The 288,358-nt window shown below is 41.7% G+C and overlaps 8 protein-coding genes across 17 annotated transcripts; 3 read left to right on the top strand and 5 right to left on the bottom strand.

The window, feature by feature from the left end:
• Window positions 1–22,708: 22,708 nt before the first annotated feature.
• On the top strand, window positions 22,709–31,553 carry CFAP418 (cilia and flagella associated protein 418; the record flags this gene model as incomplete). The annotated part of the gene is made up of 6 exons (XM_082282142.1): window positions 22,709–22,809; window positions 24,713–24,812; window positions 27,203–27,273; window positions 27,791–27,856; window positions 28,657–28,752; window positions 30,732–31,553. 6 exons carry the CDS (start codon window positions 22,709–22,711, stop codon window positions 30,889–30,891), a joined length of 594 nt encoding a protein of 197 aa, XP_082138268.1. The 3' UTR covers window positions 30,892–31,553.
• A 25,671-nt stretch (window positions 31,554–57,224) lies between these two features.
• On the bottom strand, window positions 57,225–77,907 carry PLEKHF2 (pleckstrin homology and FYVE domain containing 2). 2 transcript variants are annotated; one of them, XM_082278470.1, is made up of 2 exons: window positions 77,868–77,907; window positions 57,225–60,591 (listed from the first exon to the last, which is right to left on the bottom strand). In XM_082278470.1, the coding sequence occupies exon 2, from the start codon at window positions 60,575–60,577 to the stop codon at window positions 59,828–59,830; it is 750 nt and encodes a 249-aa protein (XP_082134596.1). In that variant the 5' UTR covers window positions 60,578–60,591; window positions 77,868–77,907; the 3' UTR covers window positions 57,225–59,827. The 2 variants fall into 2 exon arrangements, with proteins under 2 accessions (XP_082134596.1, XP_082134595.1); XM_082278469.1 differs by lacking the exon at window positions 77,868–77,907 and adding an exon at window positions 77,472–77,608.
• A 17,755-nt stretch (window positions 77,908–95,662) lies between these two features.
• Window positions 95,663–112,901, bottom strand: NDUFAF6 (NADH:ubiquinone oxidoreductase complex assembly factor 6; the record flags this gene model as incomplete). 2 transcript variants are annotated; one of them, XM_082285994.1, is made up of 9 exons in its annotated part: window positions 95,663–95,805; window positions 96,308–96,364; window positions 100,326–100,427; window positions 101,989–102,122; window positions 104,644–104,746; window positions 106,384–106,440; window positions 108,447–108,569; window positions 109,485–109,584; window positions 112,732–112,901. In XM_082285994.1, the coding sequence occupies 9 exons, from the start codon at window positions 112,899–112,901 to the stop codon at window positions 95,677–95,679; spliced, it is 975 nt and encodes a 324-aa protein (XP_082142120.1). In that variant the 3' UTR covers window positions 95,663–95,676. The 2 variants fall into 2 exon arrangements, with proteins under 2 accessions (XP_082142120.1, XP_082142121.1); XM_082285995.1 differs by having other exon boundaries at window positions 109,481–109,584; window positions 112,732–112,847.
• Window positions 112,902–132,909: 20,008 nt separating this feature from the next.
• Window positions 132,910–144,738, top strand: TP53INP1 (tumor protein p53 inducible nuclear protein 1). 3 transcript variants are annotated; one of them, XM_082276847.1, is made up of 4 exons: window positions 132,910–132,994; window positions 136,084–136,367; window positions 136,891–137,239; window positions 141,316–144,738. In XM_082276847.1, the coding sequence occupies exons 2-4, from the start codon at window positions 136,256–136,258 to the stop codon at window positions 141,563–141,565; spliced, it is 711 nt and encodes a 236-aa protein (XP_082132973.1). In that variant the 5' UTR covers window positions 132,910–132,994; window positions 136,084–136,255; the 3' UTR covers window positions 141,566–144,738. The 3 variants fall into 3 exon arrangements, with proteins under 3 accessions (XP_082132973.1, XP_082132972.1, XP_082132974.1); XM_082276846.1 differs by having other exon boundaries at window positions 136,888–137,239; XM_082276848.1 differs by lacking the exon at window positions 141,316–144,738 and adding an exon at window positions 138,938–139,427 and having other exon boundaries at window positions 136,888–137,239.
• Window positions 144,739–153,661: 8,923 nt separating this feature from the next.
• Window positions 153,662–164,634, top strand: CCNE2 (cyclin E2; the record flags this gene model as incomplete). 3 transcript variants are annotated; one of them, XM_082294937.1, is made up of 11 exons in its annotated part: window positions 153,662–153,695; window positions 153,791–153,899; window positions 154,077–154,133; window positions 156,073–156,224; window positions 158,042–158,177; window positions 160,247–160,393; window positions 161,621–161,716; window positions 162,383–162,517; window positions 163,180–163,291; window positions 163,948–164,102; window positions 164,508–164,634. In XM_082294937.1, the coding sequence occupies 11 exons, from the start codon at window positions 153,682–153,684 to the stop codon at window positions 164,607–164,609; spliced, it is 1,215 nt and encodes a 404-aa protein (XP_082151063.1). In that variant the 3' UTR covers window positions 164,610–164,634. The 3 variants fall into 3 exon arrangements, with proteins under 3 accessions (XP_082151063.1, XP_082151062.1, XP_082151064.1); XM_082294936.1 differs by having other exon boundaries at window positions 154,074–154,133; XM_082294938.1 differs by having other exon boundaries at window positions 153,682–153,695; window positions 153,794–153,899.
• Window positions 164,635–165,361: 727 nt separating this feature from the next.
• On the bottom strand, window positions 165,362–188,854 carry INTS8 (integrator complex subunit 8). 3 transcript variants are annotated; one of them, XM_082294913.1, is made up of 27 exons: window positions 188,662–188,854; window positions 187,239–187,413; window positions 185,185–185,325; window positions 184,691–184,762; window positions 183,485–183,536; window positions 183,079–183,261; window positions 182,550–182,657; window positions 181,740–181,895; window positions 181,129–181,229; window positions 180,640–180,781; window positions 178,772–178,842; window positions 178,458–178,633; window positions 177,488–177,621; window positions 176,774–176,884; window positions 175,901–176,102; window positions 175,225–175,346; window positions 174,015–174,199; window positions 172,574–172,607; window positions 171,863–171,919; window positions 171,718–171,779; window positions 170,531–170,649; window positions 167,938–168,041; window positions 167,212–167,262; window positions 166,515–166,588; window positions 166,376–166,440; window positions 166,240–166,283; window positions 165,364–165,982 (listed from the first exon to the last, which is right to left on the bottom strand). In XM_082294913.1, exons 1-27 carry the CDS (start codon window positions 188,789–188,791, stop codon window positions 165,866–165,868), a joined length of 2,988 nt encoding a protein of 995 aa, XP_082151039.1. In that variant the 5' UTR covers window positions 188,792–188,854; the 3' UTR covers window positions 165,364–165,865. The 3 variants fall into 3 exon arrangements, 2 of the variants coding, with proteins under 2 accessions (XP_082151040.1, XP_082151039.1); XM_082294914.1 differs by lacking the exon at window positions 171,863–171,919 and having other exon boundaries at window positions 165,362–165,982; XR_014227001.1 differs by lacking the exons at window positions 165,364–165,982; window positions 166,240–166,283; window positions 166,376–166,440 and having other exon boundaries at window positions 167,938–168,000.
• A 4,078-nt stretch (window positions 188,855–192,932) lies between these two features.
• On the bottom strand, window positions 192,933–246,960 carry LOC309585007 (neural-cadherin-like; the record flags this gene model as incomplete). The annotated part of the gene is made up of 33 exons (XM_082301428.1): window positions 245,982–246,960; window positions 233,491–233,685; window positions 232,815–233,040; window positions 231,284–231,488; window positions 230,775–230,886; window positions 227,392–227,641; window positions 226,324–226,466; window positions 225,812–225,984; window positions 225,270–225,438; window positions 223,407–223,577; window positions 219,925–220,097; window positions 219,633–219,800; window positions 218,491–218,740; window positions 217,135–217,262; window positions 215,753–215,939; window positions 215,470–215,613; window positions 213,538–213,821; window positions 210,985–212,602; window positions 209,057–209,150; window positions 208,119–208,303; window positions 207,310–207,542; window positions 206,077–206,354; window positions 204,190–204,404; window positions 203,764–203,891; window positions 202,794–202,921; window positions 202,521–202,653; window positions 202,258–202,438; window positions 199,316–199,482; window positions 198,399–198,663; window positions 197,352–197,532; window positions 194,802–195,055; window positions 193,755–193,909; window positions 192,933–193,334 (listed from the first exon to the last, which is right to left on the bottom strand). Exons 1-33 carry the CDS (start codon window positions 246,838–246,840, stop codon window positions 192,933–192,935), a joined length of 8,454 nt encoding a protein of 2,817 aa, XP_082157554.1. The 5' UTR covers window positions 246,841–246,960.
• A 5,369-nt stretch (window positions 246,961–252,329) lies between these two features.
• Window positions 252,330–284,838, bottom strand: DPY19L4 (dpy-19 like 4). 2 transcript variants are annotated; one of them, XM_082288325.1, is made up of 19 exons: window positions 284,664–284,838; window positions 281,965–282,072; window positions 280,876–281,000; window positions 280,111–280,201; window positions 278,228–278,349; window positions 277,250–277,395; window positions 275,271–275,394; window positions 274,591–274,725; window positions 273,246–273,377; window positions 273,059–273,157; window positions 271,803–271,876; window positions 269,834–269,992; window positions 268,034–268,153; window positions 266,795–266,915; window positions 265,272–265,328; window positions 262,774–262,856; window positions 260,927–261,059; window positions 260,340–260,498; window positions 252,330–257,691 (listed from the first exon to the last, which is right to left on the bottom strand). In XM_082288325.1, exons 1-19 carry the CDS (start codon window positions 284,797–284,799, stop codon window positions 257,527–257,529), a joined length of 2,289 nt encoding a protein of 762 aa, XP_082144451.1. In that variant the 5' UTR covers window positions 284,800–284,838; the 3' UTR covers window positions 252,330–257,526. The 2 variants fall into 2 exon arrangements, with proteins under 2 accessions (XP_082144451.1, XP_082144452.1); XM_082288326.1 differs by lacking the exon at window positions 284,664–284,838 and adding an exon at window positions 284,314–284,622.
• Between the last annotated feature and the right edge of the window lie 3,520 nt (window positions 284,839–288,358).

Raw genomic sequence — 288,358 nt, 5'->3', positions numbered from 1 at the left:
TCTTTACTGGTCCCTTCAGAGCTCCTCCTGGACAGTCCCACAGCCTTCTCTTGGCAAATCCTACTACTGGGGCTCACAGCAGGGCAGTGCTTCTGCTTTCCTTATTCCCAGCTAACACAGCATGAAACAAACTTTGGCTGGTTTGTAGCTGCACCCTGCTGGCTAGTGCTTGCTTTGTGCTCTGGCAGTGCAAACTATGGCACAAGTGGCTCTCTCAGCTTTCTCTGAACAGAATCTCCAGCTCCTGAAGGAGAGTGCAGTTTGTAAATGTGCTTCTGAAACAGTCTGGTTCTATCCACACACGTTTGTGAAAACATTTCATAAGCCATTTCAGCTGGAAGTAGGCTTAACCCTGTCCTCTAGCAGAGGTGAAGTTCTTTGTCATGGCCAGTGTAAGCAGAGTTTAACTTCAGCAGAAGTTAGTTGGGCTAATTTAGAGGCAACTCTAAATTTGTAGGATGAATACATTGGGATTTGTATTCCCACGAGCATTTAATACTGAGGCAAATATTACTCATCAGAGTAATTGCTGTGTGTTTGTCACAGAAATACTGCAGACCAGACTCAATAGCTTCTCAGCAGTGCCAGCCTCAGAAATGATGGCAAATTTTATGTGTCAAATTAAGGGCAATAAGTGATGATGATGCTTAATAAACATGAAAATGGATTTGGAGATATTTGATGACATTTTTCAGTCTTCCATCCCCAAAGAAAGGAAACGTGAAAATTCTAATATAACCTCACACATTATTTTGACTAGTCATGAGCTAAGGGATCCCAGGGCTGATCCTGGACTCTGAGAGGCTTTTCATCATCTTTGCATTTTTCTGGTGCATTTCATTAAAATGAGCAACAGAAGAAAGAGTAGTTCAAGCTTCAGGTACAAAAATCAGTAGAACATAAAACTCCTGTATGTTTAGGCTAGAAAAGAGTCAGCCTGGACTCTCGAGACAAGCCTGACCAGTTCTCCCTCCAGAAATACCATTACCATGAGGGGCGAGGGAAAAAAAGTCAGAGGTAGAAAACACATTTCTTCTCCACTGCAGAGAAAACTTTCCCTCCAGCAATGCAAACATCAATTCTTAGTTCAAATCATCAACGCTGATGGTCCATGACTCCACTTCATCCACCTTCCAGAATCTTCCAAGAAGGGTACCTACTAAGTTCCCTCTTTAAGGAGGGATTTCTAAAGATGGGCTTCTTGGAAACCATGAAATGTGTAACTTCTCAGTCAGTTATCTGTATGCTAAATCTGTACACCTTGGCACACATTAGCACACATTACCCCTACTCAGTAATACTTCCTCACCATCCTACTTTCATTTTCCTCACCACACAGTGACTACAGAGACTGACAATAGCTAACAAGATAATGTTAGCCTGGGACCTTCAGGCTAGCATTATCAAAGGTGGATAACACACTCTCCAGCAAGTAAGAAACGGTCTCACAGCAGGGACTCACTATGGCCAGATGCTGGGGAAATAATTTTCCCAGAATCACTGTCTTCTCTTTTACATGGAAAGAAAAAGAATAAAAGAAACAACTAAGAATGTTAAGAGGTTTAGAAAACATGACCTATGAGGAAAAAGCTGAAGGAACTGCGTCCGTTTAGTCTAGAAAAGAGGAGATTGAAGGGGTACATGATAACAATTTTCCAGTACAAAAAAGGCTGTTGGAGACAGATACGATGAACTGTTCTCTGTGGCCATGGAGAAAAGGATGAAAAATTAATTTATAGTAAAGAAGATTTCAGAGAAATGTAGGAAAGGAGGGAGAGAACTTCAGTCTAGGAGGTCAGAGTGAGCAGTGGACCAAAGCTCAAATCTATTGGGGAAGACAGTGCAGATCGTTAAGAACAAACCAGTCATATCATGGAATCCTGGTGTAATATGGGTGGTGGGACATTTTGTGACCCCTTCCAGTCCTACAGCTTTGTGACTGAGCTTTGATACAGATCAGCCGCACATTGAATCCAATGGGTTTCTCAGTCAAATCAAAACTTCAAAATCAAAATAGAAGGTTGCAAATCAGATCACAATCAGATTAGTCAGTTAGAACTAAATTTTTGTTCCTAACCCTGACTAAATACAGAATAATCACTAAAAGAAGCAGGAATTGGACACGCAGAATCTCCATGCTTTTCTTTCGGAAGATAGACCACTTGCTGTGTCAACATAAAGAGAAATCTCCTGGGTGTGCCTGAATGATAAAATACAATTCTTTGGCAGCAGCAGACCCGACAAGATTGTAAGGCTGGTTACAATGTTGTAAATCCAAGGTAGCAGAAGAAATCAGTAGATTTATAACAGCATAATTGTGATCAGCAGAGAAGCCATTGTATTTTTGCTTGGTAAACGGTAGTTAAGCATTCAGTTCTATTTTTTCCCCTCAAGGTTTTCACACGATTCTCTGACAGATTGCAGTTTTTTTCCATGCTCAGACTTCACTTTTTCACTCAGAGATTTCAGTCAACTTTTAGGATGTCAGGGTAAACCATACATCTGGTTGTTCGATTGTTTTCAGATTTTATTGTGACGTGTTCTGCCTCAAGCCCACTTCCACATGTGATGGCTTCTCAAAAGCCCTAGCAGTGCCAGCATACCTTAAGCAAGCCTGGAGTGCCTATAAGAAAGGTAAGCATGATGACCACTAGCTCATCTGTATTATTCTACACATGTTCTTAAGTTATAGCTGCCTCCAGGTGTGTTTTAATCTCTCTGCTGAAATATTCCTATAGAGCATGTCCAGTTGGCTGTTGTTTGAACATCACATGGGTCCCCTCTTTGAAAAGACCCTTTCCAACTCATCTGCAGTGTAGTGTAGTGGCAACAAAGTGTTGCCATTCCCTTGAACACACCTGCTACATGAATAAATGCAAAAGACAGAAACACTTGGGGACATGATTTAATGGTGAACATGGCAGTGGTGGATTAATGGTTGGACTCAATGATCTTAGAGGTCTTTTCCAACCTAAATGGTTCTATGATTCTGAACAGAAAGGATTCTGATTTCTTGACTTCTAACATGGCTCTATGCTCCCCTATTCTCAGCTATTCTTCAGAGGAAGAGTCAGTGGGCTTAGGACAAGACTGGTGAAAAGGCTGTTGAAAACAGAAGTCTAGACCCCAAGGAAACCTGCAGTTGGACAAACCCTAGGTCATATTTCCTCTGTTAGCCTTTAACAGCAGTTACCTCAGGTTGTGCTGTTATCAGATCCAAGGAAGTGTGGGCTTGTTCCATCTTGCCTTTCCCTTTGTCCTACTCACAGAACTTAACTGAATGACTTATTTGTTTTACAGATAAGAAGGCATTTTTTTGGCCATCTGTGATCTTCCTGCTCCTCACCAAAATGAACAATCAAGACCTTCTTTCAGTGTAACTCTGGCAAGTTATGAACAATTTCCAAGTCCTTCTTGCATCAGCAGCATGCTGCATCTGGAGGTTTCTACATAGATAAACCTAAGCAGGCAGAACCTGCTTGTCATCAGCACAGCTGGGGTAGGTTGCCCACACACTTAAATGCTGCTTACCCTGAAGCCATAAAACCTTAGGGAAGCAGAACCTGCAGCATCTCACAGGCCCTAGTTCAGATACAAGTATTTCCAACCAGGACACAAAACTATGCAGGACCTAGAAACTGAGACAAGGGTCTTGAAAATTCAAAACTATCTCAGAGATAAAGAATTGCATTGATGTTTTGAGAGTTTTTCTCCTTTTTTTAAGATAAAAAGATTGTGCTACAACTTTGTGCCCATGACCAGTGTAAATTGAATACGCAGCCTTCAAAACATGCAAAAAGTGGGATTTCCATCTCTATTTAGTGCTTATCATGTTCTCACTGAAGTAATGAGATATATGCATTTCAACAAAGTAGAGATAACAGCAGTTAGAATAAGAGTTTTGGAAAACAACATAGAATGGTAGCTTGATTGCTTGGAAAGAAATTCCCTTACTTGCTCAATAGGGATTCAATATCTGCCATTTTTTCCCTCCCAGCTCTGTCTTACTGCTCTTACTCTGCCCTTCTTTTACTTTTCTAGCCCCTTGCCAGTCCCCTATTCCTGTTGCACTTAGCCACAGCAGAGTCCCAAATTCCCATTATAATCCCTAGAGGAACTCAGATACCAGAATAAACAAGGAAAGCATAATTTGCACAATGATGCCAATAGTGGTTTTCAACATGCCAGTAAGAATGTTGAAACTGTGTTTGGGAGGAGACTTGGTTATGTATTAACTCTACCAGTGGGCCATGCATTAGGTTTTTAATCATACTTTAATTTTACATTTATTATTTTAATCGCACTAAATCAGAGAGATTTAATCTTCTTTTCATTTCAAAGGGGACATTCAGCAATTTAAAATATTGCTATTTTTTTCATACACATAAATACTACTAACACTTAGCTCCTTAATCATGAAGAAACATATTTCATGTGTCACCACTGATTCATCACATAACGGTAGCTGTGGTGAAAAAGAAAGAGATAATAAATTTTGTGTGTTCTGCATACACACTGGTGAACAGTAGAGTTGAGAGTTAGATAATTTCTTTTCAGATTCATTACATTCAGGTCCAATTAATTAGAAAGGTTCATGGCTTTTGCAAAGAGACAGAGCTCTGTAGAGCTGTTATAAAAATAATCTATTTTCAAAGGGTTGAGGTAATGGGTGGACCAGCACATGACATTTCACACTCATATAGGAAAGAGTAAAAACATGGCATTTCCAGTCATAGATGCCCAGAGGGTGTCAGACAGTATCTATGCAATGATATGAAACAAAAAACTGATCACTCTTCTCTATGTTGAAAAAACAATAAAGTGTGCACAGAATTAATATCAAATTAATCTCAAATTTCTCCATGTGTTTGTGCAGTCAGATAAATACCTTTTTGGACACATGAAAGCATATATTGGGAAAAGATTGGCAAGAAGGAATTTCTTCTGATTATGGAGCTTCGCATTAAAAAATCACAGCCAACTCTGTGGATGTGTTAATGAAAAAGTGAGCATGCTCCAAGGAAATGAAAATTTGAATGGAATGGTCTATTCTGGAAGGACCAAGAGGAGAAAAAGAATTTTAAGCTACTTAAGATATTTCAAGTGTTTTTGTCAAGAAAACACCCTTATGCCTCTCAGCCTTGCTCATGTAGCAAACCTGGTGCCACTCAGACAATTTTTAGACAAGCAATAAATGTATTGAACAACTGAACTTGGTAAGGGGCATAAACTTAGGAGTTTTACTCATGTTTGGAAACATTTTATGGCTGGGATTAAAAAATGGAAAAACTATTTTTTATGTTTAAACTTTTAATTTAGCAAGAGGAATATTTGTTTTGGGAGATGTTGAAACATCATTTTTAATATTCTCTAACAGAGACCCATCAGCTCTTGGTTTTGAACTGATGTTTCTCTTTCTAAAAATCAACTTGAAAATCTGTGTGGGTCACAAAATGGTGTGGAGGTAAAGTCCACCTGACTCACATCCACCAAGAAAAGAACTGTGGTATGAAGATACAGCTAGGGAACCATAAGTTGAGATCTGCCATGTAAAGGAGAAAAAGCACTCATTTTGGCCAAAGAGCTCTACAAAGCCCTTCTTTTTGTATGCACACACATCCTAAAATCCAGCCTAGATTCCAAGGGCTCCTTAATTTTTGAATAGTGTCAAAAGTGTGTTAAAAGTTTTACAAAGAAGACAAATGTCACCTTTAAGGTTTTACACGCCTTAAGCACACAATCTGTTACACAGAAATGGGGTTTTTTATGCTTGTCAGAAGTAGTTCTCACTCATACCATACTAACTATAAAAGTGGCTTCAATAACTTCATACATATTGGTGAACACAGGTAAAATTCTTTATCTCTAGGAGTGCAGAAGTTCATATCAATTTATCATAATTGGGTTTTTGACATCTGTCAATTTCTGATATTTTCACAGCTATTCCATTTCTGAGTCACATATTTTTCACCAAATTATTCTTCATACACCTTTGTATTATGCATAGAAGCAGGTAAGAGCGGTCCCAGTGAATGCCACAAAGCACTTACAAGGTTAGGTCCCAATCCTGTAATCTCCTTGTACTCCCAGGAGAGCTCTGTGGCATTTCTCATGTCAGCCAATGTCCTCCAGTGTTCCTCAAACTACAGGATCAACACCTTGGTGAAAGGAGAGGGTCACGAGCTTTTAACGGATCTGCACTAAAATTTTTATCATATTTTTTATGTCTGCAATGTAAACACAGTCAAATAACCCATGGCACTGAACGTTTCACTCAGCAATCCAGGGGTGAATATTACCATTTATTTGGGGACTTGTCAAAGTATTATTTTCATTACACTAATAAAGACTGTAAAAGTCAAAATAAAAAATGTTATAAGTTCTGGAACATGTCTTATCTAAATCTATATGATCTGGAAATATTTAGCAGGGGAGTTCAGTAATACAAAACAGAAACAGAAAGGGTCCTGGGCAAAGCCTCAGGGAAATGCCAAACTATTAATTACACATTAAGCGAATGGTTTTTATTTTTGTATTGAAACAGCAACTATTCAAAGTCTATGCTACAGTACAACAAGAATTATTCTCTGGTATAACTTAGCGCAGAAGTCCGAGTTATTTTGATCCCTAGAGTCAAAGTGCTTTAAAAGATGAAATAAAATTCATTGGGATTTTTTTCAAATTAAGAAATAGGAGAGACAAATTCTGACCCATTAGCACAGAACTTGGCAAACACTAATTATAAATCAAAGCTATGTTCTGCAAATAATCTTGCACGTTTAACTGTACACTTGCAATTTATTTTTCTCACCTAAGTGATTTTCCCAAATTGAATTTAATATTGGTAAATACCAATACTCCTAACAGTTCTGATGAGGTCAAAAAGACTGTCCCCATGTGTAAAAGAAGAACGTTTGCCCAATCAAGCCCAACAGCTGTTACATGTTGTTGCTTGCACTGCTGGCCATCCCTCTAAACTAATAATTAATAATGAAAATGATCTTTTAAAGGATCCCAAAATACTTTCCTTTCCAAGGGAACATGCTTTCCCAAGGCTTGGCCATAAGCCTTTCACACTCTGTACAAACATGGATAATTTGCTTCTGTGTGCAAAGCCCCCTTCAATACCCAAGTCCTGCTGTATACACTTGTGTGTGTGTTTACACAAAGGCACAAACTGCATCATCAAAATGCAGACACTTCCAGGATGAAGAAGAGACTCTAATCAGAGTGTGGATGCTCCTTTGTTCTGGGGAAAAGGTTATGTTTTGGTCAGGACATGAGGGTAAATGCTCCCCTAGTATGTAAAGCACCGTGGGATCTTTAATGTCTAGGCTGAGCAGACATGACCTCAGTTTTCTAAGGCTTCCTTAATTCCTCAACTCCCACCTGTGAAAGGTCACAGTGCAGTTCCAGTGTTACTGAATTTGTGCTTTGCTTTGGATTTTTGGGAGGACTGTTTTGAGGTTTAGCATGTTTTGCAGGCTTTTTCTTTCATTTAACCAACCTGTTGCCTCCTCAAATTTGCCTGGTCCTCAGTATCTTGAAGTCAATTTCTATAAGAGCCTTAGATGCTGGGTCAGGGAGAAGATGTAATCTGGAATCTGAAAGCAAACAGAATACATCATTCTGTGCATCTGTGCTCATCTGTGTCTTTTTCAGCCTTCAGTGGCTGAAAGTAACCAGTAGCTGCAAAAGTACAATAAGTAAGCATGGATAATCTGGACAGTATGAAGAGGAACTGGAGAAGCTAATGCTCAAGTTATCCACAAAAATCAAGTGAAAATAAAGATACAAATCTCCCTTTGAGCAAAAAAACCTTCTCCACTAACTATCCTGCTCTGCATTAAACCCTGTGTGTTGAAGTCACCATCCAGCATTGAAGGGAACTCAGGAACCCCTGAATTAAACAAGAAAGTGGAGGAGAACTGGGGAGGAATTTATAAAATAAATCCTCAAAGATTCTTGTTTAGTGGAGACCCTTCTCCTTCTTCTTCTGCGGGTTCCCATCCAATAAAGATGTACCTGTCTCATTGCTGACAGTGATTTCTGCCAGCTGTTACATGTGAACAACTGTCTTCCCTTAGGTAAGATTAGCAACCTACCTAAGCATATGGGACTCCTAGCACTGTCCACAGACGGCTCCACAGAACATGCCTAAGATTTGCAAAGGTGTATGACATCTATATGACTAAAAAATAATAAAGCTTCCTTTTCAAAGGACTGCAACTTTCAGCACAATCCTACAATCCCTTCCCAGTTACATCCTGTAGTTTGTACAATTGCTGCATGTGAAATAACTGGAAGGCATGAAGTCCTGCTTAGCAGAGAATGCACTGTAATTCATTGACTTGGGCTTGGATGCAAGCTACAGTGACTCTAATGCCCTGCAAGTCTTCCATCAGAAATGAACACTCCCTCCAAATGCACATTCTTATTTTTGTGCGTGGGAGAGCATTCTTCTTTGTGGTCTCACAGGGAACCTGAGAGAGGACTTATGTTATCCAGCCTCACTTAGTCCTCCCCTCCCACAGGGATATTATCCACTTGACTCACTAGTTAAGGTCAACATAACCTTGAGGAAGTAATCACAGTAATGCCACATGCATATGTCTGTGACAGGAGGAATAGCACAGCACTCTGCAGAAGCAGGGGTTTGCTCTGAGGAAACTCACAGACCTGAATTAGGTGGGATCTCATAATGTGCCAGGGCCAGTTAAAACCCAGAGCTGATCTGTGTCTACTGACACAGAGGGCTACCAATGGAAAATGGGGTGGAAGTCATTGCATAGTGGTGGAAAGGAGGGACTGTCCATAGTAGTCCATTGTTCCAGTTTAAAAAGTCAAAATAAACTTGCCAAAAGATGTTTTATCTTTTTGCACTCTGTCTTATGTTGATTTTTCTGTCTGCCTCCTCCCCCAAGTTCCAGTGGTTACATCCTTTGCTTATTAAAGTCATAAAGTTGTAAAAATACCTTCATTTCACCTATTGACCACTCTTAGATCTCTTAGTCCACAGCCCCTTCAATGAAGTCCTCAGGCAGCATTTCCCTGTATTCTTATCTGAGTTTGGTAATAAAGCATATCTTAAGCTAACATCCTTTTACAATATATGAACTAGAGCTGGACAGGATTTTCATAGCAAATGTTTTATTTAGTAGTTTAAGCCTTTTGTTCTCTTTCTGAATTATTATGGAGAAACTTTGACTTCAATTCATCTGGTCGTTATTCACAGTTGTTCAAATAACAGTGTCAGTGAACATATTTCAGCTGTTTAGATGTTCTCAAATTATTCACTTCAGTTCTTTCTTTTGCTATTTGTTATATGCTATTTACTCTTCAAGGGCTGTATTTGGTTTTACCCCACCTGGTGACAATATTACCTAATTCTCACGTCACTGGAAAGTTTATTGAGAGGAGCAAAATTGAAGAGATTTCAATATGTCCTCTTTTCCTACTGTTGTCTGTTCCCAACACGTATTTTCTTACAAAATTTTGTACAACTATATAATAAGTATCTGTGATGAGGCCTATTTTCCATTAATAGCCTTTCAATAAATGTAATTGGGTATCCCCATATTAAGGGAAATCATTAAAAGATCTGAGAATTCCATCTAATTGAGACAACAGCTTCAGTCAAATATCCAAGGTTCCACCTAAAAGTAACAAGGCAATGGAATATGAGACTTCATTAGTTCTGTACCTCACTGAGCTCCTTCTTTTGTTTAAATTAGCATTTCTAAATATTTTTCTACAATATTCACCTGACTTCAATGTGATCTAAGTAGCATACATATCTTCAGATTAACTAGTATAAATACACGGTATATTTCTGGAAGTATAAATCAGAGACAGAATACATGCCACTAAATCGATTTCAATTATTTTGATTGTTATACTTTATAAAGTAGTATATCCTGTCCATAATAATTGATCATGCATCTCCTTTTTTGCATTTCAAGAGATTCCCAGAAACTGTAAAACTTTTATCTAAACCCATATTTGCAGTGCAGCAAAACTAGAGGTCAGGATTTAGTTCTGCTCTGTATTGTGTGCCTCATGGCTCTAAAAACAGAGCTTCTGCAATGGCTTTCTCCACGCATGTAGAAATAAACAAAAGCAACACAAATTTGTTAACAAGAAAATAGGCTAAAAGAACTACAATGGCCCAAATTCTATCCTGAAGTCAACTCTGGAGCTGCAAGCACTTTTTTAAAGGGAGATTTTAGCACCTAAGTTCTCATATTTGAACACAATATTTGGTAAGCTTTTTCTAGGAATCAAAGCTTTTGTTTTGAACACTAATGAACTGTGATTCAGGGAACCAGGTAAAAAATACTTTGAAATCTCTTTCAAATACTTGAAATATCTTGAAATCTCTTTCAAATACTTGAACCTGTATCCTCTATCACAAGCTTTCACTTACTGTGTTATGTGATCATGTGTTTTCCTTAAAACCTGTTAAAGTTATCAGCCATAAGAGCAATTTCTTCAGATTTCTGCTTTAAAATGTAGCTTTAACATTCACTGCATTTTTGCAATTTATTGCTCTTTCTACCCTAATATAGTACAAGCTCTTCAATTTGCTTAAGCAAATATTGGCAGAAAATCAAAGAAAGTACTGTAAGTCCACAGAACACAATTTTAAACTAACTATGGAAAGTATGCCAGGGATAGCCATGATGTGAAATGTGTTAGGCACACTAATTTTCCTATGTGGTATATTCTTCCCTGACTGTATGCACACAAAGGAGAAAACATAACCTCTTAAATGTTCTATTTACTAGTTCCTGCAATGTCTTCAGAAATATTCTATTAATTTTTTTCCAATGGTCATTACAACACTACTTAGACAGAGCTGACAACCTGACTAATGACATTTATTAATCTTAGTATCATGTTTCTTCAGTATTTTCATTAGTGACATTTTCTCTTAGATCTACATTTTCTAGAATTGTACTATAGCTTTTTATTAAGCTTTCTGGTTACCAGGAACTCCAGCAGGGCACCAGAAAATAGTACTATAAAAGACAATTGGGATACTGTCTGTGAACTTGTCTGGACCTGCTTACATCCACCAAAGGGTGGCTTGCAACATGCTAGGCACAAGCTGTGTTTAATTCAGCAGCAGTGTGGTCAGGACCTTGTTAAATTCCCTGTGGAGTTACACTGGATTTACACCAGTATGATTGTGATTAAGATTTAACTGTGACATTTAGCTGTAAAAATTTATCTCCTTTCAATTTCCAGTGGCTGTAGAGCTCAATCTTCTCAAACACTTATCTTCATTTCCATTTAAATTGCATGCAGGTACCCCAGAGCATATGAACACATTTAGCAATCAAGACTCCAGTGCTGTCCTAAAGGAATTGTAATAAATAATGGAAAACCCATGACTTAAAAAACAAAATAAACACAAAAAAAAACCACCAACAAAAAACCAAACAAAACCCGAAACTGTAATAATCCATGATTCACATTTTTCATCAGCACTATACAGCCTTGCTGCAGGTACAGTTTTGTGGATATTATAACTTTTTTGGTCTGGAAACCAGTCACAATTCATAATGATTATAAAATACATGAATTTATAAAACTCCATTTTATATTTATAGGGAAACTTTGCTTTTGCAGCTCAGCTTTCATTGGCTAGTCTTGGTTTTTCCATGATGGATGTAGCATGGACATTTGTAAAAGTAAATAATAGAACCAAATGTAAATGTAGATTAACAACCTGTCTTCATAATCATACAGGAGCTTCGTGCTTGGGTGGTAGGCATAGACAACTGCTCACACATTGGTTTCCAACAAAAAAGCAAGTCATCTCAGGTTTCCTATTAGAGGAAACTCCCCTCCTACCCCCCTCTTTGGTTTTTGGATAAATATAGCCTTTGGTGAAGTCAGCAAGCACCACTCAAGCCTGGGCTCCTCCTCCACTACTCTGTGAAAGTGTTCCCTCTCATCAAGGTATTTGTTGGCCTCCACCACTCTCATTCCTTCCCTGTTCCTCCCTCTTCTCTGCCCCTCATCCTTTTGCCAAAGCACCAAATGAAAGACCACTGCCCATGATGTGATCCACACAGAGGAGCTGCAGCTAAAAATACTTGATTAAGGTAATAATCTAACGCCATTCTTTACCTCACTTATGGACTACCTACAAATAAAAATATTACGGAGCTGGATCTCCTCTCAGGTACATTCCCCAGACAAATGGTAGAAAGAAAAGAGATTAATTAATCCCAACCCCCTGAGACAGACATGAACAGCTGCATAGCTGGACTCTAGTGTCAAGCAACCAAGATTCACAACACCAGGCAACTGTGTGGTTCTGACAATACAAGAAGGACTGAAAAAGCCGCAGTGCCTGAATTATTGGTGGTGAAATAGGAACCAGCCCTTCCCCACATGTGCTAGGCTTCCCACATGTGCAGTTTGAGTCAGAAATCCCAGGAATGGGGCCCAATACCCTCAGCACCAAGGAGATATATATCTAGAGCTAGCTAACATGAAACATGGGCAGCAACAGGGTGTTAGCAGCCTCCTTTCACCCCACAGCTGAAGCTCCTTTCCTTGTGCTGCAGAATACACTTCTGCTTGAGGTCACAAGCTCCAGAGTAAGTCCTGAAGCCATTTCAGAAACGAGCTACAGATCATGATAGTGTTTGAAAAGCTGTAGTGCAGCGATTCTATCATCAGTGTCTTATGCAGAAGCCTACTGGATAGAGCACTTGAAGCAGTTTGCTTCTCTACCTGAGAGGTTCAAGCTCCCTGCTCTAACCACAAGACACCACTCCATGCTCCCAGGTGAAAATCACGCAAACACGGATGTGTATCCTGCTGGGAGACTCACCTGGAAAATGTGGGGCTCATGCTCTGACTGGGACTCAGTCTCTGTTCTGAGGCCTACGGAGAGATGTTTTCCTATCCATTAATTCTTCAATGTGAAAGAAAAAAAATTCACTCTAGACACTCTGGAGACACACTGGAGAAGTCCCCAAGAGCACACCAAAGGCAATGTCATTCATGTAGCAACTAAAAAGCATTAAATGATAGCCACTGAGTCTTGGTTTCTTTTCTGCACCACAAAAGGAACTGAGAACACCTCTCCAAAAAAGAGAGAAAAATCCTTTACCCAAAATGGGTGGGAAAAATAGTTAGTTCTGGATTTTTTTTTTTTTTTTGAGCAGGGGCAGGAACTGAGCATGGATTGTTCACACCTTCAGTAAGAGCACTAATCTCTAGGTTTTGGGAATGGGGGGTCAAAAGAGAAGATACAAGCACAACCCGTGAAAGAAACAATGCTTTGATGCATTCCTTTGAGGTTTTAGAGATGTTGTCCTGAGAGCTGGGACTGTCCTGTTCCTCTAAGAACATGAAGTAGATCTTTCACATGTGGAGACATAAATCTAACTAGAGTGTGAGCCTTTGCTGCAGACATCCTGATTTGTTTATGTTATTAAGACACGCTGACATTTAGCTGACTGAAGGTGATGAGCTATGTAATGCTCACAGTAAGAAAGTTCATGTCAGTGTTCACAGGCAGCCATTGTGTAAAGACTGGGTGGGTGACTTTACTCAACAACAGGAAAATACATACTACCTCATTCTAGCTACCAGCAAGTGTTTGGGAGACCTGTCTAGTTGCCATGTTTCATACAATTGTCCTTGGGATTACTACTACAGAGACATGTATTATGTTTTCAATTACCCTTAATTAGAAGAGAGAGATGAGATTAGTTCCAAAAGGGTTATTACTATTTATTTCTCTTCCTGCTGCTTTTCTGGGTCATGATTTAGATGAAATTTCAGTTAATTTGTGTTCTTTTTGTCCTGCAGACTTTTTCAGACTACTTGCAAAGCCACAGATGTCCAGAAGGAAAAAGGAAGGCCATAAACATAGACACTCTGGAGAAAATAGAACCATTATCAATAAACAACCAAACAAGAGAAAAATATTAGTTCATTTGGAACCTGAATATTCATTTAAAGAGTTTCAAAAGAACAGTTTTCTCTCTCCCAGACACAAGCAATTTCCAAACTGTAAAACAGGTTTGGAATTGTCATTCATTTTTGGTAGCATTAGACACAGAGAGCAAGAAGCAGGGGGGTAAAAGCAGAATTGACATAGATCAGGAGCACTTAGAACTTGCTATCTCAAGAAACGTCTGCTTTACTTCCATCGCAGATTAATGAAACACCTCACTAATGTTGTGCATTTGTGGAGAGCAACAAGGTCTGTAGGCAGCATGCATATTACATACTGCACACTGCTCCTGGGCCTTGCTTTTGAGCATCACCACCAGAGGCTTTTTAAGACTCTGCAGCCATGGAATTAGCTGTGGTATTGCCAGCCAGCTGTGTATCCTCCATGGACTTTGGAACAAGCTATAAAAGTAAAAAGAAAAACATACTTTGCCAGCTCTTCACAAAACAGAGCCAGCACTTTAAAACCAAGTGGGTCCTTTCCCGCCTGGCAAATCTTGAGGTCGGCCTCACAGGTCACCATTCGGGATTACGTCAGGGACCAACCAGTTGGGCTGAGGCAGGCTCAGGTTGGTCTGGCAGGCTGCATGAAGTGAACAAAAGCCAGACCAAGACAAGAAGTTGAAGGAGTGGGATAGGAGGAAATTAAGAAGACTGTTCCAAAGGCTTTTAAATTATGATGCCCATGTTGTTGCAATACTATTGGAAAACTAAATTAATTGCTCCTTTCCTTAGCCCCCTCCTGCTGTGGCTGTATTTCTTTTAGCTAGGGGCCTGAGCCACTAAAGATGAATCCAATTTCCATGCTGTCCAGATGCTTGTAATCACAGATTTACAGTAAACTGAGCTTTCATGAAAAACAAGGCTGTTCATTAGGTGGCTCTTGGCTTTCAAAATCTTCAAGACAACAGAAATAGTGGGAGGTAACAAATCTACCCTAGAGAAGGCTAATTTCCACAAAATTCTGATCACCTATTTTCTTTGAAGCAGTAGACTTTAAAGAGTTTCTGTTCAGGAACTCAAAAGCTGAGGTACCTTGACTCTACAGTCAGTCTGCAGTCACTACTGGAAAAAAACAGCTAACTATCGTCATCAGATTTTAGTTTACAGTTACATTATTGGAAAGCCAAAGGTTTTCTAGGCACTGTAAAACCACATTGTCCTGGGTTGCAGTGTATTCTATTACCATCCTCATGAGCTGTTGAAATCAGGTGGGGCAGTGTTTCCTTGCCTCCTCCCCCCAGACTATCTTGCTGTTAATGGCCCATCATTGTCCTGCCGCATGACTCATAGATAACTCCCTCCGGACTATCTTCTGTTAATGAGCCTAATCAACACTTGGCCTCATGACTCATTACCCCATTGTGAGATGCTCCACCCAGAGGGAGGAACCAAGCATCCCATCGTGGATATAAGCTGAGGCTGAACACCACAGACAATGCCTTTCCACTGGCTTTCCAGAGGACAGGAGCTACACAGCCACCACTGGACCTTCTGAGGAAGAGCAGACCCTTTTTTTTCTACAGGATCACCGCTTCAGAGGACTGCAGCCACCATTCTACCAGACTGCTACCACCACCCTGCCTAACAGGGACTCAGGGTTGTATCTTGACTCTGTCAGTTTGAACCAGTGTTTTCTTTTAGTTTTTTTCTTTCCTTTTCTTTAACTTCCCCATTAAATTGTTACTCTGACTTGGTGCCTCCCACTGGTTTGTTTTCAAACTAGTACACATAAAAAAAGCAGAGCCCATTTCCTGTAGAAACCAGGGGTTCTGTAACTTCACAATCAATCTGTAACATAAATTACAAGGATGCGGCTAGATGGAAACAAATTTTTTTAGTACGCCACAGTAAAAATCATCTACATTTTGATCATCAGAACTTCACTTGGCACAGGTTGTTAGAATCCCATTGGTAGCACTCCAAGAAAACACCACTTGTTATTTTTGCAATCCATCACCTTTTCTTGAGTTATTCTCTAGCCATGAGAATGCATGAGTGCACGCATGAGTGCAACGACAGCTATGTATGCTAGCAAGTTCCCTATACAGCACAAAGAACTATCCTAAAAGAAATTGACATTTTAAAGCATGAGAAGTTCCTTTTGTTTGCCCTTCTCCCCTTAAACACCTAATGTGTCTGTTTAAAGAATGAGGGTTGTTTTCTGTTTCTTCTTACTCTTCTGAGTTGTGTTTCTTCTTAGTTTAGTCATGTAATTCATTGCAGACTTCAGGACAGTAACCTCTGTAGAAATTGCTAGTGGCCCACAGAGCTAGCATAAAATAAAAAGTTACAAGTCCACATAACCTTAATTTTATGGTTATAAGCTATATTTACTGCTATATCATAAGTTTGAAAAGACTGCTAAGTGTTCAGTGTGGGAATGCAGGGAATTTCTCTCAAGTTAGTTTTATGGAGAAATGTGTTGTTAAACTGTAGGGAAGGTTACAGTCCTTTCAAGTCCTCCAGAGCTGAATGCCTATTAGGCATTTTTAGGGTATGCATAAAATACCCCAACCACCCCCTTAATATCATTCATTGAAATTCAAATTCAGGACCTTTGCTCTGTTCAAGTCCCTTTGGTTTTAACACTGTAAACTAACCTGAGTGAGAACGTTATCAAGAATCAAGGTGGCAGAATTTGCTCTTTAACTCTTGCCCACCTGCGCTTGTTAACTTGGAAGCATTTCTCACTGTAGTACACAGACATGGTGCAGGTCAGTGAGTGTACAATAAAGCTGAGATCATCACAATGATCATCACAGCTGATTATCAACACAAGAGATGGGACTGTTCTTAGTACTTCTATCCTGGTTTTATCTAATGAGTCTGGGTAGGCTACAAACCCCTGAGTGACTCTGTTTCTCCACCTGTAAAACTATAATGACTACTTTCAATTACACTGAATCCTTTTGTGATCTGCCAAAGAACAAATGCTAAACAAGAGAACGTACTGTTGCTACGCACACTTCTCAGCCTCTCCTGCCCTCAATCCCTCATTCTCCTCTACCAAGGTATGTACCCACTCAGTTTGTTGGGTGACTACACAATAAGATGGACTGAACACTGCCCGCAGACAAAGATTTAACAGAAGGCCTGTATTATGAGTCATCTGATCATGTACATGAAATCCATGTACACTGCCTCCAGAAGGTGGATTGGCGCAACTGTTACGAGACAGAACCAGCCAGAATGTGGGGACAGGGTCAGAAGACCTGTCTGCATGATAGGTACAGCCCTGTCTGTCCCCTGAATGTGTTCCTGATGGGTAATGTGTGGGGGGCTGCAGGGCTCAGGGAAGATAGCAGGGAAGAGAGAAGCCTGCATTGAAGGCTATGAACTGCTCAGGGTACCCTGTAGCTGCTTGTTTTGATTCACAGCATGCCCCAGTCTTTTGAAAAATCTCCTTTTTTATCTCCACTATTTTATGTTATGCTTCTTATCCACATCTACTGCAAATGTTAAAGGTTCTCTCTTCTTCTTGTTGCTCACATCATTATCATTATCATTTTAATTCTGCATTTATTTTTTATAGGAAACAGTTTATTATTTTTTACAGAATGTCAAGAGGATCTGAGCCTGAAACAAGTCTTTGCAATTCAGCCTACAGTGTCATCTAAAACATGAAAATAAATTGTGTGGTAGAGGAACTGAAGAACAAATGCTCTCTGGCATTTGCTTTCTTTTTCAGGCATTGGGGATTTTTAGAGCACAAGGGAAAATTCCTTTTATCTTCCAGCTACAGTTTGCTAGCAGCATCTTTTGGTTTTAAACGACTGATGATCTACTCTTCCAGTGGAGGTCATGAAAATAAATTTTAGACCAGCCAAACAACCCCTTGAAGTTCAGTTTACTTACTGCCAGATTTCTGAAAAACAATAATGTCATTCTGCAATGCCCTCTGCTGGGGGATGCAGCTTGGAGCTGGAAGGAGAGCTACCAGTTCCTGTCCTCAGCAAGGAACGGATATTTGCAATGAGATGGACTGGATTTTCACCTTCTGTATGAAATCCTGACCCTGCTGAAATCACTGAGGTCCTAGCTTTTAATTTTCACTTTGCCCTTAAACATTCTCCCTTTTGAAAACTGCACTGGAAAAAACCCTGTTTATTTCAAGTCCAAATGAAAACCTCATTACTCACAGACATGAAGCTCTCTTTTTAGCATTCGAGCTTCTAGAGAGAGGCTTTATGAAGAAGCTTTCATCTGTAAAAGATTTTGTTCTTCTTGCCATTCTTTTAAGTCTTTTAACTGTACAAAATCACACAGGCAAATAGTACTCATGTTACACAAGTGTGATTCTGCCTAACATATATTTTCACTGACCAGTATTCTTGTACTGAGAAAAAGAAGCAATGCAGTGAAACAAAGCGCACTGCTATGCAGTGAAACAAATGAGTGTATCTGGAACCTCATGTGTGACAACACCAGCCCTGTCAGCTACCACATCTGTCCCCTCTGAGATGCAGTATCTGGGTCCTCAGGAAGAAAAATATGAATCAGCCCCACTGAGGAGCAGGATATTAGTGTGGAGTTCCCACAAACAGCATCTCACCCCCAACATGCACACTCACACCATGTCCCTGTGGCTTACGGGATAGTTTTTCCTAGCTCACAACTCCTCTGGAGAATCACCCCTGAAAAATATTTTCCAGCCTTGGCAAGGGTGATGGAACACTGTCTCTGCTTTGGTTTCAGCTCCCTCATCTAGGCTGGTTTTACATGGTGTTTGTCTCTCACCACAGCTGTGCAATGGGTAGCAAGCAGGAAGGACTTTTTCCACAGTAGTCTCCAGTCCTCTCTGCTTGATGCTTTCTCCTCCCTACTCATGTTCTCACAGCCTAGGTCCTTCCTGGCAGGCCAATTATCTTATATTTACTACTACTTATTATTTCTGTCTATTAAATGGAAACATTTTTACCTTGTGATACGTTCTCTGCACTGACCTGCTTTATCACCACGTGCCTCCCTCTGCTCCACTTTACAGGGACTGACACCCTTGGTGCCAGAGAATGCAGGTGCAGTAAAGCTGCACAGTGCTTGGCAACACCATTTTTATTCGAAGTTACACATAATTATCATTGATTTGGAAGTGTGACCTCCTTGTTACACAGCCTCACAAGCTGACAGTTTTTTTCCAGAAACGACTTTCCAATGTTTGTTATGCCCCCACGGAGATCAAAATGTCATGGTTATAAGAAGCCTTGAGGATTATGCCATGTTCATTAAAAGGCCCCCAGACAAGTATTTTTTTGGTTTGTATACAGTCCTGAAAAATCTGCTTCCCTTAGTAAGCACCACAATGTCACACTTACTTGAAAATGAGCATGTATGTTTACAAATATCCAAAAGTATGTGTACCCCTCACAGCAAGGGCTAAGGGCTTGTCATTCTGGTCACTTACATGTTCTTCTCAGGAACAGTTTCCCTTGCAAGACAACTGTGTAGTCCCAGGCAAAAATTGGTGGGTGCTCACATACTCTAACCTTGAAATTATTAATTCAGAGGAAGGTTGGAAGTAACTGGAAGTTGTTCCAGTCCTCATGCCCCTCATGGGTAAGGCAGCTGTGCCAGCAAACTGAAGTGAAAAATCCACCCTCTGAGCTGGCACCTTTGATGGAAAGATTGACAGTGAAGCCCAAGACTGGGGTAGCCTCCAGCTTAAACTGTCCTCTGATTCAAGGCTGTCTCTCAACATCACAAACCAGTGTTATATGAGGAATCTTGCATACACTGTTAGTCTTGCTGCCAAGAGGTCTTTCAAGAAGTTGTCTCCCAATCTGGTATCTTTAGTAGAATAATTTCATGCACATGAATGCTTGCTAATGGTTTAAATTATATCCAAAAATTTAGATTCAGCCCTGAATTTTCTCATGTTGATGCACTGTACTACTAATAGGAAATAAGTGGTGTCACTTAAAATGATGTTATACTGGATTGTGACAAGGAACAAGATTAGAGTAATATCCTGTGACTGGGAGCAAGGAGTTGAACTTTTCTACATATGCTGGAGGCAGCAGAACACCTTGGGGAGAGGCAGTCACTGCATTACCTCCACCCCAACTTCTGAGCCAAGAGATTGGAAGGCAGACAGGCCTGCAACATGCTGTCACTATATCAAAAAGAAGAGGGCCTCCCTGCAATCATTTCCCTCTTGTCTGGCAATGGGTAGCATTTGGAAATGACTGGTATTACCTGGCTCTGCTGACCTCTATCATTACCCGATCCCTAGAGACTTCATTGTTCAGAGAAGAAGGCTGAGAAGAGTTCTGGGCAACCTCAATTTAGGCTCACTTTGGTTCCCAGAGAAAACAGAAGAGAGAAATTAACATCCTGTCCTAGGAAGTTTTTTTTGTCTTCATCACTGTTGTGGCCAAATCCAGTTTTATCAGCACCACTGAGAAAGCTTTCAGTAGCTTGAGGTCTAGAGAAAATTATGGCTTCCACCCAGGACACCCTTTCAGCTTTCTGTCCTCTCTTCCTAAGAGATCGTATATTAAAAAAAAAAAAAAAAGCCATCATCATCAAAGTGGTCACTCTGTACTTTTCCAGCCCTCTGCAACCAGTAACCTTTCCATTTGCACCAATATAAGCCCCAAGCAGTCAGTGGGAGACATGATTTGAACAAGCCACTTCACTGATTTCCTAAGAGAGGACAAAATTTAGGGCATGACCTCAACTCCTTTCTCCTGGCCACAGCTTAGCTGAAGGCCCAGTATGTCAGATTCACCTCAGTGTGATTCCAGAAACTAGTCTGGAATCAATTTGACCCAGTAAGTCTCTGTCTCTTTGATTGCATCAGGCCTTTCAGAAGTTTTGAACAACAAGGATCCAAACAGCAGGCAGCAATCTGCACAAAGCCAATCTTTTCAGTTTAACAATTTTTAAAGGTCTGTTCCCTTTTTTCTTTTTCAGTTTTTTTTCTTTTTCATTTTCTTTTTTGGTTTCAAATGCTTTCCAACTGAGCAAATGCTGCAGCGAGTTCATGGGAGAAGGCCTCGAGGCACCCCTGACTTTGGCACCGTTATCCCATAGACACTCCATACATTTTTGGCACCTTGCAACAGACACACTGACAGCCACAGGATTGATGGAAAGGGAAAGAAGCTGTTTTACAGTCAAAAGAGAATGTACTCAGATTTCTAAGGCCATTTGAAAGAATGCCAGAATGATACTGGATTTCGGCATTCTTAAGCTCCTTTAAGATGATGCAGCAAGTGGTCTTTTCCACATGTGATGATGTATTTCAAGACAAGAGTTTCTTCAAGATTTTCCAAGCCTGTGGGCTCCTGATCCTTTTTCAATTACAGAGATGATAGCATACTGGGGAGAATTGTGATTAGTTTAAACTCTCCACAGCTGCAAGAGATGAATGTAAAAATTCCACCCAAAAATCCACTTCTTCTGGATTGAATTTACCTACATGACACAGAGTCCTGGCCAAGGGACCACTTAAAAGAGCTGGAGCAGCATCAACACTATTTAGTTTCTTCCATCACATCAACCCAGCAAAGGCTCACAACTCTTCTACCCAACACGTCTCCTCCAGCAGCACTGCCATGGATTGGGCTGGGGTATTAACAGAGACCTGAGATATGTGGGGAGGAAAATGGAATGATGAAATAAAAGCTTAAGTATGAGGGAATTCAGACGGGGCTTGCAACTCATTAATTGAAATACCCAGAGAATTGTAAAATGCCTTGTTACCAAGACGCTTTGCTTGGAGCGCTTACGTACTGCAGACCCCACTTCATCACAGGCTGACAAATTTTGAGCCATGTACAAGCACTGTGCTTTCTGTGTCAGCTGACCTAAGGAAATGGCAATGCTCTGTTTAGCTTAACAAGACCTCTCTCTTTAAACTGCTTCCTTGCATTTCTAAATAAATATAATAATATACAGCATTCACTGACACTACGAGCGGTGCGCCCGCGTCGGGACACCTGACCTCCCGCGTGTCTCTGACGAGAGGGGAGGTGGAGCTGGCATTGGAAAACTGGTGACTGACACCTCCGACGTTTGTCTGGATTTATTAACAGGGCGATAGGCGAGAGCCACCTTTATGGGACTTTCCTCAAAAATGCCTGCCCCGACTTCCCGGGCGCTATGGGGGATGTCAGCTGGGGAGTGTTCCTGGTTTTAAGGGGACTGAGGCCGCTCTATCCACGACTGTTCCTAATCTACGAAAATAAAAATTTTAAAAAATTAAAAAAAAAACCAAAAATCAAACACCACTGGCTTCTCCCGTGGGACTTAGCAAAGCCTAACCGTTTGGTTTTGCTATAAACAGACCAATATACAGCGCAGTGAACTGTATAACATGCATTAAGCCTACTCTCTATTTTAAACCTTTCACTGCGCCCCGTGAGGAGACGTACCTAAGTACCAAGCCCTGCTCCTTCTCTGTAACCACTCATGAGGAGGTGGGAAGGACCTTTGCAGCATGCGTAGTCGTGGCCGAGTGGTTAAGGCGATGGACTAGAAATCCATTGGGGTCTCCCCGCGCAGGTTCGAATCCTGCCGACTACGGCCGCGGTGTGGTGGCGTTGTGTTTTTCTTTTCTCCCCCCCCCCCCCCCGTCGCTCTCCGCCGAATCCCGGCAGCCGCGCGGCGAGGCCGCGGCCGAGCCCCGCAGGCCCCCGCAGCTGCCCCCCCCCCGGCCGGGCGCGCAGACCCCGCCCCTGCCCGCGCCGCGGGGCCGCCTTGGCAACCGCTGGGCGGCAAGATGGCGGATGAGCTGGAGCGGCTGCTGGACGAGGTGGAGAGGCGGCTGTGCCACCGGCGCGGCGGCGGCGAGGAGGAGCCCACGGCGGCTGAGGAGCGCAGGTTAGCGGTCCCGCCGCGGTCCCGGCGCCCTCACAACGCTCCCCGCCGAGCGAGGCGCCGCCTGGGTGGCGCGCAGCCCGTCCCCGGCTGGCCCGTGTGGCCACACGTCTCAGGAACCCAAAATACGCGGGTTCGGGAGCCGGAACCGGGCTGACGGTCGGCGAGTGCAGCCCTTGTTGTTTAAAGATCCAAATCGTGTGCCGGCGAGTTTAGTTACTTCAGAGAGTCTTTGTCTCCTGCGTGTATCGCAGCCTCGGATTAAATATGGCGTTAAAAGCTGCACTAATTTTTTTTGCCTCTGAGTTAGGGTTGTGGGATTACTTTGCTCTGTAACTGACCTCATGGGAGCTCTCTGTATCTAACTCACCTCAAATATCTATAAATCTTGCGATTTAGAGCAGGAAGAACTTTAGCAATAGCATTATCAAAGCTTTTATTCTCTTGATACTTCAGTCATTTCATACAAATCACAGAATATTCTCAGTTGGAAGGGACCCACAAGGATCATCAAGTCCAACTCTGTGCCCTGCCCAGGACACCCCAAGAGTCACTCCATGTGCTTCAGAGCATTGTCCAAACGCTTCTTGAGCTCTGTCAGGCTTGGTGCTGTGACCACTTTCCTGGGGAGCCTGTTCCAGTGCCCAGTGACCCTCTGGGTGAAAAACCTTTTCCTGATATCCAACCTAAACCTCCCCTGACACAACTTCATGCTGTTCCTTCGGGTCTGTTTTTTTCTGTTCATAATTTTTCTGTTCATGCTTTATTAACCATATCTGCTACAGTAAGCACTTAACTTACACACTACACTTTGAGGTATCTACCTCAAATTCCACAATTTTCAAAACAGTGATAAGAATACCAGCAAGTTTGGTCCCGACAGGGTCATTGCTGACAGTACTGCCAAGTGTTCAGTTTCTGACATCTGTGCCTGCCTTCAGGCTTCAGTCCCAGACATCAGATTTCCATCCTGGCCCTCACTGGTGTCTTTGCTTGCCCTCAGGTTTCCAGCCTGGCCCTGACAGGCATCTTTGCCAGCCCTTGGGTTTCCATCCTGACTATCAGGTTTGCATCCCAGCCCTCACAGACATTTCAGACTCCCTTTGGAAGGTCTGTGGACCAGAGGGGCTTGGCCAGATGTTTCCACAGGTGGGCTGCTGAGCACTTACACACAATTCAGAGTCCAAGGAAAGGATCTTGAAGAATCCAATGACTAATGCAAGATCAGCAAGACCACTACCTTTGGCCACATTACTGGACTTCCACATTGTTTGCATAATGGTTAGATGAGCACTTAATTTTAGTCGATCTAACGACAATCTTGAAAAAAAAAATCAGAGTTTTCTTCTTTCTCAGGAGTAGATTTGTTCTTGATTGGTTAACGCAGCAGTACTACAGGCCTCTCTTTCTTTGACAAAGAGCTAGCAAACAGAAGACTTGAGTGTTACTTGAGTGAAAGCAAAGTGCAGGTGATCTTTCTAAATGCATCCAGTTCAGCAGGAATTCTCTTCAGAACCCCTGCAGTTGTATAGCTTGAGGATAGACCTTCCTCTGACCTTTTTGTGCTCCTGCTGCTGAAGCTAAATGTGAAAAATCAGGGTTGTCCAATTAATTGCCCAGTAAGTGTAGCATGGGTTATACTGGCACAGTTTTATTCAGGGTTGGAAGTGGTTGGAAATAAAAGAAGCAAGCAAAAATAAGACCTATGATGCGACAACTCAAGGTTATCCTGCAAGGTGTTATCCTGCAGTTTACATCTGTTCAGTCATTATTTGAATGGTGTACCTGAGATACTACAAAAATATTAGAGCAAAAAGGCTGTAACTGTTTATATTTTTTAATTCACAGTTCTTAGAATTGCTGTCGTCTTGCTACAAAGATGAAGGCTGGTTTATTTATTTTTCAGATCAGCTAAAGTGTTAATGAGTGCTGGCAGCAGCAAAGAAGATCTAGATGACATTATTGATGAAATCTGTAATGACAGCAGCTTTACCAAAACACCTCTGGTGAGTAGGGGTTTGGAGAAATTCAGAACAAGTCAGGTTCAACAATGGAAGTAAAAGCACCATAAGCTAAAACTTCTAAAGCAAAACATGAATGAAAACAAGCTGCAGAATAAACTTGGAAAATAAAGCAGAAAGGAAAATGCAGTAATCCTGTAGTGAGGAACAGGAGAAATACAAAGAGATGTTCTTACCTACACAGTAACAGGCAATTAAACAAAATGCTAGTTCAAAATAGAGCATAGTGTCAATGCTCAGAATCACAGAATGGTCACAGTTGGAAAAGGGACCTCTAGAGACGATCTGGTCCAGCCACCTGCTTAAGCAGGACTGCCTAGAGCCAGTTACCCAGGATGATGTCCAAATGGCTTTCGATTATCCCTGGGGATGTAGACTGCAGCCTCTCTAAGCAGCCTGTTGCAGTGTTTGACCACCCTCGAAAGTCATAAAGATTTTTCATATGTTTAAGTGGAAATTGTTGTACTTCAGTTTGCACCCATTGCCTCTCCTGTCAGTGATCCCCACTGAGAAGAGTCTGGCTACGTCTTCTTTATTCTTCCCTGACATACCTTCGTAAGGTTCTCCTGACCATTGTTTTCTCTGGGCTAAACCATTCCAACTGTCTTAGCTTATACCTGGATGTCAGATGGTCTAAATCCTTAATGACCTTTATGGTCCTTTCCTGGGCCCACTCCATTATGTCCATGCCTCTTTTGTACTGGACATAGTGCTCCAAACATGTCTGTGAGGTTGTATCTGGACTACCGTGTCCCGTTCTGGTCTCTCAAATACAGGAGAGAGGTGGAGCTACTGGAGAACCTCCAGCAAAGACCCAGGGAGATGGTTAAGAGACTGGAATGCCTGTCATATGAGGAGCAGCTGAGAGAGCTGGGACTGTTCAGTCTGGAGAAGAGAAGGCTCCAGGGGGTTCTTATCAATGTGTGTAAATAGCTATAGTTGTAGTAAAGAAGGGACCAGACTCTCCTCCGTAGTGCCCAGTGACAGGGCAAGAGACAATGGGCATACACTGAAACACACGAAATTCCATCTGTACACAAGAAAACACTTTTTCTAAACTGCAAGGGTGGTCAAACACAGGGACAGACTTCACAGAGAGGTTGTGGAGTCTCAGTCTGTGGAGGTTTTCAAAATGCAGCTGGACACAGTCCCTGGCAAGCTGCTGAAACTGACCCTGCTTTGAGCTGGGGAAGGTCCCTTCCAGCTGAAATGATTCTGTGATTCTGTCTCATCAGTGCTGAGTAGAGAGGAGGGGTCACCTCCCTGGACGTGATGGCAACATCCCTCCTAATGTAGCCCAGGATACTGTTGGCCCTCTGTTCCGCAAGGGCACACTGCTGGCTCATGGTCCACTTGTTATCGACCAAATTTCCCACAGCCTTCTCTGCAAAGCCGCTTTCCGGCTGGTCAGCCCACATGGTGTTCTGTGCATAAGGATTATTCCTCCCCTGGGGCAGGAGTTTGCATTTCACCTTAGCTGAACTTGAAGAGATTGCTTTCAACCCATTTCTGTAAGTCATTTGAGGTCCCTCTTAATGGCAGTGCAGTCATCTGACACACCAACCACTGCTCCCCGTTTTGTATCCTCTGCAAATGACTTCTCATTTCACAGCAGGAGATGGAGATGAAGCCACAAATTTACATTCTCAAGACAGTTACAATGATAGAAGGCATTGAAAATAGATATTCATTTGGGTATCAGCAGTAGTAAATGGTGTTACTTATACTTCGTAACCTCCTGCAGATTCTCTTATTTTCATGAGTGACATGGTTTTTGTTTTGTTTGTCTTTCATTTTTTACGGAGTGGCTAAATCTGAACCAACAAAAATACTTGTATACATCTGAGGGAGAGAGAATTATGTCAGTAAATTTGTATAATTTTATCATTTTATATCCCTAGAACTTCCCACTTAGGATCTAGAGTTCTAATATTCTAGAATTCAAATAAACTCTTCTGTGTACAGCAAATAAGAAACTTTTCAAAGACTATCTTTTTGAATAATCTAAGTTCTTGATGGGTTTTAATGAAACAAAAGCTAAAAGACATCGAGGGAGAGATTCCAAATTATAACTGGTTTTAAACGCAGAATTATTAAAAGGAGGGCATGAAATACTAAGTCTTGATTGTAAACTCTAAGCGATCATGTGGCGTGGAATTCCTTCAGCCAGAGCTGGAAATTCAGTATGGGAAGAGAAGCCTTGTTCCTCACTTACCTGTTACTTCAGAGCCTCATAAACTTGAACAAGAAATATCCTAGAGTCTTAGTCCCCTTCTTCTGTGACTCAGATTTTCTGGCTCCTGGTTATTAAGTAAAACAGAATATTGTGACTTTGCTGTAATGCTGCATTTTATTCTTGGATTGTTTTTAAACAGAATTTGAAGTCTAATTCTGCAAGTCTCACACCTGAAAGAAATAAAGTTGTTGTACCGGCATATAGGAAAAGGTAGGTGAAAAATATTCGGGCCTGTTGGACATTGCTTGATTATAACTTCTTATCAGTCTAATAATAGTGCTGCTGTTTAATCTGTGTTGACATTTCTTAAGAAAGACGCTGAGAAGAGAAACAGTCTTTGTAAAGAACAACAAAGATAAACAGGTAATTTCAAAGAATTGTTAATGTGTTTTCATTTGATCAAAATAATTTATTATAAATTTATTAATTATTTAAGCTATTGAACAACATCTTCCTTTGCCTTATGGACATACACATTTATCAAATGCTGCAATATATAGACCCTTGTGTATTTGGCATAGAGAGTGATTTTCATAAGAGTTTTTCTTTGAACACTTTGGTAATGGAAATTTTAAAATTCTGTAGTTTAAAAGCATTTGGATGTTTTGCCTATATTTAATAAATATTTTTTTTATAAATACCATGCGGTTAAACTAGGAGAAATGTTGTACTGCTTTCTCCAACCTGTTTTGCTATAATTTTAATATTTTTTAATGAATCCATATAGATGCTGTCCAGTGTACCTGGGTGGAAGCCTTTCACCATCTGGGATAGGAACAAATATTTCAAAAAGGTAGGAAACCTGAAAAAATATGTGCTACTTGCTTTATCATTATTTTTATTCACAGCTGTGTTTCTGTGGTGGTACAAAATTCTGCATTTGAACAGGGCAGAATAGCCTTATAGTCATCTAAAGAAGTGGCTCCCTGTAACTGCAGTTGAAATCAACTGGTCCCTTCCAGTCCTCTGTTGTTGACCACTTGACCTTTTGTTTGTTTGAGGTATTCAAAGATGCTTGCAAATGAGACATGAAACCAAAAATCAGTAACAAGTAGTTAAGGAAATTGCTGCTGCACTGTTATTTTTCCCTGCCTCTCTTCATTTTTCTATGTGTTGCCAAGTATGTGACTTAAATCAGTGGGCTGGTTCATCCCAGAACCTGAACTGAAAATGGTCAGAGTGCTTTGCAATTGCAGGTGAATTTAGCAGAAGAGGTACTTTGAAGATTTATCCACAACATTCTATAGAACATTACTGCATTTCCATGTGGCATTTTCTGTAGTAAGTAATAATGTACTCAACACATATTTGGATGCTACCCATGTCCTGTACCAGTGAGGAAGACTAAAGAGAATATATCAAGTGAATATCAGTTTATTTCATGTGTTCAGTGAGGATAGGAACCTGTAAAAATAATACATGAACATATAATTAAATCACATACCATAATTCTGAACATGACAGAGATGTAAAAGCATTAAGATTAGGTGACATTGCTTCTGGTATTTCTGAGTGTGCTGCACTGCACACCAGGTATGATCTGTGTACATTGTATCAGTCAGCTTCTCTGATTGATTGTTCTTCTTTGTCCAGAACGTGTGATCAGCTACGTTGTACTGCTTGTGACTTCCGAGTGTCACTTTTCAATGACTACATCTGGGATCAGTCCTGTGATTATCTTTTTTTCAGGTGGGTCTGAGGTGGGTTTGGTATTAGTGTTGTGTTTCTGTGCTTTGGGGCTTGATATGAACAGGAAAGATGAAAAGCCCTTAGCACTGCTGTGTCACCTAAAAAGAAGCATGCATGCTACCTGTTTGGGATCAGGTGGAAAACTCTGTGGGGAGGGGAAGCAACATCTCCCAAAATTTGTTTCCATCCATTTCTGTCTCTTCTCCCATGACTCTCCCTCTGCTTTAAAAAGAATTCAAGTTTCATGGATCAAAAGGCCAGCTTGTTGTTAAAATAAGCAGGTAATCCATGTGATGGGTTGGCCTCTGCCAGCCAGTGCAGGGTGTCTACAACGTCGACAACATGAATGCAGACTGTTCAGCATGTGCTTTGCACCTCACTTTCAGTTATACAGACTGTGATGGTTTCAAGTCAGATGTTCTTTTTTCATCTATCAAGTATGCTGTCATGTTCAGGGAAAATCAAATAGCTTTATTTCTTAACAGATTTCTTTCTTGAAAGAAAGGTTTGGTTAAATGGAGAGGTGGGATTTTTGTTTTCTGCTTATATTGTGATGTCTTTAATTCTTTAAATAGTTTTTGAAGACTTAAAATTAAGGAGTTCTTATTCCCAGTTTTTCTAAAGTTAATGCCAAGACTTAGTGAAATGTAGTTTAGTAGGCATGTTCCTAATACAGACATCAAATTTGGATTTCTCTTATTTTAGTACAGTCTCTGTGTGTGCCTGTTAACTGATGGAAGAGGTGGATGTGTTCAGAGATAGTGCTTGGACAGTGAGGAATGTGACAGCCAGAGCAGAACAATAATGGAAACATCAGCTCCTTTTCCATTATTTTTCCTGTATTACATCTTTGGTTATTCCTGTATTTTTCTTCCAGTCTCAAAATTTGTATCTCTTTCTGAATCCCATTATTTTTCCTATTATTTAAAGCAGCTTTAAAAATACCATGCTGCACTGGTCTCCTAAGATGAGTTTGGTAGTGGGAAAGGTGGATAAAAAAAACAAAAGTGGGATTATTTTGTTTACCTCAAGTCAAAATTATTTTGCTTCTCAGATCTTGAAATTAATGAATGAAACTGAAAAAAAACCCCACCCACGTGAGCAGCATTAGTATCACCTATTTGTAAAATTGATTAAAATACGTAATCTTTAGCAAGATACTTAACTGTTTAATCTTTAGCAAGATACTTAGCTGTTTATTTTGACAAACCTGAATTTTAGAAAGCAAACTTTTAAGATTAAACATTTTCCTTCCATCAATAGGTGCCTGATCTCTTTTTCTAAAAGTTCTTCCTTTGACACTTGTTTTGGGTTTTCTTTATTTAGCTGGGCTTGTTAATGTTTTTTTGCAATTCAGTGTCCAATAATTGATGGCCGGCAAGAGGTCATGAGAGCAAAGTTAGCTAAAATGCTACATTTTCACTTGGTTTTGTTGAAACAACTTGTTTTTGTCATAGCCATGCTGATTTTTCATTTGTTGTGGTTAATAGCTGCACAGGAATTATTTCTGGTTTGATGTACAGTCTTATGGCCATTTCATTTCAGTCCCTTTAACAATCATCCTGAGTAGCAGTTCCTAATGAAAAGTTTAACTCTGTAATTGTACCCATTATGCATAGCAATTTTACAGTAAGTTTGATAAATACATTTTTGGATCATTTTTTAACACAGGAATTAACTCTGCCTGGTTTTCTTCCCAGCTCTTTTTCTGGAGGCTGACTGGAAGTCTCTAAACCCAACAGATAACGTTGTTTACAAAAACATCTATCTGCAGTCAATCTGGGAGCACAGTACTGAGACTGCTCTCGGGAAAGGATTGCATTCAAAACAGAATTCAAATATATCCCTAAATTCATCCATGACAGTGGCACTCTGAATTGTCCTTAAGATGTCTTCTGATTTGAAATGGCCTCGTGAATATTTTTTCTTAAAAAAAAAAAAAAAAGCATGATCCTAAGCTGAATTCACTTCTTTGGCAGGAATAACATGCCTGAGCTCAGTAAACTAAGAGCAAAGATGATAAAGAAGAAAGGAGCACGTGCATATGCTTGTCAGTGCAGCTGGAGATCCATTGATGAATTAACTGACCTCCAAACAGAGCAGCAGCTTCGGTGGGTTTGTGGTAAACATGGAGAATGAAGTCTTCTTGTGTGGAAATGGTCTTAAAATCAATTTGTTTCCTACCCAGTTTTCCGAGAACAGATGGAAAAATTGCAATATTTAGATCTAGAAATAGGTTGTAACACCCAGATTTCAACCTGAAAACTCTTTTTTTTTAATTTAATTTAACTGTCTGGCAAGCTGTGTGGGGATTTGAATTATTAGGAGAAACAACCAACTTGGAGGCTTTCTGGAAGCTAAATGAAGTGAAAGCTCATACTCAGTAGTGTTAAAGAAAAGAAGAGGAAGTAACAGACCTGGGCGTGGGCAAAGCACCTTGAGATGGTTCCTCACATCTAGCAGAGAGCCTTATTTCCCGTGTCTGCAGAATCTTGGACTCAAACTGGTGGACTGGGAAACAGCCATGACACAGAAGTGTATGAATTCCTGCACAGAAGTGAATCCTGCTTTTCTGCTTTGCTCATAGCTGTTAATGAGAGCAAGTGGTTGTTTACCTCTTAAAAAATTACTATGGAATCAGCTCTCATCTTAAAGGTTTCAGGACACCCCAAAACTTTACTTCCTTTTACCCACCAGTAGCCAAAAACTGCAGGTGCTGAAAATTTTCTTCCAGTTCCTACTGCTTTCTTCAGAGCACTTGCTGCTGACTAAGGACTTCTACCACAGTGAGTTTCTTGAACTTCTCTTCAGCCCTCACTGCACAAGAGATGAGCAAGTTATTGCGCAATTATTAAATACGCAATTTTAAAGAGATTCTGAAGGGTATGTTACTCTTTTATTGATATTTTCAAGGGAAAAAGGCTCAGGCTTTTAAGAGTGAGAAAATATATATCCTCAATGATGTTCAAATTAAGATTTTTTTTCAGTTTCACTTAGCTTTCACTTCAGCTTCTCTTTAAAATATTGTGTATTCAGAAAGTGTAACTGTCCTGTTTCAACACACTCCCCTCAGTAACACTGTTAGTTGAATTGTCTTGCTTACAGTCAATGTTGCTGTAGTTTATGAGCTTTTTCTTTTCTTTATGTATAAATAACACAGAAGATAGATTTGAGTTTTATGCAGGGGGAGAGGGAGTAAAGAATAACCAGTCCTGTCATTTACTACACTGAAAAGTGTCTCAAAATGGGACATCTGTCAGTATTTTTGCTGTGCAGCACGTGTGTCTGTACAGATAAATTCAGAATTACTTACTTTGGGCAATTCTAGCTGTACAGAGCCATTTCCCTTTCTCTGAAGTTTTGCTCATGGTTCTAATCTGTCCATTTATTCTGTTTCTGAGCTTTTCCAAAACAATTGCATGGTCTTTCTTGTAGAGGTGATTCCTGTGTCTGTCGCCCTCTGAAAGAGCCGATCTCAGTAGTGAGAGGCATCACGTACTCTGCACCCTGCTTACCTTGTTCTCCCATGAGTGCTTGTTTTAGAACCTGCTGAGGCCCAGCGGTGTGCCTGGAAAGCCTGGCAGTGCTTCTTCAGTGCTCCAGACTTCACCTTCCAGTGCCCCATGCAGCCTTGCTGTAGAGTCAGAGGTGAGTTGGCTTTGGAGACGTACTGCTTGGCATGATGGTACAGACATATTTAGGGTCATGTATTGTTTTCAGTGAATTTAGTATTTCAGGCTGAAGTTTCAACTGCTGGAGTCCAAAACTGCAGGTTCAGGACCAGAGACCAGTTGGCTAATGCTCAGTCAGCTCCTGGAAGAGCTCTGCTTGCCTTTCTGTCCTTTGTGAAGATGTAGCCCTGGTCTTGGCTGTACACAGTGAGTGTTCCTGGGTTTTCTTCAGATGGGCCCAAGCGACTTTCATGCCTAGAGAGCATCAGTGTTTAAGAGAAGAGTGCCTAAGAGAAGAACCCAACAGAAGGCAACAAGCTCTGGGGAAGAAGAAATCTGCTTTCCATTCTTAAAGAATGCATTTCAAAAACGCTGAGTTGCCTTGGCTCGTCTGTTCCAAGGCTATTTGGAACTCATGACCAAGTAGTTCCACAGGGTGTCGTTTGGCTAGAGTTGTACTGGAACTTGTGCCACAGCATAGAAACAAGCTGGGCTTGCAACTTGTGAGCAGGAAATGGGGAAAATCCTAATTCCCATCTCAGTTCATGAGACCAAGTCTTACGCGACTTGGAAAAGGAGCGTGTCTCCTGTATGCTGAACATTCTCCTGAAATAATCAGGTTTATTCAAGTGTAGTTAACTTGCTTCTGGCCTTGGTTAGAGTGGTGGGATATGACAGCTTTTTGTCCAAGAGAAGTTGCAGACAGGTATAGAAATAGTGCTTCTTGTATGGGTTTTCAGAATTTAGCGTATTTCTAGATTTGAGAATAATTGCTATGTCATTAGATACAATTATTTTGTTGGAAGGAGGAGCAGTATTAAGATCTGATTTCCTTTCTTTTGCTTTCTTCAGTTACATGTTACAAACCACTCCAAAGTCCTTGGATGAAAAGAATGTAAAGAAAGGTAAAACTAGGGCTTGAATGTTCGTTTGATGAAGGTACTGTCAGATTGTACAAGGTTTTCACGATGTAGCCCAGACCCTAAGTGATATTTCTGTGTCAGTTATCTGAGATAGCAGGGATTATGTAGAGAATTCTGTTTAAGAATATGTAAAGAATTCTGTTTAAGAATGCAATTCAGCTGTTGTCAAATGGAAGTACTGGAGAACAGTGTTGCTAAGTATAAATGTGACCCTTGTTTTCCTCCAATTTTTTGCTTTGGAATAATTATACAATTTCCATTTGTGAAATGGGCAGGGTGAAAATTTGAGACTTTTATTTTGCTTACTGATACACTTGGAAATTTTCTAGCCTGTCCCATTAGTCTGCAGCAGGTCCCTCAAAAAAAATAAAAGCAATGAAGGATGGCAAAATGAGATTCCATCAAATTTTAATGTGCTGCTCTAACTTTCACTTGTTTTACCTGCAAACTATGGAGGGTGAATATAGCTCAGAAGAGTCATTATTAAGAATCTTGACCCACCATTAAATTTAACTTACAGAAGCATAATAACATCACTTACTGCAAACTCTGCAATATCAAATAAAGACTTTTTTTTCCCCAAACACCTATTTTAGTTTTGTACTGAAGTTATTCTGCAAATACTGCCACTTGCTGAAAGACTGCCACTTCTCTTGTTTCCTGACATGTGAGTCTTTGGGTCATGTAACCAGCACACGTGGTAGTCACACAATACAAGAAGTGCTATGTTGGGAGCTGCATACGCAAATTTTTCTTCCTGCCAGGCTCTTTTTTCAGAAGAGCTGACGTTCTGTCTGTGGTGTGACACCCGATAACCACAGACAGGTGGCAGGTGGAGTAAAGGAACGTCAGGTGCTGCTCATTTGTGAGGGCCACATCTGATGCCTAGGGTTTGGCATGTGTGCTTTGAGAAAGTTTTTCAAATGGCAGCACTTAATAAAATGAGAAGTTGGAACAAATCTGAATTGTGTGTTGTGTGAATTCTATTGTATTATTCCTATCCAAGAGAAGCCAGGAGGGTTATGACATGTCCTTCATACAAAAGCATTGTCCAGCTCATAAGAAGCAATAAGTACTGTTGTGTGTGTTTTCTCACATCAGTGGGGATGCAGCAAATAGAGGAGAATTAAATAAGCTTTAACATTCTTTACCAGCTAACATGACTAGAGCACATGAAATTATAGAGAGCTCATAAAGGTGGATGCATTTGCCACATTTCTTGGATGTTTAGCGAGGATAAAAGGTGGAGGCAGGGTGTGCAGGGTGGCATATAACAACTTGCAGAGTGGAGTGGTGGTAGCCTGGTGTATCAGTCACGCATTTGCTGTGGTCCACGTGCCCTGGGTCTTGCTGTAGAAAACCATTCCTAGTACCAGGGAGGAGTTGCTCTGTATATGGGAGCTGGAACTTGTTCCTCCACCATCAAGAAATGCTGTGTGGCTTACATTAGAGTAACAAACATAAATACTTCCTGTACCTCATTCTGAATTTGGATTCCAGGCATTGGTGCTATTCAGGCAATAATTATTTCCCTAACTTAATTGCCAGTGTGGACACGGTGAAGGTACTCAGAAACCACGCGCTGCCTCAGGAGTACTCCTGACTTATTTAGGACTTGAAGTGTCACAGTGGTGTTTCTGTGTGTTTCATTCAGTTTGATAACTTCTTTTTTTGTGGAGTTAGATGTGCTTTAGAAGTGCGTGATCAGGGTTAGTATGTGATTATACAGTCCAGTCTGCAGAGGGCAGAGCAGCACCGCTGAGTGTTGCAGTTCAGGCTTCTGCTTCACTAATAGAAGCTCATACTTCTATTTTTTTTCTGTAATAATGGTTTACATTCAACGGACTGAGGCTTCTTGCATTTGTCTCCTACTAGTGTCATTATCAGTGCGGTAGCCAGATCTGTAGCAATTGCATTTGATTTTTGTGTGAATTCATCCAAACGGTCTTCAAGTGATCCTTGCCCAATACTGAAGTAGATTAACTTTTTAACTGTCATCTAAAGAAGCATAAAAAACTCTGTGTGTACATATCTAGGTATATTTGTGTATGTTTATCTTCTAATAACATCAGTAGAAAATCTGAATTGCCTCATGATTTTTTTCACCCTCCCCAAATTAATTTTTCCCTGAAAATGCTAAATAATTTTGGGAAGTAAAGGTTCCATATGTTAGGATCTTCTAATGTTCAATACAATATTTATATAACACATCACCCAAGGTGACAGCTCTTTAAAAGGAAATAGTAAAAGTCCAAAATTTAGAAATGCAAAAAAAACCAGTTGTTCCTGTCTATGTAGGAAAGTAACATAGACTAGACCAGAAATGCTGCAGAGCAGTCTGAGATACAGCATGGGAATCATCCAAAGACCTACATCCTGCAGTCCATCATCCATGAGCCACGGCTGAGGTTAGTGAAGTCTCACTCTCTGAACTAACTTCTGGTTCTTTGGGAATCCAGAAAGTTTGAGTGTACAAAGCAGATTTAAAGTGGATGGAAGTAAATATTATTTCCAATAACCAGTTAGGTTGTGTCTGTTTCTGCAGAAGTGACAAGGTGCTTTTAACTAGAAGCACAAACATATCTAAACCATGAAACTAAAGTTTGCTTATTTTACTGGTAAAATAGGGAGTATCATCTAAATTTAGCCTAGTTACACCATAGGTGAGTGATCTCTGTAACAATTCATTCTTTGCTTATTTGATTTCTTCTAATAGGAGAAACAATTGAATTAAAAGTTTAATTGAGCAGAAAGGAACAAGCAAGGCTGAGTAGCACATTGTGCAAGGTTTCATATAGAAAAGTTTTGCTAAAACATTTTTTCAGGTAAGAACTAAGCCATTGGTTTTTGTTTGCTTCTGAACTAAAGACACACTAAGTGAAAGAAATAAAAATAGCATGCTGCAGGGAGAAGTTCAAATGTCCACTATTTGCCAAAAGCAAGGACAAAACTTCACGAGAGGTGTCCTTTCTAGGGATCTTTATGATTGCAGTTCCACAGGCTGGCCCAGAAGATGGGGGTGAATCCATCCAGCCCATTCCCTGCTTCAGCATTTCCTGCAGTATTTTGAAACCTGTCTCCTGTTGACAGGTTTTAGAGGTAACACCTAAAATAGATACTATATTTAGATATAAGAGCTAAGATATTCAGGGCTTGTAAAACCCTCTTAGACAGTGGTTTATAACTGCTACTCAGATATAAGCAAAAAGATTCTGAAGTTGTTCAAGAGAGTTTAGTGAAACTGAAACCCTTGCAGCTTCAGAACTTTTTGCTAAAGAACTGGGAGGCAGAGAGGAGGAAAGACATTTTCACAGCGGTCAAACCAGCACATAATATTTTAGCTCCTTAGTACCTTAAATTCCTCTGCTTAGAAAATGTGATTGCCTGCAGAGGGGAAAAAAACGTTCACTCTTGAATGGTGATAAGGTATTTATAAAGTATCCATAGAATTTTTCAGTCTCTATTTAAAGGCAAGCCATATGGCCTTACTCTAAGACATTGCAGTAGATGTGATAGTGAGCATACGTGTTTCAGCTAGGAGCTTTGGGATAGGCAGCAAGCTGAGTGTGCTCGGAATTCCGTGTCCTGACTGCCCTGATGTAAACAGCATTCACAGGAAGGGGGAAGCAGCTACCAGAGACAGGAAGGTTGAATTTAGCATCAAACTCCTTATCTAGGCAGAGCGGGCTGCTCAGGATGCTGATAAGAAAAAGTGCATAAATTGCTACAGCAGCCTGTGATAGCTGCCTGGCCCTTCCTGGGGAGCCCATTCTCATCAATGTAATCAGAGTACAATCTTAAACATGCAGATGGGTTTAGGAAAAGATTATACCTGGGGGCCACTTATCCAAAATAGTGCTTCGTGTATTACAGTCTCATTCAGTCTGAGTTACTGTCACTTGCAGGAAGATTAATCTGCGTGCTGAAGTAGGAGGATGTGTGTCCTTAAAAATAAAAACTTTGTCACAGTAAGAGATATTATTAGTCTTACTAGCCATAAAGCAATATAAGCCTTTCCTGAATCTGAGTATGCACTGCAATATCTGGTTTCATTTTTAGATTACAGATTTTATATCAGTGCTGGCGCAGCTCTGGTTCCACCTCTTCAGAGATAAAAGCTGTTGCTGCATTGTCTTAAGTGCTTTGGATCAGAGAGATGTCTTGTTTACAAGTGGCAGATACGTGGCTTCGAAACATTATTTGCAGTGTAATCAGTTGCTTGTTAATGTATGATGTCAATTTTCCTTTTGATTTATGTGTGTGTATATTTTGGGAAATCCATCTGCCCTGAGCCTACAGCATGGCAAAGCACCATTCCATCAATATGTGCTCCTCAGTGGCTGAAGTGACACAAAATCCTAGGATCCTCCACACTGATTTTTCTATGAATAATGAGTCTCATTTCTCATGTCTTCCCCAAAGTATACTGAGAAATTATTTTGGCTAAGATTGAGACCTGGAAGCAGTTTAAAGCAGTCTTTTAGTTGCATCTTCACACATATGTCTGAAACATCTTTCCCTTTCCATTTCCCTTTCCCTTTCCCCTTCCTCCATGCTAGATTTATATTTAGTTCAGTCCCAGTGAGGAAGGCTAGAAACAAACTGTGAAAAAGGAGAGTGGTATAAAAGTGGTATGTCCTGAACAACAATAAAGCAATCTGTCCTGGGTCATTGCAAAGATAACACTCTGGATATGAATTGCTAAAATAATTCAAGTCAAGAAGATATTGGGGTCCATCTGTTCTGCTCGCTGAACTTGGGTACCACAACATCACCAGTCTCCTGAGCATGGGAGGACACGGTGACACAGCTGTCAGCACTCTTAGCACCAGACTATCCAGCCAGGTGCTCCACACCAGGATTGCTAGAGTAAGCTAAAATCTTTAATCATTATAGTTTTGCAGAAGAGTTTTTCCCCCATGGTATATTGCAAATTCTTCCTGGAGAACATTACTTCTTTATAAAGTATATGTTTGTAAACTGGATCATTTCCAGATGTCAAATCATTTGGCTGACCTTGCAATAACAATTTTCTACTCCGAGTTCTCAGCCAGTGCTGGGCATGTGGTTACCTTGGGTATTTTCATGATCCATCATAAGGCAAATGACACCTTTAAATATGGGAAAAACAAACAGCCTAATGGGCACCTCGTGGCAGAGAGCACCTCATCAGGTTTGTCCCAACACATTCTCATGTCATTGTTCAACAGGGTAACAGGCCATAAAAGAATGAAGCAGCTACTTTCCTTTTCTGTCAGATGTTGCAAGTTACTCATATTTCCTGTCCTGCTATTTAAAGGACTAAGGGCTGAAAATGAGAGTTCATTAACTTGTCTGAAATTAAATATTTTCCTTTTTCTACAGGCATGCTCAAATGAATGACAGTAACATAGGGCTGGAAGGCATCACCTTCTGCCTTGAGACAGGACTACCCCTACAGGAAGCTAAGGCTAAACCCAGGTGCAGGTTGCCACCAGAAATCCCCCTCCAATCTGCAGGGGAGCAGGCTATAGTATATATCAAAGAAAGTGACACCACGTGTTTCCATGCCAGCTGCCCAGTGAGTCCCAGGAGGAATGGAAGGAACACCCTTCTCTCCCTGCAGACTGATGGGTTGGGCTGTGTCTTAGCCAAAACCAGAAATACGTGGGAGAACGTGGGAGAACGCAGGAGAATTGCGATAAGCTAACATCACAGTGGGATTTAGGCACTTGGTGGTAGTTTTGACAGTCTTACTTTAACTGAACACATTCACACTTCAAACATTTTAAAATAAAACGTTGCTTCCCACACTTTTTTTTGGTTCCTGTTGGCTTTTGTTTTCTTTACAGACTTGGAACTATGCTTATTCATCCTTCAGAAAAATCCTTATCTCTGTCTACATGGCCTGGGAAAAGCTCAGGGCACACTTGCAATGCAAACTTTGAGGAAGTAAATTTAGTTTCTCAATGAATCTAGCCAATTCAACTGCCACGTTTGACAGCCATCCTCCTAAACTTTTGATGGAGACTGAGCTCTTCTCTGGATCGTGCAGTCTAGAGTTGTGGGTCCTGATATAGCCTTGGGCCCCAGAAGGTCATAGGCCTCATCTAAGAGGCCCAAGAAGGGTAACTAAGAAAAGCAGTTCTGTTGTCAGCAGCCATAAATTTTGTGTGCTGGAAACTGTACTGCTGAGGAAAAATTAAAAAGTGTGGGTTTGCAGATTGAAGGAAAGGTCTGAGAGTACGGCCACAAGTGAGACAGCCACAGCTGTTGTGCTTTTCGAAATACAGAGGCAAATTTTTCTTGAAATGCAAAGATGTTTTCAGTAAAATCTTTCCACTGTAGCATATTCTGATTCAGCACTTGTGTGTAAACTATAGACCATTAATATATTTATTTGTGTACAAACATCGTCACGTAAGTTGCTGCCATCCAGGTAGGTGCGAGTGAGCACTGAGGAGCCTGCTCACTGGAAAGGCATACCTGAGGAGCTCCCCTTGCTCTGCTAATTATACTCTAGGAAGTTTTAATTTATGGCACCAACTCACCCTGCCAACTACAGGGCTCCATTTTTCTTCCAGGCACCTTAAATGCAAAGGAAGGGGCTCCCAGCGGGAGCTCCTCAGTGGTTGCTGGCAGGAAGAGTAGCAGTGAGTTTGAAAGGGGAAGAAGATGGAGAATGCTGCCTGTGAGATGAAGGCCCTTCCACACCTGCTCCTCTCCTAAATCCCACACCACTAGTAGGGATTTGAGGCTCTACCATGAAAGAAGAAGGAGTCTGTCAAGCCACAAGTGCACTGTGGTTGAGGAAGGCTTGTCAGCAGCCAGAGAACACGGGAAGATGAGACGGAGGAGGCAGGCTGCACTTTTTTAGAAGTTTGGGGAGTTCAGACAATGAGTACTCACATGCATTGCTTACTTTTTAAAATCTCTCCATAAACTGCTAGTCATTAAAAAAAAAAAAATAATAAGGTCACACCTCTTATCAAGGAAAGCAAAAAAAGATAAAGGTAAGAGAATAAGCTACAGCCACAGCCTTATGACACAGATTTTTACATCTTACAGCCTTGAGAAATTATCTTCCTTTGATTCATAAAATAAATCAACGTGATGCAAACAGCATCAGGAACTTAATAGTTTTAAGAGGAGTTGATGCTAAAATAATGTATGCCAGCCCTGAAATGCCTCCAGACTGTGGTTGTGTAATGGGGATAAGTACAGTACTTCCTTGGAGCATTAACCTGAATTAAAGGATGAAACGACTGGGCGGCTGGGCAGGGATCAAGCACACCCCTGGACACTGCTGAGGCCTTGATGGAAGGATTAGAGAAATTGCAAGATCATCATTTAAATATGGAAATTCCCACTGAGGAGTGCAGCAGTTTTCTTGAAAGGGTCAAACTGGCTCTCAGGGCAGCCATGGCTGTGGAGGAAGGGATTCAAGAAGGGGTTCAGCATCCACTCTTCACCACATCTGCACCCAGTGCTTGGAGGGCACAGCTCCAGCCTGGCCCTGCTCACCCCACAGGTTGCAGTGGCTCTCCACAGAGCCAGGCACTGCTTTCCAGGGAAGGCAGATGGATAAAGTATTAGGGACTGATGCAAAACCAGTTTATTGTGTCTATTGTGCAGCTGCATCAGGAGTTATGTACCTAAATCCCTCTGCATCATGCAGGGGAATGCTCCCCACGCAGTGCTGCTTGTTGACAGCGATCCTTTCAACTCGCCCTTCAAAATACAGCAGTTGCTGCCGTGCCATGGAAAAAAACGTGCTGTGCTCCCAAGTCACGTAGAGCCTGATCTTCAGCTGGGATCAGGCCATGCCTGCCACGGGCAATGCCTGCCACAGCTGGCTCATCCTGCTGAAGGCATTGCTCCTGTCCTGGGAGAGCACAGGCAAGGCCACACACCAACGGGAGGTTCCGCTTTAAATACGGAGCCCTTCAACTGGATTATTCCAGATTTTCCTTGGGGATCTTGAATCTGAATTTAGGCAACAGCACATTCACAAATGCCATTTGTTTGAACTAAATCCACTGGTTTTGTTTCAGTTTGAGAGATACCTCAAAGGAACAAACCTCTCTGTGTGCTTCACAACCTGAATGGATTTTAAGATGCTACTGCCTGCATAGGGCCTGTCACACACTCTGCCCTTGCAGAGCTGCCTTATATATGGCACACAGGACAGCCTTAACCCTCCCATCTCCGTGATAACACACTAGATAGGTTTTCTGCAGGGGAAGCCCACCAGGCTAGTATTAGCCTTCAGTGAAGGGAAGACTCCTCCCTGTGTGTGGTATATTCTCAAGTTAAGAGAGGGGTGACAGTCAAAGGTCTTGCCCACTAGATGAGGATTTTGAGGCTCCCAAGTGTTGGCTCACTCTTTTTCCTTTACTGCACTGCCAGCTTTCCCCTGCTGCTGACATTAATGCAGCTCCATGGTTTTGTTCTGGTGATTTTCGCACTTACATCATCTTGATGGGATGAGCGGGGTTGGCACACACGTATTCCCTCAGCCCTCACCAGTGCTTGCTTCTGGGGACTTCTCTCAAAACTAGTTCCCAAAATTGCAATAGAATAAGATCTGAGTCAAACTGCACACCAGAAAAATCTTGCTTTGCTACTGATTAAAGGCAATGTGAAGATGTTTGGGTGGTATGTTCCCCTAAACTGATCATGTGTCTGAGCACTAAAACATGCTATAACTAGGCAAGGCAAGCTGGCTCTAGGACAGCTTCTCACTAAGACTGGTTTAACATGTGCTGGGGAAAAAGTGATAGTGCCTTTGCTTGGTTTAGACTGTGGTGGTTACATCAAATCAGCTGAGATGATTTTGCATCATCCCTTTCATCTCTGTCTAGAGACAGCCAGAAATAAGGTCAGTCAGGCAGAGTTTGATACTCTCCTAAGAAAACTAGAGTCATATCTCAGGAGCTTATCTAAATGTAGGATTGCTAATTCAACAGAAACAATTAAACTAATTGAAGCTTTTGCAAAACACTGTGCACTTGCATTTTAACCAAGTGTCATTCATAGCTGCCTCCACCATTGCTTGTTCCAGTGGTTTTTGGTGTGTGCTTTCTCCACCTTCATACACGTCACAGAAAACAGCTGAGTAAAGCAGTTTGGCAACAGGTTTGAATTCCTCTTGGGTAAGCACTGGAAAGTGTCTGGGCAAATGACAAATTTTAAAAGATAAAAAAACTACTGTCTTCTTTAGTCAGCTAAATGAGCATATAGCTAAAGCCTGGGGATGAACCCACCTCTCCCTCAGACAACGATGCCTTGGGAGTGACCTGACTGGCTGCCCTGCAGCACGGAGCAGAGGTGCTATGGAAGGGCCCTCAGGGATGTAGCTGCAAAGTGGAATCCCATCCCACCACTTACTTTCCCCATGCCAGGTGCTTCAAAAATAAAAGTCGCAGCCTCTCACCACATCAGCTCTGCCAAACCCAGGTGCTCAGGTCTGCTGTTATTCCTGGAGCATTGCTGTCCAGCTGCAAACCTGGGTGACCAACCCCCAGCACACACAAGGCACCCAGGGCACTGCCCTTCCCACTGTCCCCTGTCAACAGACGTGCTCCTGCACACAGGGATGTCCCCACACGGCTGCAGTTTGGCTTTACAGAGAACCCTCAGCCTTGCTGGCAGGTGGGAGTTGAACCAAGCTGGCTCCTCAGGGAAATTTTTGCCTGTGTGATTTCTAGTTCAGTAGTTCCCACAGCTAAAATACAAAGCACTGAGGCTGAAGGGTTTAAAGTCCACGTCCACACTAAAATACACTGATTATTTTATAGAATTATTATTACTGTATGAAAGTGTACACTTCAAATCCCCTCAGAAGCAAATGCTGGGGTAGTGACACATGGTGGGAAGGAGAAAGGCTCACAGAGGTTTCACCTCTTTTCATCCTTTAAACCACATTTTTAAATTATAGTAATCACAGTATCTGATCATATTCCAGACTGGCAGAACCATTCCCAACAGAGTTGTTCTCCTTAAAGTGTTTAACCTTTAAATGTAAATAGATTTCTTTTAGATAACTTCTATAGTTATAGATAACTTTTGCCCACTGAAATGTCCATTCATTTCCTGTACACTCACCACTTTTTCAATTTGGCTTTTTTTTAAGGAACTGTTTTTGCAGAAGTAAGAAAGTAGCATAAATAATCAAGTACAATTTCATTGTCTTTACCTGCTTGTAAATTAGTGATCTAACAACATGTTTAACAACCATCACTCCTAGATACATCAGTTATAGCTGAATCAATTGATGTGCTTAAATGTAGCTAAGGAATATGGGAAATATATAGAGAAAAACCTATCAAGAGATTGCTACAGCCATTTCCCTGATGGCAGTGCTTATATCTCTGAGCAGTGCAGCCAAAATGTCAAGGACTGGCACAGTCAGTACCCGTGGGGCTAAACCTACTTCAAAACCACTCTAAAGCGCATAGATTTGGGTAATGATGTGTGTCCTCCTTCTGCAGGGTGCACAGAGGGAAGCTGCCAAGCTGGAGGCATCCACAGAGGCACAGGAATGACATCGGGAACCCTAGGATATGAAAATAAGGTGGGAATGTGGGGATGTTTGCTCAGGTGTCTCCTGGTAAACTTGCTTCTCTGAAAGAGGCATTGATGAGCAACCCCATCCAGAAGTGGGGTCTGATCCAGCCCAGCAAGTGGTTTTCCCCAGTTCCATGCACCTCATCCACGGTGGATTTTGGTCCAGCAGGCTGGCAGCATCTACCAGAGAAAGGCTCTTCAGGCCCCTCAGTGTCGTTTTACACCCACCTGCCTGGTTGTGAGCAATCTGTGTGACTTCAGGGTGTTTTTTCAGCAGGCTGATGTCTCAGAACAGAGCTTTATTTTTGAATAATTTCTTTTAAAAAGGCCAAAAAAAAGGCTTCGCACTGGAAGAAAAAAAATTAGCATTTCTTTGGTTTTCTTCTCTCAGGAAGACTTTCAAAAAGCATCATTTCTGTGGCTTCAGCCTCAAACCCTTCTGAGGTCTCTTATGGCCTCAGCTTCTGCAGTGTTTTGCTTGAGCCACAGGCATGTGACAGGATGGTGTTGGGTGCAAGAGGAATGAGAGGTGCTGTATTTAGATTCCCATTTTCTACATAAGTAAAGACCTGGTGAAGAAGGGACATTCCTCTGAGCTTGCAGGACCTGCCCTTCACCCCCACCAGTGAGCCACTCACCCCGCGCCCTGCGCTGCCCCAAGTCTTTTATGAGGCTCCTGCCTTTGCTGGTGTGGGGCATTGCCAGCGTCAATATTAAAAGAGCCACTTTGGCCTGCTCAGAATTTCTGCAAAGCATCTGTAGAGCAGTGCTGCCATGGGTGAGCTGCCCTTTGAGAGCTACAGAATTGATTTTTTTTGTGCTAATGTGACTTGGAGGGGCTAACACCAGGGAGGAAAGTCCGCATGGTTGGAAACAAAGTTAAAATTAGATGAGCCTTTGACATTGGTCCAAAGTGAGTTCTGCCCAGAGAGGCCTGAGCATCCATGCAGGCCAAAGATGGGGGACCTTATTTCCCTCATTAAGGGGGAGGTCTCACCCCAAAGTGCTTAGAGAAGGGTGGCGTGGGCTGGCCCTGTGGCACCATGCAACTGCCCAGGCAGCTCTAGCTCTCAGCCCCCATGGCACACGTGCCAGGCCTGAGGACCATGATATTTAAAATTACCACTTCCTTCATGCTGAGACACAGGACATTCCCTGACATCCAGGGACACCCCCTGCATTTGTAGTTTTGGCTGAACATAAGCTCCATGAAGCTGTGGAGCCTTGCCAATTAGAGCTAATCACTGTTTACTCCCTGCATTCCTTCCCACCTGCCCACTTGCAGCAAGTTAAAATAAATGAATAATATTTAAATGAATAGTGCATTTGTGATTCCTAGTAATTTCTCTTGAAGTAGTTATGATGAGCACATTAACTGGTACTAATTCATCATGCTGCTTGTAATCTGGCCGGGATTCAGATGGGAGAACCTGTTTTCACAGCAGCTAATAAAAGGTGGTTTATTGCTGCCCTGCCAGGTGTCCTGAAGCTCCAGCCACCTTCCCAGCACAGCAGCCATGAGCATCTGCTTCTCTTGGCACATGCTTCTGGTTAGAGACATGACAATTTACAAATAGGCCAGGCTGATTATGACTCAGCCCTAATCACCACAAGCAGTCCTTTTGTTTTCATCAAGGGAAAACCAGATGGAGCAAACATCTACTGAACGCTGTACAGCTCAGGTGCATTATACAGCACCTGAAGCCCAGGGATGTGTTCATAGGCCTTCCCCTAAAACACAGTGCAGGCTCAGGAGACCAAATTATACCATGACCTTGCTTATGCATCATGCTTACAGCTGTTCTGGCTCACATGGGCACCCCGTGCTTCTGGGGTTCCCGTGAGGCCAGACCTGCAGCAAGAACTGGCCCAGCAGCACTGAGGACTCCGACCCAGACCCAGGAGTCGATTTCAAAAGAGAAGCTGAGGAAAAAAGGCTGCAAGAAGTTGGCAGCATCCCCGGGTCAGAGAACACTGAGAGCTCTGCGCTTACTCCCCCTCAGCAAGGCAGGAATTAAGTCAAAACCTGGCTTGTGAAGGCTGTGTGGGCTCTGCTGACTCACGCCAGGATGTTGGAGAAGGGGGCTTGCCTTGTTAGCCAGAGAAATGGCAAGGCTGGGAGAGGAAGCCAGGGCTGAGATTTCCATCCCACTTTTGCCAGCACACCCAAATCCTGTAAGGGAAGGCACTCATCCAGTGACCGAGTGGAAACTGCTTACAGGAGCATGGAGGGAATTTGTTTGTCAATGAGTCCCTCTAATTTGAAAGTGTTTATCTTACTGAGGGCAAGGACAGGGCACATACCCTTAGGGTATGCAAAAGAGCTTGGAAGTACCTCCTTATGGCTAAAGATGCTAAGCTTCTGCTAAACCCATGAGTTAATAATAGCTAATAGCTTACAAGAAAAGAAAGAGATTTGGGTTTTGGGGTCCCCGATCAAGGCCATATCAAGACCTGACCCATGGTGGCCAGGGCCCAGGCAGTGCCTCCAGCAACAATCACACCACCAGCAGCCACCTGGAAGGGACAGGCTGGGTTTGCCCAGACTAGCCCCAGCTCTTCACTGACAGAGGTTTGGCAATGAAAGATCCTCATAAATTATTAAGAGGGGGCTGCCTTGCTTAAAGGGTTTGTACTTTTAGGCCATTTTACTATTTGCCATGGAGGCCAAGGGTGAGGAATTGGTCCAGGGAGAACCAAGGGGTAGAGGGTGGAGATGCACCCCAGGCAGTGGGATCAGGCTTTGGAAAGCACATCAAAGCCACTAAGCTATATGGTGGCTTAACCAGGAAATACACCCCAAAGCTGCCAAATAAAAAATAAAAAAGGAGGAGCAGCGTAGCACAGAGTTGCCTACTCTCAAGACTGTAAAGGTCAGAATTCAATGCTTGAGAAGAAAGAATTTACATATAATGCACTTGGCTTCTCCTTCAGATTTGGAGCCTTTAGGGTTGTATTTCAGTTTTCCTCCCAAACCACTAACTGCATAATGAAACCTGACATTTTGATGTACTTCATATTACTCTGGGGAGGTGCAGCTTTAGTAAAACACCAAATACATCAAGAGCCAGCAGCACCTTTTTCATGGCCCTCTGCAGCCAGCTACCATTCTAATAGCCAGCAAAATGGTTCCTCTTCTGTGGGCTGCTGGAGCAAATTAACCATCCTGACTTCTCTGCTGAAGAGGAATGCTGTGTAGTGCTACCTCAAAAAAATGACAGCAAAACATGAGAGGAGCAGAATCTGGTTGAGAAGAAAATTAATAACAAACCACATCATTCATTCCCCACTGTTTTTTGGGAGGCATTGCTGAAACAGCACACTGCCCTCACCCTGGGTAAATACAGCACTATCCTACCCACCTGCAGACAGGCACCCAGCCCCGCTCTGTGTCAGGAAAACAGCACTGTATGGGTACCCAAAAATGAATGCACAGCGCTGCTGGGGATCTCCCCATGCAAAGCTTCCAGCCAAGTTCTTGCTTTCTCCAAGAGCTCTGCTCATTCTTGGTTTCTTAACCAGTTTGTGTCACAAGACTCAGAAGTACAACTCCAGCCAGGTCTTCTGAGGAAGCAGTCCTTCTCTCCTACATATGCACAGGCTTAAACAGGCTTTGAATCTGCCCACCATATTTTAACATAATATATTAAGGAAAAAAAAAGAAAAGTGGAAGTCTTGAAGCCTGCAGAAGTCTTGTGAAGACAGAAATAGTAATTAAAATATTGCCACCACCCTCATGGCAGAATAGGCTGATAAAGGAAGTCAGCTTGCAGCAGGCATCAGGGAACCCCACAACAGAACCCCGTCTCTCCTGGCTCACACAGCTGCCTGTTTACAGGACTTCTGTAGAACTCCTGCTTGGGACAGTTACAGCATTTCAGAAACACATGCAGCATTTCTCTTGGCCTGTGTGGCAGCAGCTGCACACAGCAAAGAGGGGCTCTGGCACCACACGGCCACTCTGGGTACCCGCAGGCTGGAGGCTTCGGTGCAGAAAGGCCCCGGAGGACACGGTGACTCTGCACCCTGATCTGCCCTTTGCACCATGGAGAGCCCGACATAGGCGAGCTTATGGCAATGAGCAGCTTTCTCTGCGTGTGGCACGGTCTCTCCATGCCCAGGTGCCTCCTGGGTTTGAATCATGAGCCTCCTGTCTGATTTGCTTCTACGATAAGATTTTCAATAACTAACTGCATGTACAATAAAGTAAATATTCAACCAACTCAGAGCTAGATTGCAGATCAAATATCTTTAAATCTTTCTTCTTTTCCTGTTAAAAGCAAAAACCCACACATGCAGCCCGCAGGGGAAAAGATTGCTCTCTTAGCACTTCCCTCAGCTCATGAGACAAATAAGCAGGTACCAGTTTTGTACTTTACAAAAAACAGGCGAGGCAGCTGCACCACTGCATACCATGGTAATGTGCTGGGAATGAGCCAGATGCCTGCTGAGGTCTGGCTTCTCTTCTGCACTTGCTCTTTAGCTCTGCCCTCCAACCCAGCTCATTGGCATGGCAGCATGGGCTGCCTGAGCTGTCTCTGGCCAGGAGAGGAGGTGGATGCCATCTCCTGTCCTTCCCTACCAAGTGGAAGGGCCACATTCATACAGACTCAGACCTCAGAAAATCTCTAGAGAGACCATGGCTGAAAAGCCCAGGCTTAAAACAGAGGGAGGAAAGAGGGAATATGAGATTCATCCTCTTTCCTGGCTGTGGATCCTGCAAAGGTTATGGATTCTGCAAAAAGTGCCAGCCCCAGGGTAGGATGTCACCGTGAGGACCAGCCAGAAGCCAATGTCCAACTGTTTCTGCAAACCACCACAGGTTTGCTGGGAGCCCCTTCTGCAGGGCAAGGCAGTGGCTCTTGGTAAGGGGAGGCAAACTCTTCTTCCCCCACTGGTGGCATTATTTCACTGAAGGAAGGACACAGTCCATCATGTAAAACATTTGCATGCGAAAGAGCAGAAAAGGTTTGTGTCCAACCTCAGCCTGACATTCAACAAGTCGTAACTTCACTGAACATCCCCATCCTGAGCAAAATGATACCCAGCACACTCTGCAAAGTGCTTTGGGACTGCTGGAAAGTTACTTGACTTTTCTCCAGGTATGGAAACTTTTACTTATAAGAGTGAGAAACCCAGACCTGTGAATGGCACATGTTTGGGGCTGAGCAGTGCTGCTCTGTTTGGAGCAGTCCTTTGTTGCAAGCAGCAAATCCAAAGCACAAATGACTTCTTAAAGCTTCTCATCTTTGAAGAGTTGAGACTTGAGAGACAAAAAACAGAAAGTAGCCACATGCTGCTGAAGTGCAGGCTTGGCTGCCCACCAGGTGTTGGTGACTACAGCGACTGTACTCTGGTGGAGTAACACAGCCCACAGCCAGCTCTCACTAACAGCTTGGCATCTCCCCTGGTAACACCAGGTCACCAAACAACTTCCCCATGGGATAGATAACAACTGACAGTCACTTGCCCTAAGCATTTTATCAGGTGGGAGCTCATATTCATGAGTTTCATGGAATCATTAAGGTTGTAAAAGACCTCTAAGATTTCCAGTGAATTGTGCATCTACGTTCACATATGTTTGCTGTTGGACCCACAAGGGTAGCAGTTCCCTAACAGGGCTTTGATTGTTACTTGTACTAAGAATTGTATTGCAAAAACAACTGGCAACACCTAAAAGCTGAGGTTTTCTTCTTTGTCCTCAGTTTATAGGCAAAAAGCAGAAATTGGCTGCTGTTCCCTTCACCTCCATACCTTTCCTGCTTGCCACCACAGCACGCTAGCGAGAGGGAGAAGAGCATCCAATTTTCTTTCACAGGAAACTTTTCTTTCCACTGTGAACCCCTTAGGAAGAAGCCTCCATCTTCATATCAGATTCAGTGGTTCCCTTATCTTTCCCTGGGTTGAAAGGGTTGCCCTCCCTCATGGATACAAGGAGTTTCATTCCTCCCCCTCAGTGGAGTGCATCGAAGCAGGAGCTCTGCTCAGCCCCTGCCTCAGCACAGGACAGGACAGAAAAAGGCTGTAGTGCCATCACCAGGGAGCTCCCCCCTTCACAGGGGCTGACCAGAGCAGCTCTTGCAGCCCCTGCTACCCCACCTTGCTCTTAAATCAAGCTGCACTGGAAATCTACCAAGCACAGCTCTCGCTATTGACAGTGCCGAGCAAAGGCACAGGGAACTGCAGCGTGTGCAAGGGGAAAGGGAGATCAATGGCGTCTTTGACAGATGAATGATCTGAGCAGAGCAGGGGACTTAAAGATTTGGGGGAAGCTTTCTGAAGGCTCTGAATAGCTTCCCTGAAGGCTGCATCGCACACTGCAGTGTGAACTGGGCTCCACTGAACCCCAGTCACATCACTGGGAATGGCCCGTGCTGGACCCGGTGACACGGCCACTGCTGAGCGGGTGGCTGAGCCAGGCAGATGCCATCTGGAGACAGGCAGGCTCTGACGCAGTAGGGATTTAGTCCAGTTAGAGCTTTGCAGAGCACAAGCTGCACCCTTACATCCACCTGTTAAAAAAGCCCCGGCAGCCGCTAGCAGCAAGGCAGGCACAGCATGGGAAACCCTCTCCTTTCCACCACGGCCTCTGCAGTTCCCAGCACAAGCAGTTACACAAATTGTAAGAGGAAAAACCGATCTGCAGCATTACTTTATTTTTTAACCTTGGTTCAGCTCCCCTCCTGCCCTTACATGAAAAACTTGCCTGTAATTCTGCTTTGACTTTTCCATGCATAAAGACAGCCCTGGTTGCTTGGCCACTAACAGGTACCGACTGCCTCCTCCCCATATCCCAATACCCACGAAATACTGCTCTTAACATCCAGATAGCACCACTGTATGGGGTCATGCACTTTGTACAGTGGAGGTCTGGGGCAAAGAGGAGTCTGGTGCAACCTTCCTGGAGCCACAGCAGTGTTAAGGGTGCTCCCAGTGCACAAGCATGCTATGGGTGAGATGGATTTCCACCCAGACTGCCAGGACTGTCCTCTCTCCCCTTGAGAGTCCTGCTTCTGTGGGAAATGTGAGGTCAGGCTTGATTATGAAATCTCTGATCAAAGAAGAGAAAAAAGTGCACACAGCAGGAAAAGGGAGTCAAGAGGAAGACAGCACAGCAGTCTCCAAACCCTGCCCTGAGCTTCTCTCGAATTGCCCTGAACCAGTTGTTTCTTTGTGACTCATATTCCTCTTCTCCTTTATCTGCCCTTTTTTCTTCCAAACTTGTTAGAGGCAGGTTTAGGCATTCCTAGGAGCTGAAGCAACAAAGGAGCCCATATCTCAGCAGGGATGTGGGCTGTTTCTGTAACAGCCGGGGTGTTGCCTCACAGAGGCAGAGAAGCACGGGTTCTGGCTCTCCACCTCCCTGTCCCTGCTCCCCAGCCTCCCTGCCCGCAAGCCGGGTGACGCCTGCACCAGGACGCTTCTTCTCCAGGTCAGGCACGAGTGTTTAACGCCAAGGCAAATGCCCATCCCACTTTGCTCGGTGGTTTCATGCTCTGAGCACCACATCCTCTCCCCACCTTCTGGATGGCTGGAAATGCAGCAGCTACCACACTTCTGCCTGCACTTAGCTGCTGTGGGCATTGAGGACAAACACACAGAGGTGAGGGAAGTCCTCTTCCCACTGCCACAGGCTGTCATGGAACCAACACCCACAGATGTGCTATTTTAGTCATAGGCAGGCCCACAGGTGTGGCAGCGGCCATGTGTCATCTGGGATGTAACCATCCCAAACACAGCCAAGATTTTTGGCATGGGAACTCCTGGCTGGAGCAAATGAAATCCTCACACTATGTTGGGGTGGCCAAATCAAAATTAAAAGTGTCAGCCCTTCTGCTAGAAAACAGAGAAGTATTTAAGATGTTGGGTAATCGTTCTCTCACCTAGAAAGAGACATGGTATGAATGAGAATGCATAGCACTGCAAAGGGTAAACATCCTTGTGTGAAAAACCTGAGTGTAAATAAAGAAGATACCAGCAACTTTTAAAATCTCTTCCTTCCTCATTCAAAACACATAAAAATTGAACGACTGGGGTGGGAGGGAAGAAGGAACACAACTACACAGGTGGGACAAGCAAAACTGAAATAAAAAATCAAGTTATCAGAAGCTTATAGATATGCCCAGCACTTTATGATCCAATTTATATGAGGCAAAATATGCCCTTGCAGCAAAGGCAGCAAATAGTCTCTTAAGCTCCATGAGGGAAAAAACTGCCAGCAAATGGAGGGAGGTGATTCCTCCCCTCTACTTGGCACTAGTGAGGCCATACCTGAATCCAGTCCTGGGTCCAGCTGTGGGCTCTCCAGTTGAAAAGAGACATGGACACACTGGAGAGAATGCAAAGAAGGATCATGAAGGGATTAGAGCATCTCTCCTATGAAGAAACGCTGAGCAAGCTGGAAAAGTTCAGCCTGGAGAAGAGTAGGCTCAAGGAGAACCTTATCTATGTATATAAATACCTGAAAGGAGGGTACAATGAGGAGGAAGCCAGGCTCTTTTCAGTGGTGCCCAGTGACACGGCCAGAGGTAATGGGCACAGCCTGAAACACAGGAGGTTCCCTCTGAATGTCAGCAGACAGTTATTCACTGTGAGAGCACTGGAATATGTTGCCCAAAGAGATGGTGTAGTCTCCATCCTTAGAGACAATAAAAAGCCACCTGGACACATTCCTGGGTAACCAGCTCTAGGTGGCCCTGCTTGAGCAGGGGGTTGGTTCAGACGACCTCCAGAGGTCCTACCAGCCTCAGCCATCCCATTACTTCACACAGGAAGCAGCAGACAGACACCGTTTTCCTTCTCCTCCCACTTTACATACATACAACAAAACCAAGAGAATAGGTCACAGATTTTTCTTCAGCCAAGGAGTCAGGTCAGTCCCCGGCCTCACATCACTGGTCTGACAGCACACAAGACAGAGGAGCAGAAGGGACCTTGCATGGCACTGTTGGTCCCTTGCTCCTGCCAGCAATTGTCTTGTATTTATTCCGTGGACCAGCAAGCTCCTTTTTAACCCCACGTAGGTTGCCACTGTGCGCTGTGGTGAGCAGCACAAGCCAGAAAGGCGGCAGGGGCAGAAGCTGGCCCCAGGCATTAGTCACCTGTACAGCAGCACTGATGCTTGCGCAAGCAGGACAACTGCCTGCATGCCTGACACTCTTCTGACAACCAAAACAGCCTCTTAACATGGGTACCAACAAAGAACACCAGATCCAAGACAGAAACTGCAGATAAAGCTTCTCAGCCAGCAGCTCTGGTGCCAGGTATTTGTTGCTGAGCCCCACCTACCCAACAAAGCCAAGCAACAAGCACAAGACATGCTGACACTCGTGCTATAAGCAGATTGCAGTCTCTGCACTCACTCTACTACCAACTGCAAACTTTACCAAACCCATCCGCACCCTGGGGTGATCCTCCCCACACCCCCTAACCAGCTCTGAGTTACCCAGCCTGTTCAGGTGAGGACTGCAGAGGCACAGCTGGGCAGCAAGAACTCACAGCATTTTTCAAGAGCTGCTGTAGAGCACCCAGCAGTGCTGGGTACCCCCTTCCAGGGCAGACAAGCACAGGGCACTTCAGATGAGGCATGTTCCTTCCCCATGTGTGGTTTTGGGACAGCGTGGCAGGAAGTTACTTGTCTCCAAACCTACATCAAAGGAGCCTCAGGCATTCGCAACCACTAAGAATCACACACTGAACTTCCCAGCATTAATCGCTACATGCTGACCAGCAACAGCAATAACCTTTTCCTTCTCAAATTGTTCCTGTCCCTTGGAAAAGGGTGACAGGGAGGGACCATGTTAACCCTGTACTCATGTGCTGCTCAAGACCTGCTGTCATCACCCGCAAACCTGAAGCCACTGGTAGGCAGCACATGGAGACTGCTTTGTTTTAGGAATGAGCAGAACTGCACTGTGCTCATTCGAATTGCATTAAGTATTTCCTGCAACAAGTCAGATAAGTTTATTCACAGAAAGATGAGATTTTCTTGGATTTACCACATTTAAGTTCCATCAAGGGAAGTAACAAACCTTTTTATCATGTGAACTAGGAAGTACCCCAACAGAAGGTAACTTTCCTCTCCTTCCAGTTGTCTCATGTGAGACAAACTATATGCATTACTAAAAGCCAAAGAGTAATATTCAAAATAGACTTTTTCATGCACTCCTCCTCTCATACACTGTTGTTTCAACGCTGTTAAGAACATTACACAATGCTCTTCTTTAATAGCCAGGTTGATCTTTCCAACCTTTAAGCCCATCTATTCAAAAAGTTAAGTTATATATAAAACTGTCAGGTCAGATGCACGAGTAATACTTTCACAGACCTATTACAGACTTTTTTTCCCATTTTTAATAGTAACTTTAGCTTCCAGACTACAGGCCCTCCAAAGCCTGTCCCCATTGAAGCTGGTTGCCTTTCCTTCTTCATCTGGCAGCAAGCACCACAACATTTTGCATGCTCTCAGTAGGCTGAGAGGTCAGGTCTTTCCTTACAGACAATGTTTGTTTTCTCAGGGTAGCACTTAGCTCTGTTTTCTTCCTCATTCCCAGCACAGTGTACACATCCCACAACACCACAGGAGTGTTCACATCATCCCAGTCACACCGGAGAGGCAGGCTCAGCCCTCAGTTATTTATCTTCTAGGGTAATACTGTGATAAAGCAAGTATGCAGCAAGCCAGGTGGGGAAGGAAGGAAATTACCTATACATTTATACAGATGGAAGCAGATATCCCAACTCACTTTGGAGCTGTCATTCTGGAGACAGAACAAGCCTGGAGTGGGGCAAACAGGTACCAGAAGGAACTGACTGCTACTTCAACCAGACCAAGCACATCCCCTCCCTTTGCTGCTGGACACCTTTCTCAGACTGCTGATGCGTTATGCAAACCTGATACAAGCCCAGAGGTTAGAAGCGTTCAACAGGCACTATAAATAAAATAGCCAGCAAGCCCTAACTCTTATTACAACACAGCCTATGATTACATTTGCATAAAGGCAACAGCTTTTGGAGAGAAAAATCTAAACAGTAAGTCTAGCAGCCAGATGCCAAAATGAATCAGCAGCAAGACACACCTGTAATAGAGCTGACCACATCCACTTCTCATCAGCAAAAGAGACTACCTAAGAAAGGCCAACAGATGCTCTTGAAGGTGTGACTGTTGAATGATTTAAACCCTTGAACTCATTAGCATTATGCCTCAGAATATCTGAATAAAATCAGCTCTTGCTTTCTGCCTGAACACTTATTTAATCTGGGGATATCATCTTGTCTAAAAGGATTTGTAAAGGAGGTTTCTTTTAGAGAAGTTCTTACCATTTAATTCAGTTACCCTCTGTGTAACTGAGAATGACCCTGAACGGGGCGGGGGGGGGGAAGCTGTGAATGCAATCAGGCCTCTTGGCATCACCTTGGCCTTTGGTGCTGCTGCTGTTACTGTTATGTGTTAGCCTTCTACACTTGCAGAAATTAACCTGAGACAGAGTTTTTAAAAATACTAGGTACAAGTAACTGCAAGTTTCACATATGTAAAACTTCATCTCAAGGGACAGATTCGTTCACTTAGGCAGGCTGAACCGGCTAGATGCACTAAGTGACCATGAAAAGCTTTCTGCTCCATAGCATATTATTTCACTGTTAACTCAACTTGTTTACTCTGTTCGTTTTTATCCTAAATATGTCCAAGTGCAGTTGCAGCATTTTGATTTTTACTCTGGGCACATGTAGTATTTCACAGACAATTACAAATTTACATAGCAATTAATCTCTATTCCAAAGGCTGAGGTTCAAATTTCTTACTCGTGAATGAGTTTAAGAAAATGTTCAGTCCATGCAATACAGCAGAGCTATCACTGTACAGCAGACCCATGGTCACTGTGCTGCACTCCTGAGCAGCTCCCAACTCCATCACGGCAAGGGAACAGAGCAGAGATTCTTCCCAGCGAGAGCGCCGGCAGAGACCCGATGAGTCATGGGAGCCAGCGCTGGCAAGAGACCGGCTGCAGGCACAAACAAGTAGCTCAGATTTCATCAAATGAAAGGAAATAAAGAGCCAAAAGACTTTCTAATATTTACTACAATAATTTGCTATTGGAGGGGAAAGGGGGGACATCAGTACTCTGACTCTTTTCTGACTGTATCTGCTAACAGAACCAGGCATTCTTCTCTCAGTTCAGGGATTACAGGAAAACACAAAAATCACAATACAATCCATAATCTGCTTCCACCAAACATTAACCAGCAACTACGACAACCGCCGTTTCATTTGCATTAAGAGATTAGCAAAAACGTATTCCCCTGGGGGAAAGCCTCACATAAATACAAGGTTTCTGTCATTTTCATAATCTGCCTGTTAAGAGACAGGACCTTAAAAGCCCCACTGCGAACACAGCACTTATTAATCCACTCGCCCATTTTGTTAAACTTTGTTTCAACTGAGTAGCAGTGCTTGACCCTCAGATTACAGTTTCAGCAAATTCAGCTGCATCAAATCTGAAAGGAAAACAGCTGAATTTATCTTAATGGCAGTTTAGGTGCAAAAGCTAAAATGAGTAGTGTTCAATTAATATCTTCAAAAGAAAGACTTTTCCCTTTCCTTTAATATTTCCAGCAAGTGAGCTATGAAGTACTGGTAAAGAGTGCAAAATGTGAACTCGGCTAAAGCAAACACGTACTTATTTTTCCAATACAGAATCTTCAACAGAGCAGAAACTGACTGCAGAGCTTTGCAAGAGACACACAGACTGTTGCTTTTATTTCACTGAATTTGGGGGGAAAAAAAAGAGCAGGTTAAATCTACCACAAACAAAAAGTACACAAAATACATAGACTGCCCATATTTAATCACTACTTTAAGATCTTAAGAGTGCAGAAGTTTTGGGAAAAGTGCCAAGCTCCTCTTTGATACCCCAAGAAGTCTTGTCCCCAGGGGTGGTCTGACACGACCAAGAGCAGAGACTTGTAGCACTGGAGCTGGGCCACTCCAAATGCAGGGCCCTCCAGCCTCTTCCAGTGACTGGAACTGTCAGTTCCAGCAACCAACATCAGTCCAAAAAAAAGCCAAACGCTGCAACACACTTGGTCATACTTCTTTTAAACTATTCCTTAAATGCACAAGTGGCTTCTAAATCCATAACCACATTTATTTCAAAATTAGTCTTAAAACTCCTTCTACAGTTTTATGCTCCCCATTTATTAGTATCTCTTGACAGTGAATAAACCTGCTGTGAAACTACTTGTCAATATAAAAACCAGCTGCCCTGGTTTTTCTCACCTTTGAAGGCCCACAGTTAAAGAAAATTAAACACAGGCTTGAAGCTATACCATGTATTTGTAAATAAAATAATTTGACAGAACAAGATTACAAAGTATGAAATGAGCCCTTTCAGAAAGCTTTAACTACAAGAGAAGTCAATGCTCAGACCATTTTGTAAAGTTTTAAACAAATATCACTGAGGAATAGGAATATTTCCATAAAACACTTTTTAAAATGCTTTTTAAAAAAGCTTGGACCATATACAACAATTTCAGATGAAAAATTCCACATGCACGCATTGGTTTGGTTACAGCTTCAGGGGTCAGTGCAGCATAGTGCAAGTTTCATTCACAGATAAAAAGATACATGAAGTAGGTACAAGTACATTCTCAAAATACAGGATGTGATCTAACTCTCAGCAACCCTTTTCCCACCACCAAAAGGTGCTGAAAAGCAAAACATACGGAAACCAGGGGGAAAGTACACTAAGAGATGGACTCTTTAATAAGACAAGTTAATATTTGACAGCTTAAGAAAGAGGAAACAATTGCATGAGGAAGAAAACGATTGTTAGTCATTAGAAGGTATGTACAAGGGAGGTTTGTACTTTGATTCTATAGAACAACTGAAGCTAGCAAGCCTCCACTCCTGAAATAGAAATACCAAGAGGTACAAAAAGTAAGCACTATTAACTCAAAGTGCCTTCTCAGAACAGCCCATTTTCCCTGCTGCAGGTCACCACTCCCTCATCTTTCAAGGAAAAAGAATATGCAACTACTTATCTCAGCTAATCTTTCAGTATATACAATCTGGCAATTCTACAGAATCTTCCTGGTCCCAAGTCTGCGTCAGAAAGTGTTTTTCCCTTTGTGTATTTATTTCCAAACAGAACAAATACTCGTCAGTGCTTCTAAAGGAAGCCTTATTTTTAGAAATTGTCTAAGCTAAAAATACTGACGCGATTTTCACCTGAAGCAATGTCTTGCAAAGTTTGAATGTAGAGTGCCTCTCTATAGATGCTAAGTGCATCTTTAGCTACTAGAAATCTCATGGAGGGATACAGCTCTGAAGTATTCTGCTAATTTTTATTAAAAAATATGACTGATACTTTCAGCGTACAGAATGGGAGACTAGTGCAACATGCAGCATTGATTTTTTATTCAATAAATATTTAACCCAATTATTGCCAACCAAGGCAAACAGTGCAGAAATTGTCATTTAGAAATACAAAAGTTTAACATTTTTCGTATAAAGTCAGTTGCTACTATATTCATACAACTATTTCAAAGAGGTTTTTCTGCTTCAAAATTGAGGTTATCATTATAAAAATACAGAAACATATATTTGGGGGTTTAACATGTCTTTGCAAGTGTAACTTCTGCATTTATATGGGAACATGACACTTCTGTATTCAAGAAATTAAAATGAACACTATGATAGAGACATTTTCTGCACTGAAGATTTCATGATAGTCCTTAAATACATCTTTCTTGGTCCTGGGTATACATCTAGAATGAAATAACTTGCATCTCACATTTATCCTGAGGTCAGCTGTGTAAAAAGGAAAGCCAGTTTTATAAGGATACTTACAGGCTTCTTGTTCAAAATACAAGTTTATCTTTAAACAAGCCAATAAAACTCCTGGGGGGAAGAAAAAACCCGATACTCTCACCAGTGTTTTAAGAAAAAAATCTGTGACATTTTTGGGAATTATTTCCAAAATATATAGGCTAGCCCACCCAAATGCTGTATCACCCAACTAAAATTTCAGTATGTACTTGCCAAATTTGAAACTTAGAAACTGTTCTGGAAAGCATGTATATAAATCCCCATGAAGAATCTCCCTAAGCTTCTCATCTCAAGATCCCAACCCACAACAGAGCTTCTGCAAGGAGAACCCTGCTGAAGCCTGTGGGAATCTGCAGAGTCTTTGGATCTGCCCGCACAGGTGAGGACATGCCATTTGGGTCTCCATCACCCACCACAGGGTGCAGTTATGACCTTGTAAAAGCTCCACTTTGAACACAGCAGTTATTTTCAATAGCACCAACAATCTCTCAGATACCAGCATGCAGGCAAATACAGATATAAAACAGGTTTTTTTGTTCCTGAATCAGCACAGTTGGTACAAGGCACTGCTTGGCATAGGAAGTCATAAGTTACAGCAAAACAAGAGTTTCCAAGTTTTGTGACATTTAGGTTTGTACATTAGATGACCTTGCAACGTATTATATACCATGGGTAGAAAAATAAGATAGTCTACAGGATTAACAAAAACATCACCATCCCATGCATGCTCACAGTTTTCCACCCTAGATCCAAAATAACCCCACATAACATATCAATATGAAACATTAGAAAGTATGGGTTGTTAAATTAAGGAAGTACATTTCATTCTCCAATCTTCCACAAAAGTCTAACCTAGACACAACTCAAGTAAATGAAGTTGGAAAACATTCTGATAACATTTGCACCAGTCTATCCCTGCAGAGGAGAAAAAAAACCAACTATTGTCTACAGAATTCATAGATTGAGGCACATTGCAGTTGAAGATATTCAGGCGTATTTCATGGCTAGAACAGGATTTTTCTGAGGAACCTCACTACAGACTTCCCCAAAAGCAGCTCCATATGGTTTAAAACACAGCTTGCAACACACGGAAAAACATTTGGTCCTTAATCGCTACTGTCTTCATCATCATCATCATCAGATACATCATTTAAAGATGACTTAGGTGACTGGCTGTAGGAGTCTGACCTAGAGGACTGACAAGCAGTCATCTCCCCGGTAGAAAGAAGATCATAGCAGAAGTCGCAGATTCTCACTGGCTTGGAAGACTGGCTCGGGAGCAGAAACCTCTTTTCCGAGCAAGGCCCGCACACAACAAAGCCGCACTTGCGGCAGTGGTGACGGCGGTTGACGGGTGTAAACTTGGCTTTCTGACAGCGCATGCACACAGTGGCTTCCGAGTCCGGTACCCACACAGCTGCATGTTCATTGCTAGGAGTCTTCCCACTTTTGGAAAGCAAATCAGAAACACACTTATTTATGTGGTTCATCCACTCAGACTTCTCTGTAGCAGTGGCAGCATAAACCGCAAAAGACTTTGTTGGTGTCTTGATAAGCCACCCATTCCGTAAGTCTCCCTCATCCTGGATGGAATCAATAGTGACGTTTTCCAGTGGGATTATGTGCTGTTTATTGTATTTCTTCTTCTGGATGACAATGTTACCATAAACAAGAATGTCATTGAATAGGAAGAACTGCCTTGCTTTGGGCTTCTTCCTACAGAGTTTTGTTAGTACTCCCTCTCCAATCAGAACACGGCCAGGAATAGTCAGGGGTTGACCAGCTGCTCCAAAGCAGTTTTCCACTATACTTATTCTTCTAGTATTTGCCTCACTGTTTGCCAAGCGATCCACCATCTTTCACAAGTATCCTAAAATCAGAAAAAAAAAGTTTGTTACTAGAACAGGACTGATTCAACAGCAAGCAGCCTTCCCCAAGGAAGGTACCAACCCCGCATTTCTTAAAATATCTAACAGGACCTGCTGGCTGAGAGGCATTGACTTGGGCTAGATTTAAATCAAGTATTAACACCTAAGAATTTTTAGCAACGGATTAGTCTTTTTTCCAAAAGCAAAAATGTTCTATGCAGCTGACAGCTATCTTTATCACACAGACAGCACCTACACCACTGCTTTTGAGAGCCTCCAGCAGCAAACTAGTTCCTCTCTAGTAAAGCTACTGCATCCTGGTTTAATACTCGTATTTCTCTGTATATCCTCCTGCACCTACTCCAGATAGCAACAGAAAGTATCATTCATCATTTCAAGTTCTAATGCTGCAAAAACATCAACTTAACTTAGCAACCTGGAACACACATTAGTTTTAACACAACAAACAAATTATATAATTGATGTTCACATAGGAAACCACACTTCACAAGCTAGTTCACTATTACTTTTTTTTCCCCGTATGTAAACCTCAAATCATGGGCCAAAACCATGAACCTGCCTGCTGGAAACATTTTGTACAGGCCACAGCTTGCACCCCCCACTATGTCTGCTTTCATGGCACACTCTTGAGCCAGGAATAGGGAGTGAGTCATGGCTGGTGGCTCAACACCTGCTTGCTGCTGCCTTCTTTTTGCAGGAGTCCCACGGTCCCTCCCTCCACACCTACACAAACCACATCTGCATCCATCACACTGAGGCGGCCTACACTGGCAGTCCTGCACAGAGGACAAGCCACACAGCTCACAATTGTTCCTGAAAAAGACTAAGTGACCTGCACCAGCTCAAATTTTAAAAACGACGACTTTATATTTCAGGAAGTGCTAATGAACTGTATGCTCCAATTACAGACTGAAAACCCACCTTGTTCCCCAAGAAGAAAATACGATTTTTTTTTTTTTTTCTTGTAATGTGAGATACCTAAGACACTCAACGGGGAACTAAAATTAGGAAGTCATTATAGTGATTCATACCTTGGCAAACCACTCTTTAGCCTCTTTTGCCCTAGAGTTTCCCAGGAAGAAGTCTGACAAAGGAAAATCTTGCCAGTCCAACCCAGATCTACTCCCCTCAAACCCCTCATGAGTACAGCCATGCACCTGAACTGTTGTGCTTGATGCAGCAGCGAGATGTCTGGCAGAGGCAAGCACTATGGACAGACTTTTTCTCAGCACACAGAAGACGCTCCCCCATGCCTCCCACAGGGCTGATGCTCACAACACCCTTTGCTACAGCCACAGCTGTGAACAGTGAAGAAGAGCAGAGCAGCAAATACTCCAGTGCCTTCTACCTGCACTTCGCGACATGATCCCAGGTTGGGAAGTCCTCTGCATTACCTACTTGAATCTACACTGCCTGCCATCAATACAGCATTAGCCTACAACCAAGAGGAAACTGGGCTGAAACAAGGCTCAGACTTGATGCTGCTCAGACTCCACTGCTCTGCCATAACCTGATCCAGGCAATCTTCCTCCTATGAATCAAAGCACAGATACTTCCTTACAAAATAGGGATGAAACCCCTCATCAGGCCTCATCTAAATAAGTATGTTACCTGTGATTACACAAATCCACATGCCTATAATGTTAAGTATTATTATTGTAAGTTACTGCTTTGAAAGTGTAATTAGTTTCACACTAAAGTAGTTTGACAAGTGAGCTTGCACAGATATAACTACTTTTTTTAAGCTCTGCACACATTATCTTGTAGCAAAGTCTGACACTCAAGACAGAAGAATATCTAGAAGTTATTTATCAGCACAGTTTTTGAATTTTCTTTACATGCCTCACAGCATTAGTTACAATACATGAATATTGTGTTAGCTAGTTTTATGGTTAGGAGAATTACAAAGCCACCAAATCTGCAACTATTTTGATCTGCAGACAGTGAAGACAAAACAGAAACTGCCAAGTAAAAAGTAGTAAGAAGGGAATGGAAAAGAAACTACGAGCTTTTTTACGTGTACTTGCTGTTGTCCTAGGCTCCAAAATCAAATTCAGGTGCCTGACTGCTGAAGTCCAGGATCTGGAACGACGCTTAATTGCCATTAACTGCCAAATAACCATTCCCATCTAACAATATATGAGAAAAAAAACAGCCTTTGCAAGCATCACAACTGAAGCAACAGCCCTTCAAACTTACAAAGCAAGGTCTCAGTCACAGGCTCAGTCTAGAGTTACTTAGTAATCCCATGTTCCCTCTGAAGTGGGAAAGGACACCAGAAAGCAAAGGGGACAGCCCAGAAAATACACTTTTCTGCAGGTACAAATCAATACGCACTATTTATGAACTTACACTTTTATACAAATTATCTACAAATTACATCACGTTAAATGCTTTTGGTATTCCACAGGGGGGAACAGTACTCCTACCCCACTCCCACAAACATAACCATACTGATGGGTTTCAGTGAAGCAAGTTCTTGGTGTGAAGTCACAGCCACCTGTAGGAAGCAGTCACTGCTCCACAGCTCCAATTCAGCTACTCTGCACTCCCTGCCAATAAACTGCAAACTCAGTTCAAGGCCACTGCAAAAGCTTTCAAAATACCAGTCACTGGGAGATGAAAACAAGGGGAGAAAAAGCTAAAGGTTTTAATTAACTGTTCTCTAGGACAATCTAAGGGAAAACAACTCTAACCAGGATCGTTTAATAATCATCATGGCTTGAAACCAAGACACATGACTCCAGAACTTGTGCTGAAGACTGTATTTTGAGCTTCTTGTGAAAATAATCACTAACTGGACCTTAAGCAAGAATCCTGGGAAAGTTAAGGACTATTAAGAAAGACAAGATAAATCACATCTTCTCTAGATTGAAACTTTTTTCTATAATGGGTAACATTCTCACCTGCCAGCCTCAAGGCTGTAAATGCCAGAGACTGCTGATGCCAATTCCAGCTTTCCAAGGCATTAATTGTGTTTTTCCACACTAACGGATCAGACCTTTTAGAATAAGCATTCAGATATTTTCCTCATGAGTTTTTAAAGAACTAAAAATTAAAACTCCATCTGAAATCTTATGCACACTAATGCACATACACCTTCACTTGCCTTTTCTGAGAAAGGAAGTAAGTTCAGAAATGGATGGGAAACTACCCGAAATACATCCTAATTACAAGTAATCATGGAACATGACAAAAATAGACCAGAAATACAAGAGAAGACATCCCTAACTCACAGGAGCTAAAGTTACAAGAAGTGCACCTCTTCCTCTCATGAGCACACTGACCAAGGAGATTTAAATTAAAATATTGTCCAGATATGCAAAGGAACTTTTAACCCCAAGATGTCACAGTCCAAAAGCAAAGTTATCAATACCTAGTCTTTAAAACTTACAATCTTGTTTTAAAGCATATTCAGACCTATTGTAAGAGACAGCAGATCATCATACCCCGAAACTGGGTGGCAACATCCTTCTCTCCTCCAGCTAAACTTTCTTCTGAAGTTTCTGCCGTTGGCCACCATAAGAAGCAGATACTGGATTACTGCCCTGAAGATGCAGGATCTCAAAACCTGATCAAACAAAGCAACTCCTGAATGATGGCACATTGCTGAAAACATGCCCAAACCCTTCCCCAAGCAAGTGAGGAATAATTCAGAACCATGGGCTTCGAAATAAAAGATTAGACAGCTCCACTTAAGGGGAGAGTATCTTATACGTAGTCTCAGTTTGTGGATGCTGTGAAATCAAAAACCTCAAACCTATTATTAAACTTCGTCATATTAGACTGATTTCACACTTGTGGCACACAAACTCTTTAAAGTCCTGAGGCCCTTATGCAATGGGGACTCCATTTGTGATGGACTGATGGTCCTCAAAGACATCAGATTCATTTGCTGCATCCAGAGGGCAGCACAGTACTAGCTGCTAGTCAAAACATTACAAAACCCCCCAAAAACAAACCAAAAGAACACAAACAGATCACTTTGTAAGAAAAGTAGCTACATAGAGCTACATCATAAGCAGGGTTTAGCAGCTTTCCAAATAAATAAATCTCAACTCTCAAAATGCTTCAATACCTTCACTTTGTCCCTCTCACACACACGATCTTAGTAAGTACCTTTCATGATGAAAATGCTGGGCAAATGTGTTCATTTCCATGGCATAATATGCTATTTAAAGGTGATAAAGTATTTCATGACACAGAAAGCCCCAACTCTTCTACAATATACAGAACTGTCTTTGACACTTAAGTTATTGCCATTTTTATTCCCAAGAAGCTTCTAGAGAAGTAACAATTCTGTTATCAAGATACCAAGATCTTCTTGCTCCCTTACTCCAGGCCAGTTTTACACGTGTATCCTGTTGGTGAGAACAACCATCTCCAATGTGATCAAACATAGATATCACTGAAATTTTTGAAGAACTAACAAGTTATCCACTAAAGTAAAAGACAATCCATGTTGAGGAGGTCACACATTTACTACAGTTATTAACATTCCAAACTACTGTAGCAGGAAAATAAGGGTTGCTGTGGACTGACAAGTCACCTTCCACATAATTGTTTCTTTCTGCAACTGAATCCTGGAGACCAAACCAGTGATCTCCCAGGACTCAATGCTTCTACAGGTCTTATTTAAAACAGGAGAATGTTTATTTTATATGCTAGCTCTGCTTGTGATAGTGGCCAGACTGAACTGCACAGAATTGCTGCAACTGAGGACAGATGTAAGGAGTCAACAAAAAGGAATGCAACCCTGACTGACATAGTTACACCCAATTCGATACTGACAGAAAACTTTTCTACTACATTAGCACTGTAGCAGTTAGCATTAGCACCATAAATAACAAAGGTGCTGGAGGGGAGAAATGAGATAAAAAGCTGTTAGAGCACAGTGATGCAGACTGCATACAGCTCAGCACAAAAACATTTCCTCGCCCCAGCTCAGCGCATACTACCATCACAACCAGCACTCTCTTCAGGCTGCAGGACAGGCACAAAGGGTGTGCAGGAGAGGGACACAACCCAAATTCCCAAGTTTCTTCAGCAAGTCAGCAGAACTGGCAGTGTTCCATTACTTCTGGGTTGGGCAAGAACAAATCAAGTCCAGTGTACAGTCCCTGCTAACAAATGTTAATTAATAAGCATCTAATTTTGACCATTATTTTTCTTCAACACTCCTTCAAGGGAGAAAAATATTACCAGCCTTGTTGTAATTGTCAGTTCATCTATCATCACCATTACAATTAACTATTAGGCTGTTAACAACTACATTTAACATATTGCATCAATACAAACCAGGCAGTCTGTATTTCCCAGAGCCATGGTATCAGGATGCGGGCAGCTTATCCATTACTGTGAATATTCATAGTTAAGGTGACAGCTTTAAAGAAAAAAAAGGCATACCTAAGCTGCCACAAAAGCACAAGAGCTCAGAACTAATCACAGAACTGGCCCATCCAGTCCTAAAGCTGCAGCAGATCCTGAATGTTTCAAAGCCAGATTCAATAACCCAAGTCCAATAAAAAAGTGTCACTGAACACAGAATCTGACCACACCATCAGAATGGATGAATCTAGATATGGGTACACTGAAGCAAATGTAGAGAATAGAAAAGAGTCAGAAATGGAGGAGTACAAAAGGAATAAAGACAAAAAAGATAGAAACAGCAGATCTAAATCAAAGCACATTATACCTTGCCACCCAATAAACTTCTAAATAATTATCCAGGTCTCATAGAGCGCCCCGTTCTCACACCAGCACATACAATGTCAGCAACTATGTTACACCACGTACATTCAAATTAACCAACTTTCCTTGGTACCTAAAGGTAACATACATACTTCATAAAAGTTTCTAGTTAGTCACTTAATAGCAGGCAAAAATTTAAAGGTTTTATCATGTTTGACTCCACAACTTGAAGGCTCTGAATAAAATGGAAAATTTGAACAGAAATTCACTTTGCTTCCTTATACTTAAACCACACAAATTAAACATATGAAAGGTATAGAAGATAAAAAAATTTAGCAAGACAGAAACAAGTAAATTGTAAACCAAAGACAGACAAGAACTATCTGCAGACCAGATATTTAAAGCGCATTAAATGACTGGTTTGTAAGATGAATCATTATTTGGATCTACAGAGGAAAATATCACACCCTCCCTAAAAAGAGTTCATCAGGCAGAATCAGGCATTTAGTTACATGGGAGTTTTTTAGCAGCAGGTTTCAAATAATTGTTATATATTATCACATCAGACTCACACAGTCTCTTCTTGCACTTTGCCTATGCAAGGAAGACACGCTAATTTGAGTTACAGTTGCATAAACACCAACACTGAAGTTACCCAGAACCCTCAGACATAGGGTTCTCATAAAGCTCTGTCTGAAACAGTAGTATCACTACTTTTTGTGGACAAGCTTCCAGCTATAAAGGCATCTCAGTAGTGTAATACAGTATGCTAATCTCTATGAATATTACATATATTGCTCTTAAGAGCAACATTTGACATTTTACACCACTGCCAAGTAAAACACAAGTGTAAATTTCTGAAGTGCAACCTGTTTAAGGAAACTTATCCATGCTTTGAAAATAGTTTGTGTGGAAAATTGCTGAACTAAAAACATGCACAGCAGATCTGATACAATTGAGAAGACAAATGAGCATGTTTTAAATCTTACTTTGGCCTCACTAGTTACACCTCCTACCCTGCATCCTTCAGTAAATCCAGAGAAGGATGATACCATCGCTCATCCTGGTTGGCAAAATTACACTTTCTATGGACTTAGATCTCATCAGCTGTAATGAGAATCTAAGAATTCATGCACAAGCCATTTTTATGGTCATTGACAGGTAGTGCAAATAACAGCTGGATTAAACATAATATAGAAATACCTGCAAGAGGCATTTAATTAAACTTTATTTCTATCATTCAGCATGTAAAATAAAATACTGAGAAAAATTAAGTGCTAAGTATCCATCAATCCATTTTTTAATCCATTAGTATTTCATTCAATTGTCTACAGTTACTTAAATACGTCTGTAATAATTAACTGATAGCTTTTTTTTAGTATTAGTTATATATTTGGATTATTTACCACTTGCTTTTTATTAAATAGTGAAAAGACCAATTTAAGCATAAAGTTACTACCCACAAAAAGAAATTTCACCCACAAAAATATTATGTTGATAGGAGATAGGAGATATGGGTATGACAAGTGTTTGCTAAAGGTCTTTATCACTGCTAAAAGCTGACACAACAGAAACAAGTACATGCCTGTCCTGTGCTAGAGCTAGTTGGATGCTATTTAAAACATAAGACAACAACTGTCACTTAAAGAGAAATGCTGCCTTCTAACAAGCAGTTCTCTCAATGATTCTCTTCAAAAAAGTATTCCCCAAATTGTTGTATTTAACAAACTGTCTTGCTATTGCTATCATAACCAGCTGGTAAGGATATATAGGATAACCCTGATAATATACCAAAGATGTATCAAGTACAACAAAAAGCTTCATCGCAATACTGAAAAGAAAGAAGAGCAGAGATATTAAAAAGACTGTATCAAGGTAGAGATAGCAGGAAATGAGGCTATAAGATCCCTCTGAACTTCAGCAAAGTCTTTATCCAGATAATCACTTCTGACTAACCTGGTTAATGGCTGCAGCGTTCAGAAAGATACTGATAGTGGGACAGAAACTTTGACTTGATTTACAGACAAAAAAAAACCCCAGACAACCTTTTTCTTACAGAAATGTAAGCTGTTCAACCTTCAAATCATTTTCCAAACCCTTAATAAATACTGGCATTTAATAGTCAAAAAAGCTGCAAGATAAAACACCAGAAAAGATGATGGCAACACCAAGGGTGCTTCAGATTACAGATGGAAAGATCTAAACTCTCTGAAGAAACACTATAAAGAAACCCACAGGAAAGTGGGTGTTACTGTGGACCACTCCCAAGTCTCATTTTATGATTCTCATGATTTTCACGATTTTCTACATTAATACATTTTTCTTCTTCCCCCCCTGAAGACACATCTTCCTGCATTGTGCAAGCCTGTGGAGCAATGGCTCCAGTGTGGGGAAACACAGATTAGCTAAGTCACCCTCTCACTGGTACATCCAGTATGACCCAGCAGCCTTAACCCTTCATTTGTCTCAACCTGTTGGCCAATGTTGCGGCATTGACCACAGAAGCCATGCCAGAAATATGTTAACAGCAACCACATTACTTCACAGTGTGCAACCTGTGAATACTCTGCCTTGACAAAACTTTAGAAACCTTCAGATTATTTCTCAGTCCAGCATCTAGTCATGTCCAACTACATCATGAAAGCAAAATCCATTCATTTGTCTAGTTGGATGTCATCATAAACCTGTAACTACTATAATGAACCATATGATAGTTCAGATGAACTATAATGAACTGGTTTGTTTTTAACTGCTGCACATGACTGTCACAAGTTAAATCCCACTAAACTCTTCTTGAGAGTACAGTATAGAAATTCTTGTTTTAACTGGCTGGCATTTTATAGTTTAGTAATTCTTTCTATAAATTACGGTTAATTTTTGTACAATCTGATTTCCAACTTACTGCTCTTTCACTTTAGTTGACCAGTTGTGGAAGAATTGATCATATAACGTAAATTATTCTAAATGTGTAACAACAACAAAAAACCTCACTTTATTATCAAACCTGCATGGCAAGTGCATTGCTCTTTAAGTTTGCAATAGCCATTTTCCAAACGAGTTTGGAATTCCTGAGTTAGGATTGCCTAGAAAGGCCAATTCTATCTTCAGGATGGAGATCATTTCTAGGTAAATCTTTCAATATGTATGACTTTATATTCCCCAACCCACTCAGCAGCTCATTTGGGTACAGAAAGCTATTTTTAGCAAAAGATTATTTATTTTGCTAAGCAGCATATGTATTAGCACAGCAAGACCTGAGCAATGCTGTTTTACTATCCAGGCAACTCTGCTGAACAGTTAACACACTCCCTGAGCTGCTGCATGCAGGCAAAACCATCTAAGTTCTGCACATTAGCTTCTCACAGGGTTTGGTATTTAACACCATAAACCTCAGCTGGAAATAGAACGCCAACTTAACCTCCTTGCAAACAGAAAGGCCAACTCCCACATCCCAAAGAGTTATAATGCTAAGTAATCATAGAGGAGACACAAAGAAAATAAAGGCATGCAGAAGAGGGCTGTCCCACCAGACACGTTTGGCCTGTTTTAAACCTGCCCTGCATGAAGGATGAGAACAATCACCTTGGCCATAAGGCCACGTGCAGGAATGGCAGCACCCCTGCTCCAAGCAAGAAACATGTGGCACCCATCAAAGAGACGCAGAAATCCAGAATTGCCGAGTCCAAAGCTGCTCCCACTATCTTCTCCTGCTTGCAGCAACAGAAAACATGAAAGATGGAAATGCAAGCAGTACTAAAGGGTTTGTACCACAGGGAAGTACATGATCAGGATGCCTCAATCCACTCCTAGACCAGCTGGAAGGGGCTGTATTTCCCTTCTGTCCCTTGCTGCACTGGAAGTCATCCCTGAATGCCTCTTCGGGAAGAAGATACCTCACTGCAGAAATCCAGGAGGAACATTCTTGTAAGAGGTCCAACTTTTTAATGAAGTCAGTTGCTTATTACCACTGTCAGGCTTCTATTTACAATAAACCATGGTAGCCAGTATTGTTTTTGTCTTCTGGCATGATAGAGACAGATCTGCTGCTGGGAAGAAACACATAATTGTCCATCCCCCACTTGGTAGTCAGGGGTTGGAGCACACAGAGCAACTATCTAAACTAACTTCTCTGTGTCCTTACCCATCTGCCGATAGGGTGAGCATTTCCCAAGCACCTACACAGGCTTACACGGCTTTGAGCAGCACTTCAGGAGCTCAGGTGACGCCACATTTAGATGAGGAAATTCTTAACACTGTTCACAATGTGAAAGAGGAGGTTGCCAGCATTAGCATGTGGAATGGCTAGAACTAAGGGAATTATTAAAAAAGCAACCAAACAAAAAAACATATACAAAAACCTCAAACCACAGCACACAGGCAAAAACCCTGAAAGCTTGAGGTCTGTAGAGGTGAACAGGCAGGCCTGATCTACCACACATAGTGCTCAACTTTGACACAGTCATCTCTCAAAGCACAGAAAGCAAGATCCAGACAACTACAGGAATAGCAAATACTTGCAGCTCTGAGCATACTAAAATGGGGATAAGTTAAAAGGCTGGTATTTTTTATATCTAAAAATTATGTATTAATAAACTACATAACACACATGTGCCCTTTAAAATTAATTAACAAACAACTGACTAAAAAAAAACCAGTATGCAGACCAAATCTTTGCTGTCATGGGAAAAAACCCTAGTATTTTGACTTGCCATTTGCATGTATTTAGGAGCACTAGCAGTGGTTTAGCTTAACTTCTGGTTACTAGCAAACTGCATCTTTCATCTTAACCAAAGCACTAGGGACATACACCAGAATATAGTTTCAAAACCAATTTCCACAGATCTGAAGTCCAAAAAAGCTCAAGTTCCTTCTCAAGTTTTCCACAGTTCTGAGTAGATAACAGACATCAGAAGAAACACAGACAACAGATCAGCACCTTCAAAATGTGCCTGAAGAGTCAAGGGCAGAGGACAGCAGCCTGGGATCCTGCTCCACCTCAAGAAGCTCCAGGAGACACAAACCCCATCTGCTGGGCCGGTGCCTAAAAGAACACTTGACCAGGCAGCAATACCAAACACTGGAACGTATTTTTGTTCACAATTTAATGTTTTCCTCCTCCAACTGTTTAGCTGTTGGGAGAGTCTCTCCCAGCAAACTTACTCTCCAGTTTGGCAGCAGCTACTTGCCCCTCCCTTCCAGACTGCCGGGACAGGCGCCGGGTGTGCTCCCCCTATCCAATACACTGCTTTTCAAGGGACAGCTTAACTGGTGATAGATAGCCCACTTCGGCAGCACCGGGGCACACTTCTGGACATCTGGGCTAGCAAATTACTTGACAGATATACACACTTAACATTAAATGGACGTTGGGTGAGGGACAAAAAAAAAAAAATCAGTCAAAAGGATCTGACCAATTTCAGAGCAAGTTAGATCCTGCTTAAGCTTTGTCAACACAGCACAACACAGAGAACCCACTGCATCAACATTTTAAATCTTGAAAAAGATCTATTTAAATTCTTTTGAGGAGGGGACACAGGATCATTAGTATAGAAAAAAACAGATTCAGATGCAGCTGTTCTACAAGAAGTATTGCCAAATCCATCTTGCAAGCAATTTTCCAAAACCAGATTGGCTGTGTGGTTTGTTGTTATGGATTATTACAGCACACATGGAGGCAACTTGCTAATGGCTACCCAGACCGTCTCTCAGTCAATGCAAAAAAAAGGATTTGGTTTCCAGTGACTGAGATAAATTGTATTTTTCAGCATGCTTCTTGCAGCAACTTTAACTGACAAGTACAGAACATTTACAGAAAGATCTCTATATGCATCTCTAAGACACAAGTACACATTAAAAACAGAACCTCCTGGATCTCAGGACACCTGCTTGTTTTAGCACCTGAGAGCTACCTGAACAGCTACATGTTCCAAAGAGCTTCTTCAAGTTAACAGTTTTTTCCACAAAGGCAAACCTGTGACACACCAGCCTGTTCACTGGCTTATGTCTTTTTATTATGCATAGGTACTTAAACAAGACAATGTTAACTTAAAGTCGAAAGCTTGGTTTGTTTTTTTTTTCTTCAGTTCGCTTTTATTACCATTATGAGAGAAGTTACTGACTTCACTAACACTCTAAAAAGGACTAAACGACAGGTAATAATTTACAGCAAGACCAAACTAGAGAGAGTTATCAAGTAGTCAGAGCCTGACAAGAGCCATTAATTTTCTATAAAGTACTACAACACAAAAGGACTTTCTCTTTTAGCAAGCCATGTTTTAAACCAGAGCAAAGTTTTCCCATGGAGTCTCACAAATTACAAGCACAGCAATATAACCACATCATTGCTATTTCATTTTTATTATATCAATTTTTTTTCATGCGCATATGTTCTTTGAATCTTGTTATAGGAAAAGAAGCTGCACAATAAAGAGGTTTCTTTTACCAGTTCGGTAATTTTAAGCATTTCCACAAAACTAAACAAGACACAAGCCAAGTAACAACACTCAACTTTTCCTCTCTGACCAGGTGCCATCACCTCAACTTTCTCCTGCTCCTGACCTACCTAAGCTAAGAACTTTCTACTTTAAGAGGCAACCCTAATAATACATTATACTGCAGGAATACTTTCAGGGGGCCAGGAAGTTGATCACTATCTAACAGGATCACACAAAACACTGCTGGAGCACACTTTCAATATTATAGTAGGAAAAACAGAATATACAGACCTACAAACTCATTCAAATTCTTCACCCCTTATTAAAAAAAATAGTTCCAAGTAACTTCTACCACTAGTTCACCAGCAAGAACAGACTAAGGACAAGTATGACTGGTTGCAGGGAATCCTTTTCCAACTATTTAAAATTGCTGAAAGAAGTTGCCCAAATTGGTACCTAAAATGCTCACACCCCAGTAACCACGTGCAGGGCTGGCATCAAGAGAACCTAGGGGCGCAGGAACCTGAAACACAGCTTAGGGCTTGGAATCAAACCACACATGATTTTCAGGAAGCTTGACAACACTGAAGTGCTGCAATCATGGACCTGTCACTGCTGATCCCCAGCAATGTTTAAAATATATTTAACCAGCACTATTTAAAAACACATAAGCCAATAAGCCAAGGGTTGAATTCCCTTTCTGAGCAAGGGACACAAGACCCTTATGTCAAATGCTGCTACCTGGCGACACATTGGTGAATGGTTAAGGTCTAGAAAATCGACATCTGACAGCTATTAATAAAAGCCAAAAGGAAAGTTTTAACAATGATACCATAAATAAAATTTGTCAATCTTCAATGTAACCAGCTTTTTAAACATAACCTGTGTTAAAAGGGCAGTTCACTTGCCTCGATGCTGTTAACCTAGATCAGAGAGAGGGATGGAGGGGGAAATAATCACTGTCACACACAGCTTTCAGAACAGAAGTACACTGAAAATCACTCTCAGAAGTTTTACATTACCAGGTATTGACAGCTATGTCAGGAGAAATTTAAAACAGAAGGAGAAAGGTAAAACCAAGGAGTCATTTCCTGAAAGAACCCCTTAATCACAGCAGCTTACTGTAGGTGGTGGCCTTCCTGGGAAATGCATTCACTGACACTTTTTCCTTTCACTCCTTGTCAAATGTGTTTGATTCATTTTAGTTACATGGAAAGCAATTGGAGTACAGACTATCTAGAGGACAATTGGAAAACTGCACAAAGGTTTGCACTGAAGTTAACCTGCACAAAGAAGATACTGTCAACCCGAACGGCTGCATGTATGGTACACTGTTAATTTGGTTGGCAAATTATGTGTACACTTTAGAAATGCAAATGTCAAAAAACATGCTGTAACTTTTCCTCTTTCAGAAGGCATACTAAGTACTTAAAAGCAAAACGGTTACCTCCCTCTAGATGATATGCTGGAGGCACAAGAAGCCTTTAAAGAAAGCTAAAGCTGCTGATACAAAGATCATATATATCACTATTTAGCAGCCCTCCCGTGTCTGTTTGAATCAGTAAAATTTCTCAAGAGATTGCCTCTCAACACAGTAACTAAGCTTGCATGTCGTCTTACTACATTCAGCCACATTCTTACAACCCCCATTACACTGGGGGTCAGAGGGCAGGGTGACGGAGCAACAACACTCCTGTATTTGAAATCCTTAACTTTCAGCTGGTATTTTTTCTTCTTTTACAGTCTGACAAAATGCCAAAATTCTGCTATATTACATACATAATATGCTTAACACTGTTTTACTATAAAATATAATGATGCAAAGAGAAAAAATAGAAAGTCACTCCCACTTCATTTTTTAAATCCTTAAATTATTTACAATCACTAATAAGATTAAAAAACCCAACCAACCAAAAAAAAATCAAAACATTATTATGTCCAAAGAAGCAGTACTCTTACCTATTTATGCCACTGAAGTCAACATGAGTGCATTTTTGACTGTGTAGCATTAAAGTGACAGGCTGAAAAACATGCAGTACTCTTCTATTCAATAACACTTCTGCACAGCAATATTTATTTTCATAAAAGGAGAATCTTTGTCCTACAACTCAAGCCACTTCTAATGTGCACAGACTCATTTATTTCAACAGTACTGCACGTGTGGTCCTGAATTTGCAGGACTCAACTTACTAACACAGCTGTCATCACATCTTACAGTTCATGACAACAATAAAATAATCTTTAGTAAACATATTCTACCACACCTATCTATAGAGTAGTTTTTCACCCCCCTCAACTATAAAAACAAGTTCTCCAATGAATCATGAAGACAAAAGTTATCCTACAACAGCAAACTTGACACTTGCTGCATTAGGGAAAAAGTTTTAAATACTTGTTTCTGTTTCAGAAGTCTGTATTTGCCTGTATGTATTCTCTTCTGGAACAATCTCCAGATTACCACACTTTCATCCAACTACTGAATTAATTCATGAAAGTAGTAAAATACACATATACAAGCATAATCTATAACTTTAAAAAAAATACAAAAATGGAAAAGTAAGCTTGAATATTAACAGAGCTTGAAGTAAGTCACAAACGTACCTTTACAATTTGAGGCTGTACAGAATAAGGTTTCATTTCCTAATACAAAATCAAGAATTTAAAATCCTTACCTACCATCCTCTAAGAATCGTATCAGTTGTTAATATTGGGATTTACTTATTTGACATCACCCATTAATAAGTGCACTTTAAAAATAAAAACTGGCATGCCACTTGTTTGCTTGGACACCACTTACAACATTTTATCTAACAGACATTTTCAGAAAATCATATCTGCAGCTACTAAAAACTTCAACTCTGCCTTATCTATGTGCCATGCCTTGACCCTAAGCTTTCACTTAAACGCCTTGAGCCCTCTTTGGCGAAGACAAGGCATTAAAAATGCTGTAAGTGTATGAAACCAGTGTTTGTACTCTGCCATAATTGCTCTCATGGGGCTTTTGGTAATGCTCTGTCATATCATGCCTCACCTGAAACTGCTTACTGCTCTGAAACTATCCTGCATCCACTAACTCCAACAGTGAAACTTAAAAGCCACCATACCTTTGAATATCGCAAACATTTTGCCAATGGCAGTTTTTGTAGACTAAAGGGCTTTCTGATACTATGGATAGATCCCTCTGCCACCCCGGGCACATGTCTAATTACTACAGTTAAAGCTCAGCCCTTGATTTAAGGGAAACAGAACAGAGCTCTAGCTGAAGAATGGTTTCATCATGGCATCTAATGAAAATTTGCTCCTAGGTGGAAAGATGCTACTCTCTTTCTACAGAGGACAACCAAGGAAACCGAACCAGCTTCTCCAGCTTAAAATTTCTACACAACAGTTTTCATTCAGCATTTAAGGGACTTCCTCTATGTGGGCTTCTATGTAGAGCAAAACTCAGACACTCCAAAAGGCACACAGCCGATTTGCATTCAGAAGCAAGAACTTGGGACTCAGGCTCACAACACTTCATTTTCACTGTTTTTTCAACAAAACTGGTGGCACTGAAACTCTTGGGAAAGTATTATTTAGAAACTGAGCTGATATAAAAAACATTTAACAATACTGGGATTCCTATTACCTACTGGGATTAGTCAACAGTATTTAAATTACAGACTAAAAGCAAGAGCACTGCCTTCTGAGCTAAAGAACCGATTCCATCCTGCATGCTGATGACTGTACACAAAGCAATTAATCTGCAGGATCTCAGCACCGATTACACTGCTGTCTTTAAATACTTCCCTTCTTTCAGACAGGCATCTCTAAAATGATTCAGTACACAAGTATCAAAACTTAAGATCTGAATATTTAAGTTCTCCTTATTTCAGGAGAGAAAGAGGAATTTGCAGTCTCAGTTCTGAAACAGATTCCTGTCTTGTGGGTCTGGTTTTAGAGTGACTTTGCCTACTGTATTAACCTCATCTGACCTTAAGCTGTTAGGCACATCAAAGCTTCAGATACAATGTTTCTCAAACAAGCATCAACCCTTCCAGTAACTCCTACCACAGCTTGAGGACAGCCTGAATTAGAGCTTAATGATGCTTCTGTAACCATTCGCATCAATTCAGGCAAAAGACAATCCCTGATCTCTGGTTAAGGATATAACAACCTGTCCTTTTGGTTATCAACAACTATTGTACTGACGCTTCATGTCAAAACTCGAGTTACAGCTATTTCCCATAGCAGGGACAAAGCCGATGCCAGGACGTGCTGCTCAGCAGACTCACCCATCGCTTTCTTGCCGTGATGAGAGCAGTTTTGCCATTTATATATATTGGTGCCTACGAACATAAGTATTGCTAATGAGGCGAGAGGAAAAACACGCGGCTGTCTTTTCCCGAGCTACTTTCAGAAAACAGCTTATAAGCCATACATACCTCTGGCAGACCAATTACATTCCCCTCAAAAAACGCGAATTTCATAGAAAAAAAAATAGCACCTTATGCTCGCAACCGCACGACTCGCGGTTTCGCTAGTTTTTCACCACAGCGTCAACACTTTTCAGACGACTCGCTCCGAGAACGACACGGAGTTTCACCGGGCGAGCGGAGGGTCGGGGGAGCGCGGCCCCGCCAGCCCGCCGGGGCAGGAAGCGCCCTCCGCCCGCCCACCCGCCCGCCCGTCCGTCCCGTCCCGCCGCCTCACGGCGCCTCGGCGGAGTCACGAGTCGAGGAGTTTCGGGCACTTACGTAACGCCGCGGGGCCGCAGCCGTTGTTTCTCCCCCTTCCCGAAGACGAACTCGTTTCCGAGGCCCCGCAACTCCCTCAGTGCCCTGGGACAAGCCAGCGCCCGCCGCCGCCGCTTCCTTCCCCAAGTCCTTCCCGCCCCGCCGCCTCCCTCCCTGCCGGCGGGACGCGGCGCTGCCCCAGCCCCGCGGCGGGACAGCGGAGCCCAGCACCGCCTCCCGCCGGGGAGCTCCTTCCCCCCCCCAGGCAGCCCCCGGCTCCCAACATGGCCGCGGGAAAGCGGCCGGAGCCCCGGCGGAGAAGGACTCCACGAGGAAAGTTTCCCTCCCGCTCCCCAGCCGGCCCGAACACGGGCCGAACCCCGGCCGCCAAGAACGCAGCCAGACGGCGCTGCTCACCGGGTACACCCCGCTCCGGCCGCCGCCTGCCCCGCTCCCCCCACGGCCGCGGTCACACACCCCGCGCCGGGGGACGGGCTCCGGGACACCGCCCGGTGAGGCGGGGCTGCCGCCATCTTGGGCGGGAAGGAATACCGCCTCAGTCCCGCGCTGCCCAGAGAGCCGCCCTGAGAGGGGAGGGAGGACAGGCTGGTCCCGACCCACGAGTGGCACCTCGTGGAAGAGGGATACTTCAGGCACGAGACCTGCCTCATGGGGTTTTTTAAGAAACAGAACGTTTCCATTCTCTGTGGACGATCGCGGGTTTGTGCTCGCGCCCGTGGCTCTAAGTACACTCGCCCAGAGGTAGTTCAGGATGGGCTCGTTTTTAACTACCTCTCTCTACACAGCACACGGAAGAAATTAGTAACGTGTTTCAGTCTGAAGAGTTGCTGGTCAGCCGGTAGAAACTGTGGCAGGTCTGCTAGAAGGGTTCCCACCACAAACACTGTCAACACAAGGAGGCACTTCTATCTTCTGTGTTAAATTTTTTTGTGTCTGCGTATCAAGTCATCCAGTGCAGTATTTTCCAAATCCAGCCGGCTGCTCGGCAGCTAACCTGATCCTCTAGGATTTCCATCCGTTGATCCATACTACCAGAAGGGAAGGGTTGCTGGGGAGGTTCTGAAGAGCTGTGGAGCAAGGAGGGTAAGAGGGTACAGCGCCATTAATTTCTATGGTATTGCTCTGATGCCAAAGTCTGCGCTGGAAAATGGCCCAGTGGGCCTTTTTTTTTTAAAAGAAAATTTCACTTACATGTAATATGGCAGTTTCATTTTTCGAATTTCACATTATTGAGCAATAATGTGGTTGGCTTTTCTGGGAATTAAAAATAGGTAGTGGGGCTTTCCAGTAGTAATCATGAACCCGCTGAACTTTCTGACTTTCAGCTGAATTTTCTATCCCAGCTCAGACAAGGACACAGATAGGCAAGAACCATATCACTGAGCTGGGTTTCTCTGGCTGTGGGAAAGGGACACAAAAAAGGGAGCAGGACATGGAGGTCTGAGCACCCTACAGCATGACAGCCTGGTCTTCCATTTCTCTCTCATATCCATTCAGTCAGCCTGAGCTGTCATGTAATTATTCTTAATGTACTGATTTATGTAAGGTGTGGGCCAAGCTGTTTAACATGAGTTTTTGGGAACAGGTGCTTGTGGCTGTTTAAGCCACAAATCTGAGAGTATGTGCAGGAGGGTGTATTTGGCAGGTGCTTCATGTGTAAAGAATTTGGGCACAGCCAATATTTAAATTGGCCACCAATATCTTCATTTTGGGATTGCCAGTTGCAGAGAGATCTTCACACTAGAGCATCTTTTATGCATGGACTGGGCTGGTTCTTGTGAACCAAAATGGTCACTTTGTGTTGTGACCTTCTGTAGATTTTCACTTGTCATCTAAATCAATTTTCTTGGCATCAGAAGTAGCTTCATGGTTAATTAAATTTTCTTTCATGCTTACAAATAATTTTATAACTCCTGGTTAAGATGCAGCAGAAGTTGGATACAGGCAAAGTGAAGCAGTCCTAGTGTTTCTGGCTGTGTGTCTGTGTTTTAACTCTCTTCATAAAGCCCAAATTGACATTGTTTTCTGAAAGGTTTGCAAAGTGTAACTAACAGTGAGATGCTTTTTGTACCATATATAGTCATGGAAAATTAGCACAAGACCTTAACTCCAGCTAAGAGAAGAATAAGTAACTTGTTGTCTGAGGAAGGCTGGGAACTAAAAATTACTTAATGTTATCATGCAAAGCAACTTTAGTGCTATGAAAGCCTGCCATATTTTTTTTCTGTTATCTTCCTATATCTTCACAATTCTTTTTTTCCTACTAAATGGCATTTTTTTTACTGTGTTCAGCAAGAGGAAAAAATAAACCTGAAAATGGTTTATGTTTGCAAATCCTCAAACACTTGTTCCTAAGTCTCTCGATAAAAAAGTAAACATTTGACCTATTTTTTAAGTAGTGTTGAAAAACTTGGCTAAATACCAATGATTCTTGCTTTGTGTTCACTATATCAAAATGTCACACTGATCATATGTGCCTGTTTCAATGGGGGGTTTTTGTATTTATCTATCTTTGCTCTTACATGCCAAGTTTGTATCTTAGTACTGCAGAAGCAATCTTGCAAAAAACTGGCTTTACAGAGAAGATGCATAGAAGGCAAAGGATGGGAGATCATCAGGTGTTCTACTGGAAGAAGTAGACACTAATTTATTTTACTATTTCACATAGAGTGATTATTTAATTGTAATTTTAATTTAGCTGAAAAAAACTTCTTCCAAAGCACAGTGTAGTCTAAAGTAATGTTTATTTTTGCTCTCTACTTATAATCCTACTGTCACGATTATGCCAGAGCTATGCTTTAAGGGTGGAGGAACGATCTTCTTCAGAAAATATGAAATAGCAGTGATATGCTGCAACACGTCTTACACTGTGCTTCCTGAATTGCCTTATTATTTTTGAATGGACACTGTTTACACACAGCTCTTTCAGAGCTTGCATTTTCACTTCAAATCTTCACAAGGATCACATGAAAATTGAAGCAAATCTGTCTGGTGTCAAGCCAATGCAAATAGATGTTTCAGTAAGTATTTTTACTTCATCATGTCAGTGAGACATTTGCACTATTTACGAAAGCTTCCAGTAATGGGCAGTCTACAACTCCCTTGGCTTACAGGTTTCTCTCAAGCAATTTGAAAATTGCTATGAACCTTTCCTTTGTGCTGACATCGAATTTCTGATGGCACCTTATTGAGGTTGCAGCTTTCTTTAACATATAAAAATGCTCCAAAATTTTCAGCACTGTAGATGGGGGTTTTTTAGTAGTAAAAAGTAGTTTTAAGAAAATTAAAAAGTAATATTTAAAAAATTGATAGAAACCAGCATATATGTAGGTTCACAGATTTACTGTGAGGCGAGATCCTTTAAAGGTGTCTTGCCTGTAAAAGCTGGAGTTGGAGATTTTTTCCTTCAGAGTTCCATGTACAATGAATTACCTACTGGTAGTCAACTGTAGTTTGTTTCATGGAAGTCCACTTGTCTCTCCCACAAACTCTTTTTCTTTTTCAAATGCCCAAGTATCAGTTTTACAATTGATAGGACTTGCAGCTAGAATCTTGCAGCATTCATTGTGCTTGGGCTAAAATAAGAATCTGTCCACTTCTCACACGGCTGAGTTGTGTGTTACAAAATTAAATTATTAAAGATTTAATTAATAACTTTATATATTCTTGGTCAGCAAAATTCAGTTATGGTATATTGAAATAGGACTTTAAATGTTTTGCTTTCAGTAACTTTAAAGAGTATTACAAGCAATGAAATAAAAACCTTTATGTCTTTTGCTTCTTTATTAACTGAAATTGATTTTGAGGCAGCAGCATATTGGCTTTTCTAGCTGATGGAAATGCAGAAGTGCAGAATACCTTCCCAGCTTTAGATTACTTCTTTATCACCCACAAAGGGAGACCCAACCCAGTAATTTAAAGCTTTTTAAGGGGGAACTAAATGCTTTACTCTCAAATCTTGCCTTTTGTGAAAAGAATGAATATGCTGAACTGGTGATTTCAAAGTTATCCTGGTCTCAGATTCTGCACTGGAAGTTTGTTTGGCTCCACTGTGTTGTAACCACACCTGTTGGTTTGTCAGAGTTTTTGGAAGTGTCCTTCTAGGATGCTACTGTCTTTTCTCAATGTTTTTTACATACACATTATCCTCTTCATTCATTTCATTTGCTGCCTTGTTGAATTGTGTAGGAACACTTTTGACTTTTCTCACACTTTAGCTGTTGCTGCTGTCTTATCTATGAAGTGCTTTGCTGAGAAGAGCAGAGCTGTGTGTTTTAAGGGATGGGGGTTGTAATAGGCACTTTTCCATTATGTTTTTTTCTTATGTGATTTTTTTTTTTTTAATTGCAGAGATTTCCTATTCTGTAGTACACCAGGGACTGGAAAGACACTGGTAGCTGGTGCACTTGCTAATGAATGTAGCCAGGATGATGGGAGAGTAATCTTTTTTATGAGAAATGGTGTCAACTGCCTGAGTGAATGGGTAGGAGAATATGAATGACAGTTTCATTTATTATTTGAGTGGGTAAGGTTGAAATGTGCCATGTGTTCTGTCTGTAACTAGCGTTCTGTTGTCAAGAAGAAATTCTTTTTCATGTTTTGTCAGATCCTTCTACTGAAATGGGATTGTCAGTGTTTCCTTTTCTAGTGGAGTTTTTGGGGGCTTGAAATCTTGGGATGTATTGGTAAATATTAGTAAAGCAAACAAGAAAATCTTGCAAAGCACCACCACCCCCCTCAAAAAAACCCCAAACTAACGAGTTCCAGTGCTCTTGCAACCATAATGTTTTTCATGTATTCTCTCTTTCAAATAGTGCTGCTTTCCTGATGTCAATGTTCCTGTGTTTTCTTTGTAGGCTTACCAGATGTGACCTTCAATTATTTTCCTTGATGAGATCGATGCTCTTGCTCCTGTACATGCCAGCAAACAAGACCAGGTTCATAGGTAGGACATGTCTTGTATCTATGTAGAAGGTGCTTGATCTTCATGAAAAGAAGACCACAACCTATTTAACTTGATGTGACACCTTCATTTAACCTGAAAACTAGTAATTCAGTGCAAGTGAATTTCAGATTATTTTAAAAAGAGAATTGAAAACCATTCACTGAGCTTGAAGTCAGCCTAAGGTCTGTGTTATCTTATCTGTATTTAATGTCTTAAAATGAGTCTTTTGCAAACCAGCATCTCATCATTAAAAGATTGTCCTTTTTGAAGGATCAGTGGAGAAGGTTATGTGGAACTGAAGAAAATTTACTGAACCAGTGAATGAAAATCGTATTTTTCTGTTGGCTCTGTTGTAGGAACACTGCTGGCACTAATAGATAGCTTAGCCTGCAGAGAGGTTGTGGTAATCAGAGCCATCAGCAGACTGGGTTCCTTAGATCCTGCATTACAAAGACCTGGATGCTTTGCACGAGAACTCCACTTCAACTTGTCAGACGAAGAGGTCAGAACTTCAACTCAGCCTTAGTGCTTATGTGGCAAAGTCCATCTTTATAACAAACCCCTGTAACAAGGCAGCATCGCAGAGCAGTGCAGGTCTCCATCAGCAGTGTCCAGCCTGGACACAAGAGGGCTGTCTGGAGACTGCATTTTTGTGGAGGCCAGACCTGGTGTATCACGGTATCCCGCAGTGGTAGGGAGGAGAAGAGAGATCCAACAGGCAGGAATTGTGCAGCAAGATTGATTCCTTTAATTATTTTACAAACTCTTTTATAGACTTTTTTCTTCACAGTCTAATTGGTCAAAGGATCAGCCACCCTTGGGGTGATTGGCTAAAAAACCTAAAACATCCATTGTCAAAATATTTCCCTACTGTACTATAAACAAGGTTTTGCAAGGTTGCAGGTGTTCATAGCTTATAGAACTCTGCTAATATCTTCTGTGAGAGAGAAAAATATCTCACGGGACTGGAAAGAAGCAGGAAAAATTCTTGCTAGCACTGTGGATACAATATTTGTATCCACACTGGTACTGGAAATACGTAGAATGATTTCAACAAGCAGTTAATTCTCTGTTAATTTTTGGTTTCACTGTGACCAGTGATGGAAATGGGATGCTGCCAGACACCAAAATGTTTAAGAAAGAATGAGTACATGAATTAATTATAAAGTACGGCCATAGCATCTTGAAAGAGAAAAAAGTGGTGTGCACACAAGAATTCCTTTTTGGTAACAAAAGCTTTGATCAAGGCTAGTGCTGGAGCAAAAACTATATTGGGATGTGATGTTCTTACTCATACTTCCTAAGAGAGGTTTGGACTAAGATGTAAAGTACACTGCACAGGTGCAAGGCTTGGGAACCTTCTAGTCCATTGGCAACAGCTAAAGAAATAATGGGTATGTAGCAACCAAAAAGTTTTGGGATGGGGATGGTGTGAGGGGGTCATAGCATGCAAAACTGGAACCCTGGTTTTGTGGTTTTTCTCTATCACTGATACTTCTTAGCACTTTTTGTAAAAAGGATAAAAGGCTTCTTGGATTGAAGGCCAGTAAATGTACACTAAACAGCACATTTAGCACAAACATTTGTCTTCAGTTTTTATCTGCTTCCAGGAACAGAAGATGAGGTGCCATGAAACACATCTAATACACGATTCCCTACTGTGGAAGAATTCTAAAAATCTGCCATTGTTGTAGTGCTAGTTTTAGTTTAGCAAGCTGCAGTTTTTCCTGAGAGCTCAGTGGAGCTGCTTAGGGCAGGGCAGCCATTCTGTCCTCCCACAGTCCTTTTCAGACAGCTCTGCAGTTTTGCTCCAGCTAGCTATCAGCTCTACAGCACAGTGACAGCACAGGAGGCAAGAAGGGTCTCTCCATGAGTGTTTCAGAGGACTTTTAATAAAAGTTACATCTTGTCCCAGCAATCCCCAGAGGCAGACAGACCTGGTGATCCGGGCACAGGGGCTTTTTCTCAGAGGCTCAGGGGCGGTACATGGGCGGAGTTGGGGTACAGGAACCAATAGGGAGAACCCGAGGGAGGGGCCAGGGCTAGAGTAGGGGAAAGTGGGGGAGAAACAATATGGGATCAGAAAAGCAGTGGGTAAAGAGATCACCACGTGCCATAATTAATCAGGAAATACTTCAAAGAAGTATCTTGCTAAGATCAGAGATAAGGATAAGTGACATTTGACATTTTCTGAATGAGTGACAGTAGTTTGGGTTGTACTTACTCTTCTTGATAGTAACTGTAGCAATTTGGAATGGAGTGCTAGGACTGTTTTCCTCAAATGAACTGGCAGAAAAGCAAATTTACTGAACTGAGACTGTCACCATGAAATTTTGCTAAATTGCAGAGAATTTAATGAAAAATCTAAGTTTTCAAATAAGGTTTTTACTACAAATTTTTCATCAGGATCATTAGATCACTTACAAAAACTCACTTTTGATGGAAGATGTACATGCCTTTTATTTCACTGCAACCCCCAGCGTCTAATGTAACAAGCTGAGAATTAACCTTCATGCTTGAAAACACAAAGAGCATATTAATAACCGACCTTTAAAATACTTAAACGTATAGAAGAGAAGTATTCGTATTGGGCTGAGGGCTTTGGGGGGCTGTGGGTTTTTTTAAAAGGAAACTTAGGGCAAACTAAAGTTGCAACCATTTTGGTTTCAGGCAAGAAAAGGGATTTTCAAAAGTCACACATGAGACTAGACTCTGAAGCCATTAGACAACTTTCTTGAGGACCTGGCTGTGCTATAAAGAACTGTGTTGGTGAAATATGTGTAGTTAACAAAAACTTTCACGGAAGAAAAAAAACCAAACACCAAATGATTCTATGTTTAGGAGACAGGTGCATAAAACTCCAGGCAGGACTTTTCAGATGCACTTCAGGAGCCACAGGAAGCAAGAAATTATCTTCCCTGGGAGTCGGAATGTGGCACGTGACAGCAAGCCAACCCATTCTCTGCGCTACACTGAGCCTCCTCTGAAGGCTTTAAAGGGGGAAATTAGGAGCTGTTCCCAAAGTCACTGCTGGTTTTCCGTCCTTCAGAGCTGCCCAAGAGATGTAAAAGGTGGGGCAGGAAGGACTCACAGGACTACCTGTGCTTGTATGACAGCAGGTGGTTGGCCAGGAACATGCTATAGGTCAAGTGCTGCAGGACATAATTGATGAAACAAGTGTTCCCCAGGTTTTGGAGGCCACCTTCAGCATCCCACTTTTCCTGCCAGGCCATAGAACTCTTCTGTGGAAGAAGATCCCATTCTGGCAGAGCCATTTCAAGATGGAGGAGGACACTCATGGAGAAGCACCACCACTGCAATGGTTTCAATGCCTTGTTTTTGGATCCATTCTTACTTGCATGCTCAAGCTCTCTGCAGAAATCAGAAGCAATTTTATTGTCCCACACTCCTCAGTGCTTCTTACTGCACACCCTGTTCCTGCAGTGGTGCCACACAGGACTTCCTGCTGAGCCCCATCTTCATGTCTTCCTGGAGCTCCCCTGCAAATTTTCAACTTCTGGATTTCTCAATTCCACAATCTTCCATAAAGATCTGCACTCAGCCCAGCTTTCCTGCACCAGCACTCTGTGTCTCTTGGGATTCAGGACCTGCTGCAGGGGGCAAGTCTGCAATAACAAGGGTAGTCTGAGTCTGGGGGTGTTCCTGCAGTCTCCTCATGGCTCCAGTCCCATCCTGTCGTGTTCAGGCAGCACATGAGAGGACGCAGCAAAGATTCTGAAACCAGCACCTAGAAGCTGGAAATTAGATCAAGGTGCTCCAGCTGTCCCTGGACAGGAACAATTCTTGTCCTCCCTGTTCACAAGAACACAGTGCATGGTGTTAAAAAGCCACTATGGAATGGTTCTGGAGTGACTGGGAGAGACTGAAGGCAACCACGGGAGACAAAAGGTGACATAGGAGCTTCTCCAAGGATGTTGATTCCAACCCAGGGGCCCCAGCAGCAGGGTGCCCTCAAGCCCAGGGACCCCAACAGCCTATGCCTAGAATCCCATGCTACATCCCAACCTACTGCCATCCCCCCCCATATACACACCCCTCTGGGGACCATACCCTGGGCAAGCTCATCCCAGCACCCTGTGCCTGCTGCGCCAGCATTCCTGAGACACCCCAGTCAACCAGCACTGTTACACCACTGTGTCCCTGCCTTCATCAGTAAATGCTGGACTGGTGCCAGAGGGTTCTGTGTTTCCTGGATGTCCCCATGCACTGGCTCTGTGTCCCCTGGTATCACGTCCAGTTGGAACACATCTATGTCTTGCTGGGTTTGTGTGTCCTATGGATCTGCATGTCCAAGACTAGCACACATCTCCAGGGATGGAAGGACTGATGAATAAGAAACTAAGTCATTTTTTTATCATCTGTCATTCTGTAAAGTGACAAGATTTCACCTGTTGATCATCTTTTTCTTTGCTCTTATTTTGTTTTTTCCCCATGTTTGTGGTTTTGGCTCTTTTCCAGTTCTCTTCCATTTCCAATGTGTTGCTTCCTGTACTGCTGCTGCTCCTTTTTCTTTCTCTTTTTCTTGCTGCCTTGACTCTCCAGAGCTGGTACTGCTACTCTGCCTTCCAGCTTGACTCTCCAAAGGCTGAGGTTACACTCAAGACTCTTTTTTCACTTCTGCACGCACAAATTACATTAATTCAAACAGTCACCCTCTCCCCGTGTTTTTTCCTCCCAAATTTGGTCTGGGTTCTTTCTTTTCCTCTGCATATGTTTACACCAAAGCTTCTTTCAGCTGCTGACATAACGCCTGAAAACACATGAAACGTTCTGTTTGAAGGCAGAACAGCTGCTGCTTTGTGAGTGTAGAACACACCAGAAGGTCAGTCTGCTTCCACTCCCTTCTAGCCCATGATCTACCAGAGCTATTGATGGATTTCAACTGGTGTATACTGGCCTCTACTGGTACCTGACAGGCATTTTTAATGTTTATTGTCCAAATCTGTGTGCTCACTGACTGCACTGTGTGTTACTGAGGATGACTCTGACTGATCAGAATATTGTCAATGGAAATGTTACAGAAGCTCAAGAGGAAGACTTTAACTTCAGCATTTGTGTGTCTGTTATATTCCCAGTCTGCAGATTTACTCCCTGAAAAGGTCCCTTTGTCTTTTCAGCAGAGAGAGATGTTCCTCAGATTCTAGTAACACTGTTCTGATACCTGTCAATAATTAGAATCATCAATAGTTTTTAGCCAACCTAAGGAAGTTTTGGGGGTTACAATCCACTATAAACCTCCATCTATAATTAATAGGCAAATATGATCTGGAATTGAGAGCATGAAGCTATCAATGTTCAGTAGTACCAGAAATTTCTGGTACACAGTAATACTGTCTGATGTGGGGATTTCACTGGTGTAACCTTTGAAGATGTTGAGCTGGCTGGGTCTGATGTCTCGACCAGTCTCTTTTCCACTTTCTAGAAAATGAAGAGTCACCCATCTCCAGGTCAATGAATAAACCACATTTCAAAGCACTCCAGATTAAACACTGACATAAATCTCTTTTCTATAGCCATGCCACCAGAAGAAGGAGGAGGCAACAATTTTCCTTCTGCAGATGATCACTAGATCAACTAAGAAAATATCTCAGGCTAGAAAAAAATAAATTTTTGACTGCTAGAAATGAATTTTCATTGCTGTTACTGTTGTTGGTCTGAACCTGCAGGTTCAATTGCAGGACTATATCGTGTGCTCATGAGACCTCACCAGGCTGTTGGTTGAGGATCCTTGGAAAATCATACAGAGACAGCTGACAGTGGCATCTCTGCCTCACTTCTGCAGCTCAAACACCTTCTCATCTACTGCCACTTAAATGGAGGCTTTTGGCATTTCTAACCCTCCCTCACCTGTCTTTAGAACACCTTTGCTTAAAGGAATGGTCCAAGTCCAATGGGTTCATATTTTCTATCCCATCACATTACCTCAGTCACTAACTTCTCTCTGGGGGAAATTACTGATTGGGAGAGAGGTCAGGAATGCAGGCCAGTAGCACTGACATTCCAAGGCATAAAATGGCTCATCAGGAGGAGACTACTGTGAGAGGGTGGGAGATGGGATGTATTTATTATTTGCTAAAACTGTAGGCATTTAAAAAATGAATTTATAATTTATTTTACTTGCATAAGTTTACAGTCCTGGGAAAGTGTCATTGTCATAGAGGTTACAGGTAGGGCTGGCTCCTATGCCTCAAAGGCTCTAGGAACCCACCATCTCTCAGTGATGTTAGGACCATTTATTCAGTCATCTACAGATTTTGGCGGAGAAGACCCATCAGCATCCAGAAGCAGGAAAAAAAAAATTATGTCCTTCTTCTGTGTTGGTAATACAAGTCTGACACAGCAGGCTCAGCAGGGACCAGCAACTGAAGGGGCCTGAATCTGACCTAAGCAGAAAATGTAAAGTAACTTTTCAGCTAATGCATTTGATACAGCTAAAGACTAGAAATAAAGACCATCACTCCAAGCAAAAAGTTCACTGTAGAACTGTAGTAACATCATTATATAAGCCAACAGAAACATTCAGTCTTCTTTTTTCTGTTAATCAATTACTAGCCAATGAAGTGAGTACACAAGTAAGTCCTATGGTTATATAAAATACATTAATAACATTTAAATTATCATATATACAACCTGTAAGTAACTTAATACTGCTAAATTCATTTTCCCTTACTTGGGAGACAGTGAGAAAAATATGTATTTTGAGAGGAAAGCTTTTCAATTGGTGTTTAATACTTCATGCAGCTCAATGGACATAGGATGGTTTTAAATTATCAATTCCTCCAGACAACTGCAGTCATATAAAGGCGTCAGGGAGAAAAGCACTGACCCCAGTTTTTCTGGCCACATGTGTGTACTCCTCACACACAGAGAACACCAGAACTCTTGCAGCATGTGAGGTTCTCCAGACATCACAGCACACGCGTTATTCTCCAAGTTATCACAGTTTATACAGTCTAGTTTCATATAAGGGAACCAGCTTTAGTCATTAAACAGCTAGCTTTTAGTAAAAATTCATAACAATAGAAAAGCAAAGAACATCCCAAAGAACATTTCCATGAAGGAAATACTGAGAAACAAAAATGGGATTGTTACTACTCTTGTGATCTTTGCCTAGTAGGTAGACCCTACTTGGTAAAACAATACAAAGCATACAGAATTAGCTAAAACTAAACACAACAAACCAGACAGACAAGCTTCTGTGCTTTTAAGTAATCAAAAAGTAGTTACTGTGAATGAAAGGACAGACAAAGTCAGCAGTTCAGATGAGTAAAGGAAGCATACATAACTGGAGAGCTCAAACCTTTCTTTACATGCAGCCATTTGAAAACTTTGAAAAGACTACAGCATGCCAAAAGCAAGGGCTTGTGACTTAAAGGTGCATTTGTTTTTGTTTCTTATTTTTCTGATGTTTTGTTTTCCCCTGAATTGCATTGGCTTTCTAATAGGAGGGTTTGATTTGTTTGCTATTAATGCAAGAAATTTTATCAATTCAGTTTGTGATCAGAGGCCAAATATGCTTTTAGGAACAAGTCAAGCTAGTCTGTCTGCAAAGACAAACCACCAAAGAACCCTAAAATTCCTGTTTAACAAATCCATAAAGATACTGTTCTGCAGGTCTGAGGCCAATTATTTCCAAATACTTTATTTCTAGGATTTTTGTCTAAAGGTGAGATTCTGAACTTCAGTTGAACAGAAGAACTGTGGCTGTGTTTTCATTATGGCTTAGTCAAGTGCAGGAAAATAATCCATCAGAGTACTATGTGCAACTAAACTATGTGGGTGTTTTCATTATTACTTTGTTCCGTCCTTTGCCATGATTTTACACAGTCTGCTGATAGCAGAGTGCCAGAAGTGTGCCAAGACCCTAACTCAACTGTCAGATCTTGCCAGACGTCAACACCATTTCAGTTTGGGTGCCAAATTTCCTGAAAAGCATTTAGGACTTGGTAAGAAGAGTATCATTATGGTACAGGAGGAGATGAATGTCTGATGTGGGGCAGTTCAGGAGTTCATTGGAAAGAAGCACTTGGAAAACATGAGCAAAATCAGAGTGGGCCAAACAGCAAGACAGAGGATGGATGTGCTTTTTTCTCTCGAGTAAACCAGTAGAGGTATTTTATGTTACTGTGCCAGAAATGCAGCTTTAAATTGAGAGACTGCAGGTCCAGGTTAACACACCCTGAATGAGTCTTCAGAGAAAGGAGAAATGCCAGTCAGAGACTGAGGAAGTAAATAAATGGGGGGGGGGGGGGGGAAGGCAGAAAATATGTCTGTGCTTTGATATGGGTGGCACAAGAAGGAACAGACAGATTGCTTTCAAATATTTTATTATTTCATACAGTTTAATGAGGTTTCTATCCCAGGAAGATCAGAAGGGCACAACTCCAGCAAAGTCTTGTGCAAGTATGACCAAGTTTAGTTTTCATCTCAAAGCCCAGGTAACAGTCTCATTCACAACTTAATGGTGTTATCAAATTTTTTCCCCTTTTCCCTCAGATGTACCTTACCTTGACTATCCCAAAGTTAGGTACCAACTCCCATGACAGAATCATCCATGGAAGCAATTCTTGAAGACTATTTTCTGCAGCAACCGGCAGTACCGTAGCACATTATAAATATAAATGGATGGCAACTGCCTGCAAGAAATAAAAGCTGACTGCAGTACATGCTCAAATGCACATAAAAACAGTTTAATCACCAACCCCTCCACTTCCTGCATGCTCCATCGCAAGTTCCTCTGCACCTCAGCTGTCAAATCTGACCTGGGGCCCTCAGGGATGTGGGGAAGGGACAGAGAGTGATGATTCTCAACAGATTCCTAAAATACCTGTGTGAGGTATCAGCACTATCGAGATATATTAAACTATTTTACAGTACCTGTAATAAACATTTGGTCTTTCTTCTCATCAATCTTAGATAGTGTCCAGTGAAACATTACATGTTGCCAGAGGAAAATTCCTTGGAAAAGAAGGAAGAAGTTCCTTTCTTCCAACTCAGGAGGCTGGGTACCCTGAGGACTGCTGGTCTTACTGTTAAAGACAGTACCTCTGCTTTCTCCTCATCACATGTTATAGATGGGCTTTTGGAGACTGGTCACTGAACTAATTTTGAAATTAAGGGGTTTTTTGTTTTTTCATGAAACACTACGTTTTTATGAAAGGCTTTGCTACAATAATTTTTTCAGAGGTGACTGAGCTCAAGTTGTCCACAAGAAAACAATGTGGGAAGGGAGCTTTAGCTGTGAAAGCTGGTTTGTTTTTTAGTTTTTTTTTTTCCTGAGAGCTACTTCTTGGTGTAGAAGTGGTTCATTACCTGCTGTTAGCTGAGTCAGGAGAATTACAGTGTAAACTTGCCTTAACGTGTCAGAATTTCCTTCTTAGTTCAAGGTAAGTGGTTCAGGTGTGTTCTTCCTTCTTTTTTTCCTAGGAAAGTTCAGTTTGCATCCTCCCAATATATTCCTGTGACAGAACACTAAAACATCAAAGACAACTGAAAAATGGGTCAAAAAAATTAAAGAGAGTGATCCTTGTGGCTAAGTCTCCTTTTGGAAATAGGAGTATCACATTTCCTAAACAGTCAGACCTAAGCGAGGAGAGTGAAATGCTGGATTGCCAAAGAGCTCAAACTTCTGAAGATGAAGGTTCAAAGTGAAAGTCAAACTAGACCTTTACCTCATTTTTTCTTCCCAAGGATGGTTACAGTATTTACTAGGATTTAGCTTTCTTGAATCCATTGTTACTTCTATTGTCTCTCCCAAATCAGCACACAGTGTTTCTTGCATAATGCTGCTGCCCCTCTAGTTATGCTGGCCAAACCCATGTTTTTCGGCAGCTGCTGGTTTTTTGATTCTGTAGTTTGGTTTCAAATGGTACCTAATTGAAAAATAATCTCTTGGCTTTCATTTCTTCTATGAGTAGCTTCCCAGTAATAAACAGTATAAACTAAAAAAGCTGTACTTCAAGCAGCATGGACCGGGAGTCACATGTGGAATAGAATAATTATGTCCTAAAGTTTGCTGTGCAAGATGTTTTTCCTAAACTAAATTACTTGGAGTTCTATCCTACAGTGCTGTAATGGCAACATGACTGTTTTCCCTAGTGGTTTTTTTTGTATCCAACTTTCTCATTTTTATGGAGCAGTGACTTTTGCCAGAAAGTAAAAGTCAAGCATTTCCTACTGAAAAAATGGTAACAGTTCTGTTATTGCAGAGAGGTACCTATTCCAGGTATGGGATACTTCATTGATACTGTATTCCAAATAAAGAGAAATCCTGACTGAAGACATTTGTGTCACTGCAGAGTTGCAGATACACTCTATGATTCATCCAAGATGTTCTCAGGTGGACATACAATCACGAGTATGTGATGGGAAAGCAAAGAAAATTTACCCGTGGGGAGTATTTTTGGATTACCCTGACCTCAGAGTAAGTCTGATTTCAATTTTGTTAATACTAAAGTGGGACATTTTCTTGATACCTGTACAGTCACAAATCCAGTTGGTTGCTAACCAATGCCAATTCAAACAATTAGGGGAGGGATATTTAGCTTGTGAAATAATTCAACCTGTAATGGACCTTGTTTCCACAGCTGGTGTAGACTGTCCCTCTTGCTTTTAGTGTACTAAATTTTAGGAGACTGTTTTCTCTTCCTAATTTTTAATGTAAAAAGGGTTTTTACATTTTAAAATAGCCCACTGACAACCTCCTAGTAATGTTGGTTATTAATGTCTTAGCAGTTTTTATGATAGATTGGGGTGGGGTTGTTTTGGTCTGCTATTTGCATGTTTTTAATAGGAACCAGAAAATAGGACTGATTTTCAGCAGTGATGGCTTTAAACCTGAAGTTTAGTGATCTGAAGTTCATACTGGATAAAATACTAGTACCTGCTTTTCTCAAATTCTTTCAAAATCCAATGTTAGAATTGTGCATTCATGGAGTTGCAGTGTTATAAGGTTATCTTGGTTGCTTGTAGAAGAGAAGCTGCCATCCTAGGCTACAGTTGGGGAAAGGGTGAAGAATGGGCCTAACTACAGCTTTGCATGGATTGGAGAAGGTTGGAGAAGGACCTCTCCTTCAGAGGATATTGCTGTGAGGAAAATTTGGAAAATTGCTAGGTTGAAGTGCTGGAGAATGGTCAAAGCAGAGGGGGCTGCTGTTTACCTGCCATGATGAGAAGAAGTATCACAGAATCATTTAGGTTGGAAAAGACCTCTGAGATTCAGTCAAACCTTTGACTGATCACCACCTTGTAAACTAAACCACAGCACTAAGTGCCACATCCAGTTGTTTCTTGAACACTTCCAGGGATGGTGACACCACCACTTCCCTGGGCAGCCTGTTCCAATATTTAACAACCCTTTCCACGAAGAAATTCCTCCTGATGTCCAGCCTAAACCTCCCCTGGCACAGCTTGAGGCTGCATCCTCTTATCTTGTCACTAGTTGCCTGGGAGAAGACTACAGGAGATTGATTCCTTTTGAGAGAACAGGGCTGCCTCAACTGTCCTGACTCAGCACATTTGGAACAAAACATGACCAAGTGCAGAAAGAGGCATTTGTAATGCTTGCTCCAGATCACAAAATCAACAGAGCAAATGTGCAGCTGGCCTGGTAGCAGCAACAGAGCCTAAGCCTGCTCTTCATTTGGCAGGAAGAGCTGCAGTGCCTGCATAGGAATTAACCATTTTCTTTTCACCAGACTTCTTTGCCACATTCAGAAACACCAGCGATATGATACTGCAGCTGATTTGAAAAGTTAAAGATTTTACATTAAGAAAACAGCCAGTATGCTCCCAATCCAGTACATACTGATTCTTCTTGGTTCGTATCGCCTTGATTATTCCATCTCTAGTAATACAGAAACTAGGACCTGAGCTGAACAAACTCAAAGAGAAATGTCTTACTTGGGAATAAAAACCTGCAGAATTTACCGAGACCTGTATCACAAACCAACTTCAAACATGTAAAGCAAAATCACCAAATAAAGAATGTAATGTTGGGTTCCTAAGATTTCTTGCATGCTGACAGTTTGTGATAAAAAAAGCCACAAATCTTGTTCACAAAAATTCATTATGTATCATTTTACACTAAAATACAGAATGTTGTTATGCAGCTAAGCATCTGGGGAGCTTAGTCCCAATTAAAAAAAAAAAATCTCTAGGAAAAGCAGCTATTTACTAGAACAAGGATGAGGGCAGAACAAACTACCAGATTTGTGCAATTGAATCAAGCTGAATGTTAGGAAGCATTTTACCATACAACAAATCAAACAGATTTACCCTGACCCTAAAAGATGCTGAGTACAAAGCTCCTAGTAATTTCCCACAAAAAAACCCCCAGATCCGTATCTTTAGAGAGAGAGGACTAAAATTATCTGAAATGTTCAGGAATATGTTTTCACAGTACCAAAGAAAAGGAATTCAGGGAAGCCATGTAGGAGTTTGTCCTGAGAGAAATGCTGGATACTGAACAAAGGGGCAGTCAAACCCACATTGCAGTGACAGCTGTGGGCAACAACAGAGACGAGGCCAGGAGGAAGATACAGCCAAACTAAGAGCAGAGTGAAAATTCCAGAGGTAAAATATGTATTTTATTTTATCCATGCTAATCCATACATATTAATGTATGGACTCTCTTCCTTGGTTGCAAAGCTATCCTCCCACTACCTACAGTCACTTCAACACTCAATCTCAACACACAGTTAAATAATTTCTGCTAAAGCTTTTCCTGACAGTTTTCTTGCCTTCAAATATACCTGCTCATTCTTCCAACTTTGAAGCATCATCCCTACTTGCAGGAAACCTGCTCCTTGCACTAAATAGAACTACTTAGCTGATTTATAGGGCATTTACTGTAACTGCTTTTGGGCACAAACAAAGCAGTCTTTTTTCTTTTTCCTTCTCTCAGCAAAGAATCAGAACTGTCAGAAGTATCCATTAGCACAGTGTTTGTCCAAGAATTCTGTCATATTGCTGTTATTACAGGAAAGACAAGAAAAGCAATCTCAGACAAGGACATATGACTTGGCAGACATATGAAAAAGAGATATCAGCCTAATATTCCAAGAAGAAACTTAACTACTGCCAGCAAGCTGACAGCTACAGTTCATGTGCATCTGCTGTTTCCCAGGAACTGCATTTTGCAGAAGTGTGAAGTCAGACACTTCACAATTTTAGCAAGTTAAGATATTAAAGAAAAAAACCTCAGCACTCTGAATCCATATTAAAAAAACCAAGCAAACTTTAATATGTTTTTTTCCAAGATCTAATATATAAATACAGTGGTAATAACGTACTCGTCTTTTGTAAGCTTGGATGAAATATATTGAAGTCCACTTTTCGCATGTTATATAAATAATCATCTAAAGCAACCTAGAAAAGAAAAAAAAAAGCTCAATCCAGATGGTGCACACAAATAATTAGGCATTAAGTTTAGAAAGCAATACATGAAACTGAATGGGAAACTGCAAAAAAGGCTGGACAGTTTGTGCTATTAAATGCTAGTGTAATCATCACATTTCAAGCATATAAAAAAGGCAACTTTTGTGAAGAGAAGTGTTATCTTTTAGTAGACCAATCAGCAAATTATGAAAATAGACAGGATTTGGGGGTCTTGCATCAGAACAGCAGTCTATGAATATACAGACATCTTGGTTGGAAAGATGTAGTTAAAAGAGAAGGATTACAAGTGTTGATCTAAACTGTAAGGTTCTACAGTCAGGCACACATTACGATTTTTATGATTTTCAGGTGTTACATCCTCCCAAAACAGACAGATGAAATAGTAGTTAACCATGCTTGATTTGATACTCTTCACAAATATATCAGCACAATAATAAGTCCATCACTTAAAGAGTGCATATATCACACCTACCGTACAGAAAAAAGCAGGATATGCCTTCACAGGAACTTTCTTACTAAAAGATCTAGCCTAAAAGTAAATGGGGTAAGGTGGGAGGGAAAAACAAAACACAAAAAAAAAGTACTTAGCAGAAGAATTTGCCATTTCAGATTAAACATCAAGTACTATATATAAGGCTTAGAGGCAACAAACTGTAAAACAAGCATTATCCCTTCTTATTTTGACATCTTGAAACTGTAATGTTTCATTCCATGAAAGCTGTGTACAAAAGTAGTTACACCAAAGTACGTAATACTGGGAGAGTCTTGCTAAAATACTTATATGATTTGACAGACTTCCAAGACCACATACATAAACCAAGGTGAATTAGCATTCCTTGTTCCAACAAAGTCCCAAGTACAATGTGGTTTAGTAAATACAGTTTAACCTTTTTTTTTTCCCAACAGATAAAAATGATGGAAGACCAGAAATGCATTTTTCTGAGTGCATCTTTTTGGTTCAATGTTGCCATCAGTCCCAGGAGCCCAGTTATAAAAGCTCTAGTTACATTTCTGAGACATCTAAATGATCTCAGTTCCCCAGTATCTACAATAAACATCTAAAGCGTGGCTGAATCAAATCTGCAATTTAAACTCATATTCAACTCAGTACATCTAACAGAGCTGAACAAGTCTTCCTGTAATGCCTGTCTATAAAAACAAAATTCCTCCTTGTTTTGCCTTTTCTTACAGGTTAAAACAAACTAACTCTCTATAAATACTGATAAGAATGTGTGAGTTTGTTAGCTTAGTTTTTCATGGACCCTTCCCGACAACTGAGAAAAAACAGCCTGAAACTTTAGAAGGAAAAAATTAACAATCTTTTCAGAAGACAATTTATTTTAAAACTTTGAGATATAATAACACGTGTGTGTGTATATGTATCTCTAAAATAGAAAAATGTTCTTCCCTGATCTAATGCTCTGCCCTACTATTATTAATTGCAAGATGAAAAAATAAAGTAGTCTTGTTTGACCTTCTTAACCCAGAATGGGTCACATGTCATGCAGAAAACATTTTATCTCCCTTGGTAAGCTGAGTCCATAATGATGTAGCACAACTGAGACAAATGCAAAAAGCCAAAAGGGAGACCCTTTTAAACAAGGGGAATCAGGGAAGGGGTGCTAAAGAGAAAGAGGGAGAATGTGTAAATGTATTTGTAGGCTTTCAAAGGGAACACTGTGGGACTGACAGAACATTTGTTATATGCTTTGATGCTGATAAAACACACAATTCCTAAGGAAAACTGCAATCTCCATTATCATATTTTGCCATCTGCTGGTCAGCAGTTGCAGTGTCAGAAGACCTGACCATACTCCAGAAACCTTCCTCCCAAGATTAAGGGCCACATACTACAACATGCTTTATGTAACATGGCTGAAACTCCATTCACCATTTCAGATTTATGTGTCTTTCGGCTGTGGAATGGGGGTGGTAACTGTTACCCTCATCCTCTAAAATATGTGCTTTGTTTAACAAATGCTGAGATGGCTGAAACCTCTCTGCAGTTTTAAACTTTACCTACCCTGTAATCCCAACTAAAACAAAGGATAAATGGCTGGAAAGACCCTCAGGCAAAACAAAATGGTGATTTTATGCAGCAGAACAAATGCATTTAAAGGTACCAGCCCATTAGATTCACCTAAAGTCCTGAAATACTCCACAAGCACTGCCAGCAAAAGCCCATTTTGTCCATTAGGGCAGAAAGTAGCCTTGTCCTTGCATTAACAAAGACCATCTGATTATGAAGGAGGCCAACACCCTGTTACTGCTGCCAGTTATGGCCAGTTCAAGTGGTTTGAACACTATAGAGTTCCTGCACTTTCAACCATTCACTGATGATGGAGACTAGAAGCAAATATTCAGAGAGGAATTTTTTTTAAATTTTAATTAAGATGATATAACCCATCCATTAAAAAACATACACGGGGGGAGAAAAAGGAAGGAGCGCCAGGATCAACATTCAGTTGAATAAAATGCTAATGCTGTCCTAATCTGGTTTCCTTGTGTTTATACTTTTCTATTTAGTCTCCAGTTACATGATCACATTGCGTATTTCCCACTGCCCTCCCAGTGCTTAACACGGGCAGGGCTCTAAGAATGAAGTGGGAAGGAAGGAGGCCTGTTCTATTCAGAAGTTGGTAGACTCATGTTGGGAGCCAGGGGACCAATGCACTGTGAATTACTGAATTATCTGGAAGGTTCTGAAGAACCAAATTCTCTTCCTGCGTCTGTCCCAAAGTTTCCATACAATACCAGCAACCAAATTTTAAGTATGTGGACCATAAATACACACTACTCATTTTCCATGCCTCCCATCCCTGATACGACGCATTACAGGTCATGCACTTGGCATTTTTCTAAGCCAAAATTGCAACTAAAGTCAATGGGTTTTAACACTGTGCATTATGGGTTGAAGGGTGGAGAATAAAAAAAAATGAAAAAACCAAAATATTTCAGCTTGAACAAAGATAATTGACAGTTTTGATGTTGTACTTTTGTCTCTGTTCCCTGCTTGTAAATGGAATAAAGTTTTCTTGGGCATGTGACCACAAAAACTGAGACATCAGGTTAAACAACATGAATAGGAATGCCTTAAATGCAAATTATAATTAGTGTATGAAAAATAAAGCCAAAGGATACACAGAATGGTTTGGGTTGGAAGGGATCATCTGGTTCCAACCCTCCTGCCATGGACAGGGACACTTCCCACTAGACCAAGTTGCTCAAAGCCCCATCCAACCTGCTCTTGGACACTTCCAAGGATGGGGCAACCACAGCTTCTCTGGGCAACCTGTTCCAGTGCCTCACCACCCTCACAGTAAAGAATTTCTTCCTAATATCTAATCTAAACCTGCTGTCTTTCAATTTAAAGCCATTATCCCTTGTTCTAAACGCCCTTGTAAAAAGTCCCTCTATGGCTTTCTTGTAGGCCCCCTTTAGGTACTGGAGGGCTGTTATAACACATAGACATTACTAACATGAAATAAAAACATTGATCAGCTAAGTAGGCAGTGACTGAACAAACCAGGAATGCCACATTTGACCTTCAGAAAAAAGATGAAGGGCTCTTCTATTTCTATTGCCTAAGATACTGTGATCACATTTAATGCTGTAATTGAGAATTACATTAATGGTGCAAATGCAGAGATAAATCTGGCATTTCTTTGCTCTGAAGTGGTATCTTTGCAGACCACCTTGATTGGAAGCACTGGGTGCAATACTCACAGTATACACATACATGTACTTGTAAGAAACTCTTTGCAGTGCTTTGTTTTCCAGATAGAGGCAGACAAAGCATCACCAATAAAACATTCTCGTGCTTTTGTACTACGCACTAGCAAGTGTCTCAGAATGCAGCTAGAATAAAAGCATGAAAGAAAATACAGAGTAGGACTCTGCAGTTCTTCAGGGCCCATCATCCACTGTTCCAACCAAACAGACTTTCCTAATTGACTTGGCTGTGTGCCAGGAAAGAAATAAACAGAAAACACCTTTCTCAACATAGCTTTGGGCATGGCTGGTCATGTTAGGGAATGAATCCCCCCTCCCCCACACACTAACCAGCAGTTAAAGGCAACAAGCTCTGTCTTCCTGGCAGCCATTCCACATACATGCTGCCATGTGAAATACCATATGCAGATGTGCTTTCTATGGTGGTGATCCCATGCTGGTACATAGCTGCATTTATAAAAGCCTGCTTAAAAGTTTCTCTTCCAGTAATAATTCTTCTAGGCTGCATTTATATATACGTAATTGGACCTGGCTGTGAGTAAACTGTCTCCTGTACATAAAGACAATACTCATACAGAAGTAGTTGTAATATTTGAATGTTTTGTGTGGTGGGATTTTTTTAATGTAAACTCTCAAAATAATAAAAGGCAAAATATTTGAAATTAAGTATGCAGCTTTAAGTCTTCTAACAACAAATGCTTTGTGAAGACTAGCATCAGTTATGCTTATTTAGATAAATGAAAGAAAAGGAATCTCACATGTTCTAGATGAATATGGGCCTGGCTGGCGATGTCATAAATTACGTCTCTCACATTTTTCTCTTGCTTGCCTCTTATGAAATCCTCTTGTGAAACTCCATGCTAGACATAGGAAGGAAAATCAAAATAAAAAAAGAGAAAATACCCTCTATAAATATCAAGTTTCCTTTTTTGCTTCTCAAGAAGCCATCCCAGCAACAAAGCTAAGGACTAAAGACTAAAACTGCCTAAATGTTCTATCATTGCTCTCTCCTCTTTTAATCCCTTTCTTTTGGTCAGTCACTTGGAAAAAAAATCAAGAGAACAAAGAGAACAGTTGGTACAGACTCTCTGCATGAGTTTGTTTCCTAAAATTTTGTGGTCAGTAAGATAACAAAGTCAGATTTTAAAGTTGGGGGTATTTAGATCAGTTTAGATACCCTATTTTTAAAACCCTAATCCAAGAATCGATATTGAGCAGAAGGAAGCCAGTAACAGCTAACACAGAAGCCATGCTGGCTTTTGAACCTTGGGATTGGTGTGCACATCCCAGGCTTGCAAAAACCAACCAACCAACCCCCAACCACAAAACATCAAACAAACCCATCTCCAAAAACCAACCAACCAACCAACCCCAGAACCACTGGAAAACAACCCTTCCAAACCCCCAAAAAGCCAACTCTGAACTTATTCTTTGACTATAGTGACCAATGTTAAGACAGAATATGGCATATTCAGAATTGCACCAGTTGCCCACTCCTCTCAACAACACTCAGGCATATGAGAGCTGTATGAAGGTGGGCAGAAAGGCTTCACAGGAGGTACAGACTCAGGAGAACTCCGCAGTTCTTGCCAGCAGCTGAAATGCTTACAAGATTATCTGCACAGAAGGGATACAAGCTGTTTTTACAGTTTCATTGCAGAACACCTTCCATGGCAAGGAATTACTGAATTTTCAGGCTATGTTTGAAAAGCTGAAAACTTGGAAGGCCTCCCATAACATGCAGTCCCAGAAGCGCTGAAAGGAGAGAGCAATTCCCTTCTGCAGACTTATAAACCTGACCTATATCAGTACCTACATTTTTTGCAGCTACTTACACTACTAAACTTCCAATCCAAACTTTTAATTGTATTGAAATTATATTCAGAAAATACTAACACAACCGCCTCAGGCATCATCATAATTGCATAAATTTTGGTTATGTTGAAAAAGAACAGCATTAACATTTACAAATAAAGACTGGAAATGAAGGAGTAACAGCTGACATACCTACAGATCAACCCATGGAACATTAATGAAAAATTCTGAGCTTTAATCCCATTTTAGCTAAACTGCAAGATCTGCTAAATTCCAATGCAAATTTGGTGTGCAGTTTAAATTGGAGGACTATACCATCTTCTACAGAAATGTATGGAATATAGGCCTATGACTGTCAAATATGGAACAAAAAAACTCCCACAAACCACCAGCACATTATGAAAACATAATAAAGAGAAGCACAAGAAGATTGTTCGGAAGTAAAATTTCTCACAGTGCTTCCTTTATGGTGATAGGAAAAGGAAAAAAAAACCAAAAAAACCCACACCCAACCCCAAAACACAAAACCCCATGCCCCATTCCGTACACACATTTTTATACATTAATGGAAAAATTCCATTTTTAATAAAAATTTGCTTCTCTTACCAACATACAAATGTCCATGGGAAGAAAGACCTTTCGTCTTGTACAGTGATACGGAGTTGCTCTTAAACAGGTAACTATGCCTTGTGCTTTCCCAATGTGACTGGCTGCATGGTCAGCATGGATGTCCCTCACACCTAAAATTGCAGAAACAGTATATTAAGAAACATGCAGTCAGGCCTTTTGAGGGCTATGCTCTTCTCTGGTGTGTATCACAGTCATACTTTAGGAAAGCTACGTGCATTGGTCCACAATAGAACTGTCCAAGTGCATAAACTGCCTTGAAATCTCATCTCAGAGGTGCAAAACAGCAAGAAAATTCATTCATTTCCACATTCAGGAGCAAGATACCTCTTGTTGCAGTATCTGCAAAGGGTAGACTTAGCAGAGCAGCACCTATTTAGACATAACACACTGGTACACAAGCTCATTTTCATTGGCATATCCTCTCCCAGGATAGCAGTATTCCAAGAACTGCTTTTCCTGCCAGAAAAAGTCATTCAAGTATGAGATTCCTTACAAGCATTAATGCTTGCAGTGTGGTTTCATGATTAGCTGCAGCTGATCCCTCCGTGTAGTGAAGGCAAAGAGAATGATCCTATGCTTCACCCCCCAAACCCATATTTCTGCCCCCTCCCCTGTGCTGTCAGGAGCAATGAGGCAAAGTGAATCAGATCACCAAAACAATGGAAAAGTAATGTAAGTTACTGCACAGTCAGTCACACAACTGTGAGAATGGAAAGGGGGAGATGAGTGGGACAGAGCAGCACCACTGCTCTTCATGGCAAGACCATCCAAGTTTGGCTCAGACTGATTACAAAGCTAACCCAGGATAAAATGAAAATTTAAATTAAAATTTATAAAAACTCTAACAGAAGCAGCATCCTACAAAGAAAGAAATGAGGATAGAGGAATTACAGATCACTGTAATTGATCAGAAACTGACATCTGGAAATGATAATGGGGGTACCAGAATCACTGCAGAAGCCTGTCTAGGTCTTCAGTGAGTCCCAGAAGCCTCTGTGAAAGAGTGACTATACCCAGACTACAGGGACTGATTTTGGCAATGGCAGCAGAAAACAAAGTGTGACTTGGTTGAATCAATGGATATTATTTACCAACTACTTAGGCAATTATTTAGAGAGCACAATTATTAATATTTTTAAATGACAGGAGCTGAGAGGAAGTACCAGAACGCTGGACGACACAATTACCAGTAAACATGAGCTTGATGAAAGGAATAAGATGAAATCAGCAAGAATAAGACAGCACTAGTACTGGGAGAGAGACACACTAACTGGTCAGGAATAAGGAGTCTAAAAAGCACAAGAGATTTCGCAAACACAACCTGAATGAAACCAGGTCCACCTAGTCTAGAAAACCCTGCTAATGGGCAACCCCAAGAAAGGGGCTGTGTTTGATTACTTTCTCCATTTGTGGAAAAAAAATCACAGAAGTTAACTGTTTAATATGCAGTGAAGGAGACTTTTGCTTAGGTATTTTGTTACATTTGTATATTTAAGAGAAGCTAAACATGACAATAGAACACTTAATATATCCAGAGTCTCCACACAGATTTTAAAAAAAAATTTTATCTGATTTGTACGAGGAGTGAATGATCCAAGCATGACTGAACTTATTCAGGATTTCTTAGAATGGAAGACACTGGTATTTGTCATACTCCTACATTTCTTCAAATCAGAGGTTCAGAAAGACACTTGCAACATTTCACTGATTTCCTACTGAGGAAGCAAACATCAGATGCTAAGAAGCAAGTTCCTCAGTTCTTCCAAAGAATGTGCTCACCATCTCTGGTTTTTTACTTCTCTTTTTTCTATTTTTTTGAACTCTTTTAACATCAGTATTTGCCTTTCATCAGACTACTCTGATAAGCAAGAGGAAAATATTGCTACTACAATACTAAACGCTACTAAATAATAATAATAATATATATTCTTCACCTTTTTTTTTTTTTACATCAGCACTCATACAGGGAGTACTTCCAGAATGAAACAGACACCTAAATGAAAACTATCCTTTTCTTCAGCACAAATGAACAGTTCTTTCCCAGTCTATGATTCTTACATTAGACATGACACAGATTGTAGCTCTTGATCACAAGGATCATCTTTGTTACGTTTTTTCTAGCTATTCATTTAGTGATAGTTAACATATTTCCAGGAAGAGGAGAGGATTCAGACCCAAATTTACATCACCAAGGGAAGTTTATACTTTGGGAAGTTGGCTGTTTCAAGATAATCAGTGTCTCTCACTGATTATAGAGCAACAGCTGCAGGATACCTATGGTACTTTGTATTCTAACAAGTAGGACAATCCAAATACAGTGAAGAGCTGAATTTACCTCGCTCTACAAGAGGAGCAAGAACAGAGAAAACAAAGCAACAAAGAACAGCAGGAAACTGCACTTCAATGAGCTTTGCACTGAGCAGCTTCCAAGGCTTCCACAGTTCTAGGACAGCTGCAGTACGATTCCACATTTATGGTTCATCATTCAAAAGGTATCTGAAGTACTACCTAGGACAACTTTTACTGAAATTAAACTCCAGTGGAAAAAGAAAGGGCTTTTTGAAATATCAGTAAACATTGTACCTGCACTAATAAGTCATCAGCAAAATCTACAAAGGGGAACACACCTACCCAGCATTTCCAAGGTGAGGTACAAGAGAGCACTCTGAGTGTTCTCGGCGTATGTTTCGAGCTCCTGGATGTTACGGTACGCCCTATCATCCAAATTCTTCTCCTGTAACATGAACACGGAACTTCAGTAGAACACAAACCTAACGCCTGCTCATACAGGCTTATTACTACAGTCACGTCAACCGAGCGCACTACCAGGAACAAAAGAAGAGCAAAACTGAGAGACAGAGAGAGTATAAACTCAGACAGAAGCAGTCATTAAAGCTTACAGCAAGTCTAACAAATAGCTATGCTCAACTGCAGCCAAGTCTGCTTATAGGAGGAAATACAACTTTTTGCAATAATATGAAATCAGAATTCTCCATAAAAAAAAGAGACAGCCAAAACAAAACGTCATACGGTATCCTTACACCATAGGATTGTCAAATTTAATATTTAATTTGCATCTGAAGCAGAGAGAAATTTAGATAAATAGGAACGTATTTTTTAAAAAGATAAAATAGATCTATGAAATGCACACAAATTTCTAAGTCACGTGCAAACCACAGATTCATAGAATCATAGAGTGGTTTGGGTTGGAAGGGACTTCAAAGATCATCTAGTTCCAAATTCCCTGCCATGGACATGGAAACCTTCTACTAGACCAGGTTGCTTAGAGGCCCATCCAAACTCTGAACACCTCATAGAGAGCCCACAACCTCTCTAGGCAACCTGTTCCAGTGCCTCACAACCCTCACAGTAAACATTTTTTTTCTCAGATCGAATCTAAACCTACCCTTCTTCACCTCAAGGCCACTCCCCCTTGTCCTATCACTACATGTCCTTGTCAAAAATCCCACTCCAGCTCTTGTAAGCCCCTTCTAGGTAACGGGGGGTGCTCTAAGGTCTCCCCAGAGCCTTCTCTTCTCCAGGATCAACAGCCCCAAACCACTCAGCCTGTCTTCACAGGAGAAATGTTCCAGCTCTCTGAAAAACTTAGTGGTGCTAATAAATAATACACCCAAAATAATAAAATACACCCAAAAATGTAACATCCTCCAGCATTCTTCCTGTCCTAGCGGCTTCTGTGGTAGAAACATACCACTCTTAAGACTAAAAACCAGTCTTAACATTAAGAAACTCTGAAGTCTTTCATGGCAATGACCCTCTGCAAGTAACTGACAATCAATCTGCTCAGTCTATAGCTTCATGAGACACTAACTTTAGAAACAAAATTAGCTTAGGATATTCCTGCACTCTGCTATTCATTCTTGTCATTGTGTCAGAGTTCATAGCAACATCACTGTACCAGTGATATTCTTAATCTTGATTTTTCCCCAGAAAAAAAAGGTGGCTATTTTAAACTTCATGTCATTTGAATGCTCCAATTTACACCACTGCTCAGAAAAAATTCTACAGCCATGATTAGGAGTATCATGAAAGCGTGGCAGAAGGGTTCAGTTAGGACATTTAGTTTTTGAGGTTTTATATCCACGTGAACTCACAAACTACATCAATTTAAGACAAAAATAAACTAAGGATTCTATTAGCCATTTTGGCAGAAAGAACAGAAACTATGAAGAGTAGCATCAAGAGAGAATAAAAAGAAATATAGCAGTATCATTTTTGAAGAGAAATACTACTGTCTGGAAAAGATGAATCACATAAGCTTTTGTTTTACACACGAACACATAAAAAAAAGGAAAAGAAAACCAAATTATGACTAAAGCCAGAATCAGACTCTGAAGGATAAATACTTACCCTTTCATCTATGATCTTCATCAACCACATTTTCGTCAAGTTATGTCTCTTGACAGCCTGAAAAGTATCAAATAAAATCTCCATGTTAATGTATATAAAGTCATGGCAGTACTACATTCTGAAGGCTGAAATACATTTTAGACATTTATTACAAGAATTGTATTCAGTGGGTTAAATTAAAGTGGCACGTCATTGGAAAATTAGAATCTTCTTCAAACACAAAAGTTTTCAACTGGCATTTACTGCAAGTTGCTGCACACAAAAAAATGACATACCAGACATCAAACCAGCTAACTAAAAGCATTTCTTTAAAAATATTTTTTGAAACTAATTTATTCTTGTAATCATATGTTCCCACAAAATATTTGCAGATAAATGTGTTCACTTTCCAAAAAGAACAGAGTTTCCTCCAGAGTCCAGGAATAAAAATATTTCCCCTGTAAATTTTCAAGAAAATGTCAGTACAACATACTAATACATACTGTAAAGACAGAATGCTAATAAAGCAATATAATTAATATTATGGGTTTGTTTAAAAAAATATCTCCCAGCATATTACATTCATGCATTCTTCTTTTGGTTCTTATCTTGTACTTGACTTCCTTCCTGTGCCACTTTATTCTATCAACTTACCTTCAATCCTCTTAATTACACCCTTTGAGTTTTTCAGAACACACTGTCAGAAAGGTTACAATCACACATATAAACATCTATAAACAAAACTTACAGAGCAAATTTCTCACAATTTAGCCTTTATAGCTCACTTTCAACAACTCTTTGCATCCATCATATTAGTAAATGTTTTTTCAAGGTTTGACAAGACCAGATCTTGTTGATTCAATAAATTCTGCTTGAGACAGTACTTGGTACATGAAAAGGCAAATTTTAAGTTACAACTACAAATGTCGGTTTTGAGTGTCACTTGTTCACCTTGAGTATCATTTTGTAAATGAAATCCTTGAAACACTAATGGGTCAAGACTTAAAAGGACCAAACTCAATTAATTATGCTAAATTACCCAATTTGTACATTACATCCATTTTGAGTTACCTTCATTCTAATACATGGGTCCTCATTTCTCCCAAGTTTTAAAAATTGGCTTCTTCCACAGAAATGAATGGAGAATTAGGCCTCACTTTTCAAATGTTCAAAATGGACAGAAAAGTAAGATCAAACATCATACAGTTGCTGTGTAAGTTTATATTAAAGTTACCAAGAGCTGAGCTATTAAAAAATTAGAAATACTATTAAAGGCTATTTATCTACTTCACTAGTGTATTAAGATTTGGAGTCCAAATGCAAGTATTCTGGGATATACAAAACTTCAGGAACACATTTAATATCATGAACTAAATTTATTCTGGAAAATCACATTGTCCTCATATAAACTCAACAGCCACAGAAGACTAAACATAGAATATGCTGTGGAAAGACATGCTAATTCTATTATTGTGAGTTCAGGTGTCTTTCCAAATCCTTCTTTCTAAGAACTGCAATGACATTCTTGGGCATTTGTGAAGTCATGGGCTTCAAGTAGGTCACTCTTGGGGTATTTGCTGAAATATGGAAATAAAATTCCATCTTGACTGCAAAGATCACCAACTCACATTGAACTGTTAGTTCTCTGCAGTGCTCAGAGCTATCAGAGCTCCTGGAAATACTTTCTGATTTATTTCTGATCATCTTATTTTGCAAGCAATTCTGTTTGGATTGTATTAAATTGGTATTCCTTCATAGGAATCATACATGAGGTGAAGTATCACCAAAAACAATTCTTCTTCCTCTTCAAAATCAATTTTCTGGTTTGTGAGAAAGGAGTACAACTGGCAGTCTTAACTGCTGGAAAGGGTTGCAATTGGTATCCCAGTATCTGAATAACTTATATATGCTGTACTGGTTTGGGCTGGGAAAGAGTTCATTTTTTTCACAGTACTTTTAGGGGCCTGTGTTCTGGATTTGTGCTGGAAACAGTGTCATTGGTTAGAACAGACAAAACCCTGACATTATTTCCCACAGTAGTATTAAATTTAAGCCAATTTTAGGACAAGAAAAGTATGTTTTACCCTCCACAATTCTGTAGCAACAGGCTGATGTGGTGGGTTATCGCTGTATATGTCTTCCACAGCATCCCTCCAGAACTGCATCCGCATTAAACCTGTCGTCTTCTGAGTTATGGAGTCTTTAATCTGGAAAGAATACATCTGGAGTGAAATTCAGTGTCTTTAGGACACCTGGTCTATCTATGCTGAAAAGACAGACACAGGACATAGTCAAGCTCAGCAGGGAAAGAGCTCAGTTCTGTATTGACATTTATTCCTCACAAAGCTTAAGAACACTACATAGAGTAAAACTGAAATCTTCACCACAACCTGATTTTAAAACCCATAAAGATTAAGTGCCAGACAACCCTCACCTTAGCTTTCTTCCCAGGAGGAAAAAAAGCCGTGGTGACAGCAGTGAGGGAGGGCACACCAGGGGTTGCCAGAAGCACAGCCTACAGTCAGGGGTTTTGCCTCGTCAGCTCACTTCCTCGATCACTCCTTTCCGGCAAGTGTTGCCAACTTTCCCGATTGCACTGACAATTTCTGGCCACCCAGCAAAGGGGAGAGACTGCAACCACTCCTCTCTCACAACTCTCTTAACAGCAAACTTCCCTCCTGGCAGCCTTTTCATCACCTCGCTTCTGCCAACAAAGACTTGGTCCTGATTGTATCATCCCATTTTTTGACAGACTTTCTACAGTTAGGATTTAGCTGCACTCTACCCATTCACTGCATGTGAAGCCAGGATTTAGATGCAATCATAACAGTATCAAGAATCACTGCCTGTTTGTTAGAACTCAATTTTTAAATGCACGCCGAATTAGAAAGTCAGATAAACTATACACATAAACAAAGTAATAGGGGCAGGCTGGCTACTTTCCACGGGCCATTCAAAAGTGGAGGTTTGTACTGCACTATTTATTCATTGCCCTTGACACTATAAAAGTTAATCTTGGCAAAACAGCACCTACTACAGAAAGAGTACCTACAAGTGTAATTTAGATAATCAAAATTGTTATTTTGAATTTCCAGAGTTCACAAATATATTTTAATACCTGCCTGAGCCAGTTCCACATTGAAGGCTCTCAAGGCAAAAGCAGAGGTTCGAGATTCTGCAGGCAACAGCAGAGAACACAGAAACCCTTCATAGTCACGCTTCCTAGAAAAGAATCAAAATGCACATTTGTTATTTATAGCTCAAAGTCAATTGGTGTGCTATTCCTTAGCACTGAACTCCTGAAAGAGTAGGGGTAAGTAATAGCTCAAAACTCTGACTTTGCAGAAGTAGCAGCTTTTAAGCTTGTTTTAAAATAAGACCAAGTCCAAGAGAGAAGGGAGGCTGTCTGAACTCTCAGTGCACCTCTGAAATCCAGATCTCAAGGCATGAAGCAAGGCTGTGGCAGAACTGCAAAAAGAATCCAGATTGTCCAATTTGCAGATTTCTGTTCCAAACATGACACCACGTTTCTTTAAAAGATTGTGCTTTGGAGCTTGGCAGAAGAGTGCTTGCTTAACCATTAAGTTTTTGTTTACTGGCAACTATACTCAAAGCATAAAACCTCCAGGAGTTGGCAGTTTCGCTGCAGGTAACTTGCCTTCATTTGGCCACGTGGATGTGCCACGAAATTAAAAACAGTGCTCAGAATCATAAACTACAAAATCACTTCAGCTAACAAAAACACCTGACCATCTCTGAAAAGCTGAACTGCTTGTTTTGAACATTTTGTGTACTTTCTGATAAGCCTGAAACCCGATTCTTCCTTAGAACAAGACGAACTCCCAAGTTTGGCCTGGAGAGTGAAGAAGCAGGTTGTCAAGGAAAACACGTGTACTTATTTCCATTAAGTTTACTGTTCTTGCATGTACTCGTATTTCTTTTGAGGATGATCTTTAAATAGCAAAGCCAAACTAAACCCAAGGGTTATTAGGATTGCTACTTTTAGCATCAAACAAAAAGGAAGTAAAGTTTAACAGAGGTGCTTAACCCTACAATACACAGCAGCTGAAAGCTACCAATGCTTCTTTTCCACAACTGTTGTCAAACTATTTTAGAGCTTGATGCAAATCCAGAAATATCAATGAAAATAATTACATTTTTGAGTTTTAGTATGCTTTAAAGGACACCTTCATATTACAGAACAGATGCGTTAAACCTCCCTCAGTTAAGACACTCTCTGAAAAGCATTTATCAGCCCAAAACCTAGGGTTTTTTTCAAGATTAACTGTAGAAATATCCAGTATTGCCCACCCGAGACAGAGCTGCAAGGTTTACAGCCACATTTTCCCAGTTCCAGTCTGTCGGTGTTGTTCGCACAACACAGAACCACCTCTACTTTCAGAAAGGAAACGAAGAAATGCGTTACACAAAGTACACAGCAACACAATAGAGAAAATTGTCTTCCCTCCGGTAGTGGCATTGACATGGTGGGTTTTTGGTTGGTTTTTTTCGTTCAATTATTCCAAGCTTAAAAATTTAGTGCAGCAAATCCATTAAGCCTCAGTAAAATAAAATTGATATTGCTATAGATCATGTTCCACCCCAACCCTCTTCATGTATTAGTGTAAGGAATGAAGGAGGGAATGACCTTAAGTCATGTATTGAGTGTTTTTCATATTTTTCAAATAAGCATAAGCTTACATATGAACCCAAAGACAGAAGAAAAATTAGTAATGGCCATTACTGGACTTTCCATATAATGAATTTATAATAAAGCTATCAATCCACAAACTTGTCTTTGAGACAGTGAGAGACATAAAACATACCTATAAGGGAAACATATTTTTAGTCAAATAGCTTGTAGTTAATTTAGGCATTTAACACAAAAAGGAAGATGCAAGAGAAGGGATATCTTCTATACTGCAAAAACAAATACACATTATTAAAGCATAACTCAGTTGTACATCTAATGTGCTGGAGACTCAAATTCAGAACTAGGGAGTTGCTGACGCTTGCATAGCCCCAAGTGTTTTATTTCTGTTTGAATAATAATTCCTTCGACTTATTTTTAATAGTTTATTATTTCCATGCAATATATAAGCTACTGGGAACAGCAGCTTCAATTAAATTATGCCAAAAGCATAACTACCTTTCATTTTACTATTTTGAATGCTTGTTTATTTTTCTAATTTGTCCTTTTATCATTTAATAAAAACACATATAAAAAAAGTTTTAATTCAACCATGTCATTGGAACCTAACTATTCTGTTCACAGTTGCTTGTTACTGGAAACATTTTACCTGCAGATGTTAACTTTACCTGTACACACAGCCTCTGGTCTCCTGAGTATCAGGTAAACAAATCCTGGGTAGAATAACTAGGAAAAGAAAGCTGGATTCTGAAAATCATGAAAAATGCAACATGGCTGTGCATTCTGGTGCATCTGTATAGGTCAGCTGCTTGGTACTGCACAAAACATTTAAGATCGTCCCATTCCTTTCCCTTAGTTTTCCTACCTCAGACATTACTGCAGACCACACACACCTTTCTTTCAAAGCACCAGTTTGGAGAAAATAATCCTTTTCCACTCTTTCTATACACACATGGAACCCTTCTCCCAGCTTTTGCCAACCATCTGGAACAATTTCCGAAGGGAAATTACCTAGGTCTTTACTAAGAGACTTGTTTAACATCTTACTTTACAAAGAACTGTACTCCTGGCAACTACGAAGCACCAAAGGGGCCCTACAGATTGTTTACGGCCCAGAATCCAGGAAGGAAAAGTGGCCTGACCTGGAAGTGTCTGAGCTGCACTCCTGCTCCTCTCGGAGCATTTTAGATTCGACCAGAAAAAAGCATGTTTTGGAAACATAGTCTTCCTCCTGGGTTCAGGGTAGAGATGGTACTGAGCTGCTCCAGCTGTCAGAGGGGGAGGGTACTGCCGTGGGAGGCTGCCCAGGAAGGTCGCGGACTCTCCCTCTCTGGAGACATTCAACACCCACCTGGACACGTTCCTGTGTAACCTGCTCTAGGTGACCCTGCCTGGGCGGGGGGGATGGACTGGATGATCTCCAGAGGTCCCTTCCAACACAAACTAATCTGTGATTCTGTGTGCAGGTCGAATCATCCACGCAGCCTAAAATATGCGCCTGGTTTCCATGCTCCCGACATAGCGTGGTCCCGCCGGCCCATCGGCGCCGCCCACACGGGTTATTTTCAGGGCCAGGAGAGCCCGAGGGCATCCTGGGCAATCCCAGCCATCCTTTCCAGGAGCCCGTCAGCGTTCCCGTCAGGTGGGAAGCGCTGCCGAGCCTTCCCGGGCCGGACTCGCCGCCCCCGCACCTGCAGCCCCCCGCGGCGGGCACTCACCGCACCAGCTCGGCGCAGTACTGCACCGCTCCTCCGGCCGCCGGGCCGCCCCAGCCCGCCGGGCCGCCCCAGCCCGCCGCCGCCGCCCGCCCGCCGAGCGCCGACGGCCGCACCAGGCCGCAGCCGATCCGGCCGCGCCGCAGCGCTGCCCGCGCCATGCTGCCCGCCATGGCCGCGGCTCCGCCCCGCGCACGGGGCGCCGGCAGGGGGCGCCCGCGGCCGGGCCGCTGTGGAGGCGCGCGGTGCTTTGTGCGCTGCGAGCGGCGGCAGCGGCTCCCGGGGGGAACGCCTCGCTCCGCTCCTCGGGAAACCAGACACCGTGGCTGGAAAGCGGCCCGGCGGAAAAGGACCTCGGGGTGCTGGTCAGCCGTGGCTGGAAAGCGGCCTGGCGGAAAAGGACCTCGGGGTGCTGGTCAGCCGCTGCCTGAACATGAGCCAGCGTATGGCCTGGTGGCCAAGAAGGCCAATGGCATGCTGGGCTGTATCAGCAGTAGTGTTGCCAGCGGGACCAGCGTAGTGAGAGTACTCAGCGCTGTTGAGGCCACGCCTCAAGTGCTCTGTCCGGTTCTGGGCCCCTCACTACACAAAGACATTGAGGTGCTGGAGCGTGTCCAGAGGAGGGCAGTGGAGCTGGTGAAGGGTCTGGAGCACAAGCCTTATGAGGAGCAGCTGGGAGCACTGAAGGTGTTTAGCCCGGAGAAAATGAAGCTCAGGGGGGACTTTAATGCTCTACACAAGTGCCTAAGAGGAGGTTGTAACTAGGTGGGGGTTGGCCTCCCAGGTAACAAGTGACACACATGAGGAAATCAGCATAAGCTGTGACAGAGGAGATTTAGGTTGGACATTAGGAAGAGTTTCTTCACAGAACGAGTGATTAGACATTGGAATGGGATGCCCACAGAGGTGGTAGAGTCAATGTCCATGGAGGTATTTAAGGAAAGACTGGACGTGGTACTGTACCATGGTACATGGTGTTTGGTTAGATTGGGCTTGATGATCTCAGAGGTCTTTTCCAACCTAATTGATTCTGTGATTAACTTTTTAAACCTGGTGCCCAAAAAACTCAAGGAAACTGAATTGTAAAAGCCTCCCTGTTTTGGGCAGTGTGGCATAGGAGTGGCTGTGGGACTGGGAAAAGCCTCAGGCTGGTGTGCTGTGTGAGGGAGAAAGGCAGAGCAGTTCTGCCCAGGCAGCAAAACTGGCCCCAGGACTCCACCCTTGGGTGAAATGTGGTGTTTAAGGTTTGCAGTAGAAGCCCTGTTTCCTCCTCTTAGCTGGCAGAGGGGTTCCTCACTGTACAGGCTGACTGGACTTTATATCTAAAGACAGAATAGCTCTGTTAGCCATGGACAGAACTATTGTGCTTCCTCAAAATTTGGCCTATATGAGGATAGGCCAGCAGATTCATACAAAAATGCCAGCATGCCTAAAAGCAGTTTCATCTTAAAATGACACCAGCCCAACCTATTAGTAACTAGCCCAATCTAGCTCTTGCTAAAAGAGGCACAACAGCAGTCTGGCTCTTCTTTCTGTCCCCAGCTGTGCCATCCTCCTCCTTGGTGCCAACTTTGAGCTTCTTTTTATAGTACAGGGAGTTAAACCAGCAAAAACCCATCCACTGCTCACTTTTGGTTTTCCTGAGTTCCTTTCCTGCCGGTTTGGTGCCTTGAATTAGTTCACTACATGGTCAGCTGAGCAAGGGGCTGTGGGCTGGGGAGAGAGTGGGGTCTCCTGGGTTGTGGGCAGTAATACATACGTTCATTAGCTTAGCTGCAAAGTGAAGCCGTGCAGCAAATATGGGGAGAGTTTTGAGTGGGCAGTGATATTCAAGGGACAAGGCATTTATTTGGAAACGAGAGCAAGCCTTTATTTTGTGCCACAGAGACAAGGAGGAGAAAGAGGTTAGGGATCACACTTAAACATTATTTATTTTATTGTGTAGTGGCCCTTGTGGGTTTACTCTGAGCCTTTCTTCTTCCCTTTTCCTCATCTCTAAAGTTCTCTTTGTCTTGAAACTCTGAACCTTGTTTTAAACCCTTGCTGTGCCTTGAGCAGGATTTATTGTTTGTCAGGGCACCCAAAGAAGGTCATTTAGCTTTGGGTGGAGGCTGAAACTGCTGTTGTTTAAGTTTTCAGGGAGAACCCCTAGATAAACGAATCCAGCTCTTTCAGTTGCTGCCAATTCCTGGCAGAAGGGTTACATAAACATACTCTAAACCTCAAGGGTATTATAAATAAATCTTATAAAATATTAACTTTTTTTAGTCTCTGAACAAAAGGGGTGCTAAACTGATTTAAACTCATAGTAAGAAAAGAATAAACCAGTTTATATAAAATATCCTGACCTTGTTCTCATTGTACTGATATTTGTTTCTTATTGTTCTGTACCTTTACTGTTCTTATTAAAGTACTTCTGTTTACTTTAAACAAATATTTCAAGTGTCGTGTGTAGTTAATTGAAAAGCTTCTTCAAGACTATAGATTCTAGTAAGTTAGCTTTTTGTGCCATCAGCTCAGTGAGAGTAATGATTTGGCTTAATGTTTTAGTGAGTCTTTAATACTGTATGTGAAAATTGAAGCTTTGTAAGAGTCATCCACAAACTTTTTTTTCATTATCTCACTGTGTTAAAAAGCATGTTTCATCACCTTTTTCAATACATCTCTCAGAAGCTGAGTGGTGACCACCTCTCTGATGTGTACTTCTTACTGAATATTTTGTCCCCCTGACTCCTCAGACAAAACTGAAATCCTTGGGCAGCAGTGCTAGTGACAGCAACAGCTGGTTTAGGCAGAGATAGTTCAGTTACTACTTTTATCTGGCACTTCTGGAAAAAAAAACAAGTTCTGTGCCAAGGAAATACTGATCAGTTATAGCCAACCTTTGTTATAAGAACATCCGGATATTATTTGTCAACAGAGGAATAAGCAAAGGAGCCCCTCAGCTGTCCCATTGGCCGAACAGAGGCTGAAGTTTGGGAAGTCTACATGTACTCATGCTTGTACCACAAGAGTCTTCATGCAGAGGAGAACAGAGCAGGGGAGAGAGAGACCTGCTGCAGAATATCCAGTGGCTGGAGGTTGGGGTGCTAACAGGGACATGGGGGACAGTCACTGGGATTCCTCATCTCTAGCGACAGGAGCAGAAATATGAACAGTGATCTGACAGGTCTGTTCTCTACACTCACATGGCCAAGGATATATTCTACCTCTCCCACTTTCCTTTTCTGAATAATCCTGGGTTCATTCCAATAGCAGAGTTAAGGAAAAATCTGTGTGTACTAACAGTAGTATTTCCCGTTGAGTTCCATGCCACAGTGAACAGGCATATGCAGTTATTTTTACCTGAACTACTAAAAGTATTCAACCAAAAATCTTTGTTTAAAGGAGAACACTAAGAAAATTAGTTTAATGGCAGTCATTTCAGTCCTGGCCAAAGAATAATACATTAATGCATGTGCTAATAAACACTGGGCCACTTTACAACACATTTTTCCCATTTTTTCATGCTTTAAACATCTCAGACTTTACAAAGTATATTAAAAGCTGCTATGAAGGGGTCCCAAAGGACATTGCAGTTAAGGGGTTTATCTTTGTTTGCTGCAGCATTTTTAATATTTGGTATGTTTCTCTGTAGATAAATTGCTGGTAAGCTTTTGTTTATTTCTTGTTACTATTGTGCTCTTTCACTGCCCAGTTTCAAGCACAAATGAGGTTGTACAAGGTGGTATGCTAAAAAAAGTGGGGGACAAAGGTCACGGTGATTTATGGAGTGTGAGAACCACTGCAAGCTTCCTTGGCTTTGTGCTGGGGACTGGGCTGGAGCAACTGTCCTGCAGCAGGGAAGGAAACAGCAATTTTTCCTTATCCACTGGCACCTTTGGCAACCATGGGCGTACGCCACTGCACTCAATAGGAATTGCTGCTCATCTGATATTCTCAAGCCTCCTGTGGTTTTACCTGGGATTCAGGTTTACTCCCATGAAATGAATGGATCTATCACCACACTTTACATACACCATCAAGTAAAGGCCAGATATTACTGACTGCCAATTATTTCTGATTCAGACTGCATGCAGACTTAGAGTGAAACAGTGTCATGCAACTTTTTGATACCTATCTTTTGTTAGGATAGTCTCATCTCTTTTCAGACAGCAGATTAAAAATAGGACTTCTACAGAGAATAGTTCAGAATAAGGAATGGCTTCAGCTAATCAACTTAGTCCCTCTCCTTGCTGTAGGTTACAGACTATTTCTGATCAGGAACCTCTCCACAGCTGTGCCACATTCTTTGAACAAATACACGGATACAGAACTTGGGGCCAAGTTTTCAAGTGTTCAGTGCATCATAACTGCCTAGCTTCCACTTTGGGATCAAAATAAGACCTTCAGAATTAAGAAGCCTTTGCTATTAATCTAACAAGTTCCTTCAAAAATCCTGCTCTCCTGTGGGACAATGTACTCTCCTCAGAATTTTGTCTCTAGTTTTTCAACACCCATCCTAAAACTTCCATACTGCTATGAGAAGAGATGACTTAATTGGCCACCCGTGCACAGGAGTGCAAGCCCACACAAACACAGTTTGGTTCCATGTTGTTGCCTGGTGTGACACACTTACAGTATCCAATGCAAATACAGTGAGTATTTGAATGAAGTTCACAAAGTGTGTGCTTTTAAGATAAAGTAAAGCCAAGTCCTTCTGCTGCTGCTTTGGATGCAAATGTATTTGTAATGAACTCCTGGTTTTGTCTGTATGCCTTATCTTGCACCTGTTATCATCCTTGTTGTAAAAAGCTTAGGGGTAAGCTTGCCAAATGATATGCCCCATCTGTGCTACCTGGATAAACAGTGTTAGCAAGAAACATGCAAACTGAAAAGCCACAAGTTCTTGACAGACAGGTACCAGCACTTTCTCTCTGGCTAGCAAGGACAGGGTCTTTGTGTTCTTTCAACAGGTTGCCAACCTTTTCTTTGAAATCTTGTGAAGTCGTTGGGAGGGAGATGAGAGAGAGAAAGAGAGGAAGCTGAGGGTGTGCAAACTTGTTTGGGGCATGCAGATGAAGTAAACTGCAAATATAACAAGGATTTCAGTGGAATTCACCAAGTGAATGTTTCTTCACCAGAACCAAATTGAGCTAAATGTTTTGTCTGCTGTGTTGAAGGCAGGTGTATTTGTTGTGTACACTGTTTTTATATCTCTTTGCTTGGAGCCCTGCAAACCAGACTAGCACCCAGAAGGAGGGAAGGTGAGTAATGAGAAACTGCATCACTCGGACTTGTCCCTGACAAGCCTGGAAAGAAGTGACAGCAGATACACAATGGTGAGAGAGCCCTCAGGCATTTGGGCAGAGGCAACAACAGTAGAGAGAACAACTTGTTCCAGAACCTTATCATGTTCTACTGAAATCTCCACACTTCCCTATGTTTTCTTTTTTAGGAACATACAGGAGGGACCATTATTGAGTAATAAAGCACAAATTTGGCAGCTGGGCTTCTGAAATCCTGTCACTGAGTTCCTGTGGCAACACATGTTCTGTCTGCAATGGTCACCTCTGAGAGAGGCTTACACTTCATGGGCTGTGGGCCAGGTGACTTTAACTGACTTGTGTCTTTAGTGTTCACAGCTAAGGGCCTTTTCGGTGCACAGGGCACGTCACTACTGCATATTAATGGAGACACAGGGTGGTATGAGAGCTGTCCCATTTGGGAAAGATCCCCAGGCCTGTGTCCAGCTTTGCTAACTGAGGCAGAAGGGATAAGATCAGTAGCACTTGCTGTGGCTGGATACAGACAGCTCCCTCTTCTACTGTTCTTCCTCTACCTTGTGCTCCCTGTGCAGGCATGCTGGGGCTTGTTACTTTTGTGTGTTAGAGTGTGGTAAAGGGTAGAACTTGGCATCAGGAGCGACCTGCAAGGGAGTTTACCTAGTGCCATTTCACCAAAAGAAGAGACAGAATTAGGATCCACATTCTTTTGGCTGCCTGTCATATGGGGTCTATATCTGCAAGAGCTAGGAAGGATCCCTCACCTATCTGCCCAGGCCTTGTCAGTCAGCAAGGATAATTCATAAACTGGTTACCCTGGTGGAGTCCAAGATGACAGCATGTTTTGGCATTTGGATACATTCCACCAGGCACAAGCCAGGAACTACTGATGTCTTCTGCTGTTTAAAAAACTGGTGGCCCGAGGGGATCCCTTTTTATTATGGTCAGTTCAGCCTAACCCCTGACCTGTCCAAGAACTTTAACCAGGCTCCAAACTTGCAGGGTTGAGTGTGCTGCCAGGCAGCTGGGCAAAACATTACAGGTTTGCTGGCAGTTCTACAGCAACCCATGCACCCTTGCTGCCTCCAAGGCCTTCGTAACAGCTTGTAAAAGGGCTCAGAAAAACTTTCTGTGCAGAATAGGCATTCCTAGGGTGTTGCAGACCAGGCAGTATGCCAGTTGCCAGGGATGAGACAATGCTTTGGGAAGCTCACCTGTAAGCAGTGACTGGCAACAACATGTTCAAAACTTGTAGAGCTATAAGGACACAGACAGATTCAATCCAGCTTGACTTTTGCTCTCTACCTCCCAGCGGTAGTCTCCTTCTCTGCTCATGAAATGAAATTAACCTCTCCTCCTCTCTCTTTCCTACATCCCAGACCCTCATGGCAGGTGCTGGCAGGTGCTGGCAGTCCCAGTGAGAACAGGCTGTAGAGTTAGCTGCTTAGCAGAATGCCCCAAATCCTGCAAGCTTCTTTTTGAAAAAAGTTTCTTTTTGAAACCCATTGTGCAAGAGTGCAGAGTTGCCAACACAACTGAAGTACAATTAAATGATCTGACAATTTTATACAGTTCAGGCCATAAGGAACAATTGTAGGGACAGTACCACAGAATACAGTGTAGAGACACCTGCCCAGGCTCCTGAGACTGTGCAGCATTTGTTCTATTTCTATTCATTTTAAAATGGTTGCTGAGGCAATATGAGGTTTCCTGGGATTGGTTCCTGAGGTGAGTAAGGGATGCTGATGTGCCAGAGGTGCTGTGGCAGCCGGCTGTACCGAGATAATGCCACATGCAGAAGCAGGATCTTGGGTGTCGTAAGTATTTCTTCTGACAAAAACTTGGGCACTTCCAGCTCTTCCGATCAACAACCTGGGCCTGACTGTCCAGTGAAACTGCTTTCTGCCTAGTCCTTTTCTCAGGTAACTATACCCCCTTCTGAAACTCAGCCTGGTTCCTCAGGGGTCCACTGAACGCTTCCACCCTGTCACACTGGTCTGCTCCCTCTCACAGTGGGATCCTACTCTTTCAACCATCCACATGAGCATTCTTACAGACGGTGTTCTTACTCCTCAAGGAGAATCCCTCCCAGCTCTGCTTGGACTAAGTAATTTGTCAGATCCAGGGGGCCTAGGAGAGGGGACGCACTTGGGCAGAAGCCAGGAGGATCTTCTGCAGAGGGCTTCAGGGCACAAGCATACATAGGAATTTTGATACTGAAATTTGCAGTGGTAGTAGAAACAATCACCCTCAAAAGTGTTCCTTATCAGCCAACCATAATAACTAGCAGAGTAGAGCATTCGCTGGAAAGAATGAGATGCCTAGCGACTGCCCTGCTTTTTACTTCCCCACATTTTTCTGGTAATGTGGAGTCTCAAAGCATTTCTAAAACACCTTTTAGAAATCAACTCTTTTCAAATCCACTAACACTCCAGTTCTGAGCATTATAAATGGTCATGCTAATTAAATGCAGCTAAAATAGAGAAAAGAGTTGCAAAGCAGACAAGATCAATGACAAAACACCCTTAGAGAGCACAGAAGGGGAAAAAGTACTGTAGAAAGGTGATTTATGGTGATTCTCTGGTTGCTGAAAGAGAACAATTATTGAGAATGTTAAGGAGAAAGGAACTTTAGTTTGGAAGACTGACGACTAAAAACCATGGGGAAGTAATCCTTTCAGCACCAGCATGGCAAAGCTTCGGTTCTAGGAGGCAGGTCAATGTGGGTCAGCGCTGACTCTGGAAATGCTAAGCTGGGGAACTTCTCTGGTTGCTGTCTTACACCATGTTGCCTCCTCCCCACCCCCTCTTTGACAAAGGGAAGCCGGTGCATTTTGGTGTTGTCATTTCACATTCAGCTCCACAATCTAATCCTAACCAAAGGCTGCAGCACTAGGCAGCCTGATGCAAGGGTAAAATAAATTGCTCCAACATGGTGATTCGTACTTTAGCCTAGAGTTAGGAAGTTCTTAAATGTAGGTGGCATTAGGATTTTGTGAGTGTAAAGGGTCCTTTTGTCATCCAAAGCCACTATCACCTTTTAAAATAAAGACATTTCAAGGTCCATTTTATACAAATACGCACTCGTGAGTTACTTTGTGGCCTCCAGTAACTGTGTGAAAAATAAAGTGAGAATAAACTTTTATTCAAAGTGATGTTTTTATACTTTCCTACAGAAAGTTGTTCCTGCCTACGTGGGGGGGAGAACTAGATAATGTTTAAGGTCCGTTCCAACCCAAGCCAATCTATGATTCTGTGACTGTATAATCTGAAAACATTGTATGCAAAGATTGTCACTCCATATTCTACACAACAAGTAATATTCCAGCCTGACCAGTAAGTCCATCGCGACACAAGATGAAAATTGGAAAGAGTCAGCATGTTGATTTTTGAAACGTTTAAATTTCTTTTGCATTAATGGAATTACATATTTGGATGATTGTACTGTTATGTTTGGACAGTTATTTTACAACCATCACAGGCTGTAATTAGACATAGTTGACTTTAAAGATATCATTTTCTTTGTTTCAGGAGTTTTCAGAGAGCAATTACTGCAACTGGGTGGTGTATCAATAGCCAGTCTCAAGGAAACTCCTATGATGAGTCACATCATCGGCAAAACATGTCAACTGTGGTGTTATAAGGTCATGTAACAGCAAATCAGTGTCTTTTGCTAATGTTTTAATGACAACCATCTCAAGTAGTCCAGGTTTTCACGAAGTGTTTGTTATTCACACATAATGATCTGGGTTGCAAAAACACCCTTGGAGGATAAAGCTAATAAAATAAATTAAGAAGTTTGTAATAACTAGCTGCTTAATTTTATTGTGTGGAAAGTAGCAGTTTTCTTGCATGAGAAAGACTCTGCTGTTGCCTGGAAAGTTTCCATATGGCCCTGCAGCTTTCACATTGCTCCAGTCAAAGGTGTCAATCAGACAGTTGCTGCACTTTCACTGTTGCCAGCCTGTGCACCTCTATGTACTTCACCAGTTGGCTTTATTCAAAGAGTGATGTATAGCTGTAAAGTATTAGTCATTAATCTGGCACCATTTAGATGTAAAGTATTAATCTCATTAACCCTTTACATGCTGGGTTTGCATTCTCATTTCCTTTTCTTGATAGCAAAATAATGTTTGCAAACAAAATGCAAACTCACTTTTTTCTCTGTTTCAGAGATGCATTTCAGAAGTCTCCTGTTGTGCTTCTTTCCCTCAGAGAGTAAAGCAAACCTGCCCAGCTCAGCGAGCCACTTCACTGCTTCTTGTTCACTGTGACTAACACAGTTACACCAGGAGGTTTAAAATAATTTCATTAGCATTTGGTGCATGAGGTTTATCTTCAGCTAGACCTCAGACTGTGCTTTCCACAGCATTTGGATCACTGAAATACCCTTATATAAGCCTAATTGACACAATTAGAAGAATGACTCCTTGCAGATGTGTGTTGCTGTAGCAACTGGGGGGTGGGGGGGGGAAGGGCAGCCAAAGTGCCCTCCATATTTAGCAAAATAATTTTAATCATAATAGATAGGAGCACTTTATCCTTGTTGTAAGGCACTTGCTCAGGAGGTAAGTGCCTTAACATGTCACAACAAGGATCACTGTAATAGAGTTCAAATAATTTGAAGGCAAGCTAAAATTCTGTCAGCAGTAACCAAAATTGCATGGAGAAAGAAACATAGTCAAATTTTGCCCGAATCTTCCAGAATATAGGCAGAAGGATTAGCTGTTCAATACTCTGATTCCACTGCCGTAGGGGCACTGGAGGGAAAAAACCACCGAAGGCATCCATGGAAGCAAGAAGAGGCCTATGTTGCTGAGCTCATCTCAAGTTTATCCTACTGAAGACCTTAGTAATTCACTGGGAGCACTCTGTGCAGACTTTAAACTACCTGCCACCTCCTTTGTGTGAGAGGGACTCCATGTTGTTGGCAGGGGATGTGGATATGTATAAAAGTGTCAGTGATGCTGGTAGCACAGTGAAATGGTGGCAGATCTCCTGCTTCCCATGTGGAAAGAGTGGGAACAGCTGCTTTGCAGAGTGGATCCAGATGGTTTGTTCCTGACTCTGTCTTGCCTGTCCCAGTAAAATTGCACATCTCATCCAAGCATCTCAGTCTCTTTGAAGTGTCAAAGGGATCACGTGAATCACCCAAGACTCACGACTTAGGAGTTGTTCTCATGAACTCTTTTGACTTGAAGCCAATGATAAGTATTTTGTCTGGTATGATTGTTCGCTCACAGTTATTAATTTAACACAGTTTTAAATTTTGTGTTCATGTCTTTGCACCTTGAACAGTCACATTGTGTTGCTACGGAGTACAAGAAAAACCTGAACTGAGCCCTGACTGGAACTGAATAATGGGATTTCCATTTCTAAGATGAAGAAGCAAGTCGCTAGCATGAATAAACAAGCAAGTCTGAAAGAAACAAACACTCATCTTGTGGATACTCATGGAAAATAAAGATGAAAAGGTATCTCAAGACGTTGTCTATACCATCCCACTCTTTACAGATGGATAAATTTTATCTCTGTCATTACTGACTAAATTTTATCTGATCTCTTTTAAAAAGATTTACAATCCCCAGGCAATCTTGCTTAATGCATCAGTAGCCTTATTTTTAGAAAGTTTTTCCTAATGTCTAACCAAAGTCTATTTCTGCTGCAATGGAATGTCTTATTAGTCTGCAATATCTTTATTTTTGAAGACTGCTGTCACATTTCTGTTAGGTTTCTCTTCACTAGAGCCACCACCCCTGTTTGTCCATTCTTCCCATGTAATTTGTGTTTTTCTAGAACTCTGATCATACACATTGCTCTCTTCTTGTAGCCTGGTGAATGTTTTATCTCTCCCAAGCATGGCGGCCCAAGCCAGGCTTGCTGAGCTCCTGCTGATCTTTGTCAATACTGAGGAAAGTGGAAGAATCACTTCATGTATTTTATTGCCTCTATTTATATTTGTACCTCTCAGTATGTAGTTTGCTTTTTTTGAAAGAGTATGCAACATCCAGAATATTTCTTCAGGGTGCTCCCTACTCATTTGCTCCTCAGTCTGTTTTTTGCAGTGGATTATTCTTGACCAGACATAAAATATTGGATTTCTTATTTTTAAATAGCTGTTACAATACGGATACTGCAACACACGTGTCAGACAACGAGGCCCGTGGAAAAGAAATCTCTATGGACTGATTCTTGATAGATGTTTCAGAAATGTTTATTTCCCCAGCCGCATGGCCGGGATCTGCCGAGGAACTGCTGCAATCACGGGACCCAAGGGTCCTTCTGCCCGTGCAGGGGAACACAAAACAACCAATGGGGAATGAGGCTGAGCAGGGGCAGGGAAACCCCGTGCCTCCCCCCTGGGCCCCTCTCCCCCATGGCAGGGGGGAAGGGACCCCAACAAATAGCCTCTTTTTTTTTTTTTCCACTAACAATCCATCTATGTAGTTAACTGGTGTGAAATTGCTTAGTTGAATGCTAAGCTTGTATTTCTTCCAACTGACTTTCAAATTTTTTTAAACTTTATCATGCTGGTTATGCCTCAGATCTATAAACCTTCAGCTTTGCTCTAATTATAGCCCCAGAGCCCAGGTACAGTATGTTCATGTGCAGCCTGGACGTGGCCCCTCCACTTACCCTGTTCCAGGTACAGTGGTATGATTATAGCTGTTTGACCTGTTGCACCATTGGAAGTTCAGCTTGTCCTGATAATAGCGCAGTTGTGTTTACTGTCCTTGCAGCTCTGGCCATTACATCTCGTTACACCATTTTAATAATTCAAACACTGACATTTGAGTGATATTATGTCCAAAATTCAGGCACAGAAAAAAAGGGTTCTTTCAACTTCAGAGTCTTTTATTTAGCTGTTCTCTTGAACTGCCTGTTTTCTCACAACACATTCCACACTCTGCCACAATCACTCATTGTGTTTTTCCAAAAACCCTGGAAGATACTGTAAGGCCCTGCTTCAGCCAGAAATTTTTTTCATAAAAAACCTTTTCTTATACTTCAGCACTTTCACGACAGCAGGATGAAAGATGTATCTTTAAAACATGTTGGGTAGCAAGTCTTGAAGCACTGGCACAGGTGAGGCAAATGGTTCTCAGCACGTCAGCTGTTGGGGCTGAGCCCTGGGAAATACCAGGTGCTTGGAGGGCATCATTGTCAAGTTGTCACATTCTGTCATACTGTCATTCATGGCCAAGAATGTGCTGTTTTGGTGTAAATGTTTAAGAACTGAAGCATACTAACTTACTTTCTCTATATTTTGGATCTCACACCTGCTGAATTATCAGCTGGAAGAATATCCCAGGAGCAGCTCTACTTCACCTCATCCAAGAACCTTTCCAGCAACTTACAGCCATTTTAAAAGTTCTTAGGCAGCCTAGAGTAAAAAGGGTTAAGTGCAAACACCTCTCTTGCATCATCCCAGTGGAGTGCCTAACTGCCTGACCACATCCTACGTATGAGGAACTCAGGCAATGTTACGTAGTCTGCCCAAAGCCACGCAACAGGTTAACAACTAAATCTGGAGCTACTGGTCTCTTGCTGAAATGGCTGGACAAGATGACCTTGCTGGCAAGTTTTACTAAAACCTTTGCTGTCTTCTGGGGAGTTAGATTGTTATGTAGGGAAGCTAAACCTTTCTGTAAACACTAACTTTTCCAAACTGGAAGGGCATGTGGAAGGGACAATCTGTCCCTTGCCTGAAGGCTTCATTAGCACGAATCTTGAAGAGACTGAGATCTCATAAATTCATTATTGTGCAGGACCAATTTGAAATGCTCTCTGAAAAAATGGCTGTAATACCAGATCCTGAGCTGGAGAGGTTCAGTATGCAAGGATGACACTCACACCTGGCTCCTGTGAAATGCTTAATCCCGCAGACAAGATGTCCCATGCTATTTACTCATTCAGCCACACTCAGCTGGCACAGAGTGCTGGTGTTCATGTGTGTGAGCTACATAAACATGCATATATGCTGTAATGCACTGCATAAATAAATAATGAAATACACAAAGACACACATATATATTTGTAGATATCCCATGTTAAAATGGGGTTGGAACATGCAAGCTAAGGACACTGTAAAGTATTGCTTCGATACAAGTGCAGTGCCTGAGACCTGGGTGCAGGAGAGGTCATATCTTTTTTATCCACCATGATCACCTCAGCCTCCATTGCAATTGACATTATTTGTTATTCTCTCAGAAGCATTTGGCCTTTTTTTTTTAATCCATTGTAAGTATTTGTAAGAAGCATCCATGGCTGAAAAGAACAACAAAGCAGAATTACAGTGTGTGGCTTTGTACCCTGAAAAGACTAGAAATCTTTCAAAAATAATGGTAATTTACAATTAGATGGAATCTTACAGTTGAAATCCAAGCACATCTAAGCATATAATATGATTCATATTACTTGCTGCTAAACCGATGTTGCTAATTCTTTTGTAGCTTGTCACAACAGAACAAAGATAGTGGTCTCTATTTTGGGAAGCATATGAATCAGTGGGAGAGCCAAAAGGAAACAAATGGATCACTGGTGAGACTAAAAATGCCTCAGAGATGTGAACAGTGTGTCTGCTGACTCTGAGGTTGTGCAGAAAAGATTCATGGAAGGGTTTTAAGCATGGCTAGCCACACAAAAAACCCACATGTTTTGAGCTGACAATTTAAGGAGGAAGTGTCCTTGCACACTGTCCGTCCTTCCTACGTGATTTAAAACAAAGATATGATACAGACAGAGACTGCTTATTCTCTCACTGAACATTAACTGACAACCTTTAAAAGGTAAATCCAGCAGAGGAAAATAAATTATATGACCAAGGCAAGTTCCTCCTAAACAACCTGTAGTAACAACCTGATCAGGCAGACAGACCTGCCTATACATTGACTGTGGGGTGCTGATCATTCCAACATCACCACTGAAATGAAGAAGAAAAAAATGAAGGGCTAATAACCATAGTAATAACCCATCAACATCTGAAGCATGCAAGAATTTCATAAATGTAATAAATGTATGTTCAATGCCATAGTCAAAAATTCACAGGTCATTTCCCCTTTGGATGTTACCAACACTTTGTTTGGCTTGGTTAGGTGGGAGGTTTGCTCTGGAAAGGCTCTTTAATCACATGGCAAAGAAGAGAACAGTAGAAGAGTGATTCCTGGCTGTACCCAGAGGTACAATAGGGTCTTTTATTACCGAGTGCTGAAGGAGAGGACAGGTTCAGGTGAGAACAGTGAAAATACACTGGACTTCTTCTAGTACAAGAGACAAATAAGAGAGTGGACAGACAATCCCAATGGAAAATATTTCATTAATGCCTCTGGCCTCAGGACAAAAATCATTCCCATAATGACAAGAAGAGGCATCTGGCTCTGGCTCTCTGCTGGCTGGCACTGCGGTACAGCACTACCTGCTGTGATGCCCAGCACACTTCAGCCCAAGCTAACAATTCAAATGCTGCCACTGAAGGTGCTCTAGAAAAAAGCAGAGTTATTCAGACCACTGAAATCTATATTGACTTGTGAGAGGAATTTTATTTTGACAAGAAGAAAAGTGTGGCTAAAGCTTACCATTATTTTTTCAATCTGGCTATGATTCATAATGGCTTCCTGCCAATGGCAATCTGAAGGCAGAGTTATACCTGGTTTTGCTCTCAAGCAATACAAAAAGCAGAATTTGCATTTTGACAGTTTCCAAGGAAAATTAGTTTTTTTCTGAAATGCACTCTGCTGAAAAGGGCAACAGATTGGATGTTTTAAGATAATAGTTCTTCCACAGAAAATGGAATCCTTCAACTTTTTCAGTCTATCTTAGAGGATCATATCCAGTAATTTCTGCCTCCTTGGATCTTGCTCAGCCAAATCATGAGGGTTCTAGTCATGTCAAAATTGGATTCTTGAATTTGCTGAATTCATGCTGTAAAAATACAGTAACAGGTCTCTAACACCTGTTTTGCATAAAAGTCTGGAAAGGCCTGCTCTTACTCAAAATTGTAATTTGCTGTTTGGGAAAATAGCACTAGAAACTTGTGACTTATAGCAGGAACAATCAATCTGTCATCTTGAAGCCAATGTTGCAGAAATTTTTGCACTAAATAAAGTCAGGGAAGAAGAGCAGTAAAGAAAGTGCCTGTTTTAGTTGAGACCGATGTTTAAATCTAGAAGTCCACTTCAAAAATGGGATTGACATTTGTACAAGCACACAAATGTCAGACTGTGCTTTTTTAGGCTTGGATCTGTTTAGACTGTTCATGCTTTAAACAGCAGGTTTGAAGTATTTGTACCTAAATTTGGACAGAAAAGTTTGGGCTCTTTTGAACAGTAGCTAGTATCTTTTCCATAGGAAAAACAAACAAAGCAACCAAACCAACACAACAGTATTTTGTTGTGGTTAATCATAAACTTGAGATATTTTTTAAATTAGAAACCCTGGCTGTTTCTGCATAATGCATGCAGTAGGACAGACCAGGATCTATCTGACAGCTGTGATCTTGCAGTATCACACAGAATCTCTTCCCATGCAGCACAGGACTTTCTGCCACAGCCAGATGGAAGCCATTGAGCAGAAGGTTTTAGACTTTGTCTTAATCAAGGTTAAGTTCAGAGCATCAGTTTTTAACTTACCATTAAACTGAAACTTCCATTTTGGTAGCTGCACTAGACTGACCTTAAAACGATGGCACACATCAGCAAAGGTGACTGGTGTGGAGGTTCCTGTACTGATATGCCAGGTTCTTTCTGTGTGGGAATGATGGACGTGTTTGTGCAAATCACTCAGAGTGATATCAAGCTGTTTGTTACACATTGTTTGGAAAGAATTCTTATTTATCTTTATCTGGAGGACATATCTTGTCGAAAGTTTAGACAGAGATTATTATTTTAGTCTGTGCAAGCTCTGTTTGGTGTGGTTCTCCCTCCTGCTTCTCAGTGTTTCTAATACAGAGATATATCTGCATTCTCACCTACCCTTGAAACAGGCACGACTGTGGAATAGGGCCTCTCCAAGAGGCACAGCACATGGCAGTGCTTTGTTGTAAGCTCAATGCTCTCATTGTAACTCACAGGTCTTGTGGTAGGAAGGTCACTCTGTACTCCATGGCTAGACACATATTGTGCCTGCTAAATACTGCTGTAGTATTTCATCGCAGTGGGAACCCAGACAATAGGTCATGCCTTGCATTAATGTGTAGGATCTTGAAAAATCAATACAATTCAAACAACAGGGGACTGCTGCCCAGTCGTTTACTATTCCCAGGACACACAGAGCAGCAATGGCTGTGCCATTAAGCTGCCACTGAGCACACAGAAAGTACAATGTGATCTCTGCTAACTCCTATCAATAAACCCAGAATCATGCATGGGCTTGTGTTATTGGAAATATAAATGATTCCCTTGCTCCAGAGATCTCTTCAGAATACTTTCTGTAATACAAATATGAACGTCAAATTCCTCAAAGGAAAGCCTGTTTCTGAGTCAATTTTTGTGTCCAGCAAGCCCCAGACGTAAGTGACTGTATCTCTTTTGCTGAGGGCCTGATCTAACAGCTCTTCGAATCAATAGAAAGGCTAATTGATTTGAAAGGCTTTGGATAAAGCATCTAAGGCCACAACCGGCACTACTGCAATCACCAGAAAATTTATCGTTGATCTCAATGAGTGCAGGATGAAATACCTGGGCTCTTGCTCAGCAGGTATTTGAGTCCACACACATAATTTATTTCATTGTAAACAATTCATATGCCTACGTACTTGTCAGATATGGAACAAAAGTGTGATGACTGCCAGGCTGAGAAGAGGGTAGCTTTCAGAACTGCCTTTCTCCTGCCAACAACAATGATATTTGAAGGAATGAATAAGCAAGTTGTTTCCACCATTTTGTTACAATAGAGAATTAAGAAATAAGTGAAATGAAAAAGAAAGAATTTGAGAGCAACACTACAGAAAGAGGAGAGCTTCTTGTCTCGGCTTTTGAGACAAAACTTCAGGAGGAAACACTCCGGAATGAGTGATCCTCCCCTTTTCCTCCAATGAGACAAATAGGTCACAAGGAGTGACAGTGGGAAAAAGAAACCAAACTCTTTATTAACACATGAACAAAACAGGGTAGAAGAGGATAAAAAAAAAACCCCTCAAAATACAACAAATTCCTGGAGAGGGAACAGACACACGGGCTCGGACCAGCTGGGGTCGCCCCCGCAGGCTCCCCAGACCAGCAAGGAGAGAAGGGAGGCAGGGAGGCAAGGGGAAGGAAAGGGAAAAAAGAATAAGAAAAAAAACCCCAACAGAACCTTTTCCCAGCTAGCTGGAACACAAAGGAAGCCAAAAAGCAGCCCAGTGCTCCCAGCACACTCCCTCCCGAGCCCTGCCGAGCCCCTGCAGCCGTTGGGCCGAACCGTTCGACTGCCCCATCCCCCGGATCCATCTTAGAGGCACAGCGTCCTGGGGCATTGAGAGGATGGTTAAGGAATAAAGCAGCTTCATAACATCACCCCAGGACACTTCTATTCCTTCAACTGCTTCTCAGTGGACTTTCGAAAATATAAACAGCGACTTTTTATCTCCATTAGGAGTCTGAGTCTCAAATACAATCCAAGCTTTCCTAGGGCTTGCCTACACTGGAAAAATACATTATGTTAATTGATTAACATGTAATGCTTAATATAACAGTCAGTATAAACAAAGACTAAGGCTTTGACATTTTTTGTTGTTGTTGACCCAAGGTAACCCGGCTGCCAAACATGACAGTTCTTGTCTACACTAAGTGGTTTGTATTACCTTAATTAATGGGTTCTAACACAATGTAATTTTGCAATACAGATTAGTCCTTTGGGGCATTTATTCTGTACATTTAATTTTCTGTCTCGCCTATCTTGAATTTGCAGATATGTGCTGCTTCTCCCCTCCCCCTTCTATCCTGAAACCACTATCATTGAAAATTGAAGAGACTTTGTAGGCATTCTCATTTCCTGCTTCAACTTATAAACTGAAAGGTCAATCAAACATGCTATTTGTTTATGTGCCTTGATAGTGCTGATGTTATAAAAATAAAGTTGATCTTGTAATTCAGGAACTGCTTGTTCTGCATAGAAAAGGATCATCAAATACCAATTAAAATTGACATTTTTGCAAAAATATTGCAGATTGTACAACTAGCTGCTTTCTTGGTCAACTCACACAGCCTATTCCCAGCCACAGGAAGGCACTGCAGCATTTTTCCAAAATCTACTTTCTCCATTTAAGAAAATGAAGAAAACAACAACAACAACCAAAAAGAACAAACAAACAAACAAAAACAAAACCCCAAAAACAACCGAAAGAAAGAGAAAGCAAAAAAGTAGACAAAAAAGATATCATTAAACATTTAGGTTATAAGATCAAGTTTATCTGGACTCTAGCAACTGACACACTCATGCTGCACACATAGTATTTTATTACAAAATGTTATTATTTTGTAAGAAACCAAATTCCTCAGCACTACTGAAACTATGAAAAACCCTAGATTGGTAAAACATGTTGCACGTAAAATGCTGTTTGGCTACAGCTCACTGATTCATTTCAGCATCTTCTGAAGGACACACATCCTTGCCCAGCCAGCACTTGGTGCAGTCTGAAGTGACTATTAACTCTCTGATATACTCGGTTCTATTAAGTGACTGAAGGTGTGCAGCACAGCCACACCAGCTCTCCTGTGCTGTAACTTCCCTGTCTGGAAATTCCTTTCTGAGAGATGAGCAGCTAAAAGGAAAAGTGCTGCATGTACATTCATTGCCTCTTCTTTTTTCCTAAAAGGATAGGGTAAGTGATCTAATGCATGAGCTTTCTAGGGCTTTACATCCATGACTTGGAAACTTTACAGCCCAGCTAAGGTGCTTCAGCCTAAAAAATGTTGAGGGATGTGATTCTTCTCCTATACTCTGCTCCCATAAGACCCCACTTGGAGTCCTGCATCTAGTCCTCAGCACAGGAAGGACATGGACCTCAGTACAAGAGAGAGATGAAGTTCCTGGAGCAAGTCTAGCAGAGAGATACAAAGTTGGTCAAGGGACTGGAGCTCATCTCTCTTACGAAGAAAGGCTGAGAGAGTTGGGCCTGTTCAGCCTCGAGAGGAGATACCTGACAGGGGACCTCATCAATGTCTATCAGTCTCTGAAGGGAGGGTGTCAAGAGGATGGAGCCAGGCTCTTGTCAGTGGTGCCAACAATAGGACAAGAGGCAATGGGCAGAAACTGATGCACAGCAAGTTCCACCCGAACATGAGGAAAAACTTCTTTACCATGCAGGTGACCAAGCACTGGAACAGATTGCCCAGAGAGTCTGTGGAGTCTCTCTCACTGGAAATACTCAGGAATCATTTGGACAGAGCCTGTGCCATGTGCTCTGGGATGGCCCTGCTTGAGCAGGGAGGCTGGACCAGATGACCCACTGTGCTCCCTTCCAGCCTCACCTGTTCCGTGATTCTGTGACCTGTTGGAGCAAGTTCAGAGGAGTGACACCAAGATGACTGGAGGGATGGAGCACCTCTCCTGTGAAGAAAGACAGACAGTTGGGATTGTTTAGCCTTGAGAAGGCTCCAGTGAGACCATAAAGTTTTTCATGATGAGAGTAGTGAGGCGCTGGAACAGGTTGCCCAGAGACGCTGTGGTTGCCCCATCCCTGGAAGTGCTCAAGGCCAGGTTGGATGGGGCTCTGAGCAGCCCGGTCTAGTGGAGGTGTCCCTGCCCACAGCACGGCCGTGCAACGCGGTGATCTCCGCTCCCTTCCAACCCAACACCGCGGGGGCGGGGCGGGGGCGGGGCGGGGGCGGGGCCCGGGGACTCCGCCCCGCCCCCTGCGCTGCCCGCCCGCCCGTCACGTGCGTTAGCGACAGGCGGCGGCGGCGCCCATTGGCGGAGGCGCGGGGGGGCGTGGCCGGCGGCCGGTCCGTCAGCTGCGCCGGGCCCTCACAACAAAGGGCTCCGCGGAGTCGGCGCGGGTGCGGGGCTGGGGTGATCGTGGTCTGGGTGAGTTCGTTTTGTGGGGAACTGCGAGCACCAAGCGCGCTGCTGGTGTCCCGGGTGTGATCGTCTCCTGCGGTCTGAGCGGTGGAAAGCAGCAGCGGCGGAGCTCCCGTTTTTCTGTGCGCGCATCCCGGCTTCTCTCCGCTGGGAGGGCGCCGAGGCCGGGGGGATTTGGCGTTGTCCCGGCTGTCGAGCAGCCGGTGCTCTCGCCCGCCCCCCGGTCAGCGTCCGGAGCGCGGCCGGGAAGGTGCGCAGCTGCTGCGGGCTCTGCCGGGTCAGCCCCGGCGCCGCTGGAAGCGGCTGTGTGGAGCCTCCTGGTGGTGCTTACAGAGCTGCGGGCGCGGGGGGATCACCAGCTCGGCTCTCTAACACAGGACTGCACAGGGATTGGGAGGTGTCTTTTTTTGGTTGTGTTTTCTTTTTACTTAGCACATATCCCATCTCCTCTGCTAGGTTAGAAACCAAAAAAAAAAAAAGGAAAAAATACTTTTTTTAATGCAGCGATACTGTATTGTTGACGTTTATTGGATGTGTTATCTATAGCAGCCTCTTAATCATTACTGTAGCTGAGTCAGTTGTTCCCAGGCTTGTGTTTTCCTGACAGTTCCCAAGAACTCGAAAACCTCTCTCAGCCTCTGTCCTGTTTTCCTCCCCGGACGATGGCCCTTGATAACAGCCTAACTTCTCTTTTGCTTTCTGGCTTGCACAATAGCACACAATCATGGCCTTTTTAAAGGCACTTGGCCAAAAGGATGTCAAAGCATCAACCTCTTTCTAAATGTGCCGTGGTTTTAAGCCCAGCTGGAGATGAGACCAAGACAAAATGATTCAGTTGTCTTTTTGCATCCTCCTTGGGGTGGGGGAAGGGAAAAATGGGACAAACTGCTTTTGATCTACAGAAAGTCATTTGTGGGTCAAAAGCTGAGGTTTGTTTAGCTTACATTCTCAGGAACAGTGATCTTTCTCTTATTTGTTAAGAGGTTAATTATTTTATGTTGCTGTGGTGCCTCGGGAGCCTTACTAGAGCTCTCATCTTGCTCCACTCTGTGCACAGAACAAAAAGACAGCCTCTGCCTGGAGGTACCTCCAGGCTCGGTCTAGGAAGGAGGCAATACACGTGTGGGAGTACAGGGAAAGCCAGTGCTGATCAGCAGCCACACAATGGCTCACTAGTTAGCCTAAAGAAAAAACAAACTTATTTCTTCATAGGCCTGGTGCCAGGAGAGAGTTAGGGAAGGATGTGGAAGGTAACTGGAAAGATACAGGCTTCAAGCTTTCACTTAGAGTTCATTTCCTTATCTGTAGCAAGCTCTCCCTATGACTGAAGCACTCAAACCACCTCAAGAAGGTGCTTAGGAGCACTGTAGACATTTGGCATTTCCTTAGGTAATCCATCCAGGGCTTAGTAACCTTAATGGTTAAAAGTGTTTCCTGCTAGTAACCACTGAAAGTTGAACTTTGCTGCAGTTTAAAGCCACTTCTGCTTGCTCTGGGTAAAAGAAGGCAATAAATGCTTGCCTCTTTCTTCACATAATTGACTACCGTTGTAATTTTTTCCTTCCCTCTGTTAAGTTTTTCCATTTTTTTAAATTTTATTGATTTTCTTTAGATTTCTGATCATCTTTGTAGCTCTCTTTAGGAGAGCCCTGATGTTTCATTTTCAAGTGTAGTCCTTAAAAATAGACTTGTATCACTATTGCAGCTGAGCCTGTTGTTTCTAGTCTTGTTTTCCTGCAGTCAGTTGTTTCTCTTGAGGAATTAGACTGCATAACTTCTTGAGTTTCACTATACCTTTTCATATTGCTCCTGAAGACTGCTTAAAATTCTGCTGCTATCCTTTTGTGCTGTCTGAATAGGGAGGAAGCTGCATAAATGTGTACAGAAGCAGTGCTGCATGGGGCAAGTGTTTGTCCTTAAATTGAACAAGTAGGTGATGGGGTCTGGTGTCCTGGGATAAGATGACACAGGAGGGCCAAACAACTCTTTAGTGTGGCCTGAGAGTTCTAGGGTGAAGCAGGGTATACTGGCCTTAAATAATATTCTTTATGGATTGTATCTTTTAGTATCTGGGTTTGTCTACTCTCATGTGTCTTACTCCCTTTCTGAATGCAGGCACTCATACATGTCTTACATGGATATATTCTTTCCTGTTTAATTATCAAACAGGTATTTCATCTGTAATAATTCTGTGATGATTCAAATATTGCTATAGGCAAAACTAATTTGTAGTTAAGTTGGTGACTATTTTCCCCATAGTTTTTACTTTTTCAGCTGCTTTAATAGCTTCTATTTATTGGCTTATACTTAAATATCAAAGGCTGTTAAGTGTGTTGATCTGAGGTTTTTAAACATTCAGCTTCTTGGTACTAATGGGTTTTTTTGTCTTAACTGCCAGATGCAGAGGTCAGGCTTATGGTGACCATCAGATTTAGGAGAGTGAATTGAGAAATAAGCACTGGGTTTAGTTAAACATACCTGATACTTTTCCATGTTCCTTAGATTTAGGATACATGACTAGTTGGGTGGTTGCTGTGAAAATTATCTCACTGGTAACTCTGTGGTGTACTTTGAACCTGAAGACAGGATGTGTCTTGCTACTGTGTTAACTTGTAGTCAGTGGCCCTGAAATGTGTGTGATGGAACAGAGAAGAAACACTGCTTAGGGCTTCCCTGGGAGCCCTCACAGGGGGATCCTCTGTGTCAGGAGATGAGATGAGTTGTCTGAAGCAGAAAACATGCCCTTACCCTTGGCATCTCTCTGACGTGGAGGAAGACAGGCAGGGAGCTGGGGGAGCATAGATGCAAGAGTCCTGTACAAGAGTCCTCTCTTCCCTTAAGGGAAGCTGAACAGACCTTTTCTTGGGGAGGAGGATTGAAATAAAGGCAATCAGCTCCCAGGAGAGGCCTAGGACTGGGGTTTTTGTATGTATCTAGCTGGGAGGGGATGGTGAATGCCAGTGAAGCTGCCTCTCCTCTTTGGGGAAAAATGTTCACTGGTACCTCACACTGCACCAACAATGGGCTTTTAGTTTGTTCTCTAGGGCTGTTACTTGTGTCTTTGTCATTAAGATCCTTGTCACCATTTTTTGCAGGTTTCACATAAACTGTTTACAAGTCATGCTTCTGCATGTCCCGTACCTAAGCTGATAAAGCATCTTTGCACTTTAATCTCAAGTCTATGCCACTCTGCTAGTACAGTGTGAGCTGTGCCTTGAACCTTGGATATAAAGACCTACCAGCCAAAGTCTTGTTCCTGCCTTAGTAATGTTCCAGAGGTTAAATAACATGCTCATGGGAGAGATTGATAGCTTGTCCAGCCAAGAGCCAGAGTTCAGCGAGAAAGAAGATGACGAGTGGATTCTGGTTGACTTTATAGGTAAGATACCTGTCAGACATAAGCTCTGCCTTTGTCTTGCTCTGGCTCTTGCTTGTCTTACTCCATGTGAACAAACCAGTAGCTTGGGGAAACTTCATCTAAGCAAAACCAGTGTGGGATTAGAGTGTAGGGTGTCTTCCAAACAAATGTACTAATACTTGTTGTGCAAATAGGTGAGAAAAGTGGTGTCAGGTTTATAAGCCTGACACAGGCTTCAACAGAACCACTTGTACAAATAAAATATATTTGACTTATTTTGCAATTATATAGCTTTACTGATAACAGTTGTTTCACATTTCTAACATGGCTTGTCTGGGAACTCCCTTTTCCCCTCCCCTGCTTTTAAAAAGTAAAAACTTGTGTATGTGCTAACAGGGCTTTTTTTTTTTTTAACTGTTTTTTTGTTTACTATTATTTTTTTCATATCCCATTTCTTGCTATGTGCAACCTTGTTGTTTTCGACCTCCTGCGATCACCAACATCCATTGGTTCCTCTCCACTGACAAATGGTCCCCTACAGCAGACACTTGCACTAATTGCTCCGTGGAAGAAGCAGACATTGTTGAAGCATCGGCCACGGACAGCTCGCCCGTCTTCTCTTGTTTATCATCTCCCTTGGAACACTTGCCGGAGGCCAGCGAGTCTTGCTTCATCCAGTTTGAGTCGTGTCCTATGGAGGAGAGCTGGTTTATTACCCCTCCCCCATGTTTTACTGCAGGTGGATTAACCACTATCAAAGTGGAGACCAGTCCGATGGAGAACCTCCTAATAGAGCATCCCAGCATGTCTGTGTATGCTGTCCACAATACCTGTCACAGCCTTAATGAGACTGGATGTGGGGATGAGGAGTTTCACAGCCCAGGTAGTCCCAGGTATGTCTGAATTCTCTTGTCAAGGACATCTGGTGCTGAAAATATCTGGTTTCTACTTGTTCAGCTTAGACACTTAATACTGAACTTTCCATCTTATTTCAGAGGAGGTGAATAAAGCATGAACACTACACAAGGTGTGTAGAGTGGTCGGGTGCCTGCCCGCTCAGAAAAATGTTGTACAAGATGACTGTGTCAGGAAACAGTTGAGTGTGCTATTTTGGCACTACACTCCATAAATATTTTTATGGAACCTTATTACTCCCTTGCAGAGTATGTTCCAGTCGTGTTGAAACTGGTGGCAGTTAACTGCACAGCCACTAACGTAGATATGAAAGCACTTTGCCCCCTCCATAGCTGTGTGTGTTTTTCATAACTGCTAGTCAGTACTCTTTCAGTCACCTTGTGAGATGAAACACAGAACTTTAATTATCCTGACAGGGAAGTGGTTTGGGATTTAGGTGAGAGGATTCTTAGGGCTTTTTTTTCATTCCTCAACCTAGTGATAGATAAGGACAGGATTAAGTTTTCCCACAAGTGGCTTGTGGAACAAAAGCAAACTGAAAGATTCCAGAAAACTTAGTCGCCTTAATGTAAAAATTTGTGCTGCAAACTTCTTACCTTACTAAAAGTAGAAGTTGTGCTTTTTGGTTTTGGGTCCTAAAAATCTATCCATGTGGGTTTATTGTAGAGGCACATTTGCCATGCACTGGCATTTTTTGGTGTTTGTGTATACAGCTATACAAGTATAGTATACATGGATGTATGCAAATAGAGTATTTCTTGGCCATTATGACTCCACACTTGCCTGTGCATTCACTGATTTTGAAATAATTGGGTGTTTTGTTAATTCCAGTTGATAACAAAGACTGACTTTTCATCCCATCTAGTTCTTAAGTTTAGAAACAATAATACTAAGGAAAAAAATCACAGTATACTAAGCTTTGATACACAGGAAGAAATGAGTGTAGCAGTTGAGTTGCTGTAGGTAGATGCCTATTGACTTGTCTGATCATCTCCTTGCCATATTTAAGTTCTTAGTACAAAGAACTAAGGTGGCTTTGAGATGACATGCTGCTGTATAATGTTGAATTGTATAGTGCTGATAATATTGATCTTGGAGTGGGATTTGTGTAATTATTTGGGGAGGACAGTTCACGATGTTAAGCATCAGGGGTCTAGCTTAGTTAAATTGGGGGAAACTATGAGCAGCAGCACCTTTAAAGTGAGGGTCTGAAGGAATCTGCAGGAGTACTGTCGGCTGCAAGGCATGCCCTAGCAAAAGACAGTAAGCCACTTTATCCAAAATACCAACTTGCAGTGAATAGTAACACTCAAAGTTGGATACTGACTTTTCAGTCACTTCAACTAGGGATACCGATGTAAATTCTTCCAGAGAAGAATCCTGTCTTACATTACATACAGTACAGTTAAGCTTCTTTAATATGTGGAGAAGCTAAAGGTGTGCTCTTCAGCTGGTGTGTAGTTAAGTTTCTTCACGTTGGACTCTGTGCTGTTGCTTTGTCAAAGGATCTAGGCTCTTGTACAGGGTTGTTTGTGTGACAACTGGAATAAGACTTAAGTCTAAAGCTGAGGTAGACTGCAGAATTTGGGAACATTGATTACACTGATATTGCAGTAAGTTTCAAAAGCTGTTTTGAAGTCTCTAGTGGTTTAATGGTTGGCGATTTAATATTGTAGGGCCAAGAAAAGCTGCTTAAGGCACACTGGCACAGTAAGTACTGCTGTTTTGGGACAGTGCTTTTTGTTTGATCAGGCTGCTAGCAACACTGCTTCCTCTAGAGCCTTGTCTGCCAAAGCAATACTGGTTTTAGGACTAACCTTTGTGCCAAATGATTACTTGATCAAACCTAACTACATCTGCTTTAACAAGCCAAAATGCTAAGTGCAAAAAAATTACTGAAATAGTTGGGTTGGGGGTCTGAAGCCTTTGATATTTCTTGTGAGGTGTGGTTCTGTAGCACAGTGAGCAGGACACTTCTGCTTTCTAGCAAAATAGACACTGGAAGCGCAGCAGTGAATGTGTGTAGTGATGGTCTGGCTGAAGACGCAACCCCTCTGAAATCCCATTTTGACAATGTGATGGAGACTTATCAACACGTTCCTCTTGGTGCATGGAACTCACTAGTGCCAGCCTACCAAATGCACCTAAGGTACCAAAATGCTACATTTTGGAAGAGTATGTGGCCTTTTAGTTAATTCAAACCACCTCTGCTATCCCAGTGTCACTTGATGATGACAAATAGAAGAGTGTTGGTTTGCAAACCATTGCTGGAAGGGTGTTTGATAAGAGGGGGGGAAAAGCTTAAGTATCTTCAGCCAGCAAGTTTAAACCATGTTCTTTCCTTTTGTGGAGGAAATATCTTTTCTCATTTTAAAGTCCTTTCAAAGCAAAAGGATGTTGTATAAGCCTCCCTATTTGTCAGATTAGTCATATTTCTCCATAACAAAACCACAAGTTTGTATTAGCAGTTGCTGCCCTTTGCTAGCTAAGGGTATACTTGGGAAATACAGGTTGCAATGACTGTGGTGTGGCTTCCTGACTCCTTAATAGCTTTCCCCAGAAGGGCTTCACTTGAAGTTCCACTTCCAGCACTGTTGGATGTCCTAAGGGATCACTCCACATAGAAAATAGTAGTCCCATATTTGCAGGTACCCTCATGTAAATTAAACTGGTGTAATCTGCAAAGACTGTATTTACAAGGCACTGTGAATTGATTTGTGCTTGTTATTCACTTTATTTTTGCTTGATATTTCAAATGCTAGGTTTAGGACAATATCCAGTGAATAAACAGGGGAAGACCAGAATGTCACATATGACTGTTCTGCAGTCTGTAGTCTTTAGTCAGTCTGAAGCTACCCAGGGATCCAAAAGCAAGGCTAGGATATTTAAAATAAGAAAAAAGTAGAAGGTAGAGAGTATTCCTTGATAACAAGGAGTATTTCCCTGTGGAGTGGGGGGAGGCAAGAGAGTTTACTTCATGTCAGGCACCTGCAGACTCCCAGAGTAAAGCTACAAAGGGCATACCATGGGCATGGCAGACCTGATTTATGTCTACAGAGACATCATAAAATAATTGCAAGTTAAGCTCTTCCAGAAGAGACTTTATCATAGTCATGCTAGTGCTGAAAAACAGACTTCCCAAGAGACCTCTTGCTCATGCCTGAGCAAGTTCCTGGTCTTGCAGACATCTTTCCTGGGCACCACTGACCAGTTGACAGCTGGTTGTTGGGCCCTGAGTGGGGAGACAGAAGGCAAGAAACTCTGCTGCCCCTGGTCTCACACCAGCTCTAGCACTCAGATTTGGGTTTTGCTTTGCTTTTAAAATGGCTAGAGTATTTTTAACTTTGCTTTGGAAGTTTCAGGAAATGCCAGTGATTGTTCTGTCAAGTGGGGAAGTCCTTTTTCAATATGTCAGTCGCTGCTTGCGTAGGCTGCTGGTTTGTTTTTCACTAGTGCATGATGAAGCAAGGGTTTGCCAAAAATGCTGACTCACTGCTCATGAAATTGAGGGGGCTGATTGAGGAACAATCCTTCTAAGTTATTTCTCATGTGTGTCACAACTGGTCTACCTTTGCATTCCCCTGCATGAACATTGTTTGGATTTACTTGTGTGGTGGCAATTGAAATGCACTTTTGTTAGGTGCATCTGTTTTGAGGCTGAACCTCCTGTCTTCAAGATGACTTTAAACCAAACTTCGCCAAGTGAATAACTCTCAAGTCTTCTAAAGCTGGAGCAGTGTGACACACCTTGTCTTATATTTCTGATCTGTATTACATCCTGGGCTGAGGGAGCTGGTGTGGGGAAGAAAGAGCACAGTAGAGTAAGACACCAAAAGTCCAAAGGCTGTTGTGGGGCCTTCACACAAAAAGTGAATTAGCCACACTACACATTACTTACCGGTGTGGGTAAGTGCCTTGACCTCACCTCAGCCCAAATCTCTGTCCAAAGGGTACCCTTTTGAAATGCTGGATATTGATGTCCATGTTCTACCCTTTATTTTGCTTGTCTTTCCAATGCACCTCAGTAGTGACTGATACCTTATTACACTTCTAGACTGGAGGCCCGAAATGAAACAGGACAGAGTGTTCACTGCTATGTCACGGCTCTTGCTACTAGTTCAACTTTTCTGGAAAAAAAAAAGAGCTTTCGTCCTACCCACTGGATAAAAGAACATAATGAAAGACACTACATCAACAGAAACAGTCTCCGTCGCCAAAACCTTACCAGGGATTGCCACTCTCGGCAAATCAAGCACAACGGACTGTTTGTTCACCAGCCTTGCCAGCGTCAGTTCAATTACTGATGGTTTTTGGTGGTTTTAATCTATGGTCTAATTGTTTCTTAGGTTGTTCTTGTTTTCATGTGTAGGTAGGTGTGGTCAATCTGAAGCTGATTGTCAATCCCTCAAACACAATCATAACTAGTGTTGTATTATTTTCAAAAGGCACATAAATCTCCAAACATCTTGCAGCAAGTTCTAAATGTTGATGTTAAATATCAGTGTCTTGGAAGCCTATCAGTACGATAGTTTGTGTGCTGTTTTATAAACTATGATGTATAGATGGGTTCTTAGTTGGTATTTTAAAGAAACTTAACTGAGATGGAAATCATTTTGCATTAATCAAAATGGATTTAGAAAATTTGAGGTTAGCCATATGCTTTAATGACCAGTACTTGACAGCTTGTGTATCTGTCTGTATTCAGCATATATGATTACTTTCTAACAAGGAATACTATAGCTGCCAGTGGATATTACATAGCTGTGCTGGGCTGTTTCAAGAAGGACATCTCATCTAAATTCCTAGAACTTACTTGTGTTAGTGGGGTCTGTGTAGGTGTGCTTGGATGCTTGATGTGGATATTGAAAGAGGGTTAGATGTCCCACCAATATTGTTGCAGTACAAGAGGGTACTGGTGTTATAGGTGTAGTACCTCACAGTGGAGTGGGAAGAAAAGTGAACCTTTGGGTAATGTGCAGATGCACAACACAGAGAACTGAACTGGGTTTTACTTGGTAAAGTTTGAGTTTCTCTAACTCCTTTCTCTAGCTATTTCTGTCTTTGAAACATGTATTTCCCCTACCCTATCTCATTTAATCTCTAGTCTAGTTAAAGGAAAAAGATGGTGGATTGACCTTCTTTCAATCCCATCAGTAGCTGACTGCTCTTCAAAGAAGTCAGGCTGGTGGACAGCTATTCCTGAGCTACAAATTGCTATTAGATTGTCTCATATTTACAGATTGAGAGTAGCTCAAAAGTAGCTAGAAGGCAGCTTTTATTCGAAGTTCTCCTAACTTTCTCTCTTTCTCTCTAAGAAAATGAAGTCCAAGTTAATAGGGGCTGGAAATGAAGGGTGGTGTGAGGCAGGGAGAAGTGGGTGCTGAACTAAACACAGCGGTAACAGAGTGTATAAAAGTTGATTGATCAGCCATGGTTGTTCTCCTAGCCCAGTGGAGGCAGAAAGACTGGGTAGCAATTCCATGGGCCAACAGGAAAGAAAAGCCATTCAAAACTAGCAAGTCCGTTTTCTTAAGAACCCTGTGTGAGATGTTTTGGAAGTTGGCAGGCACTGCCAACTACAACTACAGGTAAAGTACCATTCACCTGTTAACAAAAACTGTGTGTTACACAGCAGCCAGCAGCATACTGAACCCTGATAGATTGATCTGGGAAGTGGATTAAATGGATATGAAGGTAAGGAAGCAGAAATCTGCACTGAAGAAAGGGGGGAAAGAAACGTAAGTTTATCTTCCTTTCTGCCAGTGCTTAATGTGACTTGCTATTTTCCCTTGTGTTTAGTACCTAGGGCATTAAAGTGTTAACATTATGCTCAACTGTGTCTTCCAGTAGTCCTTATATAGAAGTTGGTATAAGGAGTCATGTGAGCAGCCTTTGAAATAAGGCAAGGTCAATAATGAATTTTTCCAGGTCTATGAAGTATTTAAATTCAGCCAAATGCTTAAATTTCACTGAAGCAAAACCCCAACAATTCACATTGACCTTGATGTAGTGGTACTGTTGCATGTTCTGCAGCTGGAATTGTTGTGGAACCTACTTAGCATACAGGGAACAGCATTTATAAGCTCTGTTTCAATGCAGATGTGCTGCTTCACTGGAATTAGTTAGGATTGTCACAAAGGGATGTTGAAAATAATTAAATGTATAAAAGCAAGAGGTGCTTTCCTGGATACACTAGTTTTTTGGTTAGTTGTTTTTTATTTTTTTTTTGACACATTGAATTCACATGGACACTGAAAGAAAACAAAATTGGTAACATCATGCATTTCCCAAAGAGGTATTTTGTAACTGCTCTTTTCAGTAGTATGTGCCCATGTCCATGCAACAATTTTCGTGTGGTCCAAACACTTTGGTTTATCTACAAATAAGTACTCTTACTTGCCTCAGATTATCTACCTTTATCACTCCAACTTTGTCTAGCTTAAACTTTATTATCCTTGCTGCCATCTTTCTAGCTCAGGAAAATTCTTTACTTTCCTGTATTACTTTTCTTTGTATAAAAGTAACTACTTTCCTTCAGCTTTAATTTTCTTAAAGTGAAATGAAGGAAGATGGAGTCTTCACCTCCCTGTGTTGGAAGGAGTAAGTAATCCCTTAACTCTGAATGGGGAGATGGAGTTGAGAGTATAAGGCTCCCAGGCATTAAAATGAGAGCCTTGGTCTGTTCTTCTCAGTAGGCAAGTAAATGCAACTTTAGACTGCTCCTAGAATTGGGAGATACTGATCTTTTTATACTGCATTACTAGATGACTTTCTGGTGATGAAAACCTATATCTTTCAGGATATAAACTATTTGCACAAAGCTGTGCTTCTCAATTTGTAATATTGGAAACCATATTATTGTGTGAGATAGTACTGCATCAATGGCTTTTTGTTAATTTGTTTTACGTATTTATGTTGATCTAGCCCTGGTTTGTGCCTGGAGCTATTGGGCAATTAGATTTGTTTTGGTTTTCTGTTTTAATAGTGAGCTGTGTGGCTTTTTATATGGTTTTTTGAATTGTATTAAAGTGTGTGTTTTTTCTTGTAAAAGTGGAGGCCTTGCACTGTCTCATACTGATTGATATTCATGAATCTTGCTGAAATTGTATTTTCATATGTATTGGTCAATGGACAGATTTGCATTTTAAACTGTGCCTTCTACACAGCAAACTTGAAGATTCAAAAGGGACATTTCAGTTGGGATTAATACTGTACATCAGTCTATGCATATATGGCAGCTTCTCTCCAGAGCCACTTCTCTATTTGTAGCAGTCCTTTTGATATGGAAGAATGTGTGGCTCTTATTTTTAATAGTTTAACACAAGCTGAAAACAGACAAAATACAGCACTTTGCCAAAAAAAAAGTAGCATTGCTTAACCAGTGTGTATTTACTAAAGTGATCTTCTGTATTTTGTTTTCATAGTGCATTCTGCGCACTGGGGGAAACGTGATCTTAACTCTCAATAAAAAAATGGCCTATTAAAAATTGTCAGTCTGTTCTTTAATGCTACAGGTTAGTGAAAATCCAAATGCTGAGCACCCTGTCCCAGTGCTTGCTTTAGTGCAGCAGTTCCTCTGGGAATCGGTTTGTATTGCTGATCAGGTGCTAATGTGCATCCGAGCAGTGTTGCACATCCCTGCTGACTGCTGCCTTTCCTGATCAACATGCAGGAGCTCCGTAGGCAAGCAGGACAGAGATAAAAAACACATGAAAGGTGCATGGGGTAGGGAATTTTTTCTGTATCTTGGCTGAACCTCTCTTGTTTCAACTCATGCCCCACTGCCTATAATTTCCCTGCCATGTACCACCATGAAAAACATCTGTATGGAAGACTGCTGGTACAGGTATCCTGTGAGGGGGACAGAGATCCTGTGCAGATGCCTAGGAATGGGGTTAGGGAAGGAAAAGCAAAGCTGAATTTAGTGAGGGTTGTGGAGGACAATAGGCCTTCCACAGATACACCAGCTGCAAAAGGAAGATTAGACGAAGTGTGAGCCTGCTGCTAAGCAGGACCAGAATCCATGTGACAAAGGACATGGAGAAGGCTGAGGTACTCCATGTCTTTTTTGCCTTGGTGTCTACTGGGAAGACCAGCCTTTGGGGTTCCAGTGGGAAATGCTGACACCAGTGGGAAATGCTAAGGCAATGAAGATTAACCCTTGGATGAGAAGTCTCAAGATAAGAAATGCTTAGAGAAGTGGACTATACACAGTTTTATGGCATGCACCCATGACTGGTGAAGGAGCTGACTGATATGTTTGTGATGCTGTTCTTAATTATCTGAAAGGACTTGGCAATGGACAGGATTCCTGAAGGCTGGAGTAAAGCAAGTGTCCTTCCTATCCTTCCTTTAGACAAGAAGATACAGGGGAACAAGACTGTTCCCTTGATGCCTGGGAAGATAATGGAGCAAATAGTCCTGGAAACTATTTCCAAAATGAACAAGAAGGTGATTAGTAGTAGCCAGAATGGATTTATGGAAAGTAAAGCATGTCTGACAACCCGATAGCCTTCTGCTACAGATGCCTGGCTCAGTGGATGAGGGGAGAGTGGATGTTGTTTATCTTGCCTTTGTCAAAGCTTTTGGCACTGTCCTCCATAGCATCTCCCCAAAGCGATGAATTATGGACTGTGTGACGCAGATGGTGAGCAGGGGTGTTGAGAGCTGGATGAACCCTGTGTTCAAAGAACTGTGATCGGTGACATGAAGCCAAGCTGAAAGCTTGTTTTACTGGTGCATCCTATCAGTGCAGGATCCTTACACTGTTAGCAACCTTCATTGATGGTCTGGGTCATAGGGCAGAGTTGTTTATGCACCAGGAGGCTGTGCTGCTATTCAAAAGGACCTTAACATGGAGAAATGGGCGAACAAGAACCTCATGGAGTTCAGAGAAGGGAAATATGAAGTCTTGTACCTGGAGGAATAAAAACCCCAGGCACCAGGCCAACTGATTGGAAATCATCTTGGCAGAAAAGGGCCCTGGGGGTCCTGGTGGACATGAAGTTGAGCATGAGCCAGCAGTGCACCCTCATGGCCTTAAAAACTCAGAGCTTCCTGATCTCCATCAGGCACAGTGTTGCCAGTAAGGTGGAGGGAGGCGATCCTGCCCCTCCACCCTGGACCAGTGAGACACATCTGAAGGGCGTGTCCAGTGCTGAGCTCCAAGAACAAGAGGGCATCTATAGGGCATCCAGCAAGAGGCCAGGGAATAATAGGATTGAAGACTAAAATTACAAGGAGAAAATGAGAGATATGATTGTTTAGGCTGGGGCCGAAAAGTCTTGGGGGGTCTTGTCAAGGTATATAAAAAGCTGAAGGGGGAACAGACTCTTCTCTGGTGGTGCCTAGGGAAAGGGCAAAAGGCAATGTGTGCAAGCTGAAATACAGGAGATCTTGAATGTAAAAAATGGGCTCAGTGATCTTCTCCAAGTTGCTATTTTGGCTTTTTCTGAAACTATATGAATAAGTGGGGGTTTTGCCTCCAGTCAGTGGGGATCCTTGATCTCTGTGGCTTTCCAAAGATCATGGAGAGCGGCCTTGAAATGACAGCAGCCAGCTCTCTCAGCACATTGGATACTGGCTTCCATGGATTTGTATGGGCTGAATTGTTACAAGTAGTTCCTGACTTAATTCTCACCCACCAAACAAGCAGGTGACAAAATGATCTATTTAACTGACAGCAGTGAAAATGTATTTGTGCAACAAAGCATCCATCTTCCCAGAGCAAGAACTGAGTAAAATCTTTCCCTTTGAAATGTAGATTTTATCCCGTACATTTATCAAAGCAGCAAGTCTATGCTGAGAGCTGTACAGTATTTTTCAGGAGAAAGTTTGATCAATTATGCTTGTATAATTGTATCCATACAGATAACCTAACATAGTTAAGCTGATAGTGTTCCTCTTGGGGGTGCTTATTTCAGACCTAAAGCAACTTTTAAAATTTAGCTTGGACAGTCTCCAAAACACCATGAACTAGTGTTTTTTGAAACTTCTCTGTGCTGAAGCAAAAATGTTCATATGAAGGGTTGTATCAATGTAACTATTGGCTTCAGTTCTCATTTTACATTCTAGTTTTTCTGTCTATATAAATCCTTGTATGTCTCTGATAGAGTGTCTTCATCAGTGTTAAGTGTCAGAGAGAACCATAATTACTGAATGACTTGATGAGGAAACAGTGTAGTATCTGCTTTCTTTGTCTCATTGACTTCTGGTGCATAACCCCAAAATACTGGGACTGTTACTGAGTGATGCTTGCAAGGAAGGTTTGGGTTTTTTGGAACACATAGGAATGACTCTTCAAAAGAACATGCTGATGCTGCTGTGGCACTGTTGTTCCCATGGTCTGGTCATGATATATCAGTCTTAGAGTGAATGAGACTGAACTGAGACTTAACAGGATACGTTTAACATTTCTTTTTTGTGGCCAGATTTTTCTTGATGACAATACTGTTCTGGAGTTACTGCTGTATAACTAATACTTCAGAAGTTAGTCTCTTGACTTGTTCAAAAGTTGTCTGGGCAGACTGATAACTGAACACTCAAATACCTTAATAAGGCAAATAACTATTGTAATTTCATGAATAAACTAAGGAAAAGGAATAATAAACAAAAAGCCCCAAACAGATAAGAATAACAAAACCAGGTTATGCAATGCAAACCCACACCTCTTCTGCCATGTCTAACCCTCACAAAGAGCTTGTAACCATCCAACCATGTCAGCCAGCACTCCCAGGTCCTTTTCTGATGGACCACTTTTCAGCTGCTCTTCCCCAAGCCTGTAGCACTGCATGGGGTTATTGTGACCCAGGTGAAGGACCCAGCACTTGGTCTCACTGAATCTCATACCTCTGGCTTTGGCCCATCAATCATTCCTCAGTCTCACACCATAGATAGAAGAGCTAGAACTGAAATTCACTTCTGGGAGTAGACAAGAGGATACTTCTGCCCATGTCAGTCCCTCCTTTCTTAATCAAGATCTCATCTCCTTTGTTTACCTTGCAAAAATTGACAGCTTGTGGCTGATACCCAGATATCCCAAAAGCCTGAGGCCTCCCTTCTCTTTTCCTCCTCTCTCTGCTTCTAATTCTCTGTAGAGCCCCATTTCAAGGAATCTACAATTCTTTTAGCACTCTGATAGATGTATTTTTATGCATAATGGTATTTTATTATTATACTGCCCAACTAGGTCACCTTGCTTGGACACAACAATTTGAAGTCTATACAAGAGAAAGTATAGACTTACAGCACAGCCCATGTCTGCCAGCTGAGATCTGAAGCCTGCTCCTGGACACTAGCCTGGATTCAGAAACTCCCTGGGAGAATAGCAGTATTGAGCACACAGTAACTGGATTGATCCTCATGGCTTTAAATCTTGGTAGATTCCAGGCTCCTTCAAATAGATCCATAAAAGGATAACCAAGAAAAACAACCTCAGGTGTGTAAACTTGCAAGGAAGGCCTTAACACCTTCTCTGGAACATACCTACAAGTGGTAATTGGAAAAAAACCCACTAGACTAATCTAAAAGGACTTGCCGGATCCCAGCGCAAACACTGCTCAGCAGCAGTCTGTTTCTAGAAGCTTAAAAAAATCTTCTTTGACATTCATCCTCCCTACAGAGGCATCCACACAGTGAAAGAGGATGTACTGTGTGTCAATCCACTTGGAAATATCCCAGCATGGACTGACTAACTTCAATTTTATTGCTGCATCAGAAGGTCAGTGTGTAAGCTTGCATTAAAATCATAATTTCATTGTCTGCTGCAGGATTTGATTACACATTAGCTTCTGGGGTTTGGGTTTGGTCTGGTTGGTTGTCTTGTGGGATTTTTTTACTGATGAAAATTTGTGGGAAATGTTGCTGGCAGGATGGGGAATGCTCATGGGACCTGGTGCATTTTCCACTACTGAATCAAAACCACAGAAATGTGGCAGGTGACCTGCAGCAGCTCACATCAAAAGGTCTAGAAAAATGAGCAGCATAGCCATTACAGTCTTTGTGCTGAGACCTATTCATGGCAAACCTGACCCATTCAATTTTTAGCTTTGCAGTATTCTTCTTTCACAATGCACCATGGAACTTACTCCTGATGTACCAAATCCACTTTGCTGCTTAAGCCTGCCTGCCAACAAGCCCTAATTAGGCGTCTGTGAAGGGTGGAGGTTTTTTAGTGGAAAAAGATAATTTGTCTCTCTTCTCTTGCTAGCTGAGGTTTCAGTTATTTTTAACAAATTAGATATGGTAGTATTTCAACTTCAGCAAGTCAGTTAAAGGCTGGAGGTCAGTTAGGTCAAATTTGCCCAAATTCAGGGACTGCCTTTTCTCTGTAGTCAGTGGAATCGGAGATGAACTTCCAGACAGCAGGATGCATCTTGCTGGTAGATTTCGGAGGAAGTCAACTAAAAGAGATAGCTGCATGTCTGTTGCAGGCATCCTGAACTATGACATGAGTTATATTTCTTGCAATGAGCTGATGCAATATATTCAGTTGACAAAAGATTGTTTAAATGGCAGTGAGATTTGGGCTTTTTTGCATTTCTTTTGAGCCACAACTAGGAGATTTGCTTCATGACAAAGTCTGGAACAGACATTTTGCAGAGCTGAGGAGGCTGGCTGGCTGCAATGTCTGTCTTGCACATGTCAGTGCCTTTACTTGAAGTTTGCAGGAACTGTTGTCCCCACTTCATCAGGTGCTGTAAGGACACACAGCTGAGAGATGGCCCTTGGTGCCCAAAACTTGTGACCTGTTAAACTGCTGTCAGGGATCCTACTGTGACATCTCTGCCTTGGTGGGCTGCACTTCTTTTCTCTTGCCCTTTAAAATAGCAAAGCTACCACAGGGTAAACACCTGGTTACTGTGTTTAATTACTATAATACATACTTGGAGGCAAAACCTATGTTTACTCTTTAATAATGTTACACTTGGGAAAAGAAAAATAAGTGAAAAAAAAAAAAAGATGTGGATTTACTTAAAGGCAGCCATGGCTTCTCTTTGTGCTGATATGTGCTCAGCGCTGCAAGAAAGTGTCAGTTGTTCCTCATCAGCAAAATGGCTGTAGGTGCCCTGCACTGGGTGTTTTAAAAAAAAGTGTCTGCTTAAAGCATTGCTAAGTATGCGGTGCTGTGGGGTTTGGTTGCAGGAGGTGTGATGGCACTGAGGGTAAGCTTCAGCATCATCTCCTGTTGGAGAAGGGGATTGCAGGGTGGGTGCTCCTGCAGAGGGCCCTGCTGCCCTTTGAGAGGAAAGATGTGTGCTAATGTCTTTACAAATTATTTGATGGGTGAAGGTGTGGGTGTTAACGTCTTTGAAATGGGTCTTAATGTCTCCACTGACTTTGGGCAGTGGATTTGTTGCAGATCCCAGACAGCTTGGCTCCTGAAACAAACAAGGGGTCTGCACAAGCCTGAATTTCTGAACTTTGGGGTAAAAGAGTAGGTTCAAGGGGGGATATGTGGTAGGCGATTCGGAAAGGCTGTACCTTCCTAGTACCTCAGGGAAATGAAGAGGTCATCATGCGGCCGGGAGTTTAGAATAAAAGGAGGCTGTGCCCTCTGAAACCCTGAGAGAGAAAACCCCGCGGGCGTGTGCCCCAGTGAACTCTCTCCCTTTATTCAAATAAAGTTGAATGACTCCTCTGTCTCGTTTTTGGACATAAACCTCTGGTGTTTGTGGATTTTTCTGACACTTTGGACACGGTGGGATCCTGAGGGGTAGTGGTGGGCCTGGCTGGCAGGTATGGAAAGCTGATGTGTAGGGGATAGGGCTTGCCTATGGGATATCATGGAGGCTATGCTTGGGGGAGGCTTGTCTTCTGCTGGCACAGAATCACAGAAACAATTAGGTTGGAAAAGAGGTTGGAAAAGACCTCTGAAATCACTGAGTCCAACTTCTGAATGAACACCACCGTGTCAACTAGACCATGGCACTAAGTGCCACATCCAGTCTTTCTTTCCTTGAACACCTCCAGGGATGGTGACTCCACCACCTTCCCGGACAGTCCATTCCAATGGCTAATCACCCTTTCTGTCAAGAAATTCTTTGTAATGTCCAACCTCAACCTCCTCTGGCGCAGCTTAAGACTCTGGCCTCTTGTCCTGCCACTTGTTACCCAGCAGAAGAGGACGACCCCTACATAGCGACAACCTTCTTTCAGGTGATTGTAGAGAGAGATAAGGCCTGAGCCTTCTCTTCATCCCGCCCTCGTGCTGTGGGCTGTGTGACAGCCGGCGGCCGCCCCCGAGCATGCCGCGGGCTGTCGGTGCGGTGTCCTCCTGGCGCTCTCACGGCAGCGAGGTGGCGGAGGGGCCCACCGGCCGGTGCCGCGGGGACACTCGGGGGGCCGCGCGCTGACAGCCGCGCTGGCGGGCGGGGCGGGGCGCGCGGGGCCGTGTTTACATCCCGTGCCGCGCACGCTGCCGCGGCTCCGCGCGCTCCCATTGGCGGCCCCGCCGGCGGCCCCGCCCCGGGGCGGGCTGGCTGAGCCCCGCCGGGCGCGCGGGGCCGCCGGCGGAGCCGCCGCTGTCTCGGCGGGGCCCGGGGCCCGATGGAGCGGAGCGGAGCGGGGTGACGGTGCCCGGGGTGCCCCCCGCCAGCGGGGCCGGGCGGCGGAGAGGTATCGGGGCAGCGGGCGGCGGCAGCGATGGCAGCGCTCCTCCCGGCGCTGCCTGCCGCTCTCCCGGACTCCTCTGCCGGCGAAGCCGGGGCAGCCGGGCCGGGACGCGGGGTGTCTCGCGGGGCGCGGGGGTCGGCGCGGCCCCGTGGCACAGGGGCGGCGCTGGGGCGAGCGGGGCGCGGGTGGCGGACGGGCGGGGGAGCCGCCTGCCGCCCTCGCACATGCGCAGCGCGGGCCCGGCCGCGCTATATAGCGGGTTGGCGCCGGCGCCAGCTGAGCAGCGCGGCCCGGGCGGCAGTGGCAGAGGTGCGCGGGGGTCCCGCCGGTGAGGACGGGGGCTGGCTGGGGGATGGTGATGATAATAATAGTAATAATTATGATGTTAATAGTGACGGCAGTGATGATGGTAGCGGTGGTGATGGTAGCGGTGGCGGTGTTGAGGATGGCGGTGATAATGGTAGTAGTGGTGGTAGCGGTACCGGCAGACACGGTGCCGGTGGTGGGGGATGTGAGGGGCGCACTGGCGGCGGTGACTTGGAGCGGTGAGGCAGGAGCGGTGACCAGGAGCCGTGACCGGGAGCGGCGAGGCAGGCTGCCCGCCCGCCCGGGCAGCGTTTTGGAGGGAGAGTGGCTGAGGACAGCCTGGGGGGAGATGTCCCCGCGGGCAGCCCCATCCGCAGGGAGCGGAGAGTGGCGATGGCCCGGACGGGCACCCCCGCCGGGAGCAGCTCGGCGGGTCGGGGTGCCGGCGGGATCCCGCCATCGGCTGCCCCCCGCCCCACCGCTGAGAGCCCCGCGGGGGGCGGGCTGCCCGGTTTTGGAGGGAGCCCGGCGCGCTGGGGGCGGGGATGCCGGCCGAGCAGCTTGGCGGGCTGACCCCGACCGCCCGCCTGCGCCTCACCCCGGCGGGTCCCGGCTCCCCTGCCCTGGCCCTGGGAGCGGGGTGCCTGTGGGGACACCCTCTCACAGCTCCGGTTCCTGCGCTGGGGGGTCCCGCTGAGGGGTGTCCCGGCGGGGGGTGGGTGTCTCCCCGCGTGTGAGGCGCCGTCCCGGCAGCCCCTTCCTTCCCCCTCAGGTTTTGGAGGGAGCCGCGCTCTCAGCCAGGCGGGAGCGCAGGGGGGGGGGGGGGCGGGCGGGGCGGCGATCCTGCCCCTCCCGCGCCCCCCTCAGCACCCTCGGGAGCGGGTGGGTGTCTGATCGGCCCTTCGGGAGGGAAGGGCGGGCGGCGGCGGTGCCCCCAGCCCAGCCTGACCCCGGCACAGGCCGCCGCCGCCTCCCCGCTCACTGGAAATTGGCGCGGAACCGGCGCGGCGGGAGCGCGGGCGGCGGCGCCTGGCCCGGCCCATCGCGGCCCGGCCATCCCGGCAGGTGTGGGGGCATCGCCCCGGAGGGACCGGCAGCAGCAAAACGTGTGTCTGTGTGGGTGCGTGGAATGGAGGGTGTGGGGGGGCTAGAGGGGTCACAGCCCCAGGGACTCCCCACATCCTCTTGTGAGGGAAATGTCCCTTTATAACTTCCCTGCCCCCACCCCCAGGCAGCCTGAGCTAAACTGCCGGCATACCTGGGCACCCTGCAGCAGGACATGGAGCTGTGTGTACTTATATACCACAGTCATGCTCTGCTTGGGCATTCCTCAGGCCAGTGGAATACTTGTGCCCTTCTATTTGAGCTGTGTAGAGCATGCTGCTCTTTGTGATGAGTTCATGACACAAAGCAGGGAACCTGGTTCTAGTTTTGTGAGGATGCACTAACTGAGCTTATCCTATTACTTTGATCCAGGTAGAGATCTTATAGCCCAAAGAAGATGTCAAGGCGCAGGTAAGCTGTTAGCATTGTACTAAGATTATCTGTACTCATCTAACAACTGCTGCTCTCCTAATGTCTAATGACTTTTTACTCTTTGCTATTTGCAGTAGCCGTTTGCAAGCCAAACAGCAGCAGCCACTGTCCTGTCAAGAAGAGGCTCCACAAGAACTGCAAGCACTAGATTATCTCCAGACCAGAAAAAGAAGAACAACAGAGGTGAGCAAGTTGAGCAACTTGGAAAATCGAATGATTCTGAAAGTTCTCCAGTGTATTTGGATGGGACAATCTTTAGTCTGCCAAGTTATAAAGTGGGGCAGGGGTAGCAAGAGTTTGCCTTTAGGTGGGTGTGCTGGTCACTGTCAGTGTATTGATGTGTGTCTCTCTTCTCAGCAGGAGATTAAGAAAAGAGAAGATGGGAAAATTGCTAAAAAACATCAATATGAAATTAAGGTAATTCTATCCTGAATACCATTTCAAACTAGGTAAGGGAGTCCATCTGGTTTATGTTGGTGGGTGTGAAGTCATGCATTCCACACCAGAAAGTATTGAATAGGGGAAGTTTGTATTTTCAGATATGGGAGCTTAGCACCTTTTTATATGTTTTTGCTTCTTTACGCATGAGTTTGTTGCAGATCAAAGATCCTTCAATGTAAAACCCACTGCAGTGTAAGGTTAGGTGAAAAAAAGAGAATAACCCTAGATATTTCAGAACAGTTCCATATACAGAGCAGGTAAGGCTTAGAGGCAAGTCTAAACAAGATCACTGCACTTGTTTTAACTTTAGGTGTGGTTTCACGGCCATTTAGTTAAGATTCATAACCATGCCAGGCCATCTTTACTTTCATTTAACAATTCCTTTGATTATTTAAATCAGTTTAGGAATCTGTTTTCACTAACACAGGAAGCTCTTAAAACTGACAGGCCTTATGGTTTTCTATTTTAAAGCAGATTAGTAAAATATTATAACTTTCTCTTGCAAACAATATTGTTTGCAGTTATTCTGTTTGTAAAGTAATGAGTCTAACAGCTATGGTGAAGCAAAACTCTTCTGATTGTGAAGTTGTCTTTGTAAATCTTGAGTAGGAAAAAATGCTGCATAAGTACATCAGCTGTACCTGGGGTGAAACTTTGTGTTACAACTTAACTTTGCTGAAAGGGGGAAATCTGCTTCCCTGTCTCATCTTCCTTGATAGCTGGCCATGCACTCCATCCCCTGCCTTGCTCCATTCTTTGAATGAAGCAGTATGCAGGTTCATCTTGCTAATTTAGCACTACAAAATAAGTTGTTGTTCTGCTGGGCTAGTGAGTTAAATCAACCTGGCAGAGGGTCTGACAAGCATTGGGGTGGCACTTGGGCAGTGAGGATCACAGGAGAGAAAGAGGAGTAGGACCTCTCTTTTCTCTTGGCTGCATGCATTAAGGTCAATTCTGCTGGAATATGTAACTTCACTCTTGGGATATTTCAGTCTGGCTATAAATAGATTTAGATATACTAGGGGAATCCTGTGTAGCTTACCTTGCAAGTCAGCTATATAGGAAAAGCTTCTGTGTTCAGGCTGCCCCTCTGTTGCCATTCTTTGTGAATGGGATTCCCCCTCAGCTTCACAGAGAATATTTAAAGTTCTGTGTCACCATTTTGAAGGCTGTCAGCCATTACAGCATTGCATGTGCTCCTGGGATTTGATACCTCCTCACTCATATTAGTTACATACAACCAAATAAGCATAACTGAAACGAGTTATAGTTAACTACCGTAATCTAGGATTCCTTCTCTGAGACTTTCTGTGTGAATACCTTTGCACTCGTCTCCTTTTGAGTCATTGCATCCTATATTTGGCATTGGCAAGCTGAGAGAGTTCACAGCTGCTGCTTGCTCAATGGGTATCTAGCTCTGGAGCTGAGATGGGTGGCTCCTCTCTGGAGCACTAAACTGGAAGATAACAAGTTGCTGAATTTCCACTGAGAGACAGTAGAACCTCCACCCCCTCCTTTCTTTTCCCTCCAAATGGATAAGTAGATAGGACTAGCAACCTAATGTCTTGTGTTTTAGTAGCAATTAATATCTTTGCCTTTTGTACTGTAACTGAGCTTTTCAAGCAATGGATAGGTTACTTGTGGGTTCATAAACTAAAGACAGTCATCTTCCTCAAAGCTGAGTTCCCAAATGCATCCAATCTATTTATACATGTTCTATTTTGACTATGGAAGGTTTTGTTGGCATTTAATTTTCATCTTTCTTGGTTTTGGTACTTGAATCAATGCTGAGATCCAGAAAGACATACATATATTGTACATTACATATATTGATGCTGTTACTGTAATCTACTCCTTGCCTTTCTTGCTCTCATAGTAAATTCAGCATTTAAAAGATACCTTGTTTATTTTGCAGAGTTGTTGGCCACCCACAATAACAGGAGGTGTCTCACCTTGCATAATTATTGAAACACCTCACAAAGAATCAGTAACCACTGACTTCTCGAGATTCAAAAAATACAGGTTCAGGAACCTCTTCATAAATCCATCACCTTTGCCAGAACTCAAGTAAGTTTAACAGATGCAGTAATTGTTAGTCTTATGAAATATGCTGAACTATTCTAATAAAATCTGTTGTGTTGTGCTTACATAATGCACATCTTTACTTGTCTCCTCATCCCACAGAAGATTTAATGTACAAGAAAAAGATAGAAATTTTTGTGTTTGGTTGTTTGGGTATTTTTTTCCCTAATCTTATAAACACGCCAGACTTTTCACCTTTCAGAGCTGTCCTTTTGTAACTTAACACTGGGCACTAAGTGGTTAAGAGGCACATAATGGTTAAACTAAACTTCTTTCTAAAGAAAGAAACTAAACTGCTATTGGAACTGAGTGACCAAAAAGTATTACACAAAATTTTCTTAAAGAACTTAAAAATGTTCAAGTAAACTTGTGGCAATATCACTGTGCAGGTAGCTTGCTAATGCAATGCAATGTGCTTGGTGCAGTCACAGTTCTGGAAAATTGCCCTTCTGCAGAGAGAGTCAGCTTAGCTGACTAAATTATAGTTTTCAATTTCAGAATTTCTTAGACATTCAGGTGTGTTAGATAAGTACCCAGCTGCTCATTGTATCAGCCTGGGGTTTAATGAAAGAGGTGGTAAATTTACTGCAATGTGCTAAGGAAAATTTCTGCCAAGGTGAATGACAAGAGAAGCAGAACATGAAGCATTACTTTAAGAGAACCCTTTCTAGATATACCTTGGTTTTTTTTTTTTCTTTGTTCTGCCCCAAACTTGATCAGAACTGGACATGCTGCAGGGTGATTCTTTGCCTCAAAGACATGTTCAGATACAGTGTTCCATGCCAGGTGTTTAATCCTGTTGTTGACAGGCATCTGGTAAAACTGAGCTCCATCCTTTCTGATTAGCCAAATAAGAGGATAATTTCCTTCTCCTGCCTTCTCCATTGTTCCCTAACTGCTGTAGGAAGATCATAACTGATTTCTCAATGCCTTTCTGCTTGAATGGGGAGAGTTGTGCATTAAACAAGCAAATATCTCCCCAGCTTTTAACTTATGATGGCAACAGAATGAAATTGACCTGGGTTAGAATTTGTAGGCAATACCAGTGATCAGCTCTGTCTCTCTGCTTCTGCTTGGGGAAAGATAAATACGTAACTCCAAAAATTTCAGTAGGAAATCATAATTTCATTGGTTAACATGCTGTTCCTCTTAGTTACCTGCAGGATGAGACGTGCATCTAAGAAAAAGCCCATATGGATTAATAATAACAATTACAAATAAAACCATATTGATGATACAGGCATCATCTTCCCAAACAGACTGGAGTACTAATAAATTATAAGTTAGCAATAAACAAGAATTAAATTTTTCTCTAAATAGCTTGCTTCTGAGCCTTGAAGTAAGCTAGGAAATAAAAGGATGGATAAGTGACTTTTAAACATTATCTCAATGTTTTTCTCAAGCTAAACTGGACAACTTCAGGTATGCTTTGTGTTTCCTGGGGAGGAGTATGTTGTCCTTTTTTACAGGGAAGGTTTGGTTTTATCTTGCTCTCTGAACAGCCACTGAACTAGGCAAAATAGGAAACTCTGGTTGCATGTGCAACTTTGGGAGGCACATGTTCAGTTTTACTACCCGTTCTGTAGAACGGGACTTTGCTGATGATGTTGGCAAGCTGCTGTTGTGGTGATGTAAAACGTTCTGAGTATTCCTGCAGTTTTCCAATTACCATAAGGATCTTACAGTATGCAGAATTTTTCTTTCTGTTTCTGAATGTCTGTAAACATTAAAAGTGTTTTTATTCTTTTTTTTTGTGAATTGTGTATATACTTAATAATGCTTTGTGTAACTTTATTCCATAGCTGGGGAAATTCCAAAGATGTCTGGCTCAACATCCTGACAAAGGAGAACAGATATGCTCACTGCAAACACTTCACATCACTACATTCTAGTTTGCAACCTCACATGAGATCGATACTGCTAGACTGGCTCTTAGAGGTGTGTACTTTTAGTTACTTTGCTATGTGTTGTGCCTGTGAAGTAGGCAGGTAAAAGCACAGCTTTTACATAAGGATCTAATAGCAGCATGCACACTTATAAGAAATGGCAAAACTGTTTTGCAACAGAACGAGTGACTGCTTTTGATCCTCTTGGTGAGCTACATCCAGGCCTTCCCAGGCAGGAGGAGCTGAACTTTCCCCCCAGGACAGTGAGCAATAGATTTTAACTTTTGCTCTTGACACACTACTTCCTGCAAGGGAGAGAAATCTAGTTTTGAGACATTTGTATTGAAATTGCTATAGACAGACCAGTTATGGATCTCTAACTTACAGGATAGACTGTATCTAAGCCATGAGACAGCTGTATTGGGGGTTTATGACCCTGACTATGTCAAGAGCTCTTAAGTGTCAACCCATGATGCTATTTTCTGATTTCATAGTGAATTTTCAATTTTATCATATGAAGAGAGCAGAATATATCAATGGCTGACAGGGAAATGTTCTTGATAGAGACAGGTTCTTATGTGAAAAGTTTACAAATAAATCATATTAGCAAGGAATTTCAAGGACAATGAAAGCTGGGGTTTTTTTAATACACTCTGAATAAAAAAACTATTCCAGTTGTGTGCTTCACTAATTCTTCTAATGCGGAATCTACATATCACCATTAAATTGGTTTGTTGGTTCTTTTTAACCTTGAATTAGGAAATAATCCAATTTCCAAACAAAAGTATCAACAGGGGCCTTGCTGTTGTCTGGCTCAGTGGTTCTATATGCCACAGTGGATTTAAATCACAGCAACTTTGAGACCTCTCCAGTAGCTCCTAACACTCTTCTGTAACATTATAACTGAGATACTGCTTAACATGACCAAGTGTTACTATGTTTGGGAATTACACTTCCATAGAAACTGTGCCATTTATTTATGGGTAGGCCTGGTCTGTACAGTTTTAGTTCTGAATCTTCTTTGGAGCAGTCGTTAATAGTATCAGAGTAACACATCAATTATCAGGCAAATGTGTTGGGTCTGAAAGAGTGGGGCTGTGCTATTTCTGCCAATCAGTTGTATTTTTGGTGGTCAGGAAGGGCCTTAATTTGCAAATGAGCTTTCAACCTTATCTTGGAAAATAGCTTGTAGTAGTGAGATTTTATTGTGACTTTGTATCCAACTAAAAAAATGAACATCTGGGATCTATTTCGTGGATACTCTTTTTGGTTCCTGTTCTTTACTGCATGTAGATTGTAGGTAATTTATAGATATCTGACTGCTTCCTAGTTGTGAAAGGGGTATGGAGTTGCAGACGAGCTGGAGATGTGGTAGCCCCTCCCAATTCAATTAGAAATTAGGTGAAAATGTCGGGCTCTGCCTAAGATCTCCTGGTCTTGGCACTCCTTTCTTTTTTTGTTGAACTGGCATTTGAAACACTTTGATACAATGCGAGTATTAAAAGTTCTCCCTGCCAGGGAAACCAGCAATGGGATGGAGCAGATGGCGGCTCCCGCAGTTTTGTTCCTGCTTAGTGAGGCTGTCGGTGTGCCTGAGGGGCTGCAGGCAGTGCTCCTGGCCTGCCAGCAGAGCCCACTCCAGCAGAAGCTTCCAGGCTTGCTTGCTGTAGAGCCAAAGACTTTGATTTTTTTTTTTTTGTGATTCTGCCCTGGGACAGACCTACTGGGAATTTGGTGAGGGTTTGACTTCAGCTTGAGGCTTGAGCCCAGAGTATTCTTAATCAAGGTAATTAGTGTGTGTATGTGTAGGTGTTGCTGTTTTGTCGGGGTTTTTTTCCTCAACAGGCTTTTTTCTTTCAGTGGAAAAATGGTTGCTATTTAAATTGGAAAAAGTATTTTTTGCAAGTTTGTTAGTACATCACAGGCAATTCGTGTTTAGATGGGAGCATGGGAAATACCTTTTCCAATCCCATGCTAACCACTGCATCGTACCATACCTAGGTATGTGAAGCTTTGTGTGTGCGGAAGATGAAACTGCATTTTGCTGTTATAGCTTGAATACTCCAATGTGTGTACACAGTTTTATAACAGAAAAATTGAGTTCTTTTTCCCCTGTTGTAGGTGTGCGAGGTGTATGCACTCCACCGGGAAACCTTCTACCTAGCTCAAGACTTCTTTGATAGATTCATGCTGACACAAAAGAACATTAACAAGAGCATGCTTCAGCTCATAGGAATTACCTCATTATTTATTGCCTCCAAACTTGAGGTAAGCAGCTCTCTTACAGGGAGGAGGGTGTTGAATTTTGAGTAACTAAAAAGACAGTGATAACGATTATTTCTTGTCTGAATTTTTGGACTTGATGGTGTGTGTACAACACTGAAGGTCAGAAGGGGAAATTTTTTTTCTCTTCCTTCAATTGTGCATTTGTCTGTCTCTTGGAGTGTACTTTTTGTCCTCCCTTTCTCCAGCAGCAAGGAAGGAGACCACATAAACTTAAAAGGCATGCAAATGTGCTAGAAGTAGTTTTGTTTTGTCTTGTCTTTTTCCAAATATACAGCAGTTGGCAAACAATCTCAGGAATGGGTGTGGGACTTGAACAAAACCAAGCCTAATTCTCAAACTGCCTGTACATCAGGATGATATCCTCATGATATCCTCCATTTAGTGGAGTGTGAGTCTTAAGTGCAGGGATGGTGGGTGATACCTTACATTGTGTGCTACATCCACAGGCCAAGAGCATCATTTTGTATATTGCCTAGTAGGCTAGACTGACAGGAAGACTTGGGATTAAGCTGTTACCTTGGAACCCCCAGCTCTCACTGTTGTTCCCGAAGCAAGGTTGTGCACTGTGAGCAGTCACCTGTCCTAAGGAAGTGTGGGGCCATAGTGGTCACAGAGCCAGCTGGTAGGGAAGCAGTTTTGCTGGCAAGCTCTCCTTTACTTACATACCTAACTGTGCTTGGCCCCAGCTGGCATGGCTGGCTTAGCAAATTTCCTTAACCATCTCTGCACCATGGATTTTGACAGTTACAGTGGCTGGTCGTGGGATTCTTTTTCTCTTTTTTTTTTTTAGCTTTTCTCTTTTTTTTTTTTTTTTTAATCAATGTGATTACATCAGCACTGACATGGCAGGTAACCTGTACCAGACAGCCATCTACAAGAATTAGGATAATGCATGTTTTTACAGCATTGGAATGGCTGAGTAGAAAGAGCTATAAATGAAAGGGTGTTCTGATTTCTTGGTCAGCATTTATTTGCCCAGAAGCTAAAAGACTTGCAATAAGTCCATTGCATCATACAGTAGATACTAACACCCAAGTAGGTTATATCTTATCTCCTTATCCTGTAAGTTTCAAGTCACTTCATATAATGAAAAAACCACTGTTGTAGCATAAGAAATGTTAACATGGACAGAAGAGTATTTCCCAGTATCTTCTCAACCTTTCTCAGAACTATAAGACACACTAATCTTCATTTTCCCTCCCTTTAAAGGAAATCTACGCTCCTAAAATACAGGAATTCGCTTATGTCACTGATGGTGCTTGCAGTGAAGATGATATTGTAAGAATGGAACTTATTATGTTAAAGGTAATAATTTGCTGTGTTTTGAAGTGCTGGGTGAAAGACTCTCCAGCTGAGCCTTGTGTTTCAATGTCACTTATTTGCTTAGAAAAAGAACCTGTCCCTGTTTCTGCACAATAGTGAAGCCTTTGTTGTGTGTGCAGTGGATGTCTGACGTCCCTGACTGGTAGAAGAGGGCAGGTTTCTCATGCTTGTGCAAATGGAAATGCTCTTAACAGTGCAGCCAGGCACGGGCAGGCTGGAAGGCTGTCACTGTAATGTACTGCACTTGCCAATGTCCCTTGCTGTCCAGGAACAGGGGCTTCAGTGCTCCTCACGTTGGAAGGGCTCCACCAGCACAGGACTCTATACTTCTTTAATAGATATGAGCTGCAGATTCATGCAGTTAGCCCAAAAGCTTGAGGAAATAATTTCCCAGCTTCTGAATGGAGAAGACACATAAAATCCAACTGCACAGGTAAAGGGATACAGATTTGTGCTGATCCCTAGCACAGCCTTTTCAAAAAGCAGTGAGAATGCAACCTAAAAAGAATATTTGTGTTTGAAATTGTAAATCTTTAGTGTCTTTTAAGGATACATGCAATAATCTCAGGAGAGGATTAGGAAGAACTTGGAGCACAAAACTATCCTTGAGTGGTTTAAGACACTTAACTGTTTGTTAAATATTTGCAGGCTTTAAAATGGGAACTCTGTCCAGTGACAATTGTCTCTTGGCTGAACCTCTATCTTCAAGTGGATGCTCTGAAGGACGTTCCGAAAGTGCTGCTACCTCAGTATTCTCAGGAAAAATTCATTCAAATAGCCCAGGTCGGTAGTCAACTGTTGGAAAATGGTTTTTGGGACAATGACAAGCACAACTGAACATCACATACTGAAAGCCCCTTTGTTCTAAGTGTTCCCTTGTTTCCCCTAGCCTGTTACTTTGTTAAGGAATGAGCAAGTTTGACTCCACCAAAGAAGTTCAGTTTTGAGGACAAGTACCCCTGTGTTCCTTGTCTCCCTGCTTTCACGTTCTTTAAGACTTTTCTGTATGATGGAAAAACAAAAAGTCCATCTTCTTTCTTTAATCACTGTGCACTCCAGCGTTCTATAAACAGCAGTGCCAGCTGAGGGGAAGGTGGATAATTTCAGACCCCAGGCTGTTTTTACCTGTGTTGCCCCTAACAGTGTTTCTGTGTAATTGCCAAGAAGGCAGCCTTGGGAGTGTTTTGACTATTTTGGAAGTGCTGTGGTTCAGTTTGTTATGGACATGTGTTGTGCCCAGCCTCAGACAGGCTAACTGAAGCTGGGTAGCTCAGTGGTGTAAATACTGCACTAGGTAGGATTTAAATTTAAGAAACTCCTTCCTGGAGCTCAGCCCTGTTCTGAGGCAGAGGCTGTAGGAGGACTGCTGTGTGCATAGCCCTCTCTGAGACAGGATCATGCTAAAGGACCAGCTTGTTAAAATCTGTCACTCTTCATGTGCTTAGCTTTTAGACCTGTGTATTCTGGATGTGAATTCTTTGGACTTCCAGTACAGAACACTAGCTGCTGCAGCGCTCTGCCACTATACCTCAATCGAAATAGTTAAGAAAGCTTCAGGTAAGATACCTCGGTAAAGCTTGGCCTTGTTAGGCAGGGAATTCCGGAAGCTGTCACAGGCCCAAATCTCTTAAAAGGGTACTGGTTTACCAGGCTGCCAAAGACCAAAGCCTACATAGACACTAATATTTGTTCTGTGGGTTTCTTTTCCTTCTAATTTCACTTCCTACCACTATTTCAGATGTTACAGAGACTCAAAAGAAGGAAACACCTTCAGCAGTGCAGCCTTTGCTAAGGAATTAAAACATTCTTGGTTTTGGGCTAATATTTGCTCTATGACTTCCAGATGTCTGGAGGATCATTAGCTATATATTTGGCCACTTTTCCTCCTGAAATGCAGTTCTCAAGCAGTCATGCATGGCTGTCAGCAGCACCCAGTGTATGTTTTTATAGCATGACCCACAATCTTGTGTGCAAGCCACAAGTCACTTCAGCCTCCCCTGGAAAGCAATAGCAACCCTTGTGACCTCCATTCACCCTCCTCAACCAGCACCCTTTTAAGTTACAAGCATAAGGAAATGTTGGCTGTTTCTGGGGGGATGTTTCTGAATTTTTATCTGCAGTATTATTTATTGTGTTTTTAACTCATGGCCATATTGGAATGCTGTGCAACTCGCTCATGATTTCTAAATATGTTCCTGTGTTCTACCCTTTAGGCTTAGATTGGGACAGCATTTCAGAGTGTGTACAATGGATGGCTCCTTTTGCAAATGTGGCAAAAAAAGTTCCTGTGAAGCTGAAGAACTTTAGGAAGGTTGCAGCAGAAGATCGACACAATATCCAGACCCACACCAATTATCTGGACATGCTGGTAGGTGGTTTGTGGATGTGCAGTTCAGGCAGCTGAGGGTACATTACACATCCCTTGTCCTGAGGCAGCTGTGAGCAGCCAAAGCACCTCCCTGCTCGCACCTGGCCTGGCTCACCTCAGCCAGTGAGTGTCCAACCACCACTGATGCTTTAAACAACATGTGATTTACCCTAACGCTCCCAGGCCTTAAGCAAACACTTGCCTTAGCCGTATTGGAGAGGTATTTGTAAGAGAATAATCTTCACTTTGTTATGTAATGTCAGTTTGGTTTTCTCAGTATCCTAACTCTCTGGAGTGCTCGAATTGTATGAGAGGTGTGAGGAAGCACTGCTGCCTCCTGCTGACACATAAAAGTGTAGACCTTGTCACAGGTATTAACTGTTGTCTTCTTCCCCCAATACACAGGAAGAGGTGAACAGTGGAGTAGTGTCTACTGCCCCAGGGCAGTTATCACCTGTGTCAACAGGAGGAATAATAACCCCTCCCAAAAGCACAGAGAAGAAATGAAATACAGCCAACTGTCATGAACAGATTCAGAAACAGGACTTGGTGCTTCAGAACAGGACCACACTAAAGGTGACTCGTGTTCTTCACTGCTATTCAAGACTTGGGCAGTAAAAGATGCAACAGATGGAAACTGAGACCAGCATCCTCCTACAGACTTGACAAAAAGAGCTCAGCTGAGCATTGCACCCTGCTATCACCAGAGCCTGGACCACTTTGGTCCATTCTGCCATGACTTAATAGTGAGAACTGAATTCTTACTTTATGAATTTCAAGAACATTTTTAATAGGGCTGACACAGCAGACTTGCTTTACTTTGGGTTAGATGAGCAGGAGAATATTGACAGCTTGTACGTATTACCTCTTCTTGACTCTTTTTGTTTCCTTGGTAAGGTCAGAGCTCACTCGTGTCAGTTAGTCCCACCAGCTCAGGTGCAGTATTACAGAGGTCCGTGGGTAAGCAGTTCACGTCTCTGAAACCACTCTGCGCATGCAGTACAGTGCAGCCAGCCTTGTATCAAATCCCAGCTCCACAGGAGGCTGAGAAATTTAAAGCCCTTTAGGCCTGCCATAAACTTCAGTTTTAGTGCATCACTGACCTCAGGTAAGAGTACCAGCAAAGAACCTGCTGCTGCAGTAACTCGAACTGGAAAAAGTACAGTCCCCAGCTACCCACTTGCAACAAGAACTGGAGAAGGTAATGGAATAAAGGGAGCTGCAGGTACTCTACAACCACTCATGTCATAGGAACAGTATTTTAAACTGTGGAGCTGTATGTTATCAGTGTTTATTATAAACAGCATTAACTACTGTGTTTTCCTTGGAATATTCACTACCTCTGAGTCACTTCTGTGATGAAGGGCAGTACTGGGAAAGAAGGGTATCAGTCCTCCCTCTTTCACGATGCTCCTATCTGTGCCCCACAGCCAGGGACAAGTGTTACATGACACTGAGCAGCCCACGAAGCTGCACCAGAGCATCAAGTGCCACCCACATCTGCATTACACTCACACCAACTTGGCAAACTTGAATTCATGTCGTCTTCAAACAAGCCATTGTGGAACTAGCTGCAGTTGCTTCCAGCCTTCTGTACAGTTTGTAAAAATAAGGGGTTTATTATAAGATTTCATCTATTTCTAAGAAGAAAGATACTAGACTGTAAATGTTGTACAAAAATTTAAGTGAATTTTAAAAAATAATAAAGTCTTGAAAGATTTTTTTCACTTTCACACATTTTGTAATAGTCTTCCAGCACTAGCCTAAAAGTAAAGTTTTGCCATTGCTTGAAGAAACTTCTTTTTCCTTCTCTGTGCAGCAAGCTGTAGGACTTCCTCGGGATTGCTGGCGTTCAGCTCTGTCTGGCCAATGGCTTTTATCTTGAAACAAAAGAGAGACAACCAGCATGAGGTCTTCGAGTAAAGCTGTTTCATTTCAAGGCATTTTCAGCACTAGTTCCATGGTGGTTTATTTCTGTAACATGCCCAACCACCACAACCTTACATGAGCACCCAGATTCTAAAAGAATCGCATGATGAAATTAGACTGGAATTGCAGCAACTTTTCAGAGGTGGTGGCAGGGAGGGAAAGACTCTAAAGAAATCCCACCACCCCCAAGCAGCCTGGGTTAACTTACTGCTATCTGCCGCTTGTCTGTCTCGCCTCGTTTGTGGTGGAGATCTGAGGATGAGTCAAGAAAAGTCACTAGGTAGGTAATGGACTTTTCCCAGCTGTCAACATCCAGGATGTGTGGTATTCCAGCAAAAGGATACATGTCAAATACTCTAAGATGGTGACATCCCAGATGTATTCATAGTAAGAATCCATGGCATCGTGACTGAAAGACACGGCAGGTTAACTGACAGTCACATACAGTGTTTAGGCATCTATAAACGTTGTTGTAACATTTACCTGTTCTGTTCCTGCAGTGCCTTAAAAGCAGTTTTATAGTCTACTTCTCTGAGGAACTGGCACAAAATAGCTACCTGTAAGGAAAGACGTGCAGTGATTCTGACAGCCTGAATTCCCCACAAACCAACCTTCCCCACACGGCCTTGCTCATTCCACTCCTTTTCTAGACCTACTGTAGACCTTGCTTCCAGGGCAAGCAAGTTCTGAGCACCTGAACACAGATCATTCTGACATATCAACAGCAGCAACAGCTAAAAGAAAAAGGGATTTACTCAGATCAGAAGGGACTGACTTGGCTTCCAGATGCAATTATGAGCTTTTAAAGAAGAGCCCAATAAAAGCTTTGTTACTTCTTGGAGAATGACTGATCCCACGGAACAGCAATAGCACCTGCAGTTATCACAAAAAACAAGGCCAGGTTCCTAACACCACCCCACAGATACTGTCTCTAAAAAAAATAAAATCTATATTATCAGAGAAAAGTAGGACAAAACACCCCTAGATTACTACTTCTTACATTCCCAAGTATATGTTTATTTACTCATTAATTTTAGTCCTGTGACTGTCCTAGAAGCAAAGGCAACAAAAGCTACTCTACTACAGATTGCATTTCCAAGGAAAGTTGTTTTTTAGTGTTATTCCCTATATAAATATTTATAAACAAATATTTTAGTTAATGCCGTGTTTCACCTCTTACCTGGGTGTGACAATTGAGTAAAGAGCAACACTTGATCATTCTTTTTATCACCTACAGAAAGATTAGAAGCAAAACACATTCTGAAATGCTCATTTTGGAACACAAACTGCAATTTTTCTTTTCTTTTTTAATTCAAGGGACCAGCTAAATAGCTATCTACATTCTTCTACCCCCTAAAAACTCCCAGGCTTTAGCACATCCACTGATGAACTGAGCCTTCATCACTTTGGAAATTTCCAGCACAGTAGGAGCCAGGTATTTCCAGCAGCTGGAGCGCAGCTGAGCACTCCAGCACTGCTGGTGAGGCAGGGCTGCTGTGCTGTCCTGAGCTGGTCTGGCCCCCAGCCCTGCCCAGCATGGGGTGGCTCTGCAGGGGCGAGCCAGGGGATGGTCACACCACACACTGGTTGTGCTCTGGGCTTTTCTGTTTGCTCTCTACTCCACTGGTGTCCCATAGTGCTTTCCCATCACACAGCTCTGCAGGCTCTATGAACTAACACAAAAGCCTGTGATTCAGCAAAGAAGAAGTTTCAGATTTTCTGTGGCTTTCAAGTAACAAGCCAAAAAAGAAAAAGGGCCAATGAGGATGTGCATTCCTAAATGCATCAAGATAAAATACCTCACATGCACAGGAATGTGTGTGTGCTGGACAGTTTCGTCTTGACATAGAATCAGGATGTTGAGTGAATCTAAGGAGAGATTTTTGTACATGCCCCTTTAGCTCACCTGGTCTGTGTACACATCTGGTGGCACCATCTTATTGAAGAAGTCTGAGCAGACGGCTCCTGCCTGTAGGTAATAGTGAAGGGCTGCTGAATACTGATTAGTTGCTGCCATGGGAAAAAAGCAAAATAAAGTCTCAAAAGTAGATAGAGCAGTTATTCAATACTCAGGTCAATTGTTTATAAAATTATTCAGATGCGTATCTCATAGCTGAACTCTACTGCAAAAGTGACTTGTGTGACCTGTTTAAAAAGCATGGACACATAGGAGGTGGCTACACAGTGGTGGATGGAAAAACTACACCATCAGGAAAACTACCACCACAGGCAAAGTTCTGCCTTTCGGGAATTACTTCTTATTTTTTCAGGTAGTTGATCTTTAATCTATCAACCTTAGAGTGGAAAAGAAGTTTGTCTTCAGTGAGCTTAGCACACATGGGGTAGTGAAGGAGTTTAGTTGGTGTGAGTGAGAGGAACAGCACTCTCATGGTTCAGCACTACTTCTACTCCCACTAAGACCTTCCTGAGCTGCGGGGAAAGCAGCAGCCTCCAGGGGCTCTGCGCCAGGAGAAGCCTGCTTGCCCACATGGCTGCTGAAACACAGACCACTGCCACTGCTCCAACCACCGTTCATTTAGTACCAGCTTTGAGGTGCCCTATGTCAATGTCCTCCTTCTGGGACGCTGCTGTACTTTGTACAGGCAATAAACACTGAAAAACAGGTTTATAACCCTGAGTCACTCTTCCACATGTAGTGTGACAGCAATGAACACGGGATAAAGACCCCTCCTCTTACCCTGTAGGAACCCAGAGTGCCGAGAATATTTCTCTGCCTGTTTTTAAGGGTTCTTACCCCCCTGAACAACACTGTTTTAAACTCCAACCTTGGAAAAAATTACCGACGATCAGACAAGAACTAGAAAATACAGTGGTGTGAATTAGGTGATAGACTACTATGTAAGATTGTCACAGGGTGAAAAATTTAGAGGTTTTGGGCTTCTCTGTAATAAATAGATAAGAGTAAAAAATATCAAAATGGAGGATTGTTGCTGTTCTCTAAACCTTCTTCTCCTCCTTCTACTACTCCATGTTCTGCAGTAAAAGTGGTTTGGAATGATTGGATAGAGAATTCCGCAGTTCCTGCCTGTGTTACTGAATAATTGGTAGGAAAGTGAAAATAATGTACGTTTTTAGTAATAGTAACTATTGGTTAAATTATCTTTAAAAGGCTGTGTAAATCTTGATAATTACAGACTTCTCTCCTGTTTTCTGTGCTCTATGCTGTACCTGGGTCACACTAGTGGCTCTGTTCTTCTGATAAGACTTAATAAACAGCTATCTGGCAGCATTGAAACTCAAGGAAAAGTCTCGTTTTATCTTCGAAATTCCTTGCAAGGACTTTTAGAAAACTCTCTCCCATCAGGAGAGATTTGATTTATGGCACGGTTCAGTGTCATCAGCCCAAGTGTTATAAAGCGTCTTCTAGACAAATATGTCTCTTTTAGAAGCAATAGACTCACATTTCTGCACTACATCTTACTGCACACCACAGATATCCTTTCAGTCCAAAAAAAAATTTGGAAATATGGACTCTGCCTCTGTGATAGCCCAAAGCACCACAGCAAGCAGATGCCAGAGACACAGAACATACCATTTTATGGCCAGAAAAGAACAATCTGGCCCAAAAGCTGAATTTCACTGAAGTGGTCTCAACAGACAATTTAAGTGAAAGAAATGTCCAGCTAGCTTTGAGTGTGGCTGTGGCCATACCCTTCTCCAGCACACACACCTGGCAGTACCTTACCTGTCTGGCTGTATTTCAGTTTACTTTTCTGCACCTACCCCTCTGCACTCTATTTACTCAAACTATAAAGCAAGCCCCAGGAACTGACTCTAGATTGGGCAATAATTTAGCAAAGCATAGGATCACATAGGCTGGACAAGATTTTCCCAGGCAACCACTGCCTTGGTGCGATCTGGGTGTGTGTCATGGTGCCCAGAATCTGAAACCCTGTGTTGTCCCAGTTCTGCTGGTTGCTCCCAGCTGAGGAGCAAAGACAAGTACTGTGGGAAGTGGCAGATGAGAACAGAATGACAGGAAAGAGCTTCCCATAATAACCAATACCAAATCAGGAGTTCATGCTTCCTCATTTAGAAACCCTAGATACTTCCCTATATAAAATACAGATCCTCTCCATTCTGCTCATCTTGTGCTCCAGTGAAGCTGATCTCCACATTTAAAAGCAACCACTATTCACAACTTTCCATTCACTTAAAAAATACTCAAGTGTCATGGGTTCACACCATTACACCACTCAAGGACCAAGGGCACTAGAAAAGTGAAGTTACGGGTAACTCCTGAAGTTTCCCTTACCCTAAAAGCAAGTCTGTATGGCGTCTATCCGAAGCTCAGTCCATCTGTGGGCTTAAACAACCTCCCAGACAAATCTACACCACTGCATCTGAAGATTTTAACCTCATATATCACTTAAACTTCTTTTCATAAAAGGAACTACAAGGAGGGTTATGTCAAACAAATCTCAGAGCAGCAAGGTACCTCTACACACATGTTAAAAACAGACATTGGTTTCACTTACCAAAATAAATATCTGCCTGAATAATTAACCAGAAGTGGTTGTTTGCATTGATAGTCAAGGCATAGCTGACCAGCTCTTTTACTGTAATAGCTACAGCTTCAAAGTCCACTGATTGAAGACTAAAGGAAAAAAGAAAGAAAAATAATTCCTAAGTTATTGGTTTGGTTTTTTAACCACTAATTTGATTTTCCATCTAGTTTAAGTCCAAAGCACCTTGCATTATATGTGAAGCATAAGTAACTCCAGAAAAGATTTCGTGTTGACTAAGACTACTGTTGTTACAGTACAGTAAATCTGACAGAACAAAAACATCCTTCACAGGCTTGAACAAAGAGCCAGAACTTTACAAGTGGCTGACACCACAAAAAGGTTCTGTGCAGGAATGTACATTCTCAGCTTCAAGAAATTTGAGGACAACATCTGAAACCACTATAAATTTATCCCAGCATCTGCATAAATGGCCAGACAGCAATCTCTGGAAAATTGTGGAACTAGCTTGGAATGGTGTGGCACAGTTTGGGCAGCCTTTCCCAAAGTTTCTGTGGAATTTTAATTTTCAAAAACATGGATTTTTCTCACCCTACTACTAAATTCTGGTAATAATGAAAACAGCTTTCTTCTGGTTGACCTTATAATATACATTGAAGCCTACACCAGTAATGAGACTGGTTTAATCAGACCAACCACAGACAGATTAACCCCACTACACATTACACGCTTTCACGAGAACCATCTCTTCCAATGCATTCATGGAATCTAAACCTGATTTTGAGATCCCACCCCACAGAGCCTCTAAATTTCAGTGGAGAAATACAGTTCAACCCAGCCAGAATAAAGCAGGACATACCATTTGCCACTTCCGATTTTGGCTATTATTCAAACACACCCCAAAAAGTATTAGTGATTTCATAATAACGTATTACATAGTTCACATAGTTACATACAGCTCAATAGAGAACACAGCTAAAAAAACCCCAGTTTTTTCTTCTCCTCTTTCTTCTTCTCCATGTCTCCATCAGGACCATCAAATTAGGAGCAAAACTCTCCATGCCATCAGACCAACCTTCCCAGAGACAGAATGGGGGCAGTGATGCCTTTACATGGAGAAATCACACTCACACACAGTAACTGGGACCAAACCCATCACACGTGTATTTTGAAAATAGTGTTTTTCATCATCATCTTACTTGGGGATGGATGAGGGCCAGATAGAAATGTGCTCTGCTGCAATATCATTCACAATATCTTCCTAAGAGAAGAAAGATGGTATGAGAAATCACAACAAGAAACATTTCAAGAAAACCAAGAAATACTTTGATGATGTATACTAACCCGAACATTATGAAGTTTGACAAACAGGGACAATATTGTGGTTAGAACCAATGGTTCCTGTAAGGGGGGGAAAAAAAAGTATTCCCATGAACTAACAAAACTCCACTTTCTTCCCTAAGCTTTAAAACCATGTAAAAAGTTCTGCATTCATTATAATTTCCTACTGAAACAGGACAATATTTTGTTAAGAGACCTGCAACACAAGGATACTGCAAGAATGTTTCTGTAGAAAGATTTAATTACTTCTGATTTTCCCAAATAGCTCCTTGGATATAAACTTTACTTTGGTTTTACACATCTTTATGTTGTTTCTGTGATTACTACCTAACCTTAAACTTAAGCTAGGTATATTACAACTTTCTATGCATTTACAAACCCAGAAGCTATAAACAATTTCCCTCCTTCTTACTTCTGCTGCTTAGTATGATGCATGTAGCAGCTTCTTTCTCCCTCCAAAAGGAATGCTTTGCTTCGTGACAGCTGCAATAAAATACACTCCCACTGTAAACAGATGTCCATCAGAATTCAGTGTAATTTTTTTACAAGCTATTCCACACTGCTGTATTCCAAGTATAGCAAATTCAGATGTTTTTCAGCCATAAACACCCATATAACTGTTAGATTTTCTGGAGTTTAACATAAAAAGTCCAGAAAAAATGCTACACCAGAAGGAAGTTTTGCAAACACATTTTCAACACCACTGTGACTTACCCGAAGTTTTTTGATGAAGGACAACAGTTCACTCCTAAATTAGGGACACAAATACCTAAGTAAGTAAGCATCCACAACGAATATAGGCACACTTAAAATGAAGAGTCAGTAGAGCAAATTCTTCACCTGCCAAAATACCCCTTTTACAAACGCTCACAAATGCAGGGCATGTAAATGAAAATGCTCAAGCAGCCCATTCACTTGTAATATAGTTACAAGCAAATTTTACACTAAAAACAGGTTACTAAGAGGTACGTTCTTTCATCAAACTATAAAAGGCATGAAAATCACAGAAGTCAACCACTGACTCTAAAAGGGAAACCAGTTGAACTGTACTGCAGCTCCCCAAGCTAGGTTTGCAACAATGACCTAGAGACTTACTGAAGAGGGGTTTCAGTGATCATTTATAACGTACTTCCATTTCCTTGTCATGAACATCAGAAATTGTCACCATAAGACAATCCAGATGAGGACAGCCTTTGGAAAAGGTTTCACTGCTTCTTTTTGGTAGTAACAACAGGGTCACTGCCCTTTACTGTTTGAACCAGAGGGGTCAGGAAAGGTTCAGTAACCTGGAGTACACCTGTACTCCTTTTCCTTGCCAGAGTACACAACTGGAAGCTACAGCACGTCCGTACCCTCTTACGCCTGCCCACAGCAGCATAAGCAAACGCAGCTGGCCTTTAGCACACGTTAACCTCATCAGCTCAAGGAAGGCAAAGACACAGGCAAGAGTGTGACAGAGGCACCTTTCCCAAGGGTTTAACGTGGAGAGCTGCTCAATACAGTCACACATGCCAAACTGTACCATATTAGACAACTTATATTTAGGCTAAGACTTCAAAACAGGCCAAGAACACTGGACAAGTCAGAGAGTCCTGAATCAGTCAGTAGAGGCTGAAGCTACCAGTAGTTAGGTGACTGACAAAGAAAATACTTGACCAGAGTAACTTCACTTCCTTTCTGTTTGCAGAGCTTAGCTGAACTAGAATTTCAAAACTGAGTAACATTTAACTTTAGACTCAGAAACAAAGCTAAGTATAGGTACCCATGCTGTGAGTTACGTGCTTGATACAACTAGAAGTATATAACTGATACAGAATAATTCTATTTGATGCAAAGCAGACACCTCCAGCCCACCAGCTAAACTGCCCTCTAGACGCCACTGATTTTACTGGAAGATCTGCACTGGTTATAATGGGAGCCCAGGCATATATACTTCAGTTTCTGCATGGTGAGCTGCCTCCCACACCTTTTCTGCCTCTGAAAAGGAAAGTCAACACATCCCTGCTAATACCCAACTTCCACAGTGGACAGGATTTTTACTCAGATCTTTAGCTGCTGCCACCACTCTGATAGTGGAATCCAGACAATTTTTGAAGAAACCTGGGATCAAAAAACCCATTCAAACCATTTTCAAAAATAATTTTAGAAAACATACCTGTACATAATACCCAGTGTAGACTCCCTGTGTTTTATCAAACTCACTCTTCCATCATTCCCACGTTTGTGCTGGTTGGATACACTGCAGATTTGTACAACAACCTCCCAGAGATCTTTAGCTGTGCGTCTGCTTTCTTTGGGACCTGGAAGTTCCTTGCATGTAGCAGCCAGCAACTGGCCCAGCTACGCAATGGAAAAAATACAGTAACTAAGGCTTCTCTGCATATCACCTACAGCAAAGGAACAACTGGCATTTAAAATGGCTAAGCAAGTGATTTTGAATTACAAACTACAAAGCAATGTAACTAAATTTTGCAGCAGAGAACACTGATGAAGAAGCTGGAAAATAGGAATTAAACAGAGCATTTTTCCATTTATTAGCTTCCTTGGTGTGTGTTTCATTATTACAAGCTCCAGAAAACAAACTTACATATTGCATAAAACCTAGACTCCATAAAAGACAGTTTTACAAAGATTGGCTCTTTAGAACTCACTTAACTTCCACACAGTAATTAATCTTAACTGAAACTGGCACAATGTTATACAAAAAAGCTGAACCTCAAAAGGGAAATTAGGAAGTATCATAGGTAAGCAGAGCAGGGTAAAAATGAACCTGTCCTATAATACCACCTGCCTTCTGCTCCAAGGCCTAACTGTGAAGTAGAAACATTGCTGTGAAACAATTCTGCAAACAAAGTTTCAAAGAAGAAAATACTTGAATGTCTCCAAAAATTCAACACTGGTGTTAGGTTAGAGAATGGAACCATTACAGTGCCTTTGGAACACCAGTATCTTAGGAACAGAAAAATAGCCAGACATGAAATCAGAGATCTGCACACTTCTCATACCTCCTACATAAATCTAGGCTGAGTTCCAGCGGAGAGGAGAGTTCTTTAGGGAAGTGCTACAGGGTTTCAATCGTGGCTCATAACCACACACACCTGATGGAACCACCTTAGCTGGCAGCCAACAAGGGCCAAGATGCAGCTTGTTTCATGTATTCCTGCAGCACAGCTTCCATGTTTTTTGTGAACTGCTAAACATGCTTGTTGCTTAGCCCTACTATGTTCTACCCCATACTTAATTCATTACAGCCACAAAGCCCCACACTCTTGAGCAGAAGGTACTTGCTTTGAAAAGTACGAAAGACTGCAACTGAAAAAAGTCAATTACAGTCTGAGAAAGCTTTGAGACTGAGCACTCCTTACCTTCACATAAGGATTAGTTTGAACCAGAGGTAATGGAACCTGCATGGTCAAATACTCATTCTCACACCAGTTTAAAAGGAAGGCAACGCATTCTTCAGCTATAACTTGTCGAAGAGGAATATCTAAAAGAAAAGGTATTCTTTGTTTAACTTTCTTTTTTTTTTGAGAAAAGAGTGTTGCATGAAAATAAGCAAATCCCATTCCCTCTAATCAGCTGGTTTTGTTTCACAGCTATCACAGGAAAATATGATGCTCAGCCATACAAGAGACCTCACCTTTGGAAATTAGGAGCAACAAGAGTTTCCTCTAATTACAACAGTACTAAGTTACTCCCTCACTGCAAAACCAGGAAAAAGCTTTTAGCAACCAGCAAAACTTTTCAGGTAGAAGTGCAGACATGTTTATCCTGTTCAAGTCCTTGAAGTGGCACTGAACAGAAACTGTCAATGTTTAGCAACAAGTAGGCATCAAGCTCATTTCCAGCTTCTAAAAACAAATGAAACTTTTAAAGACTTACTAAAACCGGTCAGTGTAAAAGTCACTGCTGTTTTTCTACTTATACACCTAAGTGGTAAATCTGCAATACAAAGTTGCTTTATTTTGCTGTGTTTTTTCCCCCCCCTTCTCTCAAGGTTTGTGCTTTACTGCATCCTAGGAAAGACAGCAATGTACTTACCAGGTACTCTCATTTCCAAATATCCTCGGACTCTGCTTATAAGATCAGAAGGAGGACGTTCTCCAGAAACACCAGCTCCAGCTTCATGAGTGTAAATGTCCAAAAGTAGCATTTCATTCAGCATGACCTGACGGAGCTTTGGAGAAAACTCTGTCACAAGCTCCAAGCAAGCAGCAAAAAGCTGTTTTGCGTGGACAAAATCCTGTAATAAAAATTACATGCATTAATGATTCCTAAAGAATTCATAAGGGAAAATACTACAAGCTGAAGTGCCATTCAGCTCTATCCTGGCTGAACCAGCCTCAGCATCCATTAGCACCAGCATTGCTCAAGCATCTCAACAGTGTCTACTTATGAGTCCTTTGGACTTGCTATTAAGCTTTAGAGTTCCAGATTTTTTGAAAACAAAACAAAGAGTTTAAGGAAAAACATGCTAGAACCAACTACTAGTATGTTTGGTACAATTTTGTTTTAGCTGCAATTTAGCAAACTTGTCAATTACAACGAAAATAAAACAGCATTCCAATAAATTCCTTATGTAAAACACTCATCCAAAAGAAAAGTACTTCATATTAGTAAATCAAATCACCACTGGATTTAGATGCCAGATGATTTAGAACATATAATCAAAACTTTATATGAATGAAATTATCTCCAGGCCCAACTCACTGGAAAGCCATTATCTTTGCTCTGCTGATGGAACTCTTGAGAGACAGAAATACTGAACCATTATACAACACATGGAGCTTGTTACAACACCTCCCTCACCTCCCAGTTCTTCCATTGTTTTTCTCAAAAGGGGCCATCCAAATTTTCCATTTTCTTAAGATTCAATTGTCCAAACCAACCAGTAAGCTCAGATGGTTTGCTCACCTTAATGGCACAGCAGTGTAATCCCTTTGCCATCAGGATGTAGACCAAATCCCTAGTCAGACTGTCTTTGATTCCTAAAATAACATTGCCGTAAACATTTGGTACTTCCCACTGGGAGAGAAACGCATAGGACATTTGCACAGAAACAAGTTTTAGAATTCACATCACTGCTTAAACATCCTATACAAACCCCAAACATTGAAAATGACTGCCAACTCTTGTCTTTACATCCAATCACAAGTAATGTATGGCTCATTTACAAGTACAATAAAAACACCCAACTACCCTTTGTTCACACTCTGAATATGCAATAATTAAGGGGAGGAATCAAAATAAAAGACAAGAAATCTTTACTTATACAAAAAGATCTTCGTTTCTCCTGCTCCCACTTTCTAATTCCAGAAATTTAAGCTACAACAATATTGCTATCTAGTCAGAACACTAAAAGCAAAAGCTATGAGAACATATTTTCTTATAAGGAAAGCCTGTGATACTGCCAGTAATTCCTTAAAACAAAGGTTTTAAGTTTTGTAATACTCTTCACATAGAATGTGAGTTTAGATATGTATCATCATTCTTATTAAAACACCACTACGCAGAGAGGGAAAAGATAAGTCACCCTGAGGATCTATTAGAAAATGTTTATTGTTCAGTGCAGTATGATACCTAACCAGTCCCTGAATTACTCTCTTGTGACCACATGAACTAAGTTACCTTATTAGAAATTGTCCAGAACTGGCGTTCTGAGGTCATACCATGCAACTCAATTAAGATCTGGCGAATCCTCCAGGGATCCACTGACAGTATGAGCTGATGTTCAAGCTGGCCAATATTGACACTTGCTGAAGCTAGAAGAAAAGCAGGTCTCCAGCACATTTCTTCTCCATGTAGATACTTACAATTCCTTAGTACTTAACATTTTAATCAGAACATAGTAAGAGCAGCAGATACATCATGCTTCCATAGGTCCAGCCATCCTTTTGTGCCCTTCCATGAACACCCTGTGTACGTTCCTAGCACCCTGACCTAAAGGGCTGCTTGCAACCCCCCCTTCCTCACTCCAGCAGCTCTTGCTATAGTAAAGCAGTAGCTTCAAGATTGCATTAAAAGCATGTTCCCATACTGCTTTAGTAAAAATATGCATTTTCTTAACTGGTTTAAGCTACTGCAAGACTGCATTAGAGCTGAAAAGGTAAGGTCTTTCCAGCTCCAGCCAACATCTGGCACCTCTCGTTAGCTTTGACTTGTGCAGCTGCACAGCCAGCCAGCTGTACTGGGGAAATTAACTGGTTGAAAAGATCTGTTTTACTTCGGTAGGTTTAAAACTTCCTTCAGATGGCACTCCTGTGCCAGCTTACCACACAGTCACATCATCATTAATGTATGTAAGTCCAGAGGCAGGGTTCAATTTCTGGGAACAGCTGCCACAGCCACACTTGGTTCAAACCAACACCATACTCTCTCACTTGGTCACCCAGGACACACTCATTTGAGCTTATCTTTTACACTCACTTGAGATACAAACAAGTAACCTTCTTGAACAAGTATGACATGCACCAAGTAACAACAGAAAGTATTCTTTCAACCTTTATGAGAACAAACCTGCACTTAGAACCTCAAGGTGTTCATCACAGAAACAGGGCACTGTCTGCTTATAAGTTAATGAAAATACTCTGAAAATTACCTGGGATATCATAAAAAGAAGTCACGGGTTTTGTGCACAGGTTGATTCGAGGAGATCTCTTCCGCATTTGCTCAATGAGCAGTTTCCGTTCATCATCTTTCAGCAGTTTTATGAAAAGCTCATGAGATGAAATCATGAAGACAAACTGAAGATCTTCCATGCCCAAACACAAGTTTCTAAACAAATAAAAACATTAGTACATAAGCAGGAAGAAGGTGCTTATTATTCCACTTACAAGTTCTTGAAATATTTATTGTGCTGTATTACATCGCTTACAAAGTGAAAATTCATGTTATCTTAATATGGGTACACACTTGAGAAATGCTGCCATTTTTCTCTTCAGTTCTTCAGAAGCATTTTCCAAGTTTATTGACCCTGAACAAACCTGGAAAAGAAAGCAGAAAAGCACTAAGCAGCCCCCTTGTAATTTATCATTTTTAGTTACAGCCAGTGTTACTGACCAGCTTTTTGTCTCACAAGTAGTAACAGTCAGTAAATCTCTATCTCAAGTGAGGCAACAAAGTTATGGAATCATGGAATGGTTTGGGTTGGAAGATACCTTAAAGATCATCCAGTTCCAACCACCCTGCCACGGGCAGGGACACCTTTCACTAGACCAGATTGCTCAAAGCCCCATGCAGCCTGGCCTTGAGCACTTCCAGGGATGGGGCATCCACAGCTTCTCTGGGCAACCTGTTCCAGTGCCCCACCACCCTCACAGTAAAGAATTTCTTCCTAGTGTTTAATCTAAACCTGCCACTTTCAGTTTGAACCTATTACCCTTGTCCTGTCCCTCAATGCCCCTGTAAAAATCCCTCCCCAGCTTTCTTGTAGTCCCCTTCAGGTACCTGAAGGTGCTCCAAGATCCCCTTGGAGCCTTTGCTTCTCCAGGCTGAACAACCCCAACTCTTTCAGCCTGTCTGTAGTTTTTGCTTTGTAGTGTAATTTTTAAATTTGGTCAAGTGGGAAACAAGTGCAGCTTTGCTGGGTGGTTAGCTTAATTCATCTACAATCAAACCAGTATGTCTGTGTTGCTCTGTGTAACCCTGTCATGACTCTGTTACTCTAATTGTAGAGATGAGACCAGCTCTCAAGGGTTGCTTGTAAGCCAAAAAAGAAAGATGAGATTTGACTGACAAAGCTTGATAAAGAAATCTCAGTACAACTGTGTGAAATATGACTGTCTCTGAAGGAAACCTGATAAAAGCTGTCGCTATCACACATGGATCAGTTTCCTTCAACCTGTACACAAGACAGGATGTTTCAGACAACTGTGATCTTCCCTCAGACAATTCACATTCCTTTTCCCTATTCCTCTGGTATAGAGATGCACTGACACTGAGTGCCACACTATCAGTCAGCCTCACAAGATCATTTAGCACATGAGTTTAAAAATGAAATATTTCTAGGTGCAAAATGACAAGATTCACTTGGATTTGGGGTTTTTTTAAAACCAGCAGTTGCAAAATAACTAGATAGTTGAATTTAATTTCCAGCTTGCAAGAATTTTTTTTAATAATGTTTCGGTCCCAATATGAAGAGCTGATTAAGTTTTACTTGCTCTGCAGTAGAGAGTACTCAGTTAATTTTTACCACACGCTTGAAGAGACAAACAAAAGAACCAGGCTCAAATTAATAAAAAACATTAAAATAACAGCAAAGCAATAAAAGGATTAAATTTAGTTTGAGCAATAACAGTTTCCTAAAAAGCTTCAATAAGGGTAACAGTGTAGGTCTCACACAACAGTAACTCAGGATCACTTCACATGCTAACTTCTACAACAAAGCTGGTAAGGGAAAAGCGGTCCTCTTCCACAAGTACTTTTTCTACTCATTCTCTCTGTCTTGGAGAATTTGATTCTTTGTTCCACAAAAACAAATATTCAGCAATGTCTCCATATAATTTAATGATATCAGGAATAGCAGCAATTTCACGTACAAGCTGAAGCAACAGCTCACCACTGGATCCTCCCCAACAGAGGGAAACAGAGCCATGAACACAGAAGCAGAACTGATCACTGAGTGTAATTGTACTAACTGCAAACAAGTTGAATAATGTTTGAGAAGTTACCTTTCTCTGCTTCAGAAATCTGAGCATTACTTGCAACAATAAGAGTTATACGGGGAAAGAAATCTCCCACTAAATACCATTTTCACTTCTAATTTTAGATGAATGTTTTACCTCAAGAAGGAAGTCTATTTTCTCTTTGCTGGGTTTCAGGAACAGTTGACAAAACTGAATATCAATTATTCGACCTTGTAATACATCGCAGACTGTGTTGCACACGCAGACTTTGAAACAGACCTCATCCAGAGCATCATTCCTGCAGGAACACAAAACTGAAGATCACAGGATAGCTCTGACAAACAAAGAGTGGTTATCACAGCAGTTAGAAAAAAAATTCTAAAAAAAAAAAATCAGTAAAGTGATAAAATTAACTGTTAACGTTCATTACATTTTTTCCATATACAGCCACAGTGAGATCCAACCGAAGAGCTGTGGTGTGATGTAAAATTTAGTTTAGACTATTGCTACCAGAAATGAAGGCTGAAGTTCCTTGGATGTAAGTAGTTTGTTGTTAAAAGATTTTACATACTTTCCACAAAAAATGTAACTAATGAAAATTGCTCTTCATTATCACTGAACATTGGTCATTATTTAATGACTCACCCTTGCTGAGCTTTTTGGAAGAGTTCTCTCAGCACTGATTGTCTGAACTGCTCAGGTAAACTGAGCGTTAGGTTATCTTCAAGGAATATCTTCACTAAGTCCTGTAATAAAAACATAGTTGGAATAGTCAATGCATAATGCAAAATAAACAGACAGAAAATTATTTTATCTGGTAAAAATTATCAAACTGAGAGAAGCAGCTTGCATCCCTATTTAATACTAAAATTCATTGAACAACCAAAAAGTAACAACGAAAGCTATCATCAGAAAAACCAAACAACAAACAAACAAAAAAACCAAAAAAAACACCAAAATAAACTTGCAACATCTAAGTAGCAATATTCCCTGAAACTCAAAGAATTAAAATCTACCTCAAAATCCTGTATCTCAGCTGGCAGGAATGATTTACCATTGTATAGAATACAAGATATTTTAATCTAATATGTACCAGATTATGTTATATTCCTAAACACATAGGATTTAAAACAGTATGTTAATGGTTAAATTGCCATTTAAAATTTCTTAAAATCCATACCTGTTCAAATGGAATCATCCACAAGGAAAGATTAAAAACCCCCTCAAATACATGTGGGTTTATTTAGGCATCCTACCTGATATTTGCCAGATTTCATACAGCTGTGGATTTGACTATATGGAGTTGCCTGTTGAGATGCATCATCAGAAGATGAGGTAAGAACCTCACAAGCTTGACAATACCCAGCTAACCGTTCTTCATCTATGGTAAAATGAAGTGATGATGAGCCATTCTGAAAAGCAAGAGTTAATTCAGATCTTAGTAGCCAAAGTATTATGATACATATGTTTAATTCAGAAACAGAGACTTACAATTTCCCCAAGTAACAGCAAAAGAACAAAACAATGTGCATGTACACACTTCATTTAAATAAAAATTGGAGTTCCGCAGTTTTGGAAATATGAATATGAAGCAAAATATAAAAGGAAGCATACCTTACTTATAAATTAAAATGTACTTTTTAAAAAGGTTAGATCATAGGCAATCTGATTTCCAAGGGAAAGTTAGATTAAAATAAAATAGGAAGTGCTCTATGGTTACCTTCCTCAAAAACACATCATCACCATGGACACAGGAAGTAGTGTTCAGTTGAGTCAGTATTAGCACTGGACATGTTATTTCTGCATTTTTTCCACCAATACAATTTGTGTAAAAGAATATTCATTACAAAATATAGAACAAAGCAGCAATATACTGCAACCAATTAATACAATTTCAAACCAGGCACAATGTGAAAAAAAAAATTACTGTCAAAACTTCAGGAAGTTTCTTTAAAAACTCTGTGCACCATTAAGAGTAATTAAACTGCTAAAGAAGGAAGCAATAATTCAGACAAAGGTTTATTTACAGAAAAGTTGAATACACATGCTAAAAGAACACTTGTTACCTTTGCAATCAACTCCTTTGTTCTGAAAAACTTTTCTTTAGCCTTTTCATGAACAGCTGCATTTGTAGATCCTTGTTGGAAATAGATTGCACCCAAATCATAACAAACCTGCAAATAGCACTGATATCAAACACACAGTACACCTTTCCCCACATACTTCAATTGCTTCCTCTTTAACTGCAATCTCAGTCTGAGTAATTCTGCAAAAGTATTGCAAAATTGAAAAATGATTTTCCTATAATCATTGAAAACAATGCAATAAGCTGTCCTTGTCATATAATGGGTTATTCTGGGGGACTGAGGGAGCAAAAGTGAGAGGTTGGTGGGAAGCAACAATATTTACAGTGATAAAAAAAGTTCTATTAATGTAAAAATGAAGCCAGTATTATCTCATTGCATTACCAAAAAAACCAAAACAACACAGGGAACATTAACAGAAAAATACTGCAATTTACCTCAAAATTATTACTTAATACTTTGTCTAAAGAAACAGATTTAATTGAAAGCTTTAGTACAAAATGTGAGCTACCTGGCACTGTATCTCCTCTGCACTGATTTTCAGTCCAGCTGTGGAACTCTCTGTTTCTCCATTCACCATACCAGGTTCCATGGCCAATAAATCCAGAGTTCTTATAGTATGGACATAAAGATCTTTGTTTAATTTAAGTGCTCCTTCTAGGACCAGGATGGAATCAGCAGCCTGCTCCTTCAACTGTAATAGTTCAAATTCATTAAAAGAATTAACCTCTTGGTTTTAACTGTGGGTTTAAGTTAGTGTTAGAATTTTAACAGTTCAGTAAAAGGATAGTTTTAAAAAAGTCCTTACACAACTGTTCTATTGCCATGTAGAAATGGCTTCTGTATTTCTTGTAAAATAAGGAAATTCATATTTACATGTAAAATCGAGCAAAAATAAGAAGGGAAAAGAGTCTCACCACTTTCAAAATATTTTCAGTTAGTTCCTTTTCTTGCTGAATCTGGTTCATACTGCAAGTTAGACACAACAGGTCAAGAGTTCAGTTTTAAGGCAGACCTGCATGTTATTTTATTTCATGTTCTACATCACAATAATTCATTCATACTAAGTTTTGCTTGACTACATTTTAAACATCATTATGCAGGCCCACTGACTGCTCTTATCTATATCTGAAACACAGAACTATATAATAAAAAGATTGTTTTGCATGAGAATGTGGTTCAATAAAACAAAAAGTTGCAAATTTATCACTGCCTTTTTTAAGATCAGACTGCTAATAGCAATTCAATAGCAAAACAATCATGAAGAAAGCTTCCACAGCCTCAAGTCTCTTGAAGCTTCAACATTTAGATCTGCTCAAACATGTCGGGGGCAGAAACGTGTTCACACATTTATGTAAAAAATTAAAAGTATTTTAAAATTATTTTCCCCACACAGATTTTCATTTTATTCAGGACCAGACTCTGATACATATAGGACAATACAAGATTTATAGTAAAATGAGGAGGAGGAAGAGGAGTATGGTTAATCAACATATTTAACAGACTCTCTCAAGCAAGTATGGTCTAATGCTAAATTATAAAATTAACATAAAACATATGAAAAGTACCACTTAGATACTTCCAAATTTTGGAGAAATCTGTAACATAAAAGTCAATTCCAAGGACAAGTTGTTTCTAAAGCCTCACAGCTTCTAGAAGGCAAAATGCAAACTTGATTTTAAATTACAAATTATTGTCTAATGAAGCAAATGAAAATACTTCATTATTTCTTAGCTTATCATACACAGTGCTTCAAACTGGTATAATACAACAACCATATTAACCAAGCTACTCTAAGTTAGGGATGCAAAAGAATGCAAGAAATGTATGCCATCTAAACTAGAGCATAAGCATTCTGCCAAAGCAAATTGTCACCTCCCTTCCTCCCGTGATTTTTCATGCCACGATGAAGTCACAAAGATTATAACACTGACAGAGTGGAACGAAAAACAAGTATATGTATCAAGCATGTCTGACAGGAAAGTAAGAATATACTTGAAATAAATCCAAGTTTTCCATGTTACAAGTAGACATTTTAAGCAACTGTATGTTATTAACTTAGAAATTACATTGCTGATTATAAAATAGCCACGACATCCAAATGAATTATACCTGTAACTTACACATTTAACTGAGGTGGACCAGGTTTCACTTGCTTTACAGGAAAACTACTTTGAACGATGGTCCTTATGGCCCTACATAGGGGGAAAAATTAAGCAAAGAATGGTATTAGCCTCAGAAGTGTAATAAGCAGATTACAGGCCTTTGATAATAGCAGTTTACAATTTCAGAAACATACCATCAGAATACGTCCTTTACTCAAGAGCACATCTAGTAGTTAAGTAATGCTCTTATGTCCATAAAAAGCCAAAAGACATGAAGATTTTAGTATTTATAAGGTGACAGTTCAAACCACTACCTTTACTTTTTTTTTTAGGGAAGAAAACCAGCTCTAGAGCAGCTTTTCAGACTCAGCTCCTTCACTATAACCTAGCAACAGATCACAATATTGTTAGTACTTCAGGATTCTTTCTCCTTCTATGTACGATTATACAGATAGAACAAAACACTACTTTGTTCTATAATTATTTTATATTATTGCCTAGAAGTAGTTTACCATCTGTTGTAGAGTAGTATTGCCATTGCAGTGGTTGGGGGTAAGCTGGACAGGTCTACATCCACATGTTTAGTTCCTGGGGGAACTTTGCTGATACACAGAAGTTCATTCAGTAGCATGTTCAATACAGGAACAGACAAGCTATTAAAAAATAAAATAGAGAGAATCATATACTTCACAGAGTAAATCTACTTATGGAATGCTAAACAATATACACTGCTGTTCAGTACTGGATTATTACTTAACATCCCACGGATGTTTATTCAGCATTTGAGATCAGGTATGTAAAGCAGTTACCAGTATTAGCTGCACAAATTAAGCCCAAGTGGATGGTTGCCCTGACAGTTGGACTTCTCCTCTGTACCCCTGCACTAGCCCACACAGGCACCTTACCAGAATAATCCAGTCATCTATAACAGCACAACTCAGCTAATAAGAAATTATTTCAAAGCAGCCCCAGACCACACTCCCCGAACGTAAACAACCCCATTTCCATCACAAATGACATTTCACTCACATAAAGTGAACAGTGAAGACCAGGAACTCTATGAACACAGATTAAGTAAAATACACATCAGCTGGGACAGAACTCTCTAATAAAATGAGAAGACATGAAAGCTGGACTGCACTGCTCCAAGCTTTTGTGGTATAATTTAACAGAACTAAAATACTATTACAAATTTAGACATTATTTGAAATTAGATCAGCTACTGCCAAAGTACCTTTGATCTTGTGAAAAATCTGCATTCTTTGAAACCAGTATTGAAAACAACCAGGGAAACTACACTTTCAGCAGTTAAATCCAGGATTTCTGTTGAACAAATTTTAGGTCTTGTGTTCTATCAGGAGTGTTCTATAAGGAGCGGCTGGTGGAGGGAGCTGGGGGTGCTTGGCCAGAAGAAAAGAAGGCTCAGAGGGGACCTTATCACTCTCTACAACTCCCCTAAAGGAGACTGTAGCAAGGGGATGCTCAGTCTCTTTTCCCAGGCAACAAGTGACAGGACATGAGGAAATGGCCTCAAGTTGTGTCAGGGGAGGTTTAGATCGAATTTTAGGAAAAATTTTTCACCAAATGGGTGGTCAGGCACTGGAACAGGCTACCCAGGGAAGTGGTTGAGTCACCACCACACCATGAGGGTACTTAAATTACATGTATGTGTAGCACTTAGGGACATGGTTTAGTGGTGGACTTGGCAGTGTCAGGTTAATGGTTGGCCTCAATGATCTTAAAGCTCCTTTCCAACCTAAATGATTCTCTAATTCCATGCAAGTTAGAACCAGGGCAATTATTACCCCCCTAAGTTCTTACATTAAATTATGGGTAAAAGAGGCAAGAGACCTGCATGAATTAATAAAGAACTCCTGCCATTATCAAAGTATAAACAAGAAACCAAATGTAAACAAGAACCATCTGGACACAATCCTGTGCTGTGTGCTCTGGGGTGACCCTGCTTGAGCAGGGAGGTTGGGTCAGGTGACCCACTGTGGTACCTTCCAACCACACCCATCTTGTGATTCTGTGAAGTGCAGCTCCCTAATGTGCAGTAGTTCCTGACTGTTCTAGCTCATCAGACAATACTTCAGCCAAAATTTAAAAAGGAAAGATGCAAAGGTGGGGTTTGTCTATTTCAATCACAGTCATTTCAGTGACCTAGTTCACAGACATACCGAGTTCTTCATATCAACAGAACTGGAGCAAGACCTCCAATTTCAAGTGTGTCAGAATGAGGAAACTTATGCTAATTTTGTCACTGAAGAAAACATAACCTCCAATTCATCTTAATGCAGTTTCCATGTACATACCTCCACGCCTAAGACATGCTATTTTTTGTCTCTAAATAGTGTTGATTTGTTCAGACACACTGCCTTTATCAAAACCCTTTCCTAACTTACAGCTGAAATAAAACTTGATTTCAATTGTCACATCCAAGACGGTTCTTAATGAAAGGGAGATACTGTCAGAAAAGGGAGCAAGACAGATTTCTGCTTTTTAAAATAAGTATCTCAAGCCACTTCAATTTAGTAAGTTCAGCATGAAAATGTACAGACTATACCTTTTTTCTAATACATCCAAATCCCACTTCAGATGAGCAGCAACTTTGAGAGCAAGAAGTTTTAAAATGCGGTTTCTTTTGTTATCAGGTGGTGGCTGGACTTGGTTCTGTTCATTCACTGATGGTTTCGAAGCTTGTTCCAAGAACTGAACAATCAGCTGCACAGGTGGCGGATCTGCAAAAAACCACAGCCACGCCTCAAATTCTATGTAAGCCCAGAAATTAGGGGGGGGTTTCCAGCTATGAACAGGGGTTTTTATCCTTGGTGTTTCTAGTGCTAATATTGTTACCTGGTAAGGTTCTAATCCCCAATGGTGTCCTGCATACGCTGACTCAAATTAGACTATTAACATACCTTCACTTAACCTTAAAGTTCACTTGACCATGGTAACCACACTCTCACGCCTTTATTTATTTTCACTATTTTGTATTAATTATAATACTTGCATCTGCTGAAAATAAATGCTGCCTAATGAAATCACAAGTGAACTATTGTAAAAAGTACATATCTACTTGTAATTCTCCTCTGCATGTAAAGTATATTTTCAACCAGTTGCTGGTACTTCTGAATACATTTTAAAAATACTTCCAGATTGGTTAAAAAAAAACATTAAAAAAAGCACCCAAATCTCTCCCTTAAAATAAGATGGCCAATACCTTTGAGTTCTTCTGAAAAAAGAGGCCCAAGAATAGCTATTACACTCTCACTGAACTTTGTGAAACATAAAACAAGTATTAACAATTTACTTAATTAATTGCAAAACAGAATCTAAGTGTAGATCTAAGCATAAGAGCTAAACTAGATTATACTTAAATTTACTTTTTGTAGAGGCAACACTGGCCCAGGTTTTCCTGTTTCCTCCGCCTCCCCACAGAATTTGGGTACTGAAAAAGATGACTACCACTTATGACTATCAAAAGATCAGCTACTTTTAAATATGGTCACTTTCTTATAGTACGTCAGACGAGATTTCTATTTATTCCAGGTCCAGAAAGCAATTTCAGCACTGAACATTCCGGAGGACTTCAGCTCCTGACACTAACAGGACTCCAACGGGAGAAAACCAGCTGCGAACTGCAATGATGCTCACAAGCAGCACTTCCCACCGTACAAACAAACAACTTACAACACTTCCGCACACAACACTCACATATGCGAAAGAAAAAGCGATCTACCAGACAAGAAAGACAGAGAAATGAAGTTATTACATAGGAAAGATAATATGAAATGAGAAAAACCGCGTAAATGCCGCCGCACAACCGCGGGCAGTGCCTGGCTCCCTCTGCCCCCGACTCCCCAGCACCGCAGCGGAGCCCCCCTCACCGACGGCTCACAGCCCCCCCGAATGATCCTGCCCCAGGAGGGACCGGGGACGGCCCGAACCCGAGGCCGCAGGGAGGCGGCGGCCAGCAGGGCACGCACCGGGAGAGGGCTTCTGCAGATGCTGCTCCAGCAGCGCCTCCTCCAACACGAACTCGAACCACGACGTCTGCGGCGGCGTGCATGGTCGGCTAGAGGTGGCAGCTTCCCGGTCCGCCGCCTCCGCGCTCATGCCGACCGCTCCGCTTCGAGCCCCGCACACAGCCCCACAGCCACCGACGGCTGCACAAGATGGCCGCCGGCTCCCGCCCCCTCGGAGGCGGCCCGTGCAGGGCCCCGCCCGCCGCGGCGCGGGGAGCGTGGCGCCGATGCGGCAGCGTGCGGCCATGCGGAGGTGCCGCGGGTTCGAGGCTGGGCGCTGCCCGCACGGCCTGGGAGGGCCTGTCGGCAGAGCAGCCTGACTCCCTTACGAAATCGGCGTTTTTCTTTCCGAAATCACTAGTTCGATGCACATCCCCTGCCACGCCCCGCAGCCGTCCCTCCGCCTGTGCATCCGCCGCGGTCCTGTCCCCACAGGGCGTCCCCCTGTGAGCACTCAGGCCGGTAAATGGCTCACCCTCCATGCTCCTGCCCATGCACACCCTAAGGCCTCATGAAAGGGTAAAGAAATTAGGACCTTGATCCATGGAGGCAGATTTGAATCATGGAATCATAGAATGTTTAGGGGTTGGAATGGACCTTAAGGATCATTAGTCCCAACCACTCCTGCCATGGGCAGACGCCTCCCACCAGACCAGGTTGCTCAAAGCCCAGTCCAGCCTGGCCTTGAACACTTCCAGGGTTGGGACATCCACAACCTCCCTGAACAACCTGTTCCAGTGTTTCACCACCCTCACAGCTGATAGGAAAGATGGGTGCTAATGGCTTTACAAATTATTTGATGGGTGAGGGTCTTTAGGAGAAATGGGTGTTACTGTTTTCGAAATGGGACTCTAGGAACATCAAGCCACTTGGGTTCATTACGGAACCCAGGCATTTTGACCAGACAGTTTTAATTCCTGAATTTTAGGGTGGTAGGAGAAATGGGTCTGTGCAAAGTCTATTGCAGAGACCAGATGGTCTGAACTTTTGGTGGATCCGCAGAACCCAGACAGTCTGAACTTCTGAACTTTGGGGGAAAATCACGATATATGTTTATGGGGGAATATGTGATAGGTGGTTTGGGAAAGCTGTACCTTCCTAGTACCTCAGCCAATGGGTAAAGGAAGAGGGCAATGTGCAGTTGGGAGTTTAGGATAAAAGAAGGCTGCATCCTCCAAAACCGAGAGAGAGACCCCATGGGGCAATGGCCTAGTGGACTCTGTCCCTTTACTAGAATAAAGTTGCAGGACTCCTCTGTCTCTTTTATGGACACTGGCTTTTCATAGCATAGCTTTTTTCTTAATATTTAACCTAACTTTCCCCTCTTTCCATTTGTACCCACTCCTCCCTGTGCTATCACTACAGCTCCTGACAAAGAATCCCTCTCCAGCATCCCCGTAGGCTCCCTTCAGATACTGAAAGGCTGCTATGAGGTCTCCACACAACCTTCTCTTCTCTAGGCTGAACAGCTCCAACTTTCTCAGCCGGTCTTCATAGTGGGGATGCTCCTGTCCTCTTATCAACTTCATGGCCCTCCTCTGGACTTGCTCCAACAACTCCATGTCCATCTCCGGACTGAAGTGGCAGAAGAGCTACTTTTTCAGCTGTAACAACTTCCAGTATTATTGAGGTGTCAGTATTTGCATAGTCCATGTCCAACTGTGCCACTCTCTCAACTGCAACTAGCCAGGATCTGGTTCTGAAGCTTTTCAGGTATCCCTGTTCTTAGAACATAAACCGCCTGGAGAGAAGATGGCCTGGAGAGCAGCAGGATGGCTAGCAGAAGCTTTTATCTATTTCAGTAATTTGTCTGAATTTCTCTAATATTTTACCAAGAGAAGAGTTCACAAGGTTTGCAATGTAGATATATGATTACATACAATAATATTACAGGACTAGAAAAGTTTTTCACCCAGAGGGTGGTTGGGCAGTGGAACGGGCTACCCTCAGAAGTGGTCGCAGCACCAGTTCAAGAAGTGTTTGGACAATGCTTTCAGGTAAACGGTGTGACTTTTGGGGCTGTCATGTGCAGCTTTCAGCTGTAAGCATTCTGCATTTTGCTGTAAGTGACCCAAGGAGATAGAGGAAAATTCTTCTTTCTCATCTTCCATGAGGACACAAGTCCATTACATGTCCTGAAGTCAATGTAATTTATCTTCTGTTGTGCATGTTACTTTGTGTTCAGATACTTGAGGGAAAAAATTAACTACTGCTTCAGCTTTCCTGAGTTATTCTTTAATGCATCCATGTGTAAAATGTTCACTTTCAGAATATGAATTACAAAATAATCCTCAGAGACATCATAGCCTGTTAGCATGATTTGTAGCACATTGTTCAAATTAGTCTCTTTTGGAAGAGACAGTTTGCCAATAATTATGCTAAGCTTCACTTGATACCAAGTTCAGAAGAGGCAACTTAATAAAGAACAACAAAAATGTATATGCACTTCATGAAAATGTTGTAAGAATTCAACACTTGGAAGAGTCACCTTACTGAAGTTCTGTGGCACTGCAGTTTTCATTTGAAGCAACAACATATGTAGTATTCCTTGGTGTAAGAAATGTTGTAGTTTCTTACCACACTACACACACATCTTTAGAAAGGAGGGAAAATTTACATTAAGCAAGATGTGGCTATATATTAATATATCCACCATTTATTTTTTTATGACTTTTGTAAGAATGATCAGTGCCCAGCCACATGAGGCTTTGGCATGTAGGAGTGGCTCATGCTGACTCATTCTGAAATCTTTCTAATAAATATTGCTAATTTAGTATCATTGATACAAATAATTTTTGAAATGAATGCAGATTGTTTTACTCAGTTCACATGGTATTTTTATTCAATCGATTTTTGATGTAAACTATTTGTTCTAATGGTATCAAAATCTTCCTTCTGGCTATAAAACTAATTTACATTTGCATTCTTTATGCCAAGTAAGATGATGAAAAGTGATGAAAGATCTAATTTTAAAACATTATTTATAATCAAAGCAAGTGTCAAGACTACAATAAAAAACAAATGTTGAGTATTGTGATAATTTAAAAAACCCACTGAGTTGAAAACAGTTTAAAAACCCTTGGCACTTCAGAGCTTACAAGCACTATTAACATTCACACATCACCCCATGCATTGTTGCTGCCCCACTTCAGAAAGGTTAAGAGAAAGGGCAAGAACAAGGTGATTTACCCATGGTCACAGAAGTGAGTATTCAAGTCAATGTCAGATTTAAGAAGCTTCTGATTCCCTTTATCCATGCTAAAACCAGTCGTTTAAACCTGCTACTGCAGAGCAGGAGTAGGAGGAGGCAAAGGAATAGAGGCTAGGTTTCCTATGCTTTCTGTTTTGAGGATTCCAGTTTTTACAGTGACTGTCCTGATGGAAAGAATTCAGTTCCAACTTTTGCCTGGATGCCCTTCTAGCTTGTGTTCACACTGGCTATCAGCTCTTCTGTTTTCCAGCTGTGCACTTTGAAGAAGGGTTCCATGTGAAAAGCAAAGTTGGACATAAAAGCTTACTGAACAGAAACTTTTCCCAGGTCTTACAACTGCCTTTAAGAGTGTAAAATTGTCACAAAGTAACATTCACAAATGGGATCTTGCTATTCTTTCCCCCTTGTAACACGTAATTATAAAAGGGTCAGACAAAAAGCCCCATGGAGTTGGGCAGCCTGTAGTAGCGAGTGAGGTGGTGTGTGTCATGTCATGGAAGAGCAGAGTTTTGGAGAATACAAAAAAGCTGACAAGAAACCAGAAATCGCAAATGTTTTATATTTAACATTGGTACTAATTATTTCACAGTCAAAATTAATTCAATTAAAAAAAAAACCCCAAAGAATGCCCTATGCATTGTTACCCACCTGATAGGTTTCATATTAATACTAGGGAGAAAATAATTCAAGTTCTTGCATCCAGGATAATTCTAGTAAGTCACTGTGGTCTACACAAATAAAAAAAGGATGTTATAATACTATTCTATAGATATCCTACCTTCCAAAGTTTTCAAGAAAATTCATGCTTTAAAAGTCTTTGCACTTATATAATGAAATAATTTTGTACAGTGCATATAAAAAGATCATTCCAATTATCACTCCTGGGAAAAGTGAGTATATCATGCTATTGTAACTAAAAACTTGCATCACATAAGTTACTTGATGTAACATATATAAAAAGGGCATTTTTAAAAATAGTGTCCATATGTCATGACAATGTGTCAAGTTCCTTTAACTCCGGTTACAGATTTTCATTTGAGACGGCATAGAGTTCTTTAAGCTTCTCAAACTTTGACCCCCACTCTTGGAGGCAATCATAATTTAGATCTTCATCCCCACTGATGGAATCTAACGAGCTAAGGCTCCCTGCTAGAGAGCATTGCCCTTCCAAGCAGTAAAAATGAAGAGTGTCAGATGGAAGACTCTTTAGATCATTGTCTGCATCCCGTATGATTTGAGAAACATATTCCTTGAAGTCTGGGATGCTGGTAACAGCTGATATTGATTGGTTTTGATGTGCATGTTTTGAGAGTGAGTCTTTTTTTGGGCCAGTTGGTGTCCTGGAGTGTGGAGCAGCTGCTCTCAAGGAGGAGTGGGGAATTTTATGGAGAGGTTTCTTCAGTTCATCTATATTGTAAGCATTCTGGAAACAAAAAGAAGGCAAATATCAGAGAGAAACAACTCAAAAGGAAACAGATCACAAAATGTTTTACAACACAATGCAACACAATACTGAATTCTGTGAGTTTTCTGCAAGCTGAAGAAAAGAGTGCCTAGTTCAGAGCACTAAGTTCAGATCATACCAAATCCCTTTGTGAAATGATAGTTTTCAGCTAAAGCAACAATGATGTGTCCACAGCAGCCCCCTGAATGTGGGCACACATGACCAGCATCATGAAAGGTACAAACTGGGTTGAAATAGAATCCTCCCACTTAAGAGGACTTCAGGTTAAAAAAAGAAAAAAAAAGAAAAAAGAAAAAAAACACCCCAATTTTATAATAAGTTAACTAAAAGGTCTGGGAAAGGAAAGTGAGGAGAGGTTGGATTGAAGCTGCATCATACCTGGTCACGTTCTCCACCTCCTTCTTCATTATAATTGAAGACATTTTCTCTAACATCCTCCCAGCTTTCACGCTCTTCAGGAATGTGGTAAATTCCTCCTTTCCGAAACCCTGAACTTCCCCACTGACTCCACACTGTGTAGGAAACCAAGAGTGCTGGAAGAAATAAAGGCACATATTTGTTATATGACATATGACAAAGTATGTTGCATGATAAACAAGTAGTTATATAATTCCTGGGATATCAACTCTTAATTTGACAACTATATTTGCAGGTAAGAAATGAGTATTTTTAATATATAAACAATTTAAATTCATGAATGTAAAGAATAATCTATGTATATTACATCATAAACTTCATTAAAAGGGTATTTTACTTACCTAAAGGAATCCATTTAAATAGAAGGCATTTTGGCCAATCTCTGGCCTTTCACCAATCCTGAGTAAATAAGATACCCAAAGTAAGTAAACCACTGTTTTAATGAAGGTTACAAGTGTAATATAATCATGGAGTCTTTGCTATTATGAGATGTGTATGCAGTTTATCAACATGAACAGTTTTATGGTGTTATTAAATTGTCAGCCAAAGGGCAGCTGAAAAAGGACACACTAGGAACATCTCTCTCTGCCCCAGACTCTTAATGAGGCTTCCCTTTTAAGATCATGAGCTTTCTAGAAGATCTCTTCCTTCCTAATATGTGAAGAACATATGTAGCTGTAGGTCCTACCTACTACAAATGTAAGGGCTCAGGGCAGGTGGGAGTTTCAAATGGATGTGGCTGCACACAGAGTTGCACACAAAGATGGAAAGCTCTTACTTAAGAAGGATTGAAAGTAAGTGACTCGGGAAAAGTCCTAAACTTGCTTGAATTGGCTTCAAAGCAAGCAAACTGTAACTATGTGCTATTGTCTGTCTCTTAGCATCCTCAAATAGTAATCTCCAGAAAAGGTGAAACACTGATCACAACACTCAGAGGTAAAGCAAACTTAATTCAGTGGAATAAGGTACAAGATAAAAAATAAGGAAAAAAGGGACATGATCTCCTACCTAGGAAGACAAGGAGACACATGCTGATCGCCAGAATAGAGCCCGAGCTTAGTCCAACAGGTCTTCCAGCCTTCACCTGGCTAATTTCACACCATCTTCCCTTGTAACCTTCAGGGCACTGGCAGATAGTCTTGTCTTGAGCTTGAGCCACACATGTACCCCCATTCCTACAGGTCCAGTGTCCACAAGGGGATGAGGTACAGTGTCTGAGCCCTGTAAGGGTATCAGTCACTTCTACTTTCCCAGCTGGGCACCTGAATGATCAAAGCAGATGATATCTTGTAGGCAAGAAAAGCATCTGGAGCTATATGTTTTGTGCAAAGTTTGTTACTGTTTCTTTAAGGTAAAGTTTAATTATTTTCAAGCAAACCACAATCCACATTGAAAGTTTGAAATACATAGAAAGTCTAGTTTAGTGAGCTAGAAGACTCATGAAAACATGAACACCTTTGGTTTCCTGATCCAGAAGATATGCAGAAGAGCTTCACTCCTTCTTTAAAAAAAGGAGCCATCACTTTCTGACTAACCCTTTTTCTACATCCGTGTTCTAATCAAAGCCCCTAAAAGAAAATGGATAGCTGAGATCAATGGGAAAGGAGCTAGCAAGCACTTGATATAATGCTCCTTCGTAATGTTCCTTTGGACCCTGGGGAGAAATGTCACTGACCTCCTCAGTATGACCTGTCTTGTCTTTTAGGATTGATTTCTTCTCGTGTAATTGAAGAGGCCCTAGTGGTATAATGTGAGGTCACAGACCTTCTTTCTGCAATCCAAGGGAGAAATTCTACTGAAAAAATGGCAGAGACTTCATATTGTTCTTTCACAAGCAGTCTGAAGAAAGGAGTGTCCCAAGGCACACTTAAAACCATCTCACAGCCTCTTCTAGCAAAGAATCACCAGACATCAGAAGAGCCAAATTTTGTGTGAATTCCAAGAATTCAAGTGGCTCCTCCTCCCAGTCCTGCATGTATTTATGTTTTGGTTTTTTAAACAGAAATGCCTGTATTTTGATTTGCATATTTTAATAAATAATTTGAAATTTTTCTTTAAACAGTGGATCTTCTCCAAAAAACTAACTGTGTAGGATAACAGCTGTTGGGCTTTGGCTCTGACCCTGGGAAAGCCAATTTTAGAATCCAGTTTTGTGACAATCTAATTTTGAATGTTTCATTGTTTCATACAAATTATGATTAATTTCAAGTTCTTTACAGGAAATATATGTAAAAATGCATTGTATTTGCAATATACTTACATACATATGTATGAAATATATATATCTTTTATATACATAGATGTATATATCTGTGTGTACATACATACACACACACACACACACACACACACACACTTATCAGAGACTTAAAATAGTTCATGCCTCAAACATTGATATAAAGTTTTGCTCATTATAAAGAAGCTACAACTGAAGAAGCTTCCCTGAAGAGTGGGACTTTGAACTCAAAGTCAAACTGTTGGTTAGATAAAGGGAAACACATTGTTCATCTCAGGCTGAGGGAAAGTTATGCATCCACAAAATGCCAAAGCCACCAGCTGCAACTATCCCCAGCTGAGTTTGGGGTGGGGGAGAGCCCAGCTCACAGAAGCCAGGTTTACACAGACTCCCCCCAGCTGAGGGGGGAGGAGGAGGTTTTGGGTGCATGGTGCAACCTCTGGTCAGAGGCAGTGAACACCCATCCTCCAATTACACAAACTGGCCCAGCTGTGGAACCCCCAGCCCCACAGGGCACATCCACGGGACATTCACGTGAGAGGCTTGGCCCCACAGGGCTGCACATGGTGCAACAGACCCAGAGTCTACCGTGAGAGACTGACCCCCCCCTCCAGGGGGCCATGGCCAGACATGCCCACCCAGCCTGAGCATGTACACCCATGGGACTCTGTGCCTTCTGGGGGACCTTCACCACCAAGAGACCAGCTGGAGAGGATCAGCGGGACATCGTTGGGATCCACGGAGTGGTGATCTTTTCCTTATTCTGTCCCTGTCACTCTTTCTGTCCCCCCCGCCCCCAAATTTTCTACTTCTTTCTTTCTTTCTCTCTCTCTCTCTCTCTATCTCTCTCATATTTACCATCAAATAAAACCCCTACTATTGTCACTCGCATATGATCTCGTTTGCACCTTAATTCGGGCAGAGGCATTTCTAATAACCTTAAAACTGGATCATAACAACACTGTATATATACACTGTAAGTGTATATATATATACTATATTAGTATTTTCATACAGAGGACAGACCAAAGCTTTTCCAATCCACCTTTTATCAAAGGACATTTCACTTTCTCACTGGCCTTCTGGTGATCTTCTCACCATGGAAAAAAAGGTGGAGTAATTTGGCTCCTTATCAGACTTGCAGAAAAAGGCAAGTCTAGTCCATGACAGGAGATGAGAAGGAGAGAAGGATTTGTCCTTGGAATGGCTCTCTCTGGCCAGCAGCCACATGGAATTTCACTGTTAGAAGCAAGTTGCCTGGTCAAAGGTGGAAAGAAAGAGCTTCCCAGCCATCCCTGGATGAAAACAAAAGCTTCATGTACCGGCATTCATATTTTCTCCACAGGTCTACACAAAGGAAGGGGCTGTAACAGGGCTGGCTGCTGCAGGCACTGGAATGGCATCCCATGGTGACTCCTTGCCGCTTCAGAATTAATCCAAACTCTGTGCTTCTGCCTTCCACGAGGAGTGGCTGACCATCCAGCTGGACATCACGCATACAACCTGCATCCAAGCAGAGGAGTATGCAGAGAAGTACCTTTAGTTAGCTACTTCCCCACCTCAAGCCTTGCCCCAAGCACATAAGCAGGAGAACATAGAGCATTGCTGAAAACTTAAAACATGGTTTAAAAATATCCTTATACCCCTTATCAGTTTTATTTTAGAAGGAGAGCTACAGAACATGTGTCTATTTTGCTCTGGTCAATTACAGATTGACAGTACTTCTCCAGGAGAGCTGCACTGTACCAATAACACAATTAAGCAGAACTGTGCTATGAACCAGAACAGCTCCACTAAATTAATCTAGATTTAAGATATAATCGTAAAATTGGGGCTGAATAAGAAGCAACAGAATGGAAAAAGCTGTCTTCGTGTTGAGCCACAATCTCAAAGTCTCAGCACTTCATCTGAGGAAATGGAGAGAGCACCACAAATTGCCTTGCAATTCTTTCTCCTTCTGCCAGGAGTTATTTTGCCTGTTCCTTAAACCCTTCCAAGGCAAAAACAGGAGTGAAGCTCACACCATGAATATACTGCTTGAGGCATGGGAAACCCTGATCTAGTGGAAGTGCCCCTGCCCATGACAGAGGGTTTGGAGCTAGATGATCTTTAAAACCTCTTCCAACCCATTCTATGATTCTATGAAGCAAAAAACTGAAGTGCTGTTTTTTAATATTTACAGGAAATCTCACGTCTTCACTAGAACCAGATACAATGGCACATAGGGTTGAACATTGAATTCCCCAGTAAAGGAGGGGCATAGCAGTCTAATGGGAATTGTTACCTGGGTTTTAGACTATCTAATATACTCAAAGATGCCACTTTCAGGCTTTAATTCCCCACTATTAGGAATCCATCATATCACTTACCTTGGAAATCACTCTCTGAATGACTGGGAAGGCGGTTTCCTAGCACGATGCTTGCCCAATCAATTTCAAGCCATCTATTTGTATTCAAGACAGAGGTGACTTCTTGATCACCTCCACCACTGTTAACACGCAGGGTAAATTCATTGTTGTAGCGCTCCATGGTCAGAAGAACCCACTGGCCATTGTTTATACGTAATGTCGTCATTCTCAAGGAGTGATTTTTGTCCCCCAAACTGAAGTTAACACTAAAAAAACCCTCAACCACCTAGAGGAAGATGATAAAGACCTTTAATAACAGAAATGCACTTCTAAATATTATTACACAGTTCTTCCTCAAGAAAGGGATGTGAGTTTTTAAAATGGAAATGGCACTCTTGTTTTTAAGTGCTTTATTCCCAGATAAAGGCTACCACAAGAAAACTGCAGGTGCAGGAATTACCAACTCTTTTTTTTACAGGCCACTCTTCTAATTCACATGAACTTTTTAATCAGTATTCTCCCTACTAATATCTATCTCTAAGTCTTCCCAGTTGACCCTCCTGTTTCAATTAGAATAATTACCCTCTCTGTAGCTAATATAGTCCAGACAGCTTTTTCAACAGCAATGAAAGTGTAGAAACAAGTTTTACAGACAGGGACAGACAAAAGCAAAGGGAAAAAGCAAGCAGGATGGAACAATCTTCTTCATTCACATGCATCACATGGACATTTTGCAGGCAGTGCAAACTAGAATTTATGCCATGAAAGAGTAATACTGAGAAGGACAACACAAATGAGAGTAGTTACCCTCATATGGAAAATTCTTGCTCTTTATTACATTACAGAACAGGTGTCTTTAATCAGAAACTGCATCTTTTTCTCTTACTATGGAACTCTATGATAAATTAAGAGCACTCAAGCAGAACAGCTCTGCTCACCTCCAGTCGCATGTATCTGTTCCCATCTGCAGAGGCCAAGCTGAGGAGGGTGCTGTGGGAGAGCCGGGTCCGCACCATCAGCTGGATCCGAGTGCTTCGAGTGCTGAGGATGCTTCTTGGCTCATAATGGATCCAGCTGTCCCTTCCAAAAGCCCATTCTGGAAGAACTAAGCACAGCACATAAAATCAAAGTGAAAATCTCAGAAATGGCTTCTCCCTCAGATTTCTGCTCTTTGAGAATTTACTAGCTCTGAACGTCAGAGTTTTAGTTCTTAAGGAATTTTGGCAATATAATGAAGCATCATGGAAAGTAACCCCTGCCCTACTTTGAAGGGAATTAAGAGAAAACCAACAAATCAAGGCATTCAGAATTTAGGCAGGAAACGGACAATTATGTACTGTCTCTTTCAGTCTGCCTGTTACAATCTATGTGTTCTACCAATCACTCCTACACTGTGCCCAAATAACTTATTTTTTTAAAATCTGAAACATATTTTCCAGTAGCTCATGTTGATCTGAAAAAAAGAAAAACCAAAGAACCCCTGGAGAAAACAACCAAAGAAAAGAGAGGATCAAATGTTTTTTTCAGTAGTTTAGCCCTGTGGTTAAAACTGCCACTGTTAGAAAATATGCACTTTACTTCCCATTTCAGTTGGCACAAGAGAAAGCCTCAGGGAAGGAACAGGATTTTTTAAATTACAAACGGAGATTAAGTCAGTGTTTACTATTTTAACCAGGGAAAATGCACTGAAATTACTTGCTTCCCTATCACTCTGAAGAACCCAGGGTCCAGGACAGGGTTTGATGAAGTTGCACTGCACACTTCTGTGGAAATCAAACACCACTAAACTACTCAGGCCTTGATGCTCTTGCAGAGAAGGCACCTATTTCAGTCTCATTAGCTGACAGCAATCATAGATCTGTTTTGGGCCAAGCTTAGTTGAAAAAAAGAAGTTTCTTTTCACCAAATAAAGAGATAGTTCAAGTTAGTTAATAAGACAGGATGGATGCTGGGTCACCAACAGCTCATCAGAGGTCAGTGTCATGCAAGTAGAAATCCAAAGAGTACCCAGTTCATCCTGGGATTTGTTTCCCAGGACATGAAATATCAAATGATCAAGAGACTTAATTTCTGCACTCTCTTTTCCTCTCACTGTTTGTCTTCTCTCTTTCCTTACTTGAAGCATGTTTTCTTTTTTCCTCTGGCTTTTCCCCCTCACATTATTCTTCCTAACCCAGTTGTCTCGTTCTCTATCTCTGCAGCTACAGGCTCTAGCTGATGAGCAGGCATGGGTTTTCCTGGGATGGTCCAGTGACTCCTGTCCCCAGCTGTCTGCTCCTTGCTGTGAGTGTGTCACAGTCATTCATAAAGCACCAGCTGCACACCAGCATTTTGCAGCCCAATATATTACAAGAAGATGATGCCAATCAAAGTTGTTCTGTTACATCAGGATATGACTTCTGGATTTTGAACAATTAGTTTCTGATCCCTTGGCTTGTCCCACAGTAATGAGGGGTAGAACCAATACAGCAGTTGGGCTTGTGAAGCAGCATTTCAAAATAATGCAAAACAGAGTAGGATTTGAATCCAGGCAGGTATTTATAAACAATTATAATCTGTCTGTAAAACACTGTGCAAATAGCTGAACTATATTAACCAATTCTGTGGTCATTATGAACACCTTAAACAGTGAATGCTCCAGGCCTAGACCATGGCAATTACAATTTCAGTCCTCCCCCTTGTTGGACAGACAGAACTTCCACTGAGCAATTTACTGTCACACTTTTCAAGTCTTGTGTGGCAGATGGAGAAAGAAGAGAGGGTCTGGCTGCCTGCATAGGGTATTGCTGTTCTGTATACAAGACGGAAAATTAAGTGCATTGAGCTGAAAGGATATGTGTAATGCACCACTGTCCTGTTCATTAATTCCAACACATTGATCCAACACTAGCTTGCAAGCACTCCTTTCCTGGTGCTCACTGCTGCTCATCCTCACCTGTCCCTCACTCAAACTACAGGACTGAGTGGGATAATTCTCTTCCAACAAACAGAGTTATGGGGCACTGGTGCTCTTTACAGACTTTTATGATCAACCCCATCATTTGTACCTTGTACCTAGAGACAGGTAGTCCCAATAAGTACCTGCCACTCACTTCTGATTTCTGCTTGGCTGATGGAGGTTTTAAGATAGAGGGGATAGAGGCAACTTCAAGTGTATATCCCCTGTACCGTGAACATGGCTGTGGGCTACTAGGAGTTAAATAATGTATTTCCTTACTTTTTGAATTGTGCTAAAATTTCCCACTTTGTTCCAATGTCTCTGAGGTTTTCATTATCCACCATGTGAAGCTTTTGTTCTCTGATATATATTTCATGCTGATTTTGTACAGGATAACACATTTGTTGCAGCCAGCCTGATATTATGCCCCCACATACACCCACTGCTGTGGTCTAGGGGCATTGCTCAACTTGCGATTCATTCTAATGACAAATGCAAATGCAATTATCACCATTATGTAAATGCAAAATGGGGCCTGAAGATAACAAGAGGGCTATGCCCACAGGTTTCACATGTTCATTAAACTTCATTTTGTGATCAGCATGAGCAGAGGAAAAAGGCACAAGGCAGAATAATTTACCTTTCATCACTGAGAAATAAGATGGTGATAAAAAGGACAAAACAACCTGTCTGACCACTTCCCTCCCCTGCAAAATAAAGCAGCTCTCAACACAACCCTCATCTGCGACATTATCTTTATTTAACAAGAGTCAAAAGGATCTTTACATCTTTGAAGATCTAAATCATTCTCAGACTACAGCATGGTCTTACTAATCTATTCCGTTCGAAGTCATGGCAGTATGACTTTGAACATTAGAACAGTATATCTGATACTGCTCCCACAGATCCTCACCACAAATTTCTCCCTAGAACTTGCAGTACCTTTTTCACATGCCAATCCAGCATATCCTGGGGAACAATCACAGTGAGAGAAATCCCAGCCACCAACACATTTGCCATGGGTGCCACAGGAGGCCATCCCACCACTCTGACACATTTCATCCGTAAGGACACAGCCAGGAACACTGTTGAGGGACTCTGCAGGGTGCTCTAAATCATAGACCTGGAAAAGGTCAAAGAAAACCATCACATCAGGTGCCTACAATTATCAGCAGCAAACCCAAAACTGATCTTTGTGGCCCTACCTTGCTATCAACAATGACATTGCGTATGCAGCCCACAAACCCTCTGAAGTGCCTTTGTGAGTCGTGGTAAGGCAAGGTCTTTTTAACTCCACCCAGCTGCAGGGGCTGACGGCCGCTCAAGAGCTTGCCCATGCTGAAGAGGAGGGACAGAAAGAAAGAATTAGTGGCACACAAAATACAGCAGCTTGGCTGATTTCACCACCCTACCCCCACCTTTTTCAGCAGCTCTTTTGAGTAGTTGTGTTTCCTTTTTTTTTGGTTTTGTTTTTTTACCTTTGAGATCCCACAATCTCTCCAGAAGCTTCACAGGCAGACAGATCCATTTGGGACTTCTTCTTAGTGACACTGCCATTGTCTCTAACTGAGACATTTACACAGTGGTCAAGAATCAGCTTCACCTCCTACAAAAAGGCATTATTTAAAACAATTATATCCAGAGATGTGCATATATTTTAATTACATATTTTCTTTCACTTAGCAGAAGGTAGACTAGTAACTACAATTACAGTGCAGGAAACTTAGTTAAAATAATAAAATGCTCCACATACTAATCTGGAAGGTTATTGCACATGGTGTGTAACTAAAGAGCCACACAAAAAAAAGATCTGCCTCTGCCATGACCGTACCGAGTCACTGACATAGTAAAGGGATCATAGGACATTCTTGGAGTTTTCTGCAAAATCAGAATGCAGAGAGATAACCTAGCAGAGCAGAAGGTTTGTCAGGCTCCCATCCCAGATTCTGACATGCCCTTCAGCTTGTCTTATGAGGGAGAGAAAGGGGGAACCTAGCAGATGCCTTCAGCAGTGTTATATCAGCAAGATGTTCCCTGTACACAAAAGCGTATCTATCTCCTTTGTGCTACACATCTAAAGTCTCTTGGTGGGGCAGGGCTTCTCACTCAGATAAAGTATGAATATTTCACTCAATCACATCAGGAAGCATTTAGCCCCTGGATTATCACAACTCTGTTGTCTAAGCAGCAGGCAGGATAACTAAACGAAGGAAATAACATGGCCTGTTTCATAAGTGGATCAAACTTCTCCAGGCCATGTTCTGCTTCATTGCTTTAAGACTTAGAGGATGTGCAAACTGACAAACTTCTATCCCTGCTTTTCCAGAGATGATGGAAAATTGATTGATTGATTGATAAAAGAGTTCTAAAGAAGGGAGGAAGGATTTGTGAGGAATAACTAGGTACATGAATTAATGCTTACACAGGACTTCCCAAATTTACACTTGCCTTTCCATCATTTATAATTTTAATATTGTGCCAGCGGCGATCTGCAACATTAACTTTTTGTGACAGCTGCAGGAAAAGCTCACCAGAGCTGTGTCTCACAGTCAGTGATGGGACACCACCAGAGAGTTCTGCAAAGAAAAGACTCTTATTGGATATGTAGTAACCATGTTCCTACTCAATTGAAGTTGAAATGACTGTTGCAGTTAGATTTTAGTTGGAAAAGATCTTTAGACAGCTTAAAAAAAGTCCAGCTTCTAACAGTGACACAATGATATGAATTAGGCATACTGGCAAACTATTCTGAATTTTCCTTATTCTCCAAAAGTAACTTTCTGAGACTTTTTAAAAATAAAAACCCCAAACCTATGAACTAAGTAGAATCTCACCTTCACACAAACACAAACAAATGCTTTATAAGGTGCTAACCTAAAGCGAGGAAATTTTCCTGTTGTCCAGGCTGCCCTTGTGCCACTGGTCCATGGTACAACAGAAGGCCATCAACAACTTCAGTGATAAACTCTAAGGAGATGCGGCTCTCAAAGCAAGGCTGAAGAGGAGGGAACCAGGCATAACCGTGGCCTCTAAAGCTGTGTTTTGTCTGCTGGCAGTCTGGTCCATGAAAATTTGCAGCACATTTGCATCTATTAAATAAAAAAATAAAAGCAAATATCCACCATGCAAACAGAAGATGCAAAGGTCTCTTCTGACAACAGGACTCTCCACTTTAAACACAGGACCCCATGTTCCCTAGGCCATAGTACAGGTAAAGCACTAGCAAAACTTCTGTCAAAAAATGTTTTGACTTGTTTGTACAAACACAATATAAATTTAGTCCAAATTATAATATGCCTATGCAAGGATATTCTGTGAATAAATGATGGACCTATTGTAATAAATAAAGCCCATGAAAACCTCTTATCTCTTCAGCATAAAAAATGAAAAACACACTTTTCACTAGGCTTGGTTATCAGCTTGTTTGAAGACTGTATAATGCTGAGAGGAAAAGCAAAGGAATCACAGAATCATAGAATGCCAGGCTGGAAGGGCCTCAAGTATAATTTGGTCCAACTTTTCTTGGCAAAAGAATGATCTAGACAAGATGGCCCAGAATCCTGGTAGTCGAATCTCAAGTGTCCATTGTTGGGTAAGTCACCACCTCCCTGGGCAGATTAATACAATGGTTGATTATTCTCATTGGGAAAAAATTCTGCTTGTGTCCCATCAGGGTCTCCACAGGAAGGGTGTGGGAAGGTAATATCACCCAGAAAAAGTGAGATGTGGTAGTCATAGATCTTGACATCTTCACTCTTACTGCAAGATACTTGCTAGTTTATTTCTCTTACACTATCAAACAATAGATGCTTGGAGTACTTTCTTTAATACTCTGTAGAAAAGAGTAACCACAGTATGACAGTAACAGAACCTGCAAGTGGGAAACCAAAGGAACAACAGAAATGGGCAGAAAGACAGGAAGGGAAATCATCTGGGGTCCTATTTCTTAGTTTCTGTTTCCCATAGATTGCTAGTATCTATTGAGAGCAGAATGACGGGGGTAGGATGCAGGAAAAATATGACACACAAAGCTACTGAAAATGGAGCAGAAGCAAAGAAACCTCGGAGCTGAACAAATGATAGGTGGCAGAGCCTACCTAGAGTATCTGGGAAGCAAAATTTCCCTGTCTGATTACACCTGAGCAGCAAGGTCAGACTGAGAACTTCAGCATGACAAGATCTTCTGCAGCTTCAGTCTGAGTCCTGTCACCCCTACCAAGGGTGCTGTGAAGAGGCTGGCCAGTGTTTCTGCTTTCCTGTGTTGGGATGATTATTTTTAAGCAAACATGCTGAAAACCACATTCTGGAAGAGGACCATGCTGATTCTGAGCTAGTACAGTCCCATCTTTTTTTTAATCTTTATACTATATTATCTACGAGATCTCGTTTTTGGAGAAACAAATGAGGCAAGAAATGTGGGGAAGAAGTTATTAAGTGACTAAAGAGATGTGATTTGGATGTTTAACAGCATTAAAGCTTTGAAGGCTGGCTGCACAAACTAAGAGCATTTTGCAGGGTGGCATTAATGGGACTGGTGCAGCCTGGAATATTCCCAAGGTTTTCCTGGAGACTATGTTGAACGTAAAATATATGTACCTGAAAATAGAGGTTCTTTTGCAAGACCTGTGTGTGAAGTATAACAAAACTTAGATCTGCCACATTGAGAAGACATGCAATAATGGTTCCTGAAGCTTGGACTCATCCTCCTTACAGACTGCACTACATGCATTTTGTTTGCACACCGGATGAAGCTTTACCAACCTGTAGCCAAAATCAGTATCCACACATGTGCCACCATTGAGACAAGGGATTGTCTGGTATGAGGAGCAGGAAAGATGAGGATTCTCCCGAGCAGCACAGCCACACACAGCATGACTCAGGACTGTCACAGACACCAGTGAAATGCTTCCAGCTGTGGTTATGGTTGGTACATGGTTCTGTTCATGCTTACTGATACATCCGCTGCTGTGAGCGCAGTCTGCAGTCACACATTCATCAATGCCAATCTGGGTGATATTTATGTCCAGAATGCTTTCCAACTGTGAAGAGCAATTAGTTGCATTCACCAGACTTTTCCACAAAGTTCACCAATGACAGCAATGAAAAGCCCAAGTCTTACTTCTTTTCAAAACTGGCTGCTGTGCCAATTCCTTCCAATGTCTACCTCACCCTATACCACCAAAGGCAGCTCAATCTGGCATCTCTTAGTGCCAAGGTGTAAGTCAATTACAGCTTGAATAAGCATTTTGAGGGCAAAAATACTGTCAATATTCATTAGAGACTGAGTGGATAAAGTTTTATCACTAATGCTTCTGATGCATTATTTACACAGCATCCAAACTATATTTTTAATTTGAACTTCTGACTTAAAGATACTGGGAATTGTCATCAGATAGTGAAGAAATAGCTTTTCTGGCAAGAAGGAGTTGGTACAGCTCTGCACTAACATGTTTCCAACAGAGCAAATAATTTAACTCTTCTCAATGTTTTGGGGTTTTTTTTGCAAGAGGGGAAGGAACTTTACTAAATTAAAAACACACATTTTCAACCTGGGTTTCTACTGAAGAGTGGCTCTTTTACTGCTTTGCTCTCTTAAGTTTAGAAACTTGAAACGTTTGACTGGTTTGTGAGTTTTAACTAGAGAACCAAAAATTAAAACATTAAGGCATCATGTAGAAAGGCAACAGCCAAACACATTCTTTATACAGAGTTTTACAGTCTTTTCAATAGGAAAAACATGTTCACTGTCCCAAAAGCATGTTGTGTTTAGGTGACTTCATATGTATTTAGAATCTGGCTTCCAAAACATTCCTATTTGAAACTTTTAGTATAAGTGCAAAAGGATTTTTTGATTTTACTGATTAGAACTATCTATTTTCCTCACACATTACTCCCTCAATCTTTCTGATTGTTCACATTCACTAGGTAATGGGCATTACCTGAATAGACACAACAAGAAGATGCTGAGGTTTCATATACAGGATGGACACTTACCCATGCTCTAGAAGCTGCTACATTGCCATTAAGTTTTTCTGCTTTATAATAAGGTGGACCATAAACTGCAAACCAAACATCAATCCCTTGGGTTGGACTTGGGCTATTCAGTACACTGAAAATGTGAACATTTTCCAGTTGAACTGAGAGAATTTCTGAAAGCAGCTTCTTCATCTGGTAGTATTTACTTTGTTTTTCAGGGGATTGGGATATGAACTCCTCTGGTGTGGTACCTGTAATAGAAGTTGATAACTTGACACACATATTTCTTGCAACTGTCGTAGCAATAGAAGAGAGGAGCATCACAGCATAAATATTAAGGATGGAGAAAATGGACTCATCTGCAAATTCAGGAGTATTTTCATTTTTAGGCTCTGAAATTTTCTGTGCTTGCTTCTGCTAAGCTTGTGTGTTCTGAATCTAGTAGACTTTTATTAATTTCTGATTTTTTAAAAATTATTTTTTAAAATCAGAAACATGTTTAAGAAGATTTTACTTTTTTCACAAAGGCTGAAAGAATTTGATGAATTTCGAGCAGACGCTTGTTCAAATGAAACTTTTCTTCTGAAATATAAGTTTCTGGGGTTTTTAAAAGTTGATGTAGAAATCAGACAAACTTTTTCTTGCTTTTTTTTCTCCATACATGTTCTTTCACATGCAGCATCAGAGGAACGTGCAAAGATGCATTTTCAAACACTTACCGAGAAAGCTGTTAATTCTCCAACACATCTAAGAGCATTCTAAGCAGAATTATAAGTATCACAGCAGTAACATTAAAGACATAGACCATACTTGAGCACATTGCTTACCTTTTATTCGTACAGAACCAGCATTATGGAGGGCATCATCTTTGATATCCTTCACTATAACCTTTGCAGTCGAGATAACATCTGGCCAGACTCCGTCAATGACTCTAACTCTTATGTTGTATGTTCCTGGTGGAGTTCCTTCTTTAATAGTCAGCAAACCTGAGTTATCATTAAGGATAAAGTACCTGTAATAAGAGTTAAGCCAAGGAACAAGCTATGAGACGTTCAAAAGCTAAGTACTGAATTATCATCACTGATGGTTTTTCTGAACCACCTTCTACTTATCAAAGAAAGCAGATGTCTTCCCTCATGAAGGAACAGAGCAGAACAGAACTTTTTTACATTGCCCCCTGTTGGCTCCTAATGACTCTTCACCAGTATACCATGAAGGTTTCTTCCTGCTGCTGTGTAGGAAGACAAAGGCTGCAATAGCCATAGCTTTGGAAACAGTGCAAACTCCTAGTGTAGATACATTCACTGAGAGTGACACCTCTGTCAAAACCTCTGAGTGGCACATGTACATCTCAGCCCCAGTCACAATCCAGACACTCCCAAGTCTACACATCCAGTATAAGTAAGGTCTTAAAACTAGTGGTGACATGGAAACACCAGGAGCTTGTATGGAGGAATCTGGAAGTTTGTGGGTATTATTTCTGTAGCGGCTCACTGATACAGATTATGGGTATGACTGTAAACAGGAATTTAGAATTCTGGCCCATGAGGCAATGGGAAGCATACTGGTTTGGCAGGCAGTGTTATTTACTGCAGTCTCACACTCAGAAGGGCTTTTGGAGATCTACACACAGAAGTGTCTAACCGACAAAATGCTTTTGCAGTCTTGTTTTCAAAAAAAAGTCAGTGTAAATACTTGCTATGATTTTGTGTGTGGTCAATTTTCCCGTAAAATTTACACAACTCCCATTTTTCTCTCCAAATACCTTGATGTTTTCCCTTCAAAATGGTAGATTTTGTGATCCCAGTCATCAGCATCAGGGGCACTGACCTGGCCCAGTACAGTTGTGGGGAGAATACCTAGAACAACACAGCACACAAGTGGCACAGTCAGACCTCTCACATGAACACAAACACGTACTGGTCTAAGCACATGTGTTGTAAGCCTAAGAACTCTACAAAAATAGTTGTGGTAGTCCTCCAGAGATGTGCACCAGTTTGCAAATGCCACATGGTGCCTTGCTTATCAGATGTTTGCTGTTTGATCCACATAGATTTAATTCTACAGGTGGTTGCAATGAAAAGCAATGGGAAGGAAAAAGAAAAGCCACCTTTGAAAATTTTCACTATTTTACCTGCATTATCCAACCAACTTACAATGTGGTTTAGACAGGGATTGGTGTTCGGCAGGATAAACAACCAAAATGCAGACTGGGTTATAAAGGGCAAAAACCAATAGCAATTACAGCAAGATAGAGAGGATGTCCAAAATACAGTAACCAGGCTTATTTTGAGTAAATGGTGGGACTTTGGGGTGAGATGGAAAGCAGCATGTATTCTGCTGCTTTTGTATCCTCTCAGCGAAACTCACAAATTAGTATTTTCTGGATTTACAAAACTTATTTCTGAAGGAAAGGTCCATAAGTATCTGAATTTATAGATCTACTGTGTAAAGAATCAAGGATACACAAAGAGGATAAATGTGGGACTTCACCTTGTGACAAGGAACGGCACAGACCCTGACAACTGAGGAACTGAATGCAAGGAGAGAAAACTGTACCTCTCTGGCAACCGTGGCAACATTCACTGGGTATTTTGCAGGAGACAGTATACAGGATGCCCTGGTGTTTGATTCCCACAGTATATGAATATAATATACAATGTGATAGCAGCCTTCTGATTCTGTCTCTCCTTTATATTTTAATTAATCAAAGATCTGAGGTCTTGAATAGTCCCTCCCAGAAGTTAACCAAAGTACCAATGATTTAAAAGATACAATGAAAATGGAATTCAGGCTTAATGAAAATGTTTGGTATTTAAGCTACAGGCAGAGTTTCTCAGCAAATAGAAACAATTCTATTCAATTTAACAATAAGCTGAACTTGACTAATCATGCAACAGGCAGAACATTTCAGTACAAATAAATGTGAACAGCATCTACTCAGAAGTAGTTCCTAGTGTGCCCACAACAAACAATCTGTTTAATGTGCTATCAAAACCGTAGGACACGGAGCAAAGTAGAAGAGGAAGGAATGCCCCGAGCCAACATGGATGCAAGCATCCCAAAATCTTTTTAGCTGTGTGGTTTATTTTGCTGTTGGGGTCATTATGAGGGGAAGCAGATCAAGAATCCTGCTGCCTGATTTCTAAAGCAAGAAGGGAAAGACGGCTGCTCTCACACTGCCTGCAGCCAGCATTCACAGAAAATTCCCCCATAACAGTATTTGTCAGCTGAAGATTTAGATTAATGTTTCAGCAGTTTACATATGAGTTCAGCTTGAGTGTATTCACTAAAACTCAATTCAGTCTGGAGAGGGAAAAAGGTTTAAGGAGGAGAAAGAAGGTTCTCAGCATCATTATGAACTTCGGTAACTTTTTTTTCCCTGAAATGTTAATGCTGCTGAAAAACTGTATCTAAAACCAAGAGATCATTACTCAACTTTGATAGAAAGGTGACAAGAAATGCAGCCAGTTATGCTCTTTCTTCAAGGCTGACTCACTTTCTTCCACAAATCAAGTGGCCCAGAGTCCTGTGCCCCACATACCTACTGCTCTCTGTTGGGGTTTAAGCAAACTTCAGCAGCACCTTTACTAACAGCTTACGTGGAACAGGACAGAGTCCTCCTGTGAAACTCACAGCTGCCTCTTTTGACCTTATGTCACACTTGGAAGCAAACATCAGGGAGAGATTTACCATTGTAGCTGTAAATGAGACATTCCATGTAGCCAGCAGAATGCGGGTGGTCATTTTGGTCCCCGATGTTCACGGTAAGTGTGTTGGTGGAGCTCATGGGTGGGATCCCACTGTCTGTGATCAGGATGGGCAGGTAGAACGCCTTGTGCACTTCCCTGTCAAAGGTATGCAGTGCGGTGAGCATGGCACTTCCGTTGTGGAAGTCCTGCAAGCTGAAGCTGCTCAGGCTGTCAAAATCACTGAGAAGGCGAAAGGAGAAAGGTGCTCCGTTCGCAGCAGTGTCTCGGTCCTTGGCGTACAGCAGTGTGGAGGTCTCATTCATTTGGACAACCTGTGGAGACGCTGTGTTTTCCCAGACCACTGGGTTATAATGTGCCTCAAACTCTGGCCCATTGTCATTTACATCCTGCAGAGTCACTGAAACAGTGGCACTGCCAGTCAGAGGGGGCTGCCCCATATCAGTGGCAATGACAATGAGTTGGTACTGTGTCACTGTCTCATGATCCAGCAATCCTGCAACCATCAGCCATCCATCACTAGCCAAAGAGAACTGCCCACTTGGATCAGACTTGTTTAGCAGGTGGAACAAAAACCTTCCATTCAGGCCAGAGTCCAAGTCAACAGCAGAAACCTGAATAACTTTGGTGCCAACTGGTACATCCTCCCCCAGTGCGGCCACTTCATAGAACTGAGGATAGAAGACAGGAGCATGATCATTCGAGTCCTCCACATAGATCACACAGTGAGCGATGCTGAAGAAATCCATGTCCTCTGCTTTCACAGTCAAATTGAATACCCTCTCATGAGGCTTCTCAAAGTCAATCCGTTTGCGTAGTCGGATAAACCCACAGTTGTTGACTTCATCTGTCTCTATGGAGAACTTGTGGTCATTATCCCCATCAATGATGCTGAATGTCATCATGGCATTTTCTCCCTCATCTCTGTCCACAGCAGACACCACCACCACCTCAGAGTTAATACTTGCATTCTCAGAGACAAATGCTGTGTAAATCCTTTGCAGGAAGACTGGAGCATGATCATTTACGTCTGTCACCAAAATAGTGGCGGTGCCTGTCCCAGTGAGCCCTCCTCCATCTCTGGCCTCAACCACCACTAGGTACTTGTCTTCCTTCTCCCGATCCAGGGACCCAAGCATCGTAGAGATGGTGCCACTAACTGAATCAATTGAGAACAAGTTCAAATTAATTTTGTTTTTGACGTTCTGAATGATGCTGTATGTTAGCACAGCATTTATACCAGCTTTTGGGTCATCAAGGTCCACTGCTGTCATTTCCATGATAGGCGTGTCAGCCGGAGAGTCCTCGGGGATGTGGCCTGTGAAGCAGCCATCCGACACACAGAGGAAAAGGGGTGCATTGTCATTCACGTCCCTCACTTCTATGATCACATCTGCAAAGCCGGTCAGTCCCTCTCCGCCCTCATCCGTTGCAAGAACGAGAAAGCGCCACGTTGATCGCTTCTCACGGTCTAACCTTTTATGTGTGCTGATCTCACCTGTGTTCTCATTGATGCTGAATTCGCTGCTGGCCCCCTGCCCATGCAGGGAATAGATAATGGCATTTTGATCTGCCGCCTGGTCTGGATCTGTTGCAGAAACCTGGAACAAGGCAGAGCAGGCAAGTGTTTATGTCAAAGAAAAGGGGAAATCACTGTTCTCTTATTGATGGCAGCTGATACAGTGCAGGCTAAATGAACAGCATGCATTTTAACAGCAAGTGTCTATTGGTTTGAGTCATTTAAGTACTCTTTCAATAAACATCATGCACAGCCTAGAGAAACAAAGAGGATGTTTTGACAGACTAATATATTCTACTTCCCAGTATACTTTGGAAAGAGGAAAAAACTGTAGGAAGAATCAAGTGAAAATAATAACAGTCCTGCTGAGCAAATATTTCTTGTGAAATTCTCTGGAGCTGGAACACAAAGGCAAGCACAGGCTGATCCTCTCTGAGTGAACAGAATGCTGTGAAAACAGGCCATACATCCAAGCTGATGATCAGCACAGGCCAGAGAGAAATCCCAGATACTGATTTGCATCCAGGGATTGTTTGGGAGATTGCTAGTTGGGCCTACTGCTCTAACAACAAAACAGTGAAGATGACTGAGCTGGAGTCAAAGAACAGTTTCTGGTAATGTTTATTTGGTAGTATAAATTTAACCATTACGTGCATGAAGTACACATGCCAACCATTCTGTGCTTATACAGTTACTAAAAATGTGCCAAATCCTCTTTGTAAAGGAAAGTAAGTCATCACATTTTTCTATATTTAGAATCACATAATTTTAGAATCAGTTTGGAAAAGACCCTTAAGATCATCAGATCCAACTGTTATTTATGCTGGTCAAGAGAGCAAGTCCACCACGCAAAATTAGCAGGCTTGCTTTATTCTATTCTTTATAGACAGTTGCTAGCTAAGTCCTAATACCAGCCCTCACCCACCCAAAATAAACTACTTTTGGATTTGTGTGAATGGATGGGATTGAGCTGAACACAAAGCCAGGTTTTGTTCTGCTTCATGGAAACTGCTTTACCTTTAGGACAAGTACAGGCAGATCTGTGAGCTCCTCCAAGACACTGCCCTGGTATTCATTCTGAGTGAAGACTGGTGCTTCATCGTTCTTATTGACAACATTGATGATGATAAGAGTGTGGTTTTCCCATTTTCCATCAGAAGCTACAAGCCGGAGCTCATAATGTTGTTCTTGTTCATAATCCAGAGGCTGAGCAATGAAGACAGTTCCAGTCTCAGGTTCCACATCAAAAACCCCCTTCACATTTCCTGAAGTGATCTGATACCTTAGTTTGGCATTTGCACCTATAAGAGAAAGAAACAATTGTTGACTGTTCACTCTATGAATGCTCAATCCAGATATGCACAAGGGACATGTATCCAAGAGAAACCTTATTTTCCCAGACTGTTACAGTGTGTGTGTGTGAGGTAAAACATAGAAACATACACAGAATGATCTGTTTATGTCATTTGAAGGGTTTGTGTATGATAGATGGGAGGCTAGGTCTGCATTTATATTTACAAGTATAATTTACAGACATGGAAAAGGGCCTGTTGATTAATAATGGAGGAATTGTGTGCCTCGAAATTACTGAGCATTCATTTGCCAATAATAAAAAAGCGACATACTATGAAAATACTAGAAGCTATTTTTACTCAATGTTTCCTAAGCCTCTCATTTCAAATGCCAATATTCCTTAACTTCTTTTAAACCACTGGGTGGTGCTAAAATATAACAGATGTCCTCTATTTTGAGCAAGAATTTATCTCAGAACATTCCACCTGCACAACAGCAGTTGTTTGATTGCTGCAAAACTTTTAGGAACAGCCAGAAATAGTTTAGTGTTCCCTGTTTACTTATTTTGAAAGCTAAAAAATACATGACATTGCATTCCAGTATACAAAGTCATTTCCCAAATTAAATAGGAGAACTGCTAGGAGTAAAAAGAACATTCAGCTTTTTAAGTTGTGAGTCAGCTGTAGATGAGAAACCTAGAGGACCTTGGACAGCTAGAAAGTGAAAAGACTGTGCTCAACATTAGTGCTTGGAAGGACTTGAGTGCCTTTGCAGCAAGAGTTTGAGCATCACTTGCTAGTAGCTTTTGTCAAATTCTCCCAAGTGCAGCAGCTGGTTTCAAATGGCCTCTTTACACCTCCCTCATGGGCACTAAGAGGCACAGGCATTGCAGCACTGCCACTGAAAGGAATGGCCAGCTCTCACCTGCTCCCAGCAACACGTCCCTCTGGTTCTCATCTGGGCTCTGTCACCAGCTTGCCTTCTTTTATTCAATAGGTTTGTTTCTCTTGAGCGAGTTGAGCTGGACCAGCTCACAAAAGTAGCAAAAAAGCAAGACAGAGACTGACTGGTACATGCTGTTGGACTGGCTCAGCCCACCTGTTCTCACCACACTGTAGGGGCAGCTTCACACCATCAGAGCTGGTATCAGTGTGAGGCCAAACAGAAGGTCTGACTTTCCCTTTCTTCCTGATTTTATTTCTGGCCATGTCATCCCACATTTTTCACTGTTTGTCAGATTCTTCCACAAGCATATTCAACCCACTAACCCACCAAAAAGCACACTTTTGATTTTCTTACAATAGTGGTAAATAAAACTGACTCCTAGGGAGAACTAGAAAGCACAGGAGTCAGCAAAAAGCAAGCATGTGCTCAGGAAAGAGTGAGTGTGAAGTTGCATCAGTGTTGTGATTCCAGGTGATTTCATTCTGCCCCAAAGAGATTCCCAGCTATCTTAACCTTTGCACTACAGACCTGAGCACCTAACTAAAGAAAATGTTCACATGTGCCCAAAACTTCTCTCCTCACTTTCAAAAGCTTGAAATGTGTAATTGTCTCCTGAATGCACAGAATTGTTTGTCCATGAAGGAAGTAGCCCTACACACAAGCACATGTTAACACTAAAAGGACTTTAAAAGACATGCAGGGTCCACTCACCCTCATCTTGATCATCTGCTGTTGCTGTCACAACAGGACTTCCAACATCCCTGTCCTCGTCTATGCTGACCTCATACACTGACCGAGGAAATGCCGGAGAGTTGTCATTCACATCGCTGACAAAAATCCTTATGTAGGCTGTGTCTAAGAAGGAGATGCAGGAGGAACATGCAGAGTAGAAATGGCAGAGGTGGAATACCTTGTATTATTCCAAACAGCTCACATAACCTGCCAAGCCTATGAAAGTTAAAGAGCCCAACATAGAATTCCTTCTTAGTTTTACCTGTGTTGGTCTGCCCGTGAACACCAGGTCTAGCAGATTCTGATGAGTCCTGAGACTGAACTTCAATCAAGTAAGAGGCTCTTTTCTCTCTGTCAAAAGATGCCTGGGTGGAAATAATTCCTGTCTCAGGTTCAATGGTGAAGAACTGGTAATCCTTGTTAGCATCTTTTAATATTAAGTAGTGAACCTAAAAAGGAAATAGTTAAAAGAGGTTACCTTTTCAATTTTCATTTGTATGTCCAAGTGTTGTGACCTGCCCCTTCCTCAGTAGCCTCCTGGTTCTGCCTGCAAAGTAGCAACACTCTGAGGGAAGACAAATCATCTGAACATAATTTTTCTAAGTATTTTGTTCATTTTGATATTAAAAGTGCAGAATTCTCAAACAGAAGAACATCTGTACCAGTGATATCAAGGCACATCAAGTCCAACAGCGATCTTATCTTATCTCTAACAGTGGCCAGTAGGAGCAGTTAGGAAAGATCATGAATAACAGGAGAGAAAATGTATGGACTGGCATTTTCCCTGGTGTCTCCTCACCTTCTAGTAACCCACTGTGCTTCTGATCACCAAAAAAAAAAAACCAACCAACCAACCAACCAAAAATAGCTAATAATTTGGGTCCTGTTCAACATGACTGAATAAATGAAGACCTCCACCCACCAATGAAAGCTGTTCACATTTTTCCCTTTAATAATTTTCCCTTCGTTCTCTGAAAAAACCCCCATTTCCATCCCCACCCCCAAGTCATGCCACAAGCACCACCAGGCTGTTCTACCACACAGGTGGCTCGTCAGAAGCTGCAAAATGACAGTTCCAGAACAGCAGATCTCCACTAGCTAGAGTTTATTCACAGAAGAGCTAGTAGGATTTTTAGAAATGGCTCAGGAAAATGCAAAGAAAATGGGTAATTTCTGTCAGAATTCTGCTTTTTCCTAGGGTTGGGTCATTATTACTATGATGGTCAAATGTTGGTTAAACCAATGATGGTTAGACCATATTTAAACGGCTGTTAATAACTGACAATAATCACTGATGGTCAATTAAAAACTGAGTTGAAGAGGCAAGAGTTTGGAAACATGTCCTGCAGCCACATCCACTTGTCTTGTCATGGGAGCAACCCTGAGAATCATGCAGCAGTGCTTTGCTGTGGTTGCTGGATCAGGACGAGCTGCCATGATGCAGGACCCTGAGATCAAGAGCAGCATCTTCTCTGCCTGCATCCCATGTTATGCACATCAGGCCTAAGATAGACAAATGCTTGACAAGTGCTGTAAGAAGTGCTGGTGGCTCATTACCCTGCCATCTGCTGACTGCAGATTCTCACTAACTACAATACTACAACTTGAGTATTGTGAGGAAAAGAATTGGACATAAGGTCAAACCTCTCCATGTAGGCCGGAATCCAAGTCCATAGCTAACACCTGAACCACCGACGTGCCAACATCAGCTCCTTCTGGCACGGACACCTCATAGTTAGAAGACATGAAGAATGGAACATTATCATTGACATCTGAAAAAGGAGGTGATGAGGATCATGGTAAGAAAATATTTAAAGACTTCTTTGTCTCCTGTGGGGTTTCCCCCTCCGCTCCCCCCCCCCAAGTTGTATTTTGCTTGGAGGAAGAACTTACATTGTTTATAGCAAGAAGCAATTCTGCTTTGGGTTTTCCCATTCTCGGGGTAGCAGTCAGGAGGCATTTTATAGACACTGGGAGACAGTGGCCTAATCTCAACTGAGATACTGGCTAATGATTTGACCAGAGAGATACTTAGTCCATGAATGCCAGGACCAGGAGGGCTTTCATCCACAGCTAAGTTACTCTAAAAGGATTTTTTCTTGTGAGCAGAATGAAGTTTCTGCCAAATTCTAGTACCAATAACTGCACTATAGGAAAAACCTTTGGGGACAGGATCCATAACCTCCAACAAGGCTCAAACCCTGCTTTACAGCCTGAAGGGGTTTTGCGTTGGTAGATTGTGAAAGACAGGACAGTGCTGTGATAAAGTGAAGGAAGAAAGTTGGAATCCCTTTCAAATTACTACCCCATTCTCATTTCCATGGTGGTGGGCAAGACAAATTTTTTTGCTGGAGACTTCACTTATTCATATTTTCATCTAAATGTCTGCCCAGCAAAAGTAACTCCACTAATCCTGCAAAAATCAGGGATTAATATCAGATTTATAGTTTTATATGGATCTACAGGAACAGAACCTTATGAAAACATCCTACGATAAGGAGGGTTGGATCAAATTTTTGAAAATTGCACCTATCATATGGACCCTTTCATTTCTATAGTTTAAATCTCAGCATGAAATGGAAAATTCTGAATGGAACAAAAAATCCTGAACAGATATCCAACACAAACCCAGCCTATCTGGGCTGTTTCTCTTCCTATAGCACAGACTATTTCCAGTAATACTCATCTCCTTTCATTAGCTTGGGAACATTTACTATATTTCTCTTCCTTTCGAAAGAAAATCTTTCTAATTACCTTTACAGAACCAGGCACTACTGCTGCCTAAACATTCAGACAGCGCATTTTGCACTATCACATCTCCACATTTGATAGCTGTACTTAAGAATTGTCTCAGACCTTTTTAATGACTGCACAACTTTTTACAGTATAGAAGTGTACAAAGCATTCTGAGGTGGCTTGGCATTTAATAGATGTTATCTTAATTCATGGCATTATACTAAAAGTAACAAGAATATTGTTCTGAACAGCAGCAAAGCTTACCTGTTACATTCACACAAACAGTGGCAAAGGAAGCTAAAGGAGTCATTGCTACGTTTTGTGCCCGGACTGTCAGGGTGAAAAACTTAGTTGTCTCAAAGTCAAGTGGTTCAGCGACTAGAAGAGAAGCAGATCCATCAGCTCTGTTTGGCTTCAGATAGAAACGAACTGGCATGTTAGTCTCTGGAACTTGACCCTCCTCCAGATTATACGTAACCCTGGGATCACCAAGAGGGGATGTGGCTTTGATGGTCTGAAGAAGAAAAGAGCCACCACATATATTCATGAAGCTCGGGGTTGCAAGTGTTACGTGTTGAGTTTGATGGCGAAACATGCACACATGTATGTTCTCCAAGAACATACATGCCTGTACGACTCGGGTAACCGACAAAATAGGAACAGTTTACAGAGCTGAGTTTTATTTTACAATATCTAGGTTTGATGCTACCTGCCTGTAAATGTGCCAAGACAGAACTGCAGCACAGCTAAAGGAAATCCCTTCTCTCTCCTCCTTCCAAAGCAAAACTGATCCATAAGGAGACCATTTCTCCACTGAGTTGTACATTTTACCCAGAAAGTTACAGAAAATAAAAACAAACCCTAAATTGTTTGCAAGTGCTCAAATATGACATGCAGGAAGAGAAAGGCAGGAATTATGTGGCAATATATGGAAGACACTGTCCTTAAAGACTAAGTCTGTATGGGTTAAAAAGGAATTGGTTTGAGTTGGAAGAGCCCAAAGCAAACTATATCACTCCATGTTCCCATGCTAAACTGAGAAAAGCTGTAAGAAAAACACAAACAGGTAGCACAGCCCACTGAGGATGGAGGAGTGAGGAGCTGGCTCTTGGTGGGAACACTCAAGGATTTCCCAATCTGGCAGCGCACAAGTCTTGCTCCTGTGGAAGCACACCTTGAGGGCCATTCATGTAAGAATTCACTGGGAAAACTGCTGCCAGCTGAAATGCCAGCCTATTCCGTGGCAGGTATGCCTGACAAACTCAGCAGTGAAGGCTCACAAGGGAACAGTGCAACGCAGTAAGGCTGCAGAGTGGGCATCCGCGTACTTCTGGCTTAGAGACAGAGCACAACAGAGGAAGAAGTGGAAATGAAGAGGGAGGGAAGTAATCACGCTTCTAACATACCACAATCTTGGTGTCACGAATGGTGTTTTCGGGGATGGTTACCCAGTATGTGCTCTGCTCCCACTGGGGTGGCTGGCTCAGTGCACTAGTGACAGTCACCGTCAGCTCCACGGTGCTGCTTCTGTTCCCGCCATCTCTCGCCACAATATAGCGGCTAATGCGCATTGTCTACAAAACAAACATAGAGGATGCTCAAAAACCATTTTGTACAAACCATGAGATTGCAATTAACCCTCTGCAATGGGTTAGAGGGGTGGGATGTTGCTCTGTTCCAAGGAGAGCCTCACATTACCTGGGGTAGCGGGCAATTCACATACACCCAGCCTGTGCTGGGGTTGATCTGGAAGTATTCCAGTTGATGCTCTAACATTGAGTATGTGACAGCAGCATTCACACCCTGGTCACTGTCGTGAGCTGCAACTCTGAGGAAGCTCGTCCCCACTGGTGTGTCTTCACTAAGGAAGTCTTTGAAAAGACAAAGGTATTATCAGCAGCTCTGCTCTGGTTTATCAGGCTGTATGTGTAAAGAAACACCCCTGTAAAACATCATTGTTCCCTTCATGGGAGATTAAACATTTCTGTACTGAGACAGGTTATAAAGTATTGCCACCAACAGTGTCTATAGTCCTCTTTTAGCTTCCCCTTCCCTCGCCCCTGCCATGCTGGGTTGTTAAGTGAGCTGCTGGCGATGCAGATTTACTGACGCTGCTGCTGCCAGCACTTGTGCCTCTCCATGGCGGCGCTGGCAAACCCCACAGCTGCTCACATGCCCACTGCTTTGGATCACAGCCCAGCCTGCTGGGCTCAGCTGATGATAAAAGCAGGTTGGCATCAAAGGGAATTCTGTGTGAATTGAATTAATCTTGAATATGAGTGGTGCCGGCAGCACTGCCAGCGGGAGGCACTAGGTAATTGCAAAGCATAAAGACTCAGGTCACAGCGAAGATGCCTCCAACACCCCAGTGTTTTGGAGAAGCTATCCAAGGCAAGGGCAATGATAATTTTATGTATATCCCTTTCCTTAGGTTTCACTCCCTGTTCCCAGAGATAAACCTGTGACCGTGGTCGTGTCTTTCTGCCCATAGTTCTAGAGAGACCAATCCTTCTTTGAATCTGCTTGGATAATTGTGATCTAAAAATCTGGTGGCAGAGTCAGGCATTTGAAGAGCCTACTGCACAGAAAAGTAATAAATTTGGTCTTCCTAAAGCCTGGTTTCTGGAAGGGACACCAACAAAATGAGGCGAAATCATGAGCAGTCATTTCCTGCTCCCCTTCACTCTGCAAGGCACAGCTCTATATGAAGCTGTCGCATCCCTGTCAGCTGCCTTTCTTCCATACTCATCTTTACATTGCACTGATTTTTTGGTCCAGCTCTTCCCTCTGTCCTCAGCCATCCAGTCCCAATTCCTCTTCCAAGTAGCTATGTGTGCTTGCCTGATTGTACTTTTGAGCTGTTTCCTTGCACTAAGGTTCCATCAGCTCAGTGTATTAAAATGGCTCTGACAGTGGAAAGGCTGTTGCAGTTGGGTTTAGGCAATCCAGTCAGTCTATTAATTCATGTCTTGTTCAGAAACTATTTCACATCTTTGATCTCCCATGTATGTATCTCCTTCAGCATTTTTGAAGTAGGATAATCAGAACTGCATACTACCTATGGAGTGGCCATGTTTTCTGACTTAGTCTTCTCCCTTAATGTCAACAGTCTGTAGCAGTGAAGCAGTACAACTTTAAACCACAACAACCACTTGCTCCATGAACAATAATTTGAGATTTAATTGGCTTCACTCATCCCTGTGTCATTTAATTGTCCAGAATGTCTTTGGTGTGTCAGTAATAGACAAAGCTAATCTCAAAAGAGATTTACCAGCACTAAGACAGATTAATGAAAATTGAATTAATTGCTAAAAACACTGTAAAATACCCCTTTTTTGTGTTTATGCTTTTTGTGTGTATTTATGCTGCCTTTACCAGTCAAATTCTGTTAAATTGCATTGTAAGAAAAAAAACAGGGAAGGGCTGTACTCTCTCATTTCGTGTGCTTTTCTTGCTGCTGACACAACGTTAACATTTACTGCACCATCCCTACTACAGGGAGTTAAGCATTTCTTTAATGTCTGTTTTGCAGGCAGATGATAAAATGCATGGCTAAATCAGGGATTTGACCAACATCCTAGTGTTGAGAGTAAAGAACCAGCACTTTCCAGGATGAATAGAAACCTATAACTAATGGCATTTGATCTTCATCTGGGGAAGAAGCTATTTTTAATTCTGTGACGTTCAAGCATTGATTACTTATGTAGAGATGCTGGGAAAGTGCTAGGCATAACGTGACCTCATTATCTGCAGTTTTGCCATCTCAAAGAGCTGCCTTTGTTTCAGAACTTTTGCTGGTACCCTGTGTTCATGAAAAAAGAAAAAAATCTGCCTGTTCCTCAGAAGTGCTGAAGCCACCACAATTACAAATGCAACCTCTCAGCTGCACAGCTTTTGAAAAACAAAAATCCTGGGCAGTTTCACCTGAAGGACATGTGTGATGGTAGAATAGAAAGGTTCATCTTTGCACAAACATTACCTTTACCTCAGGGATTTTTCTGCTCTGCTCAAAAATACTTCTCTCCAGAGGGATCATTTCTACTCCATTTCTCAGTGCTGCTTTGGCCAGGTTTGCAGAAGATACTTGTAGGACTGTAGAAAGCACTATTCCAAATCTACACATTTTAACCAATTTGGCACTTAGAGTTAGTCACTACAAGATACTTTAAAAGGTGCAACACAATTTTCTTTCTGTCCTTGGGCATAATTCTGAAGTGTGGATGTATTTTTAGCCTATTTCCCAGCAGCTCACTTCTCGTTAAAGTCCTAAAATATAAGCATCCAACCTATTTTTGAATCCTTTTGAAGTGCTGGCCTCTGTGATGTTAAAGACGATTTACTTATAAGCCATCTTCATTTTAATAAGGCATTGTTCACTGCTTTGCCTTGCATGACATTTCCACACAAGTGGCAAAAAACTCCAAAATGAAGTTGTTGGCAGATGCATCAGCAACCATTTTTTTTTCCATTTTCAGGCAATTATGCAGGAAGGACCTGTTCCAGTCCAACAATTAGAGATTATGCTCATGACTTGTGGATGACATTAAATGTAGAGAGTCCAAGTGTAACGAAATGCAGGATTCTACTGGAGAAGCATCAAGTCAAATTAAACAAAAGACTGATATAAAGCATATCATGTGGGGATGAAAAAGGGAATGTCAACAGGGCAAATGGGAAAAGCTAGCTCAGCAGGACAGATACAGCAGGCATTGGCTCCCAGCCAAAGGCAGCCTAGAAACCAAGGATTTTGTGCTGTTTGACAAGACATAAATGCTACTTCAGTCTATTCAAACAGAGGTGCTGTGCTACAGAGACACAGATGACAATTGTACTTTTAGTCAGGGTTGATGAATTCCCAGCTAGGATGTCATGTTTTGTTTTGGGACATCAAATAAAAATTCAGTGTGGAAAAAAGCTGGGCAGAGAAAACTGCAAAGAGAAGGGATCAGATCGGCCTCATCTGTAGGAGTGAAGGATGTCAATGTTTTTAAGATAACTCTAATGACTAAAGGGGACTGGTTAATTCTGCACATTTCTCCTGATGATGAGTTAAACAGTAATTGGCTTAGTGGGCAAAAAAGGAAGATTGGTCACCTAAAGAACTGACCATTGTTACAAGGAATAACCTTCTAACCAGGTTCACGTGTCAGAACTGGGACAGGCAGTTAAGTAACACTCACACTGATAGCGACTGTTCTCAAACTTGGGATCGTTGTCGTTGACATCGGCGATGAGGACGGTGACCTGGCACACGCCGATCAGCGGCTCCTGCGCCTGGTCAGTGGCAGTAACAGACAGCGTGTATTCCCTCTGCTGCTCCCGGTCGAAAGTCTGCGTGGTGGTGATGACTCCTGGAAACACAGACACCTCCTGTTCTGCGTGTCACAGCCTCAGGACTGAATTTGCAGAGAGGAATCTGCACATCTCCTGTGCAAAAGGAAGCTCTGACCACATGCTACACAACCATCAAGGCTGGTCCTCACCGCCCCTGCAATGCATGTCTTGGACTAGACCAACTCCAGGTCTCCCGTCTCTCCTCTCCTCATATGTCACATGCTGCTTTTTTCCTGCTGCCCTGATAAGAAGCTCAGTCTGAGTACCTTGTTATCTCATCATTTATGGAGCACAGAAGGACTTTCTCCTTCTTATTGAAGGGCCTCTCTAGGTTTACTCCAGTGGTATTCCAAGTAACTGAATCAGCTTATTATTACTTTGAGGAAGAGTGACACCACAGAAGACACCAGTGATGTGACCAAAGTAACTTCTACTACAGGAGATGGAGGTTGCCTCATTCAACAGATTAAAATTGGGTAAAAACTTACAGTGGATAAATCAAACAATTTTCTTCAAATCTTTGGGTTTTCCTCCGTACTAATCAAGTCTCTTCCTGCCTCAGCTATTTTCTTCTGGTTAGCAGATTTTAAACTGGCCTTCTTGAGGCCACTTCTAGACCTATTTCTCTACTATGCTCGGAGTTCGTCAGCTCTGTTGTAGTCCCTTCCAGTCTCCTGCACAGTCCCAGACATAGCAATATCCCATTTTCCTGTTTTGACTATAGAAACATCAACAACTATATAACATCTTAATTTGAAATAAATCATACATGAAGACATCTTTGCCCTATTCTGGTATGAGGGTTTTGCCTGCAGTGCACTGGATCTCCTATTTGTGCATGAGATGAGAAATAAACTGTGGCCACATTGTAGGGAAGAATAAACTTAACCTGTAAAAATCACACTTTCTGCTCTGCATTTTTATAGCTACCCTTGATCCAAATAGGAAGGTGATACAGAACACAATTTTATCTTCTTATTGTACAGGGGTTCGTTTCCCTGTTTAATTTGCATTTGGGGCCCCCAGGATAAGGATGTGGATCTGTTGGAGTGAATCCAGAGGAGGGATATGAAGATGATCAGAGGGTTGAAACACCTCTCCTGTGAAGACAGACTGAGTTGGGATTTTTCAACCTGGAGAAGAGAAAGTTCCAGGAAGACCTCACAGCACCTTCCAGTACCTAAAGGCAGCCTACACAAGAGCTGGAGAGAGTCTGTAAGCATGTAGCTATAGGACAAGAGGTAATGGTTTTAAACTGAGGGACAACAGCTTTAGATCAGGAAGAAATTCTTTACTGTGAGGGTGGTAAGACACTGCTCAACACAAGTTGCCCAGGGAAGCTGTGGATGCCCCATCCCTGGAAGTGCTCAAGGCCAGGTTGGATGGGGCATTGAGCAACCTGGTCTAGTGGAGGTGTCCCTGCCCACAGCAGGGCTGTTTGAACTAGATGATGTTTCAGGTCTCTTCCAACCCAAACCATTCTATTGCTTCTATGATCTGAATCACTACAACCTTCATTTATTCTAATCTATGTGTATGGCTATCTACATACCCTGAGCATTTTCCAGTGTTTATTCTATAAACTGTCACAGCTAACCCTGCAGTTACATTGTTAAAGCATGAGCCCACATGGACACACTGATACAGCAGCATTTTCATTACAATACAATGTCATTGTCATTTTTCCTCAGTAATCTGAAGCTACTGACCTGTGTCTGGGTCAATGCTGAAGCCTAGGGAAGCTCCATCTCGGTGCATGAGCCCATACTTCACCTCTCCATTGATGCCGAGGTCTGCATCATAGGCTTCTACCTGTAGCACGTGCGTGCCTGGAGGCTGATTCTCCAGAACCCAGGTGCTGCCACTGTAGTAAGCGCACTAAAAATACACCCAAACATCCGACCCTAAATATTACACAGAGTCACGTGAATTTGCAGTGTCAATAGTGTCAATATTTTTTCCAGCAGGTCTGAGAAAAGCTTGTAAGAAAATCACTACTATTACTTATGCACACAAAGAAATCAATCTCTAAGGGAGAGGAAGAAAAAAGGAGAATGAAGACTTTACATTTCCCGTATGGAGAAAGCTGACTACTGTCCACTTACAAGTTGATTCTGCTCTGCACACACAGACCCTTCAGCCCACCAGCAATCACCAGTAGCATGGAGACTCTATAACCCCAGTTACAGCCTAGATGGGAAAAGAATATCTGCAGAAAGACATCAAGAATATCTGCAGAAAGACATCTTACCTCTTTAAAGACAGGCTTGTTGTTATTAACGTCGTTAACTCCTACAATAACCTCAGCAAAACTGCTGAGAGGAGTGGGTCCCCCTGAGGCATTGTCATCTATCGCAGTGACATTCAGGGTGTACTGTGGCCCTTTCAGGCTGGGTGGTGGGTTTCTGCGGAGTTTAATGATACCTGAATTTGGAAGCATAAAGCGTCATGTTAATTTACTGTGTAAACCACAACATCAAGTGAGCATCACATTTCTCTGTCACTGTATTGCTGGCTCAGTTTGTATTTTGGTTGCAAAGCACAGGAATCTGACATCTTAGTCTGCACAGCCTTGGACCAGGATCCCAAGTTGTGGCTGAGAGTTGAAGAAAAACCATCATATCAAAAAACTAATCCTCACTGATACAAAGCACCCCCGTTTGCAGATTATATAGCTATGGTGCTTTCTTATGGTTTTTGACATACAAGTGGAGCAGAGTCAGTAGAGATTAGACAGTGAATAACTGTGTTCTAAAACCTTACCTTTCTGACTATCCAGCTCAAAGTTGCCCTCCTCATTGCCTCCTGTAATCAGATAAAGTAGCCCATCTCCGTCAGGGTCCTCTGCCCGAACAGTAGCCACCAAGGTGCTGGGACCAGCATCTTCCGAAAGGAAAGTCCTGTAGCTGATGGACATAAGGGAGCAATGGCAGCATACAAAGTACCAGAATAACCATCACCATGTTAACCATCAGGCAAGATTATGAATTCATTATGGATGTTTTTGTTTTAAAGCTTTGGGCATGCAACCATGGAATCTTCCATTGGTTTAAGACCGGACTTTGGTCTTCTTTGTTCAGCATAGGGTACTTATTTTAGGATTGTAATGCTGTACTTTTGGTATGCATCATTTCAAAGGATCTTTTGGAGCATAATAATATGCACCATACTACATTGTACTGTAAAACAGGATCATGTATCTCCTAAAGTTGAGAAAAAGGACTAGTATCTGCCAAGCAGTGTTTCTTATGTCCCTATATATTGATGGAAAGCAATACTACAGAGGTGAATGTAAAAAAGTATTTAATTTTGTATATAAATATATGTATGTTTTGTATTTAAAACATGTTCATACTTCAAAATTGTTCAAAGAATAGAAATCGTATTGATCAGGGACAGGAAAGAAAAAAGGCATCTTAAACAAGCAGGGGCTCATGAAATTAGCTTACAATTCAATCTGTTGATGCTAAAATTAAGTTTTAGTGTTTGCTAACTACCATATTTATCTGTCATCTATTTATACATGGATAATCACTTTGAGACCTAGGAGTCAGTGCGGTCAAAATCATCCCCTGTACAGACAGGTCTTTGATTCATTCTGTTCTCTCTCTATGAAGTCGATACACTGGTATCACAACTGATGTATTTTTTTTAATACACAATCTAGAAATGAAAGTTCAACTCCTAAAGCCTTTCTATACAGAAATTACCCTTCAATTTCACTGGAACTTACAGTTGCACTAAACAAGTGACCATTTAGCCAAGTGCTAGTAAGGTTACACGTATGAACAGCATCTTTTAAAACCAAAGCAGGTGTTCAAGGTGCCTTACACGGGCTGGGAGAAGACAGGAGCCTCGTCATTGACGTTGGCCATTCGGATGCGCACGGACGCCGTCCCTGTCCGAGGGGGATGTCCTTTATCGACAGCTATCACCACAAACTCGTACATATGGTTTGCTCGCTCAAAGTTCAGCCTCTGGTTAGAATTGATGACCCCGTGACGTGTGATGGAAAAATCAGTGCTCTGGATGAAGTAAGAGATCTCAGAGTTGGAGCCAGAGTCGCAGTCTGTTGCAAGCACTATTAGAGAACACATTTAACAGAACAGTCATACTGCAAAGGAGGTTTGATTATGTTGTTTCCTAACAAGTCAACTCTGGTTTTTTGTTAGTTTTTGAGAACAGGCATCACCTAAATCGGTTTCATCCATAAAAGATTTTTTGGGGTTTTTTTGTGGTTAGAGTCTGGGAACTTAGCAGGAGGCTGGGAGTGAAAAGTCAAAACAACTCTTCTCTCTGCTCCAACCCAGCCTGAGTGATTGCAACCAGGTGAATTTGCAAGAGAGATGTGATCCCAATACTGCACAAACGCTTTGTACAAATAGCACTCAACACTGGCAATTAGCACACAATTAGTATGCACATTGGTTGAACGTTATCAGTCATGAACTGGTTCCTCACTCTTTCCAGGAATGCCATGTTCAAATTTAATTAGCTCCCAGCAAGTTATATACTTTTTATTTACCTGGTGCTTCAAGGTACAAAGAGTGATCAAACATTCCTTCCCAGTAAGAGTTTTTTATTCAGTATGTTGAGTGACCCATCTGCTCAGAAGCAGCAAACCTGCACAACAGAGACCTGGAGCTCACAGCATAGCATCAAAAGTGATTTTTAAGAGAGGAAGCTCACCTCTCCAATTACCTTGCAATTTTTCTAGCCAAACAATGAGGCTTCACATCATACCCACACTGGTAATAAACAAACTCCTTTTTCTACCAACAGGATCCAGATGTAGCCACTGTGATAGCACACAGCCTTCTGGAAGCAGAACAGTGACTGCAGTGCGTGGACACTCCAGCAAACAGCTGCAGCATCATCCACAGAGGGGTGGTGGAAACAACCCATCCCTATCTGAATATTAACTCAAAATAGGAAAGGAGCAGAGAATGATTTCAAAACTACACTGAAAAACTGTTCTACTTAGTTGCAAAAAATTTCCACTACATCTGCCTGTGGAAAGTTACTCATCTTTGTTTACAAGGATAGTTAGATTGGTTGTAACATTTTGTTTAAAATCTCTCCAAAACCCACTGTGAATAAACATTAGTGTGTGTTATGGACTACAAAATTAAGGGGATTTAAAGTTAATCACTCTCTTGTTATACTAAGAGACAAAATATATTAAAAACTCAAGAAAGACTACAATGACAGTGATTTAAATCTGTGAAATATAGTGGTTAAGTATTGTTTTTAGAAAGGCATGCAGAACATGAAAAACATATTTGATTTGAAAAATTCTGATTTAATCTACAGTCATTACTGAGCCATTGTAACCATTCACAAAAATACATTCTATGTGCTTAATGATACACTTCTTTTCCCCCAGAAGTTTTCAGGCAAATAGGGAATGTGGCGCTTACCTGTACATGACAGTAACAGGCCTTACTTCCCAATAGCAACAGGGAATTCTATTCCCCTCCATTTCATTCTGTCCTGGAAACTGGTGTGCATTGCAAACGATATTTTAAGGATCATATGGCAGCCACAAGCAGCTCTGTGCTGGCCTTGCACATATTCCGAGCTAGCTTAGTGCAAGCTACCTCTGGCTCAAAAGCTGACTGTGTTGCCAGCTACAACTCCAAGACTTGCTCTGCTGGCACAGTGATGCAGCTGAAGGCTGAGGGCCCTGCTGAGAGCACTCTCCATGCTTCAGACTTTGAGTGTGCTAAAATAAAAGTGGCTGATAACTGAAACCTACATTCACATAATCAACAGTTTTAACAAAAGCATATATCACACTACCTTTTTCACTGCCATCAACAGCTACAGGCATGCTCAGAATGGCAAAGCCTGTCTCATATTCGCATTTATTTTTGCTTGTGGGTCATTCTGAGGCTGCAACATCCCACCCCTCAAGGAACTACAGCGTTTGTAGAGCTGTTTGCCTTTTTTATTTCCTGAGATGATACTTGCTTTGGCAGTCAGTTGGTGGCACAGGTCTCATCCTGCACATGGTACAGCTCCCTTACAGCCACTAACAACTCTGCTCAGCCCTTCTACAGCAAGTGAGTCTTCACACACCATTTCCACTGACCGTCACTATACTTCCACCTCACATTTTCTTTTCTAAGATGGCTCTTTCCCTTGAAATCTACCCCATGTGGCAAGACAACAACATGGGATGCAATTGCACGGCTTTGACATTCTGCTTGCTTGGACATGGGGCATACATTTTTTCCCCCACAAGTGGAGTTTTGATGAGCTTTACAAGTCTCCTGGAGAGAAGAACATTCATCTCTTTAAGGAAAATCACATGCTTAGGAATTTTAGGAGTTGATTATTCTGAGCAATTTCTTTCTTCCCAAGAGCCATTAAATCTAAAAATGAAGTACGACAAGCTCTGAACTCTCTTAGCAAGTGTTTAGAGAAAGCAGGCCCTGCAGCCCCCTTGCACAAGGAAAGCTAAGCTTCTTATCACCTCTGCAACCTGCAGAGTTCAGCTCCAATTTTGGGAAATTTACATTGTTGTCTTTTTGCTAACGCTTGCATTGGCACATACACATTTCTCAGGGTTCATCACCCCTGAACTCTTTCAACAGGATACTATTCTAGCCTCTAAAAATGTCATCTCTGCACTCAGGGTTTATATACAAGTGACAAATAGCCATGTTAAAAGCAACAAACTTGGGATGATGACTGGTAAGCCACAACCATAAATGTAAGTTCACAGGCTTTCCAAATTTTTTTCCTTTAGTACTTTGCAAGTCAGTTATACAGCATTAATGTCTATTTGATAAAAATAGCTGCCTATTTTAAAAAGCCCTGTTTTTTCTTAACACAATAAGAAAAGAAAAACTAGTTGCAGCTGCTTCTGGGACACAAAAAGGTTACCAATATGAGTTAAAAGACAACATTTAAAGGAAACAAGCTATGGCAATCCATTAAGTCACCTCCTACCAGCTGCTTTAACTGCCCTTGGATAGCACAAGATCTCTCCTTGGGCACAGTACAGTGATCCTCACCTGAAGACACTCACAACTCTACTTCCAGAATACCTAAAAGCCATCCACAGATGGCCAGGAAAGCTGCCATCCACATCTTACAGAGGCAGTGCCTGTGGAAGAGGGCACTTCCTCATGGCCAGAACACAAACAGGTAACAAACCAGCAGGTCTGTGGCAAGACTGAAATGAAAGGTAACAGGATGGTCCTCACCTTGCAGTAGAGATGTGCCAACAGGAATGGTTTCGGGAACGTTGTCTCTGCTGTAAATGGAGCGCTGGAATTCAGGAGAACAGTCGTTTTCATCGGTGATATGGACCATGACCTGAGACAAAAGGACACACTGAGAGTGGATTTTAGCTCCCGCACTCTGCAAAAAAAGCACCTCTTTCTGGACACTGCAGTGGCAGTCAGTGCTTTTGCTGCTCTCCCATCCTTACTTATACCTCTGATGCTATTTTTCTCACACTACTCCTGTAACACAGAGAAGTATTTCCTTCTCCACTCCCAAGATGGGAGGCAAATCCAAAAAGTAGTAACGAGGTATTTGCAGAGCCTAGATCTGAACCCAGGTCAGAGCCCAGCTTTCTGTCTGTACTACAAGGCCTCCTCCCTGCCCAGCATCCTCACGAGTGTCCTGGGCTGTCCATCTGTGTAACTGGTCCCTCTAGCAAGGTAACAAGACTGCAGACCATGGGGAGGACGTGAAGTGATTCGTGTACCTCAGTCACACTGCTGAGAGTGCTCTCAACTTCCATGGCTTTCAGTAAGAGGTGATAGAGGTGGTGCTCATTCTCGTAGTCCACAGCGTGGGTCAGGCTGAGCTCTCCGCTCTCTTGCCTCACCCGGAAGAGCCCAGAGGGGTTCATCAGGAGAGTGTAGGAAAGAGGCTGGCTCTGGAAGGAAACAGCCTCAACAACTGCTACTCTGCAAAGAATGAGAGAACAACTCTTTGCTTCAAAACAATAACAACAAAAGCTGTCTCCTCAGCACCTAGGAGAGGAAGATGAGGATGAGGAAAGGTGCCAATGCTTGGCTCAGCTTTATATTCAGACTGGAAACCCCTTTTGCTAGAGGGAGCCCATCTACCCTCTCTTCTGTCACCAAACTTACTCACTGACATAGCAGTGATGAAATAATCCATTTCAACCCCCACTAACATTAAAACGTCTTTTTCTTTCCCATTGTACCTTTCTAAATACTTGACAGCAGTTACTGGTTTACCCTCAGTTTCTCAGTTTTTCAGAAATAAGTGACCTACTATACTTCTGAGTTTCTCTGAAGTTGTCTATGCAGAAAAGAAACGGGTTCAGACATGGATGGGAAACCCATGGAGCATAGGGCTTTCCAGATCCTGCTGTCCACCTTGGCAGGACATCAAAGGAATATTTGCCTCCCTACTATGACTTATGTTTTGAAGCTCTGCCTCTCACATCAGTCTTTCACCAGCATGACAATATACTTTTAGCTCATCTCACTGAAAGCTCCAGGGAAGAAGAAAAATTTCCCTCCTCCTTCTTGTTCAGTCTTTCTTAAGGATTAGTGGCACATCTCCAGCAATTTTTCCTAGGTCATCAGTTTATTTTGAGGTTTCTTTCTCCTTAGAGGCCTTATGGCACTGTTCCACCTGCTCCTTAGAGGCCTTAAAGCCCATTCTGCTCTCAAGTAGCTGAACAGTGCCAATAAACCCAGAGCCAGCTTGGGAGCATCTCCCCACTGTGGCTGGGATTAGCTGCTCTTCATGCAACAGCAGAGCCGCTTGGAGATTGAGCTTTATCTTTTTGTACTTCACACTGGTGCTGCTATCTCAAGAGTCTGGCAATGACTTGTCTTTCTGGAAATTTAAATACAAGTCAAACGGGACACAAACAGCTCCAAACCTGATTAATTAAAAGACTATTTTTCAAGCATTTGTTTAAATCTCCAGGAGATGCATAGCCAGTAGTTTGGGTGTTCTAATTCATGATGCAATGCACTAACACCCCAAAAATATTAAAGTAATTCCAGTGTCCCAGACTATATCCCATGTGCTACATTGGAGGCTCTGAAACATCAGAACAGGCATAATTTCTTTTAGAAAACACAACATTATTTTAAAAGTGTAATGCAAATGTAAGGCAAATGCAAATGCATATATGAGTCTTTTAACTCATATGCATAGACCTGAGACGCGAAACCACAAAAGTTTCACTCTACTCTGTGAAGGTCCTCTCGGACTGCTGGGAGCGAGACACCTAAAAAAGTAAAACTTACTTTTCTCCTGCTGGAGTATTTTCAGGGACAAACACATTGTAGGACATGTTAGTGAACTGTGGAGGTCGGGAGCCTGCCAGGATGGAAACGGAGGCATAGGGGCTTTTGTTGCCGTACTCATCAGAGGCTTCCACAGTAACAACATACTCCTTGTTCCACGTCAAAGGCAAGCCAGTTGTCATGATAATGCCAGTATCCTTATCCACTCGGAATCGCTCCTCACCACCTATCAATACAGGCACAAAGCCAGTCTGAGACATGCCCCACAGCAAGAACATTTGCACCTTCACCATTCCAAGGTAAGCTATCCTCAACCCATCCACCTACGTCCTTACATGCAGTTCTTTTTACCTCTCCAGTTGTTCACCTTATCTTTCACTCACACTATTTTGTTGACCAGTGCAGTGTAAAAGAGACAAGAACAAGTAAGAAATGGAGCCTTAAGCTAACAGTAAAGCTGCCATCAATTTCAAAATAGAAGTAAAGCAAAGAAAATGGCAACAAGAAAGCTTCCCATCCACATACTTACAGCACTTACAGCTTCTACTTGCTGTACCTGCTGTATCTTTAAGGATTGCCCAAGGGAAAAATCTACCAATGAAATTATAAAATGGGAACTTGTTCAGAAACATCTGCAACTTAACAGAATTTTACCTTTTTTTCAGGGTAGACCTACCTGCAATGAGTGTGTAAGCTATGCCAGCAGTGGCGTTTTCATGGCTACTGTAACGTGCGACAAGCTGGTAGATGAGAGTGCCTTTGCGCGCATCGGGATCGACACGTGCCAGGTACGGGTATGGGTACATGCCCCAGGACAGAAGTTCCTCTTCTGGGGCAAGGAGTGTCACGTGGCAGAGGTACCAGTCATCATCTGCAAAAGACACATGCATTTCTAGACAGCTTGGTCACAAACTTTAGTCAGGAATGTTAAGATCTTATCCACTGCCATCTGTAAACAAACTGAGAAAGAATCTTCCACTGCAAAGGACATGTAGAGATTTAATCACAGTATTTTTACCTCTAGAGAGACCTATATTCAAGCCTCTTTAACTCACAAGTCACTAACAGATGCTAAAGGTATATATGGGCTTCTTGAAAAAATTTTCCTAAGCACATTTGTGTTTCAGAAATGGCCTTAAGACTTGACTTAAAATTAAAATGAATATGTTATTGAATCTAGAGAATAAATTTGAATAAAAAGAGAAACTAAAGGTAGAAAGGGGGGATGTGGAAAGGTACATATGAGAAATGCATGTTTTCTGCCTGTTATAATATGATCATATACTTCAGCAAACTGCACTGAGGTTGCAGGTCTGTTAAGGGCTACACCACTATCAAATTAACCACCCACTCAGGTGTATGTGTGTCTCATACAGGAAACCCTTCATCTCTGCCTTCAGGAAGGCCATGTTTCACACAGGATGGAAGAAGACAGGAGCATGTGGACAAAACCAGCACCAAAGGCAAGAAGTAAGCCAGAAATCCCAAACAATTTTAAGTGTATGTCTCAGGGATGTGGTACTAAATAAAAGGCCACCCACAGATAGACATACCCTGATATGTCAGATGTGTACTTAAGAGCAGCCTTACCCTGCAGTAAAAATACATGCTGGACAATTTCCCAGAGAAAATAATTTCCAGGAAGGAAAAGTCTTAACTGAAGTTTTGTGGGCTTTTAACATATTTAGGATCATTTAAGACGTGGTTTCCTTAGCCAGAGGAAATTCTTAGATTACATGGTTTCTGGTTTTCTCATGTACCACTATTGCATACACGGGAACATTGGTTAACTTTTTTTTTCCTCTGTGTTGCTGTGTAGGACAAGGTACAGCCCACAGCTTGAGCTAGTGGCTCATGAGAGCAGCTGGAGCAGTCACTATTTTATCTACAGCCAAGAAGGAGGGTTGAGAAATACATGTCCGAATGCAGCCAGCTACAGACGGTGTTATTTTGCTAGGGTCAAGTAAAGGGATGAAAACTTGTAGGCATGAGCATTTAAAGATATTTTTGTTCATTTATTGTTCTAATTCAGGCAGTTCTAATTTCTGCAGAGATTGAATATCTAGTCAAGTATTTTTCCCATTTAGTGAAACCTGTAGAATGATTTCAAAAATTATAATTATACAGATTATTCTTAATACTGCTCCATGTAGGTGATCCAAGTGTTAAGTACCAATAAATAACGAGGTCCTAATCCTGCTGTAGGTATTGTAAAACCCACCAAAAGTCAGCACTAAAACAGAGCTTTATGTTTTAAAAAGGACAAGGGAATAAATTTCACTGAGTTCAGGACAGCATGCCAGGGAAAATATTTGTGTTGTTCAAATTAACCATATTTTCTAGGCTTTTACAAAAACGTCACCTTCCCCTTCTCTGAAAGGTGTATTTAAATTGAAACATAGAAGAATTTAGGTTGCAAAAGACTCTAAGATCATCAAGTCCAACCATTAACATGGTACTGCCAACCCCACAACTAAACCTGGGATTCACCATCCCTGGAAGTGTTGATAAAGCATGTGGATATGGCACTTGAGGACATGATTTAATGGTGAACATGGTGCTGGTGTTAGGCTGACAGTTGGACTTGATGATTTTAAAGATCTTTTCCAACATTAACAATTCAATGGTTCCATGAAACCATGTCCCTAAATGCCACATCCACATGTCTTTTAGATACCTCCAGGGATGGTGACTCCACCACTTCCCTGGACGGTGTTCTAATTCTAGCCTGTTCTAATGCTTGGCAACCCTTTCTGTGAAGAATTTTTTCCTTAATATCGAATCTAAACCTCCCCTGCCACAACCTGGGGCCATTTCCTCTTGTCCTATCCCTTGATACTTGGGAGAGGAGACCAAGCCCCTCCTGGCTACAGCCTCCTTCCAGGCAGTTGCAGAGAGGGATAAAGTCACCCCTGAGCCTCCTTTTCTCCAGGCTGAACACCCCCAGCTCCCTCAGCCGCTCCTCACAGGACTTGTGCTCCAGACCCTTCACCAGCTCCATTGCCCTCCTCTGGAGACGCTCCAGCACCTCAATGTCCTTCCTGAACTGAGGGGCCCAGAACTGGACACAGAACTTGAGGTGTGGCCTCACCAGTGCCCAGTACAGGGGGGACAATCACTGCCCTGGTCCTGCTGGCCACACCATTGCAGATACAGGCTGGGATGCCACTGGCCTTTTTGGCCACCTGGGTGCACACTGGCTCATATTCAGCCCTCACTGAACCTTGGCAAAACTGTGACACTTAGCAAAGCCTCAGATCACAGACTCATGGGATGGGTGAGGTTGGCAGGACTTCTGGAGATCATCTGGTCCAACTGCTCTGCTCAAGCCGGGCTACCTAGAGCTGGCTGCTCAGAAAAATGTCCACAAGACTCCAAAACCTCCCTGGGCTAAACTAAAGTTCTAGGGGCTGGATTTCAAGAAAGACATGGACCAGCTGGCAAGTGTCCAGAGAAAAGCCAAGAGCAAAACCAGGAAGCATGGCCTTCAAGAGAGTTGAAAAGACCTGGAGATTTTCAGGAGACTGCAAGAGACATGCAAACAGTGATATAAGAGGCTGAAGACTGATGTATGAAGTCAGTCAGCTGTTCCATAACCTGCAAACCAAAATATAACTACCTCTCATTCCCAAGGAAAAGACTTGCATTAGATGTTGGGGGTGGGATCTCTCAGCATGTTTTTAATTTTAAGGATAATGGAGCCCTTGATAGTGGCCAGAGAGGTGAGACAGCATCCATCAGCAAGATCTTTAAGACCTGACTAGACAAATACCTGCTGGCAATCGCTTTGTTGTGGCAAAACCTGCCTCTAGGCAGGCGCATGGAACCAGCAAGACTGTTAAATCCTTTCCATCACAACTTAATCTCCCTGCCCTACAGCTTTTGCATCTCACTGATTTTTGAGGCATACATGTCCACATGTCACTCATTCCCCTGCAGCTTGAAGGAACTTCTGACATAAACATTCTTTGGACTTTGTGTTTTATCTTTGCTGTTTGCTTAAGGGTAAGAAGTGAGAAAAGGAGTGAATGGCACTCTAGAAACATCCAGCACCACACATGAAAGGAAAAACATGGGGTGAGGCCAAACCTGGAGGGCTGTGGTACAGCAGCAGGGGGTAATAAACTTCAGCTATAGGGTGGAATGTCTTTCTGCAGCTGAGATCTGGCTCACTCCTTCAGGCCCTCAGCATTTATTTCAGGTTTTCAGACTTGAAGCTGAACAAAATTTAAATTGAAGCAACCTGCAAGCATGCTGACAAAACAGTCCAGGTTATATCCACATAGATCAGAGCCCTAATTCTAGCAGGGCATCAGTGGAAGAAAAGATAGTTACGAAGAGCAGATTTTAGTCAAATCAAGTCCAAAACCCTAAAAAAGCAGTGTTGAACATGGTCTGGAGACTAACAGGAGGTCAGTCAAACAGCACTAATTTCCCCTATCATCCAGAAAGGGCTGTTCAGAAGCAGCACTGTGAGTAGGGACATTTCTGTTCTGGTAGCTCCCCTTTGCACACACATCAGGTGTGAGAACCTCAAGGATATTAAGGTGTTACAGACACATGGCAACCAAACACTGTGTAAAATTATCACACTGACTTGAAACAAGTCAGTGGAACAAAACCAGCCTTGACAAAGTAAAGTTTTCCTCCAGGAATGCACTGGGTTTCCAACTGTCATATCTGCAAAGGCATTAGCAGATCAAACCTCTGAAATCAGTTGTGTTTTATTTTGCTCCTGACACAACCACAGCATCCTATTAAATCAAAAGGCAACATCACCCAGTGATGTTGTAGTTCACCCATTTTGTCAATATGAATCATCCACTGCAAGGAAGGAAATAATCAGGAAACCAGGCTCTATACCCTGTGAAACCAGACTATCGACAGGATAGTCTGGCCTCTGCACCTCATATTGGAAAGAGTCTTGGTATGATCAGTCTGAAAGAGTTACTAAGGTGTGATTTTCCTGGAGATAGTGGTGTATCCCCAAGGCTTCAGCTTTACCTCTTGCTTACATCTAAAAAAGGCATATAAACAAAAGGGATGTCAATCAATCACCAGCTAAGAGCATCCTAAGTAAAAATGTTAGGATGTAGCAAGTGCAAGAATGAGGGGAATGAAGAGATGCAAAGTTGGTGTCTTGGAGGGCTAAACACTCTTCAGCAGATCAGAGCAGATACACCCACACCATCCTTGGACAGGAATATGAAAGCAAAGAAAGAACTGGAAAGGGTTTTGAAACTGCAAGTGGCTATTCTTGCAAGCCTGTATCAATTTCATGCCTTTAATCCTTTAGTTTCCTCCCTTACCAGAAGAAGGAACATAAGAGAAGAGAATCTCTTTCCCTGAGATTACGATTAGAGCTGCACTGATTGATGTGGGTTTGAGAGGACTAATGTTGGAAAACTGAGAAGTAAAAAATGTGCATTAAAAATGTTAGTTTATGTTTTGTTTCTATCCCCTCAGGCAAAAAGAATCATTTGAATTGAAAAGAGACAGTGTGGTAAGTGAAGAAGTTTCTGAAGTACCCAGCTTGAAATAGGACACCGAGGTGGAATGCCTAGAAAGTCCCTCATTGTGCTGTCAGCCACACCACTAGTCCTCAGCGGTAGGGCAAGACATCAGGAGCTTTGGCTCATTATTGAACCATAGCCAGGAAATCTACACCTGGGAAATGGTTACTATCATGCTAAAACCCCCTTGTCATCTTCAGGACCATAGGCATAATCTACTTGGGGATATTTAAACCAAAATTTCTTGTGGCAGTAATTGATCTTTAACCAGAGTTCATCATCACTTCTAGAAATGCTTTTTTTTTTGCATTTTAATGACAATATTAGTGATATTTACACAGTCATGCTGTCCACTGTGCCACTCTCTCCTGCCCAGATGGCTTTTGAATCTGGTGGTACATTATTCCTACAAGCTTGAACATCAGCAGCTGGCCAGAAGATGAGCATCCCAAAAAAAGGTATTCACTGAGGTAAAGGAGAAGAGAAAGCAGCTTTAACTTAGTCTTGAGGACTAGTCCAGTCAGCAACACCTGTGATGCTCATATCTCTGCCCCAGCTACAGCATGTGCTCTCACTCCCTCTGGGAGAAGTGCAGGGGCATCAAGAAGCTCTTACAATGGGGAAAGCCTTCACAACACGTATTTCCCTTTCAAAACCGAAGGCTTAATTTTATGAATTTCTTTTCTCCAACTCCCTTAAGGAAAGTTGTATGGGAGCACCTGTAGTCCAGCTAGTCAGCTGTCATGAACATGATGGGTCAGCTCCACTTCAAGCACTGATGAGAGATTCCTGAGTGTGATGTTTTTATTAATTAACAGATTTGGTGTCTCACAAATGCCCCTAAGGTTTGGATACAATACCCAGGAGCATCATATTCCCTTGCAACACACTAGGGCACTGGCTGGACTCATGTTGGACCAAGCAGTAAGTACAGTGTCTTGAAGGCAAGGGAACACCCTTACCATCAGTTATGGCAATAGGCCTTTGTTTACTCCCTCGGCATTCCACAAACCACTACAGCAGCTTGTGGGTAAAGAGCCCAGAGCCACAGTACACGTGGGCAATGTGACTGTACCAACTGCCTCGTCTAAAGCCATGCCAATCTCAATTTTCCCTCCTCAGTTAACCACAATCAGCAAGTTTGAAAGAGCAGCCTGCAGAGATCATTTTGCATTATATTTATTACATATTTCTTAATATACACCAGCACCTGTACATATTTTCTATATATACACACCCTCACCCAATTTAAGAGGCAAGGTCTTGCTTTTCTCAGTACTACCTGTGCACTCACCCAGGGGGACCATTGAGCTAAAAGGCAACTGCAGGTGCCACTGCACACATGGACAGCAAAGAAAAATCTTCAGCCAATTTTTCACTTTCTGTGAAAAACTACAGCCATTTATCAGTGTTGTCCTTTAACAAAATTAAGTCTCTTCTCCCTGAAGGTTGTTCAGATGTTTTTAAACTAGAAAGTTGCTTGCTGAGGCTTCATGCGGTAACAGCTCTTCCTATGACCATACTTAGAGTATATTAACTTTTTTCCAAATGCTTTAAAAGTTTATGTCACCAGCAAAATACAATCATTTTAGAACAGCAAACGTGTTTGATATGTACACAAATATGCAAAAAAAAATTGTAGGAATATTAACTTTACCCCATTAGCACCACTGGATGCAGTTGTGAGAAGCAGCTCAGACCCAGCAGCACAGGCCCCTTTGGGAAAGCTGGGCAGCAGCACTGAGAGGTGTTTGGAACAGCAGCCTCCAAAGGAGCCGTGTGCTGGCTACTGTGCTGTGTCCTAAGAAATGAAAAGGTAAAGTCGCTAGATTGCCTTCCAATTGTCCTTATATACTAAATTTCTAAACAGATCCTCTTCCCCTTCCACAGACATGGCCCTTGGCACTCTGCTACTTCTCTTTCACAAAGCAGTGTCTGTGCTATACACAGGGGTTGCTTACTTAGGCAAAAGCTGAGCCACCCATAGGAACTTCCAGCTCCTTACCCTGGTTGTCATCAAGTGCAGATACAAAAATGCTGCTAGCAAGGATTTTCTTGCTATTTTCTAAGCCCGTAAGAGACTTTTCTCTCTCACAGAAGAGGTAGCAGTTACGTAAACAACCAAACCACCTGCAACCTTGAAAAGTCTTGTTTATGGTACAGTAGAAAAATATTTTGACAATGGATGTTTTAGGATTTTAGCCAATCATCCCAGGCGGTGGCTGATCCTTTGTCCAATTAGACTATGAAGAAAAAAGTCTATAAAAGAGTTTGTAAAATAATTAAATAAATCAATCTTGCTGCACAATTCCTGTCTGCCGGATCTTCTCTCCTCCTCCCTACAGCTGTGGGACACGGTGATATACCCTAGGGCCTAGGCCTGCGGTAATAATCAAGCACTGCTTTTAGGTCATTCCATCAGCAACATCCATGTCAGGAGCAGAACTCCAAGCCCCTTCTGTCAGCCTGTTTCCTCAGGTCAGGTTTTTAAAGGCTTTTCTTAAACTTTCTGCTCTACTTTTTCTTAAATTTTGGGCAGTTTCCACCAGCAAGCCAACCTCACTGCTCAGACTGCAGTACTGCTGAGTTCTGCACTAGCCAGGGTCTGACTGCTCCAGCAAGGAAACCCCTAATGCCTGCCCCAAAACACCGGCTGTGAAGCCACTGCTCTCTGGGGAGGACACAGCTTTCCAAGTCCACGGGAGACACACAAACAGGAGCACGTTCAATTCCACTTCAGTCATAGTCCCAAAAGAGAAGGCTATGTGCACACCTGCCTAGGGGAGCTACTATGCATAGACTGCCTGTGCAAACATGGTATGTGTGAATTTTGGGCCTCCTGTGTGTAATGCAGGTGTGTAAAGGCAGCCCCAGTACACGAAAATCAAACACTGCTGCGCACTGCACAGTGCTCCTGGAGTGTGAGACAACACCAGGAGCATGCAGGGGTGTTTCTGGCATGGTGCAGCTTTGATCTGGGTCTAAAACCAGATTTTTAAATGCCTTCCTGCTGTTGGAATGTAATGAAAACTCAGAAATACTAAATCATAGTCTGTATAAAATGATTCAAGATGCTAATCTTAAGAATAAAGGGCCGAATGTTCTATTTTTAAGGTGTCCCACTGCTTTTCTCTCAAACTTGTTGTGATAGAGGTTTTCTCATCATTTAAATAGCTTGCGAAACTTACCAAGAATTCTTGTGACACAAGCTTTACATTTACCTCTTCCGTTTTAAGCTTTTTGTTGGCCTCTCAAAATTTCTGACTTTATCAGGCATTCTTAAGCCTTATTTATTGCCTCTGGATCATTATATATGTTTACATTAATTTTTTTTTTTTTTCCCCAGCAAGGTTTTTCCAAAGATACAGACAGGGTAACATAATAACCTTCATCCTGGAGCTCGCTCTTTCATTCAATGATCCCTGGCCATTAAAGTGGTTTCACAGGTTAATGAAGCAACCTTTTTCTGTCAGTACCTGAATTTGGAGGCACACTAATGGCATCCACAGATGGTTTTAATCAGTCTGATACCAGGAGGAAACACTGCCCCCCAGGCCCAGGAAGAAAAAAAAAAAAAAAAAATAGCAGCATATAATATGACCTCCATACCTGATCAGATCAAATTTCTGTTTCTGGAGTGAGATTTATTTTCTAAAAATGTCAGGGGGTACCAGGAAGCAGTGGGCCATTTCTGGCTCTGTTAAAAAAAAGAAAAAGAAGAAAACCCCCAAAACCTAATCTATGTCTTGATTTGAAATCATGGCCAGCAACATACATGGATTACTTGTTAGCTTTTAAAAAAGCTGTATTACATGGATTGAATGGTTTCCCTTCCCAGTAGGCATCCTGATGGAAGTTCCTTAAGAAAGTACAAGGGACTCAAACCACATATTCTTTCCATGTGCAGTCTATGTTGTATTTTCAGGAATGTCAAGATTTGACAGACATCTTTTTAAAATGCAGTTTGCTTCCAGTGAGTCATAAGGGTTCAACACCCATCATATTCTACCATAAGACACTGCACTGAAGGAACTGCGTTATGCTACAGCCTCCTCAGTCAGATTTATAATCTATCTCCTTGGAATTCACTTACAGTAGTAAACAGTTGTTATCCCATCTGAAAGAGAACAGGGAATGAGATATCCATCTCAATTCCAAAACCAGGAAAATACTGAACAACTGTTTCATTCACTTCAGTCTTAAACTACCTGCTGGTGTTTACCCTGCTTTGATCTCTCCAGGCATCCCAGAGTTAAAGGGTTGCTAACATCAACCCTTTAACCCTTCAGAGCTCTGCAGACTCATGGGAGGGGAGGAGATTTGTCTTGCCATGCTTTTTCTGAGTTCCTACTGTTGCCAAAAAAAATTAACCTTCGTAGGTTATGGAGTGACTTCTTACACAGTTGTTTTCAGTTAGATAGCATGTGGAGTGTATCTGCAGTGTGAGAGTGTGCAGGAACATGGACATCCCCCACTGGGTCTCACTATTTCAAGCCAAGGCAGTGTGCACTCTGTAAGCCCTTTGTGACAGGCTCTTAAGATTAAAAAAAGAAAACAAACCAAACCAAACCAACCAACAACAAAAAACCCACCAAAAAACCCCCCAAAACCCAAAAACCCACAAAAACCAAAACAAACAAAAAACCCAAACCAAAAATAAAAAAACCCCAACCCTCCCCCCAGCCAAACCAAAATCCCCAAGAGAGCTAAAAGTCTTCAAGAGTTGAAGAACAGGAGTTAGAAATTGCTTTTTGAAGCATGATAGACAAAGTCCTGAAAGTCAGACTTCTATGCAGTGCACACCACTACCTATTGCCAGCATCAGAGAGGGCAGCTGAGGGGGCAGAAGAGGAAACAGCCACTGCACGTCCCACCCTGTGTAAGTTGGTAACAAGTATGAGAACCTGTGTAGGTACTTGCAAGCGTGCATGAACAGAGGCAGACTTGGAAGAGAAAGGGAGCTTCGACCCTTTCAACCCTTCCTCACTACCCCCAGCCTTTCCATGCTCAGGCCACACATTGTTCTGATGGTGCAGCCAATGCTTCCAGGATGTGAAATGTTCCAAAAGAAAATCTGGACGAGAAATGTTTGGTCTTCAGCTCATACCTTTGTGTAAGTCTTGTCTGAACTCCAGGTCCAACCCTTAACTATGTATGCACAGAGCCCAGAACAACAAGGCTTTGTCAGATAGATGGAGGCTGTCAGATTCCTAAAGAAGATGCAAACTGCTCTGTGTAGGTAAACAAGACAAGCCACAGAAGTTGTGCAAACATCTTTACAATGTACAGTCCGTGTACCAAGTGTATATTCAATGGGAGAAGAGCTGTGTTTTCACAGTGCCTGCTACAGGGTCCCCACAAAACAGATGGCAGCCCCCTGCCTACCACTGCTACGTGTGCTACGGAGCAACTGGGAAGATTCAGAAGGTTATTGTACTCTGTGCTCAGTTTATTTCAGTATTTTAACTGTTCACAGGAATATCTTGTCTTCCTAGGACTGCTGTTGCAGGAAACAGTGCTCTAAGTTACCTTCTGACCTCCTGTTTTATTTTTTTTTAAAGCTTATTTTTTAAAAAAGCTTTTCTTTTCTTGGGGAAAAAAAAAAAAAAAAAAAGGCAAATACATCCAAAACCCCCAAGACACACTCTTGCCTGGAGAAGCAGCACCTGTGAAATGCCTGAGTCCATTCATGACTTTTGCATAAGAGATGGCAATTAATAAAGGTCCAATAGCTTTGTTTTTCAGTTAAAGCGGTGATTAAAAGTTTGGCATATATTCCATAATATTGATTACTTTGTGACTGACTGTTAATTACATTTAGCAAGAGATGTGAGGAGAAATGAGGAGCAGACCAAAGTTAATTCTGTTTGACTTTTGACAGTTCACCAGGTTTCTTCAGATAAAAAAATGGATGCTCAAATCCTCTCACCCTTTCACCATATTTTTTAAAATAGGTAGACAGAAAAAGCTCCCAAATTTGTTGCTGTACAAAGTTATGACAGAGTTTTGATTTTCAAAGTAGCTTAAAGGAGTGTCTAAATGACCTTGTCCCACTTGATCATTGAATTCCTTTCTCCCTGAGGCTCATCTCTTGTCAATACATTATTAGTGCACAGACAGTGGTAAAAACATGCTGTACACCACCAGATTGGAGAGGACAACACAATTAATCATACGTTGAACACTGTTCACAAGGTTATTTGCTTCACTATAAATAAGCAAGACAGTCAAGCTGTGTGTCCCCTTTCCAACTCCATCTTTAGCTTGTTCTACTTCAAACATCAGGCAATGTGTTTAAAGTTAGTGCCTAGAAATACTGTGCAAAGTTTTTCAAATGTTAAGTGTCTGTCACTTGCACAACACATCCCATTCTTGCAAGAATAAATTTCTCAGGCAGGCAGCTCTGGATTCTCAGACTGCACATAGCAGTCTGGTAAAGATCACAGCCCCCAGCATGCTTCAACACGTTTGTTTTCCTCCCACCTCTATGTTTCACATTTCCTGAGCACTAGGCTGTAAAATTCATTGATAGAAATTGGTGAATATGCCCTCTTTAGTAAAGTTGCAAACATCTAAGAAAAAAGAAAAACAAACAATACAAAACAAACCCAAGGAAATAACCAGTGATGTTATCAGCGACCTGAGCTACACTTACAAACACACTCTAAAACTTGCTCTAAGATGAAAGGAACGCATGGAAAGGATGGCTCATGCAGCCATAACACACCTCAAGCTTAATGTGGTTTAAGAACTTTATCAAGTCTAGCCATTCTCTTTGCTGTGTTATTGTAACAGTATACAAGCTCTTGATGTATAGAGGACTTAACACAGCGGTATAACTACAGTATCTCCACATAGTTCTCTACACCAACTCCTAGGATTCCTGATTCAGACTTGATTTTTTTTTTTTTTTTTTTTTTTTCTTGTCTTAGGCTCGTTGCCATCTGTTTTGCAACGACTTCTTTCCCTTCCCATGCGCTGCTCTGCCAGTCCTGTAGCTGACTCTCAGCATGGTTCAGGGTCCTCTCGGCGTGGCTCAGGGAGCGGGTGCAGGTGCAGCGGGATCCCCCAGCGCAGTGGGCTGCAGCTGCAGGTCTGCAAGTGCCCACACCCAGGACAGCGTCACCTCTTCCTTCCTAGGTTCTTCCAGCAGGACCGGAGCAGAAGAGGCTCCCTGCTAACTACCCCCACTATGAGACAAGCTGTTTACTGTGGTGTGGCCCCTTCTTTACCGGATCCTATCTGCTTGTTAACCCCTGAGCAGACACCTCTGGTCCCACAAAAGCGAACCGACTGTGAAAAGAATTCCTTACAAGACAATATAACCAAAACACCATTCCCTACGTTTCCAGCTGCTCCTTCAAAGGCAAGAGGCAGAAGCTCTGCGAGTGGTACTGCGGAAGAGCCGGCACATTCCCACGCCATCCACCCAGCTCCCGCAGCCCCCTGCGGCTTTCCGCACTCCACGGAGGGCAGCATTACCTCGAATGACAAATGCCCGGCACGGCCGTGCCTGCTTAGTATCCCCCTCCTTCGGGGCAACCCTTCATGCCCACCCGTCCCTTTCGCGGTCATCCCGACCCACCCGGGGCAGCGCCGCGGGGAGAACTGACCCCATCCTGGCCACCCTCCCCGGCCCGTCCCGGACCGCTACCTCCTCCGCCGCCGCGGTGCACCTTGACCAGCACCTCCGCCCGGCCGCCCGCTCGCAGCTCCCGCCGCAGGTAGAGCCGCCCCGACGTCCTGTCGACCCCCACGGGAGTGGCGCCGGGAGAGGCCAGCTCGAACCAGCCGCCCGCCGCCCGGTCTCGGCTCGTCGGGACGGTGAAGACGGTGTCGCCCACCCGCACCCCGGGGGGCAGGCGGGCCGTGTAGCGCCGGGCCCCGGCTCCCGGCGGCAGCTCGGGCGGCGGCTGCAGCGAGCGCGGCCCCCGCCGCCGCCCCTCGCCGCCCGCCGCCCCCCGCCCGCGCACGGCCAGGCGCAGGCACCGCGCGGGGCTGCGCAGCGGCCGCGGCCGCCCGTGGTCCAGAGCCGCCACGCAGAGGCGGAGCCGGCGCAGCCCCAGCAGCGAGCCCACGGTCAGCACCTGCCCGCTGCGGGGCACCACGAAGAGCAGGCGGCTGCCGGCGCCCGGCGGCCAGGAGCGGTAGGTGAGGCGCGCGTTGGCGCCCTCGTCGCCGTCCGAGGCGCGGAGCCGGGCCACCTCCGTGCCCAGCGGGACCAGCTCGTCCACCTCCAGCGGCCGCGCCGGCGGCAGCCGCGGCCGGTGGTCGTTGCGGTCCAGGACCCGGACCCGCAGCAGCGCCTGCCGGGGGGACCGTCCCGCCCGCCGCCGCAGCCGGAGCTCGTACTCGGGCTGCGCCTCCCGGTCCAGGGGCTCGGCCGTGTGGAGCAGCAGCAGCCCCCGGCCGCCGCCGGGCCGCCGCTGGAGGGAGAAGCGGGAGGCGCCGTCGCCTTCCAGCGCCCACTCCCCGGCCGGCTCCCCGGGGCACAGCAGCCTCCGCAGCGGCATCCGCAAGCCCCGCACACGCGTCCCCGCCGGGCTGTTCTCGGGCACCTGCCCGGAGAAGCGCAGCAGGCCGGGGAAGCCCCCGCACCCGGACTCTGCCGCCCCGCCGAGCAGCGGCAGCAGCAGCAGGACCGGCAGCAGCCCGCAGCCGCCCCGCCGCGCCCGGCCCATCCCGCCGAGCGGAGCGCAGCCCGACTCTGCGCTGCTCCCGCCGCGGGCACCCACGGCACGGGCAGCCCTGGCCCGTCCCGCGGCCAGTCACGGCCGTGGGCGGGGACGGAGCGAGCCCGCCCTGCGTGTTCCAGCCGGGAGCCCGCCCGTGGCAAAGCGCACAACGCTGAGGCGCAAATTTCTCATCTTCTCCCATTTCACACTGCCCGTGAGGGTAATCTGTGAGTGATTTCCCGTGTCCTTGTTTCAACTCGTGAACCTTTTGTTATATTTTCTCTCCTCTGTCCAGTTGCAGAGGGGAGCGACAGAGCAGCTTTGGTGGGTGCCCGGCATTCAGGGCATTCAGCCGGGGTCAAAGCACCACATGCATCCAGCTGCTCCCTCCCGCTCTTCTGCAAGCTGAGCAGGCACAGGATGAACTTTGCTTCCTGGGGGGGTGACTTGGGGGAAAATGGGCAATCTGTCACTCTCCTGAGCCTGTATGGAAAAAACCCACCCAGCCAAGCTAGAAGAACCACCTTAAGAGAAACAGGAAGAAACCACTATTGCATAAAGGAGAGTGGACCTTGGGACACTTAAATTATTGGAGAATAATTGTCACCCAGCAGATATGCTTCTCTGTTGTAAGTTGGGCTTGTCTTGGAAGCACAGCTTCTCAGAAGTGCACATTCAGGTTGCTGCTCCTTCAGGAAAGATGCAATATTTTTGGGACAAGAACTGTGTGTGCTGTTGTTGAGAGCAAGAGTGAAATTGTCCTTCTGAATGCACCAAGCAAACACATCAGTCCCACTAAACATGCATAAAACAATCTGGGCATGGAACTCATTGCTCTGGTTAGTCTGTGATCAATGGAAGTGTGAATACAAGCCAGACCACTCCAGTGTCAATCACTCCCCACTACTCATCAAACCAAACAGTACCCATTTTCTCAGTGCTCCAAGCACAAGTTCCCAGCCGCATCTTCTTGTCAATAAACAAGAACAAGAGCATCTCCCTTCACACAGTGATGGTAACAGCTCAGGAACAGCCTTTTGCAGAGCTTCCACATCCAGCTGGTCAAACTGTGTGAGGTGTTGCTCCATCAAAAATCCTCCCTCTTCCTGCTTCGAACAGGCTTGCTAGTTTTACTAGAAGGTTGTTAGGAAGGCAAGGGTGTTTGTTGCCAGCTGTGTTGTAACTTCGGTGATGACATATCTAGGCTGGAAGTGAAGCTCTGCTCAAGAAAGCCAGAACACATTTCACTCATCTTTAGTGTCGAGGTTTGACACTGGCCCAGTGCCAGGCACTCATGAGAATCACTCGCTCACCCTCCCCTGGCACAGCTGGGCAGAGGAGAGAAAGAAAGTTAACAAAGGCTCCGTGAGTTAAGGACCGGGATTAAAAAAACCCAAAAAACAACACTTCAAGGGCAAAACAGGCTTAACTTAAAGTTACACAGTGAATTTATTGCTAACAGAATCAGAGGAGGATAATGAGAAGTAAAATAAGCCCTTGGAACACCTTCCTCCCCCCCGCTCCTCCCCACCCCCAGCCCCTCTCTCCTTCCCCCCGACAGCACAGGGAGGCAGGGCGTGGGGGTTTGGTCAGTTCATCACTGAGATCTTCCGCTGCTCAGGGAGAGGAGTCCTTCCCCTGTGAGGCCGTGGGGTCCCTCCCACAGGACCTGTCCGGCGTGGGTCCGCCCTCACAGGCAGCAGCCACCGCGCCCCTGCTGCAGCGTGAGCCCCTCCCACGGGCACACAGCCCTCCTGAACTGCTGTGCCGTGGGTCTCTTTCCACGGGGTGCAGTCCTCCAAGGACAGGCTGCTCCAGCCTGGAAGCAGGGCCCTCTCTCTCTGCCGGGTGTTCCACTGGATCACAGCCTCCTCCAGGCATCCACGCGCTCCGCCACGGGCACCTCCCCCAAGGGCTGCGGGTGGATCTCTGCATCCCCTGTGGATCCCCATGGGCTGCGGGTGGATCTCTGCATCCCCTGTGGATCCCCATGGGCTGCGGGTGGATCTCTGCATCCCCTGTGGATCCCCATGGGCTGCAGGGGCACAGCCGCTGCACCATGGTCCTCACCACAGCCTGCAGAGGAACCTCGGCTCCAGTGCCTGGAGCACCTCCTCCCCCTCCTTCTGCACTGACCTTGGTGTTGCCCTGCTGTTTTCCCTCACATGTTCTCAACTCCTCCTCTTTTCTGACTAGAATCCAAAATTTTATGACTTTGTTTTGGTTTTCTTCTTAAATATGTCATCACAGATACATTACCAACCTCTCTCATTGGCCCAGTTTTGGCCAGCAGCATGTCCATCTTTAGAGCCATCGGCCATTGGCTCTGCTGGACATGGTGGAAACTTCCAGGAGCTCCTCACAGGAGCCACCCCTGTGGCCCCCCCGCTACCAAAACCCAGGCTGTGCAAAACCAATACATTTAGTCAAATATTACGGGCAACAGTCAAAGGTGACAACCAGCTGCTAGACCTGCACCTGCACCACCCAGGGAATTACCAGTTTTAAGGAGAGCTAATTGCTGGGAGATCACATCCCATTATTACAAGCTTTCAGTCTTTATTTTTTACCCCATCAAGGTGAAGGGGTGATAGCTTCTAAAATTTGGCACAATGCAAGATCTCAGACTGGGAAGGCAAAAAGTAAAACCAAGTAGTTTTACAGAATGGTTTACCAGTAACAACATGAAAGTAACCATCAAGATCCATCCATGGTTAATGAGCTATAGCAAGCTTTGAGTATATTATGGTTACTCTTTGTGCACTAATTCCTTCCTTCACAAAGACACTAGAAAGCTCATTAATTTAAAACACTTAAAGAGCCAGCCAGACCATGCAAACAAGTGTTCAGCTTAGGACAAGCTTAGATCTGTATGGAGACACAGCACAGCATTCCCTCTTCTGAAGTGTGTTGCATCCTTACACAACTTTCAACAAGCAAATGAAATCCTCTCAAAATCAAGTTCCCATTTTTAGCCTACATTACAGGACACACTACCCCTTCTATTCTCTTCTATTCAAGCACTTAAAAATATCCAGTTTCCTCTACAGCCTGTGAAGATATAGACTGGATATTATTCACAGTATTCCCTCCCATCTATGAACCCATGTATTTCTTATACATTAACACAGCATTTTGGTGATGAAAATTCAGGCTTCTCCTGCATGTCACTCCCATTTCCAGAACTTAGGGCACACCTTACAGTGCGGAACCAGAGCCAAGCCCACCCAGTGGATACTCACTAGCACAACTGTGTTCTATTCAACATCCAATTACACAAAACCTGTGCGATTACAAAACAAATGTATAAAGATATTTGTGGACACAAATCCTGCCCTACAATTTAAAGAGATGCAAACATACTTGAGTGTAGCCAAATTTTCCAAAGGAACTTGTCTGTTCCTGCAAAACTGAAGCAGAATCCACAGAGACTGATACGGTGTTAATCCAAGAGGTCATCTCAGTAAAGATACTGGAAATGGTTCTTGGCTTCGATAGGAAACAACATAGACAAGAAATAAATACAAATAAATAAGCTCCTTAGATATTTTCTAAACCAACACAGGTATCTTCTGGACACTGTCAGCTTCTATTGCCAAAGAATCATAGTGAAATTTAGTTTTAGGGTTCTTCTTAAGCAAAGGTTATACAGTGAACTGAGGACTGTGAACTGCAATCACTAAATCTAAGAACTGCCATTCTGAGGCCAAATCCCTGGAATGACACCAGCAGTTCAGACTACAGCTCAGATTGTCATAAAATGGGCCAAACTGGGAGGAGAAAAAAAAGAAAAAAAAGGAAAGAAAAAAAAAAAGGAGCAGCATTTATCCATGGGCCAACAATGCTGAAATAGACGGAAATGATAGTCAGTGTGTGTGTTTCAGAAATAGGTTTTCATTATGAAATTAAAAACAGGCTTGATTTTAATGCACCTTTCTAAAATTGCATAAATAGTTTAATCACTGCTGCTGCAGTGATTTTGTCTTATTGCCCAGAATTGAAGTCAGATCAGCCACAGAAACCACAGGTGCAGCCAGCAGTTACTCTGGGGAGACCACAGCTCCTGCGCTCAGTCTCACAGAGAGTGTAACACGAGGCAGTGAAGAAGGGAGCTGCATTCTTACCCGTCCTTTTTCAACTTACTTCAGAGGGGAGAATGGCTTAAGGCATCACTTTATATTCACCCTCACCTTACAGAGTATTCTGGTATTTACTGCAGTTTAAAAATAAAGTCAGCCTTAACATGTTTTGGGTCTCTCTATTACTACTCAGTACAGCGCCAGCAGCAGTCATGGCTTGACAGCAGACAGTACAGTTGTAACTGGGAAACAGGAAGAAATTCCAAGGCATTGTAAAGCTGCTCAACGTTCTGAAAGTAAATGTATGTACTGATAGTACGTTACAACCTACTGAGTAGTTCTGTAATACTCAGGATTGCTTAATGTTTGTATATTCTATATATGCAGTTTAATCCATAACAAGACACATCTCATCTCATCACTATTAAAAAATGCCCGTCATATTCATTACCCAAGCAACCTGAAAGCATACAGGGATCGAAGTACGGTAAGCTGGGTCACTGCAAAAATGGAAAAATCTGGGAAACTAGGTCCTACAAACAGATTGCATAACTACTATTTAGGTGGAAAATAATCCAAACCAATAGTAATTTCACCTAACACCACTGACTCATTGATTATAAACAGAATATATATTTTGTAGAGATACACACTCACATAAAACATAAACATCTATTTGTAGACATATATCAATACAATTCTATTATATAGACTAGAAAGTTCTCTGTTTCACAGCTAGTTACCACGGTCTCAGTTTTGCATAAAGGCACAGAAGAATAGACAAACACCAACATGAATTTCATGCTGCCAAGAAGCTCCATTTCCCCTTTGAGCTAAGCAACCACAAAGCTTGGCTGCTTGAATGGCTAAACTTGAATACTTCAATATCAGCTCGTTTCCTGACTAGCCTAAAACAAAGCAGTTTGATAAATGCTCAAACTCAGAATCAGTATTAATTAAAGATGTAAGTAAATAATTGTTTTTAGGTGGTAAATGATCTGTTTTTGGAGAAGTGCTCCGTAGGGTATTTCTACTGTCTTTGGAATTTAACTAAAATAACATCAAGATTTTTGTATTATTACATACTAAATTACTACAAAGTAATCTGCATTCAAAGATTTCTACTAATAATATAGTATAAAAAAATAGAGGGCTCCAAAATATGTAATCATGATCTGTAAAAATTCAAGACAGATAATACATTAGTAGATTAAAAAAAATGAAATCAGTTGGCATTTGACGTTGCATAGCAATTTATTTCCAGGTGACATGCTTGCTGTAGGAAGATCTTTAGGGAGAAAGTCACAGAGTTCAGTAATTCCATATGAAGCAGCTCATATTTTGCTGTTCATCCTCACACAAGTATGTCTCAACAGGCAGGCAGAGTCAGCACAACATACGGATCCAGTCTGAGCAGGCTGCTTGTCATCAAGAGTTGCAAGACTGTTTATGCTGCTCATCAAGACAGACATTTGAGCTACGCTGTACAGTCTTCCCTTGATTTCTCAAAGGATAAAATGGTTTGTGTCCCAAACAATCCACACTTTCTGGACTTGGCTTTTATTAATTTTTTTCCCACAGAAAAAAAACTTGTTACAAGAGAAAAATATTTACTATGTATACATTATTTTGATAAAAAACCATCCAAGACAACAAACAGGACAAAAGCAATTGTATTCTAGACTTGTTATTAAATAGCTGCACATAGGTAAGTCCATATGCCATACACACTACTGCTGAACATCACTGTTAACAAGTAAAGCACCACCAATAATTCTTCTGTATTACTGAAGTAAACAAGTTTGAAACTTTGAAAGCATTTAAACCTTCTGTCCCATCGAATTAAATAGGTAACCTTAAACATCACTTGAAGGGCAGAAATACATACACTTAACTGTGCTGAAACCAAAACCACTGCTGGATTAATTACATTTAAATTCATTGTTGAGGTACAAAACAATTCAAAAGATCTTTAGGCATCACTAGCTCTGCATTTGGCATTGTTGGAGTGCAGCAACATAATGTTTGTTAATAATTGTTTTTTTAGCTGTACTGATGAAGTAGATAAGATTATTAAGATAACACACGCTGTATGTCTTCGAATTCCCACTTTTTTTCCCCTCTAAAGTTTGGTTTTTAAAAGACTATTAAAGCGTGATTATGCAGATTTATGTTATTATTTCACATGAAATATTGCTTGTGTTGAAATAAACTTCTGCTTCTCTTTCATCTCCAATACCACAGTACTCCAGAGTCCACCTGCCCATCAATCTTTAGCAGACTTACAGATTCAATCACCAATAGTGATAAAAGAAGTTGCTCATTCCATCTCCAAAACACAATAGTAAAACAGACACCTCTAAATGCAAACACATCATGCGTGCACACACCCACGCATTCACAAGCACAGCCTATGCTTCCTCCAGTTGGAGTTGTGGTTGAAGGACAGGTTATATGAAGTTTTAGAAAGTATTTCAGGGACACCTTGCAATCCCTACAACCTGATCTTGCAGTTCCTTTTCATGTGAATTGCATGAAAAAGCTGATGGAATGTCACAAGGTACGGACACTTGCAGAGGACTTAGTGAAAATGAGGTTGTAAGAACAAGACTTGGTCCCTAGCCTCTACCTTTCAGTAAATAGTAATGCCACCAGAGCAAATAGTTGGAAGAATTTTCAATGCCTGTGAAACCTTTTGGCCCTCTTTCTTCCACATTTGTGTATCTTCTCCTCATTCCCACTCCCGTGGAAACTGTATTTAAGACTGTGTTGTATTAAATTGTATTTCCATTTACCTCGGAAGAAATAAAATCAATGTTTTTTTAAATAATATGAATAGAAGTTAATGGTCAGAAATACCTTTCCTTAGTCTCAAGCATCTCCTGTCAAATCTGAGTTCAAGTATGTGGTAATTCAGGAAGTGAAAGAGCATTTTTTTAAGGTTAAGACAAAACTGTGCATGTTAGTTTAGCTGTGGGTTGGTCAAACTTTAATTCACAAGTCTAAGGATAACAGGTGGATGCCTGAGAATACTATACTAATTTATTCTTTCAAGGTTTTTTTTTTTTTGCATTTATTAAGATCAAGTATATCAGAAATTGGAGATGTGAAGGAGGAAATAAGCCAGCAAAATAGCCACACAAATTGCTATGCAAATTCTCATTCTTCCCAGTGAACAGCTGTTAGATGGCTGGCACACATTGCGCTGCACTACTTAGGACTCGGGCATCCTCAGAGGCTGGCATATTAAGACACAACAGAAACTCTAGAAATCAGAGGGACAGGAATTAAAAAAAAAATCTTCACAAAAAGAAACAGGAATTGAGGTTTTTGTTTGTTTAATAAAAGCTTGCAAGGCACATGTTTCAACTGAATTGCAACATCTACAGCAAAGCAGATCAAAATTTGTAAAACTTTCTCACAACCCTTTCAGGGAGTTAAACCTGTGATCTGGTTGAAAGCCAAACCAGGGTTGTCTGCACAAGTCTGGTGTAATTATGCCCTATTGTTGTCCCACTGAGGGATATCACTGGAACTTATTATTTTTCACAGAAGCTGGAGATCAAACAACATTTTTGCTAGCTGTAGCTGGATAAGAAATTCATTCACTTTCTTTGTAAGATATGATTCTTTCAGTCACTCGTTTTAGTTATGCCTTTTTACAAGAACAACCACAACGTTCTCCCAAATAAAAGGCTCCTTCTGTTACTTAAGGCTGCTGTGCCAATGGTGCTGCAATATAATTTTCTCTAATATAAAAAGCAAGGTAAAAATCTTAAATGATTCTCCTAAAGCAGAATCAATTGAAGTATCAAGAATACATCTTAAAAAATATGACAAAACTAATAACAATACCTATATCACAGTTCAAATAAAATTCAACTCGTTCATTTAAACATGTATGAAGGCCAACGTGCTACAAGACAGTTTTGTTTAGGTGTGTGGGTGACCTCATTTGTGGCTTTCTTAATATGTGTGCTCTACATGTAGGTGTTCAAACTACATTCTACGTGGTAACACAACATTGCAGTAAAACACAACAGGCAGTCAAGGACAGTTGAATGTTGCATCCTGGCATGGCAGTCTAAGGCATGAAGCCGTAAACTCTGCGACTTCATCTACCCAAGTACAGCTGTAACCCTGAAGTTTGCTACCTGGAATGCTTTATTGCTGATATGAAGCGATATTCATGAATTACTAACTTCAAGAGATTAAATGACCGACACACAGACATGTAATTCCTTGACAGTGATTCAAACAAACTTAAATTGGAAAAGGAACTCGAAACTTCCTTCCAAGTATTACATCTATATCCACACATACAGAGGGGGTTCCTGCAGGCCTGCCACAGCTCTAGTTAATACACGAGCTTCTGTTGGTATCCAGTAATGGAGTAGTCAGAAACAGCCCAGTGCAGTAAAACATGGACTTGTGCACAAGCAAATAAATGCAGCCTGCACTCCAGCAGACACACAGGTACACACTACCCCCAACATGATGCCTGTATGCCCAGAAAGGATATTTACTTAAAACTTGTAACTCAGTTGTACTGGTAAATGTTTCTCTCAGTGACAACATCCTGTACATTTGATGGATTTATCTGAACGTTGGTTTAAAAAAACCGCATAATTTAACATTTTGTCAAGACTCATAGGCCTAAAAATATAACTGAAAGTAAAAAACAGATTACAGACATGTTGGCTTTTACAACAATAAAGCTTTTTTTCTTTTAAATCACTCCAAAAGTGATAACAAGTTTTAAAAAAATCTCAGCACTACGTGTCAGTGTAAAGTAAGCAAGTGTATCTGCATAGAGCAGAGAAGAATCACGCACATACAACAACATGCTGCAGTTTCTAATTTCAGAGTTAAAATCTCCGATTTGCAGAAAGGATTGTTTTGCAGCTTCCACTTGCAGGATGGTTTGCAGATTTTTCAGCTGAGGGTTCATCCTATCCTGCCAGATCCTTCACTAAAGACATCTGGGCTCCAAAGAATCATTCCCACATGCCTGATAGACTGGTCTCTGGGCCAGGTGTTACATGAATTTGTAACTACAGGTAACTCCTAAGGGGTGAGCAGCTTCTTCCAAAACTTAGTCCTGGCTTTTTGTCCAGTTACACCTATGTTAAGCAAAGCTACTGTTCCCTTTTATTGGATTTTCCATTCTCAAACACTAGGTTTAGGCCCAGAGTTGGAATTAAAACATCATTCATTCTCCTGAAAGTCTATCAGCCAGCAACAAAGAGGACGAACAGATAATTTGTTAAGAAAAAAGAGTTGTAGAGGCAAAGGGGCTCATATAACAAAGACAAATTTTAGAGGGAAGCAAAACTGCAGAGTACTTTCCCAAATTTTCAAAGATCTGTGTATTTGCATAATTGATATAAAAATAGCTATGAACATCTGTACCATTATTCATTAATGGTGGTGATTATAGTGTTTTAAATGACAGTTATGGCACTATCTTAATATAGCTATTGCATAATAAGTTGAATGAAATGAGTATCACTCATCCCTCTCCACACACACATACACCAGCACACTCACAGAGGGGGTAACACCGAAGTGCAGAAGTCTCAGTAGCAAACCTGGTTGTCCTGCTACACTTGCCTGAAAACAAGTATGGCATACTGTGGTATACTGGCCCATTCTGGTGGCTGCCGAGAAAGACACACTTTTGCATACACACATACACACTTAAGTGTGGAAAAATGCTGAAGACAAGTTCTTTCCTGAAGATCTGAGCTTGTCAGCTCCTATTGCTAGGTCTAATTCCTAGCATTTCCACCAACATGTCTCTGTGGACAACACAGACAACAATGCAGATATCAGTGCCTTAATCTATGGAAGGGTGGTTTAGGTAAAATCTTCCTTATTTGATTTATACAAACTATACAGCTACACATAAGGTGTATAAATGTGTGTTTGATAAACACAGAAATGTTTACCATGGAAGACAGGAAGAATTAAAACACAATAAAAAGAAACCCCAAACTAAAAATCCAAACACTTACTTGGAAAGACTTAGGATATTGATTGCTTTCTGGCTAAAAAATAAAAGCTACATGACTTAAATGAGCTCTTTAAATAATTTTTCTGTATTTACTGAAGTCTATGCCCATCAGCTCTCTAATGCTGAAGTTAGAAATCCCATTTACATGAGGATTAAGATGATTTATAATGGGAAGAAAAAGCTAAAAACATGGAAGACTGTAACACATTGTAGAGACTGTAAAATTGATAAATGTTCCCGTTTCCTTCAAGGATGGAATATGTGTCTGCTGATCTGTGGATCAAAGAATTTCAGTTTGGTAAAATAAAGCTGTCAGTACACTGCATGTGTGCACATCTATCTGCAAAAATAAACTTCCTTGATCAAAAGGAACTTTTCCAACTGAAATTCATTCACAATCAATCCTCAGAAAGAAGCTTGCATGCTTTTTCATGACTGGAAGGATATCACAGTGTTGATTCTATATACAAAGTAGGATCTATTCCAGTATACTCGAGTGAAATAATTCACATATGGAGAATAGTTCATTTTGATTTCATGACAAAACCGTCCATATTTTGAGTAGGCATAGTTGTCACCTTCCTCACAAACCACCTGTCAGAAAGAAAAAGACCTAATTAAAATACTGAAGAAAAGTGGTTACAGAGTGTAATTCTGTACATTTAATTAACTTTCATATTCTGCAAATTTTGTTTATGATAGACATTTAATTTCCACATTGTACAGTTCCAATAAACTGAAAACACACTTCCATATAATTTGTTTAACCACCTAAAATAGTCTCTGTGAATTACTCCCTTTGTCAAGGTAACGGATATTAAAACCAGTGTACTTCATTCATACTACAAAGAACAGCAGCAGTGGAAATTACCCACATGCCCCATTTACCCAGTAGTTCAAACCTGACTGGCACAGGGCATACCAGTATGAAAGAAAGGAAAATCTGAACTACCTTTTCCAGGCCAAATAAGTTTGACATACCTAATAAAGACCAAAGACACACACACATTGCCCTACAAATGCCAACCAATTGACTTGGAAGCAAACTGTGTGTTTTAGCATCTACTGTCTGATATCCCTGAAGAAATCCCTTCATCAGAAATTCCTTCTGATGGCACAAATTTACATGGTTTCAAAAAAAGGTGGTAGGACAAACTCATGAAGAAAAATCCACCAGTGGCTGCCAAACACAAAGATAATTGCCCTGAGCTACAGTCCTTCAGCAACAGACTGCTGGAAAACATTTGTCTTTCCCTATCAGTAAACCTATGCTCTCAGCCAGTGTCAGAAACATGATATTGGACTAGGACTATAGGATATAGCACAAGCTAGAAAATAGTACTTATCTTCTTAGACACAGCAATTCAAAACACACCCACAGACCTGTCAACATAACAGCATAACACACTGTCCACTGTCTCACTTACTTTGGGAATAAGTAAATGCTGCAGTTGCAGTCTCCAAGTACATATGCACTAGCCTCCACTACTTTGAAATGTCTTGATAATCTTCCAGTATGACTTAGACAATTTTTGTTAGCAAGCAAACTGAGAGATTTGTTTAAAGCTTCCTGAGACAATACACTTTAGTAACTTTCCAGAATAAACTATGTCTGAAAAAAACCCCAACATACCCAAACCAACCACTCCCCCCAAAACAACAACAACAACAAAACACAAGAAGGATTATCAAGCTTATGTGCAAGAGAGAAGCATGCAGGAAGTAGGGAGATGAGAGATGCAGGGGTATGAGGGTATGGAATCCTCAAATTGTGGTTAAGCGCTCCAGTGGAGATCCTAAGTGTGAAGAGGAAACAGGAACTTACTCATGCAAATACAGATCTGAGAAGAAACTGAGAGGTGACATGAGCTGATTAACAATGATGGAGGTTATTCACACACACACACTCTAGTTATGGTACAGTATATTGGATATATCCTGGAATAATCACAGCATACATGATTTTAGCAGCAAGACAAGGAAAGAAAGAATAGATTTCAGCAATGGTAAGGAAGCTAGTGGAAAAATTGAGACAATATCCTTCATGGATAAAGTAGTTAGGAAACCTAGACGTGAAACTGATACCAGTTGTAGATTTCTGGGGATATACAGAATAATCCCCTAGTAACATACCACTCCTATAAATTACTCCCTCAAGACAAAGCAGCTACAGGAATAAAATCTTTGCATTACAAGTTTTGAACAATGTTTCATCAAAAGTAGAGCTTATAAAATAATTAACACAGATTAACAGCTTGGATTTTTCCTGAAGAAAGGAATGTAAGACTATATACAGGAAGCATATGTATGTCTTCCCCATTAAAGAAAAGGAAAAGATTCATACCAAGGATTCACTTGGTATAGTTAACACACACTAGACTCTGATGTCAAATAGGTGCTTAAGTTCCTTCTTGGACAGGAAACCAACTAAATGTAGGTAACCTGTGATTGCTTAGAAGTAACTGGTGACTCCCTCTTTCCTGCTGACTTGAGAATAAGCAATGAAACTCTAAGCGAGTTCAAGGCCACTCCGCCTTTATAAAATCAAAATTTTTGCAGATTTCCAGGAAGCCAATGAACAAGTGGAGCGAGATCACCTTATAAACCCCATCTTACTCCCTCCTTCAGCAGCAAGAGCAGCACTAACAACAGCCAAAGAGACAGAACATGGCAATGACAGAAGCAGCATTCATGGTGCAGTTTATTCAACCAATCTTTCTACTAGATGTGGTTTAAACTATCTATTGGTGTGCTAACCTATCTGCAAAGCTGAACTGAATAGACTTGCACCCTCATCAGAACCAAACAGGCTGCACTGAACTAAATGGCAGGCTGGTCCTAATCCCAGCCAGAGTTCTTCTAAAACTGAGTGCATCCATTTTAGAATTTCATCTTCAAAGCTAATAAAGAACGCCTTCTGAGGCAGGACTTCACTGCTTTTGTAATTACCTCTTCAGATGTCAGTCTTGAACATTTATATATATTTAATGGTATTTAATGATTGGCTGAAAAGCAGCACAGCTAGATACTCATCTGTTAGGAGGGATTAGGGCAGTTAATAGTATTGGATAAGATTACAAGTTTAAGAAACAGCAGTCCAAAACTTAACTGATCACTTTTAAAATCTGAGTCTTTGTCTACATGTCAATTACAATACGAAAAATAAGACCAGCATTATCAGATTTGTTTTTAATTTAATTATTTATGCATTCAAATATTCATTTTTTCTCACCGATACTTACATGACCGTTAGCAATATCCAACAGATCTTTAATTCTACATCCTCTTACAGGTCCCACTTCATTGCAAATTGAATCTTCAATAACCAAAAAGTTGGCTTTGTAAGATGTGAGTATCTTATAAATATCCTCTGCTGACCTCTTTGAATAGATCTGATAAATCTGTAAATTAAGAAAACATGTTCATGCCATGCAAAAATCAGGGGTAACTTAGATACTGGGACACGCACACACCCCCAGCAATGACCTATCTGCAATAACAAATGGTATGTACACACCAAGATATAAAAAGTTTGGTTTTGAAATCTCCCAAAAGTGAGGAAATAGCCAGCTGAATGGGAAGTATTTGTCTCTACTGATGGCAAGTTCTCATCTTACATACTCCAAGTGGCCTGAAAAGTCTTTGGAAATAATATTTTGATATTGTTTCTGTGCAGAGTGAAGTACTGACAATCTACTTGATAATCCATGTCTGCTGGACTCCTGTGTCCTCTTCCCTTGTAATACATTTGATTTTTTTTTTCATTACATTTGGGTGAAGAGGAACACAGTTTCTGTGAGATGCCACATTTATGGAGTTGGATACTTACATTCTCATTTCTTTTCAGAAGATCATCATCATTATACAAAGGCAAACTCGACACCGTCCATCCTGTACAGAGCTTAATCACACCCATGAGCTGTGGGCTGCCTGCAAACACTGCAGCCACAGGAGCCTGTCGTCTGCAAAAGCAACACCAACACACGTGTGAGTACTGCATGCACACATCAAAACAATTTAATACACTGTGGGATCTGTTAGTGTGCTGCAGAATGGAGTACATGAAGATATCATTGGGGGTCTAATTACAACTGGTGATGGCATTGCTGTGGCAGTACCTTCCTTGCCAGGGAAAGCTCAGACCTGGAGCAATATGGAGTTTGAAAGGAAGGGTTCCTGCTGGGGCAAGGGCTGATGGTTGTTCTCTCCTCCTTGCAATCCACCAAGCACCATTCAGAGTGGGCCTGGAATGGATCCAAGTACTGCTTTTCTGAATGGTTGCCAACTCGTGACAAAACAAGCTTGGGAGAGAGGGTAGGTAGAAGGAGAAACAACATGATGTTATCTTGTAGGGGAAAAATTTGTGATTGTTGTAACTTGATCTCTAGGACCACGTATTTCATAATCTATGTGAAAATAATGTCAGCATACAGAATAATGCCTACAGCAATTATATTTCTGGGCTTGGTATAATTTTTTGACTATTTGTATTTCTCTATTAGTGAAAGAAAACAGTCATTGTCACACTTTATTACAGACTTTGGCAACTTCAGTAGAGAAAATTCAAATTAAATTTGTATTATCAGAGAAGACTTCAAGAAAATATTCTGTAATAATGACATTGAATTAAAATTTCAATATGAATAGCTAAGTATAGCCATAAGAAGAAAAAAAAAATCTTTGTTTTCTTTAAAAACAAGAACAGCTGCTACAAATAAGGGTAGTCAAATTGCTCATAGCTGGGTGAATCTCAATGAAATTCACCATGATTAATTATGTACTTGAAGTATATGCAGACTAACATAAAAGCAATTAGATACTTGGCATTATTCCACTTGCTGCCTTGAAGAGCTACAGCAGTGACAAACAACATACACTACTACCACAACAAGAAGAAATTGGCTGGAACACTAATTACCAGCCTTGCCTTTTCTGAAGATGAACAGGTTGACATTAAAGACTACATAAACACAGAAAGTAATATTCTAAAAAAATACAGTTAAAGCTAAGCTATCTGAACACAAGGGATCTAATTTTCAGAAAAGTGCAGTTCCTAATGACATAGTTTGAAGCTAGATTGAATGAGGCAGAATGCAATTTTGAAACTTCTGGTGGTAAGAAAAATATATCTGTGAAAATAACTTGACTTGGTATTCGCTGTGTATATGTTCAGTACAAGCTATATAACATAGCTCCATACTCACTGTGGTCAAAGGGGAAGTCTGAATCATGTATGTTCCTCTCCATGTGTCCTGACAAAAGTCTCTAAATCCTCACATCCAGGCATTTCATTTTATTGGCTCAGGCACATAACATTTCAGTGTTTTTGTCCCCTGCTGGCATTACAATCAATATGAATCCTCTAATCTAATGAAAAGTTAGCGTGCAAAGAAGCAAGTACGAAGATCTCCACCTCTATTTGGAAACAAGGTCTTGCAATGACATTAAACATGACTTGCTTGTGTGTTTCAGGATCTTCTCTTGTAATCAATGATAAACTCCTGTTTCTTTTCATGGGAACAATACCAAACTTAAAATACACACTTCTTTCCCCATGCATCACGGAATGACTTAGCAAGGGAAAACCTAGCTTGATAGAGGTAGCTCCACAAACTGCTGAGATAAAAGTACCCTTACAAAAAGCAGTAAAACAGAAATTTTGGACTTCATGCTTACTTTATCCATGTCATAAGTTCTACTGTATCAGGATCATAGAATTCTTGCAGTTCTGTAAGCTCTGTCATTATTCTAGGGAAAAACTGATGGAAATGCTTTTGGTTACTTACAGTTAAAAAAAATATCTATAGAGCATCTCATTACATTAAGGCTTTAAGTGACACAACAGAAATGGGTTTCAACAGTTTTCCCTCCTGACTGGTACTTTTGCTTGAGTATTTTGCAAAACTCAGCTTACACTTACTTACCTGACCTCTCCACCATAAGTATGTTAAACAGAAGTTCTCATCACTCTCTGTTTTATTAGAACACTTATAATTAAAAGTAAATTAAAAACAGCAGCAACAACATTCATAAACATTACATGGCCTTAAATGCATCAAAACCATAGTTCAGGTTTTGATATGCATATGCAAATGCCTACAAATACGGGCACTGAACCGAAAAGATGATAAATCCCTCATGGTAAATCTGCTTGAGCAGGAGGGAGTGGACTGTTGTGACTTGATGGAAAAGTGTTATGCAAGCAAGACAGGAGAGAAGAAATTTCCTAGAGAAGCCCTGGTAATGTGCCCTGGACTTGCTTCTGACTCCAATCACTGCAGTGAAGGAAAGCACACTACATTGTGAGAAGTGGGATATCTCAGTTTATGCTCTTGAAAAACATTTTGGGAAAAGGAGGGATTCTGTGAAGTGAGATAGAATGCCACCTCTTTCAAACCAGGCCAGATTGCAACCCTGCATCATGGCTTCCCTATCCTGTCAGGTTTGAGGTCCTTTACTAAGATGGGAGATTTTGTCGGTCCTTGCGCCATTTGGAGCATTTATCTGAGAAAGGCATGGCTGGAAACTGGCCAGCCTTGAGGGGCTGGAGCAGGAACATATACATGCTGTTGTAAAAACTAAGTGAAAGTTACTGGAGTTAGCTCTTTTGGAAAAGAATGAAGTTTACAGGTTATGCCAGACTAAAGGGACAACTTATTTGGGACACCCACAGTAGACAGACAGTTAGAAGTGGGAGCCTGCTTTTAACTGAGGGGTTTCCACCCCCATTACCTGGACAACTCAGCTGTCGAGTGACAGCAGTCTACAACCAGACATGTCAAGTGACAGCAGTCTACAACCAGACATGTCAAGTGACAGCAGTCTACAACCAGCACAAGAGCAGCTGCTGTATGTTAGTGTCAGGGCTGGAAGCACTGCTGTTACACATACACTGCAACTACTCCTAAAACAGATTAATAGGAAGAGGAACTGCTACTGCCACCCCAAGGAGAACCTCCTTCACTCATCAATCACAGCACCTGGAAAAACCTAGTTAGGGGAGGGACTATGCCAGACAGTCAGAAGGCAACCAAGCAAAAAGATGCTGAGCTAGACACTCAGCCTTTTATAACCACAGATTAGATTGGGAATCTCAAGGCATTTTTGCTGCTCCGTTACTTCTAATCAACATTCCCAACCTCAGGGATGAGTTATGAATCTGGAGAGCAAACTGTTACTTAAAAGCAGAAGCTGCATCTGCAATGGAAGAAGCCCTCTAGAGTCCAAACCTCCACACTGCTTTCATTAAAACAACTGAAAAATAATTACTTTGTTAACTAAATTAGTTTCCTCTATTGTAATAGATTTCATAACTCTTTTGAGCAACTCTAACTTTTTTTACAGACAGTATCTATTGCTCCATCAAAACCATGTAAAAAGGCTACAAGAGAAAATTTGGTTGCAATGTAAGATAGATGTTACAAAACCTGTTAAAATATTGTTGGTCAAGACTGGCTTCTATATATGAATTCTTAGAAGACTATCCAAACTATTTTAAAGCTGTGCCAATACAGCAGAGGATTACACTTTATGAGATGTTTCACATGTTTTTTGAACTCACAGGAGCTTAAAAAATAATTTCCAGATACTCTACCCTCCAGTCTGTCTGCAACTTGCAATAAAGAACCAAATATTCATTTTAAACATGGAAACATCTGTGGCTTTTCTTCCCTGTATTGTAGTAGGTACACACCTCAACACGATGGTCTGCACAAATAATTTAATTCCATTAAAACTTGATGGGAGCTTTTCAAACAGATTATTTGCATACGGCCTCCTGTAATTTTACTTCATCTAACTTCACTCCTTCTCACTAAAACTAAGATTGAGGAAATATAGTTTTCAATATCCTATGTTTTCATTTGGCAGTATTTTCTTTGTTCAGTCAGTTTATACATTCAAAGCTTAACAGCTGATTATGATAAACTCTTCATTTAAATTTAAACACTTCTTAATTACAGTAAGTGATCATTAACAAATTTAATTGTCAAATACCTTACACTGAAAAAAGTGAATAGTTTTGTTTAAAAACAAAACATATTTTCAGTGGATGATAGCTTCGATTTCATCACATATATTTAATTTCACCGAGCACATTTCATTATATTTGCTCACCATTTTGACTCATATTGAGCCTACATACAAAGAAAACTCCACAAAGGTACTTTTCTTACCTCTTTCCACAAGCTGAATCCAATTATAGTGGGAACTGCCATACTCAGAATGAGAGCCTAGAAAGTACACGTTAGAGAAAATGGATTATGCACCATTCTACAACACTGAGGTGTCTGTTGATTCTGCTCATACAGTAAGCAATATTTATGTCTGAAACCTTAGAGTGACAGTAGGTGAAACTGTGATTTTCTACCACTTGACTTGAAAAAACTTTCCTCAAACAAGAATTTGCCTAATTTAGCATGGAAGGCTTCATTTGACTCACAAAAACTTTACCACCAATTTTAGGGACAGTTAATTACTCCTCAAGTAACAATGATTCCATGTGCACATGATGTAGGGAACAGAAGAAAGTAAACACTTCACATTCAAATGCAATGAGAAAACATGAGAAAGGAAAAAACCAAGCATTTCAAACCTCTGATCTTGTTGATGCTTTTGTTCAGATCAGCATTACTGACAGGCAAGACCCAGAAACCCATCTTTCAGCATACCATCAATCTAGTTGATATAATTTTTGTTTTGCAAGAATGAGAAAATAGCTTGTATGGTACAGGGAACGTTTGGTAAGGAACACACACAAGACATTCCTTTGATAATAAGCTAATAACAGATCTACTGATAGTAAAGATCTTAATAGTAAAAAAGCAGGTCTATATCACAGAAAGCATGACGTATATAAAAGAATATGCTTACCATGTACCTGAACATATTGTTACTCCTTGACTGAAAGAACACAGTTAATGTTTCTGATATAGCAGTGTATGGTATTTCACAGGAGACATAATGAACCTCAAAGTAGAATACATTATTTATTCCTATAAGCCTCTTGAATTTAAGGTAAGCAATATCCTATCCCTATTTTATTAATAAAACCAATGCACAAAGCTGTTAAAAATCACAGAAAGCAACTCTTGTCATACTGAGAATAAAGCTAGGGTTGGAAGCAGGGGAGCTGTTTGCACTGTAACACAAGCTTATCTTCAGTCACAACACTTCTATATAATGGCCACATATGCACAAATCTTACGCAAAGTAATTTGACTTACCATTTCTTATGAAGCAGTTTTACTCTCAGAAGTTAAATACATCTTACTACCACATTTTAAGACCCACTTCTCAGTGAAACAAGGCTTATGTCTTCCCTGGGCACCTGCACTTTTTCTCCTGCATTCCTCCTAAAAAATGCATGACCTTCTTGACCAATCCCAACTACATATGACAGAAAGATTGAGGTCTCAAAGATTTGTTAAAAGAAGTTGAGATGACTGAAAGGGAGATGAAGACAGCTCTGCTTTTTATGAGGAAAGGTTGTAGTGGGAATGCAACTTTATCACCAGGTATCAGAGAACATGTGATACTAGGAACCAAAGACAAAGAAAAAGCAGACTATATGTGATCCACTGCTCACAGAACAACCTGGTGTTTTCATGGATTCTTTCATGGGTCTTAGATAATTGGTGTTTGCAAAGCTATATGCTTGTTGGCTGTATTTTCCAAGACTTTGGCAACAGCAACTCACCAGCAGTATTGGGTGCACAGCTTTCAGTCGAAGCCACTTGAAAAGCGTCATCCAAAGTTCAGGAGAGCACACACCAAATGCAGCAAGCATGCAAACATAAGGTGTCCATAGATATTTCATTCTGAAAAACACTGCAATAACTTAGTTGGGACCCTGTGCATGCCTCTGTACTCAAACTATTATTAAAACATTCAATTTTTTTTCTTATGTCAAACACAGTGTGGATGTTGAAACAATCTGAGGTCAACTTTAGTGGCACTGGAGGGTAAACCAAGGAAATCTCTAGCAGAAGAGCTGGCACCTGATTATCTGCTGCAAGACAGAGGAGCAAGATCCAAGGCAAAAGATGACAAAATCCTTCACAGAGCTCAGGGGAGGATGAAAGAAAAACAGAGAATAGTAAAGTCACTTGGCTGCTGTGGTTTTCCAGCCAAGGAGGGGTAAAAAGCAGCTATTTGGCAAAGCTGTACAGACAATGTACTATAAGGGAGCTCCTGAAGAAAGGAAAGGAAAATATTTAATTAGCAATTTATGATTTGCTGGTGTTGTCTGCCTCTTAAGGATAGACTAGTTAACTTAGAACAACTACATGATAACCCAACAGTCTGCTCACTTTAAGCAATATTTGAGAATATTTATATTTTAAGACGAGGAGCCTAATAAAAACACAAGCTTGACCTCTTCAAGCGGATTAAGCTGAGAAACAAGATTAGAACAATAATATCTTCCAACCACCAGTTTCTCTAGCTTTAAGGACTAACACAATATTTTGAAATTAGTTCTGCTACTGCTTTAACCTGTCAAGCAGAGGTACACTTTGTGGTAGCCTACACACAAGAAGATGGATAAGAAATCTTCCATGTTCCAATATTCCAGCACTATTCTGTTCATCAAAACACCACACAAGCTCTTGCTAAAAATAATTACAGCACAGTTCTACACTTAAATACCATAAAGAAAGTGATTAAAATGTGATTCAATTAGTGTCTTGGATCTTGGCTGCATTAAAGCTTGGAAAACATGTTAAAGAAACCAAGCACAATTGTTCATATAACTATATCCAATTTATAATCAAAATGATCTTTGACTGCTCCCCTCCTAAGAAGTATCACTATATGCCAAAATTATTTCCAAAAAAGGATGAATTTCAAAGGGGTATTTGGCATATCACGTCCAGTAAGGACGTTCCAGTAAGGAACTCTGTTGCTTTCAAAAGAGATACATCAAAATCAGACTTACCCTTCCAAACACATCGCTAGACAACCAAGCAAAATTGTGTGAATTACATGATAAACTATTTCTGGCCTCTCTCCAATTCGACCATCCTCAAGTTTAACTGTGTCTTTCAGTGGTTCACCACTGCAGTTGGAGAAAATGAGACATCACTTAATTCAGACATTATCCCAGGAAAAGGTGCCAATAAAAATACGTTTAAGTCCACTGAGATCACCGTTTAAGCACACTGAGATCATTCTGCATCATAGCATATAATATTGTTGCACTGTTTACTTGCTTTTTGTACTTGATCAATGACCTATCAGTATCCACTGTCCCTTGTTTTAGATTGCAACCTCTCTGGAGCAATGGCTGTAAATTAAAACAATGGGATCACTGCCTATGACCCTAAATCTTACTGTAAGGTAATTCAAGAGACAGAGCATGTACACTCTACAAACATGTAGATGGATCATGCGGAACATGCATTTTAAGTTCCTTCATACCATTAGCCTGGTAAAGAATTATGGAATGTGTGTACCGTTTTAAAACAAGGATAACAAAAGTAGCTTTTAGTCACATATTATAAATTCTAGTAATATATTGTAAATAAAAATCATAGCCAAAATCTTGCAACAAAAGGTTTGCTATGAACAAGGTAACAAGGCATAAAATAGATAACAATTCTTTCTACCATGTTGTGATTCCAGGTTACATTTTTATAATAAGCTTCCTTATGGAAAATGGAAAAATATAATAAGCTTCCTTATGGAAAATGGAAAAAAATATTTTGAGATTATTAACTGACTCAAAAACTAAAAAAAAAAAAAAAAAAAAAAAAGAGGGAGAGGTTTATTTTAAGCTTTTCTTTAAAAAGGTGTCGGATACAGTGTAGTCACTGCTCATTACAAAGTAATAAGTAGCTATTTCAACCACTAGAAAACAATCAGAAGTTTGCTCCATTGTTTTAAATATACTATCACACATCCAACCTGACATTTTCATTTATAGCAACATAACCTTTACCTGTTAGAAGCCTTCATCCTTGAAATAAACCTATTGATTTTTGCTGCAGACAAGTGAGAAATTTGTTCTAATATCTGAACAGTTACACCATTCATCTTCTACCAGGAAGAGATAATTTCCTAACCACTGAGTTCCCAAGACAAGTTATGCCAGGATCTACAGTGTTGCTATTCTTACTCTTTTTACAAAGACAGTTCCACTACCCCTTCTCTCAAGGGAACTGTGAATCACTGTGAAACTAAAAATAATTGAGTCAGTTTTACTTCAGCTCTGTTCCAAGCAGCAAAGGCTAATGGACCTTATCACAGTAAACAAAGGTTTTATAAAACAAACAGTGAAGCACTGGAAATCCAAAATCCTCTCACCTCCACCCATCTCATCTGTCTCAACATGTAAACTTGAAAAAAAAAAACAAACCAAAAACCCCAAATCCAAAACAGAAAAAAAAATTCTAGCAACAATTAGATAACTTTGCTGTTGGAAGGAGAATTAAAGCCATAACATCTTTCTCTCCCAATGGGAAGAGACATAAACACACCAGCATACATTAGCCAGAGCTCTGCAGGAATTGCACCTGCGGGGAAACAAACCAATGACAACTCCCTGTCCTGACAGGAGGGATGCTCAAGAAGCTCCTCACTAAAGCACTTTTCTTTAGGAGGCTCTGGTGGGCCTTCCCACTGGTGCTCACACCCTGAGAAGCTCAATGGTACAACAGACTTTGGAGCAACAAACATGACGACCATTCCCTGAGGCATCTTATTTTTAACTTATTTTTCATATAAACAAGTTACTTACCAAATTCTCCTAAAAATGACCTGAGTTACAGAAAAAAGGCAGATAATTAATACTAAAATATAAAAAGGCAACAGTGATGACTGTGTTAGTCGCAAAAAAAAGTCTTGGGAAGGTGCCTGAAGAGATTCTTGACAAAGGAGCCAATTCATTGTAAAATTCCTAGTAAGGCAAAAACATTCCATTAAAAACAATAACAATATCCCATAGATTAGGAAAAAAAACAACAACCCAGCACAAAACAATCACAGTTTAACCTATTCATGTCATGGGAAATTACTTGAAATTCATCTTTGAAAAGTTATCTTTTTATCATTTGAAACTGCTAAACTGCTTTGCAAATACTCTTTAGAGTAACTGTCAAAAGCTTATATTCCCAAAAAGTATTTGTGATCTGAAGAGAGCAGACTACAATTCCTTTATATCACAAAAGCCCAACCTCCCATATAACTCCATTATGGGGACCACAAAGCACTTAGTTGTCACAGTGGATTAAGATTTTAGAGATACTGATGCAAGAAGGTATGCTTGTCCTCATTCCAAAGAAGGAGATGAAGAAGGGAAAGTGGTCATCTGAGATCACAAAGAAGCCTGAGGCACTGCCAGGAATAAAATCCTTAATGCTGAAATTCTAGTTCTGCAGCCGAAACCACTTGATCATTCTTCTTTCTCAGTTAACAAGCAGGAAGATTATACATTCTGCCCAGCACTGTCAGTGTGTATTCTCAACTGGAACTGGTGCAGCATGTGGTGCTGTGAATGCATTCTTGTCCTACTTTGTTTTGCTTTCCTCCCTCTTTTCATTTTCTCCCAAGAGAAGACTAGAGGACTGAACGTCTTTCAGACAGAATCAGTTTGAAGATTAACAGCTGGGCATGTCCAAGCTGGCCTTAAAAGACAGATCTTGAAGCTCTTGTGCTGCAAATCATAATTCCAATACCCAGTTACACAATATCCCAGGCGTACAGGCACCCAGTTTGTCTCAATCTCTGGCTTCATTGCAGAGTCTGACAGCTTGAAAAGTGACGTGTAGCAAGTCCCCAGGGGAAAAAAAAAGGAAATCTGTTAATACCTGGGAGCTGAATAAACTGAAATCCTGACCAGGAGTCCTTTCTTTTCTTGCAAAACACTTAAGAATGGGTCTGTGTGTGTGTTAAACAATGCATCTTAGTCAACGTCTCTACATCTTGTCTTCCAAAAGTTCCCCAACAGTTTTAGTTGGGTGTGATGTCATTTTCCACTCGTTCCCCTGAAAGGCTGTAAAGTAGTTTTTTCTAAGAGAGATGCAGTTCTTAGAAGAGAGTTCCAATTCCTGCACAGAATTGCAAGTCTTGGCTTGGGTCCAGGAGGCGTGTCAGTCCTTACTAACACTTCATTGGAAGTTTTCCAGAAAATCTGTTGCCACAACGTTTTCTTGTAGTCCAACATCCAACTCTTTTACAGATACTAATGTTTTTTCTTAGAATCACAACAATTCCCTCTGACTTTTAAGATGTCCCTTGTCCTAATTTCTTCCAAAACATACAGGGGGATTTGGGGGTACCCACAACCCAAGCCTCTTTTGAGATAGCATCAATAATTCATGACTCTTTCCAGAGCCTTCTTTTCCACACTATAAAAAGCTAGTACTGCCACCTTTACCCTATTATCTTTGCTTTCAAGTCTTATTAGAAACACTAGACAGGGTACAGAAAGTTTTCAGTCTTCAACATCACAAGAGAACAAAAATACATGAAATGCTTTCACCCCAAGGCATGAAAAATACTGAAGTGCCTCGGAAACCTCAATACCCTAAGTAAATTCTGTATGTGCACATTTTTTTACTTCAATCTTAAAACCAGACAACAAATAACTAAACTATTTCCCTAGCTCCTCTATAAAATTCTCACAAGCCACTGAAATGATGCACTTCTCAGAGCAGTTTCAAAAGTCTGGATATCTTGGGAGGTGTAAAGAGTTCAAATACACTTACTTAGTTGTGTTTAAACCAAGTTTTACTTCGATGAACTTCAGCAAATGCTCATTTTCTTTATGAGGAACGAACATCTGAAAATTAATTTAGCAGAGAAAAATCATACAAAATGCTGGAAGCAGCTTTCACATAGTCATTCAGATTACAAAATGTCAGGTAACAATCAACTATTCAAGATTTAGTTAAAACTAACAAAATGGACTAAGTGTGTCAATTAAGGTACTGGTATAGTATTGTAAATCTTCAATAAATCTATATTTAGGGTTTCCTTGAGAATATTATTCCCTTCATTCCACTGCCATACCACAACAGGAGGGCAAGTGAAAAGCTGCCAATAAGTTGTCAAAAGACTACTGAGCAGTGTAAAAAGGATAATGAAAAACAGACACAGAATTACTCCCCAGCAAGCATAAGAATGTTGCACTTGACTCCACTAGAAAATAGGACTGCAGCTGAGCAAAAGTCATGAACATTTGTAATCTTCACACAGATTATCTGAGCTGCCTCAAGTTCTGTAACTTACTCATAACTGTAATTCAACTCATATTTTTAAAGGTTAGATTTTATTTTCCTGGAGATACAGCAAGACTAGTCAGTCTGAATGGCACAAGAAAATAATAATATATAAGCATTCCTTCAAACCATCTAGGGTTCAGTAGTTTCTTTACTTTTAAGTTAATACTGTTTATTAAAATAACGATGGTGAGTTTGAGACATAGAAGAAAAGCACAATAATATGTGTAAAAGGCCAGCAAGAGGCAATTGCTAACCAAAATACAAGACCAGGCTAAAATCCCACTGTGTAATCTCAACTCTTATCTGACCCCTATACAAAGTGAAAGCCTCTGTTCCCTTGTTCTACTTGAAATTTAATTGAAAATTAGTATCTACTCTAAGACTACTCATCCTTGTTCCTGGCTATTGTGCTGCCACACAAGAATATTGTTTTAATATTTAGACTAGTCTGTAGAGGCCATCCAAATTATAACAAACCCTGTGTTTATAAAATAGATAAAATGTCTTTTAAAGAGTATTTCTATACTATTTCAACCCAAAAGACCAGAACCCCAACAAGACCAAGCTGTTTGCGTTGCTACAAAATTACTCAATTTTTAGTACTCATACTTACTATGAATTAAGCTATGAACTATCATATCAGTAAGATACACATCACTTCAGAAGATTTTTTCAAGATATATCTGAAACTTTTGATTTAGATTCTGACAATTAAAAGCACTTTTACAGAGGAATCTTACCTTTAATAAAAAGTTTAGTGTCACTGCTACTGTAAGTACCAAATAAGTATACATTATTTTCAGCAATCTTGACACAAATGTACTTTTCTTCATATTCATCTGCAAAAATATTTAAAGAATGCTGTATCATTTGAAGTTCAGTTTAAATTTTAAAACTACACTCAGGGTTAGAAGAAAGTCCAGTTACCTGAAGGGATTTGGAGAGCATTAAAGCTACTACAAGACTCAGTAATGGTGACACTAGTAAGGCAGAATTTTCAAACTGCAGAAGGTACCCCACAATGAGAGAAAACAGGTAGATTCTGTATACCTCATGCACCTGTTGAAGAAAAAAAAAACCAATAAAATAAAAATATAGTGGATATAAATCCTGCTTTTTAGAGCAGTAGATAGCTCACTCATTCCTCTGTTAATCAGGGAATTAATGGAACTCGATCCTTCCACTCATGAGTCTAGCAGGGTACCATTTGGCTCTGGAAAGTATTGCACATGAAAATGATCCTGGTCAGCCTCAGTAACTAGTGGACAATTACTTCATAAGAATTCTGTAAAAATGGCAGAAGCAGGAGCATTTTACCAGGTCTCCCCATTCAGTAACAGCTCACTGTGATAGAGCACGAAGCAGTAACCACAAGGCACCAGTAAGAACACACAATTTGTGACAGAGCTCCCTGCTGCAAACAGATGCTTTCCTTGCCCTCAAAATAACTTGTTCATTAATCTGTCTCAAGAATACACAGACTGTTATCGATACTTGTTATTTATTATTTGATAAGCAGATCTTATAAACCCTGATGCTTGATTCTTCAGACTTTTACCAGAACACCCATTTTCTCCCTTATATTCCCTGCTTTGAACTACAATAGATCAAACATTTCCCACTGCTGAGGAACAGAAAAAAAGCAACTGAAAGAAGAGGTGAAAAATTAGAATTGCATGCAGTTTGATATCTAATAAAACCAGAAGGCACACGTGTACACAGGAGCATATATTCCACTGCAACAGGCAGAATAAAAACGCCTTATTGCTGCAACATTTCTAAGAACCATTCTGCAGAACAAATTTAAATACTTTCTTGTATTGAAAAATCAATTAGCCTTCAACATCTGTCTAGTCTATTGGCAAATCAGTGCAGGACAGGCCATTGAGGGTGAAAATGAGCCTTTTAACTGCACAGAGCCAACAGAGCACTTCTTTGGTCTGCCCACCCTGATGTGAATAGGAGAAAGAAAAGATGAGGCAGCTAAGCCAAAACGGAGTATCATTCATCAGTGTTTTAGCTCTCCAAGGATGTTTCAGGTCTCAGAAGCTTTGTTTAGCTTCTATCCTAAACACAGCAGTCCAAAAGAGACTCAGTTGAAAGTTATTTTATTCTTCTGATGGATATGACATGCACTTCAGTTGGGCCCAGGCTGCAAGACACTCATCACTCAGTCTTGTGCCCTTTGGAGCTCCTGAGCAGTGTGAATGGCAGGCACCTCAGAGGCTGCCTGTAAGTCCCCAGCTATCAATAGGTTGAAAAGTTCCAATACCTTCTCTGTCTGTGCTAGGGCAAAGCTGTCTAGCAGGAAAAGAGAAACAGCCTGGACAAACAGGAGATAATGACTGTATTCCCACATCATCATGAAGGTGTATGTTGAGGCATTCACCAAAAGATAACAAAACTTCTAGAAGAAAAAAAGAAAAGTAAAAGCATTAATTTTGTACCTATGCACATCTGTCACCAAGTAACTGAGAGGTCATTAAAATATAAATTATGGAAATTAATCATTATTTTGGGAAATAATTAAAATACTGATTTCAGACATGCTTAACTTTCAAATGGAAGAAAGTAGTTCCTGAAATATTCAAAAACATTTAAAGCCAACCAGAAGGAACATTTTTGAGAAAGAGACAGGGTAAGGAAGTAACCACCAACTACTTCAAGAAAAACAATTTACGTAAGAAAAATTCTGCATCAGTTTATTGAAAAAAAGCAGCATATGGCCCATTACAACACTGCTCCCTCTGAACCCTCCTGGGGGCATAACAAGGTAGGGCACAAGTTGCTTAGCAAAAACTGCACATGCCTAGGTGAAATCCATCTGGCTCTTTTGAAAAGAACAAACAAAACATCTACTGTTTTCTGCCCAGAAGGGCAACAATAGCAGAAGTAACTACCGTAGAGTAGTTTTACCAGCAGCTCTTTATTAAGAAACTACTTTTGCTTTACCTCAGCAGAACAGTTTAGGTTTTTTTTCAAATAGCCTGTGAGAGCTGCTACTTGACATGCAAAATACGGCAAAGCCCAATTTTCTCTTGATGGTATGGAGTAATCAATTCTTGTTGTATCTGTCCTAGAAAAAAATTACAAAGAAACAAGAATATTAAAATATTCATGGAATAAAATACCAAGGAAAGCCTAAACGTCACTTCTAGTTGTAAACGTGGCCTTGCAAGCAAACTATTTCAGTTTTTGGTGCAAAGTAACACTGACACAATTTGGCTGCTGATACAGTTCACAAATTTAATAACAGCATGGAAGGCCCAATCTTTACTCATCTATTTAGCAGGTTTCTATATTAGGTGGCATTTATAGGACTGAAGCCAAAAAGCATCTGCCTGGATCCTTTTCTGACCTGCCTCACACTGAGAGTGGGACGAGTCACAGCTTCTGCCAACCTGCGCTGGGACAAGGGAGCCTTCTTTGGCCAGGAGCAGTGCTAAATGCTCTTATGTCCCCAGGCAGGGAACTGCTGCCTTGGCAGCAGCTTTCCACATTGCAATGAAAATCAGCTCACAGCTGAGAGAAAAGATTCCTTTCAGTTCTCATACAGTATGTTTTAAGCAAGTGATTTAGGTAGTCGAGCACAACATACTTAGGATACAAACTGGTGCTCCCTCACAGCAGCAGCAGCAGCAGCAGCAGCAGCAAATATTTTGTCTACAGGGAAAAATTCTGCCCAGCAAACCAGGAGTTTAAAGACGGATGGGGAGCATGCAGGTTTTTCTCATGGAATGACTTGACAGTATCCACACAATTAGAGGTGTAGGTGAAAGTTTTTTAAAGTGCTAAAGTGACTCAGAAGCACAAGCCACACTTTCAAATGTGATCAAAGGCATCAGTCTCAGAGGTACATAGTCTTCTTTGTGTCTACTATGCCTTTAAAAAGGAGCCTCAAGCTTCTTTATCATTTAGGTATTTAAAAGCACCACCTTTCATTTTTTCCTCTGAAGCCTCTTACAGAGGCATATTCAGAGCTTTTTTAACTACTAAACCTTTCACTTTGTTGACACTGTTTAATCCTATTCACTGTTGAAAAAAATTACAGATTTATTCACCATTTTTTCCTACTTTCCACTGTTCACACCAGCTTGATGAACAGTATTTTTAGCTACTAGTCACAGATTCAGTCATGGTGACTTCACACTCCTGGAAGATGCTTCCCAACAGTTCAACTTTAAAGGTATATCTCTTACATTTTGCTCCTCCATAGTTCTTTTATTTCAAGTGCTCTCAAGTTCACAGAAAGCCCCAGAGTGCCATGGTGACAAACCAGGAGCATGAACATACGTTTTCGTTGCCCAAATGAGGCTCCCTATTATTATGAAGCACCTATTATGTGGTGCTTCATAAGGGGAAGGGGAATTACAAGTGAATTGTTTTAAAATAAAAAAATCTTGATATTAAGATCATCTAAGAAAATTCCACTTTGCAGAAAAACGCACTCCAAAAAGAAGATTAAAAAAATCAAATACTCTTTAAAAGAAAAATGCACTTGATCATTTCCTTCTATGCCACAGGATAACTGTCACAATATTTAGAGCTGGCCACAGAGTGCAGTTCTGGTTTACAGCTGTTTTGGACATTTGTTTTCATCCTTCACCAGCACAAAACCAAACCTTCTGAGGAATATTTTTGAAAAATGAAATTGTGTGTGAATACTCCTGTATTCACACACATACATAAAGTAAGTTCAACTGGTAATGTGGATGGTTTGGACAACAGGAGGCCTTTCCATTAATAAAATCATCATAAGACTCAATGAATCTCTTGGAAATATTTTCTATTCACCATAAGATTTTGCTCTCACAGTGAGAACACAAAGCTTAATAAAAGCATTTCAATCCACTAATTAAAATAATTTCAAACCACTAATATTTTAAAATGTCTTATTGACAAACTAGATTGTATAAAGATGTTTTTCTTACCTGTTAATAATGAACCATGCTACAGTCAGCATTCCTGCCAGCCAAGTCCCACTCATAACCCAACTGGTTACAAACAATGCAGTCACATAAATTCCCTGCAGTCCAAAAACTATACCAATGTAGAAATACACTGGTTCAATAACTTCCTGAAATTACAAATAAAAACGAAGAGACATAGTGGCAACTGAGCTGAAGCTGGAAATTATTACTATTTACTATTTGTTATTGCTAACAATGTGCTAGGTGCTTTACAAACAGGTAAGAGACGCCTCCTATTCTAGAAAAGTACTGGGCATGCTTTTATTTGGGGCTCAGGAAGAACAAAGCAGTGTAAATTACGTGCACACTTCAGGACTCAGCTTGCTAGTGTCATGATTTTTGTATTTGCTTTAGGTCGAACACTGTATGTGTGAGATTTAATAAATCTATGCTGCAGTGGGATATAAAGTTCACAGGACTACTAGAAGAAGTTATAAAAGGGAGGAACTCAAAGAACTAAAGATGTGGCAAAAATGGTTCCAAAACCAGTAAATAATAAAAAAGGAAAGATAATGAGAGAGGACACAAGTATGCAGCATAAGCAGAACAAAGCCTGAGTAGAATGGAAACTGACAAAAGGTTAATCTACGGAAGTGTTCTTCCCTATTAGAATGGGCAGACAGGTACCACTGTAACAGACCTCTGCACTATAAAAGGAGTTAACTTTCCTGTTTTTAATGGATAGCACAGATACTCCTGACATTTCTAAGCAGTCTGTAGATGCAAAGAATAACAGAAAAGGTAAGTGGTTAGCATCAAACCCCCAAAATCCTATGCCAGAGACTGATCAGAATTGAGGAGAACCTGGACCTGGTGACAGCCTTAGCTCAACTCATTCAACAAAAAATGTATGTGTTCATTGTATACAGCACAGAATGTCTCATACACACACACACACAACCATAATGAAAACACAGAAAGTAGGAGAAATGCACATACTTCACTACCAGATGCTTGATATAAAACACTGGCAATCAACTCTGGGTACAAACTCATTTGCTGGACAGCATTTATGGTCTTCAGTGATACTGTCCTATTGTTGTGTGTCAACTCATAAACACCTACAGACAAAAAAAAATATTATTCTTGGAATCACTTACTATTGCTGTTCCTAAAAGAGGCGAAACTACATTCAAAGGTAGGGGGAAAGAAATTTGATCATTACAGCTACTGACTGATTCATCACACCTAGTTTTAAAGGAAAAAGAAATTTCTGTGTTAGATGTCATTCCACCCTACTGAGATAGATAGAAAGTTATTACCTTTTTTCATCTAGTCCTTAAATAGAAGGCCCAAAACTAATCATCTAAAGCACAGTCTTTCCAGTAACATATCGATGCAGCCCTGAAACTACTTGCCCATAGACCACCTTCACAGGAAGTGAGATCTAATAGGGATGAGGAGGATGTATTAAACCCGTCTCCAGAAAGAGGTCAGGTATGATGGCCTCATCACCCCTTTCAGCTCTGCATTTCTGAGATTTCTAAGAATTATTCACCAAACACAATGTGCCTTTCTATGGGGTTGAGATGGAATTGAAGCTGTCATACTTGAAGGATCATTCCAAGATCATTCCAAAATGTTATAAATAAAGACAAGACTTGTCAATACTTCAGACAATAGAGGGAAGAGCAAAAACAATCCAAATCAGGATACGGGGGAGAACAAAAGCCTCAAAACCAATGCAACAGTCAAACCAGACAACTGTTTCCAGCTCTGAGCATATCTGGTGTATGGTCTGCAGCTGGTTCTCTGTAAGCCAGACCAGGTCTTTGAGGATTTACAACTGGGTTCAGCACAGCTGTAATACACTCTTGAAAACTGGATGCCCTGTAATACCTTGCAGACACATGAGTCTACCTGTTTGCAGAGACAGCGCCCCTGAATGAGGCATGCAATCCATCCATTCACAGCACGGGCAATACCCCCAGAGGTCATGAGGCACTGAGTGCACCAAAGACCTCAGATATTGCTGATGTGCTACATTCAGCTGGGAAACTGTTCAACCAATAAAACACTAACCACAACGTTTAGTTTTACTGGCTTCAGTGAGGTTTCACAAAGGGACTGAACTAATTCAGTGACCGACTGCTGCGAGATAGGGCAGTTCATCCTCTTCTCTCCTGAGTTCTTGCATTTTCCCCATGCTAGTGCAGTGCTCTTCTGAACTCCCTGAACTAGCATGAAAGTGTTCCTTCTTCTTTTCACTGCTTTAGTTTTCTTTTGGTTTAGGGACCCAGGGTCAGTGAGCCCCAGAGCCAGTGCAGGATAAAGAGCAGGAACGCAAAGGAAGGAGAGATCATTGTCACTCAGTCTGTTCTCCTTCCTGTTGCTTTCTGTCCCCACCACTCAGTGCTCATCAGCATCTATTCATCACAGCTGACAAGAGTAAAAACTTCTGGCAGGGATAGGATGGAGCAGATCAGCTTGTGAAAGAAATTGTTCTGTCTTCTGACAGAGGATGGAAAACAGTAATTTTCATCTCCCATTCCCAAATTCAACATAAATTATATTTACATGGCAGAAAATCCACTGTTGTGACACAAGCAAACCCAATGATAACTTTGATACAGGGCAACTTAAGAGTAATATTAACCCCATTCTAGAGTATTGATTAAAGGCTATCTGGTGGAATACAGGATAGTTAAATACTGTTTCTTAAAAGGTACTGAAAAGTTAGGATAGCATGTGGTTTTTAATCAATCTGACCAATATACCTACAGAAGAGTATAAAATCAGTCTCCCCAGTCCGCAGGAGTTTATTTACTGTCTCCAAAGAGAACAGGACTTTTCAAAGTTAAAAAAACAAATGAGTTTTGTACCTCTTTCAAAGGAAGGAGCCTTTAGCAGTTCTTTATAAAATGAGTAATAAATGGCACTGTCACCCTGAAATGTAATTTCTCGTTCAAGTTCCTAGGAAAAAAAAAATATATTCATCTCCTTCAATCTCTTTCCAGAGAAGACAATATATTTTCAGATAGAACAGTTTTGTAATACAGCACATGATTATGACTTCACTGTACATCTTCAAAATATTCCACAAAACATGAATCTTCACAGCATTTCTGTCAGGTACAGAATGCTCTCTACAACTCAGCAAACATGCTTGGAATGAGAGCAACACAAATCCACATCGGAAGTCAGCACAAAATCCACGGGGTCTTTTCATATTCAAAAACCTGAATTTCATTCAACTTTCTATACTTCACTTAATAATGGAGTTCTTAAGAAAACAAAACCAAACCAACCAACCAATCAAAAAACACCCCCCGCCAGTCCCAAAACAAACACAAAAACCCCCACAAAAAGCTCAATACATTTTTCTGTTGATTAGCTTCTGCAATCCAAGTATGCTTCAGTTATTTCTCCATATTTTATAAAAGTATTTTAAGGATAAAGGGTGGCTACATAAAAAGCAGGACAAGCCAAAATGACTGTTAGCAGGAGGAAAAAAAAAAGGAAGCTGTTTCAAAGACAGAGGCCTCGGCAGAAGAACATGGGATTCTGCAAGTAGTTTCAACATGGATCAGATTTGATTTCAAGGACACAATTTGGCTTTTGTTTCAGTAGTTCAACTTTATCTTTACCTGCCTGCTGGAAAACCAGAATTTCCGTTCATGATATGTTGAGAGGTACACAGCATACATCATTCCACTGGTGACAGCCGCGAGACAGCCAAAGAAAAGCTTTGCAAAACGCTGGATTAACATATCTGAAAATGAACAGTGAAAAAGCTAAAATAGTCCAGAGGACTGAGAAACAAACAGTACATCCTACACATGACTCTGATTTCTGAACAACAAGCAAACTTACTGGCATGAGAATTATCACACCATCAGCAGCACAGATACATTGAAAACCGGTTTGCTGTTCCTGTCCTGTAGTTTTCTTTCCCAGTTGTTATCATTGCTTCACAGGACCTTCAGACAAAATACTCACACACTGCACTGCAAATTTTCTCTCCATTCCAGTAAGTTTTGTTTTCAAATGAATTCCAAGAAGGAAAAGCCTCTTCCAGATAAATGGAACTCTAGATTCTACCCAAAACACCACAAACTTCTTCAAGACATTAATGGACAGAGGTGGCATACCACATTTAACATAACTTCTGAGACATTCTATTTCCCATTCTGGTTTTAAATTTGAGAAAGAATGAATCTGAATTTTACCAAACTCATTCAAAGGGTGTCTACTTCATCTGTAGCTCCCTCGAGTTAGCATGTACTTTTAACACAAAAGTTTTTGGTAGCTTGGTGAGCACTTGCCTAAAATTATTTCTAGTTTTAGTTCTGTTTCTTGAAAGGCTGCAAGGACTTTTTGTCTGTTCTTGTTTCAGTACCATTACTTCATGTATCTCAGCTTCCAACCAAAAGATCATTCCAGAAGCAATAAAAATATTTATTTGTATGCAAATAGTAACAACAGTAAATTTCTTAACTCCTCTGCCTCTACCTCCCCAAGCCTGAAACAGTCCAAGACTAACATTTTACTCTGCAATACACAAAATGTCATTATTAAAGAACTCTAATATACATGCCTGTTTTCTCTTGAAACATTAAAAAACCTAATTCAAAGCCAGTCTGTTATAAATTACTGTACTACAAATATCTTCCCATAAAATGGAAGAGAATAATGAAAACAACAATCAAAAGTCAGCTAAAAATTCTGTAGCTTACATTTTGGCGACCTTCCCAGCTTTGAGTTTTCTTTGTTTCTCTCCTCTGGAGCCATTTTGTCAGATTCTGTGCAGTTTTGTTTCTTTCTCTGTCGCAGGTCTGCTGCCCCTGAAGACATTTTTATATTTGAGTTATTGCAACACAATACCCAAAATCACACTGAGAAATCCACACAGTAGCAGGTAGCAGCCAGTTATTGCTACTGACTCAATTCCATGGAAGATATATTTGACAAAGACTCAATTAAAGTATGTTATATGCCCAACTAAAATAACAATATAACACTACAGAAATCAACTCCTATGTTATTCCTCAGAAAAAACAATAGTATTCTCTTGAGGCCATACTCTGGGATTACTCAGAACCCAAACTAGAAGCTAACTGGTTTATTCCATGGTGAACATACTACACCAGTGAAGGAAATCAAGCAGTTTAGATAAGTTGATGCAGACACTGGGAGAAACTGGTGCCAATTCCATCCTACTCTGATCCTGGTTTTACGCTGCTATAGTAGTGTAATACAAAAATTGGGCTAGTCGACTGCTTTTAAATTGAGATGCCTATGATTTATATGGCAAAGGCTTTCATAAAGTAAATATAATACAACTTTTTCCCTGCTTTTGGATCTACTGGAACTAAGCAGATTTATGAATATTTGTCTAACATGTAATTAAAAAGCCCAGTCTGCTCAGCCACATAGATCATATCACAAGACCAAGGGCTTCTTGGGCTTCTGTTAACTTTTTTGTGAGCAGCAGCAGTATGAAGCTCTGGTCCATTTATTTTACAGTCTGAAAGGCAACTATGCTAATTCACAGACTGCAAATCTACATACAAAAAGATTCATTGCAAAAAGTATTTTATAATTACTACATTAAGGATATGCCACAATATTTATGTCGTTCTGGAAGTGTGAGGAAAAGGTTTAACTGTAACACACTCCAGAATTTTTAGCTCTCCTGTTTGACCTACTGTCCAACATTGCTTGAAACATTGCAGCCACCAATTTCCTCTGGACTTAAAACAGCTCCTTCATAAAACCCATCCAACTTCAAACTTGAAGTTTCAATCTTCACATCCCACAGTAAAGCTTTTAAGTACTCTGGTTTTATACTACTTCAATTCTAATTCTACTTTGTGCCACTATACTCATCTATTTTTCACCTACTCATTGAACACTGCCTGTAATTTTTGTCTTCTCATCTAAAGAAGGATAAGATAGAGCTGGGAAACATTCAGAGAAGAGCCATGAAGGTGATCTAAGTTTTGCAATGGCTCCCATACAAGGAATGAGGAAGCAAATTGAAGATGCCTCAGTCCAGAAAAGCGGATGACCAACACAAACATGCCAGACATCTACTAGTTAGTGAAGCGCACAAACACACTGAATAGGGACCAGTGATTCACCTTCTTTTCTAATACAAGAAGCTCTCAAACAAACCTAGTGAGTCAAGCTAAAAAGAACCAGATCATTGCACATCACCTTCATGTAGAACACCCCTCCCCAAAGAACATTCTGTAAACCAACGGTTTGCAGATTCATGAGAAGACAGACACAATTATGGAGGACAAGCAACTGGAGACTACTAAAAACATAGAAACCATGTGCAACCCAGAAAGTACCCCTGCTGAGAACGGCTGGGAGGCTGGGATATGCCATGGGACAGAGTTGCATATGCTTGTTTTGCTCTTGCATTTTTCTAGGTGCCTATTAAGAGTCTCATTTCTGCTGATTTCTTCAAGAAAACTAAATGCCACCTCCTACCCCTACAAAGGGGGTTTGCACTGAAAAGACATGGAGAAAAATAGGACTAAAAGTGAAACAGAACCGCAGAATACCCTGACTTGGAAGAGACCCACAAAGATGATCCAAATCCAGTTCTTGACCCTGCACAGGACACCTCAATAATCACACCATGTGCGTGAAAGGGCTGTCAAAGCGCTTCTTGAACTCTGTCAGGCTTTGGGCTGCAACCACTTCCCTTGGGAGCCTGTTCCAGTGCCCGACCACCCTCTGGGTAAAGAACCTCTTCCTAATACCAACCTAAACCTCCCCTGACTCAGCTTCAGGCCATTCCCTCGGGTCCTGTTACTGGGCACCACAGAGAAGAGATCAGTGTCTGCCCCTCCTCTTCCCCTCCTGAGCAAGCTGCAGACTCCGATGAGGTCTCCGTCAGTCTTCTCCAGGCTGAACGAACCAAGTAACTACAGCCGCTCCTCATACAGTGTCCCCTCAAAGCCCTTCACCATCTTCGTAGCCCTTCTCTGGATGCTCTCTAATACTTAACGAAACGAGAGGGAAGGCTGACTAAAACATACGGAAGGATGCCAAAGAGAAAGTACACTCACGGAGGCATCCACGGAGCCCACAGATGCTGTCCCGGGCGCTCTGCCCAGAGACAATGCCAGGCGAAGGAAGAGAAACCGATCCCATGTTCCAAAGACATCGGCCCGGCCTCCCGCTTGGGGCTGCACAGGACGGGCTGCCTTGGGCGGGGATGGGGCCCGAGGGGCCTCCGGGGCGGGTTGGGCCCGGGAGGCCGCCTGTGTCCTGCAGCCCAGTGTTTCACCTCCGTCCGTGCGCGGCGGTCCCGACATTGGAGAGGCCACTTCAATGCCGGCCTGAGCCAGCGGCCTGGCCCCGACCGCCTCCGCCCGGCCCCGGCTCCGGCTCCGCGGCCTGAGTAGCCACCCCTCACCTTCCTCCATCGCCGGCCTGTGCTCGCCGCCCGCCGCTGGGTCCCCCCGCCGCTCTTTGCGGGGCGACGCGTCCGCCCCGCCCGCGCCGCCGCCGCCCGCCTCCCGCCGCCCGCGGGGGCGGGAGTGCTCCCGCATCCCCCGGCGAGCGGAGCGGAGCGGAGCGGCCCCGCGCGGCCCCGCGCTTCCTCCCACGGCCGGAACTGCGGCTGCGGGGGGCGGCCGGAGCGGAGCGGCGGCGCACCGGGGCGCAGCGAACGTGCAGGGTACAGCGGGCGTGCCGGGAGTACCGGGGCACGGCGAGCGTACAGGGGCACAGCGGGTGTACCGGGTGTACCGGGGCACGGCGAGCGTACAGGGGCACAGAGCTCCGCGCTGCCGCCGCCCGCCCCGAAAGCAGCACTCCCCGGGCACCGCGGCCGCTCCCGCCGGCCAGCCCCGCTCCAGAGGCACCGGGCGCCTTCGGAGAGGCCGCGGGGCCCCAAATTACCTTGGACAAGAGGAGGCTCGGGTGTGACCTTACCGCTCTCTACAACTACCTGAAAGAAGGTTGTAGCCAGGGGAGGGTCGGTCTCTTTTCCCAGGCAACCAGAGACAGGACGAGAGGACATGGCCTCAAGCTGTGCCAGGGAAGGTTTAGGTTGGACATCAGGAGGATTTTTTTCACAGAAAGGCTGATTAGACATTGGAACAGGCTGCCCAGGGAGGTGGTGGAGTAACCGTCCCTGGAGGTGTTTAAGGAAAGACTGGACGTGCCACTTTGTGCCAGGGTCTAGTTGACATGGGTGGTGTTCGGTCAGAGACTGGACTCGATGATCTCAGGGGTCTTTTCCACCCTAACTGATTCTGTGATTACAGAATTGATAACTCTTCTATTGAAGAGGTTTATGGGAATTGCCCCATGGAGGCTGCATGTCTCCTGACCTGCAGTCAACGGCCGGAAAACTGATTTGGTTACTTGTCTGGCAGCTGCAAGGAGAAACTAAACCAATATGTGTGTCCTGTTGGAGTGTAAAATGAGATTTATAAGTTTCCTGGATTTTTAAATAAAATCTAAAATGCTTCTGCAGTTGTTGATTTACTGGATAGTGAATGGAGTTGCTTATGTTCTTAATGATCCACAAATTATCCATTCCATTTCTAATATATTTGGTTTGATCTGGGTTTTTTTGTTTGTTTGTTAGTTTAGGGTTCTTTTTAAGTTACTGGCATAAGCAACAATATTCATTGCAATGAAAAGAACAGTAATTGTTTTAAATTTGTGCTCAGACCATCAGTACATGGACAGACATAAAAAAACCAATTGCTCAGTTGTGCTCTAGATGTTGGTTTTTCTTGAGCCTTCTTTGTACCTGTTGTTTTATAGTGTACCCTGTTGCATTTATTGTGCAACTTCAGTTTTCTACTGATGCTCCAATATGTAGATCATCCTACACCTTGATTTCAGTAAAATTATAAATGCACATCAAGTTATTTACATGCATAACTGTACAGTTAGAAGAGAAGTGAAAAATCCAGCCTGCTCACTCAATTTTCATTTTTTCCTAAGGAAAAAAATTGCACATTTGAAGGTGGGTGAACCAAAAATCATTTTTCATGCAAGTTTCTTTCTTCCAGAATGAATATGCTGAAATGATTGTTAAGGTAATGTTGAAAATGTTAATACTGTTGCACTTCAATCCTCCAAAATGTTTTCTGTAACCAATATTATATGAAGGTTATTTCATTTGATGGATTATGTGCCCTAAACATTGTGCTGTAATACATTACAGTGAATAAATACAGGGATGTTGTGTTCTTTTTCCAAGCTTTCTCTGTACAAACATGCATCATATATCTGCATGATGGCAGTTGTTCTCTGTTTACATATTATTTCTGAGCCCTGCAGACATAACTTTCTCCTTTTTATTTACAAGTTCATGGTACTGATGCTTTCCAGTTTAACAGTCATTCTTTCTCTCCTTTAGAGATTGTTTTTAAGAGACAGACACATATATACCTTAGTATAATGCATTAATACTGCACATTAATACTGTGCATGTTTGTCATTACACAAAATTTTGAAAAAATATGTAGTTGTTTATTTCGTAAACAAATCAAGTTATATTTTTGTATGTTAAAGGTCTCATGCCTAAAAATATTTGTAATGTTTCAATAATCAGGTAATGACTATGGCTATTTCACCCATTCTCCTAATTTCAGTCTTTTGTAGGGTTACTTTTCAGGCTTCTAATTTATGGTTCTGGATTGTCAGTATCCAGAGGTTTTGCTTATTTTAATTATTTCAAATTCTTCCCTCCCCTAAGCTGTATGTCTTCTACCAAAGTGTAAAAAAATAGTGCCTACAAAAGTGTTTGTGGGACCAAAATTTTGCTTAAAGTTGGAAAGGTGTGCTCTCCCACCTGATATGAGGACTGCCAGGAAATAAGCGGGGGGATATTGAGGGAGAATGAAAATATGGAAGATTTACTTAAAACTGGACCTAAGAAGTCCTAATAAAATGAAGTTACAGAAAACATGTAGAACCTTTGGGATTTTTTTCCCACCGATTTAATTCTCTTCCTGTCTTATTTCAGCACAGCTTCCAGTGGTTTTGATTGCTTCAGCTCCTGCCTGCCTTGCATAGGATATAAGTGAGCCAGGTTCTATTGTCATCTGCTTGTAAAACGTGGAAAATGCACATTAAATCAAGGGAGCAGATTTAGATTTGCACTCTGAGTTGGGGACATGGAAGCATGCTTTGGCTCTGTTCTCTCTTAGCTTCAATCCTCTGGTGGTAAATCTATGTTTTGATTTCTCCTGAGACCTTTGGAATTTCTTTACACAGCACTCCTCCACAGACAGAAGACACTACAGATGTGATTGCTGTGACCATCTTCCTGTTCCTTCTACCCTGCCTCTTGTATTTACTGTCCTTGAAGCAGCATGAGATCCTGCATATTCATTTTCTTTGCTTCTTCCTGTCACTCCTGGTGCTTCCCTATAATCTAGAACTAACTCATGTCACCCAATGTTTAGATGTGTGTGCTCTACAGCCTCTCATCCTGGACACTTTCTCTTCTCCTTCCTTCTAACCAGCTCATCATCTTCTCCATCCCTTTTTTTTCCCCATCCCACCTGAAAGAATTCCTCACCCTTTGTGTTTTCACCCTCTTAAATGGCATTGATCCGTATCACATTTGCCTTTATCTGACCTGTAATTTTCTCTTTTAGTTTCTTGCTTTTCATCTTACTTCATAAGACCAAGCCACGTCAGCTGACTAATTGCTGTATTGCTCCTTCAGCCCAAGTGCCTGCAGAGCACTATATCACTAATAAAGTCGAGGCAAATGGACTACAGAAGAAAAATCTTGGTATTTGTTTGTTCATTAAAACACACACAAACATACACCCTTAGTGATGTGACTTGCTTTCTGTACCACCTTCCTCTTTCTGCTCTTGCTCTAGTTCTTGTTTGTGCTGCAGGTGAAGTTCCCCAGAGCAGGAGGCTGACCCCTGTATTTGTGAAACATGCAGAGTATTGAGTACCTGGCCAGAAATAACAGTAAGGGAGCATAACTGGCCGATAGCCTTCTTGCCCTGCAAGTAGCCTCTGCTCTGTGAGCAGTGGTCTGCTATTGTCTCTGTCCTTTCCTACACTCCTTTTTTCTCCCTGATCTGTCTCTTTGACTTCTATCCAAGGATAAAGCCCTTTGAG

This window comes from Coloeus monedula (assembly GCF_965178545.1).
Source record: "Coloeus monedula genome assembly, chromosome: 1".
NCBI classification, from domain to species: domain Eukaryota; kingdom Metazoa; phylum Chordata; class Aves; order Passeriformes; family Corvidae; genus Coloeus; species Coloeus monedula.
The sequence above is the reverse complement of the archived record's forward strand: the minus strand, read 5'-3'. Positions and strand labels throughout refer to the sequence as shown.

Coding starts and splice junctions, on each gene's coding strand:
- INTS8 (XM_082294913.1), bottom strand. CDS start 188,791: ATGAGCGCGGAGGCGGCGGACCGGGAAGCTGCCACCTCTAGCCGACCA. Junction 182,658..183,078: donor CAGAGGAGATACAGTGCCAG/GTAGCTCACATT, acceptor TGCTATTTGCAG/GTTTGTTATGATTTGGGTGC. Junction 172,608..174,014: donor ACACTGGGTATTATGTACAG/GTATGTTTTCTA, acceptor TCCCTAATTTAG/GAGTGAACTGTTGTCCTTCA.
- PLEKHF2 (XM_082278470.1), bottom strand. CDS start 60,577: ATGGTGGATCGCTTGGCAAACAGTGAGGCAAATACTAGAAGAATAAGT.
- DPY19L4 (XM_082288325.1), bottom strand. CDS start 284,799: ATGCGGGAGCACTCCCGCCCCCGCGGGCGGCGGGAGGCGGGCGGCGGC. Junction 281,001..281,964: donor GCTGGGAAGGTCGCCAAAAT/GTAAGCTACAGA, acceptor GTTCATTTTCAG/ATATGTTAATCCAGCGTTTT. Junction 278,350..280,110: donor GGCTCCTTCCTTTGAAAGAG/GTACAAAACTCA, acceptor TTTTGTCTGTAG/GTGTTTATGAGTTGACACAC.
- TP53INP1 (XM_082276846.1), top strand. CDS start 136,256: ATGTTCCAGAGGTTAAATAACATGCTCATGGGAGAGATTGATAGCTTG. Junction 136,368..136,887: donor GATTCTGGTTGACTTTATAG/GTAAGATACCTG, acceptor GGTCCCCTACAG/CAGACACTTGCACTAATTGC. Junction 137,240..141,315: donor CACAGCCCAGGTAGTCCCAG/GTATGTCTGAAT, acceptor TTACACTTCTAG/ACTGGAGGCCCGAAATGAAA.